We start from the raw sequence: 209692 nt of genomic DNA, 5'->3' as shown, positions 1-209692 counted from the left end.
AACCTAACTCGTATTGCATCATGGTTAAATAATGCAGTATTCGTAATGTGCAGGGTTCCTCATAATATTTTCCCTCACCGTAAGAGCATCGGTAAGCCCTCGAAAGAAGAGTAATCAGGCTGGGATAATATTTCAACCTGTGCCTTCATGCACATCACTCATTTTTGGCGGGGACGGTTTCGACAGACACTATTGAACAACTTCGCCGCCGTAAATATTTGTTTATTATTATAACAATAAGAATAAAATAATAAAATCAAGTGCCTCCAAGATACCCATAAACCCGTTCCATCCAGCCCGTTGGTCAGGCAAGTGTCGAGATAATAAAGATTCCCGACGACTCCTTAGATCCTAATCTAAGTCCACGGCCCATATAGGATTACATTATGTGAAGTGATTTTGTAGCCAATGGAAAGGACGCGTGATGAAAACTGACATTACGACTTGAACAGAATGTTGTGGTGTAAAGGTAAGTAATATTTTTTTGGCCCAAGGTTTTAAACCCGGTCAAGTTAACATGGTAAATTAATTGGTAGGTTTCAAATGATATTATTAAATGAAAATATTAAACGTCAATGAAAAAAAAAAATATTAAATGTCAATGAATTAATATAATTAATTATATATTGTTAAATTGGTTTCTCATTATTTATTTTTCCCTTTTTTCGCTTTATTTTGTATAATGGCGTGGCTTTGCAAAACTTGACGGGCACTAATGTATATAGAAAAATAAATTGAACTCCAGCTCAACAAACTTTGGTTAATGCATTAACGTTATTCCCTAAAAAAAATTTACCTTGCCAAAGCCGTATTATAGAGCAAATTAACTACTAATGAAGGCTTTATTAATTGATTTAATTTTCTCTTAGAAGTTTACTGCGAATGACTCGAGGTTAAAACTATTTCTCAATTAATGACTCTTCTGACTTGAGATTAACGACGGTATTCGATCATTGAGTGTTTAATACGTAGAGTGCGCAACTGGAAACATTGCCGTGTGAGCCGTGTCCGAATCACGGATTTGAATCAATTCACATTGAATCAAAATTCAAATTCAAATTTAAAAATTTTATTCACTTTATTATGGGACATCACACATCCGTTAATGTATCCCACCTTATTTGTTCTTGGTATGGTGGGATATACTGAACTGCGTGCGCGGACAGACGTTTCGCTTGCCTCATATATATTTAAGCTACTTCGTGGCAGATCTCACAACCCCGAATTACTATCTCTGCTGAGGCTGTGTGTTCCCGAAGGGTACGTAGGGCGCCGCCGCCGGCCGCCGCTGCTGGAGGTGCCCCGGGCTCGCACCGGGTTGCTGCGCGGGGCCCCGCTCGCGCGCGCGATTCGTAATGTCAATCGGATTTCCGAAAATATTGACCTGTTTGCATGTTCTCTGAGCGAATTCATAACAACAGCGTTATATATTGTATGCTACAGTAATAATAATAATTAAAATGTATTGCTTCTCTATCGCATTGGTGCAAACTGTAAAGATAGAATTAAGCTTCTGAAATAAATAAATAAATAAATATCTCTTACTTATTGTCATATCTTTTGGTTACACAACATTGATTGACGTCAAAAAAAATACTTTAAACAAAGTTTACTGCCGCTTCCAAAGCGTCTGACAGACGGAACTAAATGTGCATGAAGCGAAAGTAACCAGGAAACATATCCAGTGAAAAATCTAATGTCTGCCTTTCAGAAGAGTCGTGATTTTCTATATGTATGTCGGAAATATAGTATTGAAAAAACAATCAATGTGTCAGTTGCAAAATATGTTCTTTCTCCCTCAACTCGATCTCTCATCTTGGCGTGTTCCCAGTTGCACTCTCTGCCATTAAGCTTCAGGGCCTGGGGTCCGCTTTTCTACTTATCTCTTTCCACGTCTTCCAGTCTATAACAATTTCAGTTCTAAGACTATTGGCATTATTTAGCTGTTGGTTTAAAAAAATGCGTACATCTTTCGCTTCATCCACATTCTTACGATTTTCGGTACTTTTAGGTCTAAAAGGACTTCCTCGATTTGATCAAGGTACCTTCACCTAGGCATTCCTTTACCAATAACTTCTAATACCGCGACGCACTCTAAGACGTATTACCGACTCTGTGCTTTCAATACATTCTTATTTTACCCCTTGTTCAATTAACTGGTTGATAGTAGTGGCCGTTTCGTTTTGTTTCATGTCGGATTAATTGGTGAGACGAAGTTACAAGTTTTACTGTTTTCTTAATTTTTATTAAGCTCTTATAAAGACGAATCCAGTAAATTTTTAATTGTCAGCGGCAGTTACTATAAGAAAGACAATCAAGGTAATAAAAATAACGCTAATGTTGTATTTAAATATAAGACAGGATGATTTTCTCAAAATGTTGTATTATATTTATCATACATACATATCATACACAGATTGAGTTAGCCTCGAAGTAAGTTCGAGACTTGTGTTACGAGATACTAACTCAATGATACTATATAACAATAAATACTTATATAGATCATCACACATCCAAGACCCAGGCCAATCAGAAAAAGTTCTTTTCTCATCATGCACTGACCGGGATTCGAACCCGGGACCTCCCACGTCACAGACAAGCATACTGCCGCTGCGCTACAGAGGCCGTCATTTATCAGTAGCAAGGCGTAGTATGATCCAATACGAATTTAGGTTTCCTTTTAAAGGTCGCGGCGTTCAGATGGGTGTCGATTCGTGTAAAAACCCGAGTCACTCAATCCAGGAAGTATGGTCAGAGGCGTACGCCTCTGACCATACTTCCTGGATTCTAGGATTCTAGGATCTACTTATTTGCCGGATATTAAATATATACGGGACGAATTACACACATTGATTTAGCCTCGAAGTGCGAGACTTGTGTTACGAGATACTAACTCAACTATACTATATTTTATAATAAATACTTATATAGATAAACATCTTAGACTCAGCCCAATCAGAAAAAGTTCTTTTCTCATCAGGCTGGGATTCGAACCTAGGACCTCTGATGTCACAGACAAGCGTACTACCGCTGCGCCACAGAGGCCGGCATCCTCACCTTTTAAAGAGGTGACCAGAGGGTACCCTCTGGTCACCTCTTTAAAAGGTGAGGATGTAACAGGGTCTATAGCTAGGACGAAGAAGAAGTAGGAAGATGTAGAAATTGACTGAGTACTTGTAAAATACAAGTAGCTATAAGAGAAAATATTTTCGTACAACGTAGTTTCGCTTAAATTTGCAACTTTTAGAGCTAAACAACTTTGAAAACTTCTGACTTCTTTACATTTGCAGGATAGATTGATGATAAACTTTGTCGGATATATGTAGAAAAACGAAGTTTTGATTAAAAGTTTAATCTTAATTTTAGAATCAATCAAAAATATGCCATACGCTAGAGAGTAAAGTGAAAAAATGTAAATATATACCGTTTATCTATCTTATGCGTTAAGCATCACATATACATAGTTGAAATTGAAAACAACTCCTTCTGTAGACAGTCGGGTAAGAACAAACTTCTGCCATAACAAGTATACAATTGCGCTGGTGCCTTCATTGCGTGCGATCCCTGATAAAATGGCGACCTTATAAATTCTCAGAACAATTCTTTTTATTTTTTGTATTTGTAGTTTAGATTCATCGTTTGTGTCTTATTTGGATAGTATTTTTTACAATTCTGTGATCACTCGTCATAGGAGGTCGCGGATGTTTAGTTCTCGAGGGCAAACACTTTGTTCAGTTGCTCCAGAGTTGCTCCAAAAGATATTTTTAGGCTTCGGTGTGATTTGATAAATGATATCATTTATAATTATAATCTAATTGTTGTTATTTTACACATACTTATGATGTGAGTTCGAGAAACAAAAAGAATATCAGCACGGAGAGAAGCAGAAAAGTTACGGGGCAAAAGTTGAACAAAATTCAATTCTATGGCCACTGCGTAGGAGATTGTTTTAAGTATCTATAAGAAAAAAATTTACTGTCCATCTCGGAAGGGTCAAATTCTAGGATCTACTTATTTGCCGGATATTAAATATATACGGGACGAATTACACACATTGATTTAGCCTCGAAGTGCGAGACTTGTGTTACGAGATACTAACTCAACTATACTATATTTTATAATAAATACTTATATAGATAAACATCTTAGACTCAGCCCAATCAGAAAAAGTTCTTTTCTCATCAGGCTGGGATTCGAACCTGGGACCTCTGATATCACAGACAAGCGTACTACCGCTGCGCCACAGAGGCCGGCATTTATAATTATAAATGCAAAGTATCATCAAAGTTTGAAATAAAACTATATTTTTCTGTCATTGTTAATAGTAAACTAGGTGTGTTATCATTAAGCCAAACAGCTGAAGGTGGCCTATCAGTCTTTTCAAGACTTGGCTCTATCTAGCCTGCAAGGGATGTGTTGTTGATGTGTTGTATGTATGTAATGTATGTATTATCCTAATTTGCTCGATTCGCCAAAATGTCATGCGCAACGCTATATAGATGATTCCAAAAAAATTGTTTAAGTTAACATCTGGATGTTTGAAAAATACAATAAAATTAAAAGAAAATTGTAGCACTTGTTGCACATAATAAGTAATAAAAAAGATTGTTGATTTACTACAACTTTTTACGTTGAATATTAAAAATGCGCATTATGCATCGCAAGTATTTATGTTATGATTCTTTGATAGCATCTGATTGTTATTTCTTCTATTTTTTTTTCTCATAAATTCATTCTCTTACCAGGACATTCATTGTGAATCAGTTTTCTCCGAACGTATTGTGAGGATGTTTGTAGGAATTTGAGTTTTATTCTGTCGTGGTAAGGTTGAATAATGGTTTGGTACAGATAGCATCTTTGAACCAGAGTTGGTTTCAATAAAGGATGCGCCTGCTCAATTATTCATGTGTTTGCACCTCCGATGCAGCGCGCCGATGACAGTACTATGATAACAAAAGTAGAATGCTATGGACGTTTCGGTTTTGTTTCTCTTCTATAATGAGTAGATTTGTAAAGGCAGATATAGGGAGTCGTGTGGTTCACAGAACATTAAAATAATGTAAATTTTACGTAGATGTCACAGGAGACAAAAGACTTACTTTCATGATCTAACCTGAGTTCCCTGATAGAGGTCAGACTGGAGTTTCAAACTAGGATCGTGGTCAAAGGTCCGGGTTTCTCGTTAATTTATATTATGTACATAAATAAAACAAAAATACTTTATAAATCCAGCATTTTACTTTAGGAAATGTTGAAAATTCTACGTAGAATAGTTCAGTTGATATTCACCAGGTTGAATTAGCTCAGTTCATTGAATACACCGATCAAACTTTTTAGTAAGTTATAATTTTACTTTTTACTCAAAACTATGAAACCGTGGAAAGAGATAAGAAGGAAAGCGGACCCCAGGCCCTGAAGCTTAATGGTAGGTAACTGGGATTACGCCAAGATGAGATTTTTTTTCATACAAATATAATATTAAAAGTTTTTATTTAATTCTGTACATAGGTACTTACTTATTACTGTTTTGTTCTCGGAATGATATATCGATACAAATAATACATTATTTTTTTCATATAATAACAATTCACGTGATAACAAAGAAGGACATTTATTTTCCTCAATATTATTGCCTCAAAACAATATTTCTTTATTTTTATAGAAACAAGGAAGCGATTGACGTATTTATGAGGCTTTAGTTGTCACAAACGTAAAGGGGGCTTTTTTACAGTCGTGCTTCGAAATTATTATTATCATCGTCGAAATGTAATCATAATGTATGTAAAAAAATTTAAGGACCAATTACAATGATTTACCCAGACCCAAGACCAGATTTGATTTAGGAATACACATATCACTTTTTATCCTTTACGGAGTAGAAAGTAGTGGGAAATGTGAAGGTCACGTAAAGGTAGAAATATGATGGAATTGAGATTCTGATGATGAAAGATTGCTGTTTGCAAGGCCATCGCCAAAGTTTATAAGACTTTCCATTTACATTTTTTTTTTATGAAAATGGATTATTATTTTATTCTTGAAATATAACATCTTTTTGTTCCTTTACCTCTTACATGAGTTTCACAAGAAACGGGCGTTTGTGAGAAACGCTCGATGAGTAATGATGTTGGAAGGCTGAAAAGTAGGGTGACATACATACATACGCATCCATTTTCTTTCTAAAGTACATTGAACTATATTACCTTTCTGTCGGCAACGCGTTGCAGATTTACTTAAAATAGTTAGAAGACCACCTATATATGTCTATATGCCTCCCGGGGCAGACAGAGCCAACAGGATTGAAAAGACCGAAAGGCCACGTTCAGCAGTTTGGTTGAATTATAGAAGATCCCAAGTTTATAAGACTATCCCTTAGTCGCCTGTTACGAAATCCATGGAAAAGAGATGGATGGATTTATTAGCCATACAGCTGAACGTTGCCTTTGAGTTTAAATGGCTTTCAGACTTCTCAAGACTGCTGGCACGATCGACCCCGCAAGAGACGTAATATCCATGAATTTATGTATTTTTGTTAAAATCTGTGTTTATAATTGCTTCCGTCCACAAACTCAGGCCCATAAGGTAAGGCTCTCGGTTTATCAAATGTATGGTCACCCTAAGGGAGTGATGAATTAAACGATCATACCGCGAGACTCCAAAGTTTTATAAGTATTATAAGAGTAACAAATGGTAATAAAAAATACACGAAGCAATTTCTTTCGTAATTTATGAAGTGGTTTACTTAATTTCACTTAAAGCTGTACCTATCATTTTCCTTTTCACTGAAAATCCATTACTTTCATCCTTTTTTTTATTTATAGATCTATATATTCTCATTAGATTCCTGTATCGTTTCATCAATCACTCTAAATGTAGCGTAATTAAGCGAAGATAAGTATACATTATAAGTCTTATATTAGTAAAAAGACGTAAATTTACTGTATTAGTTACGGTGAAAAGTGGTTAAAAATATATGGCAAAATATTGTCTATTAAAGTTATAACAAAGTTCATTTACATTACAGTGGACCACATAGAAAAGTTTACTGTCGTTGTGTCGTAAGTTTATCTCTATGGCCCATTGCACAATAATAATTACTAAATTTATATAACCAAGTCTTAACATTAACTAAGGTCTTAACTTAACATTAACTATGAATCTAAGGCATTAACTGTGACACTGGAGGTCCCGGGTTCAAATCCCGGCCAGGGCATGATGGGAAAAGAACTTTTTCTGATTGGCCTGGGTCTTGGATGTTTATCTATATAAGTATTTATTATAAAATATAGTATCGTTGAGTTTGTATCTCGTAACACAAGTCTCGAACTTACTTCGAGGCTAACTCGATCTGTGTAATTTGTCCCGTATATATTTATTTAGTTATGAAAATAAACATCGCTATAACATAGCAGATGACTTAAATCTGTGTTAGTAACAGACAAGAAATACTCAGCTTCTTAAATGAGCTCTAACACCCCAATATCAACTTGTTTACCTTAATTTGGCCAATTCCACGAATACCTTTCTCCTTGATAACATAATCTAAAATAATCTCTCCAGCTGCCAGGCAGATTAAATTACAATCTTAACACGGGAATGAACACGCAAATATTCGATTCCTTGCCTTCCAATCAAGATTTATGAATAATGCATATTGATATGTAAATTTGTACATAGGCCGGATTAAAAGAGTAAATACTGACTGTAGAAGACTGGTTTCATGTAAACGTACTACTATAGAGCTATAAAAGAGTATAAAAAAATGAAATTTGAGATATAAACCTAAATTTTATATGTTTTGACCCTAAACCTAACTCATGATCACTTGCTAGTCTTTAGTCCTTTTTAATTGGTTGGTTCTCTCTCCTGTTATCAAATTCTTATTTGTAAAACATATATACATATGATAACGTCTATATCCCTTGCGGAGTAGACAGAGCCAACAGTCATGAAAAGACTGATAGGCCTCGTTCGGCTGTTGGCCTTAATTATATAATTAATATAATATTAATATATACGGGACAAATTACACTGATTGAGTTAGCCTCGAAGTAAGTTCGAAACTTGTGTTACGAGATACTAACTCAATGATATTATATTTTATAACAAATACTTATATAGATAAACATCCAAGACAGTAGGCAAGATAGGCAGACACTATGAATTTCCACTTGCTACGATCCTTACACACCTCTCCCGCTTCCTCCACACTCATTATCCTTTTCATGCATATTCCATGATAACGGGTACTCCTAACACATATAACAATAACCTTGTTAAAAGACAAATAACCATAATTAACGATACTTTCGTCATAATGATCATCATGATTTAACCATCTTACACTCTGTCCGTTAGTATTTACTCAATAGACGTTTTGGCGCCTTGGTTTCCACGCGGCTGACTGCACCCTGGCGATTATCTCATGTAACCTACCCTCACGGGCACCCCTTGGTTACGCACACCGCAAATAAATAGATAGATAGACTCTTTACTGCACCATAAGAAAAAGAAAAACAGAAAAAAAAACACAAGTAATGAGGTACAAAGGCGGAATTATCGCTAAAGCAACCTCTTCCACTCAACCTTAGGGTGGGAGGTAACTAAAATTATACTGACTGACATACGCATAACTATTTGCTGAAATATTCTTCTAAAGATTCCTTTTTTAAGCAATTGGATAGCAACCTATCACTATTTTAGTTTGAACTTCAAGATTAGGCCGTTAGAATAGAATAGCTTTATTTAAGATACAAGGTATCACTTATTGACGTCACATCATTTAAATCTTATTATAACTACTACCGCTTCCAAAGCGCATGTGTTGAAGAAACGGCGGAACAAACTACACTGAAGCATTTTCACCGGACGTCACTTAACAAACAGATCGCTTAAATCTAAATCATGGATAAATGCACATTGTCTACTTTAAAAAGCATGAATAATGTAAAACTAATGATTTCAATACGAATATTTCGTTCACTTTATTCACACTGTACAAATTATGTCAACTTTCAGCAGAACGGTAGTGCCGTGTGGTTCTTGGTATAAATAAAAAAAAAATAGGACGACTCCATCTCGTTTCCATGGATGTCGTAAAAGGCGACTAAGGGAAAGCCTTATAAACTTGGAATTCTTGTTTAAGGCGATGGGCTAGCAACCTGTCACTATTTGAATCTCAATTCTATCATTAAGCCAAACAGCTGAATGTGGCCTGACAGTCTTTTCAAGACTGTTGGCTCTGTCTACCCCACAAGGGATAAAGACGTAATTATATGTATGTATGATCAGCAGAACGTGGCCTTAAATTACATTTCACACTATTAACTGACTATGGCTGTAGAATGGACAGTGTGACATGACAAATCTAAAAGGGTCTTGATTGTGCCTTAACCCTAAATATACAAACATACATACATACGTATGGTCACGTCTATATCCCTTGCGGGGTAGACAGAGCCAACAGTCTCAAAAAGACCGAATGGCCTCGTTCAGCTATTTGGGTTAATGATAGAATTGAGATTCAAATAGTGACAGGTCGCTAGCCCATCGCTTAAAGACGAATCCTAAGTTTGTAAGCCTATCCCTTAATCGCCTTTTACAACATTCATTGTAAAGAGATGGAGTGGTCCTATTCTTTTTTACATTGGTGCCGGGGACCACACGGCATACCTCCTCTACCCTAAATATCCATAATAAAGAGTAACAAAGCAACCTGAAAATAGTTTAAGACAATTTGTTACCTTTCTCAATGCGGTTTACTCTGCTTTAAATTCACAGACACGGCGTCCATCTTGAGTGTTTACAAGACACTGAGAGCAAAATATTTCCCGAACAAAAACTGTTTATAGTGATGCTAATCGATATCCAACTATCGATATTATCCTATCGTCTAATTAATGCTAAAGTTTGTAAGGATGTGTTTGTGTGTTTGTTTCCCTTTACGTAAAAACTACTTACAAGTTTATAAGCCTATCCCTTAGTCGCCTTTTACGACATCCATGGGGAAAGAGATGGAGTGGTCCTATTCTTTTTTTTATTGGTGCCGGGAACAACACGGCAGAAAGATTTAAGACGAAGCAAATCGCGGGCAAATGCCGGTCCTGGTTAATAATACTTAATTGACACAAAAAAATCTAGTAGGAAGTTTTACGCAAAATGTTTAGTGGTTTTGGTTATATGTCGTTGATAATAATATAAGCCACTTTTAATATACGTACAATCTCACATAGGTCCCTTCCCGATAGGCAGAGACTTCATCTTTTCATCCCTGTATATTTTTTTCGAATAATCCAAATTGAGCGCTTGTTTCAGCCGCCTTTTCTTAATAAACTCCTTCTTAATCAGTAAAGGTTCTGGACTACCAGAATGTTCTTGAAATGAGGGTGAATTTGTGAATAAACATTTAAAACCTTTTAGCTTATGTCATCATATCAGGTATCTTCTTTTTGTAAACTATCGAAATAAGAAGTATCGTCACTAGGACATCCCTAGTGTTTTCCATTAAGAGTGCACCTTTTTGCATCCATGCAAGCGAAGAGCCGGCAAACAATATCGTTACTCCTGCCCTGAGAAGTAAATTGGTGCCTTGATTTTGAATAATTTAAGTGATTTTTCTTTTAAAAATCGAATCTTCGATAAAAAAAGTAATAATTTAAGGACGCAACGCGAACGATTAGGCGTAGGTTCTTATGAAGAAAGAACTATTAGGTTCTTATAAAAGAGTTTTTTCTAAATTGTGTGTGTTTCTCCTATGCATACATTCACGTGTTTAGGATTCCGTAGTGAAATGGTCAGCTTATCTAAAAAAAAATTGAACCACAATTAAGATGCGATATTTCAAAGTTAATTCATTATTTACTAGCTCTCGCCCCGGCTTCGTATAGATAGCATTTATAAATATAAACCTTCTTCAGAAAATCCTCTTTCCAACAATTCAAACAGGAACTAAATCTGTCCACAAGTTTCCAAGATAAGCGCGTACATACAGACAGAGTGTGAATATGTAGTGTGATAGTGATGACGTAATAGTGAAGTGGTGATTGTGATTAACTGATTTTATTCTATAGCGGTCCTCCACGGATTCGCCCTTGGTACATACGTACTAACTACATACATAAAATCCTCTTTCCCGGAGAGGTAGGCAGAGACTACATCTTTCCATTTTCCACGATCTCTACATACTTCCTTCGTTTCATCCACATTCATAACCCTCTTCATGCAAGCTCGGCGGTTTCGGGTACTCTTGACCTGACCCTTTGCCAGGACGTCCTTAATTTGATCAAGACACGTTCGTCTAGGAATTCCCACTCCACACTCTCCTTGTATATGTCTCCTGCTTAGTCAACATACGTACTCTTACAAACAAACAAAATTACCAACTTAAAATTATAGTAATTTATTATATTATTTAATTATATTATAGATAATTTATTTATTTATTTAGATTTTTTTATCTTTAAATATAATATTAGTCAATATAAAAAAAATATGTCTTTACATGTGTCTCATAAGACCTAAACCAAACATTTCAACGTGCAATGTTGCCGCCACTCCACGAGTATACAGGGTGACTTTTAATTCAACTGCATAAATTTAACTGTTAAGTGTACTCATCTTAAGGATATTTAAAAACGTTAAAAGAAAAATATCGGTTCATATTTCAGAAAGTACGAAAAAAAATAAAAGTATCGAAATCCACGATCCTAAATATGTACGTCATATCACCCCGGCCGGCGGAAAAGCGACGCGTAAGATTCAGAGGTCAACGACACAATTCATTGAGCTGAGCGATCTCGACAACTCTGTACTTTACTTGATCTTGATACAAGAAAAATAATTTATTTTTCAGACATTTATTTACATGTTTAGTTTTAATTTCTTTTTGTAGTATTGGTCTTTAATAAAGCGAGTGACGTAGTTTTTGAGGGTTTTTAAAATGTGAAAATAATGACGTTTAATTTAAATAAAAATAGGGTCAGACAGCTCAGAAGCAGGGGTATAGTATATGTTTAAAAGGATGCAGTTGTTTTAAATGTCACCCTGTATACTGTCCATGCAGTTCGGTGAATTTGTTCCCCTGTGTCCACTTACGTTCGGGCGCAATTTGCAACTGCAGTCAACGTGTGCAATATACACAAAATGAATGCAATGTGACACAGAATGCTTACGTTCTCTCTCGCACACAACATACATGCTTTTCGTATGCCGTGTGGTTCTTTGCACTTTAGAATTGGACCAATCCATATTTTTTCCAAGGATGTCGTTAAAGGCGACTAAGGGAAAGGAAATTAAACTTGAAATCCTTTTTGTAGGCGATGGGCTAGCAACCTGTCACTATTTGAATCTCAATTCCATCATTGAGCCATATACCTGATCGCGGCATTTCAGTCTTTGGCTCTGTCTACGCCGCATAGGGAAATATTTTAAAAAAATACGCGATATCTTTTACGTTGAAATTATGTTTGTACACATATGCATAGCGATTTCTCTTCATAGGAATAACATCTATACACAAAAACAGCTAAATAATTTGCAAAATATTTCTCTATAATGCATTATCACGCTTAAATTTTCAGCAAAACATATATTGAATTCTATTTTGTAAACCTACCTTTGTAAAATACCGTGAGAATTTCCAGCTGAGTTCGATAAAACGATATGTTTTGGTTTAAACCTTTGGTGCTTCGGAGAATGGGAACAATAAGAGCTTTATTGAAACATGGTAATAATATATTATTTGTTTTATTCGTAGAAGTACAACTTCATAAAAAAAAATCGTAATATTTGTTGAAAATTAAGTCTATTGTCATTTTTCTATTTTACAAATACCTACCTACGTCACTAGACTTTTCGTATGTGTAAACTTTGAAATAAAGAAAAATTGTTTATTTGGTACATACATTCAAAACTAATTACTTAAAACAAGGTTTTTAAGGCAAAGTGAACAAGGATTCGGAAGAACCTTGGATTTGTACCTTGAATTATTAGTCGTCGTACGAAGTCGGGAAATGGAAATAATTTCCGAAGCGCGACGTTTCCGCGCCCTCTGCCGGAGGAAATTGCAGCCAAATGCAGGCGGAAATGGAATCATAGACAAATTCGACTAGTGCCACTTCTTAATGCAGTTAGCGATCTATGGTGCAGATTTGGTATTGCAACAGCTGCATCTGTCGCGAATTTGTGAATTCTAATTTAAATGATAGTTTGTATGGTAGTTATACATAACATACAGTCACGCCTTTTGCCCTCGCGGGGTAGACAGAGCCAACAATCTTGAAAACACTGATAGGCCACGTTCGGCTTAATAATAGAACTGTGATTCAAATGGTGACAGGTTGCTAGCCCAAAGCCTAAAAGAAGCATCTCAAGTTTAAAAGCCTAACCCTTAGTCATCTTTTACGACATCCATGGGAAAGAGATGGAATGGTAGTTCTCTTTTTTAGATTGATAATTGAAAGGAAACCATGAATGGGACTAAGCTGGATTAAGTTTCCCCATTAACAGGGTCACTAAGGTCAAACGAGACGACCATTTGGTGTAGAGATTGTGTTGCCTCTAAACCACAGGTCTCAGGTTCGAATATCGGCAAAGGCATAAAGAAAAATTTCTAAGTGACATGGATCTTGGATGTTTCTAATAAGTATGTCTAGTTATAATTAAGCCAAACAGCTGAATAATTCTATAACTTTCAAGACTTTTTTTGACTCTGTGTACCCTGGAAGAGATATAGTCAAGATTATATGTATGTTTAGTTATAAAGTATAGTATCGTTTGGTTAGAATCCCGACACAAGTCTCGAACTTATTTTAAGGCTAGCTTAATCTGTTTAATTTGTCCCAAACATATTTAGGTATTAACCTATTTTTAATAACTTCAAGTGGTGCGGGCTAATTAAAATATCGTAAAAAAAAAACTTGCATTTATTAAACCTGAACACGGAATTTTCGGTAATCAAAAATGGCGAACGTAGGGCGTAGAGGCAATTATTTTCCCTCGTATATTTTCCATCGGGAACGGAGCAGTCACGTGGAAAAACTACATATAAGCACAGCTTGTGTGCATTGCACTGTAAGGGTGTGTACAGACTGAGGGCCACAGAAAAAGGAAATATAAATATTTGTTAGAACTAAACTTGTAATGAATAGGTACTTATTTAAAATTACTCAATATTCTGATATCGTGTGGTTTCCGGCACCAATAGAAAAAAGAATAGTACCAGTCTTTTTCCCATGGATGTCGTAAAAGGCGACCAAGGGCCTATCCCTTAGTCGCCTTTTAATAATATTTTAGAATAGATTAGAATATTTTTATTTTTAAAATTGGTTACAACTTGAATGAACTCAAATCTAATTTTATCTCCTAGCTTATAAAACTGGAACTCTTCATTTACGGGTTTGGTTTACCTGCATAGGTTGCGGAGGTCAGATGGGAGTCGCTTCGTGTAAAAATCTGACTCACCTAATCCAGGATCCATGGGCAAAGGCATACCCCAGGCTCCTCCGCAGAGAGGTGAGGATGCAACCGGGACTAAAGCCGGGAAGAAGAAGAGGAGTTCGGTGTAGGTAGAATTATGTGGTTGACTGTACTTTCATCGAAAATAAGTTCAAACTATCAACAAATTCGTAACATATTAAATCATTAAGATATCGTAACACGGACACCTATTTTGTTATCAGAAAGTAATTAATATTCCTTATCATCGTTCAGACAAAACGTTTGACCTGTGACTGGTGACAACTCAATGATTTACTGAATACTAACATAACTTTATTTGTAAGTGCCGTGTGGTTCCCGGCACCACTAAAAAAGAGAATAAAACCACTCCATCTCGTTTCCATTGATGTCGTAAAAGGCGTTTAAGCGATAGGCTTATAAACTTGGGATTTTTCTTTTAGGCCATGGGCTAGCAACCTGTCACTATTTGAATCTCAATTACATTATTAAGCAAAACAGCTATACGTGGCTTTCAGTCTTTTCGAGACTGTTGGCTCTTTCTTTCGCAAGGAATATAGACGTGACTATGTATGTTATTTGTGAGCAATTTTTGCTAAATCTAGTTCTAGCTGGAGTGAGAAAAAAAATCTAGTCATGCTTAATAACTCTTGAATCTTAAATTAATTTTTGAATTGAATCTTAAATCTTAAAAATCTTGAAGCTTAAAAAACATATGGTACCTACAATTTGTAGGTCCATTGAGCATCTAAATCAGTTTTGGGTCCAGAACTATCAGGAGTTTTCAAGACATTAATAAAAATTTACAAATACCTACGACTGTTTTACTTACAAAAATATGGTGCAACCCACTCCACCAATTAAGTCGATTTAACTATAAGTAACATAATATTACACACAGATTAATAACATTCAGATTCTATAGTATACTAATGGACACGAAACATTTTCAGAACTACGAGTATGACGTTCATTAAAATCACTTCAACGTTAAAACAAATAGATACTGTCTCTTTATTGTCAGCTAGAAACATAACGAGCTGTGTGCAGTGATTCGTTTATTAGCATTGAATGGCGCCACTTTCGCCGACACCACACCGACATCACGCCGACATTCGCCGACACTCAACAATGTCGCCTTTGCTGAGATGCGCACGGTTCGTGCTCGGAACTAGTGATGTGAACACAAGCTCGAGGTTCGATATATTCTGGGGCTCGAGTCAGAAATACAAAAGAGATAATATGATTTTAACACGATATCTATCTCTCTTAACATAGCGTTGCATGCTGAGTTATCAGCTTCAAAGCTGCATGCTTCGAAAATTGGCAATTTTTTACCGTCAGCAGTTTTCCGATATCTATTTGCCTTTCGCCTATTCGCTTCAGTGCTACACAAACCTATCCGGTACAGATTAACACACGTGCAGTTATATATCCGAATGTAAAATGGACCTCTAATAACTTTGAATAAGTATATAACCAAGCTAAGTTCCATCTTACTCGTAATTCGTTGTCTCCAATCATACCTAAAAGAAATAATGTTGGAAATGATAATCAAGGGGTAAAAAGGATATTCTCCACATAATTTCAAATTACTACATCAAACTTATTTTGCTATTTTTCCAATTATATTTAGATGCATGTGGATCCCAAATATCAGAGCTCACTTCTAGTTGACTACGAATCAGTGTATTACAAAGAGATATAACAGCGTTTATGTTTGTAATGTTTTTTATTGTATGTAGTACAATAAAATTCTAGGTGTCTAAATGCTTTCTTACAAAACCTAGTTATATGCCCGGTGAATGTCAGATCTGTACTGAAAGTAACTCCTGGTCGTTAACCTCTGAAACTTTATTTAAAGTTGCCCCTTCGATGTTATCATATTGAACTGGAGTGTGCGCTCGTGAAAAAGTAATTGTTACCTACACACTTAGAGGTATTAAATTCCAAGAGGTTTTCCCTGCTACAGGTTTCATACTAAGCAACCGAGCCTGTAATTTTTAATCGTGATTAAGTAAATTTTTATTACTCGTATCTGAGACTTTAGACTCTATGTTTCACAACACTACGTTAGAACTTTGATTGGACATTGTTAACTTAGATGCTGCTTCGAGGAAATCACCAATATTGTAACAAAATTGAGGGAGGCTCCATGATACTAACATTTAAGAAATGTTTATACTATTTTTATAAAGAAATAAGACTGTTATTTATTTTGACGCACTGGAAAATAATTAGTTACTTATTATGTTCGTCGGAAAAATGTTTTTCGGCTGTTGGTTTCTCAGTAAAAGATTATTGTACTGAGAAATATTTCTTTTTAAATGAATTTTCGGGAACGGGTTGAAACTAGGGGGTTAAAGAATTATAGTAAACTAGCTTTTACCTGCAGCTTCGTTCAAAGAAGAGGTACAAACAAACGAATAAACCTACTTCCGCATTTAAATATTATTTTATATATTAGTTGGGAATTTTTCCACAGCTTTGCTCGCAAACATATGTACGACTTGTGATCGTTTATCGCAAAACCGTAGCTTAAACTATGTTCTTCCCGATTCTACTTACTATGTTTGAAATATTTCAAGGAGTATTATAAATAAACCGTTCAGATGTTATCCGAACTAATATTACAAATGCGACAGTATGTTTGTTTGTTGCCTCTTCACGCGTTTTCAATTAAAACAATCTTCTTGAAATTTTGCGTATATAAAATGACTCTGGAGATGAACACAGGGTACCCGGTACTTATCATCATAGTAAAAACAAAAATTGCCGCGGTTAAAAACTAGTAAGTTATAAAATCAATGAACAAAAAGTTATGATTAAAAAGTAATTATTTGAGATTATCACAGATAGGTATATACACAAACTGCTAAATGATAGAACTATCTATCTACATTTTTAACGAAACATAACCAAGATTATAAAATATAGTATAGCCCTGAATCCCGACACCGGCAGACGGCTGAAGCGACACATAAAAGGATTACAGGATAATGCAATTACCTGCAACCTGCATTGATGCCTCACGTAACCCGGCTGCAGTCACACCGACACAGATATTTTTATTTCTATAGGTAATAATTAAAATATGTTTTTTATTTTTTCATAATAAACCTTTAAGAAAATCTGTTTATGTGTAATTCAATTTAAATATAATTCAATTGTAGTCGATTAGCGATCTGCTTCGGCTGCGCATGAGTGAAATACCTGCGCATGTTTTATATCTACACTTGAGGAAGCCCGCTGTTTCATAACTAAAAATCTCATTAATTCTCGTGGGAATTTCAGAAAATTCTCTCTAAGTGCACTTCAAGACTTCATAAAGAACGTACACGCCAAATTTCAAGTACCTAGCGGTTTGGACTGTGCTTAGATGTGTCAGTCAGTCATTCAATCACATTCTTTTTTTATATATTTAGATTATGTATTACTAGCGATTCGCCCCGGTTTCGTACGGGTGCAATGCTGATGTTTTACCCATTACTGAATTTTGTAAAAAAAAAATATATTCTTGAAATACTCATAGAAGAGTGGTTTAGAACATTCACACACAATGTTGCTTTAAAAAATATATATACATATATATATTATCATGTCTATTTTTTTTTTTTTTTTTTTTTTAATTTTATTCATGTCTATATCCATTTTAGGTTAGACAGAGCCAAAAGTCTACAGCTGTATGGCTTAATGTTGGAATTGCGATTCAAATAGTGACAGGTTGCCACAGTTGCCAGCCCATCGCCTAAAATAAGAATCCAAGCCTATCCGTTAGTCGCCTTTTACGACATCCATTGGAAAGGGTTGGAGTGGTCTTATTCTAAATTTTCTTTTTATTTTGTTTCTTGTTTGTTGTTTAAGGTACGGAGCCTTCGTGCTCATATCCGACTCGCACTTGGCCGGTTTTTTCTTTTCCATTCACGATTTTGATGAGATTCAATGATTTAATCTGGTTCAGTGAATAATACCGTTCCAGCAACATTGTAAGGGCTATCAGGGCTCATCACAGACTTGATTTATGAGGGCTAATCACAGAACAAGGCGCGCCAGCCGCAGGGCGGTCTGCGATGCTTTGTGCTAATCGTGCAGACCACAAAATGAGTTTGAAAAACGATTTGATCGGGTCATCGTATTGATCGCTTTTTTTAATTTGGCTTTCAATTGGTTTTATTCATTACGAGCTGTTGCCCGTGACTTCATTCGCCGACAATGTAAATACAAAAAAGCTGACCCCCTGTATTGCCCCCTTAGAGGGATGGTTTTTTTTTATATATGCAAGTTTTTTAAATTTGATCAAGAGTATCACGTCAGAAAAAGTCGGAGCAAAAGTTATAGAGTTATTTATGACAGTACACACATACAGACAGAAATTCTAAAAAACACATTTTTGGCTTCTGTTAGTCTTATTTAGATTTCCCATATCGATTTTTGGGCAATATCTTTCAAATACAGATATCGTTCAGTATTTATTATATGTAAGTAGGTATGTACATATATATTTTGTGAAAGAAGAAAAAAGATGCTGACTTGATCGTATATCTCGGCTAAAACGCTGAGTCTAAAGATTTGATTTTTCTGTTGATTCAAGTAAGCTCTAAGAGAGGATTTCTCAAAATTCCCGCGAGAATGAAAATTAACGAGATTTTTTCGATAAGATCGTAAAACCTCGAGTTTTATTAACTACATATTATTAAACTAATTGTAATAAATGTTAATGTTTATCATTTCGGTGTAAGAGTGACCGCAGTAGACATACAATTACGAAGAGGCCATGCGTGGTTCTGATTTAATTCAATATTACGTCATTATAATGAAGGTGCAACTGTTCTGATAGATATTGTATTTATCTAGATTAGATTAGGTTCAGGTATCAAACAAACGGCGTGCCGTGTGGTTCCCGGAATCCAATAAAAAAGAGAATAGGACCACTCCTTCTCTTTCCCATGGATGTCGTAAAACGCGACTAAGGGATAGTCTTATAAAGTTGGGATTCTTCTTTTAGGCGATGAGCTAGCAACAAAAGTCAAAAAGCTGAACGTGACCTATCAGTGTTTTGAAGACTGTTGGCTCGGTCTACCCCGCAAGGGATATAGACGTGACCAAACAGCGATAGATTTTAAAGGCGTCTCGCATACCGCGGTGGGTAATCAAGACATTCATCTCACCTCCGTTACTCTACTCGTATTAACAGAAAAACATTATCAGTACTGTAGTACCTACGTACAGTCAGCGTAAAATAAAACCTGACTCCCTATTATTTTGTTTTGTATAAAAATTCAGAAGATCAGGTGTATCTGCCGCTGATTGTATGTATAGAAAAGGGATAATTTATGCGTGGAACTTTTGAAGAATCCCCCGAAAGGACGACAATCAAAGTTTCACACCCTCTTGTTGTGTTTATGTTTTCGGGAGAGGGTATGCAGACAGGAGACAGCGAGTTTTTATTAATAACTAGCGACCCGCCCCGGCTTCGCACTGGTAGAATTTATACATGTAAACCTTCCTCCTGAATCACTCTATCTATTAAAAATTCCGCATCAAAATCCGTTGTGAAGTTTTAAAGATATAAGCATACGTACGGACATACATACAGACGCGGGAAACCACTTTGCTTTATACTAAGTACTTATGTAGTGATTATCAATCATATACCCATTGTTTCAAATAGAGCAAAATACCTAGTAGGCAAAAATGGCTTTTATTCAATAAGGCTACAAAACACATTTTTCAAATCAAGATTTCTGAACTTACCGTTATTTCAAAGTATACTGTTTATACTTATTAAGTCTTTTCACTTTGAAAATATATACATACATACATATAGTCATCGTCGTCTATTCAAAACTGTTGGTTCTGATTGCCCCGTAAAAGATATAGACGTTAGGATATATATATTTATATGTATGTATGTACCTCAAAGTTAGAGGGAAGGCATATACCTATCAATAATTGGTAATACGCCCGTTCATCACTAAATTCTTAGTCTTAAGGAAATGGAAGATTCCAAATCAAAAGTGCGAATTGGATAACTTTACTGCCAGGTTTCCTGTGAGGTCTTCTTTGGATATTTTTACGTTGAAGAGAAATTGTTTATACCTATTTTGATGAGTAGATGTTTTTTAGTTTTCAGATGAACTAGAGTACAAAGTTGTTTTCGGGGTCTATATTGAGTCAGTTTAAATGGCATAATTTGAAGATTGTGTAGACGATTTTTCGCATAATTATCATTTGGCAACTTTGACATATAGGTATCTTAATTTGTTGTAATTAAAAATTCTTCTCCTCATAATCATTGTGAGCTCATTAGTTTAGCGTACTCTTGACCTGACGTTCTTCACTTAACTTTCCCTTATTATGATTTTGCTTATACATCCTACTATATTATTTTTTCTGAACCATAACGACTAAGTATACATATATCTGATTATTAAAAGGACGCCCACGGTTCCGCCCGCGTACAGCGAAAAATTCCGTTAATTCCCGTTCTCGGTGGAATTTCAGGAAATTCTATTTCAGGAAACCCCTAGACCACATGAGGAACCTCCATGGCAAATTGCCTTCATGGCATTGCCATTGCCAAAACTTCGCGTCGTCAGTCAGTCATTCAGTACCAGAAGAGTTTTATATTAAACTACGCGACTCGCCCCGGCTTCGCACGAGTAGCCTTTATATGTATAAAACTTTTTCTTGAAACACTCTATCTATTAAAAAAAAACTACATGAAAATCCTTAGTGTAGTCTTAAAGATCTCAGCATACACACATACATACATAGGGACAGTTGCGAGAAGCGACTTAAACCTACTATATAGTGATGATATTTCAGTAAATTCGAAAATAACTCGCCAAAAACAAGATCCGAAGGCAATAGTTTATAAACATCGTATAAATAAATAACAACGCAAGGAATTAGTTTAGCAAAGTTGGCTAAACGCGTGACTGAACTGTTCCTTTCATCAGATCTCCCGCGGGAACCGAGGGACGTGCAGTGTGACTTTATGTGTACAATTTCCTTTGCCAAAAGAAATAAATGACGTCTTACAGGCTTTGGAGACTGAAGGTCGAAGGGTCACATCAATGTTACGGACCAATGTCCTTTTAAGTTACTTTTTATAACGATGTTACGTTTACTCTTTGTGTTAGTACCTACTAAAAAATAACATATAGCTTTGTATAATTCTATGCTCAAATTGTATTTTTTTGTTTAATAAGTAAGTATAGTTATAATATAGTTTAATTAAAAAGTAACACAAAACCGTCTGAATACCTACTTAATTTTTTATATACTTAAAGAAATATTTTTTAAAGACATTTTAATAAAGATGGGTATTACTTGAATAATTAAGCCATACAGTTGAACATTAACTTTCAGTTGCCAACACTATTAGCTCTGTCTACGAAAAAGACCAGATTATATGTACCTATATAACTATAAATAGTAAAAGCTGGAAGCTCGGGGCATTTTTCAGTGTCAATGGACACTGAAAAATGCCCCGAGCTTCCAGCCATTAATACCTCACGCAATCCCTAACCTATAACCATAGCATTGAAGGGCTAGTTATCACAAGTGCATCATTCGAAGGCGGTAAGGGTGCGTATCGATCAGACCCGTCGCCTGGCAACGCGGCCGGCTGAGAGACGCCATCACGCCGCGGCTTAAAGATAACGCCATTGTTACAGAATAAACCAAAGGGTACATGGGAAGTGACAAATGGAGAGGTGATTTATACTTTTGTTTGTTGCATAGTTTAGTCGATGTCTGAGAAACATTGGCGTCGTCGGTTCTTTTCGTAGGTCAAGTTTTACTGCAGTCGACTGTACATTTTATACGTCACTCACTTCGTCCGTCCTAATAGGTAAATACCCGAGGTTCGTAAGAAACAGTTAATTAAATAGGCCATATTTTTATAGTTTGCGTAACCTTAACTTGATTTAATTCCTTGATTTCCATCAGACAGATAAGGGTTAAAATCAAAGTCGAAAAAAAAACCAAGAGGATTTCCTGATAAAATTAATGAACAAAACTAAACAAAAAGGTTCAAATCACTCTCGATATTAGTTCTATTTTAACACAACTCGTACGGCACATCGCGATCCGATTACTAGACCCATTAGTATGATTGTTACTGATATACCTATGAATGGAAAGCTTTGAACGCAACTGAACAACTTTTAGAAATAAATTTTTATCATGTTTATTCGGATATTTAATACCTTAAACTGCATGAAGGGAGTTATATACCAGAAAGTTAGTAGTGTGTTTGTATGTGTAACAGTAGGTCCTCGGTTCGAATCCCGGCCATGGCATGACGAGAAACGCACTTTCTCTGATTGATCTGAATCTTAGGTCCGTAGACGAACGAAAGTTACCGATATAGCAGCTCGGGTCTGAAAAATGAAGTGACAATGGGCAGGCCACATTTCCAAGAGCTGATGGCCGATGGTAAAGCGCATCGTAGGACGGCCCCCGCGAGATGGACCGATGGTCTAGTGAATTCCGCGGGGAAACGTTGGATGCAGGGCTACCTAAGCTACCTTCTCCAACAGAGCGAGGGGGGATGTCGTCATGGAGTCATTGGGGGAAATCCTATGTTTAACAGAGGACGTCCTAAGGCTGAAATGATGATGAAGGATCATAGGTATCGTGTATTTTAAGTTTCACCCTAAGCGGATACCGATACCTTATTTAGGCTCCGGATCTAAATTTGGATAAAAAGAAATATAAAATAGGTCTAGAAATAAACACGAGTTGATCATGAACATTTCAAACATTAAATATACGAATTGAGAAACCTCCTCCTTAGTTTGAAGTCGTTTTAAAAAAAAAATTCATAATGCAGATAAGTAATACCAACGTAATATTGAAAGCCATTTGATACACAAATGGCGTCCGATTTGCATTTAAAATTGTTTGGCGACGAGTGAAATATGTTGAAGCGATGATGACCGGTGACCGCTTTTGTGGCGCAACACACGAACTGAAGCGAAACTGAAGAAAAGTACAAAGAGTACACAAAATTCTACCTCACTCTCATGTTTGCGTGTTTCCAGTTGCACATACATACGTACATATAATCACGTATATATATCCCTCACGGGGTAGACAGAGCCAACGGTCTCACAAAGACTAAAAGGCCACGTTCAGCTGTCGGCTTAAAGATGGAATTGAGATAAAAGTGACAGGTTGCTAGCCCATCGCTATCCTACTAATATTGTGAATGCGATAGTTTGTGAGTATGTCAGTATGGATGTTTGTTACTCTTTCACGCAAAAACTACTTAACCGATTACGATGAAATTTGGTATGTAGGTAGCTGAAGACCGAGAATAACATATAGGCTACTCTTAACCCGGAGTCCCCGCGGTAATGATTCCACGCGGACGAAGTCGCGGGCTGCCTCTTGTGGGAAATACATAGAGGGGTTCTATTCTTATATACCGGAAACAATATTTTGCAGTGCCAGGTAGGTATGCGCCGGCGCCGGCCAACACTGTTGGTGGTTCCACACGCACGGACTAATCTCTTGCGGGAGGCTCCACTGACGCGCGTACGCACACTCAATCTCATATCGAATGAGATAGATTTGTTCAATTGCAGTTTGAGTGAATTCACAAGGGCGGCATTAAGGATAATATGTTATAATTGATCATACTTTATCGCATTAGGTTAAGTCTGTAATGGTAGATGAAAGAAATTAAATAATTAAATAAATTTTCAATATGACCGTACTTTGAACACAAATTGAGGAAGTCCTGGCAAAGGGTCAGGTCAAGAGTACCCGAAACCGCCGAGCTTGCACGAAGAGAGTTATGAATGTGGATGCAGCGAAGGAAGTAGATATGCAGAGATCGTGGCAAGTGGAAAGATGTAGTCTCTGCCTACCCCTCCGGTAAAGAGGCATAATTTTATGTATGTATGTATATAGAAAAGAAGACAAATATAATAAAACCGTTTATCGCTGTCGCTTGTCACTTGACTACAATTGAAGCCGATTAGTTTCATCCGCGCCATCCCGCGGGCGCCCTAACAATTGATGCGCTATCGACCTAACAGACTAACACACAGTCCGACCCGCCTTTGTAGCCAATTTGTATCAGCAACCGTTTATATGATGGAGACGGCATCCATTACTTTATTAGGGATTGATATGGAAGTCGAGAATTTCGAAATACTATCTAGTAATTTTGGAACTAAGTTCGTTCTAAAGGTTAAAATGTTAAAAATAACAATTGATATTCATACTAGCGACTCGGCCCGGCTTCGCTCGGGGAGCATATATGGATATAAAACTTCCCCAGAAATCTCAAGAATTATCTCAATTCTCTCATTAAGCCAAACAGCTGAACGTCTTTTCATGCCTGTAGGCTCGGTCTTCCCCACAAGGGATATATACGTGATTATATGTATGTATATATGTATCATCCACCCTCCACTTAAAATTAAAATGAATTGCCTCCAAAGGGTTTCAGACAAAACAAACAAATATGAGGTTTTGCATTTTGTAGTTAAATAAATTTATTCATGTTAATCGAGAGCTTGGTTAAGCCGGGGGACACCGCAAATAATATGAGGGATGGAAGTGACAAATATATTTGAAGGAAACTATAAAAAATAATATTCAGCTTCAGCTTTAGGTTAGGTACTTACTAAAAATAAAACCAATCTAATATGCTATGCAGATTCGAAAAGTAGTCAGCAAGCTTTTGCGGCCCTTTTGGAATATAAACCCACATTGGGCTCAAGTCATGTAAATTATTTGGAGTGATGACCGCTACATTATTTTTATAAATAGGAAACGGTCCCTTGGGGAACCTCAAAGTGTCTTTTTACGCTTAGATGCTCGTCATAATCATTTTTATACCTTTTTGTTTCACATTGAAAATGTTGGCGATCCACCATATTCAAACTTGCAAAATTAAATGGAAAAGTATAATGTGACCCCGCAAATTACAACTGTAACGAAACTAAAAGCAAAGTCATGCCGTTTTTCGCCACGACATGACTTTCGCATTATAATACGGTATAAAAACGGCCAAGTGGAAATTCAACTTATGAACAAAGGGTTCCGTAGTTTCATGAAGTATTTCATACATAAAATGTGGGACACTCAGTTAACTATTTACAATTTTTTTTTAAATTAAGTTTATGTAAGTGTTAATAAACTGTTTAAGGGACACCTTATGACCAAAGGACAGAGGCTTAATAAAATAATGGACATACATAATATTTATTGAGCTAGTCCTAGTAAAGTAGTAGTATTTTGTAAATATTTATAATCATTTATTTTAAACATTACTTAATACTGGTTTCAAAATAACGCGCCGTTCAGAAGCGCACTCCAAACCGCGCGTTTGTACGGAGGAGCGCTGATAGAAACGAGTATCGTGCACCGACCACCGACCGCGCTAGTCGTCGGTCGGTGACATACTGCACTGCACCGTTTAATTATACACGTCGAACCCAGTCTGTCCCAGTCGGTCAGACCTATGTCGGGCGAAGTCAGCGGCAAACTGAATGGGCGCTTAGCAGCACTGGTGCGTCTGATGACCAGCGCGATTGAGCTGCGATACTATGAAACATTATCTAGTGTTATTCTAAAAGCGGGCGTGTAAACTCATTGTACGCATGACTCTAAAATAATCCTTAAGAATAAACATTTATGATCCAATATGGTATATCCTGCATAGATTGCGGACGTCAAATGAGATTCACTTCGTGTATAAAGCTGACTCACCCAATCCACAACCGTGGTCAAAAAGGCGCACCCCGGGCTCCTCTCTTGTGGATGTTCCCGGGGCCAACGTCAAGAAGGAAAAAAGAGTAATTAAAAGAATTAGGCTAACCTGAGATCGAATTCGAGATCGCTTTTTATAAATAAAATGGTCTAATTTTCATTCTTACAAACGGAACTCTAAAATGGTATAATTTTGCGACCTTTCAGGTTTACCTATTCCGAGACGTCGCCACTCAATCGGTGGGCATTCAGTTATTTTTGTATACCTTTTCACCTTCATCAGGTGCCTATAAATACTAACAATCAATAAATCAAGAGCAAACTCAGGTCACTGACTAAATTATAAACGACCCGTGCTTCGAGTCAGGAATCGACCTACGCATTTACAATTCGTCGTGGTTTGTGTTTCCATAGAAATGAGAACATTAAAAATATTATAAATAGATCCTTTCATGGGATTAGTCCGCCATTGCAAGTGATTTATATATTTTATAATTATGTACTATTTCTTGTAACAGTGTTAATTTCAGTTGATTGAAAAGTTAAAAAATGGAAAAGATATAACAAACAAACAAAACAAATAAACGGGAAAAAGACGTGATTTTATGTTTACCTACGCTTTATAAATATCTTAAACAAATTGAAATGGTAATAAAATAAATAAATAAAAATCCGGCTTATAAATTGAAATTTACTAAAAACTACAACAAATTACGTAGACTCTGCATAGGTTCTTCTTTCGCTAGTGTGCCCAGAGGGCTGGCAGCATTGCCATATCGAATAGCAATGTTGGTTCTAAGTTGAAATACATAGTTATGAATGTAAAGCAAAACTTAGAGTTCAAAATACTCTGACACATAGTAATGTGTATCTTATCAGGCTTAGTCTAATAATTGTGTATTATAGAAATGATCTACGGGCTACTGATAACAATATTACAACAGCGAGCGAATAATTTTGCAACATAATCAAAAGATCGTTAGTAATAGCAGTTAAATTGTAGGTAATAGATATAAGTAAACTATTCGGAAACTCTAATTATTATCATTTATCTTACAATAGGCTTTTGGTATAACTATTTATGACTGGAATTGTTTCATTGCTTGATATAAATTTAACAAATGTTTCTAAGCTTATATATATTTTTGTTTTAGTGAAATTAATGAGATTCATGGAAATAATTTATTATTTAACATTGGTATATTGACTAAAAAGAATTTGTATCGGTTCGACTGTATCAGCTAAATATCAAAATATTTTTCCTCCTAACCGTTGAAATATGAATACCAGATGAAAAAGTCTGAATAACTAAAAAACTACAAAAAAGACCTTAGTGGATTTGAACCCGGTATCTCTATTCGTCGGATAATTAACCACTTTAACCACTCTCCCTAGGCCATTTGGAAGTGCTTGCTTTTTTAAATAAAATACCACAGCAATCATTACCTGACTTAAATTTAATGTTTTAATATAAATCCTGTAATTAGCACTTATTGATTGCAATAATTCATAGAAATCAAAATGAGCTCCGTTTTTTCTGTAGTCTTTAGACGTCGACAAGTCTTTTAATTAGAGACATCAATGGCTTGATTGCATACCGGTATGCCAATTGAGAAATAAGGGCTTTTTCTCAACATCAAAATATTATAATAATTGTGTAGGTAAGTAGTAATATATGTATCTTAAAAAAAACGAATTCCCTCTCTTTCTGATCATTAGCTGTATTACCTTAAATGAGATAAAATAAAATAATTTTCTTTATTTTTATGTAACACTAATTTCCCGCGAGAATATAGCGCCACCTGCAAAAGAATACTTTTAAAATGTTTCGCAAATCCCACGGGAACTAGTATAGTTTTTACCGGGACGAAAGTTGCCCTGTGTCCTTCTAAATAATCTTAGTTACATATAAGCTTAATTTGTTCAGTAGTTACGCGTAAAGAGATAACAAACAAACTTAATTTCGCATATATGATATAGAATGCCGTGTGGTTCCCGGCACCAATACAAAAAAGAATAGGACCACTCCATCTCTTACCTACCTACTTACAAACTCGGGATTCTTTTTAAGGCGATGTGCTATCAACCTGTCACTATTTGAATCTCAATTCTATCATTAAGCCAAATACCTGAACGTGGCCATTCAGTATTTTCAAGACTGTTGGCTCTGTCTACCCCGCAAGGGATATAGATGTGACCATGTATGTATGTATGTATGATAAAGAATGGATTGGAATATAAAGACTGTGGTCTGTACAAAGCCTTAGCCGAGTCTGTTCTAACCATAAATGTCTGTCCATAACTCAGCATTCTACCAGTATTGTGACTGGAAATCCAGACTATCCCATAATGACCGCACTAGTGGCGCAACCCGCCTTCGTCTGTTAATTAGCTGTCAAAATTCAGTGGTCAGTAATTTTAATAACACAGCGGAAATACAACGGATTCCTTAAAGAGCGAATCGAAATAGACAGGTATACTCAGAAAAAAACACGAAAACTTTTTCTTAAATAGATATACTCAGAAAATAAAAACAGGAAAGCTTCTTCTCAACATTTGTTTAATTAAGTAAAAGGTTAATGATCTTATTATAAGTAGTCATTGTTTTGTTAATCAACCTATACAAATCAAATTATTTCAAATCCTTTATATTTGTACATATCTTCTTAGATCAATTTTAACGTCTGTGTGTTATCTCACATACACCGACAGAACGAGCTAAGTAAAAGCTTAAAATATAAAAATATTGGACTACCTATAGTGTATGTAATTGGATAGTGTTCAAGGATTTAATTATCAGAATATATAAAAAATTAATCCCAACTAACATTACAAATGAAAGTTTGTTTGTTTGCTACCTCTTCACGCGTATCTACTGAACCGATCTTCTTGAAATTTTGCGTATCTATAATTAATATTCTGGAGAAGGACATAGAGTACTTTTCATACCGTTCAAACTAAAGTTTCGTAGGTGGCGCTAAATTGGCGCGAACCTACGTGTAAAAGCTAGTCTTGTTATACATTTTCGTAATATAAAAAACACTTTTGGTAGAAGAATACTATCTTACTCAGTCAATCATATAATAATAAACTATTAAGTATTTATTATTAATGGCTTACTGGTATCTCTAAAGAATTTGTCGCCCTATCTCGGAGATAAGCTGGAATAAGCGAGTAGACACTGCTACTATAAATAGTTAGGACAAGTTTGACGGGATTATTATACCCTGATTAAGACATTATTATATACTATTCAGACGACTTTGTAAGTAATTGTTAAAAACATCAGATAAAGCAACAACAAAATTATAGGGTTTTAGCATTTGATAAAGAATATATGTAACTCTTTGACAAAGTATGTTTCCTAAGAATACCATGTTGCTAATTATGTTGCTGATACAAACGTAAGAACATATATTACGTCTTTATCCCGTAGATATAAAAGACAGCGGATCAATAGGTCACAACATTCAAAAGTCACGTTTATACATAATTACTATCGCGTCTCAATTAGATCATACATAATAGAAGCGTAAAACAAATATTTTAGTTCATGATTTCAATTCTGCGGGTAGTTTATGTCGCCGGACAACGTAAATCGCGCCTCTCAAGATTCACTCTTAATTGACATTTAGATATTGACAGGTTGCTTCATCGCATAAAGAAAATTTGCAACGGAAAAAAGCAGCCACACACTAGGTATGTTCTGTCTATCAGACAAGCATAAAAGCTAATGGACCCCGGGGTCCTATCCTTTCTTTTTTAGGCGATGGGCTAGCAACCGGTCGCTGTTTGAATCTCAATTCTATCATTAAGACAAATAGCTGAACGTGGCCATTCAATCTTTTCTAAACTGTTGGCTATGTCTACCCCCGCAAGGGATATAGACGTGACCATATGTATGTATGTATGTTCTATCCAAAGAGGTGACAAAGCAACCGGGAAGGTGATGGCTGGCAACTTATAACAATTAAAGTCCATAAGATAATTCGTTTGCAAAAGTAATCAAACAAAACATGTGTACCTAAATTGTATGTTCACTTATCTAAACTCCTTAAATATGATCAAAATTCATCCCACAAAACATGGAAAATTTTGCCATCATTATTATCTTATAACCAGTTTAGTTGAACCCTAAAACCCTTTTGATACAAAGTATTCATGAGTCTTAAAGGTAAAGTTTTCATTTCATGTAATCAATCATGTTATTCATAACTTTCCGCTCGCGGGGACAAAAGTTAAGACTTTTAGAGCTTTTGGAATAATTTTAACAAAAGTCTGTTGTTCTTAGCTTTTTGTCTTTTATAAAAAAAATAATAAGTACCTATACAAGGATGTGGGGTATCTATTAATTATGTTTTTTACTAAAACAAATTGTTTTTAATTTGTATTGAACTTTTCTCAATTTAAACTTTTGTTTTGTACACTACAGAACAAAAGAAGGACCATAAAAAACATTCATATTTACTAACCTTATTGCCCACTTTGCCTTCACAAAATGGCGGCCAAAGAAGCGCCAATCAGCGCTCGTTGTTTTACCACTCATGCACAAGCTGCCGATGCGGATAGACGTGTGTCTATACCATTTTTCACTCTATATTATTTAGAGCCATGTTCCATCGCCCTGAAATGATTGTTGCGAACTCTTTAAGTCACATTATCGGATTATTAAAAATATATTGTGAGCAGTAGTTATTAATTTCAGCAAATAACACAAAGTACAATTTTGTTTATAAAATTTCTAGATTGGACAGACGGAGGCAGGAGTCAAACATGGCATGAAAAAATTCAATTTATATAATTCTATTATAGACTTCAAACCTCTCAATATAATGTTAGCTAGCAACAGATATTGAGTTCCATTTCCACTAACTCACTTCCAAGTTCTTCATGTGTAAAATGTAACAAGCAATTTTACAAGTATCTAAGTGTACACCTTCACCTTTATGTGTGGTTACCGTAATCCTAGCTGGACTCGCCACTCTGCTTGTTACAACGACTGGCACACTAGCGACTGGTAAGTAAATTTATATGGGCAAAGCGAATGCCCGAGGCCAGGTATCCGAAATAAGAAGCTGGAATTACTATAATGATGGTCTTCACCATATCTGAGGATGCTGAGGAAACTGATAAAGAGGTAATAAGGCTTCCTTTGAGGCGAGGCTAAATATAACAACAATATTTATTACAACAAAAGGCATGTCCAGTCGAATCCTAAAAGGGGCATTAAGCAAACATGTTGTCTTGTCGCGGACGTACCTAAATGTACCTCCTACCTAGTAGAGAAATGAATGATTTTTTGCAAAAGTACGAGTAAAATGTTGAATCTTGACAAAATCGAATTTAGTCTTCTTTGCAGAGAAGAAGAAGAATGTAGTAGTGTCCAGGTCGAGACTTCCACTACGTCACATCACACGTTGTACCACAGAGACCACGTGACTGTGAGGTAATGGCCATTTCAACCCTGAACTTCTTCTCTCTTCTTTAATTTACTTCTTCTGTCTTCTGTGTTGTACTTCTTCGCTCTTCTTTATTCAAAAACTTCGATAACTTTGCTATCTTGAAACATGTTCGAATTCTTTTTTAATTTAATTCATTAGTTTTAAAAATTGTCTGCTTAGAATAAAATAAAACAAGTCGATTAAAATGCAAGTATTATTTCGCTTTCTCATCACATTCTCAACTACACAAAACTAGACACAATTAATATGGGCACAAACAATGACGTATAAAAACATTTCACTTGAACTGAAAAGTTTAAGTTTCCTAGGCAGGCAAATGTGCATCACAATCCTTTCGATTTGGTCCGTGCTGTTCTAACTAAAAACCACTGCAGTAACTTAATTAAAACACTCTTTTAGTCAAGTTAGAAACATGCAATAACCGATAACTAAACTAAGTACTTACATTACAAGCTTGCTAGAACGTCGTCTGCCACTTTTGTTACTGCATTTCCAGGAACCGATGCGCTGACGACGCACCTTGGGCAAATTGTTGTGGTTATAATATGATTCTAATATATAATGCGCATTGTTACTATGTCGACGACTTGCTGTTGTCCGCGACTTCGTACACGTGGATTTTATGAGGAGGTAGATTGATAATGATATAATGCGTCTACAGAAAATTCACCTGCACAATGTAACTGACCAAGAAGATCTTGACAATCTATGTGACGTTGTAGTATCAATGTTCGATTCCCAGTCAAAATTCAAAAATTCAAAATTTTTATTCATTATTATAGGATATTATTATATCGCTTAATAATTGTCGTATGGTTTAACAACTTGGTTGACGTCAAATAAATTACTTAAAAACTAAGTTTACTGCCGCTTCCAAGGCGTCAGTGCAGAAGAAGCGGTAACAAACTGCACTGCAGCATTTTCTTCAACAGTAAATTTTTAACTGGACCTAGTTCTTCAACTTAATCAGGAACCCCGTGCAAAGGTTGCGGAGATCTGAGAGGCGTCGCTTCGTGTTCAAAACTTGATATCCCTAATTCAGGATAGTGATCAGAAGCGAATTCTATTCCCGTCTGGGTTTATTATAAGTTGAAATAATGATCCGTGAAACTAAATAAAATATATAGAAAAGTATCTCACAAAAAATCCTGGAATAAAACTTACATCTAACATGTTATTAGGAAAGTTTATTATTAAATTATATAACATACATAAAAAAAAATTAACATGTGACCTAAGAGCCAGGAGGAAGGAAAATTTTAGAAATGAAAACTAAATTAAATAGAAAAATAGGTATGTACTTACATGGCGTGTCAACCACCTCGAAGCACTGCGCAGGAGTGGGCCCCCGGTAGCTTGCACACGGCTCCCGACTTTTGCTGACTCTGCAATGCAACCAGCCAGGGAGTATAAAGGTTGGATTCGCTAAATTTTATTTCTTACGTATAATTTATAACGTACCTATGACTATTTAAAATGAAGATAAAACGCCATTAAAGAATTTAGTAATTGTTTTTTTTTATTAAAAGTGTACTTCGAAATAATTGACATATAATGAATGACGTCTGTTTGATATAAATATTATTACGTCTATATCCCTAACGGGGTAGACAGAGCAAAAAGTATCGCAAAGACTGAAAAGCCACGTCTTTTTGATTAAGTACTTATTTATGTTGCTATATTTCAACAAAATCGGTTTGTGTTAAAAAAAAAGTTTGAGTTAATTCTTTACAATTAAAAAAACAAAAACATAATTATTTCTCTTAAAAATATTAATATAAGTATATGACTTACCAATAACTTGTTGCGAAAATAGTTTATAACTTTTAGCCGTTATCAAATGTTATCATTTCCATCAATTGTTATTTAACGCGAATTTGTTCTATGGGTTATAATAGTAATGCAATAATATTTTACGAATCCATTGTACAAAATACAATACAAAGTAGGTACCTACATTTACAATACAAAGGTGTCTATTAGTACTAATGTCGTGAACTATCTTCTTTGTAACGATTACATCTTCTCCTGTTAGGCTATTCGTCTTGAAAACTAAAAGATTTCCAATTTCCATTTCAGCCGTTCTAATCAGGCTTTTCGGAGACACACATACCTTTAAATGTCAATCGATATATAATCACGTCTATTCATTTGCGGGTTACAAAATTAGATGCTACTTAGATTAGAAATACAAAAAGAAACAAACATTATAATTAAGTACTTAGTGGGGCCATTGAGAATCAGCGGTAAAAGACAAATATGTAGGTACCTACGCGAACGAAGTCGCGCTTCCCCGATAGTACCTTTGAGGTAATTCACATTTCCGTTCGCTCCCTATCTTCTAATTCCAATCGATAATTTCAAATATTTGAAGCATTTAGGTAAAACTATGTAAATGAACTGCATAATTCTTACCAATTGACATACAGGCTGTATTTTTATAAAGCAACAAAATTTGGTTTTACATATAATCACGTCTATATCCCTTGCGGGGTAGACAGAGCCAACAGTCTTGTAAAGGCTGATAGGACACGTTCAGCTATTTGGCTTTAAGATAGAATTGAGATTCAAATAGTGACAGGTTGCTAGCCCATCGCCTAAAAAAGAATCCCAAGTTTGTAAGCCTATCCCTTAGTCGCTTTTTACGACATCCATGGGAATGAGATGGAGTGGTCCTATTCTTTTTTGTATTGGTGCCGGGAACCACGCGGCACAAAATTTGGTTTTTTTACCAAAAATTTAACACAAACAACAAACAAATTGAAAACAACACAAGATTAAGATTCAACTACAGTGCATGATGACAGCAAAGACTAATTATAGTGTGCCGCTTCCATCTTCCATCATTTCAGCTGTAGGACGACCACTGCTTAAACTAGGCCTACCCAAATGACTTCCACCTCGCTCTGTTGGAGGCGACCTGCATCCAAAGCTTCATCTCCCAACAACTTTCAATTCAATGCAAGACCCTAATACCTCCTCCTATCTATAGAATGCTCATGTCGATATCAGGAAAGCCCAGACTATTAATGTTCAAAAATCTCGTTAGGTCTCATTATCTTTCTAAGTACTCTATCCTAAGTATATGTTATTATTATGTATTTATCTGTATTTATGCGTATTTGTATGTTATAATATAGATATATATTCTGTATGTATTTTATTATGTTCAAACATTTATTTATCTTGCTCTGCGCCAACGCCGATCTCCTGTTGGGTTTCCTTCCACCCAAAGGTTGACTGGAAGAGATTGCAATAGCGATAAGTACGCCTTTGTTCCATCTATATCTGCTTTGTGTTGTTTTGTATGTTTTACTCTTATGGTGCAATAAAGAGTTTTATCTATCTTTCTTATAATCCTTTTCATAAAACATACGCGCAGAAAGGCACAGGTTCGAAACCCATTTCTACGATTTAAGTAGGTATATGTACATTAGTCTGAATGAACCCATGCTCTTACGATGAGGGAAAACATCGTGAGGAAACTTGCACATTCAGGCAACTGGATGTGTAACCATGATCGACCCAATACGGGTTGCAAAGGGGTGAGGTCAGACGGGAGTCGCTTAGTGTAAGAACCTGACTACAAACATTAAAGTAAAGTAAAGTAAAAGTAAAAAGAATTTATGTTAAGAACACCATAACAAAAAGACAAAAAAAGAAACAAAAATATGTACAAAAATAAACATGTAGTATGGTGCTCCCGAAATGGCACTCATTCATTAATCAAACAAAAATTCAATTCAAACATTAATCTTATGAATCTTGGTAATGTCCACCTCGTAAGGAATAAAGACGTAACTTGTTTGAAATTAAGTCAAAAATCGTCCTGTATAAAGTTGGTCACACCTGGCCGGTGTCAGATTGCCTTGTGAAACATTTATCGGTAATGTTCCCGTGCAAGTAAAACCTTTCAATATTATATGTATTATTGTAATTATATACTGTTTGTAACGCCTTATGCGGTTCTTCATAGAAATTGGAAACTATATGCGGCCTTGGGTTTTCGCCATTTTGCATTGACGTCAAAAACTTGTGTGTATTTTAAATTGTTCTATAATAATAAGTTTTCTTTATGAAGTTCACTAGCTTTATTCTCATTGCAATGAAAAAAATGTCTAATGTCTTACAGCTGTTGAAACTCTTATTTATCTCTCTGCCAAATAGGATAGGTACTAATAAACTTGGGATTCCTCGTGTAGGTGATGGGCTTGCAACCTGTCACTATTTGAATCTCAATTCCATCATAAAGCCATACAGCTGAACGTGGTTCAGTCTTTTCAAGACTGTTGGCTCTGTCTACCCCGCAAGGGATATAGATGTGACTCTATGTGTATAAGTTTTTTTCAGTCTCAGCTCAAGCAACCTATGTTTTTTTTATATCTGGCTACTACGAATACGAAAAGATATTATCGAAGCACTTTTTCGATCTTATTATTGAAATAGTTTTTAAATTAGGTAGGTTCTATGTAAAGTCGTTATTTTTATTGTAATTACCTATTAAAGTAAATTATTTGTCTTATCAGCAATCTAGCGTTTGCCCTTTGTATCTTCTTCATGGAGAGCCCTAGGTCTCAGACCATTATGCAGGTCTAAAAGTCAGTCAACCAACACAACCTACTCTTTTTCTTTAGAGTCAGGATCGTCATAGTCTTCCTTTTCTGAGTAGTAAAAGTACATAAAAAAAGGTTTATTCCTAACTTTCTTAACTAAAGAAGTTCCAAATGATTCTAGTCTGTTTTGCTTCAAATAATAAATCATCAAAATCGGTACATACAGCCTGATAGTGTTACAGACTCATCACATTTATAATGTTAGAATGGATTTTTCATCTGTGAGGAGCTATTTCTATGAGGTGCATTCCTTTGGCTACTATGACGAAACAGACAGTAATTCCCGTGGTACCTTTCAGAGACTATGACTGAGACCATAGGCGATAAAGGACGTGACCAAACTTTAATCAGATAATATTTTTTTGATCGAGTTTAGAATAAATTCAATAACGACGTGTTACACGGGTTGTATATTCTCAATATACAACCCGTGTAACACCTCGTACTACACCACCAGGCGTTATTGAATCATAGTCTCTGAAAGGACAGAACTTAAACTTTACCAAATCTAGTTACTATTATTACTCTCAAGTCACTTTCCCTTACGGGGTAGACAGAGTCAAGTCTTGAAAACACTGAAAGGCCACGTTGTAAGTTATAGTCCCAATCAATTAAATATTTGTGTTATTCCATATCAGAAATTGTGTAGTTTCATTTGTCTATTAATAAACAAATGTAGCATGTCTTATGTTATGCATATGCTATTAAATGTAGGTAAGTCTTTCCTTGCATCACACAGTAAGCATACCAGAGTAATACGATACTAACAACTCTATCGCAACCGTGTAAAATGACAATAAAACACATGTTTATCAATCATACAATATGTATTTAATATAAGATACAGTACTTGTGACAGCTGGACAAACCATTCTAGGTATCAAAAAAAATCTTAATAAATCACTAGGTACATTGAACAAATTTGTAGGTTCCCCATTAAATTAACATTCACTATTATTATGCCCAAACGTGTGATAAATTAATTGAGGTAGATTACCCGACAGCCCCGGGTCAAAATTATAATTAAATTTCCGGGTTACCATCATGCAAATAAGACAACGCATTAAACATTATACTATATATAATTAAATATCTACAAATTGAATATAAGTAGTGCACACTATTCGGGATACGGCTCCACATATAGTTACTATTGTATCTTGTCAAACATTTACAATAAAGGAGAACATTCATATAATAAACGCATAATATAGGAAACATGTTGAAAGACAACGCGTACCTTACACACTACTCTAACCTTCCCATCCCCACGGGACCAGCCAGGCGCGAACCAAATTACAGTATGCAGAATACCTTATTATATAATTTTAACTATATACAAACGCCCCGACGTCTATCCGACCAGATAAACAGCCAGCCAGCTGGCAAAAAGTTTTATTCCCTAAAAATCTCATTGCAGCACTATCTGCTGAGATGGTTCGAAGATTTTTTTACTTCTTTCAACAATTGCAATATTCAATAAGGTTGCGGTTGATTCTGGTAAATGTGGAAATGATAAACAACATTTTTTAAAGTTTTAAGAAATATTCAATGAAAGTTTGCGAGTTATTGAGACCACTTTTGTAAACCAACCGCAAACTATTTGCACATTCAGTAGCGTCTGCGTCAGCTGTAATGTGTTTCACGCCTTCACACATCGAACGATAGGCCGCTGAAATAATACCGACCAAAACAAGATACCGTAAGGGCTACTGAGAAGAAATGCTGGCATTCTACCATTGTTCCCTTAATCTTCTCTTACCTAAGACGGAACGGTTTCTCGACGTTCGCGTAGAATGAAACGTACCGATGAGCAAAAGAACGAACGCCGAAAACCACATTAAAAAAACACATCCGACTATTACTATTGTGGCAGTGATAAAAATATAAATCTTTTTGCGCTTACACATGTACATTTTTCGATATAATTTAGTACCCCATCACAAGGTCCGGTTTACAAAATATTTCTCTGCTTAACTTTCCGAAATAACTCTACACTAATGGAGATATTATTAAGTCCAGTAATTTATTACATTGCCAAACATTTCTTATTCTCAAATTTCGTTCCGAACTGCAACAGAGTCTTGTACTTAAGCGATTTGTAGGCCGAACACAACTGCCTATTTATTTTATATGTAAAAATCATAAAGCGAATTAACTGATTGATCAAACACATAGGAGACAAGACAGGAACGCCCCGCACATTCTCATGATTCTCATAATTCATTACTGCCATTTATTTGAGATCAAATTCAAGTCCATATTATAAGTCTGATAAAACAAAACTAATTTGTCTTTCTGATTTTGGTGTCGAATTTCACTAAAAAATAATTTACAAAAAAAGCGAGCCAATAAAATATGGCACTACGATCAGTGCTGAAAAAAATTAAACTAATTTTTTTTTTAATTTATTAAAATAATAATCAGTACATTGGAAACGCTCCAATAGAAGTCTATCTGTAGTAAGCACACGATTCCAAAACCACACGACAATCAGGCACCAACTTTTCTACTAGAGAAATTTTCCTATTTCACTTCTTTGGATCCGCGCCTACTGCGAACGTGTGCGAGCGAGCGAGTCGCATGCCGGATGAGCGAGACGGATGGATATATATCGGGTTTCATAAATTGTAATGGCATAACTAGGCGCTTCGCTTCGCATAACGTTTAAAACGTAAAAAACAATATGCGGATCGATAATTTTTCCAAAAAACATTAAAATTATGCCACAAAAATTTATGGGACCCAATATTACCCAAGCAAGACTGCGACAGTGCCGACCGAACACATTCTAGTAACATTCTCTAATATAGACACAATAGTGATCTTTTGACTTAAATCCACACGTCAGTCGGCCATCTTGTTGGTTGACTGACGTGCGTCAAGATATATACGACTGAACGCGCCTAAGGCTCCTTTACATCTCATTACTCTAATTTCGTTTACACTACAAAATGTTCTAATACATACATCGTCCTGTTTCATATCGAAGCGAAAGTTTAAAATACGGTGTTTATCAAAGTCCACGCACACCCTAACTTAACGCTATAGGCACTAACTAAAATTACTAGCGAGATCGTGTGAGCACAGAACACAATTTACTTTATTCTCGTGTAAACCCCTTATGGCTAAAAAGGCAATGTTAATGACAACTTCTGTATAAGGGACCTCCAAAAGTTAACATCTAAATTCTGCCTATCAAATCTGCTATTGGGTTTATATAAAAATCATTGGCATGCTATGTTCCGTATTGGTTGTAAAACAACTATAAAGTATACACGAACTTAGTCGTTATGTGTCTAGTATTACGTAAAACTATTGGGAAATTTCCACGTTTGACGGTTACTACTAAGCACATAGTTACTAAGTACGTGTAAATAAACCATGATCAAGGGCGCGTTCCTACTTAGTTGTGAGTGTTTTGAGTGGCTAATCGACGCAAAGATTTTAATGAATTTTCAATTCAAAGTTAAAAGTTTGATTCATATCAATCTTCCACGAGATTAAAGATGTATAAATATATGTATATTTAAAATTCAATATACATATTACAACGTAAGTTACATTTATTTATATGAAATGCACGACACATAGATACACTCACAGAGGATACACTCACAACGTATAGGAAAGCGCCCTGAGCCACATTACATTCGTATGCGAAATGTTTCAATTCGTCACAAGCAAAGAACATTGTTGAACCTTTTCCCTCTCTACGTAATAAGTTCATTCTAATTTATATCATTGCTTCATTTTGTACTATAGACTGTTCAATTCATTCCATTGCTCGTACGAGTCGAAAACATTGTTTAATCCATTAGTGCCTGATTCGAGAAATGGCCATAGAGTTCAGAATGATTTTGAAAATTCTTAATTCAAAATTGTAAAAATTACAAACGAATAAGTATTGCTTTGCAGTAAGGCCGCCTTTTATTTTGGTTAAATGTGTATTATCTTTGAGAAATTGTTTTTTTTTTTTGTTTTGTTATCTCACAAATATTTCCGAATTTCACGTTATATTATCGTCTCTATCAACCATTCCACGAAACAAGTCACAATCGATCAAACGCGATACAGATAAAAAACACGAAATACAAATCTTGTGCGAGAACTGTCACTATATCTTATCACATAAAGTTATTGCTAACGATGCTAAACACCTTAGTAGCGAGCAGTAGTAACTAAACACAACTTGAATGGCAGTGACGTTACTATGTAATAGACAGACAGCTGTTGATTCTGTTACCTTCTAATCGGGGGAAAAGAAAATCCATCAAAATATCTAAACTAAGTTCCGTTTGATATGACTACGCGGGATATAAATGGTCTGAACATGTTTTGAGTACAAATATTTTGATACATACTGAAAAAAATTAAGACAATCAAACGTTTCACAATCGAACCCTTGTTTTAGCTATATTATGATTGTTGATTGAAAAGGCTCGTCTGGCTGTGAATAAGGGCGTGTTGGTCCCAACATTAATGTATGGGAGTGAAAGTTGGGTGGCAAAAGGAGCACGAAAGCAGAATAAATGCGGCGGAAATGAGAGCGTTAAGGAGTATGATGGGTGTGAAATTGAGTGACCAGATAAGGGACAGCGTAATAAGGGAATGTTGTGATGTGAAAGAAGATGTAGTTACAGGAATAGAAAAGGGTATGTAAAGATGGTTTGGTCATGTGGAGAGCAAGAATGAAAGCAGGTTGACTAAGCAGATACAATGAGAGTGTGAAGGGAAAGGGCGGAGTGAGCCTAGACAATCATATCTTGATCAAATTAAGGACATCCTGGCAATGGGTCAGGTCAAGAGTACCCGAAACCAACGAGCTTGCATGAAGAGAGTTAAATTAAAATGTGGATGAAGCGAAGGAAGTACGCAGAAATCGTGGCAAATGGAAAATTTTGTTCAGTTTGATTTAACGCATGGAGGCTTTAAATATTTGTACTCAATTTATGCGAACTTTAAATAGTGAACACTGTGCGGTACCACCGGTCACCCATCAATATCGAAGTTTTCCGAAAGAAAAATCTATGAAACAAAGTATTTGTTGACATTTCATTTAGTAAAAATAAAACATGGTCTAAAGAGTAGTCTTACAAGTGAAAATCACCCGGCTAAAGCCAGCTTCAAATGAAAATATTTCAACAAGACATGCTCGGTAGAGACCATCGCCAAGTCATCCACAAAAAAAAATCAACTTTTTCGTAATGTACCTATTAAATTTGTCAAAGTCTCAACAGTGATTGGCGCCCGGGATACTGATATAGGCACTTGGTGAACCATGATGCCAGTGGAAGACATCCGCCAAACCTTCATGATCACTAACACCCAACTAAGCCGGGAACGAGGCCCCAATAACGTCATCCTAGATAATTATCATGATAATAAAAATTATCTTTAACATTTACTCGAACATAAAACCTTACTCATCCTTTTATCACATTAAATAACAAAAAACTTAATTCTTGTACAATATCCAATCTTTTTTTTTTGACGGATAAAAGTGAACAAATCTACACATCCTTCTAACAAAAAACAAAATTAAAACGAAAGTATACTTTAAACATATTCATTGCCGTATCATATTTGAAAAAGAAAATAAGATAATTTAAGTATAATCAGGATAATTATCAAATAGGAACCTCGCTTGAGTCAACCGAGACGCGGGGAAAACAAAACCACGCGAACGCAAATAAATCTAAAGCTAAACATACACTAGTATATACACGTTGGCAGTGATACTATCGCTGGTCGAATTGTCATAGCGACACCCTACTTACTCCTAACCTCATTTAAACTAAACCGAATTCTAATTTACACTCGAATAACGAGACAACTATAATACACATCGCACTAACTATATACAATTTGTTCTCGATCGCGTACCGTCAGTAATATCATTATAAAAATTAAGCATCAGTCTTGTGAATAAAATTTACGTCTGCTACGTAGCAGTGAACCGCGTCCAACGAATCTTTGGCGATAATTTTTGCTAATCGTGAGCCACCGCAGTGGAGAATCAACATCTGTCTCAACAGGACACGCTGCTCTATATAATTACACTATAGCACTGATATACGTACGTTATGGAAACTTTACAAAAACTTTTCAGTTGAGATCTCTCCAGGAGACTTTCTACTAGACTTGTCGTGGACACTACCGCGCCTCTAGATCCGGCAGTAACAATACATCAGTGCTTATTGTTAAACTGACGTCTCGCAACACCTTCACATTATATTTCGCGGCGTATACAATCGAGCAAGACAAAAATTTGTTCGAGTAAAGCCGTTACGAAACATACGTGCGAAGGCGGATCTTATACTAGAAATATACATTAAAGAGCAGCGTGTCAGTCGACCTGATAATTTTACTGTCACACTGTCCCTTATAACTTCACAATACGCGGCTAAATAGGACAGTGTTACAATAAAACGCCCAGGCTATACGTAAATTTATCGTCCGCAAGGCCAGAACGAATTTCCGCCATATCGTCTCCCCATCTTGCGCTTCTTTGCGCCGCTGACTTCTGGTTTGGTCGGTTCTTCTTCGCGGTAAAGGGAGGAGATGTTGACTTGGGAAGAGCACTCGAATCGTTCCCGCTTCTGCTTGGCGATCAGGTTGGCGAGCACTCGTGACGACGTACAATTCCTAGCGGGCAGCAGCCGCGTGGGGGCGGGCGCCGGCGCCGGCTTCGGCGGCGGGGGAGGCGGCGGCGGCGCTGCAGATTTGTAAGTGGCGCAGAACTGCTCGTAGACGACCACTTTGGTGTGAACCGGCAGCGAAGAGATCTCCACCCGCTTGATTGTCTGAACTTCCTTCTCCGGCACCCATTCGTCTTCGATCCTGTGGAAAATGAAAATATTGTTTTATCATTGAAAGATACAGCACCACACAGAGGCGGCTGCAAACACATTTTTATTTAAATCTGTAAATAAAATGTACATTTTCGAAGATGTCGTATTAATCGTTATTATATTCGGATTGTGTTTGCAGCTTTGGGTTGCGATCCCAACTTGTGAAGAACGAAGACAGATCATGCAACTAGTAAGCGTGACAAATGTATCTACTAATAAATTCACAGAAGAAAACCTAAATATTGCCAAACGATAACTCAATCCATAAGGAAATAAATCGAAGCATGGAGCTAAGAATTAATGTCAGATAATGTTACGTCCGGATTGTAGGGACTGGCAACCCCGGAGAGTTGCTAGCAACATTTCCAAAACGCCAATCAGTTTTCCATTCATGATATTCCAAATCAATTTTACCAGTAATGAGAAGAAATATATAAAATTTTCACATCAATTTTGGATGAGAATAATAAATAAAATTTCGATGTGTATAGGAAGATTTTTGGATGCTAGCAACTTCTTTTTCAAACATTTCTGTGTGGCACTTGTGGCAATTGTCCATGCAAAGCGTAGTGCTTCAGGATCAACTGCATGCCTTGATATTTGCTTTCGACTGAACTAAGTAGTATTTGCCATGACATGTTGCCAATAGAAATACTTATTTAGTTTTCATGAATCAAAAATGAGGGTAGAAATAGAATTTCGAAGAACCCGTTCACTAGGTGGCAGCACTGTGTCTTATAGTGTAGTGTTGAAGTTGCGTATATTTTTACACGTTCACTTTTGTTTTGTTTCGAGTCCTAAAATTCTGAGGACCTGCCGCCTTATTCACAAACTATGACAAGGTATATATGCTTTATCTTCTTTATCTATCAATTCAGATCCAAGGAGAAAAAAAACATGTTCCTTGTACGATCCTTGAGGACAATAGAGCCTTGGTAATCGCCTGATCATTTATGGACACGTTTAGCCAAGACAGGAAAAAACGCTTACTTATTTTCGAGGATTTTGTGTTCCGGCTTTTAAACTTTCGCATTTAATAATACATTTTTATTTACACAGATGAAAATAATAATGAAAAGACGTGTGCGAATAAAAACCTGTGTAAATTATGACTTTGTTTTGAAATGTTTCATTAACGCACTTAAATTTATTTTGATGCAATACCACACGTCCTTGAATACCAAATATACATTTCTATCAAATCTGTCATAACAAAACCAAGTTCAGGGCTTTCAATACAAATTATAAATTTAGAAGGTGTTGCCAATCTTCAGTAAGAACAAAAATGTAATTAAGATTTTTTTTTAATAACTTATTGTTACAAGTTATGCATATGATCCTTACAACGGTAAATAGCAAGGCATTGAACAACATAAGTATTCCATGCTATGATATTATTAGTGATATGAAAATACCTGGTGAACATGTTGTAAAAGAAATCATTCTAAGTGAAAAAAAGAGAAAAATATTTAATCATTATTTGCGATTAAATACCCAAAGTTAATTGCTTCTTATACTAAGAAAAATAAAAACTTCAGATAAGAACTTCTTTCATTTTGATTTTTCGGCATAACTAAAGTTACCAAAAGTTTAGTAGTGTATTAAGTAATAAATTTGATACAATTGTTGTTTTAATTGAAAGAAGAAACTTTACATTCAGATTCGTCGAAGGACGATTTTTTCTTAATTTATAAGAGATGGCCGGTACAGATTATTGTTACTTTAATGAGAACATGATTACCTTAAACCATTACAAGTAACAAATTGTTTAGTATAGCACTGAATTAAATAATAATACGTAAAGAAATTACGATGATGATGTTAAAAAAATAACTACAGCAATGAAAGAGGGGTGATGTAAGCAAGATTCTACCAGTCTGACCCACCTGTGTGTTTACCTGATAACACAACACATTATACTCGAAAACGCTGTAGAGCAAGTAGATTATGAAGTAACGTTACTATCAGATTATTTAAGACAGTTTCTCAAACAATTTTAATTGATCTATTTGAAAAAGTCCTAAGTAAAATAAGATTCCTAAATAAATTTCTCCTCTTGAAGAGATTCCAATTAAATTAAGAAGCTCTCTTGTGCATACTGTTTTTTTTTTTTATTTTATTTGGATTCTCCACTTTTGTGTAACTTAGTAAAAATAAAACATCTCTGATTGCCAATTCAGTTCCTGGTAAGATAGGGTGAATCTGAAATTGAGACTTTGAACTTACCGAAACATTTATATTGTTAACAAGTAAGTTCTTAAAAATTTTATTTTTAAACCAGACAATATTTAAAAATCTTAAAAGTATAATAATTTCCTTTAAAAAATGTGTCATTCCTACAATCAAATACAACTTTTTGTTCTGAAAAGTCGAATTTAATAAATTCCCTTTATCATTCAAAATACTTTGTTTGATTTTTATACTTAAATATTTACTTGGAGTACTACACAGCATAATATTAAATTTATAACAAAAATTTGACCATTTAAAGTTTATTTGAGTAAATGTCAATGGCAGAATGCCATACTGTGAAAAGTTATTTGTAGTCAGGTGCTTGTGAAATAAAAGTTTACGCTCCACCCAATATTTGTATGTACAAATTAGATTTCCGACCAAGACACTGTGTGTCCGTGTGACACACTAACGTTACTGTCCGTGCATCAAGCACGAACTGCTACAAATATAATTACTCCACATAACGCTTACCTGCAAAACATACTATACTTAGAATCTAATATATTTAAAGTGTAAGTAACTATAGATATAATGGAAATAGACTTATTCAGGATCATGATAGTAAAGGCGCGCCCCGGGCTCCTCTCCAGAAAGGTGAGGATGCAACCGGAACTAACGCCAGGAGGCAGATGTGTAACATTTGAGATTAAATCCTTAATACCAGGCTATGCAGTATCGACTGACCTGGTAACCACTTGATAGACAAGCCTTAATCAAGTCGGTACCTCTTACGATAAAACAGGGTTATGACAAAAAACATTATAAGATTGTGAAGAATAATAAAAGAATAATATTTCTTTGCAACATTGTTTACAAACAAACAATAGGTTCAACATTGAAATTTTTATTACTAGAGCGCGATAATTATTACGGAAGAATGATTCTGCAAGTACTAATTTTCTTCAAAGGTCAAGATTTATCTTGAGTGGTTGATTTATCATAGGTTCTGTATAATTTCTATAAAGTTGGTAGAAATTATATAGAATTTAGTTCTGCTGTCAGTTAGCCCTAAAGTTGCCAGATAGAAGCAGGTATTTCTAGAATATTTGTTAAAAATATGTTACAATTAGTATAGACTAATGATGAGAACATTTTACTCTTATACCATTTACACAATTTTGGCAAAAAAATAATGTTTCGAAGGAGAAGTTATTCCCCAAATATAAATATCTTTTAATCACTCTCTGGCAACCTAAGGTAAACTGTACATCTCCATATCACTATCGCTACATATTATAAAGTCTCCCTATATATTCTCTGTCTGTACATATGCGCTAATCTCGGAAAGTTGTGGACGGATTTTGTTCATGTTCGAAATATTGGAAAGAGCATTTTTTGAAGGTTCTAGAAAGAGAAGGAAAGAGAGGTTTCGAGGAAATCTATAAAATGGTACCCGAGCGAAGCTTGGGCGGGTCGGTAGTTAACAAATGAAAAAAACTTACACATGCGGTGGGAAGTACGTGAGAAGCGCCTCTCTTCTCGCCTCGGTCGCGTTGTATCGCGTCGCTTTCAGTACTGCGTGGAGAGTCAGCGTGTGTCGCCCGGCCGGCTCCCTGAGAGGGCAATGACCTCCGAGCCTCCACCGGGTGCACCGTGATAGACGCCAAGCGAGTCCTTCCATGGTCCCGGCGTCGAAGAAGTCGAACATCCGCGCTGGAAGAAGATAGTGTAATTTTAGATGTAAATCCCATACCTTGATTGGATATATTAGGTTATGCCGGTTACTCGGTTAGGTCCCGACATGGGAGGATTTGTTACCAGTCTCAGGCTTTATCTATTAGGCTGCCGATCATTAGAATTTTCTTCATCTATACTAATATCATAGTACGAAATTAACAAGTGCTACAACAATCTCATCACTATCAGTTGACGATGATCACTAATGGTTGACTGTGATAGATGACTCTCAGTTAACAATGATCACTGACAAGTGACAAAGATCACAGATATGTGACAATGATCACTGACAGGTGACAATGATCACTAACAGTTGACGATGATCACTAATGGTTGACTGTGATCGATGACTCTCAGTTGACATTGATCACTGACAAGTGACAAAGATCACAGATAGGTGACAATGATCACTGACAGGTGACAATGATCACTGACGGGTGACAATGATCACTAACAGTAGACGATGATCACTCACCAGACCACGGCTGGCGCCTGTACCGCAGCTTCTTGCCATTTCTCCTGATGAGTTTGGACGCACTGTCGCTGGATTTCTTGTTGGTACCCGCATTCGGAGATGCCTCGTTGAAGTGGTTGTTCACGTGCCTTTCGAGAAGAATCTGGAATTTCATAGGAATGTGTTAAATTTGGGTAAAATATGGAAATCGCTGTGATTAGTCAAATGAGCGTGTTTTTTTTTTAAATGCCGATGAAACATTGCAAGACAAGAGTTTTTAAAATGCTGTTTTTTCACTTCTATTTGCCACTTCTATTCAACATATTAAAAATCCGTTATTTTTTTTTTGTTAACAAGATTTTAGATTAATTTATCAATCAACATACGACGTTTAAGAGACACATTAATCTAATCGTGTAATTCATCTTCCTATTCCCAGCGCCTAATTAATGGATTTTTCAGTTTAAACTTACTTTAAAAAATAAATGAGTTCTGAAATATTGTCAAATATTAAGCTACTATTTCCTCAAAACCCTTATCATCTAATTAATCCGAACACTATACTTGATTTTCCTGTGGCGTGGTGCCACGCACGACGTGTAGTTGAAAACAAACCAAATTTCGACAAAAGTACAGAAAAACCGTTAAAAATATCAACAAATTCTTTTCTATGTTCAAGAACCAGTTTCAAGAACAACAATTAATATTCATAACAATCAATTAATATCACAAGGCTGTACTTGTATCGAATCAACAAACAATACAATAAATTCATTATCAACATAATAAATCTACTGTTTTGTCAAATAAACAAATATGATAATAATAATAATAGACATCCATCCACCATTGCTCCGGATTCCTCTTCGTTTCCTTGGGAAAGAAAACATAACACAAGTTTATTGTTCTAAATAACATTGCCTATCGAAGACTATAATGAAATGCCTACTAAGGAAATTAACGCGGCCACATCACTCAAAGAAAGAATTTAAGATAAACAATTTTAATTTAAACGAATTTTAATTTACAACTTCGAACAATGTTATACATGTATATGTAATACTGAATACAAAATAATGTGTCAAAAACTTAAAACTTGAAAAGGTAAACTAATGTGATGCGCCACAAGATTTTGAAATATTGACTAGTGATAGAATCACTTGATTAGGAAAAAAGATAATTAAAAGCACCTTAAGGTTTGAAGACAATTAAGACTAAACGACGACCAATAATCAAAGAAACAATAAAGATTTCTCCAATCACACGTGATTCGATCACTAGTGATTGGATGTCGAAGAAAACATAAACACAAAACGCCTTATGCACGATCCGAAATAAATTACCATAAATATCATCAAATAAACATGAGATGTTTTAGGTCAGACAAAAATCGGAAATGATCTCGAACATTACATTGATTACATACCACAAAAAGATCTATTATTATATGCAAGCAATATTTGACAATTTAAGAAATAACAAACGTTCCTAGTTCTTACATTGAATCGAGAAAACTTCGAATCGATGATGTGACCTTTTTCGGGGGGTGCATTGAGGGACGATACAAAACAAACCGTCAGAACGATAAGACAATAACGGATTCAGTCGCAGCGATCGAGAGCGTTATTGTGGACTCGTTTTGGCGATGTTCTGGTACGCTGTAAATTTGTGCGTGTTGCGTAGGAACGTAATTATACCTGTGTGGAGAATCTTCTGCCGCAGCCGTCGAAGATGCACTTGAAGGGCTTGTTGCCGCCGTGGGAGAGCGCGTGTCGCTCCAGCCAGAGCCGAGAGCACGAGGGCTTGCCGCGGACCTTGCATTGCTGCCATAGACATACATAATTCTCCTTCCCGGCTTGAGTTTCTACGTGGTCCGTCTGAAAAATACATATTAAACTATTAGAATACCTCCATTAAGTACAGCAAAATATTATTAAAGAACTCGTGAGTAAATAAATTGATCTAAATTTCATGTAATGTATGGAATGAAAAGGAAAAATTTACACATTTATTTCAGACTTTTCCATTGTAAAACCTCTCGTATATATGTAGGTCAGCAAAAAATTTACATTTACAAGAAAGCAGACGACTTCTTTAAAAAAAAAAATTTTTCTGCTGCTGTTTATGTCTGGTAATTATTTTCCTCTACTAAAAACTTTTGTAAAAAATATTTAAATCTAACCTGTAAATGCTCCAAAAGGTCTGTATCGCTCTCGAATTCTCTCTTGCAATTCTCCCACTGACACAGCGTTACCGTGGACGTAGTATCCGTACTAGAAGTTCTCCGATCGCTGTCAGTCTTCGCCAGGTTTCTGGGTGGGAATCTCAATGTTTTTGGCTGTTTAAGTATTGGACTCTTTTGACTGCTCTGCACCTCAACCGAACACACACTCACACTAAGCGAAAGAGACGAATCTTCATCGCACTCCTTGCTAGTCTGGGAGTCACTCGGAGAGTCAATAGACTTGTCTGTCCCGATCCCGGACTCGGAAGACTCTGTCGTTGTACTGCAGAAGTTCGCTTCTATCAGAGTACTTTGAACGTTCGACGAAACATCTTTCAAAACAGTAATTTGAGTAAAAATGGTCTCCTCTCTTCTCGCTACTTCTTCAACTTTCCTTAACTCCGCCTCTGAATGTTCAATCCTTATTTCTTTACTAAACTCCTCAGACATCTGGCTTTCTTTCGATTTCTCCGCTAAATCTTCTAGTTTCTCTGATAAACTACTCACGTGTGCAAAAGGCCTCGAAGTCAATTTATTAGTATCTAGCTGAACTATATTATTATTAACAGTTTTTGACAGCCAAGGAATATCACACTTTGAGCTTACTTCATTTAATTTTGGGTTCACATCGCTCAATTTTCGTCTCACTTCATTCACTTCTGGTTCTTTTACTGTACTACTTGGTGGATCTGTACCCTGAATTGGATTATCGGGAGGTTTGACAGGCGCTATGGGTATACTACTCGTATGCAGTGCTTGAGTCGTAAAATTGGGTACGATAGGTGGTGGATGGTGAACAATTGGATTGGAACACGTAGATTGTGATGAAGATGCTGCATTTGTGCTTGAATAACTCCACGTTTCTTTTACGTTCATGTTTGGCACAGACGTTACAATGAAACCAGGTTGCGGAACTAAAACCGGATGGCTAAAATTAACTGTGAAATTCGGCTTTGATTGCACGGTTATTCCATTTGGTGGCATACCAGAAACGCTTTTATTCATCACGGGAATCGACTGGCTCGTCACCGGCGATGTCTTGTTTACGTTAGGATAAGTCGGCGACATGGTGTTCGCTAGCTTCAACAGCGTGCCGTTAATGAGAATTTGGGCCGCTTGCTGATTTTGTATATGATCTTGTCGTTGCGTGGTCAGTTGCGTCGTTTGTGGTAAAACAAAATTTGGCATCTTTGTCATTAAATTTGGTATTTGTACCACCGTTCCGTTGATATTTTGCATAAATGGAAAGACAAATTGACCATTTAATTTTGTCGGACTTGACACGTTGACATTTGGTCGATTGAAAGCTGTCATATTGTTTTGCTGGTGATTTATGGTTTGTGTTGAAATTCCATTCTGCGGTATTCTCAAAGCAGTTAACATAACATTTTGAGGTACTGCAACGAAGGAGGCTAAATTATTAGATGTGACCGTGCCATTGCATGGTTGTGGAATATTTAATTGGTGACAATTCTGTAAATTGGTTACGGGCACATTCAAATTACTGAGGCTACCATTCATTGTCATTGAAACTTGTCGCACACCATTTGGAACATTCATCTTTGGTGCTGGATTAGCTTCACCTGGAATTGTCGTCATGGGAGATTTCTGTGTAGAATTGACACAATTTTGTTGCTGGAGTTGCACTTGTTTGAGATTATTCGCTTTAGACCACGTCAGGTTTTTACTGTTAGCAATACAAGCAGACGATTTCCTGTTTGTTCTTTTAGATGGCTGATTAGTTTTCTTCACAGGCTCCTTCTTCGAGGTTGTAACTTTTGATATAGGGTTTAAACTTAAATTGTTCGATCCGCACATAACACCATTCATTTTACTATCTAATTTTGTTGTAGAACTCACGACACCATTCATTCTGGTGGAGTCTGGCCTTGAAACACCATTCTTTTTGGACGTCTGACTCGCGGATGTCGCGGGTGCAATTCTTAATGTTGTTGGATCACTAGATGCTGACATTGGCACTTTATGTTTCTTATTCCCACTCATATTCTTCACATTCAAACCATTGGCGGATGGGTCTGTTGTCGTTTTAATGTCTTGGATTTTCTTTTTAGTGTCCAGCAATCCGTTGACAATACCATTGATGTGCTTCTCTTTGGAATGGGATTCTGAAGATGGAACTCCGACCAAGCCAAAAAAGCTAGTACAATTTTTCTCCTTGTTGTCTTTAGGTTTGTTATTATAATCGATCATCCCATTAAAGTTGGGAACGGATGTGGTTTTACTGAGATCTGTCGGTTTCCCTGTATCTATCACACCATTAGAAGTTGGGTGCATTGCCTTTTTTGCTACATCGGCTTGCTTGCCGACATCCATCAGTACTTTCGGACTAAGCGTCTGTGATATGTAAGAGATGTATTTTTCCAGGTCATGTGTGACGCCATTTTTGGCAGGCAGGCACTTTCTTTTGGTGTCGTCGTTGTTAGAGACGCTAGAGTCTCGCTTGAGACCGTTTTGCGGCTTCATCTTGTGGTTGAAATACTCTGTGATACGGCGATGGATAGGCACGTGGGGACGGCGCACGGGCGCGGGTTGGACCGCGAGGCGTCGCGGTGCCGGCGGCGCCGGTTCACTCGCCCAGGGCGGCATACGCGCACCCGCGCCCTCCTCTGCGGTGCTGCCCGACGACTCAGGGCTGCGCGGCGAAGCCGGCTCGGTGATGTCGCTACCGCTGCAGCCTCCGCTCTCCGTCGAACTCAGCACCGCTACGCCACTGAAACAATACATAACAAACTGTTAGACGTCTTTGATTCCTTGAATTACATAAGTCAATGGTATGTTAATAACCCCACCGAGCTTGTTCAATGCAGTGTCACAGATCACGTTTAATAACAATCAGCTGTTGAATGAATACGATCGATTGTATGCGAGGATAGGCAAGTGATCGCGTGAGAGAGACAGCATGTTCATAGTTTGTGGGCTTGCGAGCGACGCAAGGTGCAATGCCCTGTGCCGGTCCGGTGCAGTGACGCAACGAGACGCGCTGCACTGACCGACCCGCACACATTGAAATTATTTTCGACCGCGTGACATTCACCGCACGTAGATTTGACGTGGCGGCATTATGTATGACGAATGAACAAATACGTTTAAGTAATTTTTATTTTCGGATGCAACTGGAGCTACATAGAGCGTTTAGATATTCCCAAGCTAAGGTATCAGCCAAACGTAAGAAGTTGCCAGTTACGTCACGTTTGAACTGGAGCTGCTTACTTATCCGCATAATGTTGGTAAAACCCACATCACGTGAAATGTTTATTCTGGGAGCGCTCCCGCGTTATTCGTTTTAAGATCTTTTGTTAAGCGAGATCCACAGGTAATGTCGAGTAACGAAATTTGACACGTAACCCACAAGTTACATACGATTATGAACTTTGTGGTAATGTAGGTGGGTGTTTTTTTCGCCGTGGCGGCGGGGGTGTCGTGAGCGGGATGGAGAAGGGGCGAGAGGGCCGTGGGGTGTTGTCTCGGCCTGTCAAGGGTGCACCCTCGCCCTTTGTGAAGCCACAATCTAGAGCCATAACTAGGGTCGTACATTCCCCTCCTTTCTCGCACTTCGCTGGGAGCTTTGTCGCTAATTGACCCAATTTTTTAAGAACAATTTTAAGACCAAAGATTTTAAGAAACGTCTCAGGTATCTTGAGGGGATCTTAATTTAATATCGGAGATCGTTAAGTCAACTGAAGGTATCGAGCCCGAACTCCCCCTGACGACGGCTCGGGCTCATTCCGTCAATGTTAATGAGGATTGCATTCCCGGTGCAAATAGTTAATTAACCCTAAACACGTTCACATGAGGTTTTAAGTTAACTGTTGATATAGTAGGTATGTTAGCAATAAAGTAGCTAATTTATTGTGAAACTTCTTCCTCGTAACAAGAGTGAAGAGCGGAAGCGTAGCAACCCTGCACGCGATCGTTGAACGCGAATACTCAATAGAACATTCTGAAGTCGCCAAATTTTTTTGCGAATGTCGAAAGCAAAAGTGGCCGCGGCGTACGTATGTAGGTGAGGCAGAGGCGATGCAAGGTCGCGCCCGCGCCGATTTCGGTCGACGACCCGAACGCGTTACAGACATTGTAATCTCGCTTACAATTCGAATATCGAGTGGGTGGCATATTCCGTCGCGTTTGTTTTGGTGCGACTATTCCGTACGAACGAATTGCTAAATAAATTGGGGCAGAGTAATCGCTCAGCAGCCTGTTGATACACAAAACAACGTTTTTAAATAATTAAATTTAATTATGTAATGATGTTTATCAAACTTTGATGCATGTCTCCTGGAATCTAAACACATTAAAATTTTACAAAGTAAAGACAATTTACACACGACAATTGGGCGTGACGATTTTATCGTGGCGAGAAATTATCGCGCGCGTGTAGCTAGCCTAGCGTGTCGCCCTAAGCTGTCGTCGCCAAATCGTCCTGACGACTAAAAACCTCGCGTGTCGTCTAGGAACACAGACAGACATACAGTGTCACGAAACGGTTCAGGCTCCTCTGCTTTTCGATTTAGTACTTATAAACAACTAAGTTAGCTACAGCCCCGTGCTAAATAAGAAATATAATGATAAAACTAGATTTAATGTCTTAAGTTTATAGGAGTTGCTCCTATCATCGTTCTTCTGAAAATCTTGCGAAGTAAAATTACTTTCGTAAGTAATTTCAGGGTAAGACAGTCTGCCAACAGTAAGAATTGGCTGGAGATTGTGGGGAAGGCTATGCCTATGAGCGAAGTCACAAAGAAGAAGAACAACCATAGAAATCGAAATAATATAATGCAGTTCTATGGCAACAACTATTGTTTACTCTATGTCAAAAATATCACCTTAAATAAATCACGCATATTACGACAGTAATATTTCACTTTCAGCGAATAAACATTGAAGTATTTATCAGATCGTAAAAGTTGCAGCCACTTCGGGCGGCTTCCGGCCATTCAACTTTTTAACGATTCATATTTTAATTTTGGACGGTTGATAATCCCAGTTCCTTTATATTTTTAGCACAGAAGACTTACTTAATTAAGAGTAAAAAAAACTTTGAGAAGAGATTATAACAGTCTCAGAACAAATGATATTGATACTGTTGTACTTAGAAACAATATATTTTATATAGCCGTGTGGGTTTATGTTAAATTGATCACTTATTTATGTTTTATAATTAACGATCAGTTTCTCATCTTAGAGTATTTCTGATTACATTATCAGCTGTTTCAGGGCTTCAAAGCTTGTGTTACGCTAAACATTTCGTTACGATGCGATATGATAATTATGATGAGAGAAAAGACAAATGAGTTTGCTTTATTTACAAACTCAGTTATCGTACAAACTAGTTATAGAGATAGAGATAGAGAACTAGACATAGAGATTTTAAAAAAATCTGATTCACTTTTAGCACTTGCAAAGTGATATTTTTCGTATTTTTCGAAGGAAAACATTAGATAAGGTAGGTAATTACTTAGATCTATTGTACCATTTCTCTTCCAAAATGATTCATCAGAAGCAGCAGCAGTTCTTTTGTTAGTCCTGTTAACTCACTAATGGATAAAAATTCCCAATACGTTCCAATGTTTTAACAACACGAAACGTGGTAGAACAAAACTGATGAAGTGTCATTATAGACTTTTCTACCCGAAACGTCCTATCCATCCTAGTCCAAAATAAATTCCCAATCAGTTCCCATGTTAAACAACACGTGTGGCGGCTTCGTCAGACACGCCCCTGCTTCGGCCCAGTGAGCGAGCATAATGAGTGGGCGTACAAAAGCGCAAATGATACGTCGGGCGCAGACCCTGCACATGTCGCGGGGGCGCTGATTGCAACCCTGATGCAATAAATACACGGTAGTTCGATTAGAGGCTTTTGATTTTATATTTCGTCATCTTGAGTCTTAATGTCCAAAGGGTTATACTGTGTCGGTACCAAATAAAGTTTAAGAATGTAAAGTAAAAGAAGTCTTACGGTCCCGAGCGGACTGCGAGATTTATAGGACTATACGACTTATGATAACATATAAAAATAAACTTTTTCATAATGGCACAAATCAAATGCCTATGAAAAAGGACAGGCACTGAAATACTTTACAAAAACTAAATATTAGTAGATCCTATAGAGCTCAGTTTAATTTTAATACTGGTTAAAGTTTAGATTTTTCTACCATGTATAAAAGTTTAATAATGACAAATAAATGCTTTGAAAGACAAATCGCCTTGAAAACATGCGAATTTTGCGTTTCGCAAATTTATCCATCTAAATTCACAACGTGTTATTAGCATTCTTTTTACGCATTCATAAATCGAATAACAAGTAGGTACCTATTATATTGCAAATTGATCATGCCTCTGGTAGACTCAAATCCCTGTCAAAGCGGGTTTACTGTGTCCCTCCCGTTCCCATATACCCCGGGGCCCAGCGCAGCCTAAATACGACACCCCGCGGCGCGCATACGATCAAGTTGGCTTGATGAAAAACAGTATGGAAATGAATTTTTGGATTAACATATTGCTGTAATTTTCTATGAGTAAACAAAAACATCTTCTATTTATACTAGATTTTACGGTACAAAATTATAAATGTAGAATAGTAGATTTTCTTCCTAAAAAAAAAACCATGCCAATATTCTTATGATCTAGTTCTAGCAGTTGTACAAGAGAAAATTCTAAGTAAACTTAGGAATGCACATTGACATCACTTGATCAAAATATGACAAAATTCAATTTGTCCTCATAAGGCAATAAAGATCGTTACGCAATTGCGACAAATTACTACGGCTTGTAGTGCTTGTAGTATTTTCCTAGAACGATTAGTGTCGGGCGTAAACTATGTTACCGAGAAACGGAACGCACGCCATACTTGGGGCCTATCGGACCTTAGGAGGTCATTTTTATAGGACAAGCATTTAAGATTTACTAGGCTTATATTTATGAAGTGTAAGCTAAGTTTAATATTTATGTAAGTTACTAAGCAATTAATACAAATCAAGTGTAGATTAAGTTAGAGGCGTTTGAGCATGATTGATCATTAAGAGAAGTTTTTAAAACAAGTTAATTCTTTACCCGAAATTCTCTCAAATTAAGTAATCAATAAAAATATTTTTAACAGACTTCCGCTTGATATGTTGCTAGGGAAACAATACATTATCATTATCGGCCTTATCGGAAGCGAATGATAATAAAATGAATGATATGGCTAGTTTTGTAAATCATGAAAGTTTTTGTCTATTTAATTTGTATTCGTGCGTAAAATTGTTTTGGGGCCAATCGCTACTAACTTTGAAGAAATCTGTTTCTTTCACATTTTTGCATATTTCCAGTTGCATATTGTGTTATGCTACGGAACTTGATGACCGTAATTTTTTTCACTTTTCGGCTTAACGCCCCAGTAGCTATGAACTTGCTATGAAAATTAGGAAACAACAATGTAGATATCGTCCATTGCATCTTTAATATTCCATTAGATAATGTTAATAAAAACAAAATGCGCATTGTACGAAATATTTAGCTATCACACGTGCACCGTAAATAATAATCGTAGATAATAATCAATGCCGGTCAATAGTCCAACGAGTTCTCAATGCCACAGCAACGCGACGTCTGAGTTATGTCAGACATATTTACGTCGCTACCCATTCATTACCCGTTGGAAAGGAAGCCGTCGCGTGAGAATCGTGTCACAGGGTAGGCACCACCCTCTTTACTATGTGCCACCCTGTCTCCCCTCCCCCGCGATTATTATGCTAAGTGTCTGTTGGTTATCGCCGGGGTGAGTTTTTCGCGCATCTGCTATTTATTTACGCGCTTTATATTCATGGGTTCGCGTAACCGCGTAACGTCGACTTCAAGCTTACACTTCATTACGTCGTGTCGCAAGTTTCCGTCGCTCGGGGTGATTTGGGAATCTGCGCCGTCGCGCTGGGGTCATAAGATCGCGGTTGGCCGTACGGTGAAAATAGGTTATCGGGCGCACCCCGCGTGACGCCAAACGTCTTTCGATTGATTTTGTTGCGTAAGTGCTTTTCAAAATTGCAGTTAATGGATTTGAGAGGGATTTTTGACAAGCTCTATTTCAAAGTAAATGCAAGGGATTATTGTTCCCTTTCCACACGTTGCAATCAATCCCAGAGTCTGATCAGTAAAAAAAAATAATCGATACCCACCCAGTAACAATACAAATATTAGCCAAAATATTATTACATGTGTCTCAAAGTCCCACAAAATACAAATTGAATTGAAATCGCAATGACAGGAGATAACGGATAGTTTCAAAATTCTAATGCAGTTTGCGTCGCTGATCTGCTGTCAAAAATCATCTTCCCACTGGAATGCCATGTAACTCGAAAGAGTGCCTTATCTCTTCGACAAGAAGTTTAGTTTTCAAAGGCTGTCAGTAATGACTGTTGCAGTTTATGCAAAATTACACGGACATAGACGTAGCTAGATCTCGCGATTTTATTAAAGTACTTCTCGTGTCAAATCGAGTGGCAAAATAGTGACTCAGTAACATCTTTTCATTTAGAATCTGAAGTGATTTTGACCCTTCACCGCAGTACCAATTTTTAACACCACAGATTACTATTAACTACAAAACATTTGTTTACATGTGAAATAGAAAATGTCCCGTATTTAGTTTTTTTGGCAAACATAAAATACTTGTCATATCACTCCTAGTTCTCATACAAATGAATGAAATAGTATCTAGCTTAGATCTATGTTAGTGCAAAAGACGCTGCATTCGCTTCCGCGCCCGTCTGGCCGGAAATAAGGGAATCCACGACGCTTTTGTCTGGAGCCGCTACTTTAGTTAATATCCGACGGGAGATTCGCAGTTTTGTTTCCCAGTTTCCAATTCCTAGATGTCAATGAGTACGAGACTCGCCGGGTTTTCAGGAAGCTGTCGCGCTTGTCGGGGCGTTGTTTACTTAGTGAATTTTCAAACCGAATATACGACTTTATTTAACATCTATTTATCTTTAAAATACTGTCTGAACGTAGAATTGAGAAAAGGGTATGTTCATTTTTTCTTTAGCTTTAAATGGATTCTAGAACATTACTCTAATTTATAATACTTTGTATTTAAAGCAAGTTGTAGAGTTGTGGAGTAGGGAAAAACCACACCGATTAAAAATATATCGATGTGAATTAAAAGTTTATCGTGACACGGGTCAATAACGGTTTACCAGATCAATGTTAATCTACGACCTTTTTCGTAATTAACTTATCGAAATATTGTTTACTTCATAAACAATCGCATCGCGTTGGCACGATAAACATTAATTCGAGATAGCACTAGTACGTGGTTATCTGGGGCAAACATTGCACAAAGCAATGCACCGACCGATAACTTTGCGCGCCCTCCTCGTATCTGTCATAGAATTACTATCAAAACAATTTTACATGACTTTTTAACATTTTTATGTTTACCTTTGTGATGTTAGTCTGAAGAAAGATATAACTAAAAAAGAACTTTTTTTTCGCTCAACTGTTGGATGTCAACAAATCGACAATTGTTTAATTTTGGAGACTAAATTCTTGCGTGCTGTGAGAACATATCAGCGATAAGTTCCTGCAATACGGGATAATTAAGAAGCCAAAAATAGATAAGGTAGAGTAATAAGGTGTAGACCTCCTACACCAATACTGCCGTCCTCAGGCTAAAAGCCGGCAAATTTCAGGACCTTATACATAAGTTAGCCGCCTAATAGTTTGACTATAACATAATGGTTTTAGAGGAATGAAAAGAATGACACGATCTAAAATTAAAAAACATCTAGTTGACTCGCGTTTTAATGAGTTGAGCAGTTAAAATCAAGCACGTTTCATTGTTTGTTACCTATCAGTAATGATATAGTGTCGAATAAAAAATATTTTTTGCCAATACTCATGTAAGCAAACCTGTAGGTAAGAGCTAGTTCTGATAACAAAGCAGTAATCCGGCAGAAACACGTACGTGTGTGGTTTATAAAATGTCTAAATCTAAATAATTCTTGTAAACAGATTGTCACTGCAGTTGGCAATTTGCCTGATATTGAGGTAGTCATGGTACTCTAGTATTTTATCTTCCGTTACTTGTATTAAAACTAACATATTATGCTTACAACAATATAAATAAAAAAAGTAAGGAATATAATTCTTATGATAATTAATGTTACTTATATTAAGTTAAAACCAGAATTGATATGTTTAGCATTGTCACGATTCCTTAATACTTCTTTTGACTCATCGTCCTACCATCCATTAAGTTTACATAACTTAACTTACTGACTAAAAATTCACAACCGTTTTCATATTTTTGTTACATCGTTCGTAAAAATGATATGCAACACGCATACAATTCACATCTATGCACCTATATTATGCATGCAGTGCCCTTCTCCGCTGGCCAATGCAATACGATGCGCCGAAGGTCTTGCATTACTGCATCTGTGAGTGCAGTTGTGTTTGCATTGTCTTATTTTGTCGGAAGTTCATTTTAATATCGGCAAAGTGCATGTTTCATGCAATTGTTTTTGATGTTCTGACAGTTTTTGTATTCTTATGTGGTTTTATGTAAGTACTTATGTTCATCAAAAATTAAATAAGAAAATTCGCATATACCGGCATGTCAATATATAATAAATGTAATAAAATATAATAAATAAATAACGGACCCATGCCCAAAAGGGCAAAAGCAAATTCAATCTTCGATTCTCAAGAACAAGAGTACCCGAAACCGCCGACCTTGTATGAAGAGAGTTATGAATGTGGATAAACCGAAGGAAGTAGGCAGAGATCGTGGCAACTGGAAAGATGTAGTCTCTGCCTACCCCTCCGGGAAAAAGGCGTGATTTTATGTATGTATACAATACTCATTTATTAAATTTCATATAGTTAAGTGGTGACAAATATAAAAAGTACATAATGTTTGGACAGGCGTGCAAACCAATGCAAATAAATAGAGGAACTGCAATCAAAATTTTATATAAACACTATGTAAAATATTCTTTACAAACAATCTTGTGTTGCAATACACTGCCTAGTTTTAAAGGGCACAGCAACCTATGATTAGTACAGACCTTGCATAGAAACTGTCGAGAGTACGGCCGGCCTTGCCAATGCAATTTATGCAACTATGTACAATATTGCATTACATATTTACTGCATTTTTGCTAAAGCAACATGGGTTTTTTATGTAACTGTAACAGCTGATAATTTGAAAACAACATTGCAAACGTGTAAGGTTGTAGGGTTTATTTAGAAATTAAAATAAGTTTAGAATATCCCAAACCCACCGCATCTCTACCAACTAATAATGTGGAGTAAGTTTGTTATCGACTGATGTGATTTGAATGACAGCTTTTTTCCTAATATTTACAGGCACGACAATGCTCTGATGAAAGATAGTATTTAAATATTAATATTCTCAAAAATCTAATATTTTTTTTATTTTTATTTTTTTATTTATTTCAGAAGCTTAATTCTATCTACAAAACCTTACAGAAATCACGCTTTACTCTCTACTGCCAAAGACAACATCAAGGCACTACTCATAAATCGACGAGCTGACAAGAAAATATTGATTACGTAGTTAAAACAGACCATGGAGAGATCGTGGCTAGTGGAAAGAAAATGAAAAACATACACAGAGCAAAACACACAAACACAGGCATTACAACAAACTACATTATTACATGAACTGAACGTGGCCTATCAGTCTTTCAAGACTGTTGGCTCTATCTACCTCGCGAGGTACATAGACGTCATTATATGAATGACGAATGAAATAATGATGACAGTATTACATAATTATGAATGCAAATTAGACAACTAGAGTGCCCGCAGCTCCGCCCGCGTAAAACGAAACAATCCCATTGTAAGTATAAGTACGTATTACCCGTTCCCGCGGGTTTTTAAGTATTAAAAAAAAACTACAATTTTCTTGGCGTTCATTACTTCCTTTTGTTTGACACAGACAAACGTACCGCAAACTGACGATCTTGCATGAAGAGAGAAATAAAATGATACTACATGAAGCAAAAGAAGTACGCAAGGTCCGTGGGAAAAAGAAAGATGTAGCCTCTGCCTACCTCTCCTGGAAAAAGATGTGATTTTATGTTACGTATGTAATGAGAAATTCATCCCGCGTTCCTCTCCAATTAGGCCGGTGCGTGACCGGAAGCATGCCGTAAACTCCTGCCTTTATTTACGTTAATTACAAAATAAAGGCACCTTATATTTACATTATTCGGGGATTAACATGCAGATGGGTTTCTGAACGCGTTATTAAGACAAAATAAATCGAAAGTGTAAGTAAGTCATGTATTTCATTTACGGAATAAAAAAACTTTTTTTTAAAGTCCAGCTGTTAGTAATGGTAAGTAAGTAATAAAGACGTCGAAAATATAAAGAAATATGAAAAAGTTGTAAAAAGGTAAAAATTATGTTTGTTCTTTAACTTAAAGTAATAAACATTTATAACAAAAAAAAACAAATAGAAAAAAAAAAATAAACCTAAACCTATAACATATGGAATACATTTTGGCATGCCATAAACCTAGTAAAATTAGAGGAAGTACGCGTCCGGCCTTAATTATCGAGTACATTACTGTCGTGGACACGTGTCCTATTGTTCTTGCCATGTTAGGGCGGCTACAAACGCGGCATTTTGAGAAGCGTCGGACGCGCGTGAAATATACTGTAATAAATGACGAACACTAAATCAATTACAGCTAATACAGTCAACAACATTTACAACACTATTATATGTTTTACTAGAGGCCGCCCGCGACTTCGTCCGCATGGAAACCCTATCAATCCCGCGGGAACTCTGGGATAAAAAGTAGCCTATGTGTTATTCTGGGTCTTCAGCTACCTACATACCAAATTTCATGGTAATCGGTTCAGTAGTTTTTGCGTGAAAGAGTAACAAACATTCATACATCCATACAAACTTTCGCCTTTATAATAGTAGTAGGATTTAATAACTTATACATTGATATGTACATACTTACAACCCCCAATTATTTTTAAGGTTTAATAGTAAGTATTGTTTTAAGTGTGTGTAATAATTTTTTTTCTGATAAAGTTTCCGAGTCTGTAACACTTACAGAGAAAAATATAACGCTATGTCGGCAAGCGTCACCGCTTATTCATAATCACTGTAATGCACTGTCGTAGTCGCGTTTAGACGCCCGGTTTATGGCGGCCCTATTACCATGTTTATTGATAATAATTCCTGTTACATTTACCTTCAACTGCTTATTTAGATATCCTCAGCCTTCCGTGTTCGCCTATGATCGTATTTTCTCTAGTTGTCATATGTCCTACTAACAATTATTGGGGCGGAATAAGTAAACAAGCTACATACAGGTCATTATTTCACAGAAAAGGAAATGAAAAAAGAATAGAGGTAAGTTTTCCTTCATTATTCGTTTAATTAATACAAACGAATTTAAGAAATACCTTGTAATTCTTTCCAGGAGTATAATTTTTTTCATAACTTAAAACTTGTTAACGATCTAATGATTTAAAGGCATATTAACTTCAACCACAACATGAAACTCAGGTATAGATCCAGTCAATATCTTACAAAGTCTCAAGAACCCATGTGGTCTGACTTACCACAAGAGGCATATAGTTCATATTGTTCCTCGGACAATAGCCATGCGGGTCTACTCAGGGTTCATTGGTCTGCCACAAATTACCCCCATGGATGATATCATCTCGTCCATTAAACAATAATTTACACGTCGCACGAACAAGCAAATTTTTAATATTAAATGCTAGATCTTATCGGAGGCGAGACGCCACAGCTACAACAGTAATTGAAAGGAATTAACTTTTTAGTACGAAATTAATGAACGTGCAGAACAGACAATCCCATCCCGTTATTTTGATAGCCCTATTCACTAACTTCAATAAGGCATCTTATAGGTAATATTCCTTGACATCGTTCGTGAATCACCTCACGCTAACGACTTGAAAAACTAAAGAGATAAAGCCAAAAATATTGTGAAAAATAAACATTGGCGCTGCAGGCTGATAACCTGCCTACAACTGAGCGTGTATAAAGACATAAAGAAATTAGGATTTTGTGGCGAAGTAAGGAATTAAGACCAGACATGTCAAAAGAAACTTTTAAATGGCAAATCAGTCGTGTCTACGAAATTAAAATCAATAAGTACGAGAACGCTCATAAATAAATTACATTGCAGTTTCGTAATTTCGCGAGTAAATTTCTTTTTAATACGTGTGTAAGATTTATAACTTTATAGAGGCGACACGTTTAGCATTAATTTACATTTCCGAAGGCAATAAACCATCGCCGACGGGGCAATTTCAAGTTTATGCACTTTTATTAATTATTAATTTCGCTGTAAACTTGCAATTACTGAATTATGTGGCAGGTCATAATCGACACTTTCTGCAGGATTAGGTATATGATTATTATTAGTACATTTTATGTGCAACAAAGTGTAATTAAATAAATTATTTATTATTTAAAACTAAATTGCACAACATTATATGTGATAATTTCTTTTTAAAATAAAATCTTGATTTATGTGAACAGTGTAAAAAGTTGTCCTTTTTAACAGCAACTTTAATTCCAAATCTTAGTGTAATTTATAATCATTGGTAGGTATGTTTAAAATTGTCAAGCTTGTATTCGTGGCCTAATTTTCTTTTTGGTTGAAAGGAAACTACTTTTGACAACTGAAATGAAATAGGTAGCATCATATATACCAGGCATTGAGTGTTCGAAATGCACATATGCAATGTTGAAAATAAAATTTTATTTTCAACATAATCTTATTAAGATTTAACACCATTTAATTATGTTCATATTCTATCTCATATATCAATGCATTTCATTACAAAAATAAATCATTTCTCCACACACAAAAAGCAATACCATTTAAGTATCGTTACTATAGTGAAAAAAAATCAGTCACACATAACCGGGGGAGATAAGCCGTAACAACTAACAACAATAACAATAATAAAATCGATAGTTACAGAGGGGTCAGTCGGATCGCGTTTGCAAGTGGGGAAAAAGATCTGAGCGTCCCAGCGATTGGATCAATTAAACATTTTGGATCAATCCCGTTGCACTGATTGCAATCGTTTTGCTGAGGTAGATTCATGGGTGTGAAGTGTTGGACATTTATCGATTTCGTTATAGAATTTAAACGCGATTTTTATTGGGGTTCTTCAATAGATTGCTGGGATTTGATATTAAAACGAAGAGCAAATCTAAGTTAGATCCTCCAACGCATCACATACCTATAATATTTATTACCGAAATATTAAAGTACCATAACAAATGTTGACAATAAAAACATGGTTATTAGAAAAATTAAATAGGTCTACTAAAACACGTCAATATAAGCCGGTTCCATTCCGGTTGAATTCAGACCACAAATAACAATTGAAAGTGTCGTTAGTCGTCACACTAGTACAGTACACCACACAGAAAAGCATACCCACCTTCGATACTGAGACAATTTTCTATGTGGCCCACTGTATTCCCATTATGGCTACTTGCCCATCGTTAATGCACACAGACCAGCAGGCCTACCATCAACTATTACAAAACGATTCAAATACAGACCTATCCAGTTTAGGAACCTAAAATCAATCGTGTTCAATTCATACCACCACCTTACTAAAACAAAGTCGTAATTGAATCGTTAGTGAACGAATGAAATCAAATAAAAAATAAAAGTTGTCTCTGAGTCGCACTCCCCGGTGACAGCTGCTGGCAGACGAAAGAAAGAGAACAAGCTATACGATCTCTCAATATTTTATCTCGCTCGGTAATGTCACTAGATTTGCGTTCCCTTATACGAAATTCTCATTATATTGTGCCAAAGAATGTTTATTTATTTGTTACTTATACAAAAATATATATTCTAAACTAGCACCAATTTACCAAGTTTATGTGAAAACTTCAAAATACAGCTAAATTTTATTTAAATAGTATGTACGACTGTTTTTAACTAAAACGTTTAAAGCAATATGATGTGTACACAAATTCGGAACGGAACGTACTTTGATTTCGAGTTAAGTGGTTCGTAATAAGTACCTGTAGCGGCAGATTCGTTTGTTTATGTGCGTGTTTTTGAATATTATTTAAGTGAAAAAAGGATAATTTTTACAAAATCATAATGTCGTAAGTAAATTATTTTACTACTTTAATCGTCTAGCATAACATTTTAAATATAAACAAGTGTGTTAGTCAATTTGAATGGGACCTTATTCTTTCAACAAAACTATTTTAAGTGGTTGTTTTTTTATAGCGTCTCCCACACTCGAAGAGTTACTTTCAGCCAGCTTGAGCAGCTATGGGAGTTTTTAAATAAAAATAGGTGCTTAGCTACAGGCTTTAATAAAACGTCCCAAGCAAGGGAGTTTTCAAAAAGAATGTGGGAAGAGATAGCGCAGTATTTAAACTCGCACGGTGATGGAGCAACAAAAGATTGGAAAGGATGGTGCAAAGTACGTAAACATTTCTTTTTATGTTGTAGACGTAATCATTATTTGAATTTCGTTCTGTTATTGATCCATACATCATATCATGGTTCTGCCTATAAACAAGGGATATAGTCGCGGTTATATGTACTCGTATGTATGTAACAAAGCCTAATTACTTCATCAACTTTCAAATTTTTGTATTTGTATTGGAATTTTACTTAAGTTTTTGTATTTTACAGTATTGGAATGATTATAAATCTAAATTAAAAAAGAATGTTGCGTTAGTCAGAGCGTCGCATCAACTGACTGGAGGGGGCCCTTCAAATGTGAGGCCTCTTACTGAAATAGAAGAGAAGTTTTTGCTTATTGTGGGTCAGGATTTTGGCACTGGTCTGCCAGGAATTAGAGTGCAACCAAATTTTGAAAGGGTAAGATCAATAAAAATGTCCTAATTAATAAAAAATATTATGTAAATTATGCATGTATAAATTTTTTTAATGTCAAAACTAAATGAAAATTAAAAATACTTAATTTCGTTTCAGGAACCAATAGAACCTCAGCCAGTTGCCTCGAATAGAATTTTAACCCCAACAATAGAAGTAAGTTCTTTTTACTGTTCAATTAATTATTATTTTATTTTCATATTATGAAGTCTTATATAGTCATCGTTTTTTAGATTTATGAATTTGAATTTCATTAAAAGGTTTAAATTTATTCATAAAAACAAAAAAGGTATTACATATTTGTCTTTTTATAAATTAATGTGAATTAGTATGGTTTAGTTACATATATTTTTAAGTTAAAAATAAATAAATTAAGTATATTTCTTACAGGAAGCTACCCAAGAGTTTGGACAAGACAAACGGAATCTCCCCAATGAAGACGAGGCGCAGGATGGAGGATCTCTAAGTGTTTTAGAATACTGGGGAGGAAATGAACCTCAGCCCGGTCCGTCGAGGATCTTAACGCCCCCGCCAGCGCCGCAAGCTACGGAAGTGCAGCCTCCTGCCGCGCGGTCACCGCGCACGCCGCGCCGCTCTCCGCGGGCTGCCGGCTCTACGCCGCGCCGCCGCCGCCCACGCCGCGCGCTGCGACGGGACCCGCCCGTGTCCCAGGAGGCGGCTCGCCGATCTCTCATAGAAATCTCGAGCCGCAGAGCCGAAATAGAGGAAAGAAATACTAATCTCTTGGGACAACTGGTGGCGGAGATCCGAGAAATCAAACAAATATTACTATCTAGGTTTTTATATTTATATTTTAACTGCAGTATTTATTTAAATCTATAACACACTTTAATAACAGAAATTAAATAGTTACTAAATTGGGTACTAAACTATTAATGTAATTAAATTTTATAACAATGCTATATAAAGTTAACAAATTTTAATCTAATGAAACATAAAATTTATCCTAATAATAAAATAAAAGTGGACTTAAAACCTTATGTATTAATTAATTTTAATTAACATTAATATACATTATAATTTATAATTTTTACTTAATAACTTTCATTTCAGGAACGCCGGACATCCCACAGTCGACGAATGAGATCATTTCGAATAGCTACACCCTGTTGAAGTGCTTGGTTGTTTTGGCTGCTACTCACAGTATCTTCAGCAAGATTGGCAGGCTGCATTTGAGCTTCTTGAGAGCTGTCTGCATCACTTATTTCTGGTGCTGGAAGGTTTGCTTTATTGCAAATATTGTGTAAAATGACACAAGCATTAACAATAGATGCAGCAACTTGGGGTTTATAGTGTAGAACTCTGTGGGCCAAGAGGCAACGAAAGCGTGACTTTAGAAGGCCAATAGTTCTCTCAATTACATTCCTGGCTCGAACATGTACATTAGTGTAGTGGCCTTCCGGAGTTTCAGGGAGAGCATTTACCACTGGTGTCATAAGAAACTTCCTCAGTGGATAGCCAGAATCACCTGTAAAAATATTTTTTTTGTAATAAATATACTTCATAATATATTTTTATTACTTTTGTTTATTTATTTAATTTCGAATCACCCAGTTAAATGTAGCCTTTCGGAAGGAGACTATCTGCTTCGTAAAGGATAAAGATGTGATATTTTAATATATGAATTCATATTATGAATTTATATTATTATAATCATCTTTTGTGCAAGTCTTTTGCTTATAAATTAAAACTTTACACTAAAGTAGTTTTATTATTAATATCATGTACATATATAAAATTCGAAATGTATATAAATATGTTGCAATCGGGGAAAATAAAGCTGACAAATAATAAAGTTTCTTGAGTATCAAAATCAATCTAATTTTAATAATAAATTGCAAATGTATTATGATACATTTTGTATAATGGTATGCTATAGCGTACCATTGATACAAAGGCTGTGCTTTTAAAGCTTATGATAGAAAAATAAATATATTTAAGTTTACACCAATGTACCATCTTACCTAATAACCATGTTGTTTCATCCAAATTTTCCAAATGATTTTTAATGGGATGGGAATTCCATATGAAGGAATCATGTGTGGCCCCTCCAAAACTAGCATCCACGCTTGTTATTTGCATATCTGCATCACAAATCTAGAATTTCAATTGCCAATTCTTACAACTAAATAATAAGCTTAAAATAATTTATGGAATTTATAGGGTGGTATATTGGTGGCTCTGACTTCCCCACTAGGGATAAAGATGTGATTAAATGTATGTATGTATAATAAATGATTAACAGATGATTGTAAAGGTACTTACAAGCTGAACATTCAATGAATGGTAATGTTTTCTACAGAAATATCGTTCTTCATTTTCTGTAGGTCTTATAATAGCTATTTGTGTGCAGTCTATGCACCCTAGAACCCCAGGAATGCCAAATTTTTGATAAAATCTAGAAAATTTTAAAAATGTATTATAGTATGAATCTACCAATATCAATCAATTAAAAATATGGATACTGTTTTGTCACCTTGCCCTTATTTTATTTCGGTCTTCATGGCTTCTTGGGAAAACTATATATTTTTCTCTCATTTCCATGGAGTTAATGCATGCAGTCACCTGAGCAATTGCTTTTGAAACAGTTTGTTGAGCCAAGGAATGCCCACTTATATCACCTATAGGTCTCTGGTAAGAACCAGTTGCAAAAAAAGATAAAGCAGTTAAAACCTAAAACAAAATAGATTACCTTTGTTATTGATTTGCTTGCAAAAAGTAAATTACGAAGTAAAGGTATAAGCAGGCACTTACTTTTGTCTCTACAGATAAATCGGTAGCTCTTTTAGGGACGTTCATCATAGGCCGAATCTCTTCACAAAGTTTCGTTACCAAATTTTTTGACAGTCGATATCGTTTCATAAACTCCGTATCTTCCCAATCAAAGGGGTTAAACTGATTTCGAGCTAAGAGCCTTCGTCTTCGCAAAGAAGTATTATAATCGCTTTCTAGGAACTCAAATAACACAAGCTCGTCATCACACATCTTGAAATAATAAAATGAATAGGTACGTAAAATCTATATTAATTGCCAAAAATTACTTCACATATCACTTGTATAACACATCAAGAATAATTTCCGCCTTAAAAAGCTGTATTTCAATTTTTTTACCCAATTTTATAACTTCAATAAGCCACTGGACTTGCTGAAATAGTAACTTTTTTTGAATCGCTTACTTTGACAGCTAAGCGTATCAGTTTAGGTTTTCAACACACGTTATGGTACGGTTTTGTATACAAAAATGAGTGAATGATATCGGATTGCGACTCAGTTTTGGTGAAGACCTAAACTGGATCGTTTAATTAACGTGGTGGTACGAATTTGCGATGCAGATCAGTTTAGGCCCTAAACTGGCTCGCATTTAAAGATGATAGTAAGCCTGCTGTTCTATTTCCGTTCCGTTACAATAAATTGATGAAATAGATCCCGCATGAATAATGTCGACAAATTTTGATACCATTGGTATGAGACACGTGCGAAACACTACGAATCATGCGATCGGGATAGGTGCGTCAAATATTGAGAATAAATAAATAAATATACTCTTATACGGGACAAATCATACAGATTCGGTTGTGATGTCGGTGAATCGGTTCAGTAGTTTTTGAGTTACAAATATAATAATCTTTATTTTTTTTTTGTATATATTACAATTCGTCTATCCACTATAAGCTTAAGAAGAGTTCTGCTATTTCCGAGCACATAAAACTGTTTTTAAACTCAATTCCATGGCATAAAATCAAGTACAGCTACTGAAATATAGTTTTGAAATTATTAACATATTTTTATACAAAAGTAGGTGTAGGTACCTAAAGTTGCAAAAATAACGCAAGTTCAGTGAACAAGCAATGGACGTGTTTTAGTTGGAAATGAATTATACACATTTTGCACGGCCATTAACTTTGACGGAGTCATACTGTGATATCTTTGGTTATTTTTTAACCTTGGCTTTTTGAAGATCCTTAACGGCACGATTTTATTAAAAATAAACATAAAAGAATATTCGTAATCGTCCCGAGCTGTGAAACCGGTTTGAACACTTGAAATTACTGTACGCATCTATTAAGTGCAACTTCATTAACTTGTTGGCAATGTATGCATTTCCTTGTTCTTATTGAAACTGGAGTGAACAAACGAGTAATTCTGTGACTACTTATATTTTTTATGTTAGAAACGAAACTAAATTTTCAACATGCACAATAATATCCTTATTATTATATGAATCTTCCTTTGGACATACACGTTTTTTTGATTCTCCTATTTAATTTTTTTTCGTCGTTTACGTTCGACGTGGTCGGACACAATCGCACGTATTTTTAGCGAATGGCCCACGCCTGATTTTAGACCGCGAGTTGAATAACCTGTTTCTTTGCGATAAGAAGACAATCGAGGATGATTTTATTATATCATACATACATAAAATAACACCTCTTTCCCGGTAGGCAGAGACTTTCCACTTGTCATACATCTTTTACCTCATTAATATACACACAACTTTCATTGTGAAGGGTCAGTTGCATTTCGCCAGGAAGTCCTCGGTTTAATCAAACTACGTTCGTCATCACATCATCAACTTCGGGTCCACATGGTTTTCGGTTTAGTTCTCGCGGGAATTTTGGTAATTCAATAAAAACAAATAAATAAGTTGTTAGGATCACACTCATAAAGCGAGCTTTGAGCGACCAGCGCTTTAAAAACACAAAAAAGCATAGAAATAATTGTATACAATACAAAGTTACAATGGTAAGCGTTTGTTTACATAGCTTATAATAAGAAACATTACAATTCCATTCAGGTTTATGGGCTCGATTCGCCATAGACAAGCGATAATGCAACAAGCCGTGCAATTGGCGTACTATTTGATTTACAACATCGATAAAATATTAAAAACATGAACATAAAAATCTACAAATTTTATATTCAGTTCTGCTAGTATCGTGGTTGTTTTTCTTTTCTGTAAGTGGTTTAGATTATTTACCCAAAAGCAATCAAATGTTTGAACATCGCAAAGCACGTGTTACCTACTTTTTGAAAAACCCGTTGACAAGAAAATATTAAATACAATTTAATTATAATTATTGTGAACTTGGGCAATCACTGGCCCCCACGAAATATATGTATGATTGGGGGCTTAAACAGCGACATTTATTCTTTAAACTTTACGTCAAACATTTACAATTATAACTCACTTATCAATTTATATCGATTGAAACTAATTAAAAAATAACCGATAACATTTGTGATTAAAGAGAATGCAACTTTGCACTTTCCACCGCTAATTGGTTCACAGGAAACGATGCAATTGCGATTTAATCGATACCGATTAGTCAGGTGATAAAAATAATCGAGTTTATTTTTCACAGTATCTGTTGAATGTCGTCGTCTCTTCGTTGTTAATAAACATTCTCAAGTTAAAGATCATTTAATTATTAGGTACTTATATATTTTCTTACTTGATTTAAAATCGCTCAATGAAGAAAAACCTCATTACATGTTTGATGCCTAGATACTTGTATTAATATAGGTACACGTAGAATTAATCCAAAAAGAAACTATATAAGTAAATCTTTTGAAAATTACCACATATTACATATGAATTTAAACGATACTTGTTTTATAGAAAATTAAAAATAATATATTTAAACATTGATAAAAATGTAAGCACGCACACGTGGTATTCTATCCCACCAATTTAAAAAAGGAATGTTCTATTCCATAAATCAGGCATTTGACAGAGCCATTTTGAAGAAAACAATTTAAATAATATAAATTGCACATAGCATAAATATCTATTCAGGAAGACACCTAAGAGTAATAAAATGGAGGTAGAAAAATATTATTCATATAAAAAAGGAAACCAAACAAAAGAAACTAAGAACAATACGGAATTAGCTTTCACTTGAATAGGCTTTCATGGTACTGGCAAAGTTTAAAAGAAGCCACGCGAAGTAAGTACCCGAGTACCTGCTTTCCGAGAACTTTCTGGATAACTATCTCTTTGTTGACTTCATTTGTTTCCTTTTATTTTGTGCACTTCTTTATAATAGTTATTGTTTAAACTTGGGTCTCCAAAGGCGAAAGAACTAAAATTATTATTCATCTCGATTTAGTAATACGTATGAAAGTGCATGTATGTTTATATATGTAAAACGAACTAACTTAAGATACTTATGTTCGGAAGCAGGCAAAAATTTTGGTAGGTGGTTATGTACAAGTTAATTTGAACTCAAATTTAAACCTTGTTGGGTTTTTTATTGGTTGGTTATTTGTAGCTATTGAATAACCATAGCTAGTACGGAACTAAAAATTAAAATACATACATACATATCATCACGTCTATATCCCTTACGGGGTAGACAGAGCCAACAGTCTTGAAAAGACTGAAAGGCCACGTTCAGCTATTAATATAGATATAGGCTATAGGCTTAATGATAGAATTGAGATTCAAATAGTGACAGGTTGCAAAACAAAATTAAAATGAAATAATGAAACTTAAAATACTTAAAACGAATAATCCTAAACATAACTTGCAAAGCGTAACGAAGACTTGTACTGCTGCATAAACAATAACATCACTCAATCATATACCATTACACCATGAATTACAATATGCCACAGACGTAGTCAATCCAGCCCACAGCTAAATTATAAATGGGCTAGCGACCGGACAGACAATATTTAGCGTCCACAGCCATCAATTTGCATTAGCTCCCCTCGTCCATCCTAAAATTAGGCTATAATTACCGCGCCACGTCTCGCGGTGCATCGGTGCATCGCGCTTAATGCGATTTAAAAGCAATCTCGACGTCTAGCACGCTCAATTTCCGAACCGAATGTCGGGAAACGTTTTCGTAATACCAGACTCTGGCATGACCTAACGATGGAATTTAGAAAAAAATGTCATATTTATAACAGCAATAATCTTAAATTTTTTAGTGATTTACAATACTGAGATGATAAAGATTTGAGCGGAAATCACAAATCTGGGGCATTATTATTTAAATCAAGAACTGCTAAAACAATAACAAAAATTCATTAAAAATAACGACACAAAATTTGAAAAGTTTGTATAAACTGCGCTACGAATATATTTATTTGTGAACTACTACTACTACTAGTAATATTAGTAAGAATATTTCAAATATAAAAAAATAAAGTTACAGTAAAATGAGAGGCCGTTAAAAGAACTGTGATGTATTGAGTTAATAACAGGAGATGGGCAAAAAATAAACACTCTCTGTGCGATGAGAAGGGGACAAAAACTATGGCCCGCGGTAAATTTCACAAAAAGTGGATTATTGACATTTTGGGGTGCCGGGGCCGGGTCATAGCTCGGGTGGCCCTTTTTTAAAATAAAATGTTGACGCCTGAAATATTTAGATGTAAAACAAGGAATAACTGATGTATAGTTTGCTGTTTTACTTAGTAAAAATTCATAACACTCAAAACCTTTAACCAAAATACATTATTGCACTTACTCCAAATAATGAATCTCGATGAACCTTTAATAACTTGTTAAAGGCAAAAGCTCATTCCTGGTCTGTATTACAAATTAATTAACTCACTGACTTTAAAAATATCATAATAGTCTATAGAAAACGTGTGTGCAAACATGAGTCACGGCGTCTCGTTCGTAGTACGCGAGCAGTGATAACAAATAACGTAATATGATAAATCACGAATTCGCGCTATCAAATAAGACTGTCGATTAGGCAGGTGACGCGCTTGACGATACTGATCTACTTTATATTTACCGGCAAACAAGCGATTGTTACACATTATGGAAGATTCCTTAAGAGTTAGAGTTAGCGAAAATTTTATGAATCTCTACTTTAACACAAAACTTTTAAATCAGATGTTTCACAACATGTTAATGATTAAAACAACTTATATTATGTCGAAAATAAACTATGATTTTCAATAACCATTAAAGAGAAAGAACCAAATAATTAACCTAAAAAAGGATTTTCTCGAATATGATCAAGCATGTTACTTTTTCATTTCTTTTCCAAAAACTCACAGATACGAAATAAGTACAATAAACGCATTGTCATCTCAACGTTGCTATAATTAGCATTAACAATATTTGGGACGTGATAATGATACGTTGCATTTCACAAAACAGAAATGAAACAAAGACAACGTGGTATTTTCATTTCTGTTTGACCACGTTGTCAATGAAACAATTGACAACGTGGTCGTAATAGTTATCGAGAAAGTTCACAAGCTAACAAAATAACTGCAATATAATATGATGTTTTATTATAAAAAAACTAAGAATCAGATGTTAATGACAATGGTTAAAAACAAAGGAAGATCTTTTATTAAGTAGTTGCATAGGAAGTTGTCGCGATTATGGTTCTTTCATGAGATGTATCCACGACAAATAACAATTCAGATCTGATAGGCACGCGTGTTGGAGCAAGTTTCTTTACATGGCATTCCAACGACTTCCTTATAGAACCAGGTTTTGCTCCCTCAAACGTATTACTCATTAAGCTGCACATTATAATTACTATTATAATAGTGTTAGAGAAACATAAAACAAAGAATAGATACATTATTCAACGGTTAGAACCGGAAGGTTGAGCTAAAGACAAGGTGCCAAGTACAGCTGCCGTTTATAACATTATTCCTATCCTAGACCTTAAGTTTTTATTATGCAGGAAACGACGTTGAAATTTAGTAAGTAACTTCATTCTATTTTCTAATGCCTTATGCGTGCAGCAGTAATAACAAAGGCAAGTTTGGTAACACGAATCAATATGATAGACATGGAAAACAAACATAGGAAACAAAAAAAATATAAAAAAACCCAATAAAATAGCTTTGAAGACTAGATAGAACAACATAAATCAAATCTTATTTTGACCATAAGAAACTGGAGGAAAATGCAGTAGGACATTAAATATGGGAAAATTGTCATCATCATGGTATCATTAATGTTGTAATGTAACTGTGACACATAAAATTCCCTTGAAATTGGAATTCACGTATTACTAACAATAATTATACTGTGAATTCCATAATGTATTTAGAAACTGATATGCATGGAACCAGCGTCTGGTTCATAACCGATGATTAAATTCAAAAATGATTGCGTGACTCATATCGTATCAATTGCAGGTATAGCACCTACTCGTAATACTAGTTGAAATCGTAAACGAAGTTGTAACTAATATTGACAATACGAGAGACGTAGATAATGTACGAAAACGTGGTGCATATGCATACGCTGAAGATTTATAAACCAAACAGTTAAATTTAAAGGTAAACTTTAAATCTCATGTTCTCCAGAAGTCTACCTATGTTGTTAAAAAAAACGACCCAACTGCATACAATAAGACCCCGTAGCAAAGGGAGACATCCATTGTTAGGATTTGTCAAAAAAGTTGAGTTTTTGTATAACGACGCCGTTGCTGTTGTACTGTTTTTTACCGCGATGCCAAAAAAGCGCCAAAAATGTACTCTTGGCTTACCGGAGATTACTAAGGATTCACGGTGATATAACGCGTAACGATCACTGGTATCGTGCTCCCATAACGATGTTCCCACACGCATGCATGGTGTTTTAGGCTCGAGGTCGGGATAATCACCTCGGTCGGTGGCGTAACATTACTTCTCATCGCCCGGCGGCGCCGCGGTCAGCTCCTCGCTGCTCGCTCACTGCACATCCTTGGCATGGCTCACACACACATCACACACTGTCGGTGGGCACTGATCAAGTCGTCTCACAACACTATGTCACTGTCACTCACACTCGGCACGATCCACAAGACGGGCGGCATGCGCTATCAACGCCGATGCATTGGCGGTAGTGGCGCGGCGCGGTCCCGGGCGCGCAACAGCTGACGGGAGGCGCAGTCCCCTCTCCCCACCTCTCCGCGTTCCCGCGTGCGCAGCCGGTGCGTGCGCTACAGACCCCCTCCCCGCTTCACATCCCTCCTCTAATCCATTATTTACGGACCGCCGACCGGTTTCAGGCGCGTTCGTTCTGCCTGCCGCTCCACTCCACGACGATCGTTCAAATTTAATGCCCTTCCTATGTCCGGCCTCTAATGCGATAAGATTACAGGCGTCGAGCCCTGGGATCCGTGAGGAACCAGAACAGCCGCTGAAATCGATATTTGTGAGAGAAATTTAATTTTAACAACTTGGAGAAAAGAAAGGTAATATTGAAGCTTTAAAAACTGTAAACAAATGACCTAATAATGTTAAACTTGATATGATAAGCAAAACACAAGCATCCACTGAATTCCAGTGGCACTGATTACTGTCATTTATATTACCAAAGCAATAAATAAAATCTTTTTTTTACACCTTCAACCATACTTATATATTTGTCATCGGAAAATATTTACCCTTTCATCTGAGTCTTCCTTAAATCCTAAATCTAAACCATGAGTTTATTCTAGGACTTTGTCGAATGGACTTCGACATAAAACTTTCACGTCTGACCCTCTCAAGCACGTTAACTTTATCTCAGCATTTATCTTATTTCCCTGAAAACAACTTAAACCTTATCTCTCACATTCTAAGAAATCCTCTAACCACAAACTTTTGTCCAGGAATTTATTTACAAATCTTGCTAAAGAATTGATAGGATAGGACTTTGGGTGTAAATGGCAATATCTTTAAGACCTTATCATCCAAATAAACAACATGACGTGGGTGTTTATTTATTTTTTAAAGTCAATATAAGAATATTTCATTACTCCTACGAACGAAGTTTATAGTTAGTCTGAACTCTGCTGTAGAGCGTAATAAAATCAACGCGGGGGTTACAAATTTAAGTCATGTAATTAGAGCAGTACAGTAACACAATAATAACAATAACCCTGAAGACCACCACGATGATTCGTGCCGTGCACCGTCAAGATTATATTCTCAGGAATCTAACAGACAGTACAAGACATTAGATACTACTGTAAAAAGTATAGCAAGAGCAAACTTGGACGGGGGTCCAATACTGCCAGAGGGTGGACTGCAGTGTTTCATTACAGAGTTCCCGGTAATATTAGCGCCAGGCGAACGGGTCCCGAGATACTTACCTACTCCAGGATCTTCTTTCGGACAGCCATAGAAATCACGTAGTTCGCGGAACTTTGTTACCTGTGGTGCGGCGGCAGCACAGCGCGCCAAGGTGAACGCTCGGGCCAAGGACGACCCCGGGTGGCGGGAGGGGACCACATTCGTGCCCCACTCCCCCCAACCACCTCCCCGAGCCCAAGTAAAAACGCCTTACGAACAGTCCAACGGGCGGTGCAACCCAGCAAAAAAAGGGCCCGACGGAACAAATACAAAACGCTCGAGTCAAAAAAAGAATACAAATACGGGGTCTCGGCTGACTGAGAGGAATAAGTCAGCCGAGTCGTTTTCTAATGGCTGTCGAATGCACAGTTCGCATGACACCTGCGCCTACGCACACGGGTCACGCATAGCCGTCTTCCTATGATGTAATATACGAACGATAAAAAACTGACAGCGGAAGAGGTGTGGAACTGGCCGCATCAACATCAGCTCACTAATCGTTTGCTATTTTATATTTACACTATTATGGACTTGGTGGAAATACCTTGGCTATCGATCAACGAACTCCAGCGTAGTGTGTAAATATGCACGATCAATTTAGTGATTTTATTCATTATGAGTTCTTGATGTAAGCGATAGGCTTTTTACAGACTAATAGATCAATGGCTATAGTACAAGCATTGCTTAGTATCTTGCACCATTTAAGTGCGTTGTATAAATAACTTTCTCAGCAGAAGGACTTATCGATCAACGTTATGGTTATGGATGACACTTAAACCGTATTTGTACATCGACATTTTACTGTGACACACCGCGAGCTACTCTACAAAAAATACTAGTCTTAATGGTTTCTGGAGAGGAAGCGAATATTTTTCTTCAAGGAAGCTATTGCAATAGAATAATGATGACATCGATCGACTTCCTATTAATCGATCTTCGGAAAAGACAATGGGTCTTCGATTCAGCTAGGTGCAGTTATACGGCCAGTCTATTCACCGTATTACATCACAGGTCATAAATAGAATCTCCTGGAGCGACTCGTACTTGTTGGAGAGTAAGTACGTACTGCGCGTGCATGGAGGCGTTACTTTTGTACTCTTCTGGCTAATGGTGATGAATAAGAGAGAAAGGGACGAAACAGTGTTACAGTTAAGCAGGAACTCTATTTATATGCAAATATAACCTCGGAGTCGACACCTGTTTGCGTATTCTCGGCGCTCGCCGCGTCGCTTTGTGGCAACACTGTCTCCGCAGTGCAGTATCCTTTAGATTATGAAATGCAAAAATAACATGGCATATAAAACCAATCGTTTTCATTGGAATATAGACTTTACTAAGCTGGAACAGAGTACCCGACGTAATTGTAATAAGTAAGTACAACTTGGCTGTAGTACCTGTACCTTCGTCGCTTCTCTCTTGTTTTGCTGAACATTTTTATTCTTTTATTGTTACTCCATGAGATTCATTAGGCAAAATTATTTCAGTGTTGAAAAATCTCGCACGTCGCTTGTAACTTAAGTCTTTGTGAATAACTTAATTAAATTGTATTCAAAGTCCACAGTAACGAGTCTGAATTCGAACCCCACATAATTAAGACAAATTTTGTTATTGAAGATTTATTTGGTATCGTAGATATAGTATCCGGCAAAAGATCATACAATGAAGCTAGCAGCGAGGGCCCGCAGCACTTATTTATCATGGGATTTCGTTTGTATTATGAGCACGACGAATTGATAGCATTTTGTCGCTGGGTTTATCGAATTTTCCGGACACTGAAGAGATCAAATTGTCGAGAAATAAAATCGGATTACTTAGTGTCACTGCGAGTTCTAGAATTGGAAAGTCTTAAAAAACATTTAAGAATTGGAGAAAAACACGTCCAATATAAGAAGTAATTGTTGTCTTTTTCCCCTGTGGTTCTTCTAAGCTGTCAGATCTTTCCATTACTGTCATACTTTGCCCTTCCCGCGTGGTATATAGAGGAGAATTGAAGCGGGGTTCGTCGGCTGTCCATTTATCATACTCGGACGCAGACTCTGAGTGCGTTTGTATGTAGTCGCCCGCTGGTCGGCGTTGTTTGTTTTATTTACATGTTTTACTTCGCGACGGCGTTGCCGATTATGTCTGCTGCTTTTTGGACTCGTTTTAATCGCATTGCACGGCTCAGTACACCCAAAGCCCGGATCAGTAGCAATTAGGCAAATGTTGAAAGCACTTCAATCAGACACGTGAGTTTTACTGTGATGAATACATTTATATTGGAATAATGGATGCGCGTGTCTGCTGGTGGTCTTCATCGTTAAATCTTTATAGCTAACAATAATTTTACCGAATCAATACAAATTGTAGAATGTTTTATTAGGATGCTTAGGCTTGCCTCGTCCGTAACCATCAGTACCATACCGAAGAATCAGAAAATTTATAAAACGCATTGTAATACAATCTATACAATTGCACATAAGTCTAGTCCAGATGTTGGACATTTCGTCATCGGTGATGTTACGTCACTTGACGAGACCAGAACGTGTTGGTATGTAAATCTGTCCGGCGTACAAGTGCCGCTACACACCACTGTCCGTGTGTTTATCACGCGAATCGTTGCGGGTGCGACGCCCGCGACGTCCTTTCGCCCTTTTCGACGACTTAACGATGACACACGAGCTCGTGTTTTGCCGAACTTATTTGTTCGAGCAGGATGTAAGATACCATTAACTTTGACGAGTCCGTGAACTTAATTTTTTGCGTCGTTTTTTTTTTCATTATTGATAACCTTTGTAGTGGTAAATTTATAATGTCAATGGCTTTCAAAATGGACAATTGATACCAAAAATTAAAAATTCGTTTGAAACCTTCGTAATTTAAAAAATGTTAAGAATTTCATAACTTATTAATAAATGCACATGAAATCATACCTACTACAAAAATCCGAATCTTAAACTAGCTGTTTAATCAAAATAGATACCTAATACCTCTTTAATTTTAGTATAAGCCATTTTGTAAATGAAGCCAACGTTACCTTTTTCTATGGTTGACTAATATTGTTGGAATCTACCTCAATTAAATTTCACCATCATCACCTTCCAAGAATCACGAGTCACGATGATTTTGGCGGTAAGATCTCTTTGCAATACGCGCAAACTTATGATTCATTTCATTCTTTGTCTTATCTAATTTAATATTTAAAATGGCATAACATCCGCTATCACGCAACATTAAGCGAAATGAACTTGACATTGTTATACAAACACTATCTAATCCACGTTTTTGTAGTGGTATTGATTATTGTTTTTTGTTACGTATTTTATTGACACTCGTGGAATTGTTTACGATTTCGGAAACTATTCGAGATAAAAAGCATTCATCATTAATAATGTTACTTCGTATTTAACATATTCTATGTTTCAGTTTCATATTAAATTGACCTTTACCATTCTTTTTTCTTCATTTACCGACTTAAATTCTTTATAATCATCTTTATTATCATTATTTTACTCTTTATCAAAAACAGAACTAGAATCATTAAATACTTGAGTATATAAGTCATGTTAATTAATTAAACTAACGAATATAGCTTCGTGAGTCCACATTAAATGCACATGCACGTTAATGACCTGGGCTTTATGACACGTTATTATGTTACTGCCCGCAATCATTGCCAGAACAATGTTTTCCACTTCGGTGTTAGCGACCCAAACATTTCGCAGAATTAAAACAAAATTTATATAGGTACTTACTTACTGGTTATATCAATATCAAAGATCTCACGATTAAGATCATTATTATGAACAAAGAGAAGAATCGTTTACCTCAATATACTTATTGTAGGTATAACACACACAAACTTACCGCGTTTTTAATATCTTTAAGAGACTGGACAGAGCCAAAAGTAAGAAGACTGTCGAGACCATGACTTCCACTGAAAAAATTGAGATACAAAACAGGATGCCAACTCTTAAAAAAAAATCCCAAATTTAAGAGTTCTTCCCTAGAATATCAAATCGGGATGTAAGCTAGGTCATAGCGCTAAGGCCATTCTAACTTAATAAGCAAAGATTGAATCTCATTTAATCTCTGACTACTAAACTAAGTGCTCTTTTTGCCCCGTAGGCTGTAATGTAATAATAAAATCTTGCACTTTGATGTCGGTAAGAAGGCGGGAGTATCCAGGGGGGTTGAAAATGTAGAATTTATAGAAATCGCCTGAGGCGTCTTGAATCTTGCCTCCGTGACACCGCATTTCAAAGTCAGGAGGGGCGGCGTCGCGACGGAAGGCGGCTTAAACTGGAGCGCGACGCTTCTGCTCTGACCTACAAACGCTCCGGCGCTGTAAATATTTTGTTGCCATACAATATTTATGGGGAGCCCACCTTCCTCTCGATTAGAATGCCGTTTCTTCGCAATATTACGCCTGATCCATATGGATCTTTGCATATTTTAGAGCTTTGAAATTGGGGAAGTGCATCAGAAGGAATTTGTAAAAAGGTTTTGCGATCCCTTTTACGTCGTATACTTTCATGTGACGGTATAAAATGAGATGGAAATACGAAAGGCTTTACTGGACAAAGCCGGCTCGCCCACAACGCGTAATGTTAATTAAACCATTCTCGTCTCTGCGGTGTTACTCACAAACGATATTCAAGACGCCACACGGTGGGGCAATAGACCCTCATTCGTACCATCAAATCAACTAAACCAGTTAGACCTTCTAAAATGGATCGGATGTTATCAAAGACGTGTCTTCTTCTAGAAATAAACTCAAATTAACTCAATTTTGGTGATAATATTTTTTATTTATTTAAAAAGGTACATCATATTATTATTTCAATAAACTAAATAAATTTAAATCCTCCAAAATTCGTAGTTATGAACAATATTGGGTTATTATTAAAGATATGTTAAGGCACCGTCATCGTCATCGTCATCATCGTCATCATCATCATAATCATAATCAGCACCTTTATCAACTGATTTATTTGGAGATGGAGCTTTTAACATGAACAGTGCTTCTTGAGGGATATTTTTAACTTTGTTTTTGACCGGTTTTTGTTTACTTGTGATAACGGGATCAGAACTTAGTAAAAAAAAGTTAAAAATATCCCTGTTCGATTGCTGCCTACTACATTTCCTAGAATGGTGCTCCCTATAGCGCTTAAAGTCCTTATTTCTTGCCTCCTGTGACTCTTCTGTCAATTGTCCTATGGGCAATGTCGCAAATGATATTATTTCTGGCCCATGAATTAAATACTTATGTAAGGTAGGTGGCATGTTGTACCATGGGTATAAAGATACGAAATATCTGGCAGTATTAAGCGCAAACAACCTGTACTTTTCACTATCTATGTCAAATCCACTTGATATAGTGATCAAAATTATGTGCATCTTTTTAATTAAGTCAATGTCTATATGAGTAATTTCTGCGGATAGCTCTGGATTTTGAAAAAAACGCCTGGCTGTATTGCCATCGTTGCTATTTCCAAAACCAGGTTTGGGTTTGTCTACAATAAGGCCACACTTTTTTCTAAACTCTGTTTGTATGCGAGTTTTATTTTCTGAAACGATTTGCTTGTCGTCCTTCCCACGAGCTTGCCATCTTGCTATGGGCAGCTTGTATGCTAAATGTAGTAGACATTCGAAGCATCGAATCCAACCGTGCAAAATAGAAAGACCAAATCTCAAATTATCGGTATTCACATCCCTTTTAACCATTTCATCTATGTTATTGAAAAGTTTTGATGTTGCACCGCATAAAAAGCATTTCATGGTTGATGTGGTTTCTGTCAGGGCATTACACACCTTCCCGTCCACCATAGATAAAATTAATTCGTAACGAATTTTTAATGTTTTGTTCTCAATATTTACAGTACTTTCACGAAGATTTGATATTTGGTTTTCTATTTCACGGTTTTCTTGAATAGACACATCAACAGATTCCTTCTGAAATTCAATTTTTATTGGCCTACAATATCTTGTTGACGCAGGACTTGGGTTTTGCCATATGACGATATCATTAGCTACCAATCTTAGCGGTACCAGACATGTAATAAATACAGCTGAATCGGTAGCTGCAGAGTCTTGAAATGCTTGCTTATAAGAGCTATGACCGGAAGACCCGTCAAATCCCCATTTAGATACTAGACATATTTCATTGCACCGGTCGAGGTCGTCATTCAGGGTATTGATGACAGGAATCAATGTTTGACATAATCGCATAGAAGTGTGATCTAAAAGAGATTGTAGCTTGACAGAAGCACTAGTTTCAGTTACGGTAATGTCATGAGGGTAACATAGCTTTTTAGCAGCCTGAACTAATTTATATGAAGGGAATTTTTCCGGAGCTCTTCGTCGAATCACATTGTACGCCTCACGGGAAAGCTTTGCTTCTATCATATCAGATAAAGCATCTTCAGCTGACACTAACTCTTGCGGCTTCAAGGATTTCTGATAAGCTTCTTTATAAGCCTTGGCTTGTTCTGGATGTTTAGAAATATCTTTAATAACTTTTGAAGCTTGCACTTGACCTTCAGATCTTAAACTCATACAAGCAGCATAAACTAATTCTTTGGATGTCATTGATTCACGCAACTGCTTGGTTTTAGCACGTTTGCTGTTATCCGAAGAATTCTCAAAAGAGGTAACGGGTCGGCCGCGTTTAAGTGTGGACTTAGTGCGTGGAAAAGAAATTGATGTCTCAAGCCATTCTTTGTTATTAATACTAAATTTGTTTTCAGTTCTACTCGCTTTTGCCCATCTTGATTTGTATTGAGACTTGAAAGCACTCAATTTCTTTTTCATATACTCGAAGTCACAACCAATTCGTTTTTCAAGCTCTTTAATTAAATGCATGTATCGTTGTTCTAAACTATTCTCCCCAGAACTATTCATTATGCTTATAAGTTCTTTTCTTGTAATAAATAACAATTTATTAGACGTTCCTGAAAGAAAATAAATAGTTCTAAATGCGAAAGTCAAATATGATAAAAAATGTTTTCTGTGAGTCATGAACTAAAAATTGACATACTTCGTATAGTGGCAAAAAGTGGCAAAATTTGAAACTTATTTCTAAAAACCTATAAAGTAAAGAATATTTTCGTATAACAACCATAGCTTAATATTGCTTTGAACTCAAACAAAACATCGAATGTTTATAAAATTTCTCGTAATTCGATTATAAAACTTTATTTATCTCGGCTACTAGGAAGTATTTACGCAATGAAAAAAAAAGAATGACTAAATCACTGTTACATACCTGAGGATGAAGGTTCCATGTCTAAATAACACCAAAAATAATTCAATTTAGTGAGAAATCGCACTTAATTGCACGTAAATTACGAGCGCTAAATATCTTATCGACAATATACGGATGTTTACTTCTCTTTTATAACAAACTAAGTTCGTAATGAGACGTTTCAATACTGTCGATTGATACCTCGGTTAGTTATCTTAATAAGTGATATAATAAGGGTACTCTGTAATCACTTTATTTTATTGAAATATCGGTACAGTTTGAGGGTAGCGGCCCCACTGTGCGCCACGTCAACGTCAACTACATTTTCTCTTTGTCTGTTCGTTCGTAACTACGCAATGAATATTGTAATTGTTAAACTGTGTTATAAATGGTCGGACATTTGTTGAATTTCAATATGATTTCTTTGTTATTTTGTTGTAATTATTTTAAAGTAGGAACTAAAATCCCAATCGCCAATTTTTTTGTTTCAAGAAAAACACAGGGATCCTGGCAAGTGGAACTACTTAGTTTCTGCGTACTTTTCTGAGAAAGATTCGTAATACTATTTCCCAATATATCGGTTCAGTTACTTTCTTTTAAACATTTCACCTTTATACACGTCGCAGGTGTTCATTTTGCACCTTTACCCCTAGTCGTCTTTGACGTGACAGCTTGACATTATACTGGCTTTTTATGTGCAAAATGGTCGCAAATATGTGGTGCAACGAGAACTTTCTTCTGAATGTCACTAATGTAGATCTTCACTTAAGTGGCAGTTTTCTCAACCATTAACTTGTCCACAGGAAATCACTTAGTTAATACCGCTAATTAATTTATACGACCATAAGTGACAGCCCCCAGGGTATCGACAGGAATTATGTCAGTAAAGTATTCAATCTATGCTTATTATGGCCCAGTATTAGCTGTTCAAAACCATATGTCAGAGTCTAAAGCTAATATAAACTTATGAATAATTCAAACGACAAGTCGTGTCATGCGAGATGGCGAAAAATTACTTTAACTTCGTAGTAAGCCACAAAAAAAGTGAAATTCGTAGATACGCGAGCCCACATGTTCCCGAAATCCCTCGCTTATCCCGCCTCCCCTGATACAGAGTAAGTACAGCGTAGAATGCTATAGAGCACCAACATTCGGTTCGACGGCCTCTGTGGCGCAGCGGTAATACGCTTGTCTGTGAAATCGTAGGTCCCGGGTTCGAATCCCGCTCAGGACATGTTGAGAAACGAACTGATCTGAACTATCAGGACATGATCTGATTGGTCTGGTTCTTGGATGTTTAACTATGTAAAGTATTTAATATAATATAAAGTATCGTTGAGTTAGTATCTCGTAACACAAGTCTCGAACTTACTTCGAGGCTAACTCAATCTGTGTTATTTGTTCTGTATAAATATATATATTTATTTAGATATTTATTATCATTATCTGGTCGCAAATATTAAAATGTATACCTCTAAAATTTGCGCCTGAGCCTTAACCCTAGCAGTTATAATCTTATTGAGCTGACAATAAACATACCGAGTCACATTTTAGTATTTTTGTGACATTGCTGATTAGAAGGCGTCATCGTAGCCACCTGTTTTCTTTAGTTAGAGCAAATCTCGCCTTAAGGTAAACTATACATCAGTTTCTATAGGTACATATACTTACAGTGATTCTTTTGCCACATACCTTCCTAATTAAAAATAATACCATATGTAAGTAGTTGTGTAGTAACCATATGCCCTAAAATTTTTATAGTAAAACCATTTCGGGATAAATTTAAGCCCTAAAGAGTTCCGTCTGAAGCTTGGGCTCTAAATGATTTGAGCTCCATACATTCCTGTACAAGAGGAAATGAGAGTGCGAACTTCAATTCACTCGTGTTTCAACTTACTCATGTGGTCCGCGATAAGTAAAACAAATGTGTTTACCATTTTAATTTAATTTCTAGAGGACACATAGATTTATGGTAATGTGACCTGGGTATCCAATTAGTTTCATATCTAAACGAGTTTGTGTTTAATGTAATAGTTTTTAATGACAGCTGTTAGGTTTTAAATTGCATAGTATATTAGTCTTAAAAAGTGATTAGTATACTTATTAGTAATGTAAACTATATTTCCGAAAACTTTAAATATGTGTCTATTTTTAATGCTTTTAAAATATTTAAATGATATTTAATTATGAAACCACTTACTACTTATATTTTCTGTCATTCGGTCTTCCTTCAGCACTTTCCTCCATTTCATACCTTATTTTTTTTAATCCAAAAAGAAAAACAAAACTGAAATCGCTTCATCTGTTTGTTTCACAGACAGACAGGCACTTCAAACTTAACACCCCTCTTTTCCCATCGGGGGTTAAAAGGACAAATTACTACAGATAAACTACAGACACAGGAACAAGTACAGCACTCTCGAGATAGATATAGATGCTATCCCATCGGGTTTAGTGCCCGATTGATTGGAAAATTGTCCCGTGTGCCGCAATGTCGTCGGCTACTTGGCCGGAGGAGACGCTTCCTGCTTGCTCTTTTCATTCGTTCATCTCATGATGACCTCAGGCGTCTTCATGTCACATAAGGGATCGGGGTTCTAGGTCAATTTGAAAAAAAAAAAACTGTTTTGACTTTGTTCTTAGTAATGGGAGGATAGCGAACTAATCATAAGATTACCCTTTGGGTACCCGGGGATTACGAACGTTATCTTCATAAAGTAAATATTTAATGTTGCACATAGATTTTTTAACGTAACCTTAACTACATTTAGTCTACGGCCATCATTCAAAATTAATTGTCTTTTTGTACCGAAAATCTATGTAAACGACAACGCGCTCCTACAAAGGGTAGGTATATAATCTTAACTAGTGTATGTTTGTATGTGAGTACGTATAACGGAGACGAGTAAAAGCTGCGGGCGCGCATCGCCGGAAATGCTCTCTCATCCAGTGCCCTATTTATAAATACGCCGCTACGCTGCGGTTAGGTTAGCATACATTAATATGAAAGATGGTATAGGGGTAGTCGGGGAATAACGGTATTTGAACAAGTTGACATGGGATAATATACATACATATAATCACGCCTTTTTTCCGGAGGGGTAGGCAGCGACTACACCTTTCCACTTGCCACGATATCTGCATACTTCTTTCGCTTTTACCACATTCATAACTATAATAATATAAATGAGGTTATAGGTAAGATATGCTTACCTATCAAGAGGTGGGCAAAACCAATAATATGATTTCCATATCTGCTCTTAATGCATGTGGTGTTTGTATACTTATTTACGGTGGTTACAGTTTAATTCTGTATATTACTCGCTTCTACAAATGGCCTGAAAGGAAACCCACTAAATTGAAACGCTTTGTGTTAAAAAGACGAGCGTTTAAATACAATTGACAACAGCTTATACAAAGAAATACCATTTCAACAAAATAAAACGCATTAAAATACTACCAAAGACCGCAAATTCTTTTACAATTAACTTGAAATAGGTTCAATATGCAAGTTGCATTCATCTACATGTATGCTTACGCCCAGAAAACCGGTACCAATAATGGGATAATAATGACAAAATTTGAAACAGTGCTAATTCTAGCGTGTAGTATTAACATTTGATTCACCTAATTTCACTTTTTCCTCTGCTTTTACTTTTTTTTACATAAAGATAATATTAACGATGAGATCTTTTAAAATTAGGGCCTTCCTTTTTTTGTCAATACCAGTACAAAAAGATTGTCGAAATTTCCCTTTTGTCTTTGTGCCCGTGTGTACGAGTAAATAGAAAAAAATAATAATCGCAACAAAAGGCAGTCTTCAAATGACCCAGTTCCATTATCAGACGAAAATTCAAAATGTCATTTGTAATGTATGTGTTTTTTATGACTATGAACGTAAGTTGGTTAAAACAAGTTGCGAAAAAAATACAATGTCAAAACAGTCGTGGATAATGAATGAGTACTAGTTCATTGAGAACGTTACAAAAACCACGAATTCAATCGAAGTAGAAAGTTGAAACTATAAATAAGTCTTACGTGGTCCTGGTCTTCAATAGCAAGTGACATTTGAGTAAATACTCTCACCTGCAGTTTCCCGCGGTTTATCGTGGGTTTTTTAATTAGGCTAAAAACATTCCTTGTACTAAAATGTACTATGTACCTTGTACTATGTACATAAAAGTAAATACTCATCAAACAGATTGAGTTGGCCTACGAACTGAGTTTGGGATACTAATTCATAAATATATATGAGGACATATAGCACGTCTATATCCATGTTTTTCAACGTTCCTAAACTTCATAAAAAAAAAAAGAAAAACAGAATAAACTTTTATAACCAATATATGTAATGACAAAATAGTAAAAAAACACAATTTTGATCAAGGATCGAATAGCCTTAGCTTAGCCTTAATAAAATAAGTATTATTATAAAATCTACTTAGCAGAATTGAAATCTGATAACATATTCCTACCTTCCTACGTATTATTTAATCAGCTTACTCATTTACGGCATAATTTGTAAGATCACGTAAATACGCGTGGGATTTATTCCAAAACACTCTTGATTACAATTTATTGATACCAATATCTCTCATTTAATGATCATCACGATAACGTTACAAATTATTGTCCATATTTAGAAAACAAATAGGTAGGTATAAAACCCATTTTATACTGCATTGTAAAAAAAAGAGATATACTGTTTTACCATCAACAACCATTCTAATAATTGAAAAACCTGCAAGCCTTATTAACTTATTATTTGACTATATTTGCTGTTGTTGTCGGCTTCATTCGTGAAAATAAACAAGTACCTCTCTGAGAATGATTAAAAAAATATTGTAAGCGAATGAGTCTGTGGCGAGTTGGGGACAAAAAGACGAAAGTTGCATACTTGCCTGCATACTTCTTTCGCTTCATCCAAGTTCATCAGTCTCTTCGTGCCAGCTCGTCGGCGGTTAAGTCTTGTTTACAAAACGTAGTGATTTCTATTCGTTTAAAGATTCACGGTGTCAAGTGGCATTCAATTATACCAGCTATGTTATTCTTACCATTTCAATGGAACCCTTTGATATGGCAATTTATAAATATTTAAAACGTGCTGTGCTAGCTGTAACTCTATTCCCGGTATACGGTTTCTATTGACATATCCATTAGGTATAGAACCAACAACGGTAGAGTAACATTACACAACTGTGTTCTCGTTCAACGAATGCATCCTTTTGTTGTTTAAAAAGTTTTCTTCCTCCCTGCTTTGTCCCGGTTGCATCCTCACCTCTCTGCGGAGGAGACCGGGGTATGCCTTTGACCATGAATCCCAGATTGGGTGAGTCAGGTTTTACACGAAGTGATTCTCATTTGACCTCCGCAACATTTGCAGGTAAATCTAACCCGTATTGGATCCATGGTTACACATCCAGTTGCCTGAATGTGCAGGTTTCGTCACGATGTTTTTCCTCGCCGTAAGAGAATCGATTAGAATTTAAAATTTGAAATTCAATCTTTGAAAATAGTAATTGACGTACCTACATGGCATCATACCGATTCGATCACAGACGCCCTTTTAAAATACCTACATACATACGTGTACATACATAATATATTTATTTTTCATCTCATAGAAGCGCAAATGCGATTGATCTATCACCACAACCAAAACTTATTTTGCTGAAATTTTGCGGTAGTACCTCTGTATGTATTAAGTAATCATGAAGAGTTGTGAAGGATTTTCAAGGAAAAGCTAGTACAATATGGTATGGATATATTCTGTAGTAGTTCATTTTGAATAGTCTCAAAATTTGTAAGTTTTAAGTCTCCACCTGTCTCTAGCATCAATGCATAGACAATTTTAATGGGCACATGGAATGGGCTTTGCTAGTTAAAATTTTTACTTCCTAGGTAAAAAAATCGCATTTTACAAAGGAGTACTTACTTCTTTATTTTTTTTTTATTTCCTTCAAATTTCCAAAGAGTATTTGGATTAACAACCTTTTCAATTATGGAACGCAGGTAAGGATCGCTTCAGGTAGGATTTCAAGCGCATACATTTTTTGTGTCACAGCACAGCTGATCGGTGTGATTAACCTTTTGTAACCCGTCGCACATTAGGTACCTACTATATTACCGACGAATTACTAATTCACAAGTCGAATATCCGTTTCCGTTGAATTTCGTGAGGACGTAGTTATTTATGTAACTAATGTAATATTCATTAATTGTGTATTGTTTGTTTACTAATTTACTTATTTTTTTTTACATTGTTTCAGGTTTTGTTTGCATACATATAATCACGTTTATATCCCTTGCGGGGTAGACAGAGCCAACAGTTTTAAAAAGACTTTGATAATGATAGAATTGAGATTCAAATTCTGTGAGTGTGAGTTATTAATTAAATAAAAAAATAATTTATAACACAGAACGGACTACACTATGTGGAGATACTTCCGCCATGCATTTGCATATGATGATTTATAAAAATATAGTAATTAAAAAAAGCAAAGCTATGCAGGAATTAGGGCAAGTAAAAAGTCTCTGTCTATCCCTCCGGTAAAGCGACATGATGTTTCATTTATCTTTATTTGTTAGATATTTAGCAGTATGGACTACGCTAAAATTGCAACACGGAGAGGCAATGCGAAAATAGCTAGATGACCTAAATTCTTTTAATATAAATTGTGAATATTTAACACTGTTATGCCCGTCACAAATAAAATGTATACTTTTACACTAACATGCATATAAGCATACACGTTGATATTTAAATGGTTTTAAATGTTTTTAAGTATTTAATACAAAGTTATTGTATTTCGAGCCATGTGGTTTCCGGCACCAATAAAAAAAAGAATAGGACCACACCATCTCGTTCTCGTGGATGTCGTGGCGACTAAAGGATAAGCTTTATTAACTTGAGAATCTTCTTTTATGCGATGGGCTAGCAACCTGTCACTATTTGAATCATAATTATATCATTGAGCCAAACAGCTGCACGTGGCATATCAGTCTTTTCAAGACTGTTGGCTCTGTCTACCCCGCAAGGGATAAAGTCGTGATAATATGTATGAGTACGTATGTTCATTCTCATTCGTGAAAAGCAAAGACTACTATTTATAATTTCCTTCAGATCCTTATAGATTTCTATAACGCAAGATAACGTTACTGTTATTGTTTTTCCCTAATTCCTTAATATTTAATACTTACACTTAACTAGGAAATAAACATAACCTAAACCCTTATAGCCCTATAGATAGATACCTTTCCTATAGACCCGTACGGTTTTAAACAACAAATAGCTGTGAAAGTCAGCCGCGCCCTTACTGCGGGCGCATTCTGAACCTTTGATCTACGCATGCGCATGCAAGGCGATAATTTATACAGGCCGGTAACTAAAGGCGGCACTCACACGTTTTTAGATATGTATTATTAGATTGTAGAAGAGCAATCTTATTTTTGAGCGCTATACTTCAACATTTTGGGATCATAAAAGTCGAACGATACATTTTAGATTTAGGTTAACGCGACAACAATTTCCCAATTTTACAGTTTACAAATAAAAATAAGAGGTCTAACTTGCAAATTGATGTACCTACTTATGTTTTGCCTTAATAAGCAATATTATCCAAAATTATCTCACGCATACTGCTGGCAAAATTTAAGCTAGGAAAATAAATAAAAACGATGATATTAATTTTCTCGATACTTTTATAAACACATAAAATTAGGAAGTAAGCAGTAGGTATATCTTCAAAGCTGAATCAAACAAGGCAGTAGACATCATCTTGCTTGCCACCAGGCAGATTGAGGAAAACAATATAGAAATGACAAAGTCAAAAGAATTTCACACATCAGTATTAGACATTATAGACCAATGGAGAGCGGCGAGGATCTTAGTTCTTCCGTTGCCATATAATTGTACCAGTTCAGAATAATAACACGAATCACATAGAAATCGGAATAATTTGTGATTATAGAAATGCAAACCCCTATCCCTATTCCAAAAAATATTTTTAATGAAAGTTGTTTTTTACATTTTCACAGTAAAGTTAGTGAACCAATTTTTATGGCACTTTATTAATATATATTTTGACCACGGAAAAGACATCTAATGTAGACGGGAATTTAAGTTTTAACGCGACCGGAGCTGCGGTTGATTGGTCATCGTACTGCAATGCACCCAGTTTTCTGCGGACTTGTAAAATATTATGATGACTGACAGTGGTGATTGCCTTCAGTTGCGACTCGCGCCGCATTCACTACAACTCGCCACTTCTATAGTCTCATATTTTTCTGAATTCTATGACCGCACCATACGCTTTTATGACATGCAGTGTGAATGAACTCGTGTTTTATATGCCTTTCAAGGAATCAAAGGTGTTATGACATCAAGTCTAGTATATCCAGCAATACAGTGAAGAAACTGAAACACCTACTTCTTTTGCTCTACAGATTTTGAATTTTTATTAGTAGCTCCTATTCGCCTATACTTTGAGATCAAATATGAATAATTTATCAGAGTAACCTGCTTTCCCAACTCTATTTACATCGTTTTGTGTCATCCTTTCTTAATTTGATCAGAAAGAGATTTTATTTTTAAACCATCTGAACTGTAGTGGACTTCAATTACTTCTTTTTAAATCATCCTGGTTTCACAAAGCTCATTTTCTCTCCTCTTTTTTACACCCGACCAGTAGACTTAGGGCTCGTTATTCGCAATTTAAGTTTCATCATGTTCGTATACCCGTCCGTCCGTAGACCACAACGATTCCATTCATTTCAAGTACATCATGACATGTTCATGATGTACTTGCCTCTAATTTTTTGGATGTAGCCGTGTGTAAATATTGTTTGTAGCTGCTATTAAATAATGTTAGTCTCTGCCTACCCCTCCGGGAAAGAGGCGTGATTTTATGTATGTATGAATTAAATAATGTCTTGTCTACACATTAAATGTAAATTTACGCCCACAAGAGCTTTGCAAGATTAAGATCTTAATGGTTCTATTATCATCAATCATTAAGAAAATTTATTACACGTGTCATCATAACATATTAAGATGTAATAGGATCACCGATATATGATAGCCAATGTTAATACGATTCTAATAAATTTTACGAGCAAGCACGTAAGATCAACACCATCTTTGTCAAACTAAGCAACTAATTGTACTCGCATAGTAAGGTCAACGAAGAAAAAATAGAAAACCATGTGCTGATTTGATGACATAAAAGACGCTTTTGATTATAAATGTAAGTATTATGCTTTGAGTATGTTATAAGATTAATAAGTTAAACTGAACATTCATACCGAAAAAGTCCAGTCTTTTTCGTTATGAATGTTCAGTTTAATTTATTGAAAGCTTGAAATTTCTGAAACTTCTCTAACTATATGGCATTTAATAATCTCATTTTAGACGCGGTTACAGTTACAATTAAAATCCTGGCGAAATGAGACGGTCGTGTCTAGAGAACAGGTTCCACTTCCCCGTAGGAGCTATGCGGCCGGTCGGGTAACCCGACCTCTGTTGGCTCGGACACGACCGTTCCCACGGGTCTCCCCGCCCGACTGGACACAGCACAGTACCTGTGGACAAAGCATACGCGGCGTTAATTTTGTTTATGTTTTGTTGTAAAATGCTATGCTTGATAGTATCAAAATCACGGAGAGAAGAGAAATGTGGAGACTCTATGACTTATTCTGTTTGCCGTACAAGGGGCGCAGCAACGTGAAAGAGCAGCATACATAGAACTGGATAAAGGTAGTGATGATACAAGTTAGATGAAATTAAAATCGTTAATGACGATAAAGAAACACATGAACAATTTCCAGGAAGATATTTTGACAATCTGATTTTTATTTTTATTAACTGTCTTGTCAGTATTGTTTTGTGGTATGAAGAGCATCATAAAGAGTTAAATAATAAAAGCATAATAAAAGAAATACGATGGTCAAGTGTACAAAAATCCAAAGAAGGAAAAAGAAGATTTATTTTTATCAAATTCATTATTCATAACAAACAGATCAATGTGAATAAATTAATTCAATAACAACTTTGCCATTAATTTTACGAGGCAAAGACAGCTGAACGAATAAAATTAAATGAATCTAGCACTAACCAAATAAAACTATTGAATAAAAATAATAAAACTTAATATTTTCCTTGAAACATAAAATCTATACACCTTAACTACTCCAGTAGATATAGACCAACACAAGGATCAAAGCCACAATCTCTGCTCCACGATTACACTGAAGAGCCATTGTTCAGAAAGCTTGTCAGGTGCTTGCCGACCGATTAACTCTCAATGCACCTCGGTTTGATCGTCCTGCTGAAAGGACAATGGATACATCGTAGGCTCGAGGTAGATTTTAATAACATAATTGGTATAGGTTTGCTGCTCTTCAGTATAAAAATATATTTTTATATTAATGTAAACTTACCGAGATAAGACACTACCTTGTGGCATCCCAATCCATACAAGACCACAAAATCTATGTTAGTATAGTTACGAGTAAAATGCGATACAGTTAAGCGCTACAGATAAAATCGAAATACGATTATTTCTCAATTTTAAGAACTCTTTTCAATAATAACACCAAAATCCCATGACCTTATATAATCAAATGCTTGCTAAAAATATGTTCTGTTTCAATTGATTTAAATTTAACCCGAAATATAGTATCGTTGAGTTAGTATCTCGTAACACAAGTTTCGAACTTACTTCGAGGCTAACTCAATCAGTGTAATTTGTCCCGTATATATATATATTAGGGTGTCCCAAAAAAATCAAAGTTGTTTTTTTTTAACGCATACCCTCTAATTTTGTTCGAATGATGTCAAAACTACCGTATATAAAATTTCATCTCCTTAGAACCACGGCAACCCGTGCCGACTTACATCGGGAAATGTGGGTACTTGTTCACTAGGCGCTAGGCTACTTGTTTGTTTTATGAGTGAATGCATTGTTTTCTTTCAATCAAGATGTCGGTGGAGTTACGCAGTTCAAAAAAGGATATTTTCTTAATAGGGAACGTAAAACATCAAATTGCTGGTTCAAAACTTCCCTCAAATGGACAAATACTCGCAGTTCTATTGTACAATATTCGTGAAGTAAATTTAAGTGTGAATGAAAGTGCAAATCTAGCTATTCGTGAGTGCATTATTTATTGGGAAAAGGCACGTATTCCAACTAAATCTTTTCCTAACTGCGTTAAGAAATTAGTTAATTTATACCAAGTTTGGAGGAATTTACAAAAAAATTCTAAAAAGACGCAAAATGTGTTTCAGCAGCGTCGACAAGATTTTGTTACGAACTTAGACAACTTATTTGATATTGCATATGCCGATGCGCTTCAATTAATAAAGATTGACGAAAATAGGATCTTCTTACAGCGACAGAGAGAGCCAGGTCGGCCTGGTCACTTAGCTGGAGTAGACAAAAAACTGACCGAAAAAGAAGAAAAGGCGCGAGTTAGGAGCATTGAAGAGCAAAAACGGCGTGCTAAACACTTTTCAACTCTGTTGCCTTCAATTTCATCTCATGTTCCTCAAAAAGATTCATCATCTGATTCTGAGAAAAAAGTACACAAGAAATTATTCCTATATCCGTTGAAAGCACACGACCCGAGTCTAATATTTCTGTAAGGAAAAGGTTCATAACTCCAAAATTGGTTGCTGCATTAGATCGGTGTCAGATAAGTATGAGGAATTCTGTTTATATAATACAAGCAACAATTGAAGCTCTTGGGCATAACATTGACGAATTTCTAGTAAGTCAACAATTCAAAGAGTTCGTACGGAAAAGCGAACAGAGCGCGCAGAAGCAATTAAAGTTGATTTCCAGAACAAGGAACCAGATACTGTAACCGTCCACTGGGATGGGAAGCTGTTGCCCGCTTTAGATTCACGCAAATGTAAAGAAGAACGTCTTCCGATACTTATTACATATGATGATAAAGAACAACTACTTGCTGTACCTAAATAGGACAACTCTTCAGGTCGTGAACAGGCAGAAGCTGTTTGGAATGCTCTTTTAGACTGGAATCTTGAAGACAAAGTGCAGATGCTGTGCTGTGATACTACTGCTTCAAACACAAGTCGCATTAATGGCGCCTGTATGCTCCTAGAACAGAAATAAGATAGGGAAATGCTTATATTTGCATGTCGCCATCATGTATACGAATTAGTATTGAAAGGCGTATTCGAAACTAAAATTACGACGAGCCCTGACATCCAATTGTTCAGAAAATTCCAAGAAAACTGGAAAAACATAAACTCTGAGAAAAAAGAGAGTCATAAAGAAAAGCTTTCTTGTCTGAGTGATGCTAATATTAATGAACTGCTAGAGTTTTACCGGAATGAGTTAACTAAAGATATTGTTAGAGACGACTATCGCGAATTAATAGAGCTTTCAATAAAGTTTCTTGGCGGTGATACAGAAAATAAATTTAATATACGGCCTCCAGGCGCCATGCACCAAGCTAGGTGGATGGCAAGAGCTATTTACTCTCTAAAAATATCATTTCTAAGCACGCAATTCAGAATCGCAAAGAAGAAAAAGGAAGCCCTCCTTGACGTCTGCCTATTCATCGTCACATCTTACGTCAAACCCTGGCTGCAATGTATTTTGGCAGTGAATGCTCCTTACCAGGACCTGCGTTTTAAAAGCCATGAAGGCTTACGAAGCAATTGACAAAAGTATCTCAAAGGCAGATTTACAGAAGTTCTGTCAGCACTTGTGGTATTTGACCGACGAGGTGTCTATCTTGTCTCTCTTTGATGATAGTGTAGACCAAGAGACTAATCTAGTTTACTAACTTGTCCAAAACGATTCCATCAGCTCTTGGGAAACGGTACATGCCATCAAAAGAAGAACTCTGTGGCCCACTCTATGAAAAAAAACTCGAAGACTTCGTTTCCGCCAAAAGCAAATCTTTGTTCACTTGGCTGAAACTTGACGACAGCTTTCTCAACGAGTCTCCTTCTTTATGGTCAAATAATGCTTCATTTCAACAAGCTAAAATGAAGGTACAGACTTACATATGGTCACGTCCATATCCCTTGCGGGGTAGACAGAGCCAACAGTCTTGAAAAGACTGAATGGCCACGTTCAGCTATTTGGCTTAATGATATAATTGAGATTCAAATAATGACAGGTTGCTGGTCCCATCGCCGAAAAATAAGAATCCCAAGTTTGTAAGCCTATCCCTTAGTCGCCTTTTACATCATCCATGGGAAAGAGATGGAGTGGTCCTATTGTTTTTTGGTATTGCTGCCGGGAACCACACGGCACATAAAGTTAAATCTATGTCGGTTAAGTCATATGAAGAGGATGTATTAATGAGTTCCTCACGAGGGTTTTCCTCGCCGTAAAAGCATCGGTTAGCAACCAAACTAATGTAAATAATAATGTAAGTGTCATTGGTATTTCGCCACCGTGGGGTTTGAGCAGAAGGCGAGACGATTGGAATATGACTATAAATAAATATAAACATACATACATACATACATAAAATCACGCCTCTTTCCCGGAGGGGTAGGCAGAGACTACCTCTTTCCACTTGCCACGATCTCTGCATACTTCTTTCGCTTCGTCCACATTCATAACTCTCTTCATACAAGCTCGGCGGTTTCGGGTACTTTTGACCTGACCCTTTACCAGGACGTCCTTAATTTGATCAAGATACGTTCGTCTAGGTCTTCCCACTCCGACCTTTCCCTCCACACTCTCCTTGTATATCTGCTTAGTCAACCTGCTTTCATTCATCCTCTCCACATGACCGAACCATCTTAACATACCCTTTTCTATTCCTGTAACTACATCTTCTTTCACATCACAACATTCCCTTATCACGCTGTTCCTTATCCTGTCACTCAATTTCACACCCATCATACTCCTTAACGCTCTCATTTCCACTGCATTTATTCTGCTTTCATGCTTGCACCATATGTAAGTTAAAATGAAGGTAGAGCAGTAAACGATACCGACGAAAGAACAGTCGAGTTGATGAAAGACTTTTATGGCTTGATCACTGTCGAAGAGGAACAGAAACAATTTTTATTACGTTGCGTACAAGAACACAGGCAGATATATCCAGACTGTAAAAAGCAAACTCTGAACAGGAAATATGAAAAATAAAGCCCTTATTACTATTTACTAATGTTACTATGTTTTATTTATTGGATTGAAATTAAGTTCTTAAATCTCCCTTATCTTCCCTATTTCTCCATACTAGCTTTCAGATTCAAACTTTGAAGCTAAGTCGGCACGGGTTACTATTATCAGATTGCAATAATACTTCATACTTAAGACTTATGGGTCAAATCGAAAAAAAATAGAGGGTATGCGTACCCAAATTCCCAAAAAAAAAAATCGCCCTTATAGCCTGGGACACCCTAATATATATATATAATATATAATCCTATCTCCTCACCACAACCGCAGTAAAATTCAACATTATTAATGTAATTAAGATAAAACCCATGGCTTGATACATTTCCAAGAGCAGGCTGAGGCAATTTTATTATAACGTGCCAGCCGTCGGTCCTCAAATGCGGCTCCTAACTTCCTACCCCACGTATCTGTCAACATTAGGCACACATCAAAGGCGCAGTTAAATGAGGGCCATTAGATCTGCGAGTAAATTGTTGGGATACTTGAACCTCTAGTAGTATCAACTTGTTGTTTCTTTAATTACAATTTTGTCGTTGTAAGTGTTAGAAATGTATAACCGGCTTTCAGAAGCGAACCCATTTTTAGGAAAAAATATCCTTTTGGCAGATGCAGTTTTATCCCGATGTTCAGCAAACAGAACATTATTGAAGCTTCAGCACACATGTTATTAATTCAGCGAACGTGTTATTAGAATCAAATGTAATCAAATCATCAAATCTCGTGGCTCAATCTCCCACTAGCAGGAAGCGAGTCGCGTAGGCGGACGTTAATACTAGCGAGGAAGCGGCATGTCCGGTACGGTACTTCGTATCAGGTTGGCGTACGACGCGTACACAGTTGGTTCGATTTGAAGCGTAATGATAAATGCGAAACTGTATTGGCACATAGACTTAAATCAAGACTTTTTTTCAACAAGCAACAAGAATTTTTTTCAAGTAGATTGGTTCAGTAGATAACGCATGAAGAGTTAAAAAACAAACTAACTTTAGGATTTATAATATTAGTTGGGATTTTCGTTTTGATATCCGTTCTCCTTTCAATTCATCAGACGTAGTGAAATTTCAAAGTCGATGTTACGAGTATGATTGCGCGACCGCGAGATCCTTTCACTAATAATTCCTAGAATTCTATTCAACGCTTCCCGACTTTCAATTTCGTTCGAGTTTATTTTCCGATTACTCGTATAGCAAAGTACTATCCACAAAGCAACCACGTGCACTAGCCCATCTGTTATTGTTTTACATTCCACGAATCCCGTTGAAAGCCCACATTGTACCTTTGTTCGTTCCTGTAAACAGTTTAATTTCATATTGAGAAGCGATCGTTGTGTAATTAAATGCAGTCAAAACATTTTACTATTATTAGGCCAGGAGCGGAGGAGGGTCATAAAATAAACATTAAGGTTCGTCTGCTTGCGCTGTTGCCGTTCCGTCAGGATCGCGGGCGCAACACAATGGGTATACCGGCCAGCTGTGGGCCTGGATGTGTACCTGGCTTGTTTGCCGAGACGTCTGTTTGATCGAGACTCCCCCGAGAGCGTTTTTCTCCTTGATAAAGAGTAATCGATCTGCTTGAAATTGATCTTCGCGATCCGCAAGAGTGGGTCCAGAGCACGCACGCACGATACGTAACTGTGCGTATAGTATAGCACCATCGGCAGCCCCAGTGCGATCACGAGGGGATACTTAATCCCCTGTCTATTTCAAACACGTTTTACCTCATTCGTTTCGCGTCGCATCGGACAAAAAACTCTTATTAGATTTACTACTGCGGGATGGATGGATGTGATTTGACAGATATTTTTGGGGTGCAACAAGACAAAAGCGTATTAAGGATATGGTATTAAATATTTTCATACCTATTTACACGCACACCTTCTGTACCAACGGAGAAATTGAATAATATCAGACGACTCAAGTATTAGACACAAAGAGAATGAAGTATGCAACTTCATTTCTATTTTATGCACAAGGACAGGAAACAGAATAAATGCCGTACATTAAAAGGATTTCACGAGTGCATACTGTAATTCCTTGCCAACAGCTTTAATTTGAACAAACGCTGCGTGTTCAGAAGATCTTAATGCTGAAACGACTCTTGTACGTATCTTGTAATTATCATTTCGCATATATGCGTGATTAATATGGCCCATGTCTCATTTTCCAAGAAAAATTGGGAATCTAGTCAAATATAAAATACAATATTAGTTGCATGGTTGACACACATTGAAGTTGTAGTGATCGGGATCACAATATTTAATTTTGTCGATACTACTGGAAAGGTTAAGCATCTCGATGATAAATGAAAATAGTCGGCGAGGGAGGGCGGACTCCCGCGGAGCCTGCACACATGGCCTTATCGACCTGCCAACTTGGTCTAAATTAAAAACGATTCGCGTATACTACAGATATATGGATGATGTGAATTTTGGATATTTTAAAGGCCTTATCATCTTATCTATTACATTCACAAATGACAGAATTTTTAAATGACAGAAAATCAAAAGCGAACTATATCGCTTTCAAATGTTTTCAAACTACCTATAAGCAATTTCCGAGGCTTTATCTAGAAGACATTAGTTAGTATGTTATCTAAATATCTACAGATCCTTAAATAAGTATAGTCGCCTCTTTCTCATCTACCGAGCGGTCTACATGGTCTAAGACGTCTTAAAGTACAGAAACTTCTATCGCATTTAATCCACACAATCGCTGTTTTCTCATAACTCGCACCGCTCGCGTCTGACACACTGGCACTCGACAACGCACGCACGAGCCACGCGTGAGACCGGCCGCCGAAATAATCGGCCATCACAATTACACATCACTTGTGGGGGACGATACAATGAGACCAAAAACATTACTGCGAGAACTTTATTGAGGATTGGTTCTTTTGGAAATTTCATTCAAGTATAAATCCATATTATTAACATCATGTTAATCAAATTTTAAGAGAATATCAATAGCATTTAAAAGAGCACCTATGTGTAAGTACTTACTATTTTAGTAAAATGAAAAATTATATAAAATTTAACATCTTAATTCTTGTATTTAACTGATTATTGATTGTAGCTAGATTTAAATTCAATAGATACTCAACAAAAATAATTACAAACAAAATCAACGCATGTAATATTAATCTTAAATATTATCTGAATCTCCGTGGGCGAAGACGGTATGGATCATGAATCAACTGCCACATAAAGTTGAATATTGAAAGTCAGTTAGTCAATAAGTACTTTGCTTATAGCCTATAAATCCTTCCTCAGGATTTTAGTATTTAGTCATATAACAAGACCTTTTACGATTCAAACAATAAGTCTTCGTGACACAGACCAAAGGGTCTAATTCACATAAATCTATAAACTCTGGTTGGTGAAAGATGGGCCTTTGCCTTTAATACCATCTACAATTTAATTAATACGTGAAACAATATCATGAACATGGACAGACCTTTTTTTATCGAAGATGAAACATGTGCAGGTCCTAAAAAAATAAAAACTACATGTTATGATGAGAAAGAGGAAAATAATGCCAAATACCAACTATTTACCTATATATTGATAAATTATAAAGATTTAACATGAATTTTAAGACATGAAATCAGAAATATAAATAAGAAGCGATAAATTAACTCGCCGGTGTAACTCGTACCATTTGATCCTTTTCTTAGGGAAGAAGACCGTGAGAGGGAGCAGAGGCGAAGGGTACTGAACCTGTAAAACTAAAAATAGATGCGACGACACCACGCCTATGGCACAACTCAAAAACATTGCGTCTCCGTAAAACTCGGTCGTGGAAAGTAGGATATAAGGTTGAATTTTGACAAATTTAATCAATACAATACTTATGATGTGCGGGCACACAAACCAATGCTGTGGCATCTGTCAAAACAGTGCGACGGAAACAATAAACGGCGTCTAAATTATCCACTGTTTCGAATTTTATTTCCCTCGGTAAGTTAATCTGTTGGAAGTGGAATGAAAGATACATGCCGCTACGAAATGAGAAATTAAGTCTTATTTTAACGAACCTGTTTCTGTGAGCGCCACCGGCTGTCATTGGACACAGCGACTTAATTAATATTTCGGTAGTTAAAGGGCGCCGATATTTAACGATGTTTTATTTCCGAGACGTTAATTTTTATTGGTATTGTTTTATGTTGTTGACTGTTCAGAAGCCGTATTGCAAACATTGCGTTCTTCTGAAATTAATTTGAATAATAGTTATGAAATGTGATTTGGAAGAGTTGTGTAATAATTGCGAGGGCGTAATACTTCGTCACAGGGTGTAAGAGTTATAAAAGTTGGTGAGAAGTGGCGTAAGAGCAAGTTACCCGCATTTCCCCGTCTAGGTCGAAGTTTGGAAAGGTTGCCGTGTGCGGATTAGGTAATAATTTATTTAACTTTTTCTTTTATTCCCCTCCGGATTGTATGAGTTTATATGTCTCGTCGGGAAGTCTTAATTGCCGTTTATAAATAGCCGCCAGCAATTAATGTTATGATGGCGGTTGTAAAGAATAGGGATCAAATTTCGTGAACTGAAGTAGGTATTTAGATGTTGTGCTCGTTAAAATGTGTAGAAATATTTGAATTCCTTTAAGAATATTCTCGTTAATTTCACGATACAATCTTACAATATTGTATATAAAAATTGCCATTTTAGACTTATTAACAATCAATCAATATTTAAAAAATATATAAATCCTGTATATTTGCCAGACAACAAGAAATTCTTAACAAAAGGAGAGGTGGTTCTAAAAAAAAAATTTTGCCCATGCCAAAAATTTCAAGTTTATACAACTTTACACGCAAAACAACTCACAGCTACATCCGTGGCCCTTCGTCAACACGTAGTGACAGTTGGCAATCAAAGTTTAATCAAAGCAGCTGATAGCCGCCGGTCGGACTAATTGAGCGAAATGGCACCGGCCGGGGTGATGCCGGTGTAAAATAAATCAACACGAAATGTATGTTACTTGGTTGTGGCCTGTATATCAATACGGATCCATTTGATTTATGTAATATACTTTGGTAGTTTGGTTTAGTAATCAATGGGAATGTTACGTTTATTTTTAAATCCGTTAAAAGGTGTTTTCCGTGTGACGCTGCAAAAAATTTGAAAAACAGATTACATTAATGTGATAATGTAATAGACAGCTTAAATTTATGTATAAGTACTCAACTTACTCTGTTTTGATAAAATTTCATTGCTAAGCGTAATTATAAGTATTTTTGATTTAAAATAGTCTTCACAGGTAAAAACGTATGTAAAATTAAAAGTTAAGCTATAGGAACATAAAAAGACAAATTCAGCTTAATGACCACAAAATCAATCGCTTTAGAGACTCGTCAATTAACTCTATCCCACGGGATCAAAGAGTGGAAACGAAGGAGTGGGATGATCCGTCACGGGATGTCAAAAGAGTTACGGATAAAAACCACCTTAAATTATTTGGAATTAGATTGAAACTACTTTTTATATTACCAAATAACGAAATTGAAATATAAAAATGATAAGCCGTGATTGCTAATTCCTCCTTCTTGCCGTTTGTAACCTTTTTTTTTCAACTGGACTTATTGCGATAAATTATTTCAAAAAAGTGGGCTTAAAATAAAACAAAAATACTACAAAAGTAATTCCCAAGTACTTAACATATTACAACTACTTATAATACTAATTCTGATTTCTTGACACTACAAATGTCGCAGTTGACATAACAAAACAAACATAGAGAACGAACGAATCAATCACATATTTTTATTATTTATCAAAGGACTGGATAGAAAGAGAAGGGATGTGATGGTGTAACGCGTCCCAGGAATGCCGGGAATGTCGAGTTTGGCCTCGTCAAAGGCTTTTGAAATTAAAACGACAAACACAGGGCCGGCGTATGAATACCTCTTTGGTGAATGCTTTTAACGCGTTAGACGTAGTCGCCCGGAAAGGTGGGTTCAAAACTGAAATTGATTAGCCAGTCGACAATAAAATTAGTAATTTAAACAATGTATTATCAGATTTTAATATAATTAATATATTTTGCATTTAAAAGAAATATCGAGGTCAAAAATGCACTTTTTCTACAAACAAAAAAGGTTCATTTTCATTAAAATAATATTCCACCATTAATACAACTAAACGTGGCCTTTCAGTCTTTCCAAGACTGGTGGTTCTGTCTAACTCGCACTGGATATTGACGTGACTATATGCAAGTATGTAGGTTATCAAAAATATCATCATTACATCAGCGTTAGGTGTTTTGTGAATCAGTCTAATAAAAAAAACTCTGATCTACATTTTTCTTTCCTGTAATCATTGCAATATGCAATGCAATTAAACGCAATATCATGTATCTGAACATTATAATGCGTAAAAGTATAACAAAGATAACGCTTATACCCCATGTACTGCCGCGTTGACAAATGAGGGTGTTAGGAGCATAATGGAAAATGAACTTTGTATAAAAAAACATAAATAGCCCGAGTCAGCCACCAGCTATGCCAGGCACGCACTTAGGGCCTGACGATGGATTGGAAGATAGATAACCCTACACCACGCATTTCAAATACTGCCCTGTCATCGCATCATATTCTTAAAACGAATCTACATTTTTATAGCGATCCCAAACGATACGAGTATTTTGCCGCTGAAATTAAATAATCGAAGCAACAATTTCGTCTGTTACACAGTTAATGACTTAATTTTTTTTAATAATTTGAGACGAACAATCTGATAATACATATCCTATAAAACATTTTAATATTAAAATAGCTATTTAAGTTGATCATGGAATAGGAAAATTCACTATCTAATAATTTGGTGAAATTTATATATTTAGTTCTAGATCTTAAAATATTAACAGAATACAGCATTACAGGTCCACAGAGTTTTGCGACCTCATTGGAATGAAAAAAAAAATAAGAACCCATGGATGGGACCGTGGGCGGTCACTGTTAAATTATTCAGGCTATATATATTCAAACTCGTTTTTAATGAGACAAATTACAAATACAGCTAAACGTCATTCCGGACGAGGATGTCGTGTGGTCGTATTTACTTACATACGATTTTCGTAAGTTACTCGTACAGGGAAGATCTTTGATGAAAATGCGAGCTGCAGTGTAGCTTGTTTTGCTGCTTCAAAAAAAGCCGTTTTTCTACTGCCATTATTTGCGCTTTAGAAGCGATAGTTACTTGAATTATAAGTTCTACTTGACGTCACTAAGTGGTACCTTGTGTCCTTTTGAAAATAAATATATTTCTATTGTACGCGCTGGGCTTTCTCCGAAACTCATTACGTACGCGTCACGTAGGGACCATAACTGGTTTTATTAGGTTTCACTAACGCGCCCTAAGCAGAGCGGCGCCGCACGACGCATCTGTACTGCCCTTTATACGCCCACGCCGTGCAGACTACGGCCAGGTGTTGTCTTGCACAAAAATATTACAATTTGAACAAAGACGCCTAATAAAAAGAACACTCTTGTGATAATAAATTACGCAGCCCGACTATAAGAGTCTATAATAAAAAAAACGGTAGCATCTGATATGTTTAAAAGCTAATGTGTAGGCGTAAACCTATTATTATCTGTCGAATTACTATTGTATAAATTTCATATAATCATAATTGATGCTCAATTTAACAACTCCATAAACATGGGTTATCTACGATCTTTGAAAGAATCGTGACAGATTCTCAAAGTTTTTAATACTGAGATTTGTACAAACTTAGTTTTTAGACAAGAGTTGTAGATTTGACACCAGTATCAATAAAAAAATGTATTATATGTTGTGAAAATAATTATGTAATTGATGTGCCAATGTTAGCGTATATGTGAAGGTAAGGAAAACTAATCAAATATTTCATTAGTTAGAACCTTATCAACACGGAAATTCTCATTGCATACAAACTTATGGGACCAGTGTTATGATGTAGAAAATCTCTATCCCAATTTCACAAGTTGTCCAACTTAACCCATATACGTTATTGTAATCAAACTTAACATGGGTGTCCTCGAATGCTAATATTAGCTTATTGTTTGCAGCAAATCATTGGGGTCGGCTATTGGAGTAGAGTTTGCGGTTATCCTTCCACAGATAGGTGTTGCCTTCGGCTTGACTTTCGAAATTAAGACGGAGATCTTTGAAAACTTTATTCAACACGTTATTGTTCTGATTGTTGTTCTGATCATTCTTGTGTAAAAAGCTTCATCTTACATGTTTAAGGAAATTTTGACTAACATGATTAAGTTTAAAAAAAGTTTGCATATTAAATTTAAAATTCCGGAAACAGTGCGGATGTCAACCATCAATATCTGTATATTGATGATTTTATTATAATCTTATAAACCATGTATTCTATAAATACATTAAGCGCTCATATTATTGGCATTGTACAAGTAAGAAAAACACTGCCCGTTAACAATTCCTTTTTGGATTTTTTTGTGGCTAACAAGCCAGTGGATCACGTCAGATTTAAATTAAAAAGAGATGAAAATTTCCTGTTTTGCATATTTATTAAGCAAGTGGAGGGACAAATTAAAACAGTAATAAATAAATGCGCATAATGAAGTAGTAGTCATCGGACGTCAAGCTTTGAAAGCAAAAGTAAGTACCAGGATCGCATGGGTTCCGTGGAGTTGTAGGCTCGTTGCGTCGAGCAGACGACGGGCGGGGGCGGATCGATACCCCGGCCGCATTGTTGCCGCCCCCGCGCCCCGCACCCCGCACAGCCTGCACCCGAAATTCGCCCCATTTGATCCCGAGAAGCGAATCAATCGCTTTGTTGCAGTAACTTGATGCATCACGCCGAAGGGCGAAACTTTCCGAGGACCTTTTTTATTATGATTTACTTCTTAATGTATTGTAGCTTTTATAACTTCACGCTAAAGATCAAAATCATGTGTACCGCGATAACGAGATTGAGGACTTGATTGAACATGTGATAGATTTCCAAACAGCTGTTAAGAGTCATCAAGATGGAGCAGCTATTTTAACGAATCGAAATAAACTGCGGAGTATTGCTACTGTTATTAGGGAACGGTTTACAGTTTATAATAAGTAGTTAGCAATATTTCACACCAGAGTGCATAGCGTAATTGGTTGCATTATACGTATAAAGATAAAACACAAGCATTTATACGCTAAAAGCCATAAACCATTTAAGGGTTTGCATTAATTGCGTACTCGGTATAGTGATATAACTAGTCGTAACAGCGTTTTTCATCGCAGCAAAGGAATAAATTAAGGCACAAGAAATTACGGACCAAATAAGAGCAATGAGAAACATATCCTTTCAATTCCCAAATATTAGGACAATAACGTGAATTTGAATTAATAGTTCAAGCTAAATCGTAATAATATGAGATTTGGAACATCTATTGAGTAAATATAGCATTATTACCTCAGCCAAGCATGGAGATATAACCAATGATTTCCGATTATCATTTAAAATTATCGTAGAATGCAGAGCTTCATTTAAGGTATAGTCTATTTATGATGAGACGTCTGTACTAGCAATTCAAGTGTCAAATAGGTCAAAAGCTATGACCTTATCTGCATTTATCTCTCGCACGCTACATCACTAATTTTCTCTACGGCTCTGATTACGCTAATGCGACTTACGGTACATATGGTCTCAAGGCCTTTGCCCTTACGGTCATAAATTATTTAGAGGCCTGTAACTTGGGAACATAAACCATTGCAAGGATTAATTGGTTTCGCTAGACATTCTAAATCTACACTTTTATAGGTTTTTTGTGCAGGGTCGCGTCTGAAACGAATTTGAAATCCCTAGAGGATGCCTTCAAATTTCTGCAACATCCGTTCGATGGTTTACAGATGTGCGTTGACAAATATCGTTTTAATTCTTTTTTTTTGATACTTAGTAGACAAAGATTATTCTGTTGTTTGTTTTTCGTATTAATTAATTTAAACCTTATTGTTCATATACAAATTTTCGGGCTCATTGGACAGGCTTTTTTCTAACAGTCAACCTTATTAGTAGTGATTAGTTACCAAGTGGAGCAGTATAGTGCGAGAGACGGATCGATATCATTTGAGCTTATCCGAATTTGCTCACGTAATATATAAATCAATATGTGCCCGATACAGCTATCAGTATGTAGCACCATAAATAATTCACACTCCAAGAGGACGAGATAACGCATGGCTTATTGACAGGTGTGGTACAAGTTAAAAACTTTTTAAACGATTCAGTTGCCTCTTAAAGAATCTTGGAATCCATATAAATAGGTGAAGAAAAGTTTTAAAACATTATATCTACCTAAATACAATAAAAATAAGAACGAAAATATTGATCCTCCAAAACGCAGAACCTTCTTGGCAAATGACACAACTTGAGATAAACTTCCATCCGACTTATAGATCTCCATTCCCAATTTTTTCCTGAATCTTTGTTTTAAAGATCTGTCCAACCCAGTGTTAACGGTTATAATAAAAAAAAGACAGGGAAGAAGAAGAGAATTAACAATAAGTTCATAAATTGATAATTCGCTAGCTTTTCATTACTTAAGGCATCATATAAGTTTATCGATGCGTGTTATATACCGCAGTGAATACAATAATTGTATAACATTACGTCCGAGAGGTTACGAACCAGCTGATTACCCAACTGCGCTGGATAACTTCAATTTATTTGTAAACACGTAAGTAGGTACCGTCTGCAAATTAGGCTGGTTAAAGGGCATCAAAATATATGCAACGTAGCTGGCTTAGCACGGGTAGCATTTATAAATATAAACCTTCCTCAGAAAACCCTCGTTCCAAAATTTCTAACAGTTTTTTTTTTTAAGATTAGCGCAAATTTTATGCCGATAGTCGCGACTTAAATTTAACTTTTGTATAATAATATAGCCTGAATCAACGAAGAAATCGACAAGAAATCTCATTCAATTTATTTTCATAAAAAATCATTCCCCCATGAAACTTTAAAGAAGATATTGCAACAAATAAATAAACAAACTGATTGGTAACGACAACTTTGTACTTACTATAATTAAAAATACAATGCTACATGTATTTCGGAAAAAAACAGATAAATAAGATATTTTTTTGACAAAAAGCAGAAAACTAACAACGGAATGGCTGAAAGAAAAAAAACTGCAAATTGAAATGAATCGCCATTCGCAACACAACACCACAGCGTGTAAGAATCCAGCAATTAGAGAGACCACTACGCATAATATTTTTTCTCTAGTCGGAGGGGGAGCCGGCCACGTTTTTCTCAATTTAACCGTTGTTAAAGTTGTTAAACCCCCGGAGTTATGCATACTGGCCATAACGGGACTCGTCTGAACAAAGGGAGGATAATTTTTGTTTATTCGGCGATGATAATGTTTTAAAGCCCTTTCCAATTTTGTCACATGATCAGTTTGTGTATTTCGAAATAAAACATCAGTATTTGTGCTAAATTGGCAATTTTACGTTTACTGCAATTATCTCATATAGATTTTATATTTTGTCATTAGTACAAAAAGATGAAATCAAAAAATCTTTTGACTCTTAAGTAAATTCAAAACAAGTGTTGGGTATCTGTGGACCATAATATGTTTTATAAACACGAAGGGATTAACTTTTATGGTTCTTCCTTACAACAAAGAGATTAAGTTTGCTTATATATAGGTAAGATTAGATAATATTTTGCCCTTTCCTATTACTTCTTCTGTTTCAGTGTCAATATTCGCTTTTACACGTTCATGGCTTCTACAAAAATCTTTAAATTAATATCTTAATATTTAATTATCTAAACAGAAGCTTAAGCTCTTTCTTATTACTCACGAAGGTTACAACAACATATTGCAATACTAATTTTGCAAAATTTGTCTAACTGGTCTTTCCAGATTCTTCGACTACATCATCGATATGATAAAGTGTAAAAACCACATGCTACTACGGTGTCATAAGTTTAGCGTGTCTTAAAGTATCTGAAAGTATGGTGCTTTTTTGTAAGTACCCACTTCAAGTATGCTTCAGGTATCAATTTAATTCCTCAATACATCTTGGAACGAGTCGGAATCGCAGACACAAGCGAGTTGAAAAATAAACCAAGTACCATCGAGACAAGTACTACTAATATCTCGATGCCAAGTATTTATATTGATATTTCTGTTAACATTTCTGCTGCTATCCTAAAGCAGTTGTGAAACTTCTGATATGACACTTAGTTTCACATTCGCTAAAATACTTTTTGTAAACAAAAATACATCAAAACGGCTGATCATTTAGTCACCGAGTCTATGTTATTTTTATTTGCTACGTAACATTTGAATACATGCAAAATGTATAGCTCCCGCGCGCCGGTCTCACAATCAACGGTTCGCGAGCCGACCTACCGCAACACGCCACACACATCACATCTAGCCGTGCCATTGAGCACGAATTAACTTTACCTAGATATGACATTAACCGTTTTTGTTTTAGTGTATTTGTTTTTGATTGTAAAGCCTAATCTGCGAAAATATGGAAACGATTATGAAAATTCTTTTACAGTTAAAAGGGAACATTATGAAATACGACAAATTATAATAAAATAAATATAATTGTGGCCCTTTACCTGGCAGATAGCGCCACAAAAGACAGCCTATAAATCTAAGGCTATGTTTCAATAGACAGATAAAATATATTTATATCGATAAATCCCAACAGGGCAAAAAATAAACTTCTTTTGTTTTCGGGTGTTTTGCGATTTATACTAGCTCTTAGTGATGGAATTAAGATTCAGAGATTGATTTTGACAGGCAGCTCATCGCTAACAAGACGAATCCCAACTCTTTATACCTCTTTCCACATTGATTAGATTTTGAAATTTGCACGGGAAGAAAAGCATCGCTGCCAGCGTTAACAAGACCATTAGGTGATTGGTAACAGTTAAACAGTCTTGTCTTGTCTAGGTGTTAAACATTATCATTTAAAGAAAATTATATTTTTCACCAACCTAGGAATGACTTAGGTTTTTTTTAATTTATTTTTTTATAAACGATAAGTTTGCCTTTGTACCATTTTTTCTTAGATAAATCATCCATTTAATCTTTACTATGAATTATACAACAATAAGTCACAAAATATAATGAACACGTCTAGAATAAGTAAATTACCTCGATTGAAGTTGTAACTTAACGATCTGATGAAAATTGCTAGGCGCTTGAATCAAACAAGCATGTCGGGGAGACAATTACAATGGTAATTACTACGTCTTGTGATCGCCATGATACCATGCAACGCGATTATTATACGCTAAGTGGGTATTGAAGTAGTATTTATAAAATACTAGAGGCCGCCCGGGACTTCGTCCGCATGGAAATCCTATCAATCCCGCGGGAACTCCGGGATAAAAAGGAGCCTATATGTTATTCTTCAGCTTCTTCTGGTCTTCAGCTACCTACATACCAAATTTCATCGTAATCGGTTCAGAAGTTTTTGCGTGAAAGAGTAACAAACATTCATACTGACATCCTGACATACAAACTTTTGTATTTATAATATTAGTAGGATAGTCATAATTTAAAAACTGGTGATTCTAGTGACATCACGCGGATTAGTAAAAGGTTTATTGCTACTTTGTTCCTTTCATCTGAATTTACGACGATATAAAAGGACACTCGAATTTATCCACCATTGATTTTCGTATTCACTTGTCACGATATTTGTGTCAATAAGTTGTTTTCCATCAATAACTGTTGTGTTTCAGATCAATCCACGCGATGTCTGTCACAAGCTAGCAATTATCGTAATGACACATCCATAGAATACAACTCTATGATTATGCACTTAGTGGGTACACTACAGCCAGCGTACAAATATGACGTGATGTGTAGTGCAAGTATGTAGTTACGCGCTACGAAACGGTTCTCTCTCAGCTGTGGGATTTAATTCGATCGGCGATTTGTTTGCGAAACAGACGAATATATCTGTCAATTGGTTAATAAGTACGAGTAACCATTTGACGGGTTACAGAGAAAAAAATAAACGGATTTACTTTAATCGTATCAATAGAACGTAAAACAGAATCAGCAAATAGGGACATAATTGCACAAATGGATGAGAGTAAAAGTGAAATTCGAGACGATAGCAACGTTTTTTAATTGTACAGTTTCCAATAGGGAATTAATTAAGGGCATACATATTTATAAACGTAAAAGAGTAGGTAAGTGTGAGAGGCTCATTAAAAAACAACGTATCATTGTTAAAAGCGCACACAACATGCATGCACCGCCTTCCTCGAAGATCGTCAATGCCCTCACATGTTCGGAACATGACACCAATTTCCTGCGAGTCGCAGGTCGATGTCGCTTGAGCGTCATTGTGTGCCGATTTACATAATTAAATAACATTATACATTCATTCATTCGGGACACCCTTACGAATTGCCAAAACAAAACCGGATGAAAAATTGTCGGGCCAATGTAAGGTCATAAAACGAGAACAAAGGCTGAAAAAAAAACAACCATCGTGTAATCGTTTTGACAGTTCAATCTCAGGGTTTTCCTTATTCAGCGGCGAAAAGGGAAACCTGCCGCCGACGCGAATTAATGCTCGAGAACTTCCAAATTAATCCCCTTGAGGTGGACTCGCAGTGGCCGAGATCGTTGAATACTCGACTCGCACACATTTATCCCAGTTTTGTTCGCGGAAAGATCGGGGTGTTTCGCGAAACCGATACGAGAGGCGGCGAGAGGAGCCGACGGCAGCCGACGCCGCAGGAAAGCGAAACCACCCCCAGTTTTCCCCCTCGGTGGGGGCTGTGTACTGAGGTCTTTGTCCCCGTGCGACCCAGTTAATGACCGCCCCCGCAGACGAGGCGCATAGCCTCGTTCCGATATAAATACGCCTACTACACTTGACCTCCAAAGTTTTTATTGGAAAGCACGTGCCGGTATCGAGATCGTGTGTTGTAAACAGTGATACTCTGTGCTTTAATTAACATGTATAAAGAGCTGAATAGCAAATAAATAAATTCGAACGAACAAGAGATTCAACAATAAATTTTTTGTTAATAAACTGACTGGCTCTCAAAAGTTCCCAAATATCGCTAATAGAGTCCTCTCGTCCGAACTTCAATAAATCCTTTACAAGTTGAATGGGAGCTTGAAGGGTCGGACGGTCCGGTCGAGTGGTTGCGGCGAGACGGCCGAAGCGGGGGGAAGCAACAGGTCGCGAAACAACGTTTTAATTGTGGACCGATAAGCATCGACGTCACCGAAGCGCGACACCTACACGCTGCAGTAAGGTACGATGACCGCTCCCTAAACGCATTCATTGCGGCCATTCGCTATGAATCTGTTTGTTGTGCAACTGAACAGACAGCTGAGTCTACTAAACAATTGCGACTCATTCACAAATGTTGGCGGCCGCGGGGTCGGCAGTGAGAATTTTCGACGCTATAAAAGTGATGCCTTTGATGTGCACAGTTGAACTACTTTGATCTTGGCGAATGAACAATATTTTTAAAAGAATAACACATTTATTTGCCCATTTATGATAATTCTGGAAAAATATAATCTAAATTCAATGAATTTGATCACAATCGCAGTTACAGTCTCGATACTGATAATACAAAGCCAAACCCTTGTGGTATCACTTTGCAAGTTAAGTTTGACGTAATCGAAGACCAAATAGATTGTTCGGCATAACAATAAGTACCAGTTTAAACACTCCGCCAAGTTAGTGCAGTCTCAAGATACCAGTTTTCGCTAGCAGTTGACCGAGAAATAACCAGTGGATGATGAGCCGCCGTTTGTATTAGGGTTGATGTATATTAATAGTGACGCGGGGGTCTTTCAAAGTGGTGTTGGTAAGGAAACCAGCCTAGAGCGATAGTTGCATAAAGAGTCGTTTCGCAAACCACAAGGGTTTGAGGTAAACGTTTCAATATCCTTTGTTTCGGTCCCAGCACAAGCGTCTCGGGTGTCATTATTATACGGACTTGCTATGATAATAATAAACTTGGTTACCGGCTCAATTTTAGTTGTAAAAGTGTTATAGGTAACTTTAATACGTAGTAATATTGTCGAAGAATATTTTTATAAATCAATCGAATGCAATTCAATTCATATTATATTGCATTATTGAGAGCTAAATATGTTTAAGTTTAAAGTCTGAGGTATACAGCTTAATACACATTTTATGTAGGAAATACAAGTGAAATAATAAATAAATATGTAATCTATCTTTGGCAATTTTGATTTACTCTGTATTAAGTGAATCCAAATTCCCTTATCATATGCTCGCCTCCAGCCGCAGAAAAGGATGAAGTCATTATATTCTACTCAGCAAGACAGCAAACTTTTACGATCATTAGTTATATTTCAATGCAACATCTTGCATTATCATCAAATCTGACCTGAAATTGAACCGAACATTTTGGACAATAACTCAGTTGAGCGGTGGAGTTTCGCCCACGTGTCGTCTCCCAAATACTCTCATTGTTTGGCGGGCTTTGTGTCAGCTTAGCTCGACTGCCGACCATTTACCCAGCTTATGCCACCTTAACTCCAAAATCATAACCCAAATAGCAGTTCACTGCATTTTATTGAGATTGTTACAAATTATGTTGTTCGACATTTTTGAGGATATTATGAGCATTAGCTGGCACGTTATCGTCAAAAAAAGTTTCCTTTTTATATAAAAACCGGTGATAACATTTTATTGATAAAGTTTTGATGACAGCCAAGTTACAAACTTCACAGCAAAGCAATCGACACGTGTACGACCAAACCGATATTCAATCAAGTTTCGAGTGTAAACTTTAGAGTGTTCGCGGCATTTCGTGAACTTTACACAACCGTTCGACTTGTCAACGGTGAGTCATGTGAAATCGTATTACTTATTGTAAATTGCTTTGGTGATTGGTGTAAGACTTACAAGTCATAAATAACTATCGGGTGTCGAGCTGTTAGGTGGTACTCGACCATAAACTACGGTTTTAACTGATACTTGAAAACGTGGCATTGTTCACTTATATTTCTCAAATGTACTCGTTCATATAAATGTTACCACATTCACATAAACATCACAAACTTTTCGTGACCAATTTAATAAACGCCCTGCAGAGTTAAAATTACTTATAGACGAAGTCGTTAACAAGGTGCTTGAAACGTGAAAGTTTGTTAAACTTGTCATTTTAATATATTACCTTCTTGACTAACGTCTTCTTTTTAAGGCGCCAAGAATTTGTTTATGTTAAAACACTTTTAACCGCTTGTTAAGAAAATTCTCCTTTAAATAAGCAGCTGCTCCATTTTGTTTTAAAAATTGCAACAAATAAGGTGTTCGGTAAAATACCAATTGCTATTTAGCATTACAAGACAAGCGCGTTACTCGGAATCTCTCGCTACCTGCGAGATAAGATCTAAAATTATTCAGTTCGCGAAACTTTTTGCTCTCGATACCGGCCTTAAGCTGCTCTTTCACTCCCGTCGCCCCCATTTCATTTCGAAGAGGATCTAAAAAGGATCCCGAAATGTTTTTGGGATCTTTGTCAACGTAGAACTTCTAAAATCCCCTCGGGCCCGCATAAAAGTTGTAATTTGCAGTAGGAACCATCAATTTTGTGTTAATCAATGCTTTTTTGCGTTTCCGTCCCAAAAAGGTGAAAGGATTTGTGTACCTTTTTATGTTCCCAGGCGTTATGTATGCAAATGAACCGGGCATATAAATCGCCGTACCGGTTTGAGAACGTTCGTAGGTACCTCAGTTGCATTAGAGTGTAACTGCAGTTATTGCAACAGTATGCAGAGGCCTTGCATTCGCCGACCCACGGCGCTGGCCATGGACCAAAATACCCGCTTTCACGCGCTTAGCTCACTCGCACAGAACATCGGATAATAGAGAACCTAACTGGGGTTACTACGATGAATTTAAATCAGGCAAACCTATTGAGGTTAGGCTGTGCATAAATAATGCAGACTCATTTGGTTTTAGTATGTAACAAAGCTTTTGCAATACCTACTTACTCATTGATTTATATAAAAACACGTTATTAATAACAATATTAAAAGAGCATATGTCCGATCAAAGCTAGTCAAGCTATTTGGCTATCATTAAAATGTTTCAGCACCACATGAATTAACAATTGGAATTTGGCTGAATTATGTACGAGTGACGTAATTAGAGCACAGTCCAATGTATTGTAGGGGCTAATTGCTATCAACCCACTCATTTGTCGAATATTTTCGTCATTAACTAAAGCAAATACACGCGTGATCACATGCGGTTGATACGGTACTAATTGTTGAATTAAAGCATCATCGAAATAAATTCGCAAAATTGCCAATGTTGGTAAATATTTCTAGTAGAATTTTATAAATTGAATTGAGATAATACTTTCGATTGAAATAACCATTATTAAATGATTTTGTTCAAAAGCTTACTAATTACTTCATAAGGCTACTTACTACTAGTATCAAATTCTGTTTCCAACTAATAAATGCGAAATTAATTAAAGAGTTAATGATGTGCTTTTCAAGCTTTCTTAATCACACGGATGTTTCTTCCAATAGGATAAAGCCGCAAAGCTAGTATTTCATCATGAAGTATAAAATTAAATCGTGTTCAGTCCTTTACTACTTTAATATCAAACGAGTCCATCAGTTATACCTAGGGTTGCAACGATGTATCGAAAATCCGATAATATCGTAGCTATTATCCACAGTTACACCGATATTTCAAGAAAGCATAAAAATATCGACAAGTGTATAAGGGAAGTTTTTAAATTTTTTAGAAGCAAGTCTTCGCAATCAGCGGATGACCTTTTTTGGTAATTTCAAAGGTATTCAGTTTTTTGTAGATTCGGACAGAGAATTGTAGATTCGGATTTTTTGGCTGATTTACAGAATAATATATATGTATATTTTAATTATCGATATTATCGATTATAATTGATATTATCATCAATTCGATAAAAATATCGATATATTATTATTCGATATTAGAACCACCTGGCATCCCTAGTTATACCGCGATAGTTGGGACGGTAGTCTGCGAAGATGGCGCAAGGTACTCGGCGGTACCGAGCTTGATGCCGTAAGACGTAATAAAACCAGCTTATAAAGCTGGTTTTATTACGTCTTACGGCATCAAGCTCGGCTTGGGTGGATCTATACTGTGTACTGGAACACGTGAAATTGCAACCAACGTCTCGCGACGTACTCTTAACTCTTATGTTCATTTCGGTCAATAAAATTAAAAAAATTTAAATCGAAATTTTATTTCAAAGGTATTGTCGATTATCGTGTAAGTAGCCAGTAGTAGTAAGTGAGATTTCCATGAGTAGGTATTCGATTTTCAGTTATATGCTATTTGTTATTATTAAACTACTCGTACGCATGATAAGTAAAACTTAATACTACCTAAATAAAAAAAAATAACAATATGAGAATCTAGTTTTGATTTACAGCAGCCGTTTTAAGAAAATAAAAGGCTCGAAGGTATACTCGTAAGTTCAAAAATGTACATATTTTTAGAAAAAAGAAGAAGTATTTTTTTTATCAATGAATTATATAACATAGTACGCTTAACAGAAGTAATTTGATTTGTATGAAGTGGAAAAAGCAATAACACTCGATTTACACGCGCTGTTTTACGGTTTTAGTAGTAACGTTATAGCAAATGAATGTGTAAAAAGAACTGTATGGTGTATTTGTGTAATGTATCCGTTAAGTATTATTAGTAATTTATTTGCTAAGACTTGGCCATTTAGCTTATAAGGCACCGCAAACCGCCTTGCTATTTTAGTGAAACAATAAAACTTGCATTGTTTGAAACTTTTTGCCTGATAATATTAAAATTTTACTACCGCCGTCGCAAGCAACATATACTAAGGGAAAACAATGGAAACACAGAAACATGTTTACGGACATCAATAATAAGTAAATGTTACCGACTCGCAAACAAAATTACAAAACATAATAGATTTTCAAAATCGGTACACAATAGCGAAGGGCCGTAAAGCCGAAATGTTTATTTTTACAACTCCGCTAAGGTTACAATGGTAATGTTAAAACAAAGCTGTTTAGAAAAACTTGTTTTCGAACAAAAGGACGTTTCGAGTAAAGCGGAGAAGGGCAGTAAATCAGGGGTATATAAACGCAGCAGGCGGCGTCAACATGCGCGTCTGGGACGAAATTAAGTAATACTATAGACGAAATAAAGTATAAATCGTCAAAATAAATGTAATCATCATTACTTTATTTCGTAAGCATATAACATAAGCATTTATCATTATAATTCTTTTGATTTAAACAATACCCGTAGTCAAATCGAACTTAAGGTGCCTACTCGTAGTAGTACTGAATGTGTTATTAGAAATGTCGGCCCTGTTCCGATCCAAATAAACTCGCATCTTCAGCTTTAATATTCTTTAAAAATTGTCTGCCAAGGGCCAAGTCCCGGACTGTGCGTGGCATAAGAATTGAGATACTCGCAATAAAAACTGATACTTATAACCTGCAAATGTAAAAGTCCTTTTGTTTTTATGAAAGGCGTTTGTGAAGCACGTTGCGAATCGCCCAGTAAAATTGAAAGTGATTCCGATTTTCATTTTCTTCAGAATTTTAAAAGCCTGTCTCAAGTAACCGCATGGCGTTTAAAATAAAATTCATAAGTATTGAAAAATTGCATACTTATGTGTTCTTATTTTAACCATTATAATTGTGTATGGCGTTCAACTTGTTTTAATATCCAGATTCTTCGGGCAGTTTACAATAAAGTAAACGTAACGTTGTAAAGAAATGTATAAAACGGTACTTATTGCCCTTCTAGCTGGCTTACTCATTAACAAATTTATTTACAGCGTACTAAACTAACTAGCAAACCCAATAAAATACTTGTTTTTAAGTATTTCTCAGAATAATTCAAAATATCATGTGCGAGAAACAGTTATTTTTATATAGGTTACTTGTTTTAAACGTAGCGTGTCGGGCGAGTATTAAAGACCGTAGTTTATGTACAAAAGTTTCTGCTAGGAAGATAATATCGATATTTTTAGTATTTAATACCGAGCTATAATAAATGTAAAGTCTAATTATTTATTAAACTTTATATTTACTTTGGTATAATTCCTTCTGTGACCTTATAAAGTTTTACTAAAAGGAATAATGAATCTTGACATAACAGCGACGGGTCATAAAACCGACAAAAGAAATCGCTGAAGTAATTAAATGCATTTATTATTTTATGGATTTGTATGTGATTTGTGTGACGAGTTGGCGTGAAAGTTTAAAAACATTTATTTTTAATACTACATATTTTAAAAATATATTTATTTGATTTAATACCTATCGAACTGGTCTCCATTAGTTATGTCAGAGCGGAAAAAGATAATTTCATGTCAGGCCATTTATCTGGTCAGTTCAGCGCAGTGGAGAATTCTCAAGTCTTCATCAATTTTCGATCATCTACTAATTATCAGATTACTAATTAGCTCAGCTTAACTGTGATCACCAATATCAAGTATATCCTTTTATATGAATCTCAATTCTATCAGTAGGCCAAACAGCTGATCGTGGCCTATCAGTATTTTCAAGACTGTTGGCTCTGTCTACCCCGCAAGGGATATAGACGATTACCTATATGTATGTATGTACCCTTTTATAACTTTGCATTGTATAACCAATTGTTGGGTCAGTTCACGGAGTATTTTTCCTTCTGTTAATCCTGGTTAAATCGTATCCTCTCTAAAGAGGAGTCCGGCGTGTCTTTCAACGTAAATCATGACATAAAAACCCCGACTCCGAAAACCGAGAGTCGGGGTTTTAATGTTAACTAAGGTTTTTATACAAAGCGGAGTCTGACCGCCGCAACCTTTGAAACTAATTCCCCCGTATTGGATCATATCATTAAACCTGCACATAATAAATGATTATCAGGTCTGTTCTCACACAACTAACAAAAAGTGAAAAGAAAAACAACCAAAGGACACGAGTTAACTGTATTCACGTGAATATTATTACGTTCGCAATGACATTGGACGTGTCGTTTTGTAAACAAACCGGCCGACTTCACTACAAAATGCATGAAGGTTGTCGAATGCACCATAAGCCAAGTTGTTTGCTCGATTCAATTCACCTTCTTTTAGCTAGCCGTCCAAGTTATAAGATACCTATGATAATTTTGATTTAAATAACAATTTTTTAAAATCCTGGTATTTTTATTGAGAATTCGAGTGCGTTTAAGATCAAATCTGTCTGATGGATAGAAAGATGAGGATTAGGTCTCTCTTGAAAGTCCGTAAGTTGGAGGTAAGTACTTACCTATCGTGGATGACAGAGAGAGACGGGGAAAGAGTGGAATCAATTTTATTTCATTTGCATAATAAAAGGTCTGGCTTCGAGAGGTGCGTTAGGTGGCTAACGTCATCAAATGTAATTGAAACTTATGTGCAATTGTCTTTAAAACACTTAGAGCCCTCCCACACTTGGCGTCTTTAGATAATCTTTCTCGCAGCGTCGTGACGGCGCCGACGTAGCGGTAATGTGCATCATACAGGTAAGGTGCACGCCTCGTAGCCGCTAGTACGATGAATACATTCGAAACACGCCAAGTGTTTGAAGGCCCTTACGAGTATATACAAATCACAGAATGATCACCGTAGCACAATCGAGACAAACGCCAGGATGAGTCAACGAGCTATAACAGAATTAACTTACACAAGAACATAAATCTTCGAAAGAAATAGACAAGTCAACTGCCAATTGTTTGTTCCCAACCTAAATGCATTGGAAAATGACGCGATTTGCATCAACTTAACTGCAACGGCCCTGGTGAGCCGCTCGCTTTTGAAGGTGAATCGTTGGCTGTATCCACTAATAATAATAGAAAGAAGGATGTGTCATATCTTAGTATTTACAATAGATTTCAACTGTATTGTTATCAAAAAAACGGAATGATAAACAAAGCATTTAAAATGCATTTTTCGATAACGATTACCTACAACTTATCTGTTTCATTCAATCACCTCAATTAAATCAAGCAAGCAACAAATTTTATAGTTGCTGACAGAAATAATTTTGTAAGTAATAAAATTGCAAATACTTACAAATACGCATCTAGCATTAACTTCCCAAGTATATTACTTGCTTATTAATTTTTTATTGAACAACGGACTGATGTTAATATGCTTTTAATTTCTTCTTAATATTATAAGTATTGTTGCCGACTACGTCACACATTTTTCTTGAAACCTAGCCATAATTATATTGACAGGCCTAGCTAGTTAAAACCTTACTAAGAACTAAATCACTATTTATAATTGCTATAGTTCCTCGAGTGTCTGCAGGTGTCAATTAAGGGCCTACAGAGTATTTGCCGATCAAAGATAGCGTAGATTTACGAAAACAATTCACTGGGCAGTCATTTAAAGGTTTATTACTACCGCCTTCTCTATGATAGCAATCGCTTAACTCTTAATTTCCGTTTATTTAATAAAACAGATAAAAAGTTCTATAACCATGACATGGTATATGCTGACATGATATAGGTGTAACGAGATTAAATTATCTCATAATTTCTCATGTCAATTTAAAAAGGTGAACTGGAATAGAACCATATCACCTATTGACGCTAAAATCAAGAAAGAATTAAATGATGGTCACGTAGTTTTAACAACCGTTCTACGATTCAGATACTACTACGTACAAATTTAAAAATCTGTATTGTGAATTTGAAATCAATTCCAACACTTAGGTATGTAACATTTAATTCAAATTTCAATAAGAACCAGGCATGTTGGATGTTTTACTCTCCCACATTAGTTACATCTTGAAGTGCGTGACTGGTCAAATGCCACGTACTCACAGCCAGTGAGCGAGGAGTTTACTGTAACCGTGATACAATAAAAATGTGACACTAGTTGATTCCTTTTTTAAAGTGGGCACAAAATTGACAGGCACTGACATGAGCATTTAAAACAAAGTTATAACAAAACTGGCATGTCTGCTTGAGGTGAAAGCAGAATGCGTATAAAAATAAACATTATAGGTTAGATTTTCTTTTTAACTTACATGTGATTACCGTTACAATAATTTACTATAGTATGGCTCGAAAATTTTATTAACTATCTCTACACTGCTAGATTTCTTATCTTGTAAGATGTCTTGACATAGAACACCACGAAAGGCAAGACTATAAATTCTGGTCCACATTCAATAAAACTCAATTTAAAGAAAACTGAATAGAATTTAGTCATCACGGACAAAAAAATATTATTGTTGAAATAAAAACTACTACGGAATATTTCAAAGGATGAACATTTATCAAAATTGTAAATACTATTACTCACATATATGATGATGATGATGATTTGATAAAAATGTAAACGCCTATTACTAATAAGATGTCCATTACATAACTATATACTAAAGAAATTAAGTACCTACTTATGAGAAATATTTAAAACATAATTATAACGTAGTTGAAGTGACATAGCTTTAGAAATTGAGAAAATATGACACATCGTTAACAGATGTCGAGCGCTTCAAGGCAAAACAATAAAGATAAACACACAACAAGCATTATGTGCGTTTGCGATTAATAAATCAAGTCATTTATATGCAACTGGTTCAACATCACAACAAGATGCTTAGAAATCGTAATTCAAGAATAAAGTATTCAGAATAATCTGTGAAAGGTAAGATCGGATCTCATGTGTCATCACTTATAAACTTTAACAAACCAGTAGTTAGAAGCGTGTCCATGTAATAATAAATCATACTTATACAATTTTAGCTTTCAATGTTTAGATGTAAACTGCATTAAATAAAGAGCTTCTCGACCAACATAGACAAACAAAGTAGGTAATGCAACAGTAGGCGTTCGAGAACCGGCCGGTAAACAAAGTAAAGGTCAACGCCACAGCCGATGCACTGAGCGATGCATGCGAGTGCTAAACTCGGAAATATCTCACATTTCTCGTGAAATTTTTGGAGTAAATAGTTGAGAACGTTAACATTGAACTTGTATACGAAAAATCTACTAGAAAGCGGGAAATAACACAATCGAATTGTGCAATGCGCATGTGTGCAGTGCAGGCAATTATTAGAAATAAACGTTATCGAAACAATAATACAAAATAAATAAAATAAAATTTGACATTTTAAAAGAGTATAGAATTATAAAACACTTCTCAAACTCGTCTTTAAGTGTAAGTGAGGTGTTATGCCTAACACAACAAGGAAGCGGATAAAATATGACCATTTGACTCTTATTTTAGAGCTAAAGTGTAAAAATGGAAATAATTCAACTTTAGTTCTCATAAGGATTACTAAGCGTGCGAAGAATCGTGACGTGGCATAATTCTAGAATCACTTGATACAATGATATCGATTCATGCAATCGTTTCTGATCGTCCCGCCGTTGAGGTTTCATTATGTTTTTTACGGAGCCGGACCCCACACTGGGCTATTAAAACATTCGCAATCGTATGCGAAAGATCGAATCGATAAAGTTAATGTTGAATAATATCCATGTTTAATTATCATTTATTGAGTTGCATATCGATGTGTGTGTGAGTGATAGAACTATAAAAAGTGCAGTCATCAATCTTCTTGAAGACTAAGATGAAAAAAATTATTTAAGAATTTAAGTATTCTGAAACGCTATCGATGATGATAGCCTTAAAATGATCAAGGGAATAAATCAACTGATAGGTATCACAAATCAAATACTCGTGTTGATGAATTGCCGAGATGGCGCTTCGTCAGACTTGTGAATGGAAGTGTCGATTATCGAATCACCCGTACGTAACGGAGTGAGTAATCGTATTGAATCAACTATGGGCACTATTTCCGTCCGGTGGTGGGAACCATCCGACGTGATACGTGGGCGATCTTGTTCCCCCGACCTGTTTCGGAACAAATTCGCGTTGCTTACCGCATGTTTCGAAATCAACAGAGATCATCTTTTTTACTGAACGTGACACTTCTTAGTTGAAATTTTAATACTAAAAACGTTATTATTTATGCAAAGTAATTTCTGTATCGATTGGATTTATATCAGAGATATCGCGAATGTTTTGATGAGTAGGTATATACAAAAACTGATATATTCTAATCAAAAAGAACTCGTTTTAAGGAAATGACATTTTTCAATTTATTCAATTAGTCTGTTACTACTTTAATTGTAAATCCAAAACTATTCTGGGAATCCATTGATACTTTTAATGTCTGAGAGTGCGTGCGCTTGCATTAATGTATAGAATAGCTTTTAAACAGTCGCGTCATATTTAACAAGTCATCCAGATTTCTAACTTTGGTTAGCTTTTAGCCAAAAATTTTTTATATATGTGACATCACATTACATAGATGAAAAGCAGCTGCAGTGTAGATTTATTTTCAAGATAGAATAAAAGATATCACATAATGAAGTCAATACAACTTGTAATTAATCTACAACCACTTCCAAAGCGTGTAGAAGTTTCAAGTGTAGAAGAAGCGGCGGAACAAACTTGCATCAAAGCTTTGTATTAGTGCCTGTCGTTCCCTATCCACCTCTTCTGGGTAACACGTGAGAACGGCTTGATATTTGAATACGCCTACAATACAATACTATTGCTGTTTACAGACGCAGAGACTCGTTTTCGAACGCGGCATATATTAACACTTCGTTTACATACATTTGCATTAATTATTGGAATTGATAACAATATAGATTTTCGTGCTGCAGTCACACAGAGCTATATAAATGGGGAAAAGTTCTGAGTGTCTCGTGATTATTCCTTGGGATTTATTGATATAGCTGCAACAGCGAACATAGCAACAACAATAATGTCTTTACACAAAGAAATGGGTTACAAAGTTGAATAAATTATAAATGATGAGCCGCGTATTGAATTTAAAGGTTGGCTGTACTTACAACAGCGAACACGAAAGTTTTACGGGTGAAAATAAGATGTCCATTATGAAAAGGATAAGATTGTCACAGGTCATCTTGCCGCCATCTGACAGAAGGTTATTTTATTATTGAAAGACGCGGGTGAATTGGTGTGGTGCGGATACAAGAGTTATCGTCAAAGGTCAAGTGTCGACCTAAATATGTAATAAGAAAGGGACGGTGCACCCTCGATAACATAGATAAAGAGCTATTTGTAGACGCTGTCGAGTTTTAATTGCATATTGCATGTATGTGTCTCGCAACTACTTCTATTAGAGAAGAATATTTATGTTTAACGCAATTTTTGTTAATTGTAATCGTATCGTCGTCACAAACTTCCACTACTTATTCAGTCACAATCTCAAAAAGTTACAGTAACAATACACGTGCGAGTGTGAGTACAGATTTTTTTTCGTTTTTTATATACCTAAACGAGTATTTGTAGATTTAGACAAACGAAATTATTTAACTCAACTATTCTCTAAATTATTCAACGAAAAACTGTACCGGTTAATAGTAGTGCTTAATTTAAACCTAATAATTAAATAAAAAATACAAGTCGATATTATGGCACACACGTACCATAATCTAAATCAATTTTTATGGTGCGACAATTCGGTAGCCGAGGGGGGTTGCAGGAGGAATGCGGCGGAGCGGGGGGAGGGCGGGCCACAAAAACTCCAGGACGGTACCTGCGCAGCCGTTGACCCCGTCTCCGATTAGCCCCGCTGTGTAGTGCATTGGTGCAGCGCCTAATACAAACTTTTTTATGGAAACTTTTTGTGCTGGCCAGAACGAAATCCGTGTAGGTTAAGCCTTGTTAAATCCTGCTTTTAATATCAGTGAAATTTAACCACATCAACTGAAGAACTTCTGAGTACTGAGTGATTTATTAAGAAGTTCTGTCGAATTGAAGAACTTATTCAGATTTCTATGGAGTACAAAGCCATATTTCTTTAGATTTCTGATTTTTTTAAATACAACACATGCGTCATTTACATGTTTTAAAGGACAATCCAAAAAGTGTGTTCCACATTCATGATCATGTGATGATCACCATTTCATACCAAATATTCCAGCTTAGAGACCTTTACTATTGGAATTTATGAGCTGTGTAGAGTTACCCATGATACCGGAATCCCAATAGATAGGATTGGAATGGTCAAGCCTACTGTCAGGAAAGAATTTCTTTATTGATTTGAACTAATACGATTAATATTGAACAAGTAGACAATAAGTCAATTAACTAGTTTATGAATTAAAGTTTTGAAAATCTTTGTAATGTCATGGTTAGTTTTACAATGATCCTTACCCTTTTAGCCCAATTTTCATTGTGCCAAATTGATTAGACATAAAAATCTCTCTCAGCAGCTCTCATTACCTGCAACAAGGAAGTAAATAAATTAGTTTAAATTTTTCAGTTCATTATTACCCTCGTTTCATTTGGGGCCGTAATGAATGGTAGTATTGAGATGGAATGCGTGGGGTTGGAAATGTGTACTGTTTAACATTCCGTCAGCGTAGTAGGCTCCGTGTACGAGCTTCTACATGGATAGAAAGTAAGGTATTGGCAGCTTTTATATGGGAAAATTCATGTAACTGCGTTTTAGACAAAGCCAATAGGCTCAAATGTCAGGCTCAGCTTTTGATACTTATCTAGATCATATAATAAACGTCAGTGAACGTTTAGAACTAAACTATACATTTTATGAATTTCTATAACTTAAGGATTAATTTTGATGTATCCGGCTGTCATATCGGATAATTTATCTTTATGTGGGAAACCAATACTTAACTATAGTTTAACGACTTGGAATTTGCGCGAGGTATTCCTATAAAGACGAACTTTCCATGTTCTCGTGAATCGGAAACTGTTTCTGACATACACAAGTTATGAACACAACTTTTTAAAGTTTTATTTTAAACACATTTAATGGATTTCTCTTCGTATGAGATAGCGAGTGTAATTTATGACTGTTTAGAGATTGTAACCTTCGTAGGAAGCCTATAGGAAATAACTCCTTTAAAATAAGGCTCCAAAATGTAAAAAAATATCCAGATATAAGCCAATTTAAACAAACAATACTCAGCTATCGTTTCGATTCATCAAAAACATCCGAAAGTGACTTCAAAAACCAAACAGACACAATATTAAACAAAAACAACATTTTTTTCAATAGATGTCGGGATTTTGTTTTTTTTTTCAGCGGCATATTGATTTTAGTTGATTGTACGATGGGACGCGACGAGCATATCTGTCAACATTTGACGCGCCAATTTGTACTGTTTTGTACGGCCTGCCCATTATTGACGTCCGCGTGGACGACGGAATTTAGTTAACTCGAATTTTGTTCACATGTTTCGAGTTATTTGTAGTTTACGAAAATGCCCCCATTTTATTTATACCACGTCGTGACTTGGAACTAAAATATAAGTGGTACAAGTGACGCAAGGGTCACTAATATTTTCGTTAACAGATAACTACTAAAACGAAATCGTCTCAATCGTACTAAAACGGGACATCTCAATGGGACTAGTGTCGAGAAAAAGCCGTCCATCGACTTTTCTTCTACCAAAGCTTTGGCAAAGGACATGACACCTTATTTTTGCAAGTATACCATCAATATCTGTGTTTCTTATTCTATCTGGCAATCCCACAAAGCAATCCAATGCAAAGGACACAGACATTCAGAACGCGATCGGTTGTTTATCAACAATCTCGTCTTGTAGACAGGAGATTGTGTCGGCAACACCCGCATTTGTCTTGTCGTCTGTCCAGAGGCGATTTATCGCCTTCCTACTACAGATCAAATAACTTTCAGGCTTTAGAAATAAGTTGGTTAACTATTGCTGGTCCAAGATAGGTATTGTTAATTTCAACTCATATACATGCTGATTTGACAGTAAACAAAATGGTTAACTTTAACCAAATACTGTAAATAGTGCGGATCATGGTGGTGTTTATCCTGCAAATAGTGTGAATGTACAAAATCCCAGCGAATTTACGACAATTTTCTAAATAATAAATAAAGTATTTACCTTAAAGTCCAGGTGCGAAATAAACCAATACTTAAAGACTTGATGTCAGTTTCTATTCGTCATCTCCCTAGTTATCATTAAGACAAAAATGATGAAACAATTTTTTTTTGTTGATTTATTTTTTATAGCACAAGCTGAAAAGAAGCCTGCCCACTACCACGAAATAAAACTTATTTAATCTGACTCATCCGTTAACTGATCTATACACGCCTTGAACAAGTTCATTAGCTCAGCTAATTCTGGTTAACTATCTGAGGAAGTCATTCGTTCCCCGTTCCCAAAGAGTCTCAAAGGAGTTTACACATGATGAAATCGAGTTCTAAAGAATCAAATGCTATTTTCGAAGACCAGAAATACCGGTAGTTGTTTATTTTTATGACAATTGATCAGGCACGAGTCTAACTTTCCCCTGGAAGGGGACGACGGTTTTGTTTCGTAGTAATTTATCGAATCCGGTTTGGAGAGCAGGTGGTAGACATACTAGGCAAAAGGTGTGGTGGGATGATAAATGTACGTCAATATCTATTGTTGTTATGGCGTTAGTAAGGATTTCAAAAAAGTGAATATCAATAATGTAATTAGGTTATGTCAAATAAAAATTTGAAACCATAAGTCTTCATAAAGTTCAGAATTTAAAATATCATGCGTGACAACTTTTTTACCTGAATATGCTTTCTATGTAAATGTATGTTTTACCTTAGCTTATTCGCCACCAGGGAAATCAATGGATTTTCATCCAATCTCAAATCCATATTTTCGGCATATCCGTTTAAAATTCTCGGAAATCGGATTACTATAATAGAAACGAAAGATTAGTGTAGCCCTTTAATACGAAGCAGATGTTTCACCTTTAGCTTTTTATAACAATCCCAGCAAAATTTTTGTAAAAGAAATTAGAAGTGGTTCTAGATAATCTAATAAAATAGTGATATTAATAACTTTCCTATATTACTTAATGAAAACTTTTCCATACAATTTTTCATGTTAATATCCAAAACACATATGAATGCAAACCAAGAGGTAAAACTTTATGAAGATAAAATACTCTTCTATAAAATTAAAAACAGATTTGTTCAGAGTAAAAAAAAATCGAAAGGGTAGACTCAAGTGTTTTTTACATTCTGTTAACATTTAATGGTCGTGTAAACCAAGAAACTTATTAAATTCTTTTCATTTCAGAGATGTAGGAAACAACTATGCCATCAAGAATTAAAGATCCGGGTGTTATAGTGAGCAATTACAGATGAAATACTGGCTATAAAACGTTGGTGACTGCCGTTGCCCAAATAACACAATATTTACGAGGCATGTCGCTGTTGCGAGTTGGAATAGAGACTCCGTGATGGTTCCTAATACTTCGAATTGTCATTTGTATGATCCAAGATATATTAATAATGTATTATATGAATTAATATAGCGTTTTGCTTTTTAAAAAGTGAAAACAACATTTTAAATATGTGAAATTCTATTCTTAAAAATGTGTCAACAGGCTTACTTTCTATAAAAACCTCAAGTCATATTGCAGTATTCAATACCATGACCAAATTCTCCACCATGAATGAAGAGTTTCGTAATTAGGCGCAGTTCTCTTTTTAGTTTTTATTAAGCTAAAATCATCAATAGTCAACCATAAATTACAAATGCCAATCCAAATTTAAAACGCAAATCCGCTGTTCCTAAAACAACAATTTAGACTGCATCCCTATCGGAGCGGAGTATAAACGCATCATCCCGGCTCCCGGCCGTTTAAGCTGCTGCTTTCGGCGTTATTCTAAGTTCTAAAATCAAATTACGTCGGCGCGGTAATTACAGGCGGCGTGATTAATGAGCAATCATATTGTAGGGTTGCGTTTTGTTTGCTTCTTTTGCTGCGTTTTTAGGTTCATCTCCTTTTTCCTGTAGTCTAAGGGTTTCTCACATCATGATATAATTGTTTTCGTTATCGTTTTACCTTTCTGACTCCATTACCATTTTTAATGTTAAACCAAAAAATACTATTGTATGAAGTATGTTCAAGTTAGTACGGCGTATAAAATTCAATTTCATCAACCCCTCGAAAATAATGAACTTGTTCATAAAAACATACAATTCCATCATTTCATGACGACCCTAACCCCCATCTGATACTACTGGTTATAAAATCGATACGTGGTATTGGATATTTAACTCTAATACTTGGCAATAAGAATCGTCACGGATTTTAATCTAAACCAGTGTTTTAAGGAAGGTGAGCCTAAGCTCGCATTGTCACCATAGTTTATGGAACGTCAAAGGGCTCTCTCTAAGGGCTTTCTTCAACAGCTGAGCCGTAGATTAATGTATTACGATGAAGTTAAAACGGTTCGTTGATTTATGTCTTGGCAAATAAGCTTTTCAAGTCATTGTTTTAAGGGAAACGTTATTTCCAAGCAGTTATGAAAGTGGGATAATTCATTTTCTAAATTACATTTCTAAGTTAGGGACCGCGAGCATTTTTTTAATTTCGTGTTCTGAACAAAGTGAAAAATTCTTATTCAGTTTCTTTGGATGGTTTAGGAATAACCGAGGTTCTTCAACTGTGAGGATGTTTCTAAAAACTAAACTAAAGCACCGTTTTTGATGTTATTTGGCATAGAAATTAACAGAACTAAGAGGAACAGGCTATGTTTCTCCCTTTAAATTCCCACTAGCGACAAGACAGGCTATGGCCACCTGGACTATCGGAACGGATTAAATGGATGAAACACATACAAATACTTATGATTAAGTATATAATTTTTAATTTACATGAGTGTAGGATTTGTCAATTCTGGCGTGAGTAATCACTTAGCGGACAGTTATTATAGTTAGCATGGTAGGAAACCTACCGTAGTATTACGAGAGGGTGCCTCCCCCAAGTCACTGATGTATCAGACGGATTTGTGCACGATTTACATAATTGCATTCATAATTAGGTTGTCTCGTTGCCATGTTTAACCTTCTTCAAAAACGATGGTGTTCATATAAAGGAGTCATACAATTTCTTTTTTATTTTTAAAATTAATTTGTTGTGGCAAAACAATATTAATTCATTCATATCATCACGTCTATATCCCTTACGGGGTAGACAGGCAATCTTGATAGGCGTTTAGCTGTTAGACTTAATGATAGACTTGAGCTTCAAACGGCGGCAGGTTGCTAGCCCATCGCCTAAAAGTATCACCCACCAGCCAACCAACCAACCCATGGGAAAGAGATGGAGTGATCCTATTCATTTTTATATTGTTGCCGGGAACCACATGGCAAAAATTATATTTAAGTAATTTGTAATTGTCAATACAGTAGTTTTTCTAAATTCTAAATCATAATCAAATCATAATCATAATCTAAATCCATTTTCCCGTTTTATTCAGGATTTGTATAGGTTTTTATGTTTCACATGAACATTAATATCGTTATATCTCATATCTAATATTCATAACGAATGAATTCACCTCCATATTTAAACAACTATTTGCTGTCTGCACCTCACTTTACAAATACCTAATCAGCAATAACGATATTTAAAGGGCATAGGTACTACCTATAACAGTTTGACTGCAATCGCGTGAGTAAATACATTAAAATTCTCTTAGTCAATTGGCTTTTAGTGTCAATTAAAATTTTAACGAGCTTTAGCAAGTTTGGTTTACTGTGGCTGTGTATTTGGCTCTGGATAGACTTCTAAATGCAACCTCGTAATCATTATTTTAAATTCTATCAGAAATGCTGCGTTGACTGTCTCAATGAGATAACTATACCTTTTCACTGTCATAAGTGTTCCGTCTTCAAACAGAAGAGGGTCTTTTATTATATTGAAAATTAGACTAGAGTTCGCCCGCGTGAGAAAAAATTTCCCTTACCGTGGGGTTTTGACAAATTCTCTTTTACTACACCCGTAGACCACGAAAAAACCTACAAATCCAATCTCTAGACCTTTTACGCTGCATTGATATGTCAGTCACGCATTCTCCTCTTTCATATATTTATATCACAAAGAACATTACAAATATTTTTTTAAAATGATAATGAAGAGCTTCTCCATCGCGCAAATTGGCACCTCATCCAAGCGAGCTAAAACAGAGTGTTCTCAATTAAAACTATCAATGAAGCAACAAATGATCAATAAATGTATAAAAAGTCGATACCATCGGCCCCGCCCCGCTTGCCCCGGTGGGGCCTGGTAACCCAATATGCGAACTATACGAGGGGTGAGTGTGGATTTAAAATACTGGATTTGCTTTTGTTTTTCATGAGCTGTTGTCAATGGCTCCGTTTGAATTTTAATTTCGGGAGGAACACGAAATCGTAAGTAAAACTTTTTATTGTGATTCAGGTATTTCAATAAAGATAATTTATATTTTATTTTTTCTAAACAGTAACAAAGGAAATTAACATAATATTTGTAATAAATACAGAAAGCCAATTACATGACTTGTAATTGGCACAGATATGACATTCACTTAGATTACACCATGTTAAATACGTCTGCTTGTTTGTCTGTTGATTTTTAACACGTCTAGGTAACTACGAACGTACTAAGTACTATTTATTAGTTAAGATCATTCATATAATAAACTGTAAGAATTATTTCTTATTGGATATCGACTAAATGGAACGGATCTGCGCAACGAAGCATCTTACGATCACTTAGATAATGTAGGTCAAAATACTAATACAGGCAACAATATCTATCATTGAGTTCGATCAAGTCAAATTATTGAGTTTCAGTAGGTAGGTATCCATCCATCCATACTCCCATATGTTCTTATATTATAAAGGGAAAATATTAGTATTTTTGTTTCTAACAAACTCAAAACTGCTGGACCGTATATGATGTTTTTTGCACAGATACTTAATACTTTCCGGAATAGCATAGAATACTTTCTCTCTCTCGGGCTATAACCACGTAAGCGAAGCCCCGCGCAAAAGCTAGTTCGAAAAATCACGAATACACATTAGTGTCGTTGCAATTTTTTTTTCATGATCACTTCCAGTACACATTTAGATAGATGTTACTAACTTTGTGTGAAGGGCGATGTTTGTTCACATTCACACACGAGCAGGGAGGGTCCAACACTGGAAGATATTAAAAACACTTCCAAGTTTGCCTGCAATTCATATTCGAGTTTAATTAAGTAGATTACATTTTTAACGAGGTTTTGCCGACATTCTATACTATACTTAAGATTTTGTTCGATTGTTCGTGTCTATGAATGTGGATAAAGCGAAGGAAGTATGCAGAGATCGTGGTGTATGTATGTATGTTCGTGTCTACACTACATACATATATGTTAAATATCTATATGTTGTATACCAATCGTAATTCTATTTCTAATATATTCGTGTCGTGATCACTAAAAGACATAAACGACTATTTTATTACAATTGCAACATCCATGTTCTATACCTAACTAATCATTAATTCGTCAATTAAAATGTTAAAAACATGATATTAACCGTATAGTTACCGTTCAGTGGTTTCGTCAAATGTGACGTTTACCAATAAACACGAATTCCCAACAACCAAGTACGAGCCAATTTCACATTCAATTTTAAAACTGAGAGCATATTTTATTTGTTGTTCCATCAGCCGTCAGACAAATCCCATGTCTTCTCAATCACAATGGTCAAAACCAGGGGGCATGGGGTGGGACCCTGGGCTCGAACGAGTCGCGTGGCACGTGCGCATCTGGCTGATTATGCAAATGTATGCAACTACATACGCAGTTTGTTAAGCTGCATTTTGCGGCACATGTGATGCTTATTGTTTTGATACGATAATGATCTTGATTGTTAAGTTTTTTATGACAATTTCTGTGATAGTGATCTGTATAAATTTGTACTGCTGCTAAGGCGGTATGGTTTGATTTTCATTATTCCGATTAATGGATGTTACGCGAATTTTGTTTAGACCATACAGGTCTAAAAACTAACGCCGCCGATCGGACAAAGTTGAAAGATAATGTAGGAAAACGGACCTCAGGCCCCAAGACACAAGAATTAATAAATAGTTGAAGATTCTTTTTTTAACTCTATTCTACCTGTTTCAAGCGGAAGCGAGAAGCGTTATAAAATCATACTCTTGTACTATTTATTAAATTGGTGTTTTCACAATTGCCTTCTTTTTCAAAATATTATTTCAATGCCGACTACCTACTTCATCTTGCACAAGAGTACCTACCTATTGAATTACTAACTATAAAATATTAAAAAGAACTAATCCGTGAGAACCGCAATGCAAAACAAGCAAACAGGGTTTTGCTATTTATTTTGGTAATACACAAAATGCGAGCGCACGTGCCTCCCCCGAGCAACATCCCTCGATTACCAATTCATGGGGAGATCTTGCCAATTTGCGACTTTATCCCGACGGGATAGGGAATGTAAAGAGTTATAAAGTCGACTCTTTTAGTTTGAAATTAAATATCATTGTTCGCAGCCCTCATTAATGCAATATTGGGCTCTCACGAGAAGGGACGAATTTATTGTGTGCGAAATTTATTAAGTACTCCGGAGAATTTGCGATGTCACACTTCGTTTGTGATGTAGAGCAAAATTTAAGATTAGAAAGGTGCCAACATCTGAATTGAAAAAGTGGAAGGTAGAACATCAGCTGAACTAATATTAAGAGAAGTGTAAAAAAAAACTACATAAATAGAATTTAAAGTGAAAACAATCAAATAGTTCATAACACCAATCCGGTGAATAACAAACTGAAATTACATGTGAATTAGACAAGTTTATATATACAATAAGTTATCAAAATTTAAGGCCGACAAATTTAAACTAAAGTACTTCAAATTTATTGAATAATGTAGGAGGTATCACTTAGATTAAAAATAATATGAGATAAATTAAAGAAAACATTCAAGACTTCTTTGCTACTATTTAGGTACGAAGCTCTTATGATACCACAAATATTTATCTTATTTTCAGCTACCTATACCAAATTATAGTTTTTAGGTTGTCGAGGACACATTTTTAAAGAAAAAAAAAATAATGCTACTAAAAATGCTCATAAAAACCTTTATATTTTAGAATTTCGAATATTTACAAATTCGTTATCCACATTCTATTTTCAAATTTCGGCGGGCGTAATTAGGGTATCGCGTAATAACAGTGGGATCGCGAGAACGGCCAGATGGTTCCGTATCGATCGGTGCGTACGCTCGGACGGAGCTATTGTAGAATCGCAATCTCGACTCGACTACGATTAACATAACCATTGTGAGAGAGCTATAGTACGCGTATTACAGTAATGAATGACATTGACGTTGTTGGGTACAATTGAAAAAACACTTGCGATTTTGTTCGGACCAACTGTTACTGTTTTCAGATCTTTCACTTTTTAAAATTTTCCTTACGATTATATAAATTTTATTCACTGTTAAAGTTTATTTTAGAGCTGAACTTAACGTTACGTCTGTTTCGTGATTCGGAATAGTTGGCTTATTAAATACGAATTTTCTCAAATATGATAACCAGTGTGGTCTTCACATAGCATTAGGTATTTATGTACCCATATGTCTATTTTAAATCGTCCAAATAGCTGCACACGATTTAAAATACTTACCCTACATGTACAAAAAGCTACACTTAATTAATATTCCTATGTCCTGACGCAGATTTATGCTTGCTAAGCGACTAAAACTGATTATTCGTCAAACGACGCAGGTCATTCTTTAACCAATTCTCCAAATTCGATAACAGTTGGCAAGTGCAACAATAATCCGGTAATCCGGGCATGGCGGCGCCACCGTCGCGCAAACAAAAAAAAATTATAACGAGTCGGCCGCGACATTCCCACGGGGCAACATTTAGCTTTTGATGTTTCACCATTTCGTGACGGGCGGTACGAGTCGGAATGAAAAGCTATTCGCCCCGTCGCGGAAGGGTTAAAGTAATAAAGTGGATTAGTGGGAAAACTATGAACAGGTTTTGATATAAACCACAAATTTGCTGCGAACTAACTGGCAAATGTATTTATTTTTCTCTTGTAATCATTCATGATTTTCAATTAACTGAACGTTGGAGAGGCTAGAGACAGCCAAGATAAAAAATCAGAGGCTCATATCCATCCATATATGAACCAGTAAAAATAAATCAACATGAAAATTCGTAATGAAAATGGGTTCTTATTTCAAAACTCTAGAGAGTTGACACGACTGCGCGATAAAGCTGTGTACACAAGCTGTAGCCAGTTAATCCTCGAAAAGGAAGGTCGAAAGAACTCAGCGTCACGACTAATTGCAACTTCGCTGATAATCCGTTCACAGCGGGCGGCCTCTAAATTAAAAACCCCAAGTCCAGCCTGGATGCAGCCCTGGATTACCGCTCCCACGGCGAGTCCCTCCCTGTGGGGTGAAATTGTAAAACTTCGCCAAATTCCAAATCCAGAGATGAAATAGTAATTTATCAAAGGATTTTGAGAGTCCCAAGGAGATGGCGTGAGCGATGGATTCCCTTTATCGTAAATTGCAGACTTACCGGCTAAAATAAAAAAATACAGAAAATTGAACTCACTAAGAAGGTGAACAGGCAACTTAGTAACGAGTCACCACTTCAAAAGGAGCTTAATATCAGAGTAGTTGATAAATTGCGAGTCTATATCGTAATATTGTGGAACTGAGATAAATACGTAATGTTTGTTTCTTCGAAATCTTAATGTTCGTTATGATTGATATTTATTGGTAACATGGCTGAATAATAATCACGTACTTACATCTACTTATGCATTTATGCACAATGCACTCAACTCCTATACGAATACGTGTATTAATATTCAAATAGCCATTGGACCACCGGTGCATGGGATCCCAGCGGTATTAGGTTCATTAAAATTGCTAACATTAAGCCAACGCGGTAGGTATGTAATGTAAGGCTTGTAAAACGCAATCTATATGGAAAGGGAGCATAGTATGTTATGTTGAACAAGAAGAACAAGGTGAGGTAAAGGTGTCGGTGTGGTCAGATGTGGAGACTTCTGTAATATTATATTACAGACAACTTAGAACAACAATAACAAAAACAAATGTTGATAATCGAACATCAAAATTTGTCATGCATGAACAATGACATGAAGTAAACAAAAAAAATTAATAAATGCCTTTAATTCATATTCTTGATGGTCTATATAATTTATATTTTGACAAACTTTTGGGCGTTATTACATACCGTCATTGATGATTCGATACTAAAGATATATCGTCATGATATGAAAGTAAACTTCTTTTTAAAACTAAGAACCTGCTATAAGTACACTCTTAAGATAAAGCGAAATACAAAAACAAAAAACAGGATGAGCAGCTGCTGTATGAAAAGATAATATTTTACAAAATATTACCATCCGCAGCCAGTTGGGCATTAACTTAGAAATAGATTAATATGGTCGTGTGCCTGTGATCGGGCGTGGAAGCCATTTCCTTCATAGTTCAGTCCAACAGCTGTTGTAAAGGTTACTTCGCACCTGCCCCCTCCTCTTTTACCCCCCACCATCGGCTTAATTACAATCCTATTAACGAAATCGTCTCGTCGCCTTGTTCGGTCAATTGGCATTTAGAGACCCGCTATAAATGCTGGATCACACTGAACTTGTCAAGAATTAATGGGATTCAATACTAGAGTTAATCAAACAGTAATAATAATCAGCTGGCTTGCATAGGCAGCCTTCGCTGTTGTTTCAAATTTTACGGTCTGAGTTTGACTTTTAAATACTGCTGATTAAGCTATTTGGTATAATTAAGATCTTATGTGCTCAATTTTCAATAATTACATACTAGTGTTGTGGATTTAATAAGTTCGACAAAGAATAGTACTGACTTTGCAATATTCTTGCCGAACCATAAATGGGTCAACGCATGTAAAGAACCTATGTTACGTCAATTTAATAATTACATACTAGTGTGGATTTAGTAACTTCGACAAAGAGTAGTACTCACTTTGCAATATTCTTGTCAAAGCATAAATGGGTCAACGCATGTAAAGTACCTATGGTACGTATATTTATTCAGATGAATGTGATTTATTCATAAAAATAAATAAGATCAGCGTCAAATGCAATTCACGATCAGAGAACCCTGAACAATAAATGTTTGCGATTGGTTAAAAAGAATCGTCGGCAGTACACGTGCGAAGGGTATAAATCCACAAAGGGTTCTTTTTTTCGTTCATAGCGCAAAAAACCGACAATTACCAGATTAGGGATGAAAAGGGTACGTCGGTTTTTTTTTTTCTTTCGACCGGTTACCGTTATCTTTTTCTCTTCGAGTTTTCTCGAACCGTCAGAGATTGTTTTAATTGAATAAAGGATGTCTGTTTGGTCCAAGAACAGAATATTTGCAAAACTACCAAGTAAATCGTAAAATTTTGCCTGGCCTTTGCAAGTAATAAAAGTCAGGTTAAATTTTATTTGTGTCCTTGAAATTTTGTGCCAGCTATCCAATGTAAGTACTTACAAGGATGGTTAATGTTAAAAGGCGACTGGCAGTGTAAAATATAGTAAAAATGTCATGAGAATGAAACCTACATATGCAAGAGAAGAGGAGTCACATCAGAAGAAATATTGGATCACCTTTATTTAAAGGATAACAATTAACTGATATAACAAATGCTAGCGAAGCGGAAGAAAATTAATATTCAAAAACTCGAGAAATTGCGAACAGTATCTGAAGAAGAAATAACTTTAAAATCACATAAAACCAAGCCGATAGCCAGCAGCGACAGCGCCAGGAAGTTGCAGTTTATGTTTCGTACGAAAAGAACAGACTCCATTGCACTCAATTTTAATGAAGAGTTTGTTAATTAAAGTTGATCGAACCAATGCCTCGAACGACAGCCCTTCCATCTTAATTTTTAATTCGGATTTCATTTCGCAAGATGAAGACCGAAGTCGATCAATCACAAATAATTACATTTATAGCAGAAGATGTGATATATATGATGATACCTGTCACTATTTGAATCTCAATTCCATCATAAAGCCATACATCTGAACGTGGCCTTTCAGTCTTTCAAGACTGTAAGCCACTCCGCAAGGGTTATAGACGTGACTATATGTATGTATGTGATAGTTTATATAGTTGTAAAGTCGACTTTAAGGTCTAGAAAAAATATGTTTAGGTAAAATCAAAAGGCATTTAATTTTCTACTAACGCACAGCTGAACCCTTGACAGGATATTTTACGATTACGATTTACAGAAAAACGCTTGTACATTTATAAGAAACGATGTCTCACTTTTAGCTGAATTGGTCATAAGAAATTCGAGATGTTACCACATAAAGGGAACCACAGGGCCTCATCCATAACAAAGTAAGCGAAACAGCCTAATGACCGGCACATAAGTGCACATAATTTCGCCGCGTCCGCTTTGCTTGCGGCGCACACGCACGCGACTACTTCTTTCGGGGAAAGCTTCCGTATATTCAACGTAATTTTACCCTTAACTTCGACCGCTAAGAGCTACAGCGAAATTGACAGGTCTATTGATGTAATGATGGACAGTCTGCTTTGTACGTACTAATTTCTCTACCGTTATATGGTGGAAACCGCTTCCAAGTTCTATTGTCAATAAATTGGTACGCTTTCAGTCATGCCACTTTAACTCCGGAACATATTTTGATGGTCGGGGATGCTATTGAAGCCATGATGCAAAGAGCATAATCTTTTCATTTTTTTTCTAATCTTTATGTACCTTAGCACGATAGTAGTAGTTTAAATATTCTTTTGTTGAAGTGGAAATCATTCTTTCAAAATCACACCATTAATAAAACTAATAAATGCGTGTAAAACCTTCCCTTCCCAAAGTGGATACTATCTCTGCTTTTACCACAGAACTTACATTGTCATGGGTTGTTTGCGTTTTAAGTTGGACCCACTCCAACTCTTATAATTCAAAAGATTTGCCACCGCAAGCACGTTCTCTAGTAGTGCTAGCTGCACATAACGCAGGGCTTGGAAATAAATCACAAATATTATTCGTATAAATTATATGAAAAGAGATTTTTAGAAAAGCTCACTTTCCGTTTGATTCAAAATTTACTCGTACTTGGTTAGAAACGCTCGCTTGCCATTTGATTCAAAATTTACTTGGTTCCGGACAGAAAGGATTCATCAAAGCTCTCAAATTTTATGTGTGGAGGGGAAGATTTCCGATCATATGATGAAGTAAATAGTTTCTGTGAAGACCATGTCATCGTAGAAACCAACCAACTAATGTAATTACAAGCAGCTGGGCCCGTCGCTAGTCAAGTGTCGGTCGCACAAAAGGCGACAGCGATCGATCGACTCGCGTTCGCGACCATTGTTCGTCCGAGTGCATCATGTAGGGCTACCAAAATTTGTACACTAGTTTTTTTTTCTGACAATCTGACAGTCATATTCTTTAATTCAATAAGAATAGACATAGGTACCGTATTGAATATAGTATATAGGACTCAGGGCAACTTCCCAATGAAAACACAACTGGAACGTGACGGAAAATGACAACTGCTGCTTATGCCTTAAATTCAAACAGAGTGAATAAGGTGGACTTGTTTTCATGGCTGAAGATCACCAAAACAAGTCACTCCCAAATGATTCAAATCTGAATATAGAACTTGAAATAACCGTCCATTTGTTGTGACCGATTTAGCATTTGGCAACCCTAATCGTACCTACATCTGTTTCGTTCCTTTTGGCTCGCCTTGCATAATGAAACCAGCCCATTGTGGAAAACATCCACAAAAGAACACGCACTTCTCCTCCATATTTTATAAGAAAAAATAACAGGGGCCCGCGGCCTAAAAGGTGGGCGTAGAGGCTGTCGGAAATGAGAAAGTCGATGCAACTGTTATGACATACGCGGTTCGTTAGCTTTTTAAATAAACCAGGGATCTTAGTAATATAATAGACAACATAAAAAGATCCCTTATATATGTACCAATAAGTATCTACATAACAGTGAAGACAAGAAAATTTACGTTCAAAATTTTATCCACCCAAGTTGTATCATTTTTTGTGTGTTTTATATAACAAAATGCCAGTAGTCCAAAATTTTTCCAGAAGAAAAACACGAGATCAAGTGTCATGAAACTCATACTTTAAAACTATTAATTAAATTGCAGACTTGAAGCTAACAGTTAGAGACTCGTAGAGTGAATCAAACTTCAGAGACAGACTTGTTGTGTCTACCTTGCTCCAAAGTTTACATTTACGCGTTTACATCGTAATTGCCGCCAGTTTTGAAAACAGTTGGCAGATGTGGGCTCCATTGACATAACAACTGTTTAATTGAATGTAAATATACTCCTGCCCGCAAAATTATTATATTACGCTCGCGAAATCGCACCAAATACATGGAACACAGAGTGGTGATGTTATTTTTGTATACATATAAATGTTAACTATTTTCAACATGCGGCATGTGGTTAGTCACAAAACGTAAGCTTCTTTGTTAGTCTCTTTTGAAAGAAATATGCCGTGGACGCTTATTAATAAACTTTTACTAAACCAAGTATATTCTTTTGAAAGCGTCAAATTTCACAGATAAAGAGTTTAAAACAACAAAAATAACATAATGAATGGTTATTATTTTAAAAAAAAATACAAAATATTATAATTCAGATAGGTGTTGTCATATTTTACCTATACCTAAACAAGAGTTTTGGTTATTTCTCAAGGCACCATCAATGTGCCTATTAAGTGCACTTAAGTATAAATGTTGCCCATCGGGCTTCGTATTTGGGGTTAGCTGCCAAAAGTATCAGGGCTGTCCAATTTTACATTGAAGAAACATTTTTCGTGGTGAATAAAATCAGTTCGGCCTATTGTCGCTCTGGTGACTAGTTGTGAAATAAAAGCATCACACAAATTTCTGCAAATGCAAGTAGTAAGAAAATTTATTTTATGGGATCTGGAATTTTAATACAGCTTAACTTACCATAACCATGTTTTTAATTCTTTTAGGAGCCGTTTTCTTTTTGTACAAGATCTCAGGTTTGACCAATTACAATATTTTAGGTACTAAATAATAAATCAGCGTACCCATCAATACCATTACAAGAGCTTTTGATCTATCTGATCAAGGGGATCAAAAATAATGACACCCGACAATAAAGGGATCTCGTGTCAAACTTGACTTTAAGACAAAATTCTGACATAATTGTGTAAACGTCGTGTTAGCATTAAAAAACAATTTTGAGTACAACTCAATCTTATAACAGTGTAAACTTGTGGATGAACATATTACAAGCCCCATCAGAAACAATAAATCGATAATCGCTCGATTAATTATTACATCACTCGATTATTATTTCCCACGATGTTACATATAACGTTTTGCTCACGCACGGCGTAGCTTTGCACGTGATAATATGTCGATCAAAACTAGACTTCCACCACACTGCCAATCTGAAACAGACTGTATCACGTCCCCATAGAATGTAATCGACGACGACGCACAAAAAGTAAAGATACGAAAGTGGATTTTCGCATGATCCAACATCGGAACTGCTCGAATACTTTTAATTATCCACTAATTAATCTATACGTAATAGCTGCGCTTTTTGTCAATGTTAATTGAATTGAAAAGGCACTTTCGCACCTATACGATACGTTTCAAAATCCAGTGGGAGATTTTAAGATTACAATTTAAAAAACCATGGATGCGGCATTGATCGGTACAGGGCAGGTGTGAAATATAACTGACGATCATTGTTAACGATCGCTGGTCTGATCCGATTTTAATCGATTATATGTCGATTCTTCAATCGGTAAGTTTCAATCGACTATATGTAATCGATGAGTTGTAACGAATATGCATCGGTAATAAAATACTTAACTAACATTTGATAATCGTAAATGTAACAAGACCCCATTAAAGTTAATGATATTTGACGTTTATTTTATTGCCTTTCCTGAAAGCGGTGAAAATAATAACGTAATAAAAAGTTAATGTTTGCTTTAACTACTGCAGTCGCTTTGACTCTAATTAATGTAACATTTTTCTTAATGGGAAGAATTTTGTGGAACCTCAATAATTTAACAAATGTTTATTTATATCCGTATACCTAACACCCAAAATTCTTTTAAGGTTGAAATAGGAGAGTGCACTTTTATCCCCGAACTTCGACAGGAACTGAGGAGCAATAATTCATTCAAATTTGTCCAACATTTACAACATCAATATTGTTCTACTGACTTTCACACAATCCAAATCCATTAATATACAAAATAAATTTCCATTGAGGCTAATTTTTTATTGGGTATTTTTTCGTACTTCAAAATTCGCTGTTTCCCATCATAACTGATATAACATATCCCGTAGGTATCGGGGCAGTCAGCCGAGCACAGCGGACGCCCCACCCAGGCCGCACCGCGGGCGAGCATGTGTCAACAACTATAGAAGAACAGAAGGTCAACATCACTTGCTGAATAAATCAATACTGACATAGTTGCATCGATGTGCAAGTTCTCTTACTGTTAGAGCATCAGTTGGCATCGGGTTTGAATTAATATCGTAAGTATTCGCATTTTTGTTATTTTATGTAATTTCAAGAAAAACATGATGATGTTGTAGACCCCCTTCCCTCTAATTCGTTTTGTGATAAATAGCGCCATATAAAACGAATGTCAAATAATAATGTGTCGCACTGAAGTCAATTAGAAACTGATCTTCTGTACCTTCTTGGTTAATGTTTGTGTTGTGGCGAGACGTCTCGAGTGTCGAAGCTACCTGTGTTCCTCCAATATGCATAATTAATGTTTCACGTGTCAGACCCCGACTTCAGGCCTCGCCTGGCTTAAAATGACTGACTTCTAATTAGCCAGGTACGTCGCAGAGTACTTTTGTTTCGGTGTAAACACAGTCCTCTGTAATATCCTTGTCTGGGATAAGCTTAGATAATTTCTCTGAGAATCGGGTTGTCCACCCTTTAACTTTTTTTTAAACTAGAAATTACTTTACAAATTATTTATATGTCAAAACAACGTTTGCTGGGACAGAGAATTTCACACTGATAATATCTGGTCATTGTTTTATCTTCCACATTGTTACAGTAAAACAAGCACTTTACTCTTAGAAGAAGCATCGTGATCAATTCATAATGAGAAGATGTCTAAGATCAAATCAGGCGAAGCAGGAAGCTGTTATAACAAATAACTAACCAGTGGAAATTAAACTCATCAACAAATATCATGAGAAATCAAATTTATGCGTCCCGTACCGGTAGAAACTGAGTCTGCTGAATACATATTGCGGTGTTGACACGATTTATGGAGTACTGATTGCAGATTTGAAATACTTCCATAACTTAATGTCGCATATAAAGCTGCTGTAAGTCGCCAGCAAAATAACTGTTGTCAAACGTGTACCAAGTCGAGCGGCAGTAAAAACTTCAAGCTCGTTCGCTGCATACCATCTGCAGAGCTCGTCAAAGCATGAGGCGTAATAAAAACGACCGCCGCGCGCATGCGAATATCAAGAAACGAAGTGCTCATACAAATGGCACAAAAACAACGACTATAATACTGCTAAGTGTGATAACCAAAGCTACCGCTCGCGTCAGCACGGTAACCTCTGACGCAAGTATCTACGACAGTTTAAATACACGAGGCAATGGCAATGACTCGCCCGCCGAAAACATTACATAAAGGTATTATACCAAGTTCAATGTCGCGAACAAAGATCCGAGAAAGTGGTCCGGCTGCGCCGGCGCAGGCGCGGATAATTGCGGTGTAATCAGCGTTTATCCATCGGCTCGCCCGGTTTCCTTATACGGGAGCGCAGCTTGCGGACGCATAGAAGAAACAGCTGAGCGAGGCACGCGCCTTGAATGCATATTAATGTCGCACCCGCGGCAAAAACGCGAATAAAATCGAAATGCAACGATGAAATATCGGACTGGTTTGCGCAGGCGCTTCAATTATGCAATTGTCGTATGCGAACTACGAATAAATCAAACTTCTGGGACGCGTTTATGGAAATCGATAAGTTTTTCCATTACGTTACTTGCTTTCGAAGTGATGGGAACTCGTTGCGTTTATGACTTTGGTTAGGTTTTATTGACTTCGTAAACTCGACCTTAAAAAATAAAAACAGAAACGTATAATTGGAAAGAACACCATTCGTTCAGTTTTCACGTTAACACTTCTAATGATGGTGATGGTAAATCTGACTCTCTATGGAGACCTGAGTACAAATTTTCTAACGTTTAACAAATTTCTAATCACTGCTAGGCGAGTATATGACATTACTATGAGGTTTTATGTTTATAAATATTAAGGAAGTTTTTTGGTATACAATTTTTTCAACAGATGGTTTAATAACAACTCTTATTAAACTTTTATTGGTGACATTTATGCAGCGCAGCATTTTGTTTGTCTTACATTTACTTCGCAGTAATCAAATTCACAATTTCTATCGTCATGCTCAAGCCCTCCCTGGCCCCTCCGAGGAATGTAAGGACAATGTATCTATTGGGTGCTCCGTAGTCCCGGTCATATAATTGACATTTAACCCCCACCCTGCACTACAGCTGCTATTGGAAGCATCCAATAAAACTGCGACATTAACAATTTCACTAAGCGATAGGATATTTACACTGCCATTATTCGCTACTGGAAAAAGTTCAAACATCGCTGATCCCTGTGTAATAAATATCTTTCTTTTGTTTTATCAGGAACTGTTTAACTTTTATTGTCAAGTATTGTCTTGGTGAAATTGAAACGATTATTTATCATGAATAGCTTGTTTAGTGTTATGTTATACTATTTAATAATTGCCATTACTAGTTTGTGCTTTTATTCGTATGCAAATTGTTATACTGATCTTTTTTTCTATTGTCTTTGCCTTATTTTCATACCTCTCATAAAGGAAACATAGCTTTACAAGCCAGAGTATTTACCTCTTACTTCAACATAAAATTAGACATACTATATTCGCACACCGTTACATCTTGTGAGCGGTACAAAAACAATGCACAAAGTCACAATGAGACTGACGCCGCCTGACGCCATGAAACCTAAAATAGGAATACTATGACATATCTTGAAGAATTATACGAATTATAAGAAATATACCAGTGCGCATTGCAGCTTGCGGTTTCTATAAACATGAAATTCAAAGTCAATTAGCCGTGGATAGAATAGAATATAATCGATGCTTATGCTAAACAGGCAGGTGGACGATAAGGTCGACGACGTTAGACCTTTGCAAGAAGTCTTTAGGCGTGTGCCCAAGGTGCAGATGTCTGTATTAATAGAATAGACCTGCAGTTGTCCAGTGTGCTTGTTGCGACAGCGCTGTCAACTTTTTTTTTTTATACAAGCAATGAATGTTTGCACGTGAACTTGCCAGTTTTTTTATATTTTGAATAAGATTATGCGGTGTTAACAAGCGAGAAAGACAATTTATTACATTCATATAATTAAGTACATCTTTAACCTTTACGGTGTAGACAGAGCCAACAGTCCCAAAAAAACTGAAAGGCCACTTTCAGCATTATTGATAGGGTTGAAATTCAAATATTGTCAGGTTGCTAAAACCCAAGCTTTTTACGAAAATTAATTTCTAATTGCAAGCTTTTTAATACAAAATCAGGCAAAATTTATAGTACCCAGTTATCAAATACGGCTGAAAAGATAAGATAGTAACAAAACTAGGCCCATTTTTATTGACATATTTGATTAGCGATAACTCTGTTTATGTAACATCCGTCGCCAAAGACCATAAGTTTTACATTATCAACCACAACTTTCATATAATAAAAACAAATGCGTCAATTTCGTCAATATCATACGGACGAAATGGAACATTAAAGAATATAGCCAATAAAACCGTCAGACGTTTTTTTATAGTCTTACGACAACATGACATTAGGTTTCCATGCGGCCTTGTATGTTATGTAAGATCTGTAAAATTAATTTTGGCTAGTAACTGATCGACACCAAGTTTAACGCTTAGGGCATACATAACGCGACTATATTATACTATATACTTAATATATAAGTCAATTATAAATAATTATCTATACATATAAACAGTTAAAAATATTTTGTCTGTACATTTAATATTTTTGACTGACTGTTCTCGTCAGCGAGATTTGAGTGCAATGTTGATATAAAATAAGAATAAAAATTTGGTTTGCTTGCAAAAGCGAGACATTTTCGCTCTCGCTGGGGACAGCGGGGCAGACAGCCTGAAAGCGGGACAATCGCAACAATACGCAATTACAGTATAAATCATAAGTCATTTATAGTTTGCGTAGCCTATTTGTCACTATGACGATGTATCGCACGAGTGCCAAGTGCCAAACGGTTACATCATTCTGATGTATGCTTATGACATTAGGTATAACCCACCACGTCCTAATGCTGTGATAGCACGATGGAAATATTGAAAAATTTACTGTTATTCGTTCTTAATAAAAGATACACACACACACACAATCACGTCTATATCCCATCCCTTGCGGGGTAGACAGACCCAACAGTCTTTACGACTGATAGGCCACGTTCAGCTGTTTGGCTTAATGATAGAATTGAGATTCAAATAGTGACAGGTTGCTAACATGTCGCCTAAGTACCAAGTGTATAAGCCTATCCCTTAGTCGCCTTTAACGACATCCATGGGAAAGAGATGGAGTGGTTATATTGTTTAACACATCGGTCGGTTGGGTGAGCACAACGTTAAAGCATGAGCAAGTGGTGTCATAATTTGAACAAAATAATAGGTAGGTCTTTTACCAAGCGGAAGATGTGCACAATCCATTCCATGTTCATTATAAAATTTAAATATTCATCAAAGAGCTCAGAAGTTATAGTTGAAGCACTAATGGATACCTAAAGACATCAGACTACCACCCCAGACGCGTTTTAACGCAACCGCGATCATAAACATCAACTTGGTCATTATAGATGCTGGATAATACCACTTCTGATGTCGGCGTGGCGGAAGAAGGAAAGTCTAGTACACTAGACAGTTTATGAGATATTTACACGTGTATATATGTAAGAGGGTACCTAACAAAAAAGAACGTAAAATATGACTTATTTGAAGTTTTAAAAGTTATACAAATAGTATTTCAGATTTTGGCAAAAGATGGGATTTATATGGATAGTACAATATAGGCACTGTTTGCGAAATCAGGTGAACATATTACAACATCTGAAGTTACCTAACAAATGCATGAGAGATGGCAGATACAAAGTTTTAACAGGCCTTATCAATATTTTTGTTAATTGCGTATTAATGTTAACATATGCTATAAGTTTAATGACACAGTATTTCTAATATTCTTTTCTACGTTTCCTCCGTCGTCTCTAACCATTGCACTTGATGTGCCGGTCCATCAAATTGAACAATCACGTTCCTTTTTCAATGGAATCTTGTAATTTTACTAGCAGTTGTCCAGCTGGCTTTAAAGTCTTTAACTCTAACAGGTCTGCCTATAAATGGGGCCAAGACCGGCGTCACACCTGCTTAGAACGTATTCACCCTAAGGTGATACTTCATGAGTCACTCGTAGAAAATTGCCAGTTATCAATTTGTGGAACTACGATAAGAAAGTGTTTTTAGTGTTTCCAGGTTAAATATGTATACACCTGTTATTGGGTCTTTTCAAGTTGTTTGTTAGACTGGCATATTTCGGTTTTCCCAGAACTATGTTGTTGATTGTACCTACTCCAAATATAAATCTATATTTACTTTTTATATACTTGCACATCACGAATCCTCTCAAAACGAACCGTTCGTTGAAAGCGTACCTGAAAGTAAAAAAAATCAAATATTAATTTCACATTTCCATAACAGAATCCACAAACAAACACATAAATACGAGAGGGGCGATTCGTAATTACAACCGGCGAGGTGAGTCGACGTGTCGAGATATCGCGATTGTATCGGAATCGTTTTAACCGCTCGCCGTTTAATCGAGAGAATTTAATAAAATGCTCAGGCCCGCAGCCGGTCCCCTTGTGATTTATCACGTGGACTTATCGATTCGGGAATGTCCGACCAAGGGTTTGGCTACGCGTCTTTATCATACTTTTCGAAGTGAGTAGGTAAATAATAAGTTCACTAAGACTTATCAAATGTTTCGGCAATGAATGCATTGCGATTGCGACAAACAAGGAGAAAAATAGTACTATTAAACATATCAACATGATTAAAATTGAACTTAGGATTAAGAAGTTATTGGCAACAACCAACAACTTATTTTTAAAATTGGGCCCCAAATCATAACACATATCACTCATTTTCCGGTAGCTCTAACAAATTATTTTACTGAAATATAGATAGAAGAAAAGCCATTTTTCGCAAATACCTGCCTACTTTAATAATCATGACATCATGCAAGTTATAAAATATTAATGTATCTTGACTATCTACGAAACACGGAAACACGTACTTCGCACATACTCGAAAACGCGAACAACGTGCAACATCGAATTGTATTACGTATATTTCACAATTTTCTATATTTGCTCAACGTTTATGAATCGTACGTGAAATATCTCAGCTGTAAAGATAAGCGCTGATTTAGAACACAGCACAAAGTTTGCCTCCTCAACCCACCTGAACGACACAAGAATTTGATTTACTCCACGTAATTACGAAATACCTTCAGTACACCGACTCTTAATGAAAGGGGCGGAAAGTTTGATAGCAATCGTAAACTTTGAAACTTCGGAGCCGTGCGCTAATGTAAAACGGTCACATGGAGACTGGAGGACTGTTAAAGTGTCAAGTCAGCGCAACAAATGACAAAATGCGTGAAGAAGCATTATTAAACAATACCTGTGCACGGATGCGTTCGAATGTTGACAAAAAAAGAAAAAAATTAGGGTCCCGTAGACCCCTCGGGTAAGGGGGTCTGGCTGTCGTGTTTGTGTGCGGTTTGTCCAAGTTTTGGGCGCCATCCAACAGTTATTTCGTCACGTCATTAGTCCGCGCAAGTCAGCGATTATTCCATCGCAAAACAGTTGTGCTCGTTTTTTTTACAGATAACCTTGCAGAAGTCAAGTTTACGGTTACATAAGGAGCGGCGAGAATTCGGATGTTAAACAATTGCGTACGAAGGCCAAGTTTCTTTTTGTTCTTCGCAGTTGTGAAAGTCAATGTTATTTATTTTTATTGTAATCGTCGGCGTTTTCACCGTCTATGGTGTCGTCAGAAATTAGCTGAAGCTATTTTATTAAAAATATTTGGTGACGTAATTTCAATATTTAAAATATACAAATAATACGTTACGTAAACGCAAAATTAGAGGGCAAAAACGTCACCTTGATGACTTTGTTTCTTATTCACAGCTATTACGTAGCAAATCAAAATGGCGGGGCATTGGAAAAGCGGACAATTCATATGATGATTGATTGACAAACACGAAAGAAATGTATTAGGCGCAGCATGGCGTCCACACAAAGGGCTCGGCGCCCTTCTGCGGGGTATTGCATCAGAAGCAGTAGAAATGCACTGGGATTATGCAATCTGGAAGGGCTCCCCTCCCTCGTATCGTGTTGCCAGCATTAATTGGTGTTTACCCCAAGTCCGGGGGCAAATATTCCCGAATTATATCACGCGAAATTAGCGAACGTTGTAATGCCAAATTAATAATACCCGGTTGTACGAAAGCTACAATTTCGTGGTTGAATTAAGGGCATAATACACGTGTACGAAGTTTGGCAGGGCTTCCGTTAAGTAGAACCGGTAACTCGACGTATAATCGCCAATAACATAAAACATTCCGAACACGAACAGTATGTAATTTTCGTGTTTTCACCTGCACTGAAACCCTCAATTGCTATGTAATCATAAACATACCTACGTAATATAATTGATAAGGAGAACAGCTTGTAGGTGGGTTCCTAAGTTCTAATTTTTTGACTAAAGAAAATCTATACCACATTTTCACTTACAGCTAAAATCAAATGCTAAATTAAATGATGATGAAATGCTACGATAAGACCAATTAAAATGCGTATATTACTATGTGTCCAACTTTTACTAATTTCAATAAGGATTGTTTACTTTTACGTATCTAGCAGAACGCTGTGTCGTCAAAACAATTATGATCTCACGCGGCGTTATTGCCATAAATTGCACAGCGGCTGACGTAGCAGCTCAATCATTCATAATGTTGGAGTCAATGACCCGAGTAGTAGTAATCAATTCATTTCAACAGGGTTATTCGTCAAATTTAAATTAAACAAAGTTCGGATAAAACATAATAAATGTTGCTCTACTTTGCGTTTATCTCGACCATTTCTTTATCATTCAAAAATAGATAGTTTAAAGTTGATTTCGGGTAATTTCCAAAAAAAAACTTTATATATCCTAAACCAAGGGGCTATTTATCAGAAATTCAGTCACTTTCCTAGGTACAACCAATGACGTTACACGCATGTGCTCTGGAGTACCTCTAAGCCCTGGAGTCAAACGCCGAGCAGTGGTTACTAATACAATTATCAGGGCCCCGACGAGACGGTCCTAAGTGATACCATCACTTAGAGCCAAGCCAACCATCTTTGCTTACATTTGTATACTGTATATACATAAGTATATGTAGGAAGTAAAAGTTGAGCGTCGATGGTTAAATCGACAAGGTACCCGGTTAAAATCCAAGTGGCGCAAATAGGCACAAGTTCGAATCTCACCTCGGCCATAGAACCACTGACTATTTTCGTACTTAAGTTCATTAGTTTGAATACTAACCGGTGCTATTACGGTGAGGGAAAACAGCGTGAGAAACCTGCATATTCAGGCAACTGGATGTGTAACCATAATCGATCCAATACGGGTCAAGTCCCCCTCCAAAGGTTGCGGGGATCAGACGGGAGTCGCTTCGTGTTAAAACCTGACTTACCCAGGATCAAAGGCATACCTCGGGGTCCTCTCCAAAGTGGTGAAAATGCAACCGGGACTTAAGTCAGAAAGAAGATGTAAAAAGTTATGCTGGTGACTGCTAAATATCTTAGTAAAAATTTAATACTATTGGTGAATTCCACGCAAGTTTCTTTTCTATTGCATGTGCCTTTTTGTTTTATAAGAGATCTACCTTTTCGAGGTCAGTTCAGTATGTCTACAGTACATAAAAGTAATAATGCAGTATATGATAAATTTACATACAGTCACGTCTATATCCCTTACGAGGTAGACAGAGACAACAGTCTGAAAGCCACATTGAACTGTGTGGCTTGATAATGGAATAATAATATTGATTTGAAGAGTGGTAAAATCTTTTGGATATTATTTTAAAATACCTAACTACAAGAGCAAAAATATACAAGATAGATAAATCAATCATTTAATTGGCAATCATTACAAAAATAACATAACTTTAGTTAAGACTAGTTCTCAAGTAAGAATTGATTGATCACATACAGGTGCCAATAAAAGTAGTCATCAATTACTTCACATGTTTTATCCTGCATCGAGGCTTCAAATAAATACATACTAAATGATAAAAAATATATTGCCCATTAATACTAAAGTTATTATTGAAGATTCGCCACAGCACATATACCATTGCAGAATATGAATCTTTTAAAGGCCCATTCGACCCACGAGCAATTTGCACGTTCTCAGAATCACAGCATCCTTTGTTCCGAAGGTCGAGTCGGGAAGTTTTTGTTTTACAACAAAAAGAAATCAATAATTGGTATCACTTTACCAAATTGCAGTCACAATTCTGACGGGTAATTTTCCTTTGAAAGTAATCGTAAAAAGCAACATTGAGCTGCAAGCAGCTGCCCCGCTACGCACCTGCTTCAAGTTTGTCTTCTTCCCATTCACCTTTGACATTCTTGCACATATATTTTGTGGTAGTATGTGTATTGGGCCATAAATTCATTGACAGAAGGTAATTTACACCGATCGCGTGATGCCGAAGTAAAACAGGAGACATGAAACTTTATAATTTGTACATTATTTTGACCATGTTTTATTTTAACACCGCAGCTGTATAAAAAATCGTATGATAAAATTGATAAGGTAATGCGAAATGATATGTATTGTACACCCGTCAGTTTGAATAAGTCTATCTCTTCAATCTCGCTTGGACAAGACGTTAAGTGTGGGAAGAGTTTATTGTTTGCTCCACCTGGCTATTTCAGAGCAGTTTGGGGATAAAATACGAAGTTTTGGCGTCTTTCATGCAAAAGTAAGTTATTTACGTATTAAAGAAAAGATGTTTATGTACAAAAAAGTTATTTAATTTTTTGCATTAAGTATTTGATTAAATAATAACTTTTCCCAACAGTCCCACTGGTAAAGGCCATTAGTATAATCTTGCCACAATCTTTTACCTTCTACTGCTTACATTCATCAATAATTCTATATAAGCGCTGTCGACCTATTTCTCCACGAGGGACATTACATTGTGTATTACTTTTGAATTCACAGCTGATACATTTAGGTACTAACATAGTTTGTATGCATTACTAATACAAATGAGTCCTTGTTACTTATATAAATAAAATTCATTCATTCATTCATTTCGGAGCCCGGCACAGCGACACACTATTATACAGTAGATATCTAAATACAGTTCCCATTCAATTCACACCGGGACGATACATTTATCCAATCCGTAATTAGGGTTCAACGGGCGATTAGGTATTGGCGATTCAACCCTTCCTATTATATGAATTACGAGCTATAAATCTACCACACCCCCGGGCTATGCAAGCCACGATGACATCATTACATTCACGTATCCTACCATCTCGAAACTAGATTTTTTATACTTTTGTTTTTCATTTTGAGGACGATGAAGGACGATGGTTGAAAACATCAATCAATCAAGTTTTTTAGCCCGTTTTTGTTTGATTCCCGTTATAGTTTGAGAATAGAATGTTATTGAATTAAATGCTGGAGACGGATTTGGTTGTATTTGTAGCATCGCATTTTTATTTAATTTGACTACTCAAAATTCGGTTTAAATAGTGATTTTGAGTAAGTAGAAATTTTTGTTAGGTCTTTTGAAACTATTTCATACTTACAGTAAGGCTTAAAAGAGCCTCATTATTTAAATAATGCATATAATAAAGTATTCCGACATTGATTTGAAACTATCAATTGAATGTCGGAATACTCGAACAATGAGCAATACTCATTCCAGAAGTCCCGAGAGGTGCGCCCGTAATCTAAGATAGAATTTTGCTGGAAGCGAAACGTATATACAGGGTTACAGACAGGAACGTCTTCCGAATGCCACCAGGGTCCCTCGGGAAATAGCAGTTAGACAATAGACGTCTTGCCAGGAAACAGTATGCAGGGAATTTGTCTAGACATTGATAGCTTAGTGATATACGCAGGCTCTGCGGCACTAGTGTTCTGTCTAGTTTGTCACCCTGTGTAATGAAATACAAAACATATTCAATATCGTTGAAATGGTAATGTAAAGTTCACATATTGTTTTATTGAAGTTTTCATTTTTAGCGAACAAATTTCGTTTTTGTAATTCAATTCAATCACAATTCAACAAACATCTGACCACATTTTTTTATGCATCTGACACTTTATAGAAATTTAATAAAACTTTCATTTTTTTTTTGATGCTTTATAAAATATTACATTGAAATTACTGTCTTAAGCTGACACATTGTTAAGGTTTCGCATTAATTAACACATACATTATTCCCAACCGCTTACTTTTAATACAGTCACACCTCAACATATTTTACGTCAAATGATAACTTAAAAGTTAATGCAGGAGTGCATACCTTTGCCGGGGCTAGTACATTAGTTAATATAACCGCTAATTGGACACATAAAGTACGATAATACAAACATAATTTGCTGTAACTAATCCTCCAAGGCTGAGCACATTCCACGTTCACCAGGCTAGGTAAGCTCGCGTGACCCTATTGGTCTGACAACCATACTGAAGCTTGTACTAAAACTATGACGCTGTTATAGGAATTAAATAAGTAATCCATTTCCCATACATTAACTTCTAGCGTGACGTACTTGGGAATTAGATTTTATACCTATAAAATCTCTAAATGCCAACTAATATTATAAATGTAGTATGTTTGTTTGTTACGAGTCTCGTTTGGACATCGGACGAAGACGGTCGTGCCGAACACAATAGATCCCATCACATCTGTTGACCACTCGCACCGCCTAAACGTCACCCGGGCCGAGCCTCATACAATAAGTTTAGTCGCGAAATTAAGAGACTTTTTTAGTTTTAGATTCCTTAAACCATACATAGTGCAAATTGTGTCGTGTTTTCAAGTGTTTTGTGTTGGTGCAGCGCAACAATTGCGATATTTATATGTGCTCGTGCTGCAGAAAACCCGGTGAGATCGTTTCTATATACTTTAACACCTGCGGTACCAGAGCTCCCAAGAAAGAAAACTATGATAAGAATACGTCATTTTAACCCAAACAGAACAGTCCCTATATTCAATTATTTATAACAAATAAAATTAAAAGTAAATACCAATTCTGCTAACAATTTGTCAACAATCTATGGCAAGCTCAATTCTGTGTAAAAGTTAAATGACACAAATCAAGTAAACAACACAATAGGGCCTAAGAAACTTCAAACATTTAAACACATCGAGATCAATCCAATAACAACCCCAACTACATTTTTAACTATAACAACAAATAACATCATTAAATTCACGTCGGTAGGTTTTCTTTAACAACCAGTAACACCCCAGTATCGTAGCTCCCGCTATTATTATCAAAAAAGGTCAAACATCTCAAAGCCAATTAATATACCAAACCATATGAACCAGCTAATGTAAGTAATTCATATATGTTAACAAAATTAAGGAACCTCAATCACCAGACTTAAAAAACCTTGTCCATGTAACAATTATTCTATCTTCAGAATACACAAAAACTCTAAAAAAGAGAAAAAACCTAAACAGGGCCATCCGTAATAAATAAATAAAACCATCGGCGTCAATGACAGCGCAAAACAATAAAATAATCTTCCTACAAAACTTTCTCGAAAGTCAATGTCGAACCTGTGCGAGCATTGCGCAATAAACAAAAATTTTAAAAAGAAATAACAAAAAGAGGGACCCTAAAGAAACAACAATTTCAATGAATCCGACAATAAAAGCCAAAGAACGCACATCTGGCCAAAACAAATTACCAACCTAAAAAACAAAACCCTGCAAATACACATACTAAACCATAAACCATTATAATACTTAATAATGAACCATTCTCTCCACAGCCATTCTAGATATTAAGTTCTTTTTACAGCTAAAAATACATTGCAAGAACAAACACAAAAATCATATCGATAAAGGAAATAATGCGAGATGGCAACTGCATTTACAGAGCAATCACTCAAAAGCAAAGCTCACCAAATAAATGACTTATTAGGCCTAACATTCGATCACCGTGCGATTCGTCGAGACCTTGCAAAATATACGGAAGAAAACCAACACGACAAAAACATACGCCAAGAAATTATAAGCAACCTGAACCATCAAACAGATATTTCAGATTTAGAAACACAAATCAAGAAATACACAAAATCCCAATTCACGGAAGGCGTATGAGGTGGAACCGACATTCTAATAGCTGCCGCCGAATACGACATCATCCACGTCAAAGTATTTCTCGGCACCCTCTTAAAAGAAATAGCAGAGTTTAATCTTCATAGAAAACCACTACGATTGTTTCGAACACCATATGGGCGCAAGGGGCCCAATCATAACTCAAGACACACTAAGCTCTAACGATCACACGCCGATGGATGCCGCCCAGACGAGACAGGCCACAGACTTATTCGTCCCAGGCCCTACTAAACCACGACCAGATCGATAATAATAACCTCAACATAGCAACATGGAATGTAAGAGGCGCTGCAACCCTAACTAAGAAATTGGACATCGACCAAACACTGGAAGACAAAGCAATGCCTATAGCCTGCCTTCAAGAAACGCACATAAAATCCGGCACCTATGAATCTAAACACTATAACTAGATTTTGAGCGGCAACAATAGTAGCCGAGGGCTAGTCATCCTGACAAAGAAAAACTACAATTTATCGACTGACTGGATGAAATCCAACATTAACAACATGGCAGCATTAATCAACGTCGGAAGCAAAACTAATCTACTCGTGATCACAAAACATTGATCAAACTTAACATCCGCAGTAACTAACGACCTCATACGAATCCGAAAACTCATAAGAGTACATCCAAACAACTCCAACCTGATAATTCTAGGTGATTTCAACGCACATGCCGTAAACCAAGACACTAGAAAACAACGCACCTAAAAGAGCATAGAGGAAAACCTCCACCACAAACACAAAAATACCACGGGAGAAATTCTAACAAACCTTATAACGATGGAACAACTTAGATTAAATACATTAATCGGCAGAGCAAGCTGCAAAACCACGTGGATCTCAGGCAATAAAATCAATGCTGGGATTTGGAAAAAATACGACATATTAGAATCAAAATTGAGTGCTAAATAAAACTAAGTACTAAGAACTGGAGAAGTCATATTGGAATCAAGGCTACGAGCTGGAGGGAATACTGAAAACCGATATATTGGAACTAATGCTGCGAACCTCAAAAAACATGACTTATTAAAATCAATGCCGCGAATTTGAGACAACACGACGTATTGAATTAAGGCTGTGAATTCGAGAAAACATGATGTATTGGAATTAATGCTGCGAACTGATAGATGTCATATTGGAATCAATGCTGCGAACCTGAGACAACATGACGTATTGGAATCAAGACTACGAATTTGAGAAAACTTGATGGACTGGAATTAATGCTGCGAACTGATAGAGGTCATATTGCAATCAATACTACGAACTGATAGAGGTCACATCGGAATTAATGCTGCGAACTGATAGAGGTCATATTGGAATTAATGCTGCGAACTGATAGAGGTCATATTGGAATCAATGCTGCGAACCTGAGAGAACACGACATATTGGAATCAAGACTACGAATTAGAGAAAACATGATGTATTGGAATTAATGCTGCGAACTGATAGAGGTCATATTGGAATCAATGCCGTGAACCTGAGACAACATGACGTATTGGAATCAAGACTACGAATTTAAGAAAACATGATGGATAGGAATTATTTCTGCGAACTGATAGAGGTCATATTGCAATCAATGCTGCGATCCTGAGAGAACACGACGTATTGGAATCAAGACTACGAATTAGAGAAAACATGATGTATTGGAATTAATGCTGCGAACTGATAGAGGTCTTATTGGAATCAATGCTGCGAACCTGAGGTAACATCACGTATTGGAAGCAAGACTACGAATTCGAGAAAACGTGATGTATTGAAATTAATACTGCGAACTGATAGAGGTCATATTGGAATTAATGCTGCAAACTGATAGAGGTCATATTGCAATCAATGCTGCGAACCTGAGAGAACACGACGTATTGGAATCAAGACTACGAATTAGAGAAAACAAGATGTATTGGAATTAATGTTGCGAACATGATGTATTGGAAAGAAAGAGAAAACATGATTGGAATTAATGCTGCGAACTGATAGAGGTCATATTGGAATCATTGCTGCGAACCTGAGAGAACAGGGCGTATTGGAATCAAGAATACGAATTAGAGAAAACATGATGTATTGGAATTAATGCTGCGAACCTGAGAAAACACAATGTATTGGAATCATAGGTTTGAATCCGAGAAAACACTAATTCTTTAGAATGGGCAGACATCGCGACTAATAACAAAAATCATCACAGCAGCACGAGATTCCTACGAAATAACTGAAACTGATAACGAACCCTTAAAACAAGAATTAGATACAAGGAAGAAGGAAACACGCAACACATCAACGCTCTCCTCCGTCGAAATACCCGTCTTCCTCAATTCCTATATTGGCTATAGGCTGTATAGTCGGTCGATTGCGGTCGACTGGTCGCGGCTGGTCGGCCTTCCTCTCCCATCCCCGAGCGTGTCACTCCCTATAAAATCTGTGCCCCCTGGTGTATCCAGCTAGACTGGGTCAGGCTTTGCTTGGCTGGGTGTGGTACCAATGTTCATGTTCATGTTCATGTAGTATGTTTGTTTGTTACCTCTTCACGTATTATCTACTGAACCAATCTTTTTTGAAGTTTCGAGTATACAATGTATGATGAAGAGTCCGGAGAAACTAAAGTTTTTGTGGGATTTGCGAAAAGCCTGTATTCTTTCGTACACGGCTCTTAATTCGCGCGGGCGAAGCTAGGGGTAAAATCTAGTAAGTATTTCGTAATTCGCGTGTCCGAATGACCAATAAAATAAATTCAAGAACTATTTACTTACCCGGTTTTTATTTTTTCTTTAAATACTTTTATTCCATAGCTATCTGATGAATCGGTAAAACACTAATAATTTTGTTCCTGTTGACAGACTATTTACATTCTACATTTTTCTACAACGTATACCCGTTACAATGTCACTTGAGGCATATATTGACACATAGGAGAAAAACAATTGTAAGACAACAATGATTTATTCGTTCGTGCATTAATCCTCCTTGGTTTATGGCGGTGCGCAAGCGCACGCGTCAAGGTTCGAACAATAAAAATATAAATAAACAATAATGAAAGTTGAACGACCAATGATGAGTCAGATGGTAGTACCTGACCAGACCAGTGTCGCAGTAAACTCGTCTGCGGGCCGCGAAGAAGGAATTCCTCATCACTGCGTATCATAAATTTATTCGCAGACTCTATTCTCGGATCCGTTGCGTAACCAGTCGATCTATTCGTGAATAATGTTGGTAACATTTTCACAGATTAGCAATCGTTTATTCACGAGGAAATTAATTGCGATATTTGCATTATTGATATTTGATCAAATTACTATTATGGATTATGTTGTGGATTTTCGTTTTGTTATAAAAACAAAGATTAGTTTTTAAATAACTATGCACTTAATTTTATATACTACATTGTATTATATAATTTATCAGTACGTTTTTGAAGATGTAGTACCTATATAGGAGAGTCATTTATGCTAGCTAAAAAAACTAGTGGCGAGAACTTCATAAAGACATCTAGAACCTGTATCTACTAAAATTTGAACGATTTCCATGATTAATAGATGATTTAGACGCAATTGAAATTGAAATCTAACAGAAAGGTAAGTATAGTAAGCTGTCTTGATCTTCACTCCCTTGAAAATTAGAAGTAGGTATCCCTCCATATCATAACCTTGAATGTCGTTTAAACTTCATAGAATCATTTCAAAACACGTATATATATATTATAGTAGGCACCTAATCTAAAAAGTTTAAGGAGGAAAACATTTATGAAAATTATTAAAATATTGTAAAAATACTAATAACAAAGAAAATTACAGTCGAATATCGCCCCATGAAGTGAGTTTTCCGAGGTCGTGTAGAGAGAGGGCAGGCGAGGGCCAATGCGCCCGCGCACGCTTCTAATGACAGAGGGGCAGAGCACGCGGGAGGAGGACGACCGGTCGGCTGCGCTGAGGTATGTAGCTAGCTGATACGGGTAGCAAAGATTTTTTTTTAACAATTCAGAAATTAACTGTAGCTAGCGTCAAAAACAAATTGGGCGAACGAAAAGCAAGAAACTAATAGAAGAATAATTGAGGTAACCCCTGTGAACTCTTATGCAAAAGTATTCTTAATGCTCAAACTCTAATGCATAATTTGAAATGTGTATCAGCTGTCAAATGTGTACCTAGTTACTTAAAGACATTGGTTATATGCTTCAATGATACCCATCTCATTTAAGATTGATATGTCATTCTCTACTACGGTAAACAAATTAAGTAAATCAAAAACTTGGGCTTGCCTTATTCATTAGCCGTAAAAGTTCATTTCCTGTGTGATACTTCTTAGTCATAACAATACTTTTCTAACTATTTTAATAAATAAGCTGAAAATATGCCGTAAAAAATATTAACGCTCTGTCAGTCCAGCCGGCTACATACACTTACGCGTCCGGGAACCCGTTCGGTGTCCCCCGGCGCGCCCGGTTAGAACTCCTAACTTTTTATTTCGCTCACCCTTTGTGGCTTAGGCTCGCGTGAACGCCCTACTACCTACTGATTCAACTTTGTTCCTTTTTGCCAACGCTGCGCCAATTGTTAAACTTTCGCGCCATTTATAACATTCGAATTTTGAAAACTATTATTTCCGCGTCTCTATCGGACTGTTTGGTGAATTGAGGAACCGGTACAAAGTAAATTCATTGAATTACATCCACCATGACTTTTTTTTATTAAAAAGAAATCCCTAATCTAAGAAAGTAAAAGCTACTCTTTTCATAGCCAAACCCGTGTGTTAAAATGACGTGTAATTTCTAGCAAATCAGAGAAACTATTTCGCGCTAATAGGACCTCCACCTATCTGTCCTGAAGTTGACTTCCGACTCTGAATGCACTGGGCAAATATGACTTCGATGGTACAAGAGATGAAGGAAACTCAAAAAGAGACGACTCAAAGACGAATATCGACTATAAAAAAGAAATATAAGAATAACACAGACTAAAAATACAAGGTGTTCTTTTCAGTTTTTGCCGACTACTAACCTTTTCATAATGTTACAGTAATGCAATATTGATGTGCTCAATTAATTGACGTTTCAACATAGTCTTAGCTAATTGCATAAATGCTGGTTTGTGAGCACTTTATCTTCATTAACTTGGAAAAAATTGTAAAGTAATAAATGGAAATCTTAGATTCCAATAAATTATTAATTAGATAAGTTGATAGGTTTGTAATCGATATTTTCATCAATGTTTGCATTTTCATTGCAACAATATTTGTTTGAGTCCAATGAGTATTGCACTGGACTGAACGAAACACAATGAAAATCTTAACATCAATCTACTTACTTCTCCTAAACGTTTTATCACTATGTACATATACTTATATCTTTAATCCTACATAACAGATTTGATGCAATTTTTTTTAATACAAAGTGTGATTCTAAAGTAAAGTTTACATGTATAACATGTTTACTAAAATTTCACTTGCCCAATCCTTACTTCTGCCTGTCCTTGACTATGCTGATTCATGCTATCTCAATCTTTCTGAAGATCTACTTAATAAACTTGAGCGCCTTCAAAATTTCTGTATCAGGTTCATATTTGGCTTACGCAAATATGACCACATCTCCTCTTTCCGTGCACAACTCAAGTGGCTTCCAATCAGGTTACGTCGCAATTATCACATTCTCACACTGCTTTTTTCTGTACTTTTCATCCCTTCTACTCCTCAGTATCTTAAAGAGCGCTTCACCTTTTTTCATCAGAATAACAGTCACACTTCCCGTAGTCTAATTGCCCTTCGCCTCAATACTCCCATTAATATGACTGCAGCCTACTCTAAATCCTTTACAGTTCAGGCCGTTCGTCTGTGGAATGCTTTACCCATTGACATACGCACCTCACAAACAATAGGTACCTTTAAAACGAACTTGAAGAAGTACTATCTCTCTTCTTAACTTTATTCATGGTAATATTCATTTTAATCAATATTTTTTTTTTATATAGGTATGTATATTATTATGTATTTATTTATTTTGTGTAATATTATGTATGTAGTCTGTGTAAGTTTATATTTATAGTTTATGTATGTGTGTAGTTTATTTATTATACACTTACTAACATATCTTAAGTATGCTGCCCACCCGGTTCCAGGATTTTACCTTTCACTACCCAAAGGTTGGCTGGAAGAGATTGCTTAGCGATAAGTCCGCCTTTGCTCAACATGTTCATAATGTATGTTTTTTTACTACGTTTGTATTTTTTTTATGGGCAATAAAGATAATTTGTATTGTATTGTATTGTATTGTATAAATACTACCCATTCGACACCAGGGTGGGTCAATAGTATTATCTATAGTACAGTCAATCTAGATGGACTCATATTTACTACAGTACTTAGATTTGTAACTAAATTGCATTGTAATAACAGATATGCCGTTAAACATACTGCTAATAAGACCCCGCCCTGTCACACCCAACTTGCAATCAAGTGTGTCCTGTTTCTAACTGTTATCGGGCAATGGGTGACCCACATTTCACCACTTCTATTATCTGTGTATATCAACATTAAGCTGTTGTGTTGGTGTTGCCATTTAACTGTTATTCATGTATTGTTGTTATGTATTGCTTGTGAGTTATGTATTAAATGAAAATGTATGGTACATAAAATCTTTAAAAGTACTTTACAGGGTAGAAATAGCTAGTCACAACACTTGTACTTACTTAGGCTTACATTCAGTTTAATGACAATAGTGGATGTGAGATTAAATTAATAGTACAGTATTTGTTTTCAATGTAACTGATGGATATATTTCATAGATCTGTTTGGGTCACCATAAAGACTGCTGCTGCATTAAGAATATAAACTTCAGACCCTGATTTAGATCTTTACTTACTTAAAACTCACTTATTTAATCAGTTGACTTTACAAAATCAATATTAAGGTTCTACAAGAGTTTCTGTGTATAAATAATGAAACTAAGCAAACATGAATATTAACATATTTGATACAATATTTAAACTTCAAGATATTCATTTTTAAGATATTAAAACTCTTGATGGAAAAATTTCTAATGAAATCACATAAGAATTACATATCATGACCGCATTCACTAAAACCAGATCACTATGTTACCAGTATGTTGTACTTTTATATTATCTGTGCACGCTACAGACAATGTGTATTTTTATCATATCTCCTTATTTACGTCATCTATGTGATAGTGGCCAAAATTACAGTCTCAAGTTCAATGATCATTTGAACTTTTCAATGTCATAATATTTTTTGATCAACTTAGTTAAAGCCAATGAGTCAGTGATATTTTAGCTTGCATGGAGTTATAAATGTGGATGAAGCGAAATAAATATGCAGGATTTGTAGGAAATGGAAAGATAGTAACCCATCCTCTCAGTCTACTTCCAGAATATTGAATGAATGTGAGTATGGAAATCACATTATAAGGCAGATAATAGATAAAGGTTGCCTTCAACAGGTTAGGGGGAAAGGCCTAATCCACAAGTGGAATACATTGGGATGAAATTAATAAGATAATATTGTCTGCAAAGTAAGAATTACTAAGTGATCTAATAAGCTAGGGGGTTTAAATCTGCAGTGAAGAATAATAAAAACCTGATGATAATGTTGTATGGAGTTGTAGTAATATTAGTTATTCTCTGTATTATGTAAGGAGTAAGTGTTACATTACTCTGTTGAGTGTTTCGATAAATTACTATTTTCTTGCTACAATCTATGTGATATTAAAACTTTCCATCAATTATCAGTTATTAAACATAAGCAAAATGGTATGTTTTTACTGCAGTCCCTTTTTTAAATTAGCTTTCAGATTGGGTGCACCACAGGTAAAGCACCATTGTACTTCAAATATCTGGTTTATGTCTTTAAGGTCTAAAAGTGTTTGATGATTATGAGCAATATAATCATCAATATATAATTCTGTGGTCTAAAGTAACTTGTTATTTTGAGCTTATAAAAGACAGAATAACAGGCCTGGCTCATCATTCTCATGGTCACAATTTGTTACTATTACGAGCACGATCGTAGTGATTATTTAACAAGTCAAATGCCCCATCGAGTCGCCGTCTCCGGCCGCTGCTGGCCCAGCGAACTCGGAGGGCATTCAACCGTACCAGCCGGGCCTAGCAACACCACGGCTTTTCACGGTGGCCCTGACATCCAAAACATAGTAGATACACGTCGGTTACTAGAGCATTGACTTACAGCATCGCGATGGCGCGCTCACCTCAATAATATCGCCGAGACAAGCGTCTGCCCGATTATTTACTAACACAAAATCGCGTGCACTAACCTGTCAGATGACTCCGAACTGTCGTATCTGTCGAAGCATCTCTTCTTCCTGTCTTCTCCTTCCTCGGTGTTCACTTCACAAGAATTTCGGGAGTTCGTACAGACGACCGCCGCGGAACGTTTGGTGGCCACGCCGCGCGAATCACTGTTTTCACACGATTCACTGGTTTGTAGTTCAGTGTAGAACGATAACTTCACTTTACCGGTATCAATTGTTTCCCCACTGCACTTTTTTGTGTCACCAAGTAAAGGATCGGGCGCGGAAAAAGTTAAATCGTTCATTTGTTTCGGGCCGATACGGTCTTCGGACGACCCATCCGCCATCTTTGAGCGCACGAGTGTTTTGTAGAAAGTTTTCCGGTGTCGCCGCTGGCAGCATGGGCGCTGCGGTCGCGGAACGCGGTTAGGGGACGCGGGGGGCTGTGACGTCACGGCGGCTGCGCGAGCTGCGGGGGCCGTGCACGGTGACGTAACGGCTCCGCCCAGTGCATGTGCACGGGCGCTGTCATTGGCCGCGAGTTACGCAACGTTCAAGCCTATTCAAATAGCGGCGCAAGAAGGGACGAAGGGCCACGGGCGGCGATAGGGACGGGCCCATCCCAGCCCTAAACGTAACAAATAATAATGCAGCGTAATGACCGTGCATGCACGCACACATGCATCGCACGCACTCAAGCGGCCGATAAACAAGTGCATCGAAATTAATGACAGTCTTTGTAACCCTATTAAGTTCAATTATTATTGGAATTACATATTTTTCATTAGAAAATCACTTCAAAAAACAGTCAACAACACAACAAATTCAACAATAGATGATAAAAAAAAGCAAAGAAGGGTGCTTGTCGAACTAGCACGAGGGTTCCGATAAGTTTTTCGAAATCGTTTTTATTTTATTTTTTTCAAACGATGCTTTATAGGTACTTACTTGCGTCTTATGAATTCTGTATAATCTCTACGTATAGGTACCTATCTAGCCTAGTTCTAGATAAATAAATAGACATCCTTGATGAATAAGATCTACCCACACCTAATACTTACCTAGGTAGGCAGGTAGGTAAGTACGTAGATACTTTACTTAATCTTAGTTTCCGAAAGGGTAAATATGAAGATCTGTTATACATTATATTTAAGACCTTGTTGTACTCATATTATGCAAATAAAAGTTTGAATTTAAATTTGAATAGTTATATAAACCCATCTGAAACCGTAACAGACTCTTTTTAACCAAGATTTACCTAATTACCTAATTCATTATAAGTAAGTAAGTATGTTAGTACTATAGATACACATCTCTGTAAGTAAGTACTGCCTAGGCAGTCCTAGAAGACCTATAAGTAAGTAGGTACATTGAATTTTTTTAAAGACAAAAATGTATGCAGTATACCTATCTCCATTTCAATAGGGAACATGCAATAATTTTAGTTTTGATTTCATTTTAAAGAATTCCATGTAAAATAGGTCTTAACATATTAAAAAAATTAAAACAATCTAATTTATCGTAAAAAAATGCGGCTTTAAACTGATCGTTTAAATTTTCGCGCCAAAACGGACCTACACTTCCAATGACGTCACACGTGTCTGACACTGGTCGTGCTTGCCTTCGTTGATTACAGTGTTTCCACAATGAGGGGAAATTCCCCTTTTAAGGGGTAATCAGGGTCCAGAGGGGAAGAAAAAGGGGAAATTTTAGGTAATCATATATTAATTTTTATTATATATAAAATTATATCGACGGCCTCTTTGGCGCAGCGGTAGTACGCCTGTCTGTGACACCAGAGGTCCCGGGTTCGAATCCCGGTCAGGGCATGATGAGAAAAGAACTTTTTCTGATTGGTTTGGGTCTTGGATGTTTATCTATATAAGTATTTATTATAAAATATACAAAGTATCGTTGAGTTAGTATCTCGTAACACAGTCTCGAACTTACTTCGAGGCTAACTCAATCAGTGTAATTTGTCCCGTATATATTTATAAAAAATATATTTAAAAATTAAACTTTTAGTTACAACAAAAGTGCCAAAACTACAGCAAAATAATTTTTGAGGGGAAAAAAGTTCTGAAAAGGGGAAATCGGAATTGAGGCATGGGGAAAGAAAATTTTTATAGTTGAAACACTGGTTGATTATCATAAATTGCAAATTTTCTCGACTTTCCACTAAGTTTTTTGTAATAATTTAAAATGGAATATCCATCCACATCAAGTGATCACAAGACATAATACCGAAAAAATTCGGATAAAAGTCGTGTTGATTCATGTTTTGTGCCTATGTGTCCATCTACTTTTACAAAGTTTCTAAATGCCTGTGTAGATCATTTTCTCATACCCCAAATAGACTATAGTATAATCATTTGTTGTGCACTTGTTAATCACCTTTAATTAAAATTGAATAAAAAACAATATTTTCGAAGCATAGTTTTATTTAATAAATTTATGAAATATTTAATAAATTTATGAAAAACAAAAAAATGTGCTTATATATTATATATATCTTTTAATTTCGGAAATACAGCATCTATCCAGAATTTCTTTGCAATATTCATTACAGATACAATGCTGTTATCATATGGCACACAACATTTTGGTGTTATTTTATTGTATTTCACATAGGAAAGTATGGCAGCTTCGGTTGAAGGATATTTGACTTCTATTGTATAATTTTCAGTAAGCCCGTCAGGTGTTGCTCCAAAAATAGGATACTCGGCATTAAGAAGTAGTCCAGCTTCTTCAATTTCAATCTGAATTGCAGAAACAAAAATATGAATTATGTACTACAAAAGCCTTGAACCAAACATTACAAATTTCTTTTATTCATAATATTCAAACAAACAAAAACCACCGAACTTACCTTTTCTTTCTTGCTTACTACTTTGAGAACTTTTTTTTCTAGTATTTTCCCTCTACTCATCGCAATGGAAGTAAATTTTGAATGTTCTCCCATAATTGCGTTCAGAAGGGAACCATTTATTGTTCTACAGTGAGCGGCTTCATAAAGAGTTGAGCCAGTAATTCTGCTGTACCTGTAAAATAGAAAAATAAACTTATATACAGCTAATATGCCAATCAAGTTTATGTTATGTGAGTATGATAATGAGTTTATTTTGTCAAAATATTTTTTTTATTCATGGTATTTTAGTGATAAATACAATAAACAAAACTAAGCTAGAAGTCTTACTACTTACCTCAATTCAAACCACATTGGTGAATCACTTTGATGTTTGGTGGTGGAAAATACCATATTTATATTATCAGTGGTCATTTGCTTTGATAATGCTTCAAGAAATGATTCTGGAGAGTCCAACTTTCCAATCAAGCTTGAACACACGAAGAAGAATACTTCCCTGACAATCTTTTTTATTGACAGCATCTACAAATTCTTATAAAATATCCACCTAAAAATATGCAGTTATTATTGTAACACACATTTAACTTCTTTTCAATCTCTTTAAATAAAAAAGCTGCTTACTTGAGAGAAACTGTGACTGAAACTTGACCCATTTCTTTGGCTTTTATGACAGATTTTCCAGAAGCACATGTAGATAATTTCGACTTCTTCCAATAGCATGTGACGGACGTAATTAGAGGCTGCTCAGACCTTCTGTGCACCATAGCAATAGTGCAGCAGCATGCTTGCACCCACTTGTATATGATAAAGTTTTAGTCATGATAATAAATACCTCATAGCATTTAAAATAATCTTCTTTATGAACAGTTTAATTATTCATTAATGTCGTAATACTTGACCTGCAGAAGCTGCACAATCTTCGCATTGGCAGGACAGAACTAAGCTTTGTGCTTCATTTATTACAGCTGTAACACGATAACCTTCTTTTCGTACTTTGTGCTCTGGAGTAACTCGACTTTTCACTGTACATAATTAATCCATCTCCATCTCTTTTAATTTGCATATAACCGATTGCGTTATCGCCGTAAGATTCTCTCGTTGAGCTAAATTATAACTGCTATGTTTAGAAATTGCTGAATAAAATGCAAACAACGTTTAAAAACATTCATGCATACCGTACTAATTTAGTGCCTTTCATTTCTACACTTGAAAACTCTGCACTCACGACAAAAAAATTTTTTTTGGTAAATTTTTGGAGTCTGTTTTATTAAATCTAACTTCCATTTTTATTAAAAACGTAAATAATACGTAAATAAAGCACTACTGCCTATTAATCGCAAAGTTAACTTCTAAAAGTTGACACAGCACGAGTGACGTCACTGAACGCTGATTGGTGTTTTGAAATGCGTTTCGTTTAACGTAATTTTAATTCGTAATAATTGCTAAAAATCAACATAATTTAAAATAAAAACGTTGAAGAAGTTCTTCTTTTATATTTTTTTAACATTTTATACGTAAAATTTTCATAAATATCATATTTGCATCTTCCCTATTCATGTTTCATCCCTTATTACTAACTGATGCGTCCCTTACCGTACTTGCGCATGACCTTGAATTGAACTATAAGGGTAGAAACTAGAATGAGCATTTACTTATGCTTCGTTGATAGTAGCCAGCTTTATTTATTTTTATTTTTTATTTTTTTTTGCACAGAATTCGCCAAGTAATATACTATATATTCGTATATACATATCTATATATATTTTTTGTAATGAATGTTAGAAAGGCAGTTAGAAGGTAGGGTAAAAAAGTAAGTTTCCTAGGGTTTTTCACTTTTAAACAAAAATATATGTAAGTACTAATATCAGTCAGAGTGAAATATAAGTCGGACGCTTAGAGAATCGATTTAATTATAATGAGTTAAGAATGTACTAACGCCGCCATTATTTGTCCCAGGTCAATTTCGACTGACATGTATTTTTTTCAGTTACCTATGTTATCTCTATTCTTCATTTTGAATAGAGTCGTTATTTAAAGGTTTTTCCGTTGTTATTGGTGTGTTTTGCGCTTGACCACTGACTACGAGGTAAGCCCTAATGGTAAGGTACTCTGGAGCGCTCAACTCAAATGACCGCCAACCTTCGTTTTAATTCTATACAATGGTAGGACAAAGATAATGTTTCTGGCAACACTAAGTTACAGATAAAAACCACGACGCGTCAATTGCTTGACATTGACAGGCAAATTTAAAGTAGGCTGTTTTAGGGATGCGCTTCTTTCCGATAAAGATCGATTATGTGTCGCTCCAAATCTTAATCGATTCACAAAAAAATCAAAGACTAAAAGTTAGATTTTAAAAAAATATTTTTTTTTCAATAACATAATAACTGATCTCTTACTATTAAAATCAGTTTTTTTTAGTTCAGGGAATACTATCATTTTATTACCATATCAAATTCATAGAGACTTGACATAGACAATCATGGCTATGATATAGAGAACAAATGTAAATGTATTTTTTTATGAAATGAAGGCGAAAAAACCTAATCATACAGTTACAATTTACCCTTTTATCGGCAACTTTGTTAAATTACAGATACTATAAACTAATTGTAAATAATTTTATGGTTTTACCAAAATAAAAAAATTAAATCACGATTTTCAAGGATAAAACATCGATCCTCTGGATAAATTCAGTACTACATATCAATTTAAAAAATCGATCTTTTGGGCTTGAATGGTATAGGTATTCATCGATCTCAAATCACCATTCTTAGGTTGTTTATATCGCGGGCCAAGCCTATGGTGAAAAACTTCTTTCAAACTATTATTCTCGTCAAAATAGTTTTATTATGTTTTAACCATTAATCATCAATTTTTACTGAGAGGTAAATAATATTGATCGCTTATATAACGAGAAATAGCACACACATTCGGAGTTATGTTGGTGGGCAATGTCACCATTTTAGCACGAATAAATCTCTACTGGCGATTTTGTTCATCTCTTAATATTACCGTTAGGGTTGTCACTAAATCCATTCATAGTATATTTTTTTTAGTAAGTAAATATGTTTTATAAAATTAATTTTTTTGGGAATATGCATGTTTGGGAATGCTCTGATTATGTTTTTATATTGAATGTTTGTAAATCACACAAAAGATGTTGAACAGATTTGAATGAAAATAGGCTGACATAATATAAATACTATGGACTAACATTATCTAACTAGAGTTACTTTTTTATAGTGATTGAAATGGCAGTTTTCTTTTAGCACGTGTATAAATCGTGAATTGTGTAGCGGGAGCTGTGTCTGAGGTTGTATGTGTTGTATCCGTGAAATCGCTGCTTGCGCGATTTAGACTCCTCTCTGATATTGACTGATAGAGTCGCGTGTTAAGCTGTTGTGACTTGTGGCGTAGAGATGCCGCCACAGTAATCGCGTCCAAAGAGCGGAGGGGTTAGTGCGAGTTTTACTCGATCAAACAGTTGCATTAATTCTATCGCGTTACCACTAGATGGCGCTGATTAAATCACATACAAATTAGCACTAACACTTCGAAGATCTGACGTATTTTGGTCTTGCTGTGCAATCTGTGCGTGTTGAGCTTGCAGGTGCCAGTTAGTTTTCCTTCTAGTGAGTCTGGAGTGGAGATTCTCTTAGTCTGAGTGGGTCGAGATTGTTGTGAGTGATAGGTTTATAAGCAAGTCTTATGTTTACGTTTCACACTTTTCGCTTCATCAACAACAACATCATAATTCAATCATGCAAGCTCGTCGGTGCTATTGACTTAACGAATAATTATTTTTAATGTTTTTTAATAATGGTTTCTTACACTCCCAACACTTCCAGGGATCTCCTTAAAATTATATTTTGAGTTACTTTTTGCGTTCTTGTTTTTGAAGAATTTTAGAATATGTAGTACCTTACCTACCTAGACCGCGGTTCTCGTAAGGAGGCGATTAAGAGATGCCTCTTCGCCTTGTGCATAAACCAAGATATATAAAGCTGGGTTAGGTTTTTCTGTTATCCATATCTACTTACTGACTGGATTTTTCTACATCAGGATTCAGAATACAGGATCAGGTGAACTCTGGGCTCCTCCCTACTCCAGCGAGGGCGCAACAAAGAGAGTGGCCAGGAGAATGTTGTCGTTGACTTATAACAAGAATTTGCAAGTAGGTAGTACTTATATTCAGTTCTAACTTTCAACCAAAAATATTACTCATGATAAACATAACGATATTGTGGCGCCATCTGTTGATTATGAAAGGATATAAATATCATTGTCTTGGGTCTATTCTGCTTTTGTTTGGCCATTACTGATTTGCTTGCATTTGTTAACGAATGAATTAAAATGTTTAGTAGGCAGTTCCTAATTAGTGAACTCAGTTCGTGTTTAGTAACTAACACCTTTACCACTCACAATTTTGAGTGTATAGCCCAAAAATGTAGTAGTTGATACATTCACGTCTCTTTTTCACGGGATAGACTAACAGTCTCGAAAAGACCGAAAAGCCACGTTCAGCTGCATGGGTCAATGGTAAATTGATTCAAATAGTGACTTGTTCTTAGCCCATCACGTTACTCAATATTTACCTATATATTTCATTTCACTAGGTCGCGGGTCCAAGTCGCCGGAAGCCGTCCATCAGTTTAGGATTAGGAACAATGAAAACAAGTTATAAAAAATTGTTTTATTATTATTTAACACGGCACAAAATAAATAAAATATATAAATATATTAGTAGCATTCATTAAATCAACATAAAAATTGTGATAATTAGAATCTGTGTATTGGATAATATTTAAAAAAAATTTGCAAGGATCAAAAACTTAACACACTTTTTCAGAATAAAATGCAGTAGGCGGTTCGATGAATTGGAAACAATCAGTTCATGGAATGGTCTATACTATTTTTTTTCTGTTTTTTTAAACATATTAGCTTTTGAACATACGCGCGCGTTCGTTGGTCCAGTGTGTACCCGGTTTAATAAATGGCTTCAGAAAAACAAAACGTGTATGTTCGTAATTGACATTTACCAGCAATCAGGTTTTCTTTTTAAAAGTTAACTCCTGGCGCAGCATAACGCACATTCATTTGTTTGTAACAGGTAACATATATATCATATTATATAAAAAAAAAATAATTATCTTTACATTATGACTCATTCAACGGAGGTAGCACAACTAAATTATAAGTATCTATACATAATCTCATAAATTGCACCATCACTTATTCTTACAATAGTAATTATTATATTTCACAAAACATAACAAATCTTCTTATTAAGTCAATCATTAAAAACTTAAGCCACTAGAGCGACATTTATTTTTATTCTTTTAGGAATGGATGACAATGTGCACATAATTGTTAAAAAGAAGAAACATTTCAGATTTGATAAAATATTCATTTAACTGTCATCTGACTTGGCCAGGTATTTCTGTGGCTCACTGATAAAAAACTATTCAATGAAATTCGATTAAAATGGGTTCAGTAGTTTCTGAGTTCATCAATGACGTAACACAAGATTTTTGTATCCATAAAATATATAAATATGTATAATAAAAATATCTTAAGGATTACACATTTAGGTTTGATTCGGTGTGATGACAGATATACATCTATTAATCTTAAAAACATTGAGGGGAATTATTTTTAAATGGTATTTGCGTGAAAAATCTAAATATCATTGAACTAAATTATTAAATATTAAAATGAAATAAAAAAGACTCATGTAATGTTAAAATATTTTTTGTAGTTGGTTAAAAACAATGTAAAGTCAACACTTTTTGACCTTCACTTACTGTTATAGTAATATTTCACGTGTATGCAAACACTATGGTGTATTAATTTAATAGTTTAATCAATGTTCAGATGTGATCAGATTGAATTAAATTTGTCAATGTTTAGAATAAATTAATAGATATTTTGATCAATAAAAAAAAAATTGCATTTAAACCATATCTATAAACAAAACAGGTATGGCTTAGGAGCATACTATTGTCCACCCTGCAAAAAAACTGGCAGTATTGAAATGCGCAATGTAACTTGAACTGGATATAAATATCTAAGACTAATGAATCATTGCGTTTGAAAAAAGGGGACCTCCTTTTTTCGATATTGGAGATGGAATATATCAATGGATTAGACCCAAAGAAAGCCCTAGGGATTCGACTGCAAGACGACACAGGTACTTGTCAAATTACAATGCTTTAATTTATTTACGCTTTTAGCTTATTTGATTGAGAAAATCATCATCATCAATGCAACCATGCGGAAAATGACATTGACAGCTGTCAACTGTCAAATATTTTTTTAAGGCAAACGCAAAACGTATTTCAAGTCCACAAAGCCGTAGGCATCATGCCTTCCATAGAAGTATTCCTAGGCGTCAGCACCTCATTGCAAAGGAAATCTAGCGGCATGTCGACCAGGTACCCTTGTATCACGTCAATCTTCATGTTGGCCAGTGCCCTGTCTTTGTGCCAAAGTGTTTCGGAGTTTTCTTCATTGAACTTCTTCAGTTCGGCGAAAGTGTGAACTGAATTTGTTGGTATTGTGTGGAAGACCTGTAAAACATAATTTATCTTCTTGACTTGTTCAAAGTGAATATACAATTAAATAAATTAATATTAATTATCTAAAGTGAATTGTCAGATGAAAGTTGCTTTGTGTAATAACCTAAACAAATTCAGAATTTTGGTCATAGGCACACCCTGGACTTCTCTCCAGAGAAGAGAGTATTTAATCGGGACTACCTCCAGGAGGATGATGAAGTGTCAGGCTAATAAAACAGCAGAAAAAATATTGCCGATTCTTTCTCCACCATGTTGGTCTTCGCTAACTGTCGCCTTAAGCTCAGAAAATTATCTTAATTGTTGAATACATTTGGCACCTTACTGAAACTTTATTAAACCTTCGAGGGAGTATAGCGCTGCTTACGTTAGAAAATGCCACAGTGAGACACGCTAAGATGAGAGACAATGTTAATCGCAGGGAATGGAATTTAGGCACCATGAAATTTTATAAAATAATAAAACATAATGAATAAAACATAAAAATTCCATGAAAGATTCGGTAAAAAATATTCACATAGACCTACCTCTTCATAAATAGCAGTATTCTGAGTGGACGTATTTCTCCACATATTATAAAACTGGTCGCAGCAAGGATCGTCGATGTTGATCCCCGCCTGCTGAAGGTCCACCTCCATCAGCCCCAAGTGTTCCCGGAACAGGCGTTTACGAAGCGCCCCGGCCACTTTACCGCACGGGAACGCTGAGCCGTTCATTGTGCCGTCTATGAATTGTTCGTCCTGGAAATGTGAATCGAATTCGTAATAATCGACTTAAGAAGTGATGTCGCAACTGATGACTGTGACAACATAACATTATCGTATTCCAAATGTCTATAAGTCTAGCTGGGTAAAAAGAGTCTTGAGAATACTGAAAGGCCACATTCAGATGTATGAAACTGTCTGAACAAACCTGTACAATCACAGCTAATTCCGAATCCCTCTTGCCAATCATGGACCTATCATTGATGTTCGCACTGCCACAGATCACCACTTTATCATCAGCTATCAGCAACTTGGAATGAACATACACCAATTCGGTGATAGGCTCTCCGTCCAATATAGAGTGGGTTCGAAGACCGTGGAATGTTATGTACTGGGAGGGGTCAGTGACCCCGGCCTCGTATAGGCGGGTCAGGATTGCTTCACGGCTCCTGAAATGATGATTTCGTGGTTAAGTAAAAGTTTTTGATGTTGGTTAAAAATTAGGGGGCGATATTCAAAAATATATGTATATTAAAGTGTCATTAAGCCAAACAGCTGAACGTGGGCTATCAGTATGTTAAAGTCTGTTGGCTCTGTCTACCCCGCAAGGAATATAGACGTGATTATATGTATGTTTCTTCTTCCTAGACTTCATAAAATATAACTTTATTAATATAAAAGCAGGACAGATTTATAAAAAAATATAAATGTACGAATTTGACAGCTGTCATTCAAATAATCACATAATTTATAGAAATACTAGCTGTCCCGGCAAACGTTGTTTTGCCATATAAATAATTTTTAAGTAATTTGTAGTTAAAAAAAAAAATTAAGTGTGGACAACCCTTAACACTTAGGGGTATGAAAAATAGATGTTAGCCGATTCTCAGACCTACAGAATATGCATGCAAAATTTGGTTAAAATAGGTAAAGCCGTTTCGGAGGAGTACGGAAAAATTTGGTTAAAATCGGTAAAGCCGTTTCGGAGGAGTACGGAGACAAACATTGTGACACGAGAATTTTATTTATATAGAGAAGATTCCATATAGGTAGCATCTCTGTGAACAAAGCAATATTTTACCTGGATATGCTCTGATAATTCCAATGGGTGACCACATGTAACGTAGTCCCGGACGGAGCCCCCACTTCCCCCTCAAACCCTGGTAGCAGCGGCATCACCACATACACCCTGAACGTTTCCTTGGCGCGTACCGCTCGCATTATTCTGTTGAATAGGGCTTCGCCTATCTGTAAGAAAGTTGTTGATTAGGATTTTCACAATCACACGAATATTTAAAAAGAAAAAAGTAATCGTATCAAAAGATTTTTTTTTATATCTTAGGAAATAAACATCGAAATAATTAAAGATATGGGGCGTTCGTTTTATTCCTCTCTATAAAGTACAATTTAAAAAGGGCAAGTACTTTTGGTCGAATTGTCCGTTAGATTTGATAATCAATTGATTTTTAGAGACTTCTATTATTCATAATATTCAGTATGTCGTTATCATATTGACCATATAAGTGTGTCATTTGCTATTGAAAACCCTTCCATATAAAAAAATATACGAGTCGACCAAAACACAGTTTTTAATGAAATTGGTCAAATTCAAACTAAATACATATGACTACTGAATGATATACTTGAAAAGACTGATAAGCCACGTTTGGCTGATTGGCTAAATGATAAAATTGAGTAATACCAAGTTTAAAAACCTATTCTTAGTCGCCTTTTACGACATCCATGGGAAAGAGACGGAGTGATCCTATTCATTTATCTATTCGTGAACCACACGGCAACAACTAAATGCAGACACTGAAAATACATACCTGATTCCTTACATTAGTGTTGGACCTCGACAGCGTAATGAAGAATTGGTTTTCTATATAAACGTAGTGCTGCGCCCTCGTTATCGTATCGACGTACGCTTCGTGTATGCTCTGTTCCACCGTGTCGGGGTCCAGGAAACCGCACGACCAGCTTGAAACGCTTCGTAAAACCTGTAAATATATTCATTTATGTTATGTTACAACCACTACCTTGATTTTTATAAGTCGCGTCGTAGCGAAATCTACCGCAAATAACGACCTTATTACAACTAAGTTTGAGCTTAAAATCCAAAAGCAAAATGTCACTTAGTTTCTTGCTAATATAATAGTGGTCGATACAGTTCGCAGATTAAATGGCGCGCTCTCATTGGCTCTATCGCTCAAATATTTTCGTGCCATACAAACTTTAGACTTGTGCGCAGGTACATTGGTGTAACTTAAAAAATGTTAATATTGCAAGTAAATTATAAACCTGGATTGAATAGAATAGATTTATTTCAAAATTTGATACAAGGTATCACTTATTGACGTCACATCACTTAAATCTAATTATAACTACTACCGCTTGCAAAGCGCATGTGTAGAAGAAGTGGCGGAAGAAACTACACTGCAGCATTTTCATCGGACGTCAATTTAAAAATATAGATCTCTTAAAACTACATCGTGGACGAATGCACATTGTCTACATTAAAAAACATGAATGAATGTAGAACTAATTCATGATCTTGAACCAATAGGGTTTTGGTTCCTCGGCAAAAGGTTGTCAGATGGGAGTTGTTTCTTGTAAAAACCTAACACAATGTATATGATCATGGCCAAAAAGTGCACTCCTGGCTCTTTAACAGAGAGGTGTGGTAGAAAATAAATAATAAATAAATAAATACGGGACAAATTACACTGATTGAGTTAGCTTCGAAGTAAGTTCGAGACTTGTGTTACGAGATACTAACTCAACGATACTATATTTTATAATAAATACTTATATAAATAAACATCCAAGACCCAAGCCAATCAGAAAAAGTTCTTTTCTCATCAGGCCCTGGCCAGGATTCGAACCCGGGACCTCCGGCGTCACAGACAAGCGTACTACCGCTGCGCCACAGAGGCCGAAAAGGGGTTAATGCCACGGGGAAGAGTGTAAGAAAGCTAAGTTAGTATTAAGTATACGAGTTAAGCACCTTAAGTTATACTGTCTCATGTAAGGAGGTAACGAGACCTATATAATTTAAATATGGATGGATGGAACATTAATTTATGGCTATTATGAAAATTGAACACGATAACTTAAGAACAGGCACGATTCGAGTAGGATAACTTTACCACTCAACCACCGATACTCCTTAGTCAGAGATTTAAATATGGATAGATAAATTTCCCAGATAAAAAAAAATATATACTAAAATATCGATAACTAAATTCTTCTTTAGTTACCTGACATGAAGCCGGAGTGATGTCGATGTTTAGAATTTTGTCCAAGTCTTGCAGAGGCCGGATATTTGTGTATGATTTTGGCAATAGGTACGGGTAGTTTGTGTTTTGCCTGAAAAAAAATATTAAGATTACAGGTAACATACTGATATTATAAAGAAAAGATAACAAGTCGAAGTAGAAAAATAAAAAGTTAATGGGTTTCGATTGAAGCGATTAAGTTTGTGAGTATGTATGTATGTATGGAAGTAAGTAAAGAGTAACGACTACTTACTCTTTCACGCAAATATTACTGAACCGTTTATGATGAAATTTGGTGTGTAGGTAGCTGACAACACAGACCCCGCGGGATTGATTGTTACGTTATGATAGGTTTTCCACGAGGACGAAGTCGCGGGCGGCCTCTAGTGTACGATATAAGAATTTAGCAACCTTTCTATTCCTATAGTCTATCAAATACAGCTTTATCTCTGTCTTTTACCTACTAACGTCATAATCATCGTTCCATCCTGCTTTTCAGAGACAATATTATGTTTTATGGACTATTAGGAAAAGTCGACAGACAGTCCGAGTTAACGGAATCTCTCGTTTTATGTCTGGACTGTTCCTATAAGAGTTCTCTAATCTCCCAAGTCCTAAGTTTTTCTCCTGTTAAGACGATGAAGCTAAAAAACTAGCTCACTCACCTGGCTTTCTCCAGTTTGATAGCGTTCCATCTTTGTATGAAATGCCTGGCCACGTCCCGAGCAGCTGCACCTTGTATCACGACCCCGAGGTCATGCCAAGGCATTCTGGGCGTTGTGCTTCTGTCGACTAGATCTGAAATACAATGGCAGATGTTTTAGACAACGTTGTCAAGAAGTGAAAAAAAATTAATGCCCCCTTCATTAGTTATGAACATAATGCTATGAAAAGATTGATGAAACAATAGATGTATGCAGGGATCCTACCTGTATCTAAGTATTCATACATACATAATTACGTCTATATCCCTTGCGGGGTAGATAGGCCACTTTCAACTGTTTGGCTTGATGATAGAATTGAAATTCAAATAGTGTCAGGTGGCTAGCTGCCATCTCTTAAAAGAAGAATACCAAGTTTATAAGCCTATCCCTTAGTCGCCTTTTACGACATCCATGGGAACGAGATGGAGTGGTCCTAATCTTTTGTTTTTTATTTTGTGCCGGGAACTACATGGCACGGCACGGCATGTAAGTATTCCTAGTACAATTTTAATTTTTATGAAATAAAGATGGCGATTCACACCGAGATGAGTCTTCCAGTTTAAGGAATCATCTTTCTAACACATCTATCAAAGCAACACCACAACTTAATGGAGGAAGGTATTTTGCAAAAAAAAGGCCTTCGTTAAGGAAGTATATTATTCATTTACAGGAAGGAGGAAAAAAAAAATATTTTTAGATTTTCAAAGACACCAACTCACCAACAAACGGCAGATCCAAATTATTGAAATCCTTCACAATGAAATTGACATAGTCCTTCCCTATCCACAATTTAGAGTTTCCCTCTATCCCCTCCAACGCGTCCTTAGTACTCTCCGTGATCACTCTCCCCTCCTCCACTTGCGCAAGAGGCGTAGGCTTACTAACACTCCTCTTTCCATCCTTAATAGGAATTCCAAACGCTTCAGTCAACAAAACTTGATCAGTGGACAACGCGTATTTCTCAGCTTTTTTACGTTCTCTATCGTCCAATTTCTGTTCGTTCCGTTCCTCTTCGTACGGCGGGTATATAATACTGATGATGTCTTTGCCTCTAGTGGTGATTTTGTTGAGCACGTTCCGTTTTTGTATTTCTGGACTGTCGTTCGAATCGGGACTCAGTTTTTTGTCGGCTTCGTGTGATGATGTTATTAAGAGTTGATCACCGGGTTGTAATACTGGTAGTTTCAGTGTTTCCGTTTCTGTGTCTGTCTGTGTGTCGCTTTGTGTCTCTTGTGTTTTTTGTTCCGGTTGTGTGACCCTGAAAATTAATTTCTATACATTTGAAGATAAAAAAGTGGGGTAGCTTTAGTTACTACTATTGCATTAGCGATAAGTCCGCCTTTGTACCATCCCTGTCTGTTTTATGTTGTTTTGTATGTTTTTTACTCTTATGGTGCAATAAAGAGTTTTATCTTTCTATCTATCTACTACTAATAAAAAACGAAAAGAATATATAAATATAACTCACTTCGAGCGAACTTGATGTTTGGTACATTAATACGATTTTTTCAGAATGTCTATGTAAGAGACCATTGTCTTTATATTTCGAGAATTCCCAAAGGGGCAAGGTCAGACAGATGTCAACACCAATTCAATGTCAGGAATGCAATCTACCATAGAAACTTTTGAAGTATCTACAAGCTATTTTAAAAAGATCTCGAATATTCCGCTTTGAAGCCCAGAGCTGAGAATAAAATTATTACCTACTAGCATTCTCAGATATTTCAATGAACAAATTATAAAAGAAGAAATAGAAAAAAGAATAATCATACTCATTCAAACTGATGACCAGATCCTTGGTGCTCCTGGCTAGTTCCATGGCGGCTTCCAGTCCATTCCCCTGGGGTAGGTAGAGTCCCCCGCCGGGGGAACTTGACGTCTTCTTTTTGGACCTTATCGACGTCTTGGATAGATCCGATTGCGCTATGTTGCCGAGGTCTGTTAACCTGAAGACAAAATAATCATAAATATAAAAGTCTTTATATTTAAAACAAATGTTGTAGTGTAGTTTGTTCCGCCGCATTTTTCTTCACATGCGCTTTGGAAGCGGTTGTAGATAAAATTAGATTTAAGTTATGTGACCGCAATAAGTGATACCTTGCATCCAATTTTGAAAATAAATCTATCTACAGTGCCGTGTGGTTCCCGGCACTTATAAAAAAAGAATAAGATTACTCCATCTCGTTCCCATAGATGTCGTTAAAGGCGACTATGTGATAGGCTTATAAACTTGAGATTCTTCTTTTAGGCGCCAGGCTAGCAACCTGCCACTATTTGAATCCCAATTCTATCATAAAGCCAAACAGCTGAACGTGGCCTATCAGTCTTTTTAAGACTGTTGGCTCTGTCTACCCCGCAAGGGATATAGGCGTGATTATACGTATATATGTATAGGTTATCGCTTCGTCCGATGCCAAACACTTTATGCTTCCCCATGTTGCCAGAGACAATAATTACAGGAGTGACGTCATACCTGTGTCTATGGTCGTCCCACCGCCCGTAGCAGAGGTCGATGCCCCCGACGAAGGCCACAGTCTGATCCACGCAGACCAACTTCTCGTGGTGCGCCCAGAAGAGTACGCCCGCCCGAGCGTGGTCTGGGTGACGGAAAACCTAGTTAAGATAAATTGTATTACATACACTACTGTTAAAAACTAGTAGGGATACAAAGACACATACATAGTTACGATAAATTGTATTACATACACTACAGTTAAAAACTAGTAGGGATACATACATATAGTCACGTCTATATCCCTTACGGGGTAGGCAGAGCCAATAGTCCCGAAAAGACTGAATGGCCACGTTCAGCTGCTCGGATTAATGATGGAATTGAGATTAAAATAGTGACAGGTTGCTAACCCATCGCCTAAAAAAGAATCCCAAGTTTGTAAGTCTTAAAATAGTGACAGGTTGCTAACCCTTCGCCTAAAAAAGAATCCCAAGTTTGTAAGCTTATCTCTTAGTCGCCTTTTACGACATTCAAGGGAAAGAGATGGAGTGGTCTTATTCTTTGTTGTATTGGTGCCGGGAACCACACGGCACTAGTAGGAATGCTGGATTTAATATCATTTAAGAATTATTCAAGAGAACATTTAAGAGTTAGAAGAAAATTGTGTCATCATTAACGGTCTCTGTGGCTCAGTGGTAGTACGCTTGCCTGTAACACCGGAGGTCTCAGGTTCGAATCCCGGCCAGGGTATGATGAGAAACGAATTTTCTCACATTAGCATGGTTGAGTTTTATATCTCGTAACACAAGTCTAAAACTTACTTCGAGGCTAATACTCAGTCTGTGTAATCTGTACAACTTTGTATTAAAAGCTACATACATACATATTTCCACGTCTATATCCCTTGCGGAGTAAACAGAGCCAACAGTCTTGAAATGACCAAAGGTGACGTTCAGCTGTATGGCTTTATGATGGAATTGAGATTCATAGCCCATCGCCTTCATCCCAAGTATATTAGCCTATCCCTTAGCCGCCTTTTACGACATCAATGGGAAATAAATGAAGTGGTCCTATTCTTAAATGCCGGGAACCACACGGCACAAAAATATTAAAAGTTATTATATAATACACAAATAAGTTACCTTAATATTGTCGCCGACCAATCTTGTCTTGCTGTAGTAACTGTTTATACCAATGGCCATTTCCACTTCTTTGTATAACATTATGAAGACTTTGACGCCTTGAGCCTGAATGAAAAATAAAATACAAATATTTTTTAATGTAATCCTCCATTCTAGATACAGGTTAGTTTGTAAACTCATTATTTCACAAGAAAAAGAAACATAATACAATATAGATATCATTATATATATATCACTAGCTGTGCCCGCGACTTCGTCTGCGTGGAATAGTTATTTTAGGCATCATTGAAGCCCTCAAGGATGAATAATTTTCCCCTTTTCCATTATTTCTTCGCTCTTAATAGTTGAAGCGTGATGTTATATAGCCTAAAGCCTTCCTTAATAAATGGTCTACTAAACACAAAAAAAAAAAATCAATTTCGAACCAGTAGTTCCTGAGATTCAAACAAACAAACTCTTCAGCTTTATAATATGTAGTAGTATAGATATAGAACCCTTTACCGACGACCTTGCATGAAGAAAATAATGTATGTTGATGAAGCAAAAGAAGTATGCAGGGGATTGTGGCAAGTGGTACTCTAGTGTGTGAATAAATAACTATAACAAATGACAAATTACACAGATAGAGTTAGCCTCGAAGTAAGTTCGAGACTTGTGTAACAAGATACCAACTCAACGATACTATATTTTATAATAAATACTTACATAGACAAACATCCAATACCCAGGCCAATCAGAAAAAGTTCATATCTAATCATGCCCTGGCCGGGATTCGAACCCAAGACCTTCGGTGTCACAAACAAGCGTACTACCGCTGCGCCACAGAGGCCGTCAAAATAACTCACAGCTTTCCTTTTCAGTATAGTGTCAAGGCGCCAATAGTTGCCGCTGAGTGCGGGTCTCTTCATATATATTTCAGGACTCAGCCACCAGTCCGCTATGAATATTTCTTCCCGGGCGAGTTCCATCGCGTCTGCGATGGCGGCGAGGTAGGCAGAGCCGTCCACCAGCGTCCCCACGGGGGTGGCGGCGCGCGGGGGCACGAATGAGTGGTGTAAGTTCGGCTGGGTGAAATCGCGAGCTGAAATTATATATACATATAATAAATCTGTAGAAGGGTCAATTCTGTACATTGAAAATATAAGGGTGTTACTGGATCGATACCAAACCCAAATCTGTGATTAAAAACATTTTTGTCTGTCTGTCTTTATGTTCAGGCATCACGTGAAAACTAACGGTTCGATTTCGATGAAACTTGGTATAATTATACCTTATTATCCTTCTTAATAGGGAAAGGTCGGAGTGGGAAGACCTAGACGAACGTATCTTGATCAAATTAAGGACGTCCTGGCAAAGGGTCAGGTCAAGAGTACCCGAAACCGCCGAGCTTGCGAAGGAAGTATGCAGAGATCGTGGCAAGTGAAAAGATGTAGTCTCTGCCTACCGCTCCGCGAAAGAGGCGTGATTTAATGTATGTATGTATATATATATATATGTATGTTATTTAGTCTTCAAGACTGTTGGCTCTGTCTACCCCGCATGGGATAAGGACGTGACCATGTGTATGTGTGTATATGTATGTATGTATGTACTTACCACTCTGGTTAGCCACCGCTTTGAGATACTGTATCCACTCTTTACTCTTCCTCTTCGTCCAGCATTTGATCACCATCTGACGGCTCTGGTTCAGTATTTGTAGTCCGTGGTTCATGCCCGTGGAGTACATGCCGCTGGACACTTCAAACCTGATTGGGTTTCGGGAATGATCGGTTAGCCGTGAGTTATTAGCACAATGGTGATTTAACATCTGAACTGTCGAACCCGCGATCCGATTTACACCCGCATCTGCCGCGAGAAATCAATTTTTCGAGCGAGAAACGAGTATTAGTGTGTCGTGTGGTTCCCAGCACCAATAAAAAAAAGACTAGGACCACTCCATCTCTTTCCCATGAGGATGTCATAAAAGGCGACTAAGGTATAGGTTTACAAACTTGGGATTCTTTTTTAGGCGATGGGCTAGCAACCTGTCACTATTTGAATCTCAATTCTATCATTAGGCCAAATAGCTGACCGTGGCCATTTAGTATTCAAGACTGGTGGCTCTGTCTACCCCGCAAGGGATATAGACGTGACCATATGTATGTATGTAGAAAGGAGTATTTCCAAACTTATTGTAATGCATTTAATACTCAAAATAAAATTAAAAACGTGGCCGGTAGGACGAGCGCTGATCAGAGCTTAAGCAGTTAAAAATGGCACTGCATATATTTTTTTCAGAAATTAAGTATTTTTATTTATTAGTTGATCTACCAGAGAGCAGGTGAAATTATAAAGACGTTATACTTCACTTCGCCATGTTTTTTTGCAGTCGGTTATCAGAAAATATTGACACGTTGGTTTTCATACTCATTTAAATTTAAATTGACGGTGTCTAGCTAAATCTAAGTTTGTGTTAAGTATTATCTTTTTAGAAAAGTAGTTAATGAATTAAAGTGTCATATACACGTCATGTACCTGTCGCATACTTCTTGATAAAAAGTTTAATAATGATGAAACCATAGAGAATATAAGAGATGGAATGTAATTAAAGCTTTTGAAACGATCAGGGCCAATGTTAACTAATCACAAGTGGTAATGGACAAAGCTGTCATAGACTCATATTAGTAAGAGGCAGAGTATAAAATGAAGGTAAGTTTAAAAGTAATCACGTAGTTAGATATATTCCGTAGTGTGAGTGTATGAGAAGTAGACTGGTAGAGAATGCTATACGACATTAAGTCTGCTGTTTTGTAATTACACTAGTCCCTATGATTAAAAACGATTATATTCCTAAATTTATGTTCCATGCATGGACCTAAAAACCTCATTGTTTCAGAAAACCAAAAGACAATAATTTGATGATATCACATTGCCAAGCATCGGTCTAAAAGCTGCTGTCAAACCACTTAGGTATATGTTTTAATTCAATTAAAAACATGGACGACACATGAAAACCAAAACAGGGTTATGAAAATTAAACTATTTTCTTTCTTATACTCACTGTCGTTTGTCTTGGGCTGCGTGAAATAGAAGTAACATAAATTACATTTAGATATATAAACTAATAAATTATTTTGTATACAATAGCTTGATCAAAAATATACTATACCTAGCGAATTGCGGTTTCAAAAGTGAATTAAAATATGGAGCTGGCAATAATTAAACAAAAAAAGTAAGCATAACCTAACGCTATTACGGAGTCAGTTTTGTAAATGGCTCTTTTTTATTTCTATACATCTTTTAAAACAATTCGGATTATATATGATAATAATGCATTATCATATATATTGTGTCAAATCATCACTGTTAGACAATATAACTTATGTATTTGGTGTTGATATTTATAACGCTGAAATGGCGCCCTGATTGACAGGGCTATATTTCTGGTCAAGCTTTATGGAATTACATTTCATGATCAAATAAAATAAATGATCATAATTACCCTTGATCGAACAGCATGATCGCCTTGATGGCTCCATCTCTAGGTCTGATGTAGCCGAAGAATGTGTCCCTCACGAAGAACCATCGCTCTTGCCATTTCGCGCAAACCAGACCGGTGCAGAAGTAATTACATCTGGAAATGAGAAGAAAATGAAAGAAAGAAAATGTAATTCAATATTGAATGATGTAAATAACGTTAAAGTAATCGTTACTCTGGTTGCTTTTTCCTAAGGAAAAAATCCAAGAGCCTTGCTTTAAAAAAATAGCCCATAATTATTGGTGTCAGAAGTGGGATGACGAATGTTTGGGGTTCCTTTCGCGTCACCAGCCAGGATACGTTTCTTAGTTTGTAATTAATCGCCTCCAACCACAAGATAAGATATAATAATGATAAAAGAGAGTCTCACAAAGGGAAGTTTATTTAAGGTGATGGGCTAGGGACTATCTGAATTTCAACTCTACCTATGAGCCATCTGGCTTAATGTGGCCCTTGAGTCTCGTGATAACTAGTTTTGTCTACTGCGTATGTGATTCGTTTTACATTCCCAAACGTTACACATACAGCACCGAGTAGACCAACCGAGAAACTTTCTCATCGTTCTCTGACAATCCTTTAATCTACGAAGGGTATGACTTCGCCCTCAACCGATTGGACAAAATAACATTTCGTTTCTCACCTTACACAAAAAGCGATTAGACAACAGAACATTTCGTTTCTCACCTTACACAAAAAGCGATTAAACAGAACATTTCGTTTCTCACCTTACACACACCATAGCACCGAGTAGACCAAAACAATTACACCCTGCTTGTCCCGGCTGTGTGGAGCCGGTCCGTTTGAGAATAATTCCTTCTTTGCCTTTCCCTCCTAAATCCGCGATGAAAGATAGATTTGACACCTCTAAAAATTTTACCTGAAATTAATAAATTAAATTGAGCAAAACTAGTTTACTAAATAAATACAAAAAGATATTTATTTAGGCAAAGATACTTTGAGATAAAAGGTAATTCCTCAACAAAATAAAATATAATTAAGTAGTTCAATTGACTGGTATGGTTTTAAATCTGTTGGTTAAATGATTTTTTTTAAAGTAGTTAAGAAATATATATGTGTTAGCAAAATAAATATTTTTATAAAGCTTAATTGCTTTAGATATTCATTAGAACATCTACAATTAATATTGATCAAGGGTTGAAATCAAAAGAAAGAGTAAGTAGATTTACGTAAAATTAGTTCACAACTAACCGTTTCATAATGGTTTCTATAAATTGATATATTAAGTAGATTGTACAAGTATTCTTCTAATTGCTTCATTCTTAACTGTATGCCTTCGTATGTAATCATCACCTCTGGTTTCTTTGGAAACCTGTAAAGGAAAATTTGGATCATTCAATCTTTGGTATCTTCTGTAGACTGTTATATTTCTAATGTATTTTTATCTTAAGCAACTAGAAGAAACGCTAGAAGGATGACCGGTACGCCTATATGTAGGCGGAAGGCTATAAGATTTGGAAAATAAACGCATTTTAGGTGAATAGAACGGAAGAAAAAGAAAGTGTGCAAGGATCTTAGGTAAGTGGAAGTTGTAGTCTTTGTCTCACGTCTTTATCCCGGGAGGGGAGTCCCGAGAAATAGGCGTGAATTTATGTATGTATGTGTGGGTGACCATGGAATTAAACCAGTTTTATATATATCATACCTCGGCAACGCCCCCTTTCTTTTCCTCGGCTTCTGTTCCCGTTTCTTCGAGTCTGACCTCGGCAAGGCCTGCAACGCAACCCTTTCAGCCTTCTCCTCAGTGTTGACCGTATTTTTGAAACTAGCTCTTCTGGATTTATGACTTTTGGTCGGAAATGGAATGTCGAGCGACGTCCGGTACAAAGTGAGCTGTTGGTGGAGGTATAAAATGTGTTTGTAGCGTTTCTTGATCGTCCATGAGAACTCGCCATGTTGGAGGGCTATTGTATATCTGAAATTATTAAAAATATTCAGATGACATCATAGATTTGCGTTTGCTAGTTCCGCATCATCTACACTTGAAAGCTTGCTTTAGAATCCGTAGTTAAATTTAAATTGTTGTATTGACTTTATTAAATGAAACATTGTACCCTATTTTGAAAAGTTATCTCATACTCAATATCAATCAATATAATATATTGAAATTAAATCTATTTCTTATTCTACAAGGGACGCTTATGTTTAAACTTATTTTAATAGATTCGTTATGTTCAGGGGTCTTTGTTACTGAAAACTGTATTTTAGCATGACATATCATATAAACATTACCACGCTGACGAAGAGGAATAATTTAAAAAATCTAAATAATTTCTTTTAACGAGGCTATAATCACAGTCATGCTGGTGTATAGTCACACCTCAGCCTCCTAGCAGGGAAGAGCTTGGCTGTCATCTCACAAAGAGTTATGCGACATAAGAGCTCTCCAGAACAAATAAATAATTAAAAATAAATGTTTTTGCAATACACAAGTGGATTTTATAGTGTCATTTTATCCTCGTAACCTGTAGCGCAAATTATAGTGTTTGTACAAATGGATGTTATAAAATAATGGCAGATTCAAGTGTTCGCTTCTAGTGTTTAAACATTTATTAATATTTGACAAAGTAATGAAGAGAATCATCATTCTCAATAGATTTGTAATGTCCAATTATGAAAATACCATCTATTACCAGGAAGTTTAGTTCGGTGGGAATATTCAGTAATAGGATTCTGTGGGACATCGGTGTTCTTGCTTCTGAGATCGAAGGTCCCAGGTTCGAATCCGGGCACAAGCTTCAAATTTAATTTTGTGGCTAGCTGAATCTGTTGAAAAAAATGCCTCATTCCTGAAGGGGTAGGCAGAGGTTTCATATTTTCACCGCAATCATCAAGATACGTTTAGGCCATCTATCCTAGTAAATAAATGCGCTTATATTAAAACTTACAAATTTGGATTGATCAGATGTGTAGTGACGCTCCTCTCATTTTCCACGAATTTGACCTTAATTTCCACGCCAGGAATGAACACTTTTCGATGCACCGAGTTAAATTTAACTGGAGGCCTGTGGACTTCTATGAATGGGACGGCTGTCGTTACTGTGGAACAAAAATGTCACAAGATATGATATGATGACTTCTTTAGTATTCGACAGGTTATACTTTTTAAGCTGAACATTAGATTGATTTTTAAGAGCTTATTCTAACATTTTTAGTACTTCGTGTGCGCGGATATGAGTTTAATAGCTGGAAAAATACAGGAGGTATGAATTCCATTTACATAGAATGAACTCATGTTTGTGTATACATATATAAATATAAGAAGGGTTAAGGTTAGAATTTTTTTTAAATTAGTACTAGAACTACGTATTTTTTCTGTCCAAACTAAATTAATAAATAAATAAATAAATAAATAATAAATAAATAAATAAATTAACCCTAAAGAGTCTTCTGTATACAAACCCTGGCATTAATCATTTGCATACTTTATATAAAACAGGGTGTGTAACTACCCTCTATTATCTTAATTTACTGTGTGTTAAATTCCTTATCTTTGTGATTCACCTATAATACTCGTATCTTTAATAAGCACAAAGGTATATAAATGATGAAATACATTAGTGATGAATCAGTATAGTGATAATAGGTAAATTATTTATTTTGCCAATTTAGATTAAAAAGTGTTATCGCCGATTAGAGAATTTTATATTTATGTTTTATCAGGAAGCTTATAGGATAATTTGTTTGTTACATTGTAACAAATAGAAAACGGAATAGGTAATGTTTATGATAGCGCCAATACGATGAAAGAACATACATACATACATACATCATGTCACGTCTATATAGATAATGACAAGGGATATCCCTTGCGGGGTAGACAGAGCCAACAGTCTTGAAAAGACTGAAAGGCCACGTTCAGCTATTTGGCTTAATGATAGAATTGGGATTCAAATAGTGACTGGCTGCTAGCCCATCGCCTAAAAAAGATGAATAAGATGAAATAATAACGATCCTTTTTAATCCTTCTTTCCCCCACTATCTTCATGATAATTTCTCATTCCGTGAGACGGATAGTCGTTTGCGGTCTCATAACGATCCCAAATTACTTATTCCTCCTTATTCCTCTCGAACTTATGGTTTATCTTTTAGTGTACGTTCTGCTCAGCTTTGGAATGATCTTCCCCAAGATACGAGATCTGCCCCTAACCTAAGTTCTTTTAAAACACTAATCAAAAGACTGTATTCTGATGCATCTAACATTTGAGTGTACTTATATTTATGTATGTTTATATATATTTTATTTATGTATGTTTATCATTAATTAGTTTGTAATTTATTGATTATTGTAACGCATCCTCAATGCTTTTAACTGCGCTGCCTCTTTGACTTTGATTTTCCTTTTTATTTTGGTTGACTGGAAGAAATCCCGATTGGGATAAGTCCGCCATTGTACATATTCTTTTATATTCAATGACTGTTCTGATTTTGTTATATTTATTTTTATGTGCAATAAAGAGTTTACAAACAAACAAACAAACGATGAAAGTTTTGTATATTAATCGTAGCAAGTGGAAAGGAGGTGTGATTTTATGTATGTATATATGTGATTATATATACATAATTATTTTCTTAATAAGCAAACAATTATATTGTGTTTAAAATACAATATACATTGTATATTGCACGGCAAAAATATAAAAAAGGAATATTAATATAGATAAGAGATAGTTACTGATATTGTTTACTTTATCGTCTCTGAGGGGATCACACTCGTCAACATAAATGATAAGAAACTTGTTATCAGTCTATGAAAATGTATAAAAATCTAAAGTCACATTCTGATAGAAATCTTGGGAAACGATGGTAAAATGCACTTTGGAAAATTATACTTTTTAAAGCCGAAGATACAAACTGGGTTATGTTTCTTTGCTTTGCCAGGTCACTAACATGTACTTACTCTAAAATAACCTTATTTATTGCAACACACCTGGTATGTAAAACTGTTTCGAAAAAAAATTAAGGACAACAGGAGATTGCATATATTATGTTCATACATAAAATCACATCTCTTTTCTGAAGGGGCTGGCAGAGACTACATCTTGCCACTTGCCACGAACACCACATAGGTACTTCTTTCGCTGCATCCACATCAAAATGCATAAGTCTCTTCATGAAAGCTCGTCAATGTTAGGTACTTTTGACCTTTCCTTTTGACAGTACGTCTCTGATTTGATCAAGGATTTTTTATGATTTTATTGTTGGTACTCGTAATAATCCTATCCATAGTAAAAATGTTTACTAAAAATAATCCATTCGCCACGTTAACAAAGCCAAAGTCCCTTCAACCTTCAAATCTAATTAAAACCTTCCGCAAGGTTATACTCATGAATGAACTTCAATTTGACCGTAAGATGATAAAACACGGTTGAGCTAACGATTAGCTTCCGGTAATGAGATCTTGCTAACTAAAAGATTTGTTTCATGAGGGCGTTGTTCTTCCTGCTGCGTATGCGCCGCCCCGGCTAAGTATATCGTCACCTCTCTGGAGAGGTAAAAATATTTAGGAAAATAGATATTCTAGGGCCCATTGCACCGTAGAAAGAGGCCTAACTTGGTCTTTCAACATTTATCTGTATACTTACAACATATTCTATCTGCATTGTAATTGTTTCTTTTATTGCAGTAGATACTATAATAAAAGATAAACTATTTATCAACATTATCAAGTCTTTTATTCAAAGCCATTCCTTCATTTCATGTCATTGTCCTCTATATAAGTAAGTTGCGTATATAAGGAGTTATAGAACACACAAACAATTTATAGCGTTTTGCGCCTGTCTTTATATATTTTCCATTTCATAAACCCGACTAGGTTTTACTCGTAGCTTCGCCTGCGCGAATTTAGCGCCATCTACAAATACGGGTTCATCGCAAATTCCACGGGAACTATAGTTTTTACCGGGAAGAAAAGTACCCTTTGTCCTTCTCCGAACTCTTTAGTTGAGTTATATATGTATGTATAAGTCAAATTAACAAATCAACTTATTTACATTCGTATTTATAACATTAGTTGGAACAATGTTTTTGTTAGTTAAATACATACATTAAATCACGCCTCTTTCCCGGAGGGGTAGGCGGAGACTATGTACATCTTTCCACGTGCCACGATCTCTGCATACTTCCTTCGCTTCATCCACATTCATAACTCTCTTCATGCAACCTCGGCGGTTTCGGGTACTCTTGACCTGACCCTTTGCCAATAAATGTTAAATAGTTAAATGTAAAATTCAAAACAAAATTAAAATTATTAAAATAAAGTTAACAAAGTTATTAAAATATAGTTAAATGCTCCACGTTAAAGAACTAACATTATATTTTTGTCTCTTTCTTCAAGGGAGGTTTAAATTTAGATACTCCTACATTATGAAACAGGTAGCTACAGATAATACCAATGTTTTTCTGTTGTTTTAAATTCTGTTATCTTACCAGATATGATTGTGAAAATAAACAAAGCACGTTTGTACATAATATGGTCGTAAGGCCGCTATCCAGTAGCACTTGGGAGTGACGTCAAATGCGGGCTTTTAGAGTTAGATAATTACGATGCCTATAGCTCATTCATTGATTACGCATTTTAAGGGGGATTTTCCACTGAAGTGCCACTGAGTACCCAAGAATAGATGTTATCAGTGACTATGAACTTTATCTATCATCACAAAATACTCTTATTGAAATAATGAGTTTTACATTTATTCACATTTTTTAATGTAGACAATGTGCATTCGTCCATGATTTAGATTTAAGAGATCTATTTTTGTAAGTTGACGACCGGTGAAAATGCTGCAGTGTAGTTTGTTCCGCCGCTTTATCTACACATGCGCTTTGAAAATAAATCTATTCTATCCTAGTCTTTAGTGGAAGGTCCTATGACCATGAGATGAGATAAAAGAATCAGAATGTACCTTGTAGTAAAATTGTTGTACTACATTCAGGCATCTTTAGTACATTAAATGTACTATATGAAGCAACTTTTCCTAATAAATAAAAATATTGTAAAAAAATTGGTACAATTAAAAGTAAATACAACAATAAGTGCGTTTTCCCCTGTAAATATACAGTAACTGTAATTTTCTTATGAAAGTTCATATTAGGAAGGATTTTTGGATATGAGCTGATAAAAGATAGTTTGGTTTTAAATAGGCAGATTCTATATTATAATAAAATATAAAATTTTAATGTTTTAAATTACCAGAATCAAGTTCCTCCCTGGTGTCCCCTTTTTCTCCAATCACGGAGAGGGACTCAGGAACCGCTAGACTTTCATCAAAGTCCGAGTCTAGGGCCTGTGTCAGGGAGTCCATGGGGTGGAAGATACCCTGCATGCAGTCACCCGTGGTGGGCGTCGGTGTCTCCATCGCATAGTTTGTGTACCCATACAGTTCTTCATCTGTAAAACAAAATACTCATTCATATGATCACAATCCCTTGCGACAGAGTCAGCAGTCTTGAAAGACTGATAGGCCACATTGAGTTGATAGGCTTAATGATAGAATTCAGATTCAAAAAGAAATAGGTTGCTAGCCTATCGCCTAAAACAACTTAAAAAAAATTATTCCTAAATTCTGTAAGGGAAATTTTAAAATTGTGAATGGTATAAATAAATAATTAATCAGCAGGAAATTAGAACTAGTTATAATCAGGTCCTTTTGAAATGAATATGAGACTCAAATACATAATTTTTTACTGTCAGTACTGTATGCTTCTTTGGCAAGCATAATAATACTTTACATGCAAAGACAATCAATCCTATATTTTATGTTTTCATGCATATTGACATAAATCATTTTACAGATGTCGTAACTGTGCCTTGTTTTCTAAAAAGAATAAATTAACATAAAATGTTGGTTGTGAAGTTACATGCACTTTCTCAGGTTATTGACATTTTTTTTTTTTTACTATTGTTGTAGATACATTTTATAAACTAGTTATAACAAATAAGTTAATGGTAAAGTTATGAAATACTAGCTAAAGATTTAATAAATAAGTTAGAAAAATATGAATCATGAAACTGTTTGTGGCATTTCATAAGGTCAGTTCATGTTTGGTGTTGTTAACTCAATCATGCTTGAATAGGCAATGGAATGGGCTTAATGTCAAGTAAGTACTAAACTTGGTTTACTACTGTATTTAGTTCGGAATTGTAGGTGCTAATAAGTAATACTTAGTAAGCCATTACACCATTTGTGAAAGTTTACAATCATTTTAAGAATATTGCATAAACCATTTAAAGTAATTCAAACTTGGTGTTCTATTGATAAACATAGAGACACACAAACATGGAGACACCATAGAATTTATATCAAGACAACTTTTAAGTTTTGTTTTAGGGCCCTTTATTTATACCAAGAATTACATTATTGTACAACACCAACTGTTAGAAGTTAAAATAAAATTATATTACCATTTCCACGAACATGAATACTTATTTATTTTATTTATCACTTCGCTAACACCACTAGACACAGAATTAAATGAGCACAACAACTACACACCTCGTTTGATTAAATTGTGGAAACTCAACATCAACTCTTTGCGTTCCATGTATGGTTTTGCAACTGTTTTATATGTTCCGTATTTTGTATGACAAATGTTATGTCCATTACACGGAGAGATTCGAACACTTGTGCACATAATCTATTGTTGTAGATAAGATAAGAATAGCGATTTTTTTCAGTTTTTGTATAGACGTCGCGGTAGAAGGCCGTCTTTATTCCGAGTCGATACGCGACGGCGGACGACACTGGAAAAAGTTTCAGACGCTCCATGCTTCGATGAACAAGGCTATGAAACCCAAGGTTTCCAACAGTGAAATCATTACTTACTAAAGTTTACGACACTCCCTGCAAGTCTTCACGTATTGTTCATGGTGACCACTGATTGCGAATGTGGAACTATGCGTGCTGAGGTGAATCCGCTTTGATTCATACAAGGCATTAGTTCTCCAAGGTTATTTTCTATAAAAAAAACACCGTAGCGTTGACCATTCGTTTCATTACAAGCTGAACTTGAATGTCTTGAATGACGTAAGATTAGTAGTCACCAACATTTTCTTAATTTACTACAAACAAAATTAATACAATTATTGTGCAAGTTTGACAAGTTTGAAAAATACTTATTGTTTTTGATGCATGTCAATGTCAAAAAATATTTCGTCATCGCTCGTTTGTCATAGTCAAAGACACAAAATATAGCAAGCTAATCGAAAGGTTAGCAAGTGTGTATTTAATTAACGGCTACAGTGCAACTGAAAATTAAAATAACTTTTTACGAGTGGCACTGGAACCATCTCTACGGGGACTCGAAGACTTCCTCTTTGTGCAAAGGCGAAATTTCATTCTTTCCATTACTTGCGAATTGTATGTTACCAAGTAAGTAAGTAAGACGAGAGATGACAAAATTTCTTTGGAGTAAATGAATACGAGTACCTTCATACACATAGCCTTGCTACCATACGTAAATGTTGTTGGATAGGTGTTCGAATGAGCCAATATTTTGTAGAATGTTTTAAAAGTCTGCCCCGATACAGCTCATCAAATTTTTTAACTACCTAACTATCTATGCAGGAAAAATTTTGAAAAAAATTTGGATGATTTGGGCAATAACTAGCTATAGCGCGTTAAATAAAAAATTTTGTTTTCCTAGTTACTGTATAAATTTCAAACAGATAGAATTTCGCATATTATTGTACAGTAATATAATAGAGTAAGGTTAGTTTAACTCATAAGGAAAATCATTTTAACCACTTGCTCGACCACTGTGAAGGTCAATAGGAAAGTACTTATAATTTTGTTGTAAATTGAAAAATCCAAGCGAAATATGTAGATCGTTGAGTGTTGTATATTTCTGTTATATTCGCAAGTTAAGTTTTTTTGGTTTGTTAGTTGATATATTTTGACGAAGTAGACCTGCCCCTTTTTTCAGGAATGTTGAGAAGGCTTAGCTTATCTTTTCTCTTATTATCACTTTAGATAACCAATCAGATGAAAAATTAGAGTAGATTAGCCTTGTCAACGGTCATGGGAGCTGTAATGTAAAAACTCGGGCAACGGGTGTTATACCTAAATAAAAATGTTTAGTATACCTGACATTTTTGCCAGCGACTATTTCGTTCGGTATTCGGTCGTAAACCGTGTGTATCTGTTATGCGAGGTGAGCCCAGGCCACAGATATAGTATAAGCAAAATCTGTGACCCAGGGTGTACCTGAGTAGGTGCACTTATTAGTTAGGTCTATAAATTTTATGTGAGTGTGAGCCTCTCTGTTTAATAGGAGTAGGTATATTCAAGACAGGATTCTGTAGACAAAATGTATTTCGTGGGTAAACACTTAATTGATTATGAGATTATATTCACAAGGATTATGAGAGAAATCATAATCTATGATAAGTTCTACGTAAACTGTATCGGCATCGTGACCCTATGCCCCCTGCGCCTGTAAGACTATAAAAAGCAAAGATGTGCATTTGTGTGTTGTTTAAATTTGTAAAGCGCACTGGCCGCTTACAAAAAAAGTTATTGACTAAAAAAATTTATGGCTATACCATTGTTTCTTAAGTAGTGTCTTATTTTACGTATCGGTTATAAACTTTATAACCTAAATCGGGTATACATGGATTTAAATATTCCACTGATATCGAATCGAAAGTCCTTTCAAAATCTTGACACGCCTTTGTAGAAAAATACGTTTTTCTTGAAACAATAAACATTTACAAAATAATTCCTAGCCGTGAGAAGATTTTTAAAACGAAATATTAGGTGTCATTATGATTACTTTTGCTTATTAACGATAACAAGCACCTTACAATACAACTAAAAGAAATGCATTTTCAACAAAAAAGTTATTAACTTTTTTTCAGTATGAAGTTACCTTTTCCGATACCTAGAACTAATACTTATATAGATAAATAGTTTTTTATAAGGATCTAATATATATCGAAATCAAAACTTGGAGATATAAAACTGATACAAATGTAATCACCAGATTAAACAGTTAAGGTACTTAAAAACTACTAGATACTAAATCAAAACGTGTAAAATTCTTTCGGTACCGAGTGGCTGGATCTAGAAAATTTATTTGAAATTTAGCACGTAGGTTACTTACTTCTATGGTCTTAGGTGCGCTTATACAGGAATACCCGAAATTCCCACACGGAATTACCTTGACTTTTCGTTTAACGCGGGCGGAGCCGCGGGCGAACGCTAGTTAATAACCTAAATTTGCCAAGGAGTTTAAGGAGTAAAGATGTAACATGTTTATGTATGTGGATTAATAAAGAGTTCACCAAAAATATAATTATAATGCCATATAAGCACTCCAATTAGTTGCACACGAAACTTGGTAGCATACCTAAATACTTATTTTGACATATTTCCTAATAACATAGTTTGTCAGTCTTATTTGCATGTAAATATGCAGTTTCGTTTTGAAAAACTGTAATGTTGCAGTTCTTTTGTACACCGGTTTTATTTCTAAAGCCTTCTTTAGCGAAAGCATTGTTGAAGTTTAGTTGGTGTTTCACAGACAAGAATATATTAGGTACAAGAGCAGTTATTAGTTTGAAACCGGATTTTTTCATTTCTTCATTTGGTATACCTATAGATTTAATAAATATCTACAGATTACACAGTGTTAGAAGCTTATTACAGGATATAAAACGAAAATTTGAGAAAATTATGACCTTTGATAACAATATGTTTTAAGAATATGTCTTAAAGCCAAATAGCTGAACATGGCCTATCAGTCTTTACAAGACTGTTATCTCTGTCTACCCCGCAAGGGATATAGACGTGATTATATGTATTTATGTTTTAAGAAAAATATAAAAAGGTAAATATATAAGAAACCTACATATGCAGAGATCGTGGTAAGTGGAAAGATGTTGTTTATGCCTACGCCTGCCTGTATGTATGTAGGTACATATGTATGTATATCTCAACACAAAATCACGCCTCTTTCCTGGATAGATAGGCAGAGAGTACTTTTTTATTTATTGCTGAACACAGGCATTTTGTGTTCCTTTGACTTTCCTCATTCCTGGATCGTGCTTATGGCGGACCCGGGACTCCTCTCCAAGACCCGACTTGGGCTAACACGGGGAGGATATTGAGAGGGTTGTAGTGGTAAATATTTCGTGAAGCAACGAGGGGTAGAGCCATCTAGGTACCCGACTTTTCATATTCAGCTTTATATCAACGGGTGTGGAGGCTTCTGGCATGGAGGTCGCAGGGAAAACCCAACCAGGACAAACGCCAAGCGTATAATGAGAGGGTTGTAGTGGTAAATGTTTCGTGAAGTGCAAGTTGTTAACATATGTGCAGGCGGTGGGCAGAGAGTGTCGATAGCGTAGTGCGGTCACTTCAGTCGCATTTCGCGCACCGTTCCCCGCGTACAGGCAGCACGCACGCGCCGCACCAACGTAACACACGCAGCCCGCCAAATTTCAAAAAATCGAACACAAACGAAACGTTCCAATAATTATTTTTCTTAATTGCGACCGGGTGCAACCGAGCGGAACACCCCAATCGCGACACCTTCGGACTTCAGTGTCCGGATTGCACTGAGGCCGTTGACATAGCTCTACCGATTTCCGAACTGATTCTATTTTCAAAAATGCTTATCGGCGGGAAGTGTGTGTTGTGTTGACGTTTTTTTTTGATTGTGAACGTGTGTGATTAGGTGTTACAGCCACAAGTGACGGAACGATGGTGGATTCGACATAATCTGTAAAGTGATTTATACTGAAACACGAAGTTTTTTGATATAGTTTAAGGTAAGGGTTTCAAAGTTACACAATTGGACTGCGCTTTCTAAATATTCGACCATGAGTGTGGCAGCCGTCACGACTACTTATCAGATTTGAATCGGCGAAATATTTTATTCGTTAATTATTTGCGCCGAGTTGGTGGCTAACTTAAACTGGTGCATAAAAACTTGTTTTATGAAAGTAAATCCGCGGGCAGCCGGCACACGGTTACAACATTTCACTCCATTTATCACAAAAGGAAAAGTAATTTCTTACCATTAATTACACAATTCATGTCATATTACGTCTAAACACCATCTCTTGTTATTTTTAACGGCTCTACATAAGACTGTCTTAGAAGACGTAAGTTGCTAATGAACACTAAAACTCGTAATAAAATATTATTTAATTGTCCTTAGGTTGTAGAAGCAATTTCTTAAAGTTCTAGGAAATATAAAAAGTTAGGATATCCAGGGATAACGCTGTTCTCAAAATTCTAAAATATATTGGACTCATTAAAAGTTATTTGAAATATATTTCACGTACATAAACCACGTCTATTCCTGTCAACTTTCTGTATGAGCTTATTCATATTAATTAATTTTTTACATAAATACCTACCAAAAATACATAAATACCTTATAAAAATAAGTAGTTAAAGACATTTAGATTTTCAGAAACGCATAAATAAAGAAAAGTTACAATATTTATATAAAATGTATCAAGTAAAAGTGGTTATTAAATGACATATATTACGAGATTAAAAGCAGGATATAAGGCAATATTTTCGCAACAACGTCGCACATTCAACGTTAAGTAATTTTAAACTATTAACTTAAGTTAAAAAGGCGCATTTAATATTTACCAATAACAACCCTGACGAAAACTATTCAGTCAATTACTTTTTTGCATTTTATGAAGAACTTCTGAAGAAGGAGAAAAAAATCCAATGTTTCATATAAAATCTTATCAGGTTATTATGGAGATGGGCCGGTATAATGTTTCCGTTTTTATAATGACGTGAAACGACAGTTTATCGCGCGATAAAAACGGCGTCGCGCGTGACATGCTACGGGGGCAAAAGCTTATAACTAGCGGTAGAAAATATGTTTCATTCATGTATTTTAATCTAGACTTTATTATATTCAGATTTAAGAGATCTATATTTGTAAATTGACCGCTGAAAATGCTGCAGTGTAGTTTGTTCCGCAGCTTCTTCTACACATGGGGTTTAGAAGCGGTAGCAGTTATAATTAGATTTAAGTGATGTGACGTCAATAAGTGATGCCTTGTCTCCAATTTTGAAAATAAATCTATTCTATTCTATGAATTTCTAGTTTATTTCACAAGTCATTCATGAATTTGGAGATTACTATTGTTCTAGACTAGCTTTTCAAGGGACTTCGCTCCTGTGGGAATTAAATTTACTCTTTAAGGTCTATTCTATCGTTGTGGTAATTTTTTCGTCAAAATAAGTCCAGTTATTTTAGATTTTACTCGTTCTAGATAAACACAAAAATTCAAATATGTCTCTTTACAATAATAACAATATCATTAGAATGAATTGCAAGGGAAATGAAAAATTACTTCATCAAAAATGCAGCTAAACTTTGTTTAAAAAAACTTGTCTATATTTGTCATCAAACACGCGGCAAAATTTTGGGCAGTAAATTCAAAATGTTTATTTATTTATTTAAACTTTAGCATTATCTACCAGTCAACCATTGGGTCTGACAGAGAACTTTATGTGGGGTCAAACTAAATAAATACCCACACAAAATATAAAATAAAATAATTATAATATACATACATAAAACTACAAAAAATAAATAATATACATAAATAAATAGATGCAGCAATTACCGAAATAAGTGAAAAACCTTATAGCGGGAGCGATGATTCGGCTCGACCGCTTCCAAAGGGAAGATCTTCCGCCAGGCTAGGTGTTATGCCTGGGGAACCGCGGCTCCGACGAATGTTGACGAATGTTCTATAGGAAGTATGGAAATAATAAACCTTTTGTCGCGGCGGCAGACCGCGAGAAACCAGCGAATCAGGTGGTTTTTGGACTATGCGTATTTTATGCTCCAATAGCGCAGGGTTATGTAACCGAGAAATGGATCAAATTCTCTATCGAACAGAAGAACTATGGTTTGTTGTTGTTGATTATTAATTATAAATTTAATTATTATTAATGTGCCTTTTATAAATGGCTTCATAAGTTCTCTAAATATGAAGGTAAAAATAGAATAAATTACCCAGATCGAGTAAGTTTGAAACTTATGTTACGAGATACTATTTTTCGATCCATGGCACTGGTCAATCAGAAAAGTCGTTTCTCACCATGCCTTGGCCGGGATTCGAACCTGGGACCTACTGTGTCATAGAGAAGCGCTATACCGCTGCGCCATAGAGGCCGTCTCATACTCACATCAAACTACATATAGGTAAAAATATTATCGACTACATTGTAATCTTGGGTTTTTTTAAGCTACATGTTCCTAATCACACTTCCATGAATAAACCATTTAGCTAAACGTAGCGCCTTGTGACTAGGCTCTGTCATACCGTAAGGATTTTTTTTCTTTTAATGTTTTCTAATAGAGGAATATTTTGGACGAAAGACAAGGTCTATATTTGCCATTATAAGCTCATTAAAATTTAGTAATCTGGTTCTAATAAATAAAGAAATATTTTTTTATCGAGATTATAAAAAAACAACAATTAAGTAATCAAATAGAGCTGAAACCCGGTGTAAAGTAATGCAGATTGTATCTCGTTAGATTGGTAACCTTTTGTAAAGAGATGTGAAGTATTTCAATAGCAGACTAATTTTAAGTTAATATGCAAATAAGATACTTTTAAGTAAATTATTCTGACATCCTTTTCCTTTCTCGTGTCTGCTGAAAGGGATTTCTTTAAAAATGTGAAGAAATTTATTATGTTAAAAAAATATTTAAACAAAAACCTTTGTACTAATTTGTACAGGAGTCGATGCGAATCCCGGCCAGGGCATGATGAGAAACGCACTTTTTCTGATTGGTCTGGGTCTTGGATGTTTATCTATATAAGTATTTATTATAAAATATAGTATCGTTAAGTTTGTATCTCGTAGCGCAGGTTTTGAACTTACTTCGATGCTTACTCAATCTGTGTTATTTGTACCGTATATATTTATAATGATTTTATATGTTTTCTGTTTACATGAATTGGTAAACAAACGAATAACATTATATGTTCGTGTATGCAAGATTTTGTTATATGTTCCTTCATTCATTCAGTATCATTATAAACGCCCTTTTTTGATATTGGTTTATCTCAATTGAATTTACCATACGAACATAGGTATGATGAAATAAAGTATATAGTTTATTTTTTAATTTAAAATTTTATACCTAATATTTGATATTTATAATTCTGCTCCACACATTAGCATTCTTAAGTAAGACATTAGTGTGTTCTGAGTTGAGCAAATGTCAACTAGGTGATTATGTTTGAATTAAAAATAATATATATTTTTAAAATTAAAATTCTAATTTATTGAACTCCCAAAACATACAAACATATTTCTTGAAATATGAGCAAAGAGAACGATTTGTAGGCGTCCTGAAAAAAACTGCAGAATAAGCTATGTAAATGGCACTGTATTATCGCAATATTTTAAAGTATATTTAGACTTTTACAATATGCACTGAAGAACTAATTATTCAAATTAAAAGGACTTTAAAAAAGTATAATCAATAAGCTGAACTAAACAATAAACACGGGCTAAAATTCTAAAAATTCATTTTTTGTTCCTTTTTTTTTAATTTAATTTGGTTTCCAGCCAGTAGGTACTACTCACTAACCAATGAAGTTGTGTCTCATTTTAACTGCCTGTTTGAACAACCTCTTTTTAAATTTTTTTGTTTATTTAAGTAGATACTCTAGTTCCTAGGTTTTCAGTTACTCAGATCAGCTCGTCGTTTATAATTATCAAATTCGTGTTTTAGTTATATTATTAATACTTTTAAATAGTGTTCTTATAATAATAATTATACTTGTTAATATGTGACCTATAATTTAGATAGTGGCTATAATCGGCCAAGGTGAGCCCCCCAAAAAGCAACCGGAGAAAAATACCCCAGGATTTAAATTATTTTATAAATCCTTAAGTATTAAGGGTATTTCTGTGATTATTTTTATTATTTTCGAAATATAAATGAGAATTTAGAGGTTACAAATGTAGACAAGCCGTTCGAATTTCAGTAGACGTATCTTTTAAATGACGAAAATAAATCCTAACAACAACTATGCGTAAAAACATACATACATAAATCACGTCTATATATCTTGCGGGGTAGACAGAGCCAACAGTTCCGAAAAGACTGATAGACCACATTCAGCTGCATGGCCTAGTGATAGAATTGAAATTCGTTATGGCAACATTAAAATGAATTTGATTATTAAGTAACCGCGTTCAAAGCAAACAACCAAATAACTTTTTTTTTTACAACCAACCAAATATACACGTAATGCTTTTTAAAATATAAATCGGAACAAAAAATAAAGCAAAGAGGCGCGGTCCGAATATAGAAAGTGAATTCGCTCACGTCGCTCCGATACATTTCACTGGCAAACGTTCGCGTTCATTGCCTCCTGTTAGCTGATTGAAATTCATTCGTTCATTTCATTCATACCATCAGATAGATAGAGTCAGCAGTCTTGGAAGACTGACAGGCCACGATCAGTTGATAGAATTGAGATTCAAATAGTGACGACAGGTTGCTAACCCATCGCTTACAAGGAGAATCCCAAGTTTATAACCCTATCCCTTAGTCGCTTTTCACGAAATCCATGGACAAGAGTGGTGATTATATTGGTGCTGGGAACCACACAGCACCGTATTTCTCGCATGGGAATTTCACTAAGTAATTATTGTTATTATATTTCGTAAATAACTGTCGACTTTGTGACCATTATATGTATTATTACAAAAGCAGATCGCTAGAAAGTGCAAATAATGGGTTTTTAATACGTCGTGAAAAATTCGAAAAGTCTGCGAGTTTGAAGCTTGTACAAAAGACATCAACGTGCTCGTCTGAGTATATACATAGATTAAACAAAACACATTGAACTCAATACCTTCATATAATTAAATTGAAACGACCGATGTCTGCACCTGAAAAATATTGCTACAAAATCTATATGGAGTATTTATTTATATAGGGACACCAACAGATTACATGATTAATTGATTACATTATAAAAATACACTTAAAAAATTAAATTCAAGCATCCAATTGTAGGTGAGCACAACTTTTAGCACTATATTCATTTTTTTTTTAAATTATTAAACGTTACTTATAGTATCACGTGAACACTACTGCTCTGGTAAGAATAATTTCTTATTTAATGTAGTAATAATTTATTAATTTGGATTGTTACACAACTTTGTAACCAACGTCATAATAAAATTATGTTTTTTCTCTCTTAAACGCCCAAGAAGTTAACAATGCCAGATTGCGAAACAAACATTGTCTATTTGTTTCTTCGTCCACAACTTTTTCTGTGGAAATATATTTTTTTCACACATATACAAAAACTATCTAAGCTTAACCTCTTAATCTACAATACAGCCCCTTTTTTTGGCACATAGTTATTGTTTAATTGCAAAATTTTACCATGAAACAGTGAAAAAACGAGATGGGGTCAATTTGATACGATATTTGTTGATAGGGCAAGCAGAAGTCAAGGTCACTGGCTGATTCGAAAACTTCTTCATCTTCATTTTAATGTTATAGTCAAGTTGAAAAAGGCACCAATAGAAAAAAGAATAGGAACACTCCATCTCTTTCCCATGGATGTTGTAAAAGACGACTAAACGATAGGTTTATATACTTGGGATTATTCTGTTAGCAACATGTCACTATTTAAATCTCAATTCGATCATAAAACCGTAAAGCTGAACGTGGCCTTTCAGTCTTTTACAGTTTGTTGGCATGTCTACCCCGCAAGGAATAAAGACGTGACTATATGTATGTATCAATCAATAAGTCATAAAATCCACGCGTACGAAGTTGCCGCCAACAGCTAGTTAACAATAAACTTTCAATAAACTTGTAGTTTAGAATTCGGGCCACATTTTCCATAACATTACTCCGATTGAGCAACGTGGCATAAAGCCAACTGGAGCGCCGGTCACCGCTGACCGCACGGCAGTATTGTTACCCGTTTGCATGACTAAGAGACTAAGGGATAAGTTGAGATTCAAATAGTTACAGGTTGTTAGTCCATCGCCTAACATCCTATCGATTTACAAATATTAGCCTATCCCTTAGTCGCTGTTTACGACATACATGGGAAAGATAAGATGTGGTCCTATTCTGAAGTACCAGGAAAAGCACGGTTATTCTATTTTAACTAAACAATACGAGTTTAGTCAGAGGGTTTTCCCTTAATGCTTCAACATCGATTAGCATTCAAACTACGAATCTATTATCTACGTATAAAGTACATTTAATATGATCTATAGATTCTAATTTAGATCTGAATGTAGGTCAAGTTTCAAAGCGTTAGTAATATCGATAGAAAGTAGACTAATCCGGTTTGCTAGCAGCAAAAAGAGGCAAATACATCGAGGATTTGAACCTTTTTGTTGAGCTTGAATAGATATGAATAGACTTGGGTTTTCAACATTTTTTTTGCAGCATTTCAAAACTCCGAAATAATATTTCCAAATATAATCTCAAAAATCAGTGGTTATATTTATTAGGCCACCTTCTGCAGATTACGTAATTAATATTTTTTATTATGGTATCTTAAAAGTCATCTTCCTCCTGGCTTTATTCCTGGTTGCATCCTCATCTCTGGAGAGGAGCTCGGGGTATGTCTTTGAACATGGATTTTGGATTGGGTGAGCCAGGTTTTTACACGAAGCGACTTCCGTCTGACCTCCGCAACTTTTGCCTAACTCTGTACCTAACTCGGAACCTAACTCGTATTGGATCGATCATGGTTACATCCAGCTGCCTGAACGTGTAGGTGTCCTCACGATGTTTTCCATCATCGTAAGTACATGACTTTGAAAATAGTCATTGGTACATGGTCGAGGTGGGATGAAAAAATTCATCTTGCGCATTAAATTTTCATAAAGTTATTTTCAAACAAATATAAAATTAATAAATCATTGACAAGATCTGTTATTGATCTTAACTTCGCACATTTGGCCATCAACGCAAAAAGACAAGAAAAAAATAACGCATAAATTAAATAAAATATGACAATGCATACTTCGTGCTCTTAAGTACAATATACCCGAGCCTCACGTGGGCGGCGCTGTGTGAAAAAGCTAATCTATAATTAAGCCGAAATGCACCGAATAAAAACAAAAGGGCATCTAATTTTCGGCGTAACAATCTACTTTTACTAAACAACATACTTCTTATTACGCGCCTACGTTACGTAGCGAAAGTGTCATTGATATGTTAAAACTGCAGAGCAAGTGCCTGCTCACCTCCGGTAGAAAGTTAGGATTACTTCGTTCATATGGCAGTATGGCAAAGGCGTTGTGGCATAATGGAATTATATTACTTTTGCTTTCAGTAATTGCATAAGATTAAGGATGAATCTCGATTCTATCATGAAGGCATAAAACTGAACGTGGCTTTCAGTTTTTTCAAGACTGTTGGCTCTGTATACCCTGCTAGGGATAAAGACGTTATTATATGTAGGTATGTCGATTAGATTTGATGAAAATTAAGCTTTGCTGGCGATACTTAACATTGCATCAAAATAGATAAAGCAAGAGATATATTTACGGATATCTAAAGTAAGCGGAAATCCATAGTCTCTGTGCACCCCTATGGGAAATAGTCGTATCGTGATAGTATGAAACATATATATTTACTCTATTAGCATACAAAGACAGCTGTGAACGCGACCTTGCCCTGTGCTATTGTTAATTGATATGTCAAATTTGTCAGTGCATTGTTTTCATTGAGATAAAAAAATCTAACGACTTTAGATGAGGAGGTTCTTATTACGTTCAAGTTTATTAAATGATTGTTGCAGCATTATACTTTTATTTTACAAAAGATATTTGTAAATTGTTTCTTTATAATTATGATAGCTAATCAACAAAAAAGTTAAAGATATTATGAAATGGAAAATTAAAATTACATAGGTACTTAGATATCTACGGCGTAAACAGCGCCAATTTTCACAATTTATTTGAAGGCAAGGTTCAATTGGATGCCTTAATTATGGAATCAGATTCAGAAAGTAAACTAAGATTCCAACCCTCATCGCCCAAGTGTTGAACTTCAAGCCATTCTCTTGATTGTCCTTTTTCATATAATAATTTGAGTGTGTTTAACCTCATTCAGCCTAGTGGTAAGCAATGTGAGGCCTAAGCAATGTGGTGCACGCAAACTCAAATACTCGTAATACCTTTTCACTCTTCCCATGAAAATCCCCAAGTTGTAGGTATATATAGGAGAAGAGAGATGCGGGGAGAGAATTATAAATTAATCTTACGCTACCATTCTGAAAAGCATATAAATATTTATACATACATATGGTCACGTCTATATCCCTTGCGGGGTAGACAGAGCCAACAGTCCTGAAAAGACCATCGCCTAAAAGAAGAATCCCAAGTTTGTAAGCCTATCCCTTAGTCGCCTTTTACGACATCCATGGGAACGAGATAGAGTGGTCCTATTCTTTTTTTATATTGGTGCCGGGAACCACACAGCACAAAAAGTTCTTAACTAAAATAAAGCAACATAGAAATTCCTAAAATACTCGTACGAATAGTAGTTAAACTGAAGATAAACTTAGAAACTGTGTAATTAATGAATATTAATATAATGATGATGATAATGAGACACGAATGACATGGATACCCAGCACACCATGGTGCGAGGTCGGTGGCGCGATATAGCTGAGGTAATTATTACTATGTACTAAAGGAATTTCAGATTCTCTCAAACAGGTTACGTCCTGGAATAAGAATAAATAAATATATACGGGACAAATTAAGCAGATCGAGTTAGTCTCAAAGTAAGTTCGAGACTTGTGTTACGAGATACTAACTCAACTATATTTTATGTTAAATACTTAAATAGATAAACGTCCAAGACCTAGGATAATCAGAAAAAGGCGAAATTAGAACCCGGGATCTATTATGTTACAACTACTAAGCGCACTAGCGCTGCGCTACAGATGCTGTCAAATAGTCTTAATTTTTACGCGTATACTTGAGTATAATCTGCCCTTTTGTTGATTCATTTAAATTTAGAAAAGATATTTGATACTCGTACGCCTATGTGAGTATTCCTTAGATAGTACCATAGTTAAGTTACTAGTATAGGAATTTTTTATGACAGAGTTCGAAAAAATGTCGTCAAAATCGGTCGAGTAGTTTGAGTTATTTTAATACATAGTATTATTTATAAAAAGCCCGCTTTAATATTTATTTCATTCTATTTTTTACAAACCAAGAATTTTATCTTTTTCTCTGTTTCCATATATGGTAAGGAATCCATTGATATTACTTTCTGAGAGCAGCCAACCCTGATCATCAGATATCTCCTTGACCAAACCCACGGAGCGTGGAATCTCCATGTTCCTATTCATGAAATTAACACTACATAACCATTATTGGTATCCTACGACCTTGCCAGAACATCATTTATTCTTCTATAGTGCTTTTGATCAATGCAGAATTTGTAAACAATAAAATAGTTCCGTTCAATTTTGGTATTACTATTAAGAAAAGGAAATGGTTTTCATTATTTAAATAAAGGCAGTTTGAAAGACAATGGATTAAAAATTTTTAATTTTTGATTAACATTTGCTTTTATAACACATCATTTGTATAGGATGAATTGTGTGTGAGCGGTAGATAGGTAAAACTAAAATCCGTACTTCCGTACTATCCGTACTA

General features: G+C 35.8%; 6 protein-coding genes across 8 annotated transcripts; 1 reads left to right on the top strand and 5 right to left on the bottom strand.

Annotated features, from left to right (window-relative positions):
* Positions 1-37325: 37325 nt before the first annotated feature.
* Positions 37326-166112, bottom strand: LOC132901827 (zinc finger protein jing). Of its 3 annotated transcripts, none has more exons than XM_060944580.1 (6): positions 165785-166112; positions 49665-52437; positions 49180-49359; positions 47504-47645; positions 46794-47004; positions 37326-43105 (listed from the first exon to the last, which is right to left on the bottom strand). In XM_060944580.1, the coding sequence occupies exons 1-6, from the start codon at positions 166105-166107 to the stop codon at positions 42715-42717; spliced, it is 4020 nt and encodes a 1339-aa protein (XP_060800563.1). In that variant the 5' UTR covers positions 166108-166112; the 3' UTR covers positions 37326-42714. The 3 variants fall into 3 exon arrangements, with proteins under 3 accessions (XP_060800563.1, XP_060800564.1, XP_060800565.1); XM_060944581.1 differs by lacking the exon at positions 165785-166112 and adding an exon at positions 76233-76438; XM_060944582.1 differs by lacking the exon at positions 165785-166112 and adding an exon at positions 76116-76238.
* Positions 65271-67824, top strand: LOC132901870 (myb-related transcription factor, partner of profilin-like). The gene is made up of 6 exons (XM_060944819.1): positions 65271-65870; positions 65998-66196; positions 66412-66600; positions 66715-66771; positions 67006-67412; positions 67690-67824. The coding sequence occupies exons 1-6, from the start codon at positions 65866-65868 to the stop codon at positions 67718-67720; spliced, it is 888 nt and encodes a 295-aa protein (XP_060800802.1). The 5' UTR covers positions 65271-65865; the 3' UTR covers positions 67721-67824.
* Positions 67407-70012, bottom strand: LOC106140772 (putative nuclease HARBI1). Its single transcript, XM_060944818.1, has 5 exons — positions 69391-70012; positions 69113-69309; positions 68902-69034; positions 68601-68733; positions 67407-68104 (listed from the first exon to the last, which is right to left on the bottom strand). Exons 1-5 carry the CDS (start codon positions 69619-69621, stop codon positions 67686-67688), a joined length of 1113 nt encoding a protein of 370 aa, XP_060800801.1. The 5' UTR covers positions 69622-70012; the 3' UTR covers positions 67407-67685.
* On the bottom strand, positions 82314-85167 carry LOC132901872 (uncharacterized). Its single transcript, XM_060944871.1, has 2 exons — positions 84914-85167; positions 82314-84599 (listed from the first exon to the last, which is right to left on the bottom strand). The coding sequence occupies exons 1-2, from the start codon at positions 84930-84932 to the stop codon at positions 82552-82554; spliced, it is 2067 nt and encodes a 688-aa protein (XP_060800854.1). The 5' UTR covers positions 84933-85167; the 3' UTR covers positions 82314-82551.
* Positions 166113-167177: 1065 nt separating the features above from the next.
* LOC106134561 (uncharacterized) lies at positions 167178-170169 on the bottom strand. The gene is made up of 4 exons (XM_013334646.2): positions 169248-170169; positions 168964-169173; positions 168630-168801; positions 167178-168519 (listed from the first exon to the last, which is right to left on the bottom strand). Exons 2-4 carry the CDS (start codon positions 169146-169148, stop codon positions 168256-168258), a joined length of 621 nt encoding a protein of 206 aa, XP_013190100.2. The 5' UTR covers positions 169149-169173; positions 169248-170169; the 3' UTR covers positions 167178-168255.
* A 3138-nt stretch (positions 170170-173307) lies between these two features.
* LOC106134579 (phospholipase D2) lies at positions 173308-195668 on the bottom strand. Its single transcript, XM_013334667.2, has 20 exons — positions 195515-195668; positions 194212-194409; positions 189908-190058; positions 188665-188934; positions 188211-188331; positions 187727-187878; positions 186966-187097; positions 185081-185229; positions 184330-184565; positions 183485-183589; positions 182364-182503; positions 181663-181836; positions 180610-181148; positions 179852-179984; positions 179169-179277; positions 177738-177908; positions 176990-177156; positions 176117-176357; positions 175732-175944; positions 173308-175198 (listed from the first exon to the last, which is right to left on the bottom strand). Exons 1-20 carry the CDS (start codon positions 195651-195653, stop codon positions 174968-174970), a joined length of 3771 nt encoding a protein of 1256 aa, XP_013190121.2. The 5' UTR covers positions 195654-195668; the 3' UTR covers positions 173308-174967.
* Between the last annotated feature and the right edge of the window lie 14024 nt (positions 195669-209692).

The sequence above is a fragment of the Amyelois transitella genome, chromosome 6 (genome assembly GCF_032362555.1).
Source record: "Amyelois transitella isolate CPQ chromosome 6, ilAmyTran1.1, whole genome shotgun sequence".
Lineage (NCBI taxonomy): Eukaryota > Metazoa > Arthropoda > Insecta > Lepidoptera > Pyralidae > Amyelois > Amyelois transitella.
This window is presented reverse-complemented; position numbering and strand designations above follow the sequence as displayed.

Bases quoted from the DNA above. Each gene is read 5' to 3' on its own strand.
- LOC106140772 (XM_060944818.1), bottom strand. From the start codon at position 69,621: ATGTGTGATGACGAGCTTGTGTTATTTGAGTTCCTAGAAAGCGATTAT. The intron at 69,310-69,390 runs GTAAGTGCCTGC...ATTTTGTTTTAG, and splicing joins ATTTATCTGTAGAGACAAAA to GTTTTAACTGCTTTATCTTT. The intron at 69,035-69,112 runs GTGACAAAACAG...AAAATTTTCTAG, and splicing joins CGAAATAAAATAAGGGCAAG to ATTTTATCAAAAATTTGGCA.
- LOC106134561 (XM_013334646.2), bottom strand. From the start codon at position 169,148: ATGCTGTCAATAAAAAAGATTGTCAGGGAAGTATTCTTCTTCGTGTGT. The intron at 168,802-168,963 runs GTAAGTAGTAAG...TCTATTTTACAG, and splicing joins CCAATGTGGTTTGAATTGAG to GTACAGCAGAATTACTGGCT. The intron at 168,520-168,629 runs GTAAGTTCGGTG...TCTGCAATTCAG, and splicing joins TAGTAAGCAAGAAAGAAAAG to ATTGAAATTGAAGAAGCTGG.
- LOC132901870 (XM_060944819.1), top strand. The intron at 66,601-66,714 runs GTAAGATCAATA...ATTTCGTTTCAG, and splicing joins TGCAACCAAATTTTGAAAGG to GAACCAATAGAACCTCAGCC. The intron at 66,772-67,005 runs GTAAGTTCTTTT...TATTTCTTACAG, and splicing joins TTTTAACCCCAACAATAGAA to GAAGCTACCCAAGAGTTTGG.
- LOC132901827 (XM_060944580.1), bottom strand. From the start codon at position 166,107: ATGGCGGATGGGTCGTCCGAAGACCGTATCGGCCCGAAACAAATGAAC. The intron at 47,646-49,179 runs GTATAATTACGT...ATGAAATTCCAG, and splicing joins GCAGAAGATTCTCCACACAG to ATTCTTCTCGAAAGGCACGT. The intron at 47,005-47,503 runs GTGAGTGATCAT...ATCTTCTTCCAG, and splicing joins CAGGCGCCAGCCGTGGTCTG to CGCGGATGTTCGACTTCTTC.
- LOC106134579 (XM_013334667.2), bottom strand. From the start codon at position 195,653: ATGTGCACAAGTGTTCGAATCTCTCCGTGTAATGGACATAACATTTGT. The intron at 190,059-194,211 runs GTAATTTAAAAC...TTTGTTCCACAG, and splicing joins CAGGGAGGAACTTGATTCTG to TAACGACAGCCGTCCCATTC. The intron at 179,278-179,851 runs GTGAGTGAGCTA...ATTTTTTTTCAG, and splicing joins ATCAAACTGGAGAAAGCCAG to GCAAAACACAAACTACCCGT.